This window comes from Peromyscus californicus, unplaced genomic scaffold (genome assembly GCF_007827085.1).
Source record: "Peromyscus californicus insignis strain IS unplaced genomic scaffold, ASM782708v3 Scaffold_4__1_contigs__length_199733344, whole genome shotgun sequence".
Classification (NCBI taxonomy): domain Eukaryota; kingdom Metazoa; phylum Chordata; class Mammalia; order Rodentia; family Cricetidae; genus Peromyscus; species Peromyscus californicus.
Window position 1 is genome coordinate 55,505,152 of NW_026294562.1, and position 264,929 is coordinate 55,770,080.

Genomic DNA, 264,929 nt, shown 5'->3' on the forward strand with positions numbered 1-264,929 from the left:
CTGCCTCTCTGCTGTTCTTTAAGGGAGATTGCATTTCAAAGTGTATTTAGCTGTGCTAAGGGAAACTGGGGAGAGGAATCGATCATTATCCAAGTCATATCTTCTTGTGGGTAAGGAAATGCCCAGTGGTGAAGTCAAGGCCTTGCAGGGGGAGATAAGACTGGAGTTAAGCCCCACCCCCTTACCTGAAAGTGATCCTGCTCCCAGCCTGTCAAAACCATGTGGTAGTTCCAGGCTTGCTTCTGTCCACTGTCCCCTAGGAGCACCTAGAGGTTCGAGGGCCTATCTTCTTGTTCATCTGCATTCCCAAACTTGATGCTAGGGAGATGTGGCTGAACTGAATGAGAAGAGACACTTTGGCAAATGAGTGGGGCCCAGATGGCTATGGTCACTGTGGGTATGCCAAGTCAAAGGACTTTGGAAGGGGCAGCGAGCTTGATCAAGTCTGGGTCCAGCCACAGCATCCCTCAAAGATCTGCCTTATCTTCACACTTGGAGATTCTGACCTTCAGTAACTGAATACACATTTAAAGTTATTTTATTTAAAAAAAGAAGAGAAGGAGGAAGAGGAGGAGGAAAAAGGACCAAACAAAAAGCCCAACCCAAGAAGGAGGAGGAAGAAGGACCAAACAAAAAGCCCAACCCAAGAACTCTTGGTTCTGGGTGTCTGGGAGCAGCTTAGGTGTGTAGGGAAGTCGACTGGAAGACAGTAGCGGACCTCTGCAGCTCTGGGAAGAACAAAGCCCAGGTGCTGACAGGAAGCACGGCGTTTTCCCAGGACTTAGTCCCTCTCCGGGGCTTGTGGTCATCCACTTCACACAGGTGGGGGGCCTCAGCCCCTCAAAAGACAGGTGGGGTTCTCAGTCCCCAGAAAAAGGCAGGGTAGGCAGTATTGGAACACCCTTGGATCTCTTGTCAAAGTCACCAACCAATTGGGAAGGAGGAGTGGGTGGCCCATCAATGCCATCCCAGAAAGTGGGGTTCAGGCGACACTGGGGTGGCAGGCTCAGATGCAGATGCACCTCCATTTGGACACAGGGCTCAAGCCTGTGGAGAATAAAAGGGCCCTAACGGAGCAAGACCTGGGTTCCAGGAGGCAGACAGAACTCAGGTACCCTGGGGGATGCGGGGCAACGCTCGGATGGGTCGAGGGGGAGGATTATCCAGGACCGGTTCCGGCCTCGACCGCACACCACCTCGGCGCTTCTGCTTCCGCAACAGATAGTTTGAATATTGCACCTCAGGCATAGCAAGCTTGAGGCAGGCCTCCGTGGAGGGGCCGGCACCGCCGCCAGGCAGGTCATAGCCCATGATGTCCACTTTGCGGCTAGGCTGCCAAGGCTGCAGCTGCTTGGTGCGAATCTGCGCCGCGGGTCGCAGCACCGGCTCGTCACCAAAGCAACGGCGCAGCAGACGCTGGCGGGCCTCGCGCAACTCGCGCGCCTCGCGCTCGACGCATGCGCGGCCGGCGCGCGCCACGCGGCGCCAGAAGGTGGCGTTGAAGTGGTCGTAGAGGCCGGCGTCGAGCGCGTTCCAGGTGCGCGCGGCCCGCGCCAGCGCCTCGGGGATGGTGGCCAGGCGCGAGGTGGCGGCGCGCGCGTTGAGCTTGGCGTAGAGCACGTCGTCCAGGTCCCAGGCCAGCAGGCGCCGCAGGAGCACGAGTGACTCGTCGAAGTACTCTGCGATCATGACGAGCGAGAAAAACCTCCTCCACCTGGCGGATGAGGCCCGCCAGGTAGGCGGCGTCCTCGCGGGGGCTGCGCTCGTTGTCGCCTCCCAGGTCGTAGGCCAGCGTGTTGTGCGCAAACATGGCAAAGTGCTCGCCTGGACGGTAGTAGGCCTCGGGTGCGCGCAGGAACGCCTCGAGCGACGCGTTGGGCACGCGCCGGAAGGCCGGGCAGTACTGGTTGTAGTAGCTGAAGAGCGACTCGAACATGGCGGCCGGTTCGCGCAGGATGGTGACGTAGACCGTGTCCGGCGGCATGAGGCGTTCGAGTTCGGCGCGGTCGAAGCGCAGGTGGCTGGCCAGCATGTGCGGGGGCCGCGTGGCCGGGTGCACGAAGTGCGCCGAGAAGTTTCGCGGGTAGCAGAACTGGTGCTCGCAGCTTGGGTGAGGCAGGGCCACGGTGAGATTGTGGCGTTCTGCGAAGCGGAACAGGATGTTCTGCACCGTGGTGCCCGCTGTCTTGTGGGTCTTCAGGAAGGCCACGGCCGTGTGCTTGGCACGGGGTGGCGACTCTCGCAGAGGCGGGCAGCTCAGAGGAAACAACTTGGGGTACCTGCAAAGCCCAGGGGGTGTGAGAGGAGATAATGCAAGGGGAGCGGTGAGTTTGGGGGACAAGGGCGGCCAGTGTGCAAGAGTAGACCAGCTGGGCTTTATTCTGTGATAGGAGAGATTGGGTGGCAGGTAGCCTTTAAGATGAGCCCTACAGGGCTTGCTAGCGTTTAAGATGAACCCTACGGCTGGGCGGTGGTGGCGCACGCCTTTAATCCCAGCACTCGGGAGGCAGAGACAGGCGGAGCTCTGTGAGTTCGAGGCCAGCCTGGGCTACAGAGAGAGTTCCAGGAAAGGCACCAAAACAGAGAAACTCTGTCTCAAAAACCAAAACCAAAACCAAACAAACAAAAAAGATAAACCCTAAGAACACTTGCTGCGCCTTCAAGAGGAACCGGGTTCAATTCCCAGGACCCACTTGGCCGCATTTGTCTGTAACTCCAGTCACACAGGCCCTCTTCTGGCCTTAGATGGCACTGCATGCAAAATTGCCCATATACAAATAAGGGGACTTGGGGGGGGGGGTGATGTGGTGGGGAGGAGGTAGTAAACCGGGGAACGTGGTGGTACACACAGGACTTTAATCTCAGCACTCGAGAGGCAAAGCTAGGTGGATCAAGGTGAGTTCAAAGCCAGTCTGGTCTCCATAGTGAGGTCTTGGGCAGCCAAAGTTACACACTGAAACTGTTAAAAAAAAAAAAAAAGTAAAAGAAGGAGGGGGAAGCAGTAGTGACACACACCTTTAATCCCAGCACTCATGAGGCAGAGGCAGGTGGATCTCTGTGTGAGTTCAAGGCCAGCCTGGTCTACAAAGGGAGTTCCAGGGCAGCTAGGTCTGTCACACTGAGAAACCCTGCCTCGAAAAACCAAAAAGTAAAACAAAACAAAAAACTAAAAAAAAAAAAAAAAAAAAAAAGATGAGCCTGAACACCCATGCTGACTTCCTGATAGTGGCACCCTTATATGTATTCTCTTTCCACTGAGTGGGGCTAGACTTAACTGATAGAGTGTATGCAATAGAATAGGGTAGAAATGATGAAGTATCATCTCTAAATTATTTTATTTTTAGTTTGTCAAGACAGGGTTTCTCTGTGTCGACCTGGCTGTGCTGGAACTCTGTAGGCCAGGCTGGCCTCTAACTCAGAGATCCACCTGACTTTGCCTCTGGAGTGCCGGGATTAAAGGCCTGTGCCACCACTACCCAGCCACCTCTTAATTTATAGCAGGGAAAGGTCAATGGTTTTTCTCTCACTGTCTCCAGGATTGATTGATTATTTATTTGTTTATTTTTGGTTTTTTGAGGCAGGGTTTCTTTGTGTAGTCCTGGCTGCCCTGGAACTTGCTCTGTAGCTCAGATATTGGCCTGCCTCTGCCTCTCGAGTGCTGGGATTAAAGGCCTGTGCTGTTACCACCACCACCACCACCACCACCACCACCACCACCACCACCACCACCACCACCAGGTTATTTTTTATTTTTTTGGTTTTTCGAGACAGGGTTTCTCTGTGTAGCTTTGCGCCTTTCCTGGAACTCACTCTGTAGCCCAGGCTGGTCTCGAACTTACACAGAGATCTGCCTGTCTCTGCCTCTGCCGGGATTAAAGGTGTGCGCCATCACTGCCCGGCCTATTTTTTTGGTTTTTCAAGACTGGGTTTTTCTGTGTGTAGCCCTGGCTGTCCTTGAACTTGCTCTGTAGACCAAGCTGACTTTGAACTTCCTGAGATCTGCCTGCCTCTGCTTCCATGTGCTGGAAGTAAAGCATCACCACCTCCTGGCCAGGATAATTTAAATTAGAAGGAGGCAGGCGGACTGCGGGCAGTCAGCTAGAGACCACATGACAGTCCAAAGAAGCGGAGGACTGAGCCCAGAGCCCATGAGTTCGCTTGAAGAACTAAGTCTGCCAGGCTACCTGAGTGAACTCTTTCAGACCCTTTCAGTCAGTCGTCCTTCAGCAAAGACTGTAGGTCTGGAGACACCATGACTGAAAACCTACAAAAGACCTGGAATCAGGAGTTCTTAGCCACATTTGGATTCATGACTCATAGAAATGGAAAGAGAATAAATGTTTTTTTATTTCAGTAGCTGTTTTGAGGATTTCGTTTTTTAATTTTTATGACTTAATTTATTCCATGTGTGTATATGTACAAGTACACATGTGCCATGGTGTGCATGTGGAGCTCAGGACAATTTGTTCTTTCTACTTTGTTGAGGCTAAGACTTTCTTTTTTCTGTCTCTGTGCTGAGTAGAGCAGGCTAGTTGGACTGTGCCCTTCTGGCTGATTCTCCTGTCTCCATCTCCCATTTCTCCTTTAGAGTTCCAGGATTTGAAGCTGGAGAGATGGCACAGCAGTTGGGAGCACTGACTGCTCTCCTAGAGGACTCAGGTTCAATTCCCAGCACCCACATGGCAGCTCACAACTGTCTATAACTCCACTTCCAAGGCTTCTGACACCTTCATACAGACATACATGTAGGCAAAACACCAATGAACATAAAAAATTATGTATTAAATAAAGAGTCCTGGGATTAGCCAGGCAGTGGTGGTGCATGCTTTAATCCCACTCTCGATCTTGGGGACTTAGAGGCCATCCTGGTATACACAGTGAGTTCCAGGACAGCTACATAGAGATACCTTGTTTTAAAAAGAAAGAAAGAGGGGCTGGAGAAATGGCTCAGAGGTTAAGAGCACCAACTGCTCTTCCAGAGGTCCTGAGTTCAATTCCCAGCAACCACATGGTGGCTCACAACCATCTGTAATGAGATCTGGTGCCCTCTTCTGGCCTGCAAGCATACATGCAGACAGAACACTGTATACATAATAAATAAATAAATATTTAAAAAAAAAAAAAAGAAAGAAAGAAAAAAAAAAAAGAGTTCTGGGATTAAAGATGTGAGTCATCACACATGGCCTTTCACTTGGGATCTGTGGCTGGAACTCCAGTCATCAAGCTTGCTTGAAAAACACTTTTTCCTGCTGAACCATCTCCATTTTTTTTTTTTTTTTAAGAAGCGTTAGTGTGTAGCCCAGGCAAGCTGTCAGGGGCTGTGTTGCTCAGTCTGCCTTTGAATTTGTGATCCTCCTGTCTTGGCCTTCTGAGTGCTGGGATTACAGGCGTGAGTCACCAACACCCGGCTTCTCTGCTAAGTTTTTTTTTTTTTTTTTTTTTAAGATTTATTTATTGTGTATTCAGTTTGCCTGCATGCCAGAAGAGCCCATTATAGATGGTTGTGAGCCACCATGTGGTTGCTGGGAATTGAACCCAGGTCCTCTGGAAGGGCAGTCAGTGCTCTTAACCTCTGAGCCATCTCTCCAGCCCTCTCTGCTAAGTTTTAAGGTTAAAAAAATTGTTTTGAGACAGAGTCTCATCTCACTATGTAGCCCTGGCTGTCATGGAACTTGCTGTGTAGACCAGGCTGGCCTTGAACTCACAGAGATCTGCCTGCCTCTGCCTCCCAAGTGCTGGGATCAAAGATGTACATCAGCATGCCTGGCTCTATCTAAAGTCATTGTTTTCTGAGACAGGGTTTCTCTGTGTGTCTGTGTAGCCCTGGCTGTCCTGGAACTTGCTCTGTAGACCAGGCTGGCCTTGAACTCACAGAGATCTGTCTGCCTCTAGCTCCCAAGTGCTGGAATTAAAATTGTGCACCACCACCGCCACCACCACCACCACCCAGCCTAAGGTAAATTTTAAATGTAGAAATAGTGTAAAGGCCAACAGCCCTTGGAGATCTTTGAGAGATCTTACTTTAAATGTATAGAAATGGAGGACCTGAAGAGAATCTGGAGCCAACTCTAAGTCACCAAATCTTGTTCTGTCTTTTTTTTTTTTTTTTTTTTTTTTTTTGGTTTTTCGAGACAGGGTTTCTCTGTGTAGCTTTGCGCCTCTCCTGGAACTCACTTGGTAGCCCAGGCTGGCCTCGAACTCACAGAGATCCGCCTGGCTCTGCCTCCCGAGTGCTGGGATTAAAGGCGTGCGCCACCACCGCCCGGCTTGTTCTGTCTTTTTTCTCATTTCTTTAACTCGTTCATCACTGTGGGGGAGGTTAACATCAAACTTTGCAGCAATACATTGGTCGTTCTTGTTACGTTTCTATTAAGGTCTTTGGAGCACCACTTATTTATGTGTGCATTTCTTGAGCTTTTGCTTTGTACTAGGCATTCTAAACTTAAGAATAGCCCTTATGGCATTTTCATTTCTGTTCCTACATCCTGAAGCAAGGATGTTTGGAATTACTAGCTACCTCTCAGATGTGAACAGGCTTTGAATCACTTCTGATTCTTCTGTACTGTCCTAAGCATCAAGTGACAAGGACAGCTCTAAACAGCTTGAGAACGCCATGGGGAATTCCTACCTGTAGCTAGTTTGGGCTCAGGATAATGTCTATATAGACATCATCTATAAAACCAGAAAATCCGCCAGGCAGTGGTGGCGCACGCCTTTAATCCCAGCGCTTGGGAGGCAGAGGTAGGTGGATCTCTGTGAGTTCCAGGCCAGCCTGGGCTACAGAGTGAGTTCCAGGAAAGGTACAAAGCTACACAGAGAAACCCTGTCTTGAAAAACAAAAACAAAACAACAAAAACAAAAAAACAGAAAATCCTTTGGCAAGTGACACTGGGTCTATTTATACTATTCTCAGGAACTATGTGGAATATGGGAGAAATTGACACCTTGAAAGGTGCAGGGATTTGGTGGGTTCACACAGGAAATCAGGAATAGAGACCAATTCTCATTGCATGGTGCCTTCTATCAAGATGACCAGAGGGTCACACACTTTATAGGTGAGGACATGATCTCAGAAATGAATAACTGTGTCCCAACCAATGGACTAGTAAGTTGTTTGCAGGATTTAGGATTTAGCTCAGTTGGTAAAATACTTGCCTAGCATTCTTGAGGCCATGGGTTTGATCTCTAGCACTTCTTAACTTGGTGTCTAGGTGTGGTGGTATACACCTGTAATCCCAGCACCCAGGAGAGGTAGGAGGATCAGGAGCACAAGGACAGGTAGGGTAGTGTCACACGCCTTTAATCCCAGCACTAGAGAGGCAGAGGCAGGCGAATCAATCTCTGTGAGTTTGAGACCATCCCAGTCTAAATAGTGAGTTTCAAGAGGAGATTTTTGGTTGCAAAGAAGAGCTTTAAAAAAGGCTACAAAGGCCGGGCAGTGGTGCGGTGGTGGCGCATGCCTTTAATCCCAGCACTCGGGAGGCAGAGGCAGGTGGATCTCTGTGAGTTCAAGGCCAGCCTGGTCTACAGAGCGAGATCCAGGACAGGCACCAAAAGTACACAGAGAAACCCTGTCTCACAAAACAAAAACAAAAAAAGGCTACGAAGTGAGACCCTGTCTCAAAAGAACAAAGCAACACAAACTGTTTGCAACCCCTTGAGGAAGCATTCAGCTGTGATACTGTAGGAAAGACAGGCTAACTAACTCCGTGACTGAGCAATTCACTCAGTCCAGTCCTTGCCTGTCTGACACTAGAGCAGTGGTTCTCAATCTGGGGGTCAAATGACTCTTTCACAGGTGTCACCTAAGACCATTGGAAAACACAGATAGTTGCATTATAATTCATAACTAGCAAAATTACAGTTACAAAGTAGCAACAATAATTTTATAGTTGGGGGTCATCACAACATGAGGGACTGTATTAAAGCGTCGCAGCATTAGGAAGGTTGAGAATCACTGCTCTAGAGGATATGTATAGAAAGTACTTTTAGATTACAGGAAGGGAGGGTAGCCCAGAGAAGCCTTTTGGTTGCTCTGGACTACAGTATCTCCTACCAGGCCATACCATACCCCCACACTGAAGTCTTCCCACTTACCAACTGAGCTGCGACCCCTGGTGGATGAGGAGGCTTATGGTGCTGCACCCGAGTACCAATAGCAGGATTTTCCTGCGGCTCATCATCGTGGTGGACTGCTGCAGGCGCTGGAGGATGGGTGGCATGGTGGAGTACTCACTCCTGGACCAGCCAGGACTTCACTATCCAGGACTTCCTTTACCAGCACTCATGGGGGGTCCTGGGGTTCTGGTAGCAGGGCCAGTGTTCCCAAAAACCTGGCAGAACAAGGAAACAGACAGGTTTGCAGTCGGCAGAGAAGCTATTCCAGGCTTAGTAGGACTTTGGCAAAAGAGAGCTTAAATGAGTGGAGTGAACAGAGATGCCAGGGTAGATTGAATTCCACCTCCTATCACCAAGACCCTATCTCCTCACTGTCCAGATAAACTAGTGTTGGGTGGAATTACAGGTCTGGGACGTGTCCAGCACTCAAGACTAAAGCCATTCTGTCTCTTGAGTCCTGTGTGTTTACCTCTCTGACTGTATCTAACTTGTCTTTGTCTCACGGCCATTTGAATCCAGCTCTGCATCAGTCTGCCATCAGCAATAGCGTGTGGCTCAGGACACAAGTCTCAGTCCAAGATTTTCCCTCTTCCAGGACTCCTTATCTGACTCTTTGAGCCAAGGGGTGGTCCCGAGTCCCCTGAGAATAAACTCCTCAGAAACAGCCAAGCCCTCACCTCCTTCAGTCGGATTGGTACTGCAGGCCTTCTCTGTTATTTTATTTTTTATTTTTTGGTTTTCTTGAGACAGGGTTTCTCTGAGTAGCTTTGGAGCCTTTCCTGGAACTCACTCGGTAGCCCAGGCTGGCCTTGAACTCACAGAGTGCTGGGATTAAAGGTGTGTACCACCACCGCCCAGCTTACTCTTCTGTATTATTACTAGCTCCTAATACCACAGGTATATCCTATTAAGCAGATGATGAAAATGGGTGCTAAGTGATGATGGTCAATTGTCCATAGTCACACAGCTAGTTACAGAAGTCTGGGAACTCAAATCTACGCTTATTAAAAAAATTTTTTTTTCAGATAGACAGGTCTTACTGTAGTAGTCCTGGCTGGCCTGAAACTTGCTATGTAGTTCAGAATGGCCTCAAACTCAGAGATCCACCTGCCTCTGCTGCCTGAATGCTGAGATTAAAGGTGTGCAGCCCCAAATCTAGCCAGATCTACTCTTCTGTCTCCAAAGTCCTTGTTCTTAGACTTTATGTGAGCTGTTCCCATTCAAAACTGATTTTTTTCAAGCTAGAGGGATATCTTAGTGGTTAAGCACTCTTCCAGAGAATCTAGGTTTGATTCTCAGCACCCACATGGTCGCTCACAACTTTCTGTAACTCAGTTCCAAGAGATCTGACACACGGATATACATGTAGGCAAAACACTCATACACATAAAATAAAAAATAATTTAAGAAAACCGTATTTTTTCGTCCCTGCCTGGTCTGGTAATTGTGCATTCTTCTGAGCTCTGAGCCCTCCTGTTTGTGTTGCTGCCTGGGACTAAATCCACCAGGGGAAGGAGGACTTGAAGCCCTGGAGCCCTGTCTGGATTCAATCCCCAGACACCCAAAAAGGTGGCTCCATTGGCTGACTGGTGCAGGTGCTTAGCCAAGGCAGTGGGACAGCAGCCAGAGTGGGATGGGGCAGAGGTGGGAGAATGAAGACATGTTTCCAACGTGCTCTGCTGAGACTTTCCAGAAGGAGATGAGCCTTCATTCTAGGGAAGAAGAGGGAGAGAGAAGGGCTTGATTTCTGTCCAGGCTTTCTTTCTCTGCAAGAATGTTGGCAGTTCAGGTGGAAAATAGCTTCTGCAGCCATGCCTGCCCCCAAGCTAGGGTGGGTCTGTCTTACTCCTGGGGTGTATGTGTGGGTTCAGACTCAGCATCAGCCCTCACACTACTCTGTGAAGGGGAGGAGGGTTTGCAACCTTAGGAGAATATGCATGGATATGGAACTAGGACACCTGGTCCCAGGAGGGATGAGGTAACTCTGTGGTTCTGGGCTTGGCTTACAGTTTCTTTTTTCTTTTTCTTTCTTTCTTTCTTTTTTTTTTTTTTTGTGTGTGTGTGTGTGTGCCCCTTTCCTGTTAATCCCAGATTACCCTTAAATCCATTTAGGTGGAAAGATGTCCTGTTTACAATTCTCTTTATCTCCAGGTCCCATCTTCTGATTTCCTCCACCAGCCTGTGACACATTAATCATCTTGAAGCCGAGAGAGCCAAGGGTCTGGCCACAGAGGGCAACCAAGGGCACAGCAGAGGCAGCCTAGGTCCTCCCTAACTTTTGGGAGGCAGAGCAGGCTTGGTCTCTAGTAGGAGGAAGTCAAATTCTTGGCCTTTTGAGGACTCAAAGTTTCTCTCTGTCACAAGTCCTGCTTGGAGAACTTGGTGAACAGATAGTTTCCCAAGAGATAATTAGAGGGCAAGTCTATTTCTACCTCCCTTAAACATGCTGAAACCATCCCATTTCTCAGAGGAATCTGAGCCAGCCAAGGAGGCCAAATGTAAGGTGAGCTACAATGGATCTTTTCCTGTCGTGGAGAATGAGGGTGCTGCCTGGTACTACCCATTCTAACAGGACTTTATCCACTGCCTACAAGGCTTGGATCTGGGGAGCCAGCCAGATTGCTGTCTAAGGTCTGAAAGAGGAACAGGCCTTCATCAATATAGGAATTCCCTAGATACCAGTTCCCAGGAATGGGAATACCAGGGATTTTGGTCACTGGCAATGATAATCACTTTCAGATACAGCCTAGACCATTCTAGCCCACAATCCCAAGGACCTTTCTGGGACTGTAAGAACTAGTCACCCTGCCTTGTGACATCCTCCTAGGCTTGACTTGTCCTTTCATCTCCTATTCTGTACTGTAGCTAGTTTCACTCTTCAGAGCACAAGGCAGATTTTTTTTCTTCATGACAGACATTCAGGTATTTGAAAGCAAGAACCCTGTATCCTGTATGTGGGCACTTAGCCAGAGAAACCATTGCAGGTCCAGATAGAAGTGCTTGGATACTAGGCAGGCAAGCCTGCCTTCCCTGGGTCAGGTCATTTCTGTTGTTGAGAAGGACTCAGCAGTGAGGGCCTGGAGGAGTTCCCTGGGCTGAGTTTTCCTCTGGTCTTGAGACTGAAGCAAATTGCTGGCCATGCTGCTGGTGCATGGCTTTGGAGGGATGGCCCTGGCTGCTGCCCAGAGAGGCTTCACCTGCTCTATCTCTAGTGTCTTTTCTAAGGAGAGAAAGAGGTCCCCTCCCCATCCCCAGCAGGTCAGGGTGCCAGCCTTATCAGAATAGCAGTGCTAATTTTAGTCAGAACAATCTACCTCAGGCTGCTGCCCAGATTTGTAAATTGCTTTCTTTTCTCTGGGGAACCAAAGAAGAAATGGTATCACCATCCAGAGCTTTGAAAACTAGCCCAGATGTCCACCCTTCTCCCAAATGATCTTTCTCTTCTCCCCTCAGAGCTCCAGGGCTGATGCTGATGTCCGTGGAGGAGTGGCTCCGAGGCCTGGACCACTGGGAGCTGTCCTCCCAGTGATGTGGAGTCTCAACCCGACTTGGGGCACGGCATAGCCCAGGTCACACAGGTCCCCAAGAGAAAAAGGCCGAGAGGGTAGCACAATAGGGCTTAAGAGATTGAATATCTTTCCATCCCTTCTTCCCCCTGCACCAGGTTTCCCCAGTCCTCTCTCTGTCATCCACCCCCGCTTTTATCCATGCCTCTGAATTCTCTTCATTCTCCTTTCTCCATCACTACCCACTCCCACCCCCACCGCGTCCCACATTCCCTTAATTTCCTCCCGATCTCTCCTAGAGATCTGGTCACTATAGGGAAGAGGCCAGATTCACCCACTTCTCTGCTTCCTGAGGTTACCGTGCCACCCCCTCAAGCTCTCTTGGCACTAGGCCCCCAAGATACTCTATTGCAACTGCCCAGGCTCCCATTCCTTTTGCAGTGTACCCTTGTTTCCTCCGGCTCCCGGCTGGCTACTGCAGTACTTACGCAGGCAGGCTCTGTCTCCAACTTGGGTCAGGGGCTACCTTCCGCTTCCCCTGGGCCCCTTGTCCTGAAATCTGCCGGGTCTGAAGGTAACGGGGCCCTGAACGCTCGTGCGGGTAGCTTGCCTTGCTGCGCCTGGATGGGATCAGGTGGCAGCGTCTGTGTCTGTCCGCTCAGCTCAGCTCGGCTCAGCTCTGCCCGCCCGTCCCCCATCTCACACCGGGGGCGGGGCGGGGGCGGGGGCCTGGCTGCTCAGGGGAGGGGGAAAAGGAGAAGCAGCAAGGGGAGGGGGACCCTGTAGCATGCCTGCTGCTGCTGAGCACTTTCCGGTGATACTGGCATCTTTGGATGCAGGCATCTTCCCCTTTCAATCTTGTAGAGAGCGCTCAACACCATTGTGCTCAACACACTTTTCTCCATCAGAAGTGAAAACCGAGGCTGGGAAGGTGTCAGTGAACTTCAACATTACAGCAGTACTGAGTCCCGTTGGTCTCTGGAACTTTTTGAGGTTGGGTTGGTTAGAGGTTCAGGTACACTTGGGCTCTCCTATATCTCCCCTCTCTTCCCCTCTACTTCCCACCTCTACTAGCCCTGTCTGGTCCTCTTCCCTTCTAGCTTGTCTTTCAGCTCTCCTGAGGCAGCTCCTAGTAGTTCACCCATGCCTTGCCAGGACTCCAGAGGTCTCACTTCTGACCAGAGCTGTTGCCAGGTCTGGGGTCTCTGTGCCCAGGCACCTTGCACCAGGAGCCTGAAACTCCAGTTTATTTCTGGTTTCTGCTGTTACTTCATCCTGGAGCCAGGAGCCACTTCCTGAGTCCTGCTACTCCCAGCACGGAAGTGGGCAGCTATTTCCTTGTAACAGTTCTGTTTGAGAGAGGGCTCCTGGTGGATGTCTAGCAGAATACCTCCCAAAGCCACATTAGATGCCATGAGCCCACAGTTGGTTCTGGGGCTGGCATGGGCTGTCCCCTTCATTCTGGGCAAGGAAAGGATCTTCAAATAGGGTAGCCACCCAAAACTGGTACTGAAAGGGACTGCACTGGTCCCTTCTGGTCTCATACAGCCAATAAGTGGGCATCTTGTAAGAATCCTTTGCCAAGGACAAGGGAAGGACTTCAGAGTCAGGGAATCTTGGACATGTCAGATTCTGTTTTCTCTCAGTCTTTACCTTTGCAGTTTGGTATCCTATCTGCATACCAAGACCATTGTGAAAAAAATCAGATCCTGCTTAGTGTGTCCTTTTCTGGCCCTAGTTATATTACTGATCCATCTGCTCTGTTGATCTTACCTTAAAGACACTGCCCTCCCTCTCTGTCTGAGCACATGGGGCCTCCAGCCTCAGATGACCTACTCTAGGCTCTCTAGTTACAGGAAGCAGAAGAGACTTCCTTTGGGCTGCAAATGGTCTGCCCGAGTGGGCTGACAAGCATAAGGAAAGGCCACCACTGTTCTTGATGGGAATCAAAAGGGGAAGGGTCAAAGCTTGGATGTGGTTGAAGAGAAAGAGAACCAGTCCCCCCCCCCCCCTGTATTTTCTTTTGTCTCTCTCAAACCTCACCTCTCCTGCATCTTGTGTGCCGTTCCCCCCCCCCCCCTTCCCAATTCTCCTTTGTGAACAGCTGGTGAAATGGAGGTGGCTAGGAAGAGAAAAGATCTGAAGTGTGTGGGTGGGAAATGAGACCATTTGTGTTCCTCTCCCTTATTCATCACACAACAAACAGGCTGTTATTGAGAGGGGCAGAACTAGTGGGAGAAGTGTGGAGACAAAATGAATTGGTGGATGTTGGGCAGGCAGGGGTCATGGTGTCTCGCCCCAAGAAAGGTCCTGAGTGGTTTGGGCTTTTTTTTTTTTTCCTACAAGAAGATAAAATCCCATGGTTAGATTCCCCCCACCCCACCCCCATAATAATTTATTAGGTGCCTCCTGGATGATAGACAGAAAAAGATCACAGGATGGTGGTGGCGGCGGCGGCGGCGGCGGCGGCGGCGGCGGCGCATGCCTTTAATCCCAGCACTCGGGGGGCAGAGGCAGGCGGATCTCTGTGAGTTTGAGGCCAGCCTGGGCTACAGAGTGAGTTCCAGGAAAGGCGCAAAGTAACACAGAGAAACCCTGTCTTGAAAAACAAACAAAACAACAACAAAGATAAAGTTCTTGCTCCTGTTTTGGGAATGGAGGTAGGAATAAAGGGTAGAAAAGTCTTTAAAATGAAACAGGACAATAGATTGGCTCACACTTGTAATACCAGCTCTCAGGAAGCTGAGGCAGGAGGCTTGCCAAAAGCTAGAGGTTAGCTTGGGCTAGAGTTTGCTCCAGGACAGTCAGACCTTCAATAATGAGTCTTGATCTCAAATACTAGACCTCCCACTCCATGAAGCAGGGCATGGTAGTGCACATCTGTAATTCTCAAAGGATCAGGAGTTCGAGGCTAGCCTGGGCCACATGGTGACACACTGTCTTAACAACAACGAAAACCTTGGGGCTGGAGAGATGGCGTTAAGAGCACTTGTTGCTTTTGCGGAGCACCGGGGTTCGATTCACAACCGTCTGTAACTCTAGTTCCAGGAGATCTGACACTCTTCTGGCCTCCACAGACATCAAGCATGCAAGTGGTGCACATTTCGTTTTGAAAACGAAAGGTGGAAAATTGAATGTGGTATGAAAGCTCCTAGAAAGGGAAGGAAACATTTGGCAGAGAAGGCATTTATTTAAGCCTTTCTCGAATGTGGCAAAGGGAATTTTAGTATCGCCCTTCCCCCAGGTCAGCAGCTGGAACTCAGCCCGGCGGGTCCGTTCTTCTACGGGCTCCGATCCCCTTTCAGGCCATTCAAGCACGCCTGGGACGGGAGTGAGCAGGCAAACAATCGGACACTGTTTTATCAAAGGCATCGGCTTCAACCTCCCACTTGGCGGGCGCCGGAGAGCAGTCTCTAGGAGCTCCTAGGGGAAATAAGCATCCAGATACCTCATCACTGAGGGTGTCGGGCCAGAAGACTTAATATGCATTTGGGCAGGTATGAAGCAGAAAGCACTCGCTTTGTGGAGGGCCGGCTCTTCCCGTGGCCTTAACATCAGATCTACTACTCGGTACGGGTTGTTACAAGCGTTCAGCCTCTAGGCGGTGCAGCCGCAGACTACAACTCCCAGAAGGCTTTGCAGCCTATGTTAGTGGCGAATCCTATCTCCCAGCGAAGGGCAGGAGGGGGTGTGTCTCGATCAAGTGCTTTCCAATCACTGCGGGATATGGCGGACTGCGTTGCCGGAAGTTCCCGGAAGTAGGCCCCGGTGGCTGATTCGAGCTTCCGTGTTGGTCGCGCGCCTTCTTGTGGCTAAGATGGCGGCGGAGCATCCAGAACCTCCCAAAGGAGAATTGCAGTTGCCACCGCCGCCACCTCCAGGCCACTATGGCGCCTGGGCTGCCCAGGAGCTTCAGGCCAAATTGGCGGAAATAGGAGCTCCGATCCAAGGTGAGGCTCATGGGCCGGTCAAGAGGGACTGCGTGGGCTTGTGGAGAAGAGCCTGGTTACCCAGGAGACCCACGGGCGGGGGGCGGAGACAGGCCGCTGGGGCCCGACCTGGCCAAGTGGTCTCCTCCGGCTGGTGCTGACCTCCTGGTTCTGTTCATCGTCCCACAGGGAGTCGCGAGGAGCTGGTTGAGCGGTTGCAGACCTACACCCGCCAGGTGAGTGTTGTGGCAGGAGTTCAGGATAGGTCTAAATTTTACTAGAGGCCTTTAGGACTCCACACGGATGGGTCTTCGTTTCTTTTTACTTTCTTTTTAGTTTTTCGAGACAGGGTTTTTTTTTGTTTTTGTTTTGTTTGTTTGTTTTTGTAGCCCTGGCTGTCCTAGAACTCACTCTATAACCAGTGTGGCCTCGAACTCAGAGATCAGCCTGCCTCTGCCTCCGGAGTGCCCTCGGATTAAAGGTGTGCGCCTCCACGCTCGGCTGAGTCTTCGTTTTGTTTTGTTTTTTTTTTTTTTTTCCGAGACAGGGTTTCTCTGTGTAGCCTTGGCTGTCCTGGAACTCACTCTGTAGCCCAGGCTGGCCTCGAACTCACAGAGATCCACCTGGCTCTGCCTCCCGAGTGCTGGGATTAAAGGCGTGCGCCACCACCGCCCGGCGAGTCTTCGTTTTTATGTACTTCATCGCAGCAAGCCGGGTCTTGACCGTTTTATCAGCTTTTGCCTTTGCTTTATTGTAATCGCTGCTACTCCTTTGCTTCTCTCAGGTTCCAGCCCCAGTCTCTGGCAAATGGGCCTTGGGTAAATTCTGTTAAATAAATAAATAAATGGGAAAGGAGGTCATGTAATGGAGTAGTCCCTCTTAGTCTGACATAGAGTTCTCTTTTCTTCTGTAGACTGGCATCGTGCTGAATCGGCCAGTTTTAAGAGGAGAGGATGGAGACAAAGCCGCTCCTCCTCCTATGTCAGCGCAGGTAAGAGATTGTTTATTGGCCCTTTCTGCTCAGGGACGCCTTTCTCCTGTGTGTTGTACTGGAGATACAGTTGGCAGATGTTATAGTGAATTAAGGGTGGGTTCTAATGAGACAAAATTGGATGCCGATACTGCTTCAGTCCCCAATATCTGCCCTGTGACTTACCATTCAAGATTCAACTTGAATACTTAGAATTCTTACTTGGTTCCCAGTTGGATCTAGTCTTGTACTTTCTTTTCTTTCATTCTTTTTTTTTTTTTTTTAATTACATATACAGTGTTCTGTCTGCTTGCAAGCCAGAAGAGGGCACCAGATCTCATTATAGATGGTTGTGAGCCACCATGTGGTGCTGGGAATTGAACTCAGGACCTCTGAAGAACAGTCAATGCTCTTAACCTCTGAGCCACTTCTCCAGCCCCATCTTGTACTTTCTTATTAGGCACAACTCCCAGAGTTACTCCTTGAGACATTAAGGGATAATGCTCTGATTTTATTATATACCTCCTGCATTTAGTAACTCATTGGCATTCTGTGTCCCGGAACATTGGTTTCTATGTCTTCATTGTTTTTGTGGTTCCCTCTCCCACCTCCCCAACCCCCCCCCCCAAAAAAAAAAAAAAAAAAAAAAAAAACACAGAATTTCTCTGTGTAGCTTTGGATCCTCTCCTGGATCTCCCTCTGGCCTCAAACTCACAGAGATCCGCCTGGCTCTGCCTCCTGAGTGCGCACCACTACCACCCAGCCAGTTTCTTTGTCTTTAAAAAAATTATTTATAGCCAAGTGGTGGTAGTGAACACTTTAATCCCAGCACTCGGAGGCAGAGGCTGGTGGATCTCTTTGAGGCCAGCCTGGTCTGTAGAGTGAGTTCCAGGACAGCCAGGGCTACACAGAGAAATCCTGTCTCAGAAAGGAAAAAAAAAATACACACACACACACAAACACACACACACACATATATATGTATATATACACACATACATGCATACATATATATATTTATGTGTATGAGTGTTTAGCCTACGTGCATGTCTGATGTCTGTGCACATGTGCATGAAAGTGTCACAGGAGGCCATAAGAGGGGGTTAAACCACCCTGTGGCTGGAGTTACAGATTAAAGCGTGTGCCACCACCAGCTTAGACGAGCAGTTCTTAACTGCTGGTCTGTCTCTCCAACCCTGGTTCCCATTTCTTTAAGTCCCTACAAAATCCAGTATTTGAGTGTCTTCCTCTAAAGTAATGGCTTTGACTTGGGGTCTATTGGGGGTGTGTGTGTTGTAAAGTTCCTGTATGGATTTTAGAGATATCCTTGCATCTCCTTAAATTGAATGCAAAATGTGTGTTCCTGATATTTTTCATAGGAGCCAATAGCTGTGTTTGATCAGTGTTCTAAAGTTAGCCTTTTCTTCTCTTTTTTTCTTTTCTGCTGTGGTGCATTTTCTTGAGTTCTGCATCATTACACTTTATTTATTTATTTACTTACTTATTTATTTATTTGGTAGCTTTGTGCCTTTCCTGGAACTCACTTGGTAGTCCAGGCTGGCCTTGAACTCACAGAGATCCGCCTGCCTCTGCCTCCCGAGTGCTGGGATTAAAGGCGTGCGCCGCTACCCGCCCGGCATTCGTCATTAGACTTTGAATGCCTGGCTCTTTTGCTAGGTCTCTAGCAAATGCTTCTAAAATGGATAATTGCTTTCTAGTTCATAGCTGTATTTTTTCCCACAGCTGTCTGGGATTCCTATGCCACCACCACCTATGGGACTCCCACCTCTACAACCTCCTCCACCACCTCCACCACCTCCACCAGGCCTTGGCCTTGGCTTTCCTATGGCTCACCCACCAAATCTGGGACCCCCGCCTCCTCTCCGAGTTGGTGAGCCTGTGGCATTATCAGAAGAGGAACGGCTGAAGCTGGCGCAGCAGCAGGCAGCTCTGCTGATGCAGCAAGAGGAACGTGCCAAACAGGTAGGACAGGTGGAAACCTGTACCTAGGACACATTAGGCTCCTGATGGGGAAATGGAGCCTCAGAAAGCTAGACCTGAGGCCATGCCTTTTAGGAAGGCCTTGATTGAAGACTGGAACATAGGTACAAGCTGGCAGGGAATCCTAGAAGCAAGAATTTTGGCAGATTGGCCTGGGCCATATTGTTGATGGTATGAGGTTTTCTTTTTTAAGCAAGGAAATCATTCATTTAAGGAACATGAGCTCTTAGAGCAGCAGAAGAAGGTAATATTTCTCCATCCATAGGATCCCATTTAACATCCAAATCAAGATCCTTCATTCAAGTTTGCCTTGGAGACTACTTCCTAACCAACTAAGTTCCAGTACTTCCATTTTTTTTCTGGAAACCAGTAGTTAGCACACTGTGCAACCTGCTTTTGTGTGGTGTATAAACTAAAAATGATTTTTTTTTATTTTTTATTTTTAGAGGGTTGTCATTAAAAAAAAAGAAAAAAAAAATCAAACCAAGTATGTAACAGAATTCCTATGATAATACTGCTAGTCTTTTTTTTTTTTTTTTTTTGGTTTTTCAAGACAGGGTTTCTCTGTGTAGCTCTGGTTGTCCTGGGACTTGCTCTGTAGATCAGCTGGCCTCAAACTCAGATCCACCTGCCTCTGCCTCCTGAGTTCTGGGATTAAAGGCGTGTGCCACCAGTGCCAGGCTGATTACTGCTAGTCTTTTTTTGTTTGTTTGTTTGTTTGTTTTGGTTTTGGTTTGTTTGTTTGGTTTGTTTGGTTTTTCGAGACAGGGTTTCTCTGTAGTTTTGGTGCCTATCCTGGATCTTGCTGTGTAGACCAGGCTGGCCTTGAACTCACAGAGATCCGCCTGGCTCTGCCTCCCAGTGCTGGGATTAAAGACATGTGCCACCACTGCCTGGCTACTGATAGTCTTAAATGGCATCATTTAGTTACCTTATGGAGAATGCTGCCATATTTAGTCATTTTTATTGGATTTAGACTATGATGAGTACAGATTTAGATATGATGTAAAAGATATTCTACCCCGTATCAATTTTACCCAGTGGGTAATTCAGAAATGTTAGAAGGTAAACATTAAAAACAAGTATGGAAGCCGGGCGGTGGTGGCACACGCCTTTGATCCCAGCACTCGGGAGGCAGAGCCAGGCGGATCTCTGTGAGTTTGAGGCCAGCCTGGGCTACCAAGTGAGTTCCAGGAAAGGCGCAAAGCTACACAGAGAAACCCTGTCTCGAAAAACCAAAAAAAAAAAAAAAACCAAGTATGGAAACATGTATGAAGTACTAATTTTGTCTAGTTTGTGGCAGATTGTAAGTGGTAGCTATAAGATAATGACTCATGGTTCTTTCTAAATAGTTTGATCTTTGGGGGAAGAAAACTCATTGAAAAGTAGATGGTAGTGTTTAGTTAAATATTGAATTCTCTTCTAGGAACCAGAAATTTCCTATGGCTTTTCTCATTAGTTACTAGGAATTTTCTGTTGTGGTGAGAAGTTTCTGTAATCAGAAGTTTCTCTCCTGCGCAACCACAAGTTCCCAAATAACCACTCAGAGGCTTAATATTAATTATCATTGTTTGGCTGATGGCTCAAGCTTCTTACTACCTAGCTCTTTCATTTAAATTAACCCATTTCTATTAATTTAAGTATTGCCGTATGGCAGTGGTGTTCCCAGCTGCTGGCATGTTGTTCTGTGGGTGGCTGGATGGTGTCTCTCAGGCTCCGCTCTTCTCTCTGTATCTCTGCTTGGATTTCCCTCTTGACTCTATTCTGCTTTGCCATAGGCCAAAGTAGCTTTATCTATCAACCAGTGAGAGCAACACATACTCACAGAGTACAGAAAGCCATCCCACATCATTTCTTCTTTTCTGTCTAATCAAAAAGGAAGTTTTTACCTTTAGCATTGTAAAATTATATATAACAAAACAGTTTTCAAGCAAGAATTATAGTTACAATATTTAGTCTATTTGTATTTGGCAAAATTAAAGAAAATATCATCTATCCTATCTTTGTGAGTTTAAAGTTTCATATCTAATTTACCATGACTAAGGAAAACTATAATTATAACTATTTAGTCTTCAACTCCATCAAAGACCCCAGAAGGCTATATTACCTGAGTAAAAAAAGTGCATTGGAAGCAACTTCCAAAACTCTAGAAATGACAGAGACATCTGGCTTTCTGGCCAGTCATCAGAGTTCATCTGCAATATTGGGGTATCCATTTTTAGCCTATAGGCCTAGAGTATCTGGCAGACTTTTTAGTGAAGCAGGAAATTTGAAGGACTGTCCTGCCTATTTTGGCAAAGCTTGCCAGTTGCTTTCCTCTGTGTCATGTAGAATGTCTGGCAGTTTCTTCTGTGAAGCAGAAGACTGTCCCATCATATTTTGGCAAAGTTCAGCAGTCATTTTCCTGTGAGTCCTGTATGTTCAGTTTATACAGCATACAGTCAAGCAGTCAAGGCAAAAAACCAGTTTTTTGCCTAAATGGATAATAATCTTGCCACAATAAAAGCAAACTCCCATGGAGTTTCTTCAATGACCATCATTCTTTTATGAAGTAAATTAGTGCAGCCAGGAGCAGATGTGTCTCGTTGTCATGCAAAGCCCTGAGTTAACAAAATATTTCAAATGCCATGTTCTATAGGTCTTTCAAGTGTTTGACAATCATTTATTTATCTAAAATATATCTCTGTATGATCTAGAAACATGTCTAACATATCTACAAATTTGACTCTTATAAATGACTGTTAACCTATGTTTCTTGATTATCCTAAGTAGTTTATAATAATAGCTTTCAAAAATTAGAATTTTACCTTACAATTTTTAAATGAACTGCATAGGTACAATACCTCAAACAAGAGTAAAAACATATATATACAAAATATTGTACCAAAAATAACCTTAAATTTGTATCAATATACAAAAATCCTTTAAACAAGAATAGAAACATATATACAGTGTAACAAAATTAACTTTAAATTTCTATCACTATACCAAAACCCATGCCAATGCAAAATATCTGAGATTAATAGTTGTCTTTTTATTCTATATTCCTATATTCCTCTAAATATAGAAACATTCATAACCCACCAAATAACCAAAGACCATCCATAACCCCCAACTCTTGGGAATGTGGACATCGTTTTCTCCAAACTGCTTCCTGTTGTTTGTGGATGAAGTATCTTTAGGGTCCCTGAGAAAATCTGAGATAATGTCCAAGTCCTGGAAAGACCAGCTATAACCTTTGTTGATGGATATCACCTGTCAAGGTTCAGGAGGTCCCTTGATCAAATCTGGTCCATCTTAATCCGGAACAAATCCACAGCCTCTTGTTTCTGTGGAAACAAAAGCAAAACTGCTTCTCTAAAGCAATGCATCTTCTAAGTTCCATTTTATAAATATATTTTTTTTTACTTTTAAGACATTTTAAAAATATTTATGTTGGTACTTTTTGTCAGTCTCTCAATTTTAGGCTTCTTAGCAGCTGTCCTTTGCTTTTTTTTTTTTTTAATTCGGAGCTGAGGACCGAACCCAGGGCCTTGCGCTTGCTAGGCAAGCACTCTACCACTAAACTAAATCCCTAACCCCTATCCTTTGCTTTTTATTGTGTATCTTTTACCTTCTTTTGACTGTGTGAGCCAATCTTTAAACTGCTAAGTGATGTGGACCTCTGTCTGCAGCTTTGGTGACTGACTCCACCCGCTTCTCAGGTCCTGAAAGTCAAGCCTAAAACTCATAGCTCAGTTGGAGGTTCATGACCGAGAACTGCATTAAACCCTTTCTAGAGCTCTAAAACGCTGTGGCAGGCTTTTTTACTTTGTTGTTGTTGTTTTGTTCCTACTTAACGTACTAGCTGCTCAAGGGCTCAGTGGCCTGTAGAAACTCTTAAAGTATTTTTTATTCTTTGTTTTTTGTTTTTTTTTTTTTCCCTAAATCTTTCTCAGGCCCTGTGGAAATTTGATAGCTTCACGTTGGCATGCTATTTGCAATCAGAAGTTTCTCTTGCGCCCGCAAGTTCCCGAATAACCACTCAGAAGCTTAATATTAATTATAAATGTTTGGCTGATGGCTCAAGCAAGCTTTTTACTAGCTAGCTCTTACATTTAAATTAACCCATTTCTATTAATCTAAGTATTGCCATGTGGCAGTGGTGTTACCAGCTGCTGGCATGTTGTTCTGTCAGCGCCTGGATGGTGTCTCTCAGGCTCTGCCCTTCTCTCTGTATCTCTGCTTGGATTTCCCTCCTGGCTCTATCCTGCTTTGCCATAGGCCAAAGTAGCTTTATCTATCAACCAATGAGATCAATACATATTCACAGCGTACAGAAGGATATCTCATATCAACTTTTATTAGTAACGTGCAAATATAGGAGTGGAGAATTGTCAGAACCTTGGTGGTTCCTGGTTGTACTCTCTTGATAGAACCCATTTGTCAGGGACTGTGTGCTAAATTCTTTTACAAGCTGAGTCTTCACTTCCCTCTTGTAGGCAGCTGTGTTAATGGAGCAGGAACGACAACAGGAGATTGCCAAGATGGGCACTGCAGTCCCTAGGCCTCCACAAGATATGAGTCAGCTGGGTGTCCGTACTCCCCTGGGACCTCGAGGTAAGACCCTTGAATGGAAGAGAAGAGCAAAGAAGGTAATTCTTTTTTTTTTTTTTTTTTCCCCGAGACAGGGTTTCTCTGTGTAGCTTTGCGCCTCTCCTGGAATTTACTTTGTAGCCCAGGCTGGCCTCGAACTCACAGAGATCCACCTGGCTCTGCATCCCGAGTGCTGGGATTAAAAGCTGCTGGGATTAAAAGCATGTGCCACCACTGCCTGACAAGAAGGTAATTTTTAAAATACTTTTTAGCTGGGCATGGTGGCACATGCCGATAATCCAACTGCTTGAGAGGTAATGGCAGGAAGGTAAAGGTCATACTAGATTACATATCAATTTCAAAGATGGTCTGGGCTACTTGAAACCCTGTGTTTCTCTGTGTAGTCCTGGCTAGCCTCGAACTCACAGAGATCCGCTTGCCTCTACCTCCCAAATGCTGTGATTAAAGGGGTGTGCCACCACCATCTGGCTTATATAATTTTAAAAAATATATTTACAAACAATGTGTCTGTATTTAAACACATGCAGATTTTTTTCTTGTTATTCCCTAAACTTCAGCATTTGCATTGTTTGAGTATTAGAGATGATCTTAAAATACACAATGTGTATTTATAGATTCTGTACAAATCCTATATTTTCTATGAAGGACTTGAGCATTTTGATTCCAGTATTTGGGTGGGGTTCTGAATCAAAGTCCCTGTAGATACCAAGGGACAAGTATGTATTTATCAAATTTAAAAGGTTACTGAGCCTGGAGAGGTGGCTCAGTTGTTAAGAGCATTTGCTATTCTTGCAGAGGTCCCAGCTTCTGTTCCTAACACCCATATGGTGGGTCATATGGTGGGTCACAGTCATCTGTAACTCTACTTCCAGGGGATGCAATGCCTCTTCTGACCTCCTTGGGTACCAGACTCACATGTAAATGTGCATAAATGCAGACACATCAATAAAAAATTACTTGTGGAGGTTGGTGGTACATACCTAAGGACCCAGAGACAGGCTCATCTCTGAGAGGTTGAGAACAATCTGGTTTACAAAGCAAGTTCTAAACCAGTCTGAGCTACATAGTGGGGCCCTGTCTCAAAAACAAAAACAAAAGACAAATGATTACTAAGAGTCAGCCATGATGGTGCATATCTGTAACCTGTAATCCTAGTAGTCAAGAGGCTGAAGAAAGGATCGTGAGTTTGAGCAACAGAGAACCTATTTCACATGAACCAGAAGGGCTGGAGAGATGGAGAGAGTTGTGCAGAGCACTTGTTGCTCTTGCTGAGGACCCAGGTTCAGTTGCCAGCACCCATATGCTGACTCACAACTCCTAACTACATTTTTAGGGAATCTGATCCTTTCTTTTGACCTCTCCAGGCACACATATGGTGTACATAAGTATGTGCAGAAGAAATATTCATACACATGAATAAATAAAAATTAAAAAACAAATGAAAAAGGAAAGGAAGAGGTTGGAGAGATATTTTATTACTTGAAAGCACCTGCTAGTCTTGCAGAAGACCTGACTTTTACCCTACCACCCACATTGGGTGGCTCATGATCACTGGTAACTCCAGCTTTAGGGAATCTGAATTCCTGTTATGGCCTCTGTGGTTAACACCAAACACATGGAATATGAGAGAAGAGCCTAGAAAAATAGTAATAATCCAAAAGGAGGAAGAAAAACTTAACTATAACAAGTGTATGATAGGTCATAAATTTTCCCATATCAGTGTACTTGTGCAGCCAGCCACGAACCAAAGCATTGCCAGCACCCCACAAGTAGTCCTGTGCCCTTTCATCACTCCCTGCCCTGCAGGGCACCCATCACCAGGAGACTATTCTGACATTGGACTTTTTTATTTCCTTTACACAGTAGCTGCTCCAGTAGGTCCTGTGGTTCCCACTCCCACTGTTTTGCCCATGGGGGCCCCTGTTCCTCGCCCTCGGGGTCCCCCACCGCCCCCTGGAGAGGAGAACAGAGAGGTAAGACTGCTGGCTTCTTCCTGTGGTCAGAACAGTTGTGGTTTGGAGGGGACTGCTTTAGGATCTTAGGGGCATCTGTGGAGTGGGTGTGGGGTTAAATTCTCAGGCACAGGTAGGAGCCACAGTCAGCTAAAATGAGTTTTTAGGGTTAGGGACTTGGGAGACATTTTGGGCAGAATTGTGAGGGATGTAGACCTAATCTATTGTATGTGTCACCACAACCCAGTAGCCTTTCCAGGGTAAGAGATGGGAATTAGAGGGGGAAGGCGCTGGGAGTCTGCTCTTCTATTGTGTTGTCTCTGGCAGATGGATGATCCCTCTGTGGGCCCCAAGATCCCCCAGGCTTTGGAAAAGATTCTGCAGCTGAAGGAGAGCCGTCAGGAAGAGATGAACTCTCAGCAGGGTGAGTGGTGTGTCCTAGAGCTGCAGCCCAGGACTGGACCACGTCCTTACTCCTTTTCCATCCCTGAGAAGAGAGCAGTCTGGAGAGCAGCAGCTACTCTCTAGTGATTAAGACTGGATGTGGTAGCATAGTCTTGATCCCAACACTTGGGAGGTAGAAATAGGAGGATCAGAAGTTCAGAGTCATCCTTGTCTACATAGTAAGTGTGAGACCAGCCTGGGCTACAATAAGACCCTTTTTCAAAAAAAGGAAAAGAAAAGATGACTGAAGTTACTGTTAGGAGAGTTGATAGCCATCTTCTTCTCTAACAGAGGAAGAAGAAATGGAGACAGACACTCGCTCATCTCTAGGACAGTCAGCATCAGAGACTGAGGAGGACACCGTGTCCATATCCAAAAAAGAGGTATGTGATGGAACTTGTCCGGAAGGATTCTGCAGAGATAGGACTTGTACATGTTCCGAGTCCGTCTAAACGTCTTGCAGATCTTCAGTTGTCACAAAGCCCTTTAAGTTCTAAGTACTGGATACATTTTTTTTTTTTTTTTTTAAAGATTTATTTATTTAGTATACAGCATGTATGACTGCAGGTCAGAAGAGGGCACCAGATCTCATTGTAGATGGTTGTGAGCCACCTTGTGGTTGCTGGGAATTGAACTCAGGACCTCTGGAAGAGCAGTCAGTGCTCTTAACCTCTGAGCCATCTCTCCAGCCCAGTATTGGATACATTTTACAGCTGAAAAAGCTGCGGCTCCAGGATATACAGCAACTTACCTTTTGGGAGGCAAGAATTTGGGTGAAGACTCTGCTGAAGTAGTGAAGACAGGCATGAGGCAGTTTTTTTTTTTTTTTTTTTTGTCTTGATAGAAAAACCGGAAGCGTCGGAACCGAAAGAAGAAGAAAAAGCCCCAGCGGGTACGCGTAGCATCTTCAGAGAGCTCTGGGGACCGAGAGAAAGACTCAGCTCGATCTCGAGGCTCTGACTCCCCTGCTGCTGATGTCGAGATTGAATATGTGACTGAAGAGCCTGAAATCTATGAGCCCAACTTCATCTTTTTCAAGAGGATTTTTGAGGCTTTCAAGGTACAAGGAGTGGTATGCTCTGAGTGGGCCACACTCGATGGGCATGGGATGGGGAGAGATAAGACTTCGGGGATCATTGTTTGCATACAGGGGTCAGAAATGGAGGTGTGTCAGAACAAGGGGATTTCCAAATGGTCTGTCTCCTCAGCTCACTGATGATGTAAAGAAGGAAAAAGAAAAGGAGCCAGAGAAACTTGACAAAATGGAGAACTCTGCAGTCCCTAAGAAGAAGGGCTTTGAGGAGGAGCACAAGGACAGTGACGATGACAGCAGTGATGATGAACAGGTCAGGCCCTTCACAGGGGAGAGGGGTGCAGGGCCCAGCTAGCTGAAGTGCTTCCCTTGGGGACCATGATAAAGGGCTTTCATGGCTCAAGCTCTGAAGTGGGCTGGGCAGTTTGAATCCCACCTGAGGCCCATCTCAGAGGCCACTCTATTCTAGGAAAAGAAGCCAGAAGCCCCTAAGCTGTCCAAGAAGAAGTTGCGCCGAATGAATCGTTTTACTGTGGCGGAACTCAAGCAGGTTAGATCTGGAGCATGGCTGGGAAATTGTGAGATACATTCAGCCCTACCGTGTTTGCTTTAGAGGGCTTACAAGGAGGTGCTTTTATGGTGCTTGGTATAGGTGTCTTTTGAGAAAGACTTGAATCTATTTAATCTACTTAACTATTGCTCTCTGCTTTTCAGCTGGTGGCTCGGCCTGATGTTGTGGAGATGCATGATGTGACGGCACAGGACCCTAAACTCTTGGTTCACCTCAAGGCCACCCGGAACTCCGTCCCTGTGCCACGCCACTGGTGTTTTAAGCGCAAGTACCTGCAAGGCAAACGAGGCATTGAGAAGCCCCCCTTTGAGCTGCCAGACTTCATCAAACGCACAGGCATCCAGGAGATGCGAGAGGCCCTGCAGGAGAAGGTGAGGCTGGGCTGGTGCACAGACCAGCCTGAGTTCAGCCACCCATGCTCGTAGCAGCCTGCCTTAGAATTGAACCTGTTACTAGTCTAATTAACCTTTTTCTAGATTAGAAGTCAGCACTGTAAGTAGACCTTGAGTCTGTGCTTAGAGCATCACTGCTTTGTTAGTTTGAGGTTCCTGGTCCAGAATAGCAGTTTTCTTCCCCTCTCTTCTTCCCGCCCCCCTTCACTTGGTCAGCTTTCTGTTTTCTGATACATTTGTAGCTAGAGGTGCACATGATGCTTGTCTTAGTTGGTTTACTATTGCTGTGATCTAACACTGTGACTAAAAGCAACGTGGGGAGGAAAGGGTTTCTGTCATTCACAGTTTCATTATAACAGTTCATCATTAAAAGCAGTGAGGGCAGGAACTCAAGCAGGGCAGGAACCTGGAGGCAGGAGCTGATACAGAAACGATGGAGGGGTGCTGCTTACTGGCTTGCCCCACATGGCTTGCTCAGCTTTCCTTCCTTCCTCCCTCCCTCCCTCCCTCCCTCCCGTTGTTGTTTTGTTTGTTTTTTGAGAGAGGGTTTCTCCATGTAGTTTTGGTGCCTGTCCTGGATCTCGCTCTGTAGAGCAGGCTGTCCTTGAACTCACAAAGATCCACCTGGCTCTGCCTCCCGCATGCTGGGATTAAAGGCATTCGCCACCACTGCCCGGCCTCTCAGCTTGCTTCTTTTTTTGTTTTTTTTTTTTTCAAGACAGGGTTTTTCTGTGTAGCTTTGAAGACTGCTAGATCTTACTCTGTAGACCAGGCTGGCCTTGAACTCACAGAGATCCGCCTGGCTCTGCTTCCTGAGTGCTGGGATTAAAGGTGTGCGCCACTGTAGCCCGGCTCATCTTGCTTTCTTATAGCACCCATGACCAGCCCAGGGATAGAACCACCCACAAGGGATAGGCCCTCCCCTGTCAATCACTAATTAAGAAAATGCCCTGCAGCAGCAGCTCTCAACCTGTGTGTCCTGGCCCCTTTGTGGAGGTTGGGGGGTGTTAAGTAATTCTTTCACAGGGGTCACCTAAGACTGTCAGAAAACACAGATATTTACATTATAATTCATAACAGTAGCAAAATTACAGTTATAAAGCAGGGGTCACCACAACATGAGGAACTATATTAAAGGGTCATAGCTTTAGGAGGGTTGAGAACCACTACCCTACAGGCTTCCGTACAGCCAGATCATATGGAGGCTTTTTCTTAATTGAGGTTCCCATCTCTCAGATGACTTTAGTTTGTGTCAGGTTGACATAAAACTATCCAGCACAATGCTGTAAATTTTTAAGTTTTAATGTTTTAGATGCTAGTTGTCTGTGATTAAAAAACTTAAAGAGAAAACTGCCTTCCGTTTAGCCTATGTCCTCCAGTCCTCTCTCTTTTTCTTTCAGTTTTAGATTTATTTACTTTTTATGTGTGGTGTTTCGCTTGCATGTGTGTATGTGTACTGTGTGTATACCTGGTGCCTGTGGAGGTCAGAGGAGAGTGTCAGATACCTTTGGAACTGGAGTTAGGAATTATTGCGAGCCACCATGTAGGTGCTGGGAACTGAAATTATGGCCTCTGCAAAAGCAACAAGTGCTTTTAAGCCAGTGAGCCAACTCTCCAGCCCCAATCCAGTCCTCTCTTGAGCATACATTTAAAACAGTAGTTACTGACAGAGCACGGGAACTGCTTTTATACAGTAAGTCTGTTTTGTTCAGCGCATTGTGTCATTTGAATTCTGGGTGCTGCTGTTGAGCTCAGGAACTTCTTGAAGCTAAGCTGATTTTTCTGAGTGAGATAAATGAAGTTCCACTGAATTAGACTAGAGGGTCTAATTTATTAAAGAATTGACTAATACTCAATAATCATCTCTTCTGACACTTTACAGGAAGAACAAAAGACCATGAAGTCAAAAATGAGAGAGAAGGTTCGGCCCAAGATGGGGAAGATTGATATTGACTACCAGAAACTGCATGATGCTTTCTTCAAGTGGCAGACCAAACCAAAGCTGACCATCCATGGAGACCTATATTACGAGGTTTGGGAAGAGGGCTGGGAGGTCTAGGGTTGAGGTTTTTTTTTTTGGTTTTTCAAGACAGGTTTCTCTGTGTAGCTTTGCACCTTTCCTGGAACTCACTCTGTAGCCTAGGCTGGCCTTGAACTCACAGAGATCTGCCTGCCTCTGCCTCCTGAGTGCTGGGATTAAAGGTGTGTGTCATCACCACCCAGCAAAGTAGGTATTTTTTTTTTTTTTAAGATTCTATTTATTATGAATACAGTGTTCTGTCTGCATGTATGCCTGCACAGCAGAAGAGGGCACCAATCTCATTATAGATGGTTGTGAGTCACCGTGTGGTTGTTGGGAATTAAACTCAGGACCTCTGGAAGAACACCCAATGCTCTTAATAGTTCCAGGGTTGAGTCTTGATGGTGACTTTGGTTGGAGTCCATTTCAAAGCTAGTACAGTGGTTCTTAAAAATTTCCTATTACTGCCCTCGGGTAAGACATTGTGGTGTTTTTGTTGTTGTTTGTTTGTTTTTGTTTTTCTCCCTCAAACAAGTTCTTTTTCCAGAAGAAAGGTGTAGACAGGTATTTGAAATGATGTTTGGTGGGTAGTTTAGGGACAACATGGCCAAGTGGCAGGTGTTATGCAGAAATATTGTGTGTTTTAAGTGGGAGAAAGTTTTATTCTTTTCTTCCCCCGAATGTTTGAAATGTTAGTCACCATGGCATCAAAAGATGATTGAGAATGAAGGATGCTGACAGTCATCTTGTCCAGTGGCCTTGTTTCATAAGTGGGAAAACAAGTTCTGTATTGGCCTTATTCTCACAGTGCATTAGTAGCAACAGAGAGTCTGGACTTCTACCTTTTCCTATTCTACCCAAAATCTAAGTGGGAGCCCGGTAGCCCTTATGGGACTTTATATCTGATGGGACTTCTTGTCCGTTCTCATATCCTCATGCCACTGAGTTCTCAGTATGTGTCTGGAGTCCCCAACAGAGCAGGCTGTGCTTTTTCCCCAGGGGAAGGAGTTTGAGACACGGCTGAAGGAGAAGAAGCCTGGAGATCTATCTGATGAATTAAGGATTTCCTTAGGGATGCCAGTAGGACCCGTAAGTATTGGCTAAGTGGCTGGGGAAGCTGGAGAGAGGGTAAGAATAGGAGCAGAAGAGAAAGATAGTGTAGGGGAAGGTAGGTCATATCCTGTTCTGTTTTTTTCCTACAGAATGCCCACAAAGTCCCTCCCCCGTGGCTGATTGCCATGCAGCGATATGGGCCACCCCCATCCTACCCGAACCTGAAAATCCCTGGGCTGAATTCACCTATTCCTGAGGTGAGCAGGGAGCTTGTTTTCCTTCTTGGCTGCCTCTTTTTTTCTTATCTGTGGGGTGTGTGTGTGTATGTGTGTGTGTGTGTGTGTGTGTGTGTTACACAGGAATGTCTGGACATGTGTGGAGGCCAGAGCAGAATATAGAGTGATGATGGATGGTCTTTCTTTTTTTTTTTGGTTTTTCCGAGACAGGGTTTCTCTGTGTAGCTTTGCACCTTTCCTGGATCTCGCTCAGTAAACCAGGCTGGCCTCGAACTCACAGAGATCCGCCTGGCTCTGCCTCCCGAGTGCTGGGATTAAAGGTGTGCGCCACCACTGCCCGGCCTTGTTGTTTTTCTTTAAATGTCTTTTAATGTTGAACTATGTTCTGCTGTCATAGTTTCCAGAGTTCCCCAGAGTGAGCTCCATATCTTGGAAGTGTTAACTTTTTTCTAGGGTTCAGTCTTTAGAGTTTAGGAGAACTCATTGCTGTTCCCTCTTTTGCAGAGCTGTTCCTTTGGATACCATGCTGGTGGATGGGGCAAACCCCCAGTAGATGAAACTGGGAAGCCACTTTATGGGGATGTGTTTGGAACCAATGCTGCTGAGTTTCAGGTATGGGGAGGCTGCTGAGTCTGGTTTTACTCAGTGCTGAAAAGGTTAGAAAGAGTTGGTCTGTAACTTCATTATCTGGGAGCTGGGTTTGGTGGTGTTCGGTCTGAAAGGGGCATATGTTTCCTTGAGGTGTAGTGCAGCTTTCCTTTAGAGGATTTATGTGTCTGCTCTTCCATCTTTCAGTGAACGGCAGGGTGGGGCAAGAGGCATGCAGTAAGTACTTGTTGAATGATTGAGGAATCTCTTTTAGACCAAAACTGAAGAGGAAGAGATTGATCGGACCCCCTGGGGAGAACTGGAACCATCTGATGAAGAGTCCTCAGAAGAAGAGGAAGAGGAGGAAAGTGATGAAGACAAGCCAGATGAGACTGGCTTTATTACACCTGCGGACAGGTAGGAAATGAAGCCCGTTTCCTCAAAGCGGCCGTCTGTCTTTGGGGTGCTTCTTTACAATGGAGCTTTAATCTCTCTCCTCATAGCGGTCTCATCACTCCTGGAGGATTCTCATCGGTGCCAGCTGGAATGGAGACCCCTGAACTCATTGAGCTGAGGAAGAAGAAGATTGAGGAAGCCATGGATGGGTGAGAAGTAGTCAGGCAGTAGTTATGGGGAGGAGTTTCGCTTTAGTTGGTCTTCTACGTTGGTCGGCTCACTTTTTTTTTTGTTTTTTTTTTGAGACAAGGTTTCTCTGTGTAGTTTTTGGAGCCTGTCCTGGAACTCACTCTGTAGACCAGGCTGGCCTCGAACTCACAGAGATTCACCTGCCTCTGCCTCCCAAATGCTGGGATTAAAGCCGTGTGCCACCACCACCCGGCTGTCAGCTGACTTTCTAATGCCATTTATCTTTATCTCCTTTCTTAACCTTTTTTTTTGTTTTGGTTTTTTGAGACAGGGTTTCTCTGTGTAGTTTTGGTGCCTGTCCTGGATCACACTCTGTAGACCAGGCTGGCCTGGAACTCACAGAGATCTGCATGCTCTGCCTCCCGAGTGCTGGGATTAAAGGTGTGCGCCACCACCCCCTGGCTCTCCTAACAATTATTAAACACCAACTTTATGCCAGTGAGAAGTCAGCAGGGTAGATAGTTGAGGTAGATAAGTGATCAGACTGAAGTAATTTCAGGTCTGGCTAGTAATGGTGAAGCTGATGAAACTGGGTAATGGGCTTGAGAAGAATGCTGAATGATGGAAAGGTCCTTGGAAGGCCTCACTGTAAAGGTGGATGTGAACTAAATATTAGGGAAGAAGCAGCTAGTGGTGGTCTCCGTCAGCAGAGATGGCAGCACAAGCACACACAAAGGCCCTGAGGGAGGTTCTGCACTGTCATGGATTTTCCAGCTCTGCTTTTGGTGTGTAGACAGTAGGCTTGACCTCTGTTCTAGTTTGCTTCCTATTGTTGTGATAAACACCGTGACCAAAAGAAACCTGGGAAGAAAAGGGTTTATTTGGTGAACAGGTTACAGTCCATTAAGACGGGAAGTCAGGGAAGGAACTCAAGGCAGGATCTGAAGCAGAGGCCAAGGAGGAGTGCTGCTGACTGGCTGGCTGTTCGTGGCTTGTTCAGTCTGCTTTCTTATACAACCCAGGATCACCTGCCCATGGGTGGCACAGCCCACAGTGGGTTGGGTCCTCCCACATCAATCAGTCAAGGAATGTCTCACAGGTGTCCCTACAGGCCAATCTGCCACAGGTGGGGGCGTTTTCCCAGTTGAGGTTCCCCCTTTCCCAGATAACCATAGTTTGTATCTAGTTGACAGAAAACGAACCTAGACACCCCTTTATCATGAGATAGCTTCCTTGTCCTTATTATTTGTATAGCTGCACATGTGTGCAGGTGCACGTGTGTGAGGGCCAGAGGTTGCTGTTGGTGTCTTCAATTGTTCTCAACTCGTTTGTTTTTGTTTTTTGTTTTTTGAGACAGGGATTCTCTGTGTAGCCCTGACTGTTCTGGAACTTGCTTTGGAGACCAGACTTGTTTTGAACTCACAGAGATCCACCTGTCTCTGCCTCCTGAGTGCTGGGATTAAAGGTGTGTGCCACCACACCCAGATTCAACTTTACTTTTTTTTTTTTTTTTATTTATCTATTTATTATTTATCTGTATCATTCTTAAATTTGATTTTTCATTCTCATATGTGGGGTAGGTTAAGAAGGAAGTCATTACCAAGTACAATTGGAAAGTTCTGGGCATGGGGACTTTCTTCAGAGCTCATGCAGAGTTCATACCCCAGTGATCAACTTTACTTTTTAAGACAGGATCTCTCATGGACCCTGTGGCTTGCTGTCTCCACTGCCCCTTCACTGAGTTTAGAGACACATTTTGTCTGCAGATCCAAACTCAGGTCCCCTGGCTTGCAGTAGCAAGCACATTACTTACCGACCATCTCCCCAGGCCCTTTTATGCATTTGCTTGCTAATTATTATTTTTTCAATATTTTTATTTGTGTTTTGCCTCTGTGTGTGAGGGTGTTGGGGATCCTGAAGTTATAGACAGTTGTGAGATGCCATGTGAGTGCTGGGAATTGAACCTGAGTCCTCTGGAAGAACAGTCAGTGCTCAGTGCTCTTAACCACTGAGCCATCTCTCCAGCCCCATTTGCTTGCTAATTATAACATTTATCAGTTCTAGGGTTTTGTTTTGTTTTGCTTTTTTGAAACAGTTTCATGTAGCCTAGGCTGATCTTGAACTCCTGATCTCCAGTATCCACCTCCTGAGGATTGGGATTACAGGTGTGTGCCACTACTTCCAGCTTTCTGGGCTGATTTTCATTGATATTTTCCTTACTATGGATTGTAATCTTTCCATCTCTCTCTCTTTTTTCCAAGATGGGATCTTACTTACTATGTTGCCTTGGCTGGCCTATGTAGACCAGGCTGCCTTTGAACTCACAGATCTTCCTGGCTCTGCTTCCTTAAATGCTGGGATGAAAGCCATGTGTCGCTATACCTGGCCTTTTTTGGAGGATGGGAAGACGGGGGTCTCTCAGCTGGCCTTCAACTCATGATTGTCTTGTCTCAGTTTCCCTAATCCTCGGATTAGATATAGGTGTGCATCACTATGCCTTACAGTATGCCTGATAATTTCTGACTGGCTGCTGAGTTTTGTGAAATTTACTTGACTGGGCCCAGGGATTTTGTATTCCTATACATCTTCAGCTTTGATCAATATAGAGTCATCTAGAAACATCTTCTGAGGTTTTCCTTTTTGTTTTTTTTTTTTAGTAGGACTGAAATAGTGTTCAGTCCTTCCAAATAGGAGGCACAAAGCTCAGGAGATTCTGTATTCTCAACCCAAACCCTGTGAATTTGGAGGTTTTTTCCATCCGATTACTTGGGATTGGCACTATTATCCATCCTGACTGAGCAGTGGACAGTATTCACTGCTCATCCTTCCAGGTGGTTCTGTCTTGGCGTTGGTAGTATCCTCACATTCATATTTTCTTCATACTTGTCTCCCCCAATACTTGAAGAAGGAGGTCTTGAGTTCTTGAATTCTCTTTGTGTTCTACAATTTCTGGCTGCTTTCGACCTTAGTTTCTCAACTCACAGAATCTTCCCAGGTCTGTATGGGTCTTCCCTGGTTCTGTGGTCTGGAAACTCAGTACCACTGTTAAGGTTCATTTGATTTTAAAGATAAGAGTCTCTACTAAAACTAATGTTTGCCCTGAACTGCTGATCCTCCTGCGTCTACCTCTCATTTGCTTTCTGTCTTACAGTAATCATTGTCTCTTATCTTTCTTGTCTGGTGCCTTGAAAAACCATAGTTTTCTTGATTTTGTCCAGTTTTTGATTATTTCATGTAGATGGGTAAATCTGTTCCCTGCTTCTTGTCAGGAAGCAGAATTCTGAAGTTTTGCATATTAAAGGAAAGAAAACAAGTAAGAGTATAGCATACAAAGTATGAATCCTTTAGGTCATGACAAAGAGTTTGGATTCTGGCCAATGAGATGGTTGGCTTCATGGGTAAGGAATGGCCCTTAAAGGCTGGAGAGATGGCTCAGCAGTTAAGAGCACTTGATGCTTTTGTAGATAGAGGTCCTGAATTCAATTCTCAGCACCATTATGTATATGTTTAATTTTATTTTTGAGTATGAATATTTTCCTTGCATGTATGCTGTATACCACATGCATGCAGGTGCCTGTTGAGGCCAGAAGAGGGCATCAGATTCTCTGGACCTAGAGTTATAGAAGGTCAGTTGTAAAAATAAACTGCCACATTGGTGCTGGCAATCAAACTTGGATTTTCTAGAAGAGCAGCCAGCGCTAACTACTGAGCCATCTTTCCAGCCCTCAGCCCCCTAAGTAAATCTTTTTTTTTTTTTTAAGGCACTTGCCACCAAGCCTGATGATCTGAGGGTTTTTTGTCTTGTTTTGTTACTTTGATTTTATTGAGACAGGGTTTCTCTGTATGGTCTTGGCTATCTTGGAACTTGCTCTGAAGATTAGGCGAGCCACCTGCCTCTGCCTTCCTAGTACTGGGATCAAAGGCATGAGATACCACTGCCTGGCATTTGATGACTTGAGTTTAATACTTGGAACTTAATATGGTGGAAGGAGAGAACTAATACCTACAAGTTGTCTTTTGACCTTGATATGTAGGCTGTGGCATTGCATACAGTGTGTGCATGTACACATATACACTAAATAAAATAAATAAGTATCATAAATTATTTTAAGAAGAGTTCAGATTTATTCAAATGATCATCAGAAGCCTCAGTGTGTTTTTGATGAGTGACAGTCTGAATTTTGTTCTAAGACATTTGCTGCATCAAGAGTCACCTCTCCTGGGAAAGAACATGGTCTCGAGTGATAGTGATGGATTTGCCATTTGCCATTGAATACTATACTTTCTTTTTTTTAAAGATTTATTTATTTATTATATATATAGTGTTCTGCCTGCATGTATGCCTGCAGGCCAGAAGAGGGAACCAGATCTCATTGTAGATGGTTGTGAGCTACTATGTGGTTGCTTGGAATTGAACTCAGGACCTCTGAAAGAGCAGCCAGTGCTCTTAACCTCTGAGCCATCTCTCCAGCCCCCTGAATACTATTCTAAAGCATAATTGAAATCAGTGGTTGAAACGGTTGGGAGGGCTGGAATATTAGAATTAGACACCACCTGTGAGGAAGACTTGCTGTCTGTTTTATTCATTCATTCATTTTCACTCTTTGGTTTTTTGAGACTGTTTCATTATATAGTCTTGCCTGTCCTGGAACTCAGTATGTATCCCAGGCTGGCCTCTTACTCAGAAATTGGCCTATCTCAGTGTTTAGAGTGGTGATATTAAAAGCATATACATCAGACATGACCTGACTTCTATCCTTTTAAAAAACAATTATTGTGTGTGTATATATGATGTTTGTGTGCGCATGTGTGTGTATGTGCCATTGTGCCACAGCAAGCTCGTAGAGGTCAGAGGACAACTTGGTGGAGTTGGTTTTCTCCTTTCTCCTTTATATGGGTTCCAGGAATGGGACTCAGGTCAGTCTGGCTTGCACGGTTGAGCTGTTTCACTGGCCCTAGCCCGTTCTTTTGACAGTTTCTCTGTTCTAAAGTTCTCTATGACCATTAACCCTTCCTTATGTGTGAGTCCTGGTTCTGATCTCCTAATTTGATTCAGAAGATCCCGTAGTTTAGTCTCTAGCCCTTACAGTTTATCCTGTAGGATGAGCTCTGACCCCACAACACATCTCTAACCCAACTCTTCTACAGATACTTTAGCCATAGTTATCTTGGAATTCTCCAAGATTCTAAATGCTACCACCTATGCTTCTTTGGACTCCAGAGACTCTTTTGTGCCTTACTGGGTTTTACTTTTTTGTTCTTTGCAGCAGTGAGACACCTCAGTTGTTCACTGTGTTGCCAGAGAAGAGAACAGCCACTGTTGGGGGAGCCATGATGGGATCAACCCACATTTATGACATGTCAACGGTAAGCATTTGGAGGACATTACTTTGTGATGGAGATGGAGCCAGTGTCTCAGAGTCTTTGGAGCTAACAAGTTTCTAATCTTTTCAGGTTATGAGTCGGAAGGGTCCAGCCCCTGAACTGCAAGGTGTGGAAGTAGCACTGGCACCTGAGGAGTTGGAGCTGGACCCCATGGCCATGACCCAGAAGTATGAGGAACATGTGCGGGAGCAGCAGGCACAAGTAGAGAAAGAAGACTTCAGTGACATGGTGGCCGAGCATGCTGCTAAACAGAAGGTAGGAGCAACCTGGGACCTTAGCAGTGACAGCCTAGACGCAGGGTGGGTCTGCCCTGGTGGGGCTGTATGCTTTAGTAGTGAGGGAAGGTAGACTCAGTGCCTGCTTCCTATCTTCCTGGAGCCTGAAAATCTCAGAGATCTTCCACTGGTCACCATCTCTTAAGTACCATGACACTGGGGCACAGGGAGAAGCAGCAGCAAGCCATCCACATCTGAGAGTGAAAAGAGAATGTGGTTTCAGTGCTTTTTTCCCTCAGTTTTTTATGTCTATGTAAGGCTGCCTCCTGTTTGGGGGTTGTTTAACCTGTTGTAACCTGTCTCTCTCTTTCTCCTACAGCAAAAGAAACGGAAAGCTCAGCCCCAGGACAGTCGTGGGGGCAGCAAGAAATACAAGGAATTCAAATTTTAGGTCCCTCTCACATAGCTGGCTTTCCTTTAGGCCCTTTGTCTATATCGCTGGGCTTTATACGTGGGTCCCCAAAGCTAGCCCTGTACTTCCCTAGGCTGTTGTTTCATGTTCTTATTTTAGACTTGTTTTGTAAATAAAGCTGTTTCCCAAGGAAGGACGAATACATGACACTCTTGAGCCTCTCTCCTTAGCTTCTGCAAAAGCGTACTTCTGGCCTATAATCACAGACTACCCCATAGGACTATGGGATCGTGGTTTGCTGTGCTGAAATTGTGGATAATTTACTGTCCCCTAACCCTCCTTTGTCTGAAGGCTCTGAGGGAAGTACCTTTAGGTCTAGTCTGACCTTACTGCTTTGTCCCTGGGGAATAAAAATAGCCAGCTTAGCACCCTGGCTAGCCTGGGAAGTAACTGTAGGCTAGGGAGGGATAAAGCTGTTTCCCAAGGAAGGACGAATACATGACACTCTTGAGCCTCTCTCCTTAGCTTCTGCAAAAGCGTACTTCTGGCCTATAATCACAGACTACCCCATAGGACTATGGGATCGTGGTTTGCTGTGCTGAAATTGTGGATAATTTACTGTCCCCTAACCCTCCTTTGTCTGAAGGCTCTGAGGGAAGTACCTTTAGGTCTAGTCTGACCTTACTGCTTTGTCCCTGGGGAATAAAAATAGCCAGCTTAGCACCCTGGCTAGCCTGGGAAGTAACTGTAGGCTAGGGAGGGAAGTAGGCCAGGTCAGGCCTGCCTTGTTGACCTTCTGGCAGAAAGGCCTACTGCTTACTTATTGGAGAACATCTACATCTCAAAATCTAAATTGTTCCAGGGTCCCTGCTAACCCTTGGATTCACTAGTTGTGTGTCTTTGAAGGGCTTGTTTTCTCTGGGGCCCCTGAGTTCTGAGGCTGAGCATAGGATCCCATGACATTTGCTCAAGTACTGGGGAGAAGTGAGGTGTGGGTGTAGAAGGTGCAAAAATGGTGGGGGTTGCGGTATGGTAGCTGATCAAGCCTTGAGAGAAACAGAATTTTAGAAATTGAGAAAGCACTGAGGCACTCTGGGACTTTTGATATGAAGGCTGGGGGTCGGGGTCGCTGTACCAGGAAGAAAGGCTGTTAGATTTGGCCGACCTTCGCTGGATGGGCTCCTGCCTACCCCCGTGAGGAAACTTGCTGGCGTAGGTGCCCAAGGTGGTGGTCAGTCGCTGGATCTCCACCTACAGCTGCTTTTGCAGGAGTGGGAGAAGCATCCTGTAGCCCACAGAAAGGGTCGCCACAGCTGGCTACCCGATTCCCACGCAACGCGTGGCCGGCAGAGCGTCGGCCTCCCCTACGTGCTCTGCAGATCCCAGGGGCTGAGCGCGCTCCCGTGCAGCCCTCTCCGGTCCGAGACCGCGCCCCGGAAAACCCGGGTTTCCGCTAGTGGGGTAGCGGCCGCCCAAGGGGAAACGGGGAGGAGGGGCGCGGAGCCAGCACACCAAGGCCTGCGGGCAGCTCCGCGAGAGCGCGCGGGCTGTAGCCCCTTCCCAGAGGCCGCGGGGCCGAGCTCGACTCTGGCCCCGCCCCTTGGCGCCCGGCTGGGTGGGACCGCAGCTCCCCGCCCCCTTCGGACACGCCCACCCAGTGTCTGGGCCGCGCGGGCCGCAACAGGCGGCGGCGGGCGAGCGCGAGGATCGCGCGCAGCGAAGGCCCGCGCGTGCGTGCAGATTCGCTGGCGGCTCGCGCTCCGCCAGGCGGTCTGAGGAGACGCGGCTGAGCCCCCGCCGCCGCCGCGGGGGAAGCCTGCGAATCGCTCGGCGTGGCCTCAGCCTGTGTAAGCCCTGCGCCCCCTTGACCCCTGGCCAGGCCATGGCGGAACGCGGAGGGGCGGGTAGTGGTCCCGGAGGCGCCGGCGGCGGCAGCGGCCAGCGGGGCTCTGGGGTCGCCCAGTCTCCACAGCAGCAGCCGCCGCAGCAGCAGCCGCTGCCGCAACAGCCAACGCCCCCCAAGCTGGCCCAGGCCACCTCGTCCTCTTCGTCCACCTCAGCTGCGGCCGCCTCCTCCTCGTCCTCCTCCACCTCCACCTCCATGGCCGTCGCGGTGGCCTCGGGCTCTGCGCCTCCCGGCGGTCCAGGACCAGGCCGCACCCCTGCCCCGGTGCAGATGAATTTGTATGCCACCTGGGAGGTGGACCGGAGCTCGTCCAGCTGCGTGCCCAGGTGAGCAACGGGCGGGTTGGCCTAGGTGTTGGCCTAGGGGACCGCCCGGCTGGCTCTGTGACAGGCCCCACCTCCCCATCTCTCCCGGGTGTGCTGGGGGACGTCGCCACCCTAAGCTCGTCCCAGCTCGGGTCGGGGTGGGGGTGCTGCCTTCGCCTAGGCCTTCCAAGATTGCTGTGTGGGCCCGCCCTCTCCTGGCAGCCCCACCTTCTGCCTTGGCTGGGACCACCCTTTTGGCCTCCTGGACCCTGCCTTCCTTGGCTGGGTCTGACCGAATAATACGGCCTTCCTCAGTAAGTCTCTTCTTCTTCCTGCCTCACTGCCACTCGTGAGCTGTACATACGTTACACAGATGTGGTAGAGATGGCTTTGGTATTAACTGTTTCCTAATGTATTCAGCATAGGCCAGATTCAGTTGTTACCTGTTGCAGGTAAAGCTGGTTTAATAACAATTAGGGGTTCAGTACACAAGTTCATCTGTGCTTCTCATCACACACATTCTACGGGGACTCTGTGCCCTTAGTTTTTGGGCATCAGTCGAATGTGTTCTCAAATGCAAGTTTTCATTTCCTCCTCCCCTAGACACTAGTCACAGGGTCTCCCAGTTCTTCAGGGCTCTGTAGAATGACTGCCTTTTTCCTAAATTCAATCCATTTTTCTGTTGGAACCATCTGAGAACTTGCATCGGAAAATACTCTTGGAGATATTTTCTGTTTCTCTATGGCAAAGCAGTTCTTCTATAACTCTTTGGGGACAATGTGTTGGAGCTGGTCCTGTGATAAGACAACCTGCAGGCTTAGTTTTGCCCAGTAAGCACAAAGAAATGCCTGGAGGTGTTCCTTTTTTGCTTCCAAATGGAGTTGATTCTCAGGTTCTATCCTTACTTACTCTGTTAGCCGAACAGGGCAGGTGGATGTGTAAGTCAGAGATTGGGAGCTTTGTAGGGTTCCACCCTCAACTCTGTTGATATTTCTTTTTCTTCCTTTATTTTGAACAACATCACACCAATATATAAGGCATGAAAAATGATGACAGCACATCTTTCTGTGTCATTTAGTGAAAAATATAGAGCATTACCCCACTTGCTAAAGCTCTCAGTTTGTGCCTTCCTGAGCCACATTCTGGCTCCCCTACAAAGGTAAACACTCTTCTGAACTGTGTTTATCCTCCCCAGCCCCTGTCTGTCAGTCTCTCTTAATTATTGTTTTATTACATATGAGTCTGTAAACAATTTTTTTTTTTTTTTTGGTTTTTCGAGACAGGGTTTCTCTGTGTAGCTTTGCGCCTTCTCCTGGAACTCACTTGGTAGCCCAGGCTGGCCTCGAACTCACAGAGATCCGCCTGGCTCTGCCTCCCGAGGGCTGGGACTAAAGGCGTGCGCCACCACCGCCCGGCTGTAAACAATATTTTTTTAGTTTTGTATGTTTTCAGTTTTTTGCTTTTCAAAACATGGTTTCTCTGTGTAGTTTCAGTGCCTGTCCTGGGTCTCGCTCTGTAGACCAGGCTGGTCTCTAACTCACAGAGATCCGCCTGGCTCTGCCTCTTGAGTACTGGGATTAAAGGCGTTCCGCCACTGCTGCCCGGCCTTGTTTTTGTTTTTTTGAGACAGTATCCTACTTGCCTTGGTTGTCCTGGAACTCAGAGAGATCTGCCTGTCTCTCGCTTCACTAGTGCTGGGATTAAAGGAGTGGGCCCCTACTTTTGGCTTCAACATTTTTGGAGCTTGTAGAAATGTCTCATACTGTATGTATTCTGTCACTTTTAACTCAGGCTTGTGCAAATTATCAATATTTTTTGGTAGGTCTAGTTTTTAATACTTCCCCTAATGGATAGTATTTGGTTATATGAATTACTATTTGATTCTGACGAATATTTACATTGTTTCCTGTTAACATGGGCAGTAGAGTGTGTGTTAGTATGTATGTATGTACGTATGTGCCCAGGATTTGTGCTCCTGCATGGAAGTTTCTTTAGAATATATTTGTATGTAGGACTGGAATTGCTGTTTGCAAAGTGTGGATTTGAAGCTTCAAGAGATGATGCTGGACTGTTTGCCATTTCAACCCAATACTCACCCCTTTGTGTTCAGCAGCCACTGCTCTACTTTATATTGTCCTGTTTCTCTGTCCTTCCTTTAAGGACATCAGGAACCATAATAATTTACTTTGGCTAGAGCCCTAGAGCCCTAGCACGACACCAAACTCAAGTGAGAGAGCTCATTGTGGGATGTTATGCCTTTTGGTCCTGGGCAGGCCTCTCTCTTACTCTTTCTACGTGGGCCTTTTTACTGTTGAAGTATGCTGCTCCTCCTGTTCTTTGCATAAGAATCCTCTGCTCCATCCTGCATGAGTCTGCAGTTAGTAAAACATGTTCTCCTTTGTATCTGGAAGTGTTTGAATAATGACTTTTGGGTAGTCATTTTCTAGCTTGTTAGATTGAAAAAGCATGAATTGATGGGCAGAAGCTGTCACAAAGAAAGGGGAATAAACAGAAGAATCACTGATGTTGAGTTTTGGTTTGACCCTAAGAGCTCTTCATCACTAAAAAGTCTGCATAAGAAATTAGCCCAGGAAACAGGGTAGGCATTCTGTATGTGTATAGTTAAGTCTTGTTTACTGTCCAGTCCTGACCTGTCCTCTGCCCTTTGTTTTCTAGCCATTATTCTTGTGCCTCCCAGCACCTTGTGAAACACTTGTGCTTCTTGGAGCCTGCCGCGTGTTTTCAGGATAGAAAACACCCTGTAGGGAGAAAAAGACCTGTTATTGGCCTTTCTCCGTATTGTCATTTGGTGAATTTGTTGTCTTCTGGTACTTGTCCACGTTATTTAAAATATACTGGCAACATGAAACTCTGTATAGAACCTGGAACTAACATTCTTCTCTCATGTAACTCCAATGAGACACAAACCTATGAGCTATAGGCAATTAAGAAATCTGCCGCCTCTAATCCCAGCACTCAGGAGGTAGAGCCAGGCTGATCTCTGTGAGTTTGAGGCCAGCCTGGGCATATGCCTGTAGCACTTGGGAGTGTGAAACAGGGCAGTTAATGACTCAAGGGCAGCCATAGTTTCAGGCCAGCCAAGGAGATATAACAAGACTTACTTGAAAACAAAGAAAAAACTGAAAAGCAACCAGCACTATAGGTTCTGAGTGTGTGTCACACAGAAAAGAGAGAATGTAACAGAGCAGTAAGACGGTCACTTGCTTTCCTTGATACTTTTGAAAATTTGGTTTGCTTTTGAAAAAAATATAATTTCCTTTCTTGGACATTTAAATAAAAGTGAGCATTGTAGATGTTTTTAGGTACATGTCTGCTCATTTTTATTATTTACTAAATTCTCAGAATTGATAGTATTATTTTTAAAACTTTTAAAACATGTTTACAACTGACTTTAAAAAGGCTTAATTGGCCAGGCAGTGGTGGCGCACACCTTTAATTCCAGCAGAGGCAGGCAGATGAGGCCAGCTGGTCTGCAGAGTGAGTTCCAGGACAGCCAGGGCTGTTACACAGAGAAACCGTCTCGAAAAACCAGAAGAAAAAAAAGGCTGAATTGTTCTTTGCATTGTTGTTTTTACCAACATTTAAAACAATGGCAACAACAAGGAAAAATAGTATTAACATATGCCCGTGACTCAAGCAGTATAGAAAGATAGACTGTATAAAGGGAAAGGCCCTGATCCCATCTCTGTTCTCACCTTTCTGAAATAACCACCATGAAATATGGTTATCTTTGGACAAAAACCCAGCAAAACTCATATATGAATAGGCTGCTCTGCTGTTGTTGCCTTATGAAGTTCATAGCTTTAAGAGTTGAGGTTGCTCTCTTCTCCCACTGAATTGTCCTCTGCTGTGACTGGGTAGAGCAAGGAGATGTGTGGGGTGTGGTGGGGAGTGTGTCATGTTGCTTGATGTTACAGCAAAGGTTTTAGAGTCTCATTAACTTATCCTTTCTCTTCAGTTTGGTGAGATTTTCCCTTATATTTTCTCTTCTGGATTGCTTAAGTTAGGAAAGGCAGAAAATTATTAAATTTCATAACCATACAAAATTTTCTTAGTCATATAAAAGTGATTAGGAGTTGACATGTGCCCTGCTGTAAAACATATAAAACTGTATTGAATTGGGACTTCATTTCAAAGCACACTTGCATGTCCTTATCTTTGTGTTTACTTAGGGAAGGAGTTCGTAACTATTACTCACAATTTCTTCCTAAATTACATTAAGCATACATACAGAAAAGGAGTACTAAGGTTAACCCTTATTAGACAAAAGTATTATAGCCAAAGGAGGTGGCCAAGCTGAACTGGCATGACTAGCTTACAGCAGAAATGTTACTTGTGTGAAAGCATTTGGGGAGAGATGCTACTCTAACCACAAAAGCACATACAAGCTGGGATCTCACTCTGATTACTGTATGCCTGGACAAACTCTTTTATGCCTTAGACTTTCCAGCCATTGGTTACAAATACTTTTACTTACCATCCATCCTAAGATGTATATCAAACAAATAACAAAAAAGACCTATAAAGCCACAGGAACAAGTACTTCTTAAATGATAGATGTAAAGTAAATGCAATTGATCAAATAAGAGAGCTTGTGAAATGTCTGTTATCTCCTTAGCATTGAAAGTCTTAAAAGCATTGTTTGTGCCCTCCGAGATTTGAATTTCACAGTATGAGTGTTGTAATAGAATATCCTTCCTATCAGGGTAATATCATCCATCATCCCTGTTTGAAGCTCAGATTTCTTAAGTCAGAAAGAGAATGACTTTCACTGAGTCTGTTTTACATGTATTGATTTACAGATCTTTGGGACACATTAGTGGTTATGTGATTTCTTTTCTTTTTTCTTTCTTTCTTTTTTTTTTTTTTGTCGGGGGGACTGTCAAGACAGATTTCTCTGTGTAGCCCTGGCTGCCCTTGAATACAAAGATCTGACTGCCTCTGCCCCCCAAATGCTGAGATCAAATGTGTGTGCCACCATTGCCAGGCTACATGATTTCTTTTAAAAGCTAGTTTTCCAGTTTCTCAGTTTTGTGGCCAAACCAGTGAGTTGCTACTCTTATTTCTGCTCTTGTAGGAGGGAAATACCTGTCAGAGACTGTTTGGGCTGTGTCCTTTGACTCTTTTACCTAGGGAGACTGACTGGGCCTGCTTTGGCCTGGGCTTGAAACTGCTGAAGTAGACCTGTCTTGTCTAGCTTGCCTCTGACATCACATTCTAGAAATACTTTGGGAATCTCAGGTAACTGGGAATGATTTGCCAGTATAGGATTTGGAGTGTTCATGAGAAAAGTCAGAATTGAAGCTGGCTCAAGAGCTTCTTTCAGAGAGGGCCTTGAACAAGGTGGTTCCAGTTGACAAGCCCTTACAGCATCGTAACTTCTCTAGGCCTTGACCCAGGAGTCACCAGCACTGCAGGCAGGTTTTAGAGAGCCCAGATGTATGTGTGTTGGTAACTACTCTATAGTGGTTCCTTTACATAGAAATTGGCAGGCAGTTATTTAGAAAGCTGACTGGAAAATCAGAAAATGGCTTTATGTTTCAGTCAAGGATTCCCACCAAGGCAGCTCTGTACCAGGCATCTTTTCCACGGAGTGCAAATAACTAACAATACATTGCTGCTTAGCAAGAGAACCTCCAGAAAAAATATTTTCTTTTTAATTTTAAAAATTTATTTTGCTGGGAAGGTGGTTACCATGATATATAGGTGGAGATAAGAGAAGAACTTCATGGAGTTGATTCGCATCTTCCACATTAAAGGTTGCTAGGCTTGTTCAATAAGCACATTTACCCACAGAACCAGCTCATCATTTCTTTTCTTTTTGAAACAGGGTGTCATATAGCCCAGGTTGGCCTTGCTTAGGTAGCTGAGGCTAACTTTGATATTCCTGTTTCTGTCTCCCAAGTGCTAGAATTATAGGCATATGCCACTACACCCAGTGAAAATATAATTTCTTAAAATATTCCAGTAGCCTGGCATGGTGACACATGCCTGTAATCTCAGTGCTTAGTAGGCAGAGGTGGGAGGATCAGGAGTTCTGGGCCAGTCTTTGCTACATAGTGAGTTCAAAGTCAGCCTCGGCTTCAGAAACTATGTTTCAAAAAATAATCAGGGCTGGAGAGTTGGCTCAGCAGTTAAGAGCCATGGTTGCTCATAATAGTCTTTAACTCCTGCCCAAGGGAATCTGATGCCCTCTTCTGACCTCCATGGGCACCAGGCACGCAGGTAGTGCACATACATACATGCAGGCAAAATATGCATACACATAAAATAGATAAATCTAAAAATAAAAAGTTAGAAAAAAAGATTTGTTTAAAAAAAAACCAAAAACTCGAGCAGGGCGGTGGTGGCACATGCCTTTAATCCCAGCACTCAGGAGGCAGAGCCCCGCAGATCTCTGTGAGTTCGAGGCCAGCCAGATCCAGGACAGGCACCAAGACTACACAGAGAAACCCTGTCTCGAAAAACACAGAAACAAAACAAACAAACAAACAAAAACTAGTCAAAAGACTAGAGAGATGGTTTAGTAGTTAAGAGTACTTGCTACTCTTCCAGAGGTTCCCAGCTTCCATATCAGACAGGTGTTAAGCATCTGTAGCTCCACCTCTAGGAATTTGATGCCTCCTGCCTCCTTGGGAACCTGCACTTATATGCACATAACCTAAATGCAGATACACATACCTTCATGTAATTAATAATGAAAATCTTTAAAAATTAAAACCATTCCATGCTGAGATTTTGTTTTGTTTTTGACTTTTGTTTTTTCTTTATTTTATTTTATTTTATTTTTTGGGGGAGGAGATTACAAGGGCAGAGTAGATATGAAGGGATGAGGAGATGAATGAGATAGAGATGAATGATGGGAATTCCACAAAGAAACAATTCAAAGTTAAAAAAATAAAACAAAACAATGAAAGCCAATCAACCTAACACCTTTTTAATAGACATTCACTTATGTCTTAAGATGATGAGATGCTTTGTTTTAAAGCTGTGTTGTGTTAACCATTTGTGACTACTTGGGTTGAAATTCACTTCCTCAGCCTGGCATATCAATTGGCCTGTAATCCCAGCACTTGGGAGGCAGAGGCAGATGATGGATCTCAGTGATTTCAGGCTAGCCTAGTCTTCCTAGGGAGTTATATGACAGCCAGGGCTGTATAGTGAGACCTTGTCTCCAAAAAAAAGATTTGAAAAAATATTTTGCTAATTATTAATCTCATTCATTAATATTTACCAGGAACTCAACTCAGTATTAAAAACCAAAATTCCTAGTAATCTGATTTAAAAATCTATGTTTGCCAGGTATGGTGGTGCACACCTTTAATTCCAGCACTCAGGAAGCAGAGATGAGTTCAGAGCTAGCTTGGTCTACAAATTGAGTTCTAGGACATCCAGGATTGTATAAAGAAACCTTGTCTCAAACCAAAACAAACAAAAAAGAATAAGCTATCTAAACTGATATTTCTTAAAATAAGAACTACAAATGGTCAACAAGTTTAAGAAAAAAATGCTTGATGTCACTAATCATCAAATCAAAACCACAATGAGATATCCTTTCACCTCTGTTGGAATGGATGTTATAAGAAAAAAAAGAGACAAAAAAAAAAAAATTCTGGCCAGGATACTTACGCATGTATGCCTTAACATATGTGTGGGTAAGAGGACAACTTGTAGGAGTTTATTCTCCTATCATATTAGTTCTGTGGATTAAATTTAGGCCGTCTGCTTGGCTGCAAGCACCTTTACCTGCTAAGCCACCATGAAGGTATTACCTACTCAAATGGCAAATGGAGAATATTCTAGAGTAGACCATTACCTTCCTTGTAATACATAGATGGGGCATAGGTGATAAGTTTGGGTTGATAATGGAATATTGATTTAATTAATGTTTGTGTATATATTTTTAAGATTTTAAAGGTTTATTTTATGAATGGTTTGCCTGCATGTCAGTATAGGTACCATAAGTGTGTGTGCTGCTCACGGAGGCCAGTAGAGAGGCTTTGGGTTCTCTGGAGCTGGAATTACAGGTCGTTGTGAGCCACCGTGTGTGTGCTAGCAATCAAACCTGGGTTCTGTGGAAGAACAGCCACTTAACCATTGAGCCATCTCTCTAGCCCTGCGCAGATTCTTCTAAATGTTGAAGGTATGCCAGATGTTAGAATATTTGAGTTTGCTGAGTTTTTTGAGCTTTGACTATCATACTTCCTGTTTCTTCTTATAAGGATCCTCATCTTGTGAATAAACTTGGTTTTAATTTATCTTTTTGGTACTTCAGTACTTTTAGTTCTGTAAAGAAAACTATATCAGATAATAGCCATAGGTTATTTTGCCCCCCAAATTTTTTTAGGCCATGCGTATTTCAGAAATTACTTTGTGATTATTAGCAACCTGCTACAGATTTGGGAGATGGGAAACATGGTCTTTAAAATTTGTTTCCTTCTATATCACCTGCTCCTCATAGACTGTGGCTCCTTTCTTTGACCCTTGTCCCTCAGGATATCTCTTAAGTGACATTTGAGGTGAGAGTGACATGTTAAGCATCTCTGAGCTTACATAAGTTATTTTTCTGAGGAAGCTGTATGCTTTTCTTTTTAGTTATTCTCCACAACAGTGCATTTCTTGAGTTTCCTTTTGTCTCTCTTTTCATAGGTGAGATACTCTTTTTTAAAATTTTTTAAAATTTATTTAAAGACAGGGTCTTATTATATGGCCCTGACTGGCTTGGAACTTGCTATGTAGTCCAGGCTTTCTTCAAACTTACAGAAATCTGCTTATCTCTGCCTCCCACACCACCATAACTGTCTAATACTGATTCTTTAATGTAGTATTGTTAAATATTATTTAGAACACACAAAAGACTTAGAACCTTAGCCATTTTTTACTTATTTGATGCCACCCAACTAACCTTTCTCCCCTCCCATCATGTATGTTTAGTGTATGCATATGTGCTCACACCTATGTATATACATGTAGAAGCCAGAGGTCCATTTCTTCCTCTCTGGCTGTTGCTCCGTATCACCTTTATTATTCTTTTTTTTGTGTGGGTGTGTGCATATATGTGTATGGTGTGTATTCATGTATGTCTGTGCTGAGACCAGAGGAGGGCCTTGTGTATCCCTCTCTATCACTCTGCCTTGTTTCTTTGAGGAAGGCTCTCTCAGTGAACCTGTGGCTCACTTTTTTTTTGGAGGGGTGGGGGTAGGAGCTGGGTTGATAACCAGCAGGCCCCAGTGATCCTCTTGTCTTTGGCTCCTTCAGTGCATGGGACCATAACAGCTTTTATGTGGGTGCTGGTGGACCTCATTATTATACAGCAAATGATCTTAACCACTAAGCCAACCCTTCTATATTATTTTTTGAAACAGGTTCTCTTACTGAACTTGGAGCTTGAATTTCAGATAGACTGGCTGGACAGTGAGTCCCAGTGAACTGGCTGTCTCTGTCCTCCAGCACAGAGCTGGTTACAGTCAAGCACCACTACTCTTGACTTTTACTCAGGTGCCAGGGATCTGAACTCTGGTCATGTGCCTGTACAGGAAGCACTTTGTCCTTCTGTTTTTTTTTTTTTTTTATTATATTTATTCATTATGTGTGTAGTGTGTGTGTGTGTGTGTGTGTGTGTGTGTGTGTGTGTGTGTGTGTCTGTCATGTGCCACATTGTGCTTGTGAAAGTCAGAAGACAGTTTGAAGGAATTCACTCCTACCTGGGGATTGAATTTAGATTGCCAAGTTTGTCAACAAGCACCTTTATCTGCTGAGCCACCTTGTTGGCCCTCTGTTTCTTTTTTAAAAAGCACTGAATGGCTTCAGGGTTTCAGGATTAGCTTTTGCTTCCTGTCTCTTTCAAGACACTTCTCAAATACATTGCACATAACGTAGTTTGTAACCATGCCCATCCTCTGTCACACCAGTCTACACGTAGCAGAAGTTGTATTTAGTGGCGATTCAAAGTGGGTTTTTATTGTTCTGGCTTAATTTTTTTCTTTCATTTATATTAAATCCAGGGTCTCACACATACTCAGGATAATGTTTTAAACATGAACAACTTGAAGGGGACTCCCACACAGCCGAGGCTCTCTCTCAGACCTTGGATTAGGCACAAACCACACTCAAACACCTGTTTTTACAGAGAGTCTTTATTAAGCTGGGAAGAAAAGTTAAAGTGGCTGCTTTCTGACTCAGGCAGAAAAACAGCAGCAAATGACCTTGTGGGTGTAATTTTAAGAAAAGAAAGAGGGGAGGTCTGTATTAGAATGGGTGGGCTAGGATGCAATGGTAGAGGAGATAGAGGACACTCAAGAAGGGGAAGAGGACAAGGGAAAGGGGCCAGGGGTATTTGTCCCCAAGGGACAAAGGACTGCCTCTGGAGAGTGAGGAGACAGATGTGGCCCATAGGCAAATGGTGGTTTATAAAGGTAAAACAGGAAACCCTGTGTTAGAATGAGGCCTTTAATTTTAATTGGGCATGTTAATTAGGTGAACCAAAGGAAACGTTTGATTGCTGGACTTGATAGTCAGCCTCAGGAGGAGGAAGTGGCCAAATAAGGGAATAGACCTTGGTGGCCAACTTTAGGAATGTAATCTAACGGTTTTTAGCAAGGCAGAGGGATGGGGAGAAGGGCAAGGCCTGCCAGAGCCACATGCCCAAGTGGGCTGGTGTCCCTTCAACAACTGGCTAGGCATGGGTGCACACACCTTTAATCTTAGCACTTGGGAGGAAGACTCAGGTGGATCTCTGTGAGTTCTGAATGTTGTAATCAGAAAGGGTGTGGCCATCTTCCAGCTGCTTGCCAGCAAAGATGAGCCTCTGCTGGTCAGGAGGTATGCCCTTTTTGTCCTGGATCTTGGCCTTCACATTCTCAATAGTGTCACTGGGCTCCAACTCTAGGGTGATGGTCTTGTGAGTCAGGGTCTTCACGAAGATTTTCATTTTGGCCTGTTAACTAATGTGACAAAACTATTAATTTTATATACCAATCAAAGATCCCTCTTTGCCCTCCTCCTGTCCCTCCAGCCTCCCTGTCCCAACCCACCCCCCATTCCCTCCTACGAGAAGGTAAGGCCTCCCATGGGGAGGTACATTTAATAGAGGCAGGTTCAAGCCCCTTCCTTGGGGAGACATTTCTATTAGCCACACAGTTTAGATGAACAGAGCTGAGAGATTATCTCTGTTTAAGCTTGGTTCTCTAACCCCTGACTATTCTCATAGTTAATAGTAATATGGGCTGCCTTATGCTTTGTTGGAATGACAGAATGCTGTTCTAGCACCATTATGGGCGCCACGGGGATGCTTAATATAGTGGCTGTAAATGTGCGTTTTGGAATCCTTTAGCCTGGATTTGAGTATTTTTTTAAATAATTTATTTAACTTTATTTATGTCCATTGGTGTGAAGGTGTCAGAACCCCCGGAACTGGAGTTACAGACAGTTGTGAGCTGCCATGTGGGTACTGGGAATTGAACCTGGGTCCTCTGGAAGAGCAGTCAGTGCTCTTAACCGCTGAGCCATCTCTCCAGCCTTGGATTTGTGTTTTGACTCTACTGTTTAGTATTTGATTAACTTAGAGCAAATTATTTAACCTCTCTAATGCTTCCTTTTTTTTTTGTTTGATTTTTTGAGACAGGGTTTCTCTGTGTAGCTTTGCACCTTTCCTGGAACTTGCTTTGTAGACCAGGCCGGCCTCGAACTCACAGTGATGCTTCTATTTTATCAACTATAAAATGGACATAATAATTACCTATCTCATACAACTGTGAGAATTAAGTAGGGTTAATAAACATTGTTAGTTGCATGTGTTGCCCATAAAAAATAAATACTAGTTATTTTTATTGCTCACTCTTGTTTGTCAATTCAGTTTCTTTTCTTTTCTTCCTTTTTTATTTATTTATTTTTTTTGAGACAGGGTCTCACTGTTTTCTTGTTTTGTTGTGGAACTCATTATGTAGACAAGGCTAGCCTCGAGCTCATGGAGATCCACCTGCCTCTGCCTCCTAAGTACTAGAATTAAAGGTGCGCGCCACCATGTCTAGCCTGAGATTATGATTTCTTATTGGGATTATTATTAAGATCTTAGGTTCATCTTCATTTGTTTGTATGTTTATTTGTTTGTTTGTTTTACACAAAAAGTCTTACTGTATATCCCAGTCTGGACTAGAGCTTTCCATCTTCCTGCCTCAATCTCTAAAGTACTGGAATCACAAATGAGCACCACTGTTCCTGGTTGAGTTTGCCTTAGGGACAGATCCTGCCAGACCAACCTCATGCATATTAGACTAGGAGGCCAAAACAAAATATTTTGGTCTGAAGCAGTGGCGGGGTTGGGATCCTGTTGCTACATCCTGCTCACTTACATGAACGGAAGCGATGGCTCAGGCCCCGCCTGCAAACCACAACTTTATTTTGATCCGGCTTGACTTGACAGCTTCTCTATTTTACCTGCTGACTTCTGTAGCTTTTATTTGGCAGCCAGAAAAGCAGCTAAACCGGTTTACAGCTCATAGTTTAGTCAAAGAAAGCTGAACAACTTTCTAAAGAAAGTAAGGATTTAAGTTGGAGTTGATACCTTTCTTTTGTCTCCTTAAGTTTTCCTTTTTGTTTCAAACTATAGAAAAGTTATATTCACAGCCGGGTGGTGGTGGCACACCTTTAATCCCAGCACTTGGGAGGCAGAGCCAGGTGGATCTCTGTGAGTTTGAGGCCAACCTGGACTACCAAGTGAGTTCCTGGAAAGGTGCAAAGCTACACAGAGAAACCCTGTCTCGAAAAAACAAACAAACAAACAAACAAACAAACAAAAAACAACAAAAAAGAAAAAGAAAAAGAAAAGTTATATTCTCATTTTACAGGAGAAATGTGATAGCTTTATGGTTTCTCCTGAAGCATTGGAATCTTTGAGTGTATTTTTTCCTTCCCTCCTTTGTTCTCTCCCTTCCTCCTTCTCTCTCTCATTACATTCCTCCTTTCCTTCCATCTGTCCTTTATTTTTTTGGAGACAGAGTTTGGTCATGTATCTCAGGCCAGCCTTAAACTTGTGACTCTCCTGCCTCACCAAGTGCTGAAGTTATAGGTGTGTGCCATTATACCTGGCTTTAATTGTTTTCCTCTAACTGCACCAAGACTTTATTTTACCATTATGGTTGGAAATCTACAAGCCTATTTACTTGTTGCTCATTTTTAAGGGTATAAAAGCAGATTAACCCTTCTTTGAGTCTGGATCATCATGACCAACTGGATTTTTCAGGACAAAGGAGCTTGATGAATAGTATCAACTGTACATGGTACATAGCTATTCAAGTTTGTGTATTTGCTTTTTTTAGTGTAGTTTTGATTCTTGTCATTATCAATATAATCTCTTTCTCCTTTGCTTCTAATATACCATGAAACAGTTAATTGAAAAATTTCAATAATGAGGGCTAGGGATATAGCTTAGAGGTAGAGCATTGCCTGGCATGTACAATGCCTGGGACTAGTCCCCAGCACTCCAAAGGAAAGAAGGAAGGACAGATTTTGAAGCTGTGACTAAGGGCAGCTAGCAGCATAGCCTAAGAATATGAGATTCAGAGCTAGCTGTTTTAAAAACAAGGAGTAATTTGTTTACCTCCTGGTCTAGTTGTGCTCCAGAGAAATAGGAATTACAGAAAGTGTCTAATACTGAAAGCCATTTAGAGATAGAATGCATACTATGAATTAGTTTTGTGTGTGTGTTTAAGCACTATTTGCTTGGTTAAATTAACTTTGTTTACCACCAACCCCCTTTCTTCATGGTAGTTTAAGGTGAGGATACTCCCCATCCACTATTGCTCTGTTATGAGGAGAAGTGTAAAATGTATGTAAGGTGTTTGGGCTTCTGTATCCATAGAAGTTATCACCTTCACATCTTTGGGCAATGTCGGTGAAACTATGAACACGAAGGAGCGATATGTCCTTTGGTAGATCTAATTTACAGTAGCTAGCTTTGACATTGTCTTCACAAGCATGTTTTCATTTAGTCCTTGGATGATAGATCATGGACATTAGAATATGACAGTGAAATATCCATAAATCCACTGTTTAATAAAATAATCTTCTCGAAATTAAAATACATGACAAGTTGCTGCAGCATTTTGTCATCTCTGCTGTGTACCGCTTTTGCTGTGGATGAAAATGAATAAGCAATTCTGGAAACCAAGGTCCACTGGGAGTATAACTCTTGTGGCTATTAATGGATCTAATTGTATTTCCTCTCTGCCACCAAGATGTGCAGTAAAGTTGTTTATGTCCTTTTCTTTAATGGAGAGGATTGTTCATTAAGTGTGTGTAATATCATAATCACTTTATTTTTATTACCAAAGAGTCCTAAAGCTTTCCTTTAAAAAATTAAAACAAAGAACTGTAATAACATTTTGAAACAATATCTAGTAATCCTTGATTGACTTTTCCTCCCATGGAGAATAAAGAAAGGATTATTTCATTGGAAAAGCAAGCCCATCTCATGGGACTGGAAATGGGAATGGACTTTTTTTTTTAAGCAAGTGATACAGTTACTTAATGTCCTAGTAGGACTTAGCTCCAGGTGCCACTGAAATGGACACAATGGCCCTGAATGGTGAGGCCTCATCTTTTTGAAATCCTTTTAAGAGTAATTTTAAGGTATTCTCTTTCTCTCTCTCTCTCTCTCTCTCCCTCCCTCCCTCCCTCCCTCCCTCCCTCCCTCCTTCTCCCTACCCCCCTCTGGCTCTCTCTCTTCTCACTCAGGTATTTTCTTCCTATTATATATCTAAAGAAAAAATCAGTAGCAGTCTCATTTAAATCACATTCTAGAAAATGCTTTTAATTAAAATTTGATTTCTCATTTGACTGTTCTTGGCTGTATGCGTTTTAATGTCTCTTTACCTACCCCTTCTTGGTGCTGTCTTTTAATGAAAATACACATGTCAAGCAAATGCTCTATCAGTTGTTGTAGATACAGTGACAGAATAATGAACAAAATAGAAAAATTCTAGCTCTTCTGTGGTGATATTTTGTGTATGCTCTAACAAATAAAGCTTGCCTGAAGATCAGAGGGCAGAGCCAGCCACTAGATAACCATAGAGGCCAGGCAGTGGTGGCACACACCTTTAATCCTAGCACGAGGGAGGTTGTACGTTCTTTGTTTTGCAGTGTTAGAGAGCCAAAGCAAAGGTACTCTACTGCTGACACAATATAGAATTTATTGGCCATTGTATAATTTTTTTTTTCTAACCAAGAATGCAGTTGTTGTGGTTTTATTTAAACACAAATAAAGCACACAGGCAAGCCATCTACTCGGTTTCTTCGCTGGGTAGCCGGGCATTGGGATTGGTGACTCTGATGGCCAGCTGTGCTGCTCTTTCCACGATGGCTTTTTGGTTCTTGGAGGAAACGTTGTGAGCAATCTCAGCACAGTAAGATTTGTTGCACATCAGCCCCACTTCCAGCTCCTTGACATTGTGGACCAGAAACTTCTGGAAGCCGCTAGGCAGCATGTGCTTGGTTTCCTTGTTGCTCCCGTAACCAATGTTAGGCATTAGGATCTGGCCCTTGAATCTTCTCCGCACCTTGTTGTCCGTACCTCTGGGTTTCCGCCAGTTTCGCTTAATTTTGACATATCGGTCTGACTGGTGCCGGATGAACTTCTTGGTCCTCTTTTTGACCATCTTGGGCTTTACCAGAGGCCGGAGGGCAGCCATGATGCCGCTAAACAGATGGCAGCCACCTTGCAGGCAGCGCCGAGGAAGAAGCCATTGTATAACTCTTGATTTAACCTTGAGTAAGAAGGCAAGTCATTTAAGGTTTAGGGCTAGAAAAGAGGCATTATGATTACTTCAACCTCAGTAGAACCACTGGCCTCTGTGCAGAATCATCCTGAGAAAAGGGCAGGGGCATGGTAGGAGGCTGTGATGATGGAGGTGGGAGCAGGATGGGAAATCAGAAGATGAGGATCCTGAGTACATTTTCAACCAGGTTTGAGGTATGACAAAGCAAAAGGATTCAATAATAAGTTCAGTGTTTCATTTAACTGCTTTGTGTTTGCTTTCTGTTTTGGTTTGTTTTTCATGTCATTATCATCTCACTGTCTTAGTGACATGAAAACAGTGTCTGTAACAGGACACCTCAGAACAGTTTTGGAATTTGTTTCCATATTTTGCCATTTATGGTTCACTAGAAATCTGTTTCCTTGAGAATTTACTAGGTTATAGAATAATTGGTAGGTTGGCACCTTATGTGTTAAAGATCTAGTTACATTGTTCATGTGTTTTAGGCCATGATGTAACCACTGGAGCAGTTGAATCTCAGCATCTGTAATTATTCTGCTGTGTATTTACTGTGCTAACTTACTCTGATGAATGCTTATTGGATGCTTTTTGAAGAGATGATGTATTGCAGAAGCCATTGATAACGGTAGCTTCAGTCCTTTGTCAGTAACCTAGTGAAACTGAAGATTAAAAAACATGTTTTTTGTAAAATCACTAGTTTGCTGTAGCATACTTCCTGTCTGACCTAGGAGCTCAGCAAAGAGGAATCCTGCTGCAGAATGATCTAATTTGTGTAATCTTGAAGGTGGAACTATTTTTGAAAGAGAACAGAAAAATAATAGGGCCCTTTGCTCCTGAGTGCCAAACTGTATCTCATTGACTTAAAAGGAAAGGGACTCAGATCTTGTACTTTGAGTTCCTGTTTCCTTTACTGTGTCTAGATTAGGTTTATGATATTGTCCTTATGTAAGCGATGGCTGCTGGGTTCTTCTTTACCTGGAACTCGCTCTGTAGATCAGGCTGGCCTCCAACTCAGATTCACCTGCCTCTCCCTCCTGAGTGCTAGGATTAAAGCAGTTACTAAATTCTAGGTTTAGAATTCTTTAGTTCTCTTTATAGTTCCTGTGATAAACTGATTAATTTTTTTTAATGCGTTGAGAGACAGAGTCTCACTCACTCTAGTCCTGACTGGTCTCCGCCTCTGGGGTTCTGGGATTACAGGCATGAACTACCATTTCCAGCTTAGACTGGTGGTTTATAACTGGTTTTCAACCCAGTCGCTCTATATGGCCCTTTTTCTATCTTGAAAGAAATGCTTATATAATAAAACTTATTGACGTGTTTGCATTGTCTTTACTGCAATACAGAAGAAATAAAAGGTGTATTAGTTATAGTCAGGAGGCAAACATAAATAAGTGCACTCAGCGTATTAGGAGCCATAGCTGTTGTGTGCCTGAGGGTACATGTAGCTTTATCTTTGTGGATATGACATCTATGAATAGAGTTTGATTTAGGTGTGTTGCATTGGTGACTCAGATGACATGTGGCAATGCTATTGGAATATGATTTCCCAAAATAGTGAATAAATCTTTAAGAGTTCTGCACAAAATAGAGTGAAGTCTGTCCTCTATGTGCATGGAGTTTACATTCTATGCTAAATGGTTAAAGAAACAAACTTGTTTGGATGAAGACTTAGATAATTACAAACTGCTTTTTACTTAAATATATATGAATGGGACTGAAGACTGATTTTATAAAGCTGATGAAAGTAAATTTTGGAGCTCTTTCGCATGCAAAGAGTTACTTCCATGGTCTACATCTAATTAAAAAAATCAAACAAAAACTTTATTGAAAGTGTCATATGTGCTCAGAAAAGTACGTAATTTAGTAAGTACAATTTAGTGAACTTTTATAAGCTGAACATACATATTTAGCACCCACATCAAGAAGCTGAGCTTTTTTTTAAATTTATTTTTATTGCACTGGTGTTTTGCCTGTGTGAGGGTGTTAGATTTTGGAGTTACAGACAGTTGTGAGCTGCCATGTGGGTGCTGGGAATTGAACCCAGGTCCTCTGGAAGAGCAGCCAGTGCTCTTAACGGCTGAACCATCTCTCCAGCTCAAGAAGCTGAGCATTTCTAATCTTAGAACGTCACCTTGCCCTCATCTAATCACAGCCTCTCCCACCTGCCACCAAAGAAACCAGTAGTCTAACTTCTGACAGTATAAGATAGTGTTGCTTGTTTTAGTGTGTGCGTTTTGTGAGTCTTTCACAGACGAGCTGTAGTTCATCTCTTCTTGTTGCTGCATAGTATTTCATGGTATGGATACTGTGGTTTCTTAGTTATTCTGTTTATGTTGGCTGTGTGGGAGATTTCTAGTTTTGAACAATTTTGAATGTTGGTAGATGTATGCACTCATTTCTCTTGAATGTGAAGTTCTGAGTCACACTGTACGTGTTTTCACATTTATATTGTATGGTAGCCTTTGTTGCTCCATGTCTGTACTAACAGTTGGTATTTGCCCTTTTTGTTTTAGTCATTCTGGCAGGGGCTAAGATGGTTTCTCCTGTGGTTTTAATTTACATTTTCCTTTTCCTGTTTTTGCCTGTCAAGATCATTGGGATATTATCCTTTAGGAATTGTTGGTTTAGGTCAGTTTCCTTTTGGGGGGGATTGTCTGTGTTTCTTATTTACTTTAGGATTTCATTCTTTTTGTTTTAATAATTTACTGAGTCCCATTATATTACTGCCTGTATTTGTGTGTCTGTGTGGCCATCCACTGGAGTTTGGGCAACCTACCAGTGTTCACCACCCCAAATCCCCTACTCTCCACCAAAGAGAAGTGACTGTCCATCCTATATCAATTGTTAATAGTTCCTCAGCTAGGGGTGGGGACTTGTGAACACACACACACACACACACACACACACACACACACACACACACACACACACACACACACACCCGCCCCATCCCATGCTGGGATTTTTACTATTTTGATGTCTTGGTCATGATTTTGCCCCAGGTATCAACTGTTACTTTGAGTGAGTATAATGGCCATGTCATGTCCAAACGAGCATTTTACAGCTTTTCTTTCCATTCTCTGGTTATTACATTCTTTCTGTCTCCCCCTTTCAAGATATTCCCTGAGCCCTGTGGGGAGCTAGTGGGAAGTTGTTATAGTTGTACCGTTTAGAGCTAAACAGTCACTTACATGAATGATGGAAATGATGTGAGAAGTTACTCATTTCTTTGTTGTATGGGATTGTAAGATGTTTGGCATTCTTTTGTTTTTTTCTGCCACCAAATATCTGTACTGTTTGCAATTATTGTCATGGTCTAGAAAGTACTTTAGAGGTATTCCCACCACCATGCCACTTTTTTTTTTTTTTTTTTTGGTTTTTTTCAAGACAGGGTTTTGCTCCTTTCCTGGAACTCGCTTTGGAGACCAGGCTGGCCTTGAACTCACAGAGATCCACCTGCCTTTGCCTCCCGAGTGCTGGGATTAAAGGCGTGTGCCACCACCGCCCGGAGCATGCCACTTCTTTGAGACTCACTTGTTAAGGACATTTTGCAGGCTGGAGAGATGGCTCAGCGGTTAAGGGCATTGGTTGCTCTTCCAGAGGTGCTGAGTTCAATTCCCAGCAACCACATTGTGGCTCACAACCATGCATCATGAGATCTGGGGCTCTCTTCTGGCCTGTAGGCAAACACGCAGGCAGAACACTATATATATAATAAATAGATAAATCTTTAAAAAAAGAAAGAACATTTTACCTTTACTATAATTATGATGTTATATTTATTGTGTGTCTGAATGCCCTCCAGTGGTTTTGTTGTTTTTTGAGATAGGTTCTCATTATGCAGTCCTAGCTGCCTGGAACTCACAGAGATACACTTGCCTCTGCCTTCTGAGCCAACTTCAGCAGTGTTACAGGTTTTTTCTTTTTCTTTTTCTTTTTTTTTTCCCCTGAGAAAAGGTTTCTCTGTATAGCTTTGTGCCTTTCCTGGAACTCACTTTGTAGACCAGGTTGGCCTCGAACTCAAAGAGATCCGCCTGCCTCTGCCTCCCGAGTGCTGGGATTAAAGATGTGCACCACCACTGCCCGGCTCTGGTTTTTTGTTTGTTTGTTTTTTTAATTGTTGATACCCATTTTCTTATTTTGGTTCTGAGCCTTAGCCTTTAACACCTCTTACTGTTTCACTTTAGCTTATTTATAGGAAGAAACCTCAAACCCAGAGGTATTTTGTTTTTGATTTTTGAAAAAATTCATATATTCTTATTTATGTGAATGAATGTTTGCCTGCATGTATGTCTGTGTACTACATATATGCCCCATGCCCTCAGAGGCCAGAAGAGGGTGTTGGATCCTCTGGAACTGGAGTTAAATACGGTTGTACTCTTAACTACTGAGATACCTCCAGTCTGTTGCTTTGCTTTTTTGAGACAGGATCTCATAGCCAGAGCTGGCCTCAAATTATCTGTGCAGTAAAGAATGACCTTGCATTCCGATCTTCCTGCCTCTACCTCTATAGGTGATTACAGGTGTGCACCACTTTGCCTGCTTTTATGTGGTGCTAGGGATTGAACCCAGGGCCTTGTTCATGCTAAACAAGCGCTGCACCAACTAAGCTACATCCCTAATCCCAAGCCAACCATTTTAATTGTTGCCATGTATATCTTCAGACTTCTATTTACAGGTTTCCTGAGAGAGTAGACTGAACACTGGACTATCAGTTCTAATTAAATTAGGATCCTTTTGGATCCCAGTCTCATTATAGTGGAAAGAAATAAAGACAACCATCTGGCTGATTGTTGGGAGTTGTTGGGAAGAGCAGGTGCAGTAAGTGTCATTTATTAGTTACAAAACCTCTAGTGTCCATTTATTTGCTAACTGGTCTTTGCCAAAACTAATGGCATAATTACCAAGATGAAGCCTGCTAAATAGTTTGGATCTGTCCAGTTTGAGCATGGGAACTAGAGCCATAATTTTTTTATGGAAATTGGCATCCATTTTCCAGGAATATGTGTGTTTATAGGAAGACGACAGGAGCACTTGCCTATTGGGATTCCTATGGCTAATTTTGGTTTTGTAAATGAAAAGTAGTAAACCACTCACTTTCCATTTCCTTCATTGTCTTATTGCTTAAAAATGCTTTGAGGGTTAAGATAAAATCACTGAGCACTTCTGTGTTCCTCAGTGAAAGGCACACTGTGAACATAGGTACTGAGTTGTGAGAATTAAATTCTTTTTTTTTTTTTTTGGTTTTTTGAGACAGGGTTTCTCTGCGTAGCTTTGTGCCTTTCCTGGAACTCACTTGGTAGCCCAGGCTGACCTGGAACTCACAGAGATCCGCCTGGCTCTGCCTCCCTTGTGCTGGGATTAAAGGCGTGCGCCACCACCGCCCGGCCGGCTGGATGGTCTTTCTTTATGGTTCTCTGTGTTACTGCCTTGAAACAGGCTCTATCTCTGAACCAGAAGCTTGCATTTTAGTTAGGCTGGCTGGCCAGTGAGCTCTTGGGGATCTACCGGTCTTCACTCCCGTAGCTGAAGAGTCGATTCAGGTTCTTACTCTTACAGAGCAAATGCCCTTCCCTAACCACTGAACCACCATCCTTTTTAAAAAGTAAGGGCTTTTATTTATTTATTTACTTTTCTATGTTTATTGGTGTTTTACGTACGTCTGTGTGCATGCCTGGTATCTTCAGAGGCCCGAAAAGGATGTCAGACTCCCTGTGACTGGAGTTAGAGAGAGTGGTGAGCTGCCATGTGGATGCTGAGAACTGGACTCAGGTCTGCTGCAAGAGCAAGTGCTCTTAACCAGTGAGCCATCTCTCCAGCCCAGACAATAGTTTTTGTTCTTACTTTATTTATTCTTTTTCTCCTGTTAGTCCTGCCTATACTTCCTGCCTAGCCACTGGCCAATCAGTGTTTTATTTATTGACCAATCAGAATAATTTGACATACAGACCATCCCACAGCAGGTGGGTGCTACTATGTTCAGCTCCTTAAATTTCTTAAAAGATGTTTTGTGGTTTTTTTGTTTTGGGGTGTGTGTGTGTGTCTACAGAGGCCAGAGGTATTGGATCCCCTGGTGCTGGTGTTACAGGCAGTTTTGAGCCATCAAATGTGGGTGGTATCAGCAAAACTCAGGTCCTTTGCAAAAGCAAGTAATCTTAAACTCTGAGCCATCTTTATGGTCCCAGACTATTTTTTTTAAGTGAGGTAAATTTAAATTCAGTGAAAGTCATAGATCTTAGGCGTTTGATGTGGGTTTTTTTTTTTTTTTTTTTAATGTATAAATTTGGAGCTGGAGAGAGAGCACTTGCTGCTCTTCCAGAGGACCTGGGTTTGGTTCCCAGAATCTACATGGTGGCTCACAACCATCTTGCTACTCCAGTACCGGGGTCTGATGTTTTCTGACTTCAGTGAACACTGAGGTTGTTGGCGCACATTTCTTTCAGGTTTTTTGTTTTGTTTTGTTTTTGTTTTTCATCAAGGCAGGGTCTCACTGTGTAGCTCTGGCTAGCTTTGAACTTACAGTGATCCACCTGCCTCTGCCTCCCAAATGCTCGGATTAAAGGCGTGCACCACTATGCCAGGCTTATTATGAAAATTCTTGTACTTGTCTTTTTTTGTGGGCATAAAGGGGATAAATATGTAAGTGTGGAATGTTGAGTTTTATAGTAAGTATGTGCTTAAATTAACTGTGAGAAGCATTAGTTTATCAAATGCAGTTGTAGCAGTTTAAAATCTCACTAGCTGTGGCAGACAGATTCAAGATGGCCCCATGATCTGCCTCCTGGTATTTATGCTCTTGTGTAATCCTATACTCTTGGTTGTAGATGGAACCTGTGAGTAGAGTCATCTAATATGGCAAAGTTTAGTGGGATTTGCATAATAATATTCCATCATATTGTAATTCCATCTTGTTGGATATGCAGATTTTGCCATATTGTGAGCTATCAATGGAGAAGTCTGAGTGGTATGGATCTCTGGGCAACTTCAAGCCATAGCTACCAAAACCTTGTTTTTCATTTGTTTGTTGCTGTTATTTTTGAGACAGGGTCTCTCTATATAGCCCTGTCTGTTCTTGAACTTGCTGTGTAGACCAGGCTGGTCTCAAACTCACAGAGATCTGCCTGTCTCTTCTGAGATTAAAGGCGTGTGTCATAACTCCCAGCTCAACTTCTGGCTCTTTGTTCAGCAGCCCACAAGAATTGAATGCTGCCAATATCTATGTGAGCTGGGAATATCTATGTGAGCTTGGAATAGATCTTGCTCCACCACAGTCTTGGCTGATACCTTGATTGTAACCATGGAGGGCCCAGCTGTGCTGTGCCTGGGCTTCTTGACCACAGTTCTGATCAATTTATGTTATTTCTGACTGTTTATAAGTTTGTAGTAATATTATTATATAACAGTAGATAGATGATAGTAATAGTATAATAGGTTATATCATACTATACTATTATTATATAATAGCATAGTAGTTTTATACCAAAGTTTCTGTTACTTTACATTTCTATCAATATGTAGTTTTGTCATTCTCTTTAATTTTCGCGTTTTTTTTAATGGATTTGAATGTTTAGGTCCCTTATGGCTTTAAATTTTGTATAATATTTATTTGTTCTGTATGTGTATGTATGTGCATGCACATGGGTGTGTGCTATAGCACATATAAGGAGGTCAGAGGACAACTTGGAAGATTTGTGTCTCTCCTTTTACAGTGTGGGTTCTGGGAATCCAACTCAGGTCTCAGCTTGGCAACAAGTTCCTTTATCCACTGAACTGTCTCACCAACCTTTATGGTTTTAGTTTGCCTTTCCATAACTATTGACCTGGAATATCTGCTGATTTACCATTTGGATTATCTGCTTTTGTACAGTATTTGTTTAAGTCCTTTTCTTATTTTTAAAATTGGTGTTTGCCTTTTTGTAATTTATTTGTAGATCATTTTACAGATAAAATTCTCTATCATTTGTGAATAAGTCTAATGTATACTGTTTTCTTCCAGGCTGTGAGTAGGAGGAATGTCCTCATTCTGCCGGGTCCCTCAGATTCCCATCTTACTGCATTTACTCTGTTCTGTTCTCCAGGTTCCTCAGTCACATGAGACCAATTTACACAAATGATGCCTTTTGTCATTCTAAAATACTTCAGAGTTTATTTTCCCCAATCAAAAGTTCTCCCAGGGCTGGAGAGATGGCTTTGCAGTTAGGAGCATCTGCCACTCTTCCAGAAGACCTGAGTTCAATTCTCAGTATCCACATCAGGTAGTTCACAACCTGTAACTCCAGTGCCAGGGGATCTGGTACCCTCTTCAGGACTCTGTAAGCACCTGCACTCACACTTGTACATACATAGACATATACACATACATACACACAATTAAAAAATAAGTTTGTTTTTTTTTTTTTTTTTTTTGGTTTTTCGAGACAGGGTTTCCCTGTGTAGCTTTGCGCCTTTCCTGGAACTCACTTGGTAGCCCAGGCTGGCCTCGAACTCACAGAGATCCGCCTGGCTCTGCCTCCCAAGTGCTGGGATTAAAGGCGTGCGTCACCACCGCCCGGCATAAGTTTTTTATATATTAAAAAAAGTGCTTCCAATAACTACTGTATGTTTCTCTTGGCTAGGTAATTAATAGTCCAAGATCCCTTTGCCGGCTGGTGAGAGAGAGCTCAGTGGGTTAAGGTGCCTGCTCCAAGCTTGGTGACTAAATTTAATCCCCAGGAACCACATGGTGAAAAGATATTATTGACAAACTGATAGCCAATGTATAGCCCAGGCTGTCCTCAAACTTGTGATCATCCTGCCTCTGCTTCCTTCAGAAAATCCTACCAACATGCACCACCACAACCGGTACAAATTTTTAAAAGTCCTCTGGGCACGGACCTTTATTCCCAAACTGACCTGGGAGGCAGAGGCAGGCAGAATTCTGTAAGTTTGAGGCCAGCCTAGTCTACACAGTTAGTTCCAGGCCAGCTTAGGACTGACTTTAAAAAAAAAAAAAAAAATCTATTGAGACACATGAACCATGCTTAGTTGTCATGGCTCTTCATGTCCTACAGTCTGCATAGTCCTTTGATCTTTTCCATTGTTCATGTCCTATATTGAAGAGGAGAATTTGTAAACCAACCCCTTAATATTGCCTCATGACCAGACTTAGACCATGATTTCTTGGCAAAAAATATCACAAAGATTCTACTTTGTGTTCCCAGCACATCACATTAAGGCACACTACATTAACCAGCCCTGCTGCTGAGGTTGTTAACCCTGGTCACCTGGTCATTTTGGTGTTGGCCAAATGTCTCATGTTCTCCACCCCACATACACACCAGAATGTCATTGTTTTCTCCTTCCTAACAGATAAGAATTTTGTGTGCAGATATTTGAGATTATGCCAAAGTCCTTTTCCTCATCAAACTTGAAGCTACCAGTGTGTCTTCCCTAAGTCACCACTATGTATTTGTCAAGTGATGATATTTTTGTTTCTATTATTGCTTCTATACTTACATTAGTCTTGCATTGTAATGATGAGCTTTCTCTTTTCCTTCCGTCCTGTGTGGACTCAATGATTTATATTTATTCACTGCCTTGTAGTTTGTTGGTATTGATGCTCAAAACTGTAAATCTGCCAAAGGGAGCTCTTCACATAGTTTACCTTTTACCTGTCCTTATCCTTCTTTGAATATGTAATGATTTTCTAGTACAAGTTTACTGTCTGTCATCCTTGCCCTTGGCTCTAGGATCAGCTCTTTCTCTAAGGAGTATGTATTACTCTTTTCTTGCTGTGATAAAATACCATGACCAAGAGCAACTTAAGGAAAAATGAATTTATTTTAGCTTATGGTTCAGAGAGTTAGAGTCCATAATGGCAGGAAAAGGTGTGTCATGTTGGAAAGACCAGAAAGCTGACTGGTCACATTTTTCATTCACATACAGGAAGCAAAGAGAGAGCAGGAAGCAAGGTAAGGTGAAATACCTGTAAGTCCCACCCCCCACCCCAGTGTTGTACTTCCTCCAGTGAGAATAAACCTCCTAAGAGTCTATAACCTTCCCAAACAGAGCTACCAGCTGAGGACCAAGTGTTCAAATACATGAGCATATGAGGGACATTTCTCATTGAAACCACCAAGAGTACTAGGCCTTTTAGTGGAGGAGTGACATTTAGAAACCAATGTCTAGGAGTTTGTTGTGCTGGTTGTGATAGGATGTCATTGCTTCTGGTGCAGGCAGAGCCAGGAAATGCAACTCTATATGTGCAGTATATAGATATAGTTGTCTTTAAATTCATCACTTCAAATTGCCAGCTTTAATTCTAGCACAGCGTCCCAGGGATTCCTCCCAATCATATCCTTTTTCATCTTTGTAAATGCCTTTTCTAACAGGAAGAACTGTCTAACCTTCCTATCTTCATTGTCAACCTGTTGCACCTAGCTTCCCGACCAGCCTGGTCTTCTCCGTCTGTCCTGTCTGTGCTGCAACATATGCTTATGCACATACACGCATGCACTTGCCAATTCAGGGAAGCAGACACATAGTAAACTCTTAATACTGATACCTGGGACAACAGAGATAAACATGAGAAACAACCCAGTTACTCTTAAGTAGTACTTACATTTATGTACTATTCTACTAAAAAGCCAATTCAAAAGCTTGGCATGGCTGTATACACCAGACTCTGACTCAGCAACAACAAAAGCTACTTCAGACTGTTCACATCTGAAATAAGGACTATATTATTTGAACAGAAATTGCACTTTGGGTGTTACTTTGCAAGGGTAGTAAGTTCTCTTTATTCCACTCGGTTTTAGTTGGGGTAGCTAGACCCTTTTACAGGCTTGCTCACTCACATTGCCTAATACCTAGTGCTAGCTGTCGGCTGACCCTTATGTGAATGCTGTGAACTGTACTGGATGCTCTGAAAGCAGCAAGTACTCTTAACAGCTGAATCATCTCTCAGCTCCCTGTAGATGTATTGTAGAACTGGCATAGTAGGGGAAAACATTTTTTTCTGAATGAATAGAACATCCTTTCATTTGCGGATAGACTTGTTCAAAGCTTTTCATTTGCTTTAAAGTACTTTAAATTTTTTTTATTATTAAATTTGTCTGGTGAGGAGGGGTATGTGTGCCAACTATCTCACTGGCCTTGCTTAAAAATTTTCAAACATTTATATGTGCTTTTACATGAAAACATAAAATAGATCTTTTAAATTTATTTAAGTAAGGAATATTGTTTTTTCTCTTTGTTTTACTCCATCCTCCTTTCTCTTTTTGTATCACCTTTTCTATCAAGTAACTCCTACATGCATCCTTCTATATTGTTTTCATCTCCCCCACCCCCCAGACAGGGTTTCATTGTGTAGCTCTAGTTGTCCTGAAACTCACTATGTAGACCAGGCTGGCCTCAACTCACAGAGATCCTCCTGCCTCTGCCTCCTGAGTGCTGGGATTAAAGGTTGTAGGCAGACTTTTCTTTCCCACCCGCCAGTTCCCAATAACCGACATGGAGACTTAATATTAATTATAAATTCTTGGCCAATAACTTGTTACTAGCTAACTCTTATAACTTAAATTAACCCATTTAGGGCTGGAGAGATGGCTCAGAGGTTAAGAGCACGGGCTGTTCTTCCAGAGGTCATGAGTTCAATTCCCAGCAACCTCATGGTGGCTCACAACCATCCATAATGAGATCTGGTGCCCTCTTCTGACCTGCAGGTGTATATGCAGACAGAATACTGTATATATAATAAATAAATAGATAAATCTTAAAAAAAAAATTAACCCATTTATATTAATCTACATTCTATTATGTGGTGTTACCTCTCTTTCATCTTGCACCTCCTGTTTCTTCTCTGTGTCTGGCTTGAGACTCCTTCAACTCTATCCTCCTTCCCAGCATTCTCTCTGCCCTGAAAATCCTGCCTAGACATCAGCCAATCAGCTTTTTATTAACATGAGAGCAATACTTATTTCCAATGTACAAAGATTGTTCCACAGCAAAAGGCATGCTCCACAACAGATTGAGACTATTTAAAAATGGAATCACGCCGGGCGGTGGTGGCGCACGCCTTTAATCCCAGCACTCGGGAGGCAGAGCCAGGCGGATCTCTGTGAGTTCGAGGCCAGCCTGGGCTACCAAGTGAGTTCCAGGAGAGGCGCAAAGCTACACAGAGAAACCCTGTCTCGAAAAAAACCAAAAAAAAAAAAAAAAAAAAAAAAAAATGGAATCACATCAAAACTAATTTATTCTATTTCTTTTTTCTTACTGAATCCTTAATAGAAAATTCTGTAAGTCAGGAGATTTTGGTCGGATATGTTCTTTTTAGTGGCTGCTCATATTTTCTAGTTTCATTATTTGATCATGAAGGGATGGGAGGTTGGATTAGGGAAATTGGAATGTACTATGACAGCCTTCAAGAGAAAGATAGCCAAGAATGAGGGAGATAAAGGAATACTACATAGTCCTGAGGTCTGTCACACAAGTTCTCACCTCAAAAGGAATAAGAGATAATTTGTTCTGGAGCCAAATTTGGGTGACCATGATCCCAGGAATATGGAGTTAGATTACTGCAGATTCTGTGTTCCAACAATTAACAAAACAGTGAAAGTAATAAATGAAGGCATTTTAAAGATACATTGGTAGAAACATTGTGTAATTACAGTAGTCGGGAGTCTCCACTACATTTCTCAGATGCTATCTATTAGGATTCTTAGCCCTTCCATTGTTGGAAAATAGGGTTTTATTAAATTAATACAGTCCAGAAGTTTTGATGTTTATCAGGATGGAGGTTAGGCCTGATGCTGAGGTGGACAAGGGATAGCTTTCTAGTGGGTAAAGGTAGTTCAAAAGAAATTGTAATTGGGCTATCAGGGACATTAGTTTTTATCTGTAGGTCAGCCTATTGCAGACGGTCTCTTTCCAGGAATCCTAGTTTACAGATCCTAAATCCTGTGTACTGTTGAGATAGATGATATGGTAGCTGGAAAAATGGTGGGGAGTGACATATTTGGCCTTCTGGAGGCAAAGAGTATTTTTGCATACAGTGAAATTGTTCAGTAGGTCATAAAGATGTGGGACCAGGGCACAAGTCCAAGTCCAAGGATAGGGTTGGAGCTCGTAGGTAACACTGAGGCATAGAAGATCCCCAAGGGAGAGTTGTGTCTTGTTTGCTCAGCATTAAATGTCGTTAGCAGAGGATTGAGAGTTCTTTAGTCCAGGCCATGGTCATGTATTCTTGATGCATTAAGTTCTATCTTTTTTTTTTTTTTTTTCCCCCAAGACAAGGGTTTCTCTGTTTAGTCCTTGTTGTCCTGGAACTCACTCTGTAGACCAGGTTCGCCTTGAACTCCAGAGATCCACCTGCCTCTGCCTCCCCAGTGCCAGGATTAAAGGTGTGTGCCACCACTGCCTGGCCTTAAATTCTGTTCTTTAAAAAGCTATCCATTTTCAGAAACAGATTTGGTTTTCCATTTTATATAATGCAGGCTGAAAGGATCTTGCTAAGTATAGCATTTTGAGTTGTTGGTCTTGCTGAGGCACTTAAGACATTTAAAATGCAAAACCAGAGCCACTTATTGGAACTTCCCTATTCTCTTCTCCCTGGGAAGCCAACTGAAGCTGGGCTTGGTAATTTGTCTCTCTGTATGAATGAATAGCTGAATGACTAAGGAAGGTTTTATTTTTTCTTCTCCTTTTTATGTTAGAAAGAAGATATGTTATAGCCTGTAGTGGTTTGAAAGAAAATGGCCCTTATAGGCTCACAGGGAGTGGCACTATTGGGAGGTGTGGCCTTGTTAGAGTGGGTGTGGCTTTGTTGGAGAAAGTGTGTCACTGGTAGTGGGCTTTAAGGTCTCAGATGCTCAGGCCTGGCCAGTGTGTCACTGTCTCTTCCTGCTGCCTGTGGATCCAGATGTAAATCTCTCAGCTCCTTCTCCAGCACCATGTCTGCCTGCATACTGCCATGCTTCCTGCAGTGATGATAATGGATTAAACCTCTGAAACTGTAGGCCAACCCCTATTAAATGTTTTCCTTTATAAGAATTGCTGTGGTCGGCAGTGGTTGGAGCATGCCTTTAATCCCAGCACTCAGGAGACAGAGGCAGGCGGATCTCTGAGTTCAAGGCCAGCCTAGTCTATAGAGCAAGTTCCAGGACAGGCACCAAAACTACACAGAGAAACCCTGTCTCAACCCCCCCTCACCCCTCCCCAAAGAAAAGAATTGCAGTGGTCATGGTGTCTCTTCACAGCAATAAAACCCTGAGACATAACCCAAGTAATGGTTGCCTGAAGAGTAAGACATGCATACAATTCTGTATTTTTAATTCTCTCTCTACCTAGGGGCTTTTTTTTTTTTTTTTTTTTTGGCTCATAGGCTTTTTGTTTTGATTTTGTATGTGTGTGCACGTGGTTTGGGGTTTTTTGTTTTTTCTTGTTCTTGTTTTGTTTTGTTTTGTTTTGATACAGGGTTTCTCTGTGTATGAGAATTTGGCTGTCCTGGAACTTGCTTTGTAGACCAGGCTGGCCTCGACCTCACATAGATCCTCCTGCCTCTGTCTCCTGAGTGCTGGGATTAAAGGTGTAGTGTACACCACCATGTCCCACCTTACTTTCTCCTCAAATTTTAGGATATTTTATCAATACTATGAAGCAGTAAGTAGCCATTAAAAGGCCAGCCTGGTCTCCAGAGCAAGTTTCAGGACGGCTAAGGCTACTCTAGAGAAACCTTGTCTCAAAAAACAAACCAAGACAAAACCAACCAACCAAACAAACAAAAAACAACTAGTCATCGTAAGGACTGTAGAAATGTGGGGAAACGTTGGGGATGTGTTACAGTCTTGTTCATACTCTCCCCTTTAAATTTTATGCAATCATGGACAAGTCTGGAAGATAATACAGAGATGAGATCATTGTTTTAAGACAGGTTTTGGTGTGCTTTTTTTCCCCCAAGTAAAATTTTCTTTAATACTAATGCTTACTCATCCTGCCAGTAATGGTTTCAAAATACATAAGTATGCCATGCCTCTTTTCCTTTGCTATCCCTATGCACTGTGTCCTGAAATATTTTCAGTATGGATCACGAATGACACAAATCATATGTTAGATGCTGTGTTAAATCTGTTCTTTGGGGAAGTGGATAAGCATTATAGCCTTTTGATCATCCTGCAGTGAGTACTGCCATATGCTTATGAGCAGAAGTATTCCTAAAAGCATCCTTAACTGGAGCCTGATTTGGATTTATAGGCTTTCAATTGAGATGAAGCCTTTTGATTTGAGGTCAGATCTAAAGAGGTATGCTAAGAAGAAGTAGTCTGGATGATAATGTCATATATTTAGGTTTACTCAGAGTAACATTCCTGTCTTCATCTTACTCTAATGTGCACATCACATGATGGCAGCTTTTTCCAATGGATGTCTTTAGAGCAGTCTTACCTTCCCTCACACTGTATGTTCAGCCTGTCTTTAAAATTTAATTGTTCTTTAGTTTCTTTCTTTTTTCTTTTTTTTTTTTTTTTTTTTTTTTTTTTGGTTTGTTGAGACAGGGTTTCTCTGTGTAGCTTTGCGCCTTTCCTGGATCTCGCGCTGTAGACCAGGCTGGCCTCGAACTCACAGAGATCCGCCTGCCTCTGCCTCCCGAGTGCTGGGATTAAAGGCGTGCGCCACCACTGCCCGGCTGTTCTTTAGTTTCTTAATGTCCAAAATTAAGGGTGTGCTAAGTTGGCCATACTCTTAAATATTAAAAAAGTCTTTATGTTTTTTCCTTTTGTGTGGATGTGTCTAGAGGGTGTGTGTGTGTGTGTGTGTGTGTGTGTGTGTGTGTGTGTGTAGGCCAAGGGTCAATATCTGTTGACTTCTTCAGTAGCTCTCTGCCCAATTGTTTTTTGTTTTTGTTTTTGAGTCAGGGTCTCACTGTGTCGCTCTGGCTGTCCCAGGACTCACTAATGTAGGCCAGACTGGCTTCCATCTCACAGAGACCCCACCTGTCTCTGCATTGCTAGTGCTGGGATTCAAGGCATGTGCTACCACATGTAGCTGTGCCTAATTTTTTTTGAGACTTGGCTCATTTCAGCTGGAACTCACCATTCCAGCTAGGTTGGCCAGCCACCAGCTCTAGGGATTCTCTTGTCCCTGTCCTCCAGTGTTAAGGTTTCAGATGTGCCAGTACAACTGTCTTTCACATGGGTCGTGGGGATCAGAACTCAGAAACTTAGGCTTGTGCGCAAGTACTTTACCCATTGGCCTACCTCTCTATATCTTTCTGTGCTTTTTCTACCAAACTCAGTGTGTGTGTGTATACCCCCTTCCCTATTGTCTTGAGGCTCTTTATGTGACCATTCTTGCCAAGAGCTAAAATTCTGTAGCACAAAGCAAAGCAGAGAGGTTCTTTAATTTCAGAAACCTACTTCTTCCTGCTCCCCACCCCAGTATGATGATTGAATCTAAGATTTTTGAGTGCTAGACACACACTTTACCACTGATCTATATCCCCCTTTCAAAAACTTTTTTTTAGCATATGCCTTTAATCCCAGCACTTGGAAGGCAGAAGCAAGCGTTTCTCTGAGTTTATGGCTAGTTTAGTCGATGTTGAATGTTCCAGGCCAGCCAGGATTGTACAGTGAGACCCTGTCTCAAAAAAAAAAAAACCCTTTTATCATTATTTTAATGTCTATGAGTATTTTGCCTACATGTATATCTGTGTGCCTACATGTATGTCTGTGTACCACATTCATGCCTGATACCCTTGGGAGCTAGAAAGAATGATGGATCCCTTGGAATTGGACTTAGAGACAGTTGTGAGCTGCCAGGTGGGTGTTGAGAATTGAACGCAGGTCCTCTGGAGGAGCAGCCAGTGCTCTTTACTGCCAAGCTATCTCTTCAGCCCTCTTCTTTTTAAGTTTTTGTTTTGATACAGGCTTCTGCTAAGTTGAAGTGCTGGCCTTGAACTCTGTAGCCCAAGAAAGCTTGAATTTGTGATCTCCCTCAGTCTTCCAAGTACTGAAAGTACAGACCTTCTCTGTTAGGCCTAGTTTCAGAGGCCTGTTTGTTTAATTTTGAGACAGGGTTTTACTATGGACCCTAGGCTGTCCTGGAATTTGTTATATAGACCAGATTGGCCTTGAGTTTACAGCAAATCCTCTAGCTTCTGTTTCTCAAGTGCCAGAAGTATAGAAATGAGCCACTACATCCAGCTTTAGAAACCTGTTCTTATGGGAGAGTATTACCTCCAAAGGTTAGCAAATAGAAATTAATTGAGTACCTATTCTCATTTAATTCAAAATAAAAACCAGAGTCCTCTTAGCAGTTTTTTAAAAATTTATTTTATTATTATTATTATTATTATTATTATTATTATTATTATTATTATTTGGTGTTTCAAGGCAGGATTTCTCTGTAAGCCCTGTCTGTCTTGGAACTGTAGACCAGGCTGGACTTGAACTCTGAAATCAGCCTGCCTATGCCTTCCCATTGCTGGGATTAAAGGCATGCACTACCACCATCCAGCTTCTTCTAGTGTTCTAAATCTGACCACCTAGTTTTTCTTTGGGGGGTTGCTCCATTTTAAGCCTATGGCCTCTTCAGACTGCTTTTCCTTAAAAATGTCAGGCATGATCTGTTTTGGCACTTGTACTACCTCTGCTGGCTAGAATCATGAATCTTTCCTTAGAGGGTTTATAATGTCACCTTCCTAGTGAGGTCTTTAAGTTCTTCCCCACATCATTGCTGTTTCACATCCACAGCTCTTGGACTTCTAACATACCCCATCTGGCCCACATTGTTATGTGCATTGTTTACCATCTCCTGACTTTGAGCTAGAATGGGCCATCTGAGGGCCAGGAGTTATGCAAGTTTTGTCGCTGTTGTATCTCTAGTAGTTAGATTGGGGTCAAACACATAATAAAAGTCTCGGCAAGTATTTTTTGAATGAATGAAATGGCTAGGAAGCTGTGTTCCACCTTCCACCTTGTATTTGTTTACTTACATGTTTTTTACTGCCCTGTCACATTAACCAAAAGAATGCTCTATTCTCTCTCTGAAGTAGGGCAAAGCATCTTTTGGATCTTTGGTTTAATGGAAAATGGCTGCAGTTGAAAGTATTAAGATTAATAGAGCAACTTGCACAGATAATGCATTTACTAAAGACAGCTTCACTAATGCTGGATGATTGTTGAATCTGCTTTTGTATTTTACAGGCTGTATCCTAATCTATCCCCTTATGAAAAATCTACCTCTAGCATCTACTGACCTTGCTTTGTGGTTCCATCTTAGAATCTGCTATGGGAGAGTTCATTCTCATAAATCTTGACATCTCTCAGTGAGACCATAAGAATATCCATCTACCAGTTTGAGTATTATGTTAGTCTGTGATGCCATAACAGATGACTACAGACCAGGTTACTTAAATATCAGACTTCATTTTTGCAGTTCTGGAGACTGGAAATTTCAAATCAAGGTGTCAATGGGATTGGTTTTTATGGGGCCTCTCTTCTTAATTTATCCTTGACTTTTCTTCTATACATACCCAGGGAGGGAGAGAAGTAAGAAGTGGAGTGGAGAAGAGAAAGGAAAGGAGATGGAAGGGAAGAAGGGAGAAAGAAGAGGAAGAGAAGGAAGAGAAAGGCAAGAGAAAAGAAAGATACAGCATACTTTGGTATCTGTTATTAGGACACAAGTCTTGTCAAATCAGTGCTCTACCTTGCACCTCATTTAATTGTAATTACCTCCCCGAGGTCTTATATCCTCTATTGGTGAAATTATTAAGGCCACTCCATGTAGTTAAAAGGGAGATTTATTAGTGGCGTAACTTACAAATGAAGGGATAGGTAGGTTGCAGGGTCTGGGGAAGGTGTGTCGCAGTCTGGCAGTGTTCTCTGGAGAACTCTGTTCAGTCTACCTCCACCGTCCAGGGTCCAGGAACAGAGAGAGAGAGAGCGGGGTGCATCCGGATCTCGGGTCTTCAGGGCCCTCTCTTGGCCCCGCCTTGTAGGCGTGACAGTTACCGAAGCCTCAGTGGGGGTTGGAACTTCCAGATCAAAACTGGAATGACTACCCACTACAATCCTCAGTCTTATTGGTGTGAATAAGATTCAGTTCCTAACATGGGCTGTTTGGTTGATTATCACATTTGGATTGCCTTCATTCACTCTTTCAATAGCACTTATTGAAAACTGGCATGCAGGTCACAGGCAGCAGAAGAGATGGGTAGACAGTGGTGGAGACAGAGTTGAACATTATGGAGGTGTGTATCTGCCAGGGGAAATTTTTTTTTTTTGATAGGTTCCCATATGTTCTTGCAGGTCTGTCGATAAATATATCCTGATCTCCAGCACAATAGTGGATAAGTCATGTTATCACCCTCGTCATGTGGTAATCATCCAGACATAGTGACAGTATGGTGCCTAAATCTGATCTTCATTTCCCCTTAGTTCTTCAGCATCCTTAGTTCCTCTCTTCAACATCAGCCTCCCAAACATTCTTTCTAGTTTCAACTATTAGTGATTTATTTTGTGTGTGTCAGTGTTTTGCCTGTGTCTGTGCATGTTCACCATGTACATGCCTGGTGTTCAAGTAGGTGCTCGGAATGTGGGTGCTAGGAATCAACCTTGAGTCCTTTGCAAGAGTAACAAGTGTGGGCTGGAGAGATGGCTCAGAGGTTAAGAGCACTGGCTGTTCTTCCAAAGGTCCTGAGTTCAATTCCCAGCAACCACATGGTGGCTCAAAACCATCTGTAATGAGGTCTGGCGCCCTCTTCTGGCCAGCAGGCAGAACACTGCATACATAATAAATAAATCTTTAAAAAAAAAAAGAGTAACAAGTGCTCTTAACTGCTGAGCCATCTCTCCAGCCCCCTTTTTTCTTTTTCTTTCTTTCTTCCTTCCTTCCTTTCTTTTCTTTCCTTTTCTTTTCTTTTTGTCTTTTTCGAGACAGTGTTTCTCTGTGTAGCCCTGGCTGTCCTAGAACTCGCTCTGTAGACCAGGCTGGCCTCGAACTCAGAGAGATCCGCCTGCCTCTGCCTCCCGAGTGCTGGGATTAAAAGTGTGAGCCACCACCGCCCAGCCTCACTTTTTCTTTCTTAATCTTTGTGTGTGCCTGTGTGTACATTAAGTATGTGTGTGTCTGTACGAGTACAGGCTAGATATGCTGCAGCATGTCTGTGGAGATCAGAGGAAAATCTTGAGTTTAGGTCTTTGCCTTCAATTTTGAGACAGGTATGCCAGGCTAGCTGGTCTGAGAGTATCTGAGGATTGTCCTATTTCCTTCCACCTTCCATCTTACCTTAGGAGTGCTTGGCTTATAGACATGTAGTCTTCCTCCTCATCTCCCAGCTTTCTGCAAAGGCAATCCTTGGTGTTAAGTGAAAGCAGTTTTTTTGTCAGAGCCTCCTGCTTTCCATTAATAAATGATAAGTGAGGTTGTCAGCCAGCACTGATACTCTGTTTATGAAATTGCAATTACTGATGTAGCATTTGGGAAAGTTCTTACTACATAAATGGCACAAGTGATTTGATAAATTATGGCTCCAGAGAATTCCTTGCATAGTAAGCCAGCATTTCTCTTTCCTTCTCAGGAGGGTTACAGATAACATTAAATTAAGTTTGTCTTGGTTGCTACTCACTTTAAACCAACTTTTTTTCTCTCTGCCTATTCCCAGATGTATTTATGAGAAGATAATGGATTTCTCTGACATCATGGAGATTGAGGAATTATGTAAACAGTTTTCCTGTCCTGAGCGCCTGCTCCCAAATAATCACTCAGAGGCTTAATATAAATTATAAATGCTCAGCCAAATAGCTTGGGCTTATTACTAACTAGCTCTTACATTTTAAGTTAACCCACATTCCTTATTTATGCTCTGTCACGTGGCAGTACCTTTATTAGCATGGCACATTCATCTCCTGATCCCTCTGCATCTCCCTGGCAACTCCTCTGACTCTGCCCTTCCTCCTCCCAGAGTCCTCTGTGTCTGGCTGTCCTGCCTATACTTCCTGCCCAGCTAACAACCTTTCAGTTTTTTATTAACCAATGAGAACAATACATAGTCACAGTGTACAGAAGGATTGTTCCACAGCATTTCCCCCTTTTGTCTAATTAAAAAAGGAAGATTTTTCTAACATAGCAAAATTTTTTATTTTTATATATATATATATATACATATATATATCAGAACAGTTATTAAGAATTACAGTTACTATCTAGTCCATTTGTATTTGACAAAATTAGAGAAAACACTCATTATATTATCTTTGTGAGTCCAAAATTTTGTACCTAATTTACTTTTTATTATAACTAAGGAAAAACTATATAATATATATATAAAATATATAATTAAAACTATATATATATAGTCTTTAACTTCATCAAAGAACCCAGAAGGGTGAAATGTTACCTAATGACAGGGACATCAGGCTGCCTGGACAGTCACTCAGAGTTCCTCTGTAACTTTGGAACATCCAACTCTGGCCTACAGGCCTAGCATATCTGACAGACTTTCCTGAGAAGCAGGGAATTTTGAAAGACTGTTCTACCTGTCTTGGCAAAGTTTGGCAGTTGCCTTTCTTGTGTCCTGTTGGTTCAGTTTGGACAGTAACTGTTAGCAATTGAGGAAAGGGCAGTTTCTTTGCCCACATGGCTAGCTTTTGCCATAAAGAAAACAAACTCCATACGGAGTTTTTTCAGTGCCCAACATCTTCTCTGAAGCAGTTTGATGTTGCTAGGAACAGACGTGTCTCACTGTCATGAAAAACCTTAGGTTATTTATTTATTTATTTATTTATTTATTTTATTTTATTTTTGGTTTTTTGAGACAGGGTTTCTCTGTGTAGCTTTGCGCCTTTCCTGGAACTCATTTGGTAGCCCAGGCTGGCCTCGACCTCACAGAGATCTGCCTGCCTCTGCCTCCTGAGGGCTGGGATTAAAGGCAGTGTGCCACCACCTCCGACCAGCCTTAGGTTATTTATAAGTAAATTTGTTGCAACTCTGTGGGTTTGGTCCCAGATTTCGGCACCAAAACATGAGTTTTGCAACTCTGGAAAGAGGTTCCCTGACCACTTGGGAATCGGGAAGGCTGGAGCTGCCATGAGACAGCAGCCCTGGAGGGCGAAGTAGCCGCTAAGAACAGCTGACAGCTGGAGTGTGAAGTATCTCAGATGTCATGAGCCACTTAGGACAGCTCTGATGGCTGGATGGTGAGGTATCCAGGATACTTTGAGCCACTTGGGGCAGCTCTGAGGGTTGGAGGGTGAGGTATCCTGGATATCTCTGCTTAGGGCAATTCTGCCCTGGAGGGAAAGTTTTTCTGACTGCTTGGGAGAGTCAGGCCTGGAACTGTTTCAGCAGGAAAAGGTATCCTGACTGTTTGGGAAAGTCAGTCCTGGAGGGGCCAGGACCGCTCTGCAGGGAAGGGTATCCTGACTGTTTGGGAGAGTCAGGCTGGCTATACCTGGTGTGATGGGGGATGGTCTCCCCACAGGATATAGATATCCTGCCCCTCCTGGAGAGCCTCTGCAGCTGATCATTGCTCAGCTCCAACTTAAGGGGGCTTCCTTATCAGAGTTCTCCTCCGGCGTAAGATGTTGCTTCTTTTGCTTCGCTCTGCAAAAGGGGAAACCCCTGCAGAAATGTAGCAATCTCCTCTGGCTTCAGAGCAAAGTGTTACTTTTTCAGCTCTCCCTTGCTCTGTCCACTGAGGGATGTCCCAGCAAGGGTCTTCTGTTCAGCTCCTCCTTGCACTGTCCACTATGGGACATCACAGCAAGGATCTTCTGTTTGCCAGTGAATGAAGATCTTCACACCCAAAACTCTTTTGAAAAAGAGATTTATTTGGGAAGGAGGGGTCCAGGAAAGTAGCTGCCTCTACCAGGGTGGAGAGAACAGCCCACAACTGACCAGGCAGGGTGGTTTATATAGGATGTCTTGAGGGTCCCTGACTCTGGTTCTAGGGACCAAGAGTGTTACTTTGGTACTAGTTTCAGAGTCAGGGAATGTTTCCTTGGTTCTGGGTTTGAGGATAAAGTGTTCATTTCTCTGGCTCAGGTCCCGACCAAACCCAGGATGTGTTTCTTTCCTTGGTCGTGGGCCCCAGGGCCAGGGTGCTACATTCCTGCTCTGTGATTGGTTGGTTTTACAAGTTACCAGGGGCAGAGATGGTTCTGATCTCTTTGAGCCCAGGGCCAGGTTGCTATTCTGTGATTGATTGGTTTCCCAAGTCTATTGTCCAGGGGCAGAGATGGCTGTGATCTGACTGAGCCAAACTGTTTCTGCCCTGATCTGAGCTGTCTTTCCCTAGTTCTGGACTCTAGGGTCAGGGTGGGTTTCTTTAGCCAGCCCCTTTTCCCTACATTATTAAACATATTAAATGTCATATTCTGTAGGTCTTTGGAGTGTTTGAAGACCATCTATCTATTAACTGTATCTGTGTATGACCTTGAAAACATACCTAACATGACTATAAGTTTGACTATTATAGATGACTATTAATATGTATTTTTAATTATATATTATATTTTTCAATGAACTGCATAAACACAATACCTTAAACGAGTAGAAATATACATATAGTATAACAAAATTAACTTTAATTTGTATCAAAAAACCAAAATCCATACCGATGTAAAGTATTTAAGACTAGGAGTTGGTTTTTTTTTTTTTTTTTTTTTTTTTTTTAGTTTTGAAGTAAATTTAATAGTCTACCTTCTTATCCTGTCATTTCTATATCCCCCCCCCCTTTTCTTTTTAGAAGGAGATCCCTGAATCTAATCTCGTTTGTTTAGCTTTTTTCCTGACCATTATCCATAACAACATGTAACCAACACCCCTAAATGAAGACAAACATTCATAATTTACTTTTGGGAATATGGGCATAATTCTCTAGACTACTTCCTGTTAATTAGTGAGCACTGGTAATCTTTGGGGGATCCTGAGAAAATTTGGGATTATGGTCAAGTCCTGACTAGAGTATTCTGTGAAGCTGGATCATCTCAGCCAGCAGCCTTGAAGCTGTTCTGGATGCAGAACTCAGAGGAAACTGCAACAGAGGCGCTCTGAAATGTTGGATCATCTGGGCCATCTGTTCCCCTCAAAGATTTTTCAGGGGGTCTTCCTCGATCAAACCTGATTTTTCTTAACCAGAATGAATCCACAGCCTCTCATTTCCTATGGAAATAAAAGCAGAACTCTTTCCCAAAGTAACATATCTTTTGACTTAAATTTTGAAGTCAAGATATTTTTAAAAATATAGGTTGGTTTAATGTAGCAGCTTTTGTAATCATATGTCTCTTAGCAGTTATCATTTGTTCATTAGTAGTCAAAAAATTTAAAGACAACACAATAACATACAGTATCCAGATCTGTGTATCTTCCATCTTTATGTGGCTTGTTATATTTTTTATTACTTTATTACTTTTTTTTTAAGAATTTTTTTTAAACTTTATTTTATGTGCATTGGTGTGAAAGTGTCAGATCCCCTGGAACTGGAATTACAGACAGTTGTGAGCTGCCATGTGGGTGCTGGGAATTGGACCTGGATCCTCTGGAAAAGCAGTCAGTGCTCTTAACCGGTGGACCATCTCTCCCTTTTTTAAGGGCTTTATTTTAAAACTATATTTTTAATCTAAGACTGTACATATTCTTTTTTTTCTCTCTCTCTCCCAAGCCTATGTGTATTTTTTTTAACACACTGTGACCCGTTTGTAGGATCTTTTTGCATGAATCTGTCCTTTCTGCATGAGCAAAAAAAACTGCTGTGTAACTTAGATCATGGTGTGCTAGTGTTGGCTCTTCCCCCTTGATTCCCTGATAGGCTAGTCTCATGGTAGCAGAGGTACATTTACCACCAGCTCTGAGAGCCATGTTTACCATCCTAACTCTGGGAAGTTTCTAGGTCCATGCCACCACTGAGTAACATGCCACCAGCTGCTCATAAACACCATATAAGTGTTTGGTAGTAGGACCTCTTAAAAGAGCCACCCATTTTTGTGAGAAAGGTGTCACTTAAAGGAGCTGTGCCTCTGGTCACTGCCAGCCAAACAGCCCACCAAAGAAAAGGCAGCTACCAAGAAGCCGTTCTTGACTCTGTTCTTGTGTGTCTAGAATCCTTTTTCAAGCTTTGTCAGGTTTTATGTGGAAATTTTGGCCCCACGTTGGCATGCCATATGTAAATGGTTGTTTCTTGTCCTGACTGCCAGCTCCCAAATAATCACTCAGAGGCTTAATATAAATTATAAATGCTTGGCCAATAGCTCGGGCTTATTACTAACTAGCTCTTACATTTTAAGTTAACCCATGTTCCTTATTATGCTCTGTCATGTGGCAGTACCTTTACTAGCATGGCACATCCATCTCCTGCTCCCTGGCAACTCCTCTGACTCTGCTTTTCCTCCTCCCAGAGTCCTCTGTGTCTGGCTGTCCTGCCTATACTTCCCTCCCAGCTACTGGCCTGCCAGCTTTTTATTAACCAATGAGAGCAATACGTATTTACACAGTGTACAGAAGGATTGATTATTCCACAGCAGAATTAGCCTTTTCCTACCTTTAACTCATTGATGACGTGTGGTTGTGAACTAATGAAAAGTGCCTTTACATGTTTTCTTGATTCTTGACCCCTTTAATAACTTATCAAAAGTCTAATGGCTTGTTATTTTCTTTTTGGAAGTGTAGGTTGAGACAGTACCACTCTGTATGTCAGGTTAGCCTTAAATTCAAGGCATTCCTCCTGCCTTAGCCTCCCAAATGCCGAGATTGTAGGCATCGGCCTGCATGCCTGGCAGCATGCCTTTACTTCATAGCACACTCAACAGAAAACTTAGTCTGATGGGTAATCTTTGATACTTCTCATTCTGTATCTTCTTTCACCAAGCATTTGTTTATGATGTTTCTTGTCTTTGGGTTGTTAAATTCCATTTTTTTTTAAGGTGGCATGCTATGTAAATTGAAATATGTGTGTGTGTGTGTAATTTTTTTTTTTTTTGACTCAAGGTTTTTCTGTAGCCCTGGCTGTCCTGAAACTCACTATGTAGACCAGGCTGGCCTTGAACTCACAAAGATCTACCTGTCTCTGCCTCCCTAGGGCTGGGATTAAAGGCATGCCTGGCCCAACACTATATATATATTATATATATACACACACAAAAAAAAAAAAATTTCATCACTTACGAGTCCTTTCCTCATTTTTTTCAAGTCTGGGTCTCACTATAGTTCTGGATGCCTTGGAACTAACTATGTAGATCAGAATGGCCTTGAACTCATGAAGATCCACCAGTGTCTGCCTCTCAAGTAGCTAGATATAATGACTCAGACCTGTAATCTTAGCACTCAGGAAGCAGAGCAGGAGGACTGCTGAAAGTTTGAAGCTAGTCTGGGCTACTTAATTGTGACTCCCCAAAACTAAAATAAATAAACAAAAATTCCCCCTTTTCCTTTCCTCTTAATCTTTCTTTTAATTTTCTGTCCCAAATGCATTTATCCATCCATTCATCAGAATATGTTGAGTACTTCCATAGGGTCAGTTGGCATAACTTCCTTTTTTTTTTTTTAACTATAGCTCTGGCCTTAGCAGATTAAAAAGTTCTTTATTACATTTATGCATTCATTTATTGTTTGTGTGTGTGTGTGTGTACATGGGACACACATGTGATGCTTTTCTTCCCGTGTGGGTCCCAGAGTTTGAACTCAGATCATTGGGCTTGGTGCGAAGAACCTTTACCAGCTGCCCTGTCTCATAGAGGCTAACATGTTGTCGGACTTTCTTTGGACTGCCAGCTCCTGAATAATGACACGGAGACTTTTTATTAAGTATGAAAGCTTGGCCTTAGCCTAGATTTGTTCCCAGCTAGCTCTTAAAACTTAAATTAACCCATTTATATTAATCTACGTCCTGTCATGTGGCTTGTTACCTTTACTCAGTACCATATGTCCAGCTTCCTCTGTGTCTCATTGGCAAATCTCCCACCTCAGATTCTTCCCAGAGTTCCTCTCTCTGCCCAGAAGTCCCACTATCTTCTCCTGCCTAGCTATCAGCTGTTCAGCTCTTTATTAAACCAATCAGAAGGTGCATTAGGCAGGCAAGGAAGTACAGAGACACATCTTCACACAGTGTGATCAGATATCCTGCAACATTTCCTCCTTTTTCTCTAAATAAAAAGGAAGTGTTAACTCTAATATAGTTTTAAACTATATTACAGTTAAAGCATAATTATCAGGCAAGAATTACATTCACAATGTCCAGTCCTTTTGTATTTGGCAAATTCAGAGAAAGTACTGTATTATCATCTATCCTATCTTGATGAGTCCAACGTTTTATACCTAAATCACTTTCTATCATAACTTATATTACTAACCTAAAAATGTAGACCTTAAAATATTTTCTTAGATAAACAACGTGTCTTAGGGTTTTTTATTGCTGTGAAGAGACACTATGACCATGGAAACTCTTATAAAGAAAATATTTAATGGGGATAGCTTGCTTACATTTTCAGAGGTTCAGTACATTTTCATCATATGGGGAGCATGGTGGTATGCTGGAGCTGAGAGTACTACATCTTACACTCAGGCAATAGGAAGTTGACTGTCACACTGAATGAAGCTTGAGAAAGGAGACCTCAAAGCCTGTCCACACAGTGACACACTTTCTCTGAGGCCACACTTCCTGATAGTGCCACTCCCTTTGGGGGCCAGTTTCTTTTAAACTACCACACAACTTAAGGTTTTTTGTCTCTCAATCTTATAAACTTTACATCTCTTATAAGTTTCTTTTCTAAATTTGTTAATGAGGAGATTTATAAGTATAACTGTCTAGTCTTCAATGCCATCAGAGACCTAAGAAGGATAAAATATTACCTGAGTAACAGGAAGTGCAGAGCAAGCAACTTCCAAAACTACAGTAGGGACTGACAGTTGGCTGCCTGGACAGTCACCCAAGGTTCCTCTGCAGTGTTTGAGGCATCCAGCTTCAGCCTACAGGCCTAGAATATCTGACAGACTTTTCTGTGAAGTAGGAATTTTGAAGGAGTGTCCTACATTGTCTTGTCAGACTTTGGCAGTCAACTCCCTTTGTGTCCTCCTTGTCCAATTTGGACAGCATATTGTCAGCAGTTGAGGCAAGGGCAGTTTCTTGCTCAGTAGCTAGTTTTGCCACATTGAAAGCAAACTCTATATGGAGGTTCCTCAATGCCCATCATCTTCTCTGATGTAGATTGTTGCTGCCAGAAGCAGAGATGTCTCATTGTCATAAGAAAAGAGAACCTTATGTTATTAAAACATCTTAAATGCCATATTCTGTAGATCTCTGAAGTGTTTGAAGACCACCTGTCTATCTAAAATATATGTTTGACCTTGAAAACATACCTAACATAACTACAAGTTTGAATCTTATTGATGACTACTAATCTGCATTTCTTAATTATCCTGCACAGTTTTAATAATAGCTTTCAAGGACTAGAACTTTACATTTTTTTTTTTTATTGGTTTTTCGAGACAGGGTTTCTCTGTGTAGCTTTGCGCCTTTCCTGGAACTCACTTGGTAGCCCAGGCTGGCCTCGAACTCACAGAGATCCGCCTGGCTCTGCCTTATATTTAAGGCAACTTTTATAGCGCGGTTCGCCCATCGGTTTGCGTCGAGAACTTTACATTTTTTAAATGAGCTGCATAGGTGCAATACCTTAAACAAGAGTAGAAGCAAATATACAATATGTCATAACAAAAAATAACCTTAAATTTGTATCAGTATACAAAAATCCATACCAATGTAAAATATTTGAGACTAGTAGTTGCTTTTCAGTTTAAACGTAGATTCAACAATCTACCCCTTTATCCTGTCATTCCTGTACCTCCCCCCCCCCCTTTTTTTTTTCCACTGCATGGGAGAGAAGGATAGAGGAAAGAAAAAGAGAGTAAGAAACAGATTCCTTAGTCTAACCTCCTTTGTTTAGCTTCCTCCCTGACCATGACAGATAAGAATTTGCAACTAAACCCCCCCTAAATGATGATAAACATCTATAACCCACGGAATAAGCAAAAACAACCCGCCCACCTCTTGGGAATGTGGGCATCGTGTTCTTAAAATTACTTTCTGTTGTCTGGGGTGACAGCATCTTTAGGGGACCTTGAGAAGATTGGGATAATTGTCAAGTCCTGGGGGAGCTAGCTGTGTCATTTGTTGTCCAGTCTGTGTGATGGGAAAGTGCAGGGTTTAACTGAAGCCTGGCTGGAGTAGTCTGTGAGGCTGGACCCTCTCAGCCACTTTGAAGTTGTTCTGGATGCAGATTTTTTGAGGAAACAGCAGTGGAGGCATTCTGAGAGGCTGGATCACCAGGGCTGCTTGTCTTCAGTGGTGGTCTTTCATTTTTTTTCTTAAAACACAAAAACTTTTAAAGGTAGCATACATATCTGCATTAACACAAGTGTGGAATGTGCAGTGTGCACAAGTCAAGATGATTGTTCTATGTTTAAGCAGGTAAAAGGCATCTGCCAACTTTAAAGTCTGTTTGGACTGCATATAAATCTCTATCCATGCCATAAGAAAGGATGGCATGTAATAATAAGTCATGAGGACTCTGTAGCCATCAAGATTTACCATGTCTCATTGTCTCAGAGCTGTTCCCATGTAGACGCATCAGCATATATGTCACCTGTCTTGTAGTATTTCTTGGTTTCTTCCTTTAAGTCTGTAGCCAAGATTTTCAGGAGGTCTATCCTCCCCACCCCACCCCCGTCAAATCTGATCTTGATTAATTTTGAAGAAATCCATAGCTTTTTGTTTCCTCTGGAGACAAAGGCATAACCTTTCCCCAAACGCAACATTTTTCTGAAGTTAAGACATCCTTAAAATATATAGGCTGGCTTAATTCAGAATTTTTTCCCACAGTCCAATGTTTCATAATAGCTGCTGTTTTTTGTTCATTAGTATTTAAAAAATTTAAAGTTAATACAGTACTATATAGGACCCAGTTGCCTTGTGTTATGGTATATTACTTTACTCTCTCTTTAAAGAATTCACTTTATTATTTTCAAACTATTTTTTTCTATGATTGCCTTTACCCATTTCCATTTTCTTGTCTTTTTTCAGCACCTAAGCACACTTCCTTTTCTGTCGTTGCCCCCCTCCCCCAGGGTTTCTCTGTGTAACAGTCCTGGCTGTCCTGGAACTCACTTTGTAGACTAGGCTGGCCTTGAACTCACAGAAATCTGCTTGCCTCTGCCTCCCGAGTGCTGGGATTAAAGGCATACACCACCACCACCCAGCCCTTAGCACATTTTCAAGCATACTGTACCTGTTCAAAGGTTTTCTTGGTCTGGACCTGGCTTTCTACACACCTGCAGCCTTCTCTGACAGCATGAGCTAAGCTTTAAAGGGCCAGGCCATCCACTGTGACCATCCCAACATGAAGGAGGGGTTGGTTGCATGCATCGAGCATTACAAGCTTGCCAGAGGGACTATGGCCTCTGTGCACCGTGCCTCCGGAAAAATGTTGCAAAGCTTTTCTGTGCATCTGTAGGCTCCTTTTGCAGCTCTGCTTAACACGTGACACTGGTGGCTGGCCCCTCCCACCCCCCACCCCAGCCTGTTCTGTGAGAGGCAGGTGTTTTTACCTAGTCTCCTGCCAGGTAACAAACCAGTGCTCATAAGTCCTATGTTTAGATATACGGACTTCCATGTTGGATGCCAAATGTAGTCTCACTGGTGAATCTCCTGCCTCAGATTCTTCCCAGAGTTTCTATCTCTGTTCGGAAGACCTGCCTATCCTTTCCTGCCTAGCTATTGGCTGTTCAGCTCTTTATTAAACCAGTCAGAAGGTGCCTTAGGCAGGTGAGGAAGGATAGACACATTTTCACACAGTATAATCAAATATCCTTCAACATTAACATATTTTTGTTGTTCTCTTTATTCCATTCAAAGTCATTCTCACATGGAATATCTTTTAGTAATATCAGAGTTATGAGTTAGAATTAGTGAAGTTAATATTTAATATCTCTATTTTTTTTTAAAGATGTTGTTGGTTGTTTTTGTTCTTTTACTCTTTTTTTGTTGTTGTTTTTGTTTTTTTGAGACAGGGTTTTTCTCTGTAGTTTTTGGTGTCTGTCCTGGATCTGCTCTGTATAGACCAGGCTGGCCTTGAACTCACAGAGATCTGCCTGGCTCTGCCTCCCAGTGCTGGCATTAAAGGCATGCGCCACCACCGCCCGGCTTAGCTTGGCTTGTTTCTAACCAGGTTTTCTTAACTTAAATTATCCCATCTACCTTTTGCCTTTGGGATTATACCTTTCTCTTACTACTGCATAACTTATTTTCACTTTTACTCTGTGGCTGGCTGTGTGGCTGGTTGGCTGGCCCCTAGCATCCTACTTTCCTTATTCTCTTGTTCTTACTTCTTTTTCTCCTTCAGTTTATTCTCTCTGCCTGCCAGCCCCATCTATCCTTTCTCCTGCCTATCTATTGGCCATTCAGCTCTTTATTAGACCATCAGGTGTTTTAGACAGGCAAAGTAGCACAGCTTCATAGAGTTAAGCAAACACAACATAAAGAATGCAACACATCTTTGCATCACTAAACAAATGTTCCACAGCATAAACAAATGTAACACATCTTAAAATAATATTCTACATCATAAAGACTTACTTATTTAAGATATATGTGTACTACATTTGTACAAGATTCCGCAGAGGTCAGAAGAGGACATTGAATTCCCTAAGACTAGAATTAAGATTATGAGTTGCCATGTCATTACTGGGAACCAAATCTTGATTGCAAGAACAATAAGCACTCTTAACAGCTGAGCCATCTCTCCAAGCCCATCTCCCATCTCTTTTGTTCTTGTACTTGTATTTTATTTTGTTTGAGACAGGGTCCCACTGTTTTCCTTGCTAGCCTAGTATTCTTTAGACCAGGCTAGCTGCAGGCTCACAAAGATCCCTTTACCTCTACTTTCAGAGTGCTGGGATTGAAGGCATGTACCATTGATTTGTTTTTGTTGTTGTTGTTATTTGTTTGTTTGTTTAAAACATGGTCTTGTAGCTGAAGTTTTCTCCGGTCCTGCCCAGCCCCATGGACCCCGCAGCCACTTATAAAATAATCACTCAGAAGCTTATATTAATTAAAACTGTTCAGCCATTAGCTCAGGCCTACCACTGACTAGCTCTTACATTTAAACTCAGCCCATTTCTGTTAATCTCTATGTTGCCATGTGTTCTGTGGCTTTACCTCTGTGTCTGTTATATGCTGCTCCCTGGACGGCGGGTTGGCGTCTCCTCCTCAGCCTTCCTGTTCCCACAATTCTCTTCTCTGCTTGTCCTGCCTATGCTTCATGCCTGGCTACTGGCCAATCAGCATTTTATTTATACAGAGCGATATCCACAGAATGGTCTTTCCATGTAGCCCAGGCTAGTCTCAAAACTCGCAATCCTGTCTCAGGTATGACAGGTGTAAGCCACCAGGTCTGGCTTTCAGTAGACTTTTTTTTTTAATTAGAATTTTACCTTTGTTTTATAAATATGACTAGAAAATAAATGTGATTTCCCTTTTCTTTCCCATTCTTTATCATTATTATGACTGACTTGTAGGTGGAGTTTCTCTGTGTCTCCACAGCCATTCCCAAATAACTCAGATTTATTATTAATTATAAATACTTGGCCAGTAGCTCAGTATTATTATTAACTAGCTCTTACAACTTAAATTAACCCATTTCTATTAATCTGTGTGCTGCCCTGAGGCTTTTGGCTTTTACCTCTTCTGCATGTCCTGCTTCCTTTCTGTCTTGCTGGCTGCTTCTCTCATTCCGCCCTTCTTCCCAGCATTCTCTCTGGCCTGAAAATCCTGCCTAGCTATTGGTCAATCAGCTTTTTATTAACAATGAGAGCAACACATTTTCATAATGTACAGAAGGATTATTCCACAGCACTGACTGACATGAAGAAATGAGGAAACTCATTGTTGTCAAAGTGTAAATATAATGTGAGCCACAGTTAATTTTTTAAAAACAGGTTTGTGATGAGGTCCATAGACCATTCAGTTTACCCATTAAAAGTAGGCAGTTCTGGGCTGGAGAGATGGCTCAGAGGTTAAGAGCACTGGCTGTTCTTCCAGAGGTCCTGAGTTCAATTCCCAGCAACCACATGGTGGCTCACAAACATCAATAATGAGATCTGGTGCCCTCTTCTGGCATACAGGTATATTGTATACATAATAAATAAATCTTTAAAAAAAAAAAAAAAGTAGGCAGTTCTTTGGCTTTTATTATTTATTTATAGAGATGTATACTTTAAATTTTTCTAATAGTTAGTAAAAGTGAGAATCATGTGAAATTGATTTTAATAATTCATGGAATTCAATAAATCTAAAATATTATCTCAAAATGTACTAAATATTAAAGAATTTTCTACAGCTTCTGTTTTTTAGTTTACTTTGTTTTGTTTTTCAAATAGGTTATCACTGTGTATCCTAGGCTGGTTTCATATTACTTTTTTCTCCTGCCCTAGCAAGAGTGGTAATTATAGTGGTAGAATTATAGATATATATACCACCCAGCTTGTTTTTAAATTTAAATTCATTAAAATTAAGTAAAAAAAATGTAAATGTTGGGCTGGAAAAGATGGCTCAGCAGTTAATAACACTTGGTGCTTCTTCCAGAGGACCTGGATTTAACTTAGGGCACTCACATGGTGGCTTATAACTGTCCTTAACTCTAGTTCTAGTGGATCCTATTCTCTCTTCTGGCTTCTAAGGGTACCAGGTGCACAGATGGTACACATATACATACCTGCAGGTAAGCACTCATACTCATAAAATAAAAATTAATAAAGCATTTTTTTTTTTTTTTTTTTTTTTTTTTTTTTTTTTTTTTGGTTTTTCGAGACAGGGTCTCTCTGTGTAGCTTTGCGCCTTTCCTGGAACTCACTTGGTAGTCCAGGCTGGCCTCGAACTCACAGAGATCCGCCTGGCTCTGCCTCCCGAGTGCTGGGATTAAAGGCGTGCGCCACCACCGCCCGGCGAATAAAGCATTTTTTTAAAGTTAAAATGTTAGCCAGGCAGTGGTGTCACATGCCTTTAATCCAATCCCAGCACTCAAGAGACAGAGCCAGGCAGATCTCTGTGAGTTCGAGGTCAGCCTGGTGTACAGAGTGAGATCCAGGACAGTCACCAAAACTACATGGAGAAACTGTGTCTTGAAAAAAAAAAAAAAAAAAGTTAAAATGTTGGGGGTTTGTTGTTGTTTTCGTTTTTGGTTTTATAACAGAATTTCTCTTTGTAATAGCTTTGGCTGTCCTGGAACTCACTCTGTAGACCAGGCTGGCCTTGAACTCACAGAGATCACCTGCCTCTGCCTCCCAGTGCTGGGATTAAAGTCCTGTGCCATCACTGCCATCTAAATTGTTGTTATTCAGTTATACCACTTACATTTTTATTGCTTGGTAGCTATAAATAGTCAGTCGATATGCTGTTGGATTTTTAGATCAAGAATCTGTTATAGGGCCAGCAGTGGTGGCACACACCTTTGATCCCAGCAGAGACAGGAGGCTCTCTGAGTTGAAGGTCAGCCTGGTGTACATAGTGAGATCCAGGACAGCCGGGACTCCATAGAGGAGGACTCCATAGAGGAGGACTCCAGTAGAGGAGGACTCCAGTAGAGGACTATAGTAGAGGAGGACTCCAGTAGAGGAGGACTATAGTAGAGGAGGACTCCATAGAGGAGGACTACAGTAGAGGAGGACTCCAGTAGAGGAGGACTCCAGTAGAGGAGGACTCCAGTAGAGGAGGACTCCAGTAGAGGAGGACTCCAGTAGAGGAGGACTATAGTAGAGGAGGACTCCAGTAGAGGAGGACTCTAGTAGAGGAGGACTCCAGTAGAGGAGGACTCCATAGAGGAGGACTCCAGTAGAGGAGGACTACATAGAGGAGGACTACAGTAGAGGAGGACTACAGTAGAGGAGGACTCCATAGAGGAGGACTCCATAGAGGAGGACTACAGTAGAGGAGGACTACAGTAGAGGAGGACTCCATAGAGGAGGACTACAGTAGAGGAGGACTACAGTAGAGGAGGACTACAGTGAGGAGGACTCCATAGAGGAGGACTCCATAGAGGAGGACTACAGTGAGGAGGACTACAGTGAGGAGGACTACAGTGAGGAGGACTACAGTAGAGGAGGACTACAGTGAGGAGGACTACAGTGAGGAGGACTACATAGAGGAGGACTACAGTAGAGGAGGACTACAGTAGAGGAGGACTACAGTAGAGGAGGACTACAGTGAGGAGGACTACAGTAGAGGAGGACTACAGTAGAGGAGGACTACAGTAGAGGAGGACTACAGTGAGGACTACAGTAGAGGAGGACTATAGTAGAGGAGGACTACAGTAGAGAAGGACTCCATAGAGGAGGACTACAGTAGAGGAGGACTACAGTAGAGGAGGACTACAGTGAGGAGGACTACAGTGAGGAGGACTACAGTAGAGGAGGACTCCATAGAGGAGGACTACAGTAGAGGAGGACTATAGTAGAGGAGGACTACAGTAGAGGAGGACTATAGTAGAGGAGGACTACAGTAGAGGAGGACTCCATAGAGGAGGACTCCATAGAGGAGGACTACAGTAGAGGAGGACTACAGTAGAGGAGGACTATAGTAGAGGAGGACTACAGTGAGGAGGGCTACAGTGAGGAGGGCTACAGTGAGGAGGACTACAGTAGAGGAACCTTGTCTCAAAAATAAAACAAAAGAATCTTGTTGCAAGATAATTGTACTTAGGCAATGGTGATGTTTTTTGAAAGTACAGCTTTTGTGACCATTTAATAAAGGTAGGTTTGTGGGATGGTCTGTATGTCAAGTGTGTTGCTGATTGGTCAATAAATAAATCACTGATTGGCCCATGGCCAGGCAGGAAGTATAGGCGGGACAAGGAGGAGAATAAAGCTGGGAAGTGGAAGGCTGAGTTAGAGAGACACTGCCAGCTGCCACAATGAGAAACAGCATGTGAAGATGCCGGTAAGTCACGAGCCACGTGGCAAGGTATAGATTAATGGAAATGGATTAATTTAAGCTGTAAGAACAGTTAGCAAGAAGCCTGCCATGGCCATACAGTTTGTAACCAATATAAGTCTCTGTGTTTACTTGGTCGGGTTTGAGCAGCTGTGGGACTGGCAGGTGAGAGAGATTTGTCCTGACTGTGGGCCAGGCAGGAAAACTCTAGCTACAGTAGGTTCTAACTTTGTTTAATCCATTAGAAGGTGTGAGAAGTGGTAGCAGCCTAATTGTCCAGAGATGTTAGAGTTAGAATTCTGAGGGTGCTCAGGACTGCCTGGAACATTAAGATCCTTACCTAAAGTGGATGGATTCTAATTATATTCTGAGGCTTTCTAACAGCTCTGGCACAGTTATCCTCTGTAAGAGACATTTCACTAGTCCCTGTGAACAGTGGCTATGATTATTGATCTGTCAAAAACTAAATGCTGAATATATTTGGGGTATTTGGATCCCTACCATATGTTGCAGAGTATTTGCTTACCCTGTAAAGACGTGTCCCTTCTGATTGGTTTAATAAAGAGCTAACTGGTCAATAGCTAGGCAGGAAAGACTAGGCAGGACTTCAGGCAGAGAGAGAGACGGGGAGGAGGAAACTAGGTGTGCAATGTCTCCAGCAGACTCGGAACAAGTCAGATGTGCCGTACTAAGAGGAGATACCTGAGCCACATGGGCAGAATGTAGATTTAAAAAATATGGGTTAATTAAGGTATAAGAGCTAGTTAAGAACAAGTCTAAGCTAAGGCCAAGCTTTCATAATAAATAATAAGTCTCCATGTTGTTATTTGAGTGCTGGCAATCCAAAGATAGTCCGACAAGAAAGCTTGCTACAACCATACTATACCAAATCAGAATAATCCCCATTAATTTAAGTGAGAAATTAGTTTAGCTAGACTTTTTATTAATATAACTAGCTAGATATTATAGTTCATTTTTGTAATCCCCACACTTAGAAGATAATGGCAAGAAGATCCAGAGTTCAAGATCATTCTCTACTACATTATTAGTTTAAGACCAGCCTGGGCTACATGAGAGCCTGTAACAATAATAACAACAAACTCCCACATAGATACCCTGATTAAAATGAATCTCAAGAACTGTGACCTCCAGCTTGCCTTTAAGATTCAAGTCACACTATTTTTTACTTGGCTGTCTGTACTGCCTCTAGTTTTGTTCTGTAGACCTTCAGGCACACCATTCTCTGCTGCTGTCGAGGCTCAGCAGGACCCAGTGTGAAGAGGATGGGCTTTAGAGCTAGATGCCCAGGCCAGGCATATTGCTCCTCTGCAGCTCTCCTTCTGTATCCTTATCTGTAAAATAGAGATAATAGTTTGACTTCATAGTACCAAGATGAGTAAATGGGTGATATATGATGGTCTTATGAAGTAATCAGCAAGCTCCTATTTTATTTACTTATTTATTTATTTTTGGTTTTTCGAGACAGGGTTTCTCTGTGTAGTTTTGGTGACTGTCCTGGATCTTGCTCTGTAGACCAGGCTGGTCTCGAACTCACAGAGATCCGCCTGGCTCTGCCTCCTGAGTGCTGGGATTAAAGGCGTGTGCCACTGCCACCCTGGCGCAAGCTCCTATTTTACTAAGGTTTCTGAACTGACAGATTTAAAAGGACATTAAAAACAAAACAACCTTTAATCCCAGCACTCGGGAGGCAGAGGCAGGCGGATCTCTGTGAGTTCGAGGCTAGCCTGGTCTCCAAAGCGAGTACCAGGAAAGACGCAAAGCTACACAGAGAAACCCTGTCTTGAAAAACAAAAAAAACAAAAAAAACAAAAAACAAAAAACAAAAAAAACACGAGGGGCTGGAGAAGAAAGAAGCTCAGAGGTTAAGAGCACCTGCTGCTCTTCCAGAGGTCCTGAGTTCAATTCCCAGCAACCACGTGGTGGCTCACAGCCATCTATAATGAGATCTGGTGCCCTCTTCTGGCATGCAGGCATACATGCAGGCGGAACACTGTATACATAATAAATAAATCTTTTTTAAAAAAAAAAGAAATAAAAAATACATGAAATAAGCACAGGAAAGTATGTTGAACATCATTAGCTGTGCAAATTAAAAAATCTGGTGGTGGCACATGCTTTTAATTCCAATGCTGGGAGGCAGAGGTAAGCAGATCTCTGAGTTCAAGGCCAGCTAGGGATACATAGTGAGTCCCTGTATATTAAAATTAAATTAAAAAATAAAACAAACAAAATAAAAGTATAATACCACTCAAGTCTGTCATTAGAATTGTCATATCTGATATGATAAAACTAATAAGCGCCGGGTGGTGGTGGCGCACGCCTTTAATCCCAGCACTCGGGAGGCAGAGCCAGGCGGATCTCTGTGAGTTCGAGGCCAGCCTGGTCTCCAAAGCGAGTTCCAGGAAAGGCGCAAAGCTACACAGAGAAACCCTGTCTCGAAAAAAAAACAAAAAAAACAACAAAAAAAAAAAAACAAAAAAAAAAACTAATAAGCAAGAGAACAATAAGTGGGGTAGCAGCTTTGCAAGTTAGATTAACAGTTTCTCAAAGGATTCATCAGTTAATTCTAGAACCCACAGTTTCACTTGCAGAAATATACTGAACAACTGTAGCCTAGGATGAGAGCGTAATCACAAGGATGGACACAAGGAAACTCAAGCTATGGATGTTTCTGTGTCTTGGAAATGGTGGTGATTACACAGGGTATACATTTATTACAACATGTAGACGCCAGGTATGGTGATGCATGCCTTTAATTCCAACACTCAGGCAGATAGATCTCTGAGTCTGAAACCAGTCTCATCTACATCATTGTGAGACCCTGTCCCCTCCTCCCGCAATCCAAACAAAAATACTGAAACACAATTACAACAGGCCCATTTTATAATATATATATATATTGTATCTCAACAAGACCAAAGGAAAAAATCCTCTGGTGGCTGTGACTGAGTTATAAATATGCTTTGATTGCTCTCAGCTTGCTTGCTTTGCCTCTTCCTGGCTAGGTGACTTTTTATTTCCATACTTCCTGCTCACCTTCTGACTCATCTTGTGCATTCAGATTCCTCTTCCTGAACCAGCAGCTCTATCCCTTGGGAATCTTGCCTTCTGTTTCCATCTGTTACACCGTTTTGCAATTGTAGTGCTGCTGCTTACCTCAAGATACTCTGTTGGTCTTTGTCATCAAAGCTGATTTGCCTCAGTACCAAAGAGTCAGCACTTCCAACCCAAGTGTGACAGTTTCACAGTGTTTGCAGCACCTTTAGCTTGATAGGAAGATGTAAGGCCAAGGATGTTTTAAACATTCAGATCTTGAGATGTGATAACTTAGCTTTGATAATAGCTGAAATCTTGTTCACAATTTGTCTTGTTGCTGTCTGTAGCTGTTTTCGATGACCTAAAAGCTGCACTGAGATGTGGGGCATAGGAGATGGTCTCATGATCACACTCCTGAGTTTGATAATGGGTAGTATACTTTATTGAATATCAAGGCTAGTTTTCATCTTTTGTTTTTCCTACATTTGGTTCAAAAAAATCTTCCAATATTTTTTTTTCTACACTTTATTTTGCTATGGGAAGGGATCGGAGAGATGGCTTAATAATTAAAAATACTTGCTGATCTTGAAGAGGACCCAGATTCAGTTCCCACGACCCACTTAATAGTTCACAACTGTCTGTAACTCCAGTTCTAGGGCATCTGATGACTCCTGGTTTCCACAGGCACCAGACACACGTACGTGGTGCACATAGAGACATGTAGGTAAACACTCAAACACATAAAAAGACTTTATTTAGGGCCACTGAAATGGCTTAGTGGGTAAAGATGCTTACCAATAAACCTGACGGCGTGAGTTGGCTCCCTGGGACCTACATGGTGGAAGGAAAGAATCAACTCCTGCAAGTTGTCCTCTGATATCCATACATGGTGCACACACTCCCGAATAAATCATGTAATAAAAATTTTTTAATCTTTTATTTTAATCCCAGCACTTGGGAGGCAGAAGCAGGTGAGTTTGTTGAGCCCGAGGCCAGCCTGATCTACAGAGCAAGTTCCTGGACAGCCAGGGCTACACAAAGAAACCCTCTCTCGAAAAAACAAAAAAGAAAGCAATTGTGTTTTATTTTTCCCCGACCAGTGTGGCACTTCTACCTGTAATTCCAGAACTTTGGGGAAATCAGAAGCAGGAGTATCAGGAGTTCAGGGTTAGCCCAGACTAGACAGTGAGGTCAGGATTAGCCTGGGCTACATGAGTTGACCTCTAAAACAAAAGAAAAAAGACTTTATTTTTCAGCAAGCATATATGAATATAGTATTTAAGCAATATATAGGATATAGTGGGAAATCAATCCCCTGTGGCCTCTGTGTCCTCCCTGACAAAATCTCAAGAGTTTGGCTGATATTCTTCCAGATCTCTTCTAAGCATTTATATGTTGAAATATGGGGTGTATTTTATGTGATCAGAATCATCGATAAATGATCTGGAAAATTCTGGTGTTTTAAGCAAAATTAGAAAGCTGTATTTCAGGCAGACGAGTTGGAGTCTATCATAAATGCCTGTGTGATATAACTGTATTTCCTCAGCGTTGCTTTTAGGCAAAAAGCAGGAAGGGCCAAATGGCCTTCCTGTTTGATGTTGATAGCCCGTTTGGTTATGAAACCGTCTGAGACCTGGTTTGCTTTCACATTAACTGACCTTAGTGTTAACCTCACCTTCCTTCCGCCTTTTTCTGCTTTTGGCTTCTGGCTTGTCTTTCCACTTGTTAGTCTACCTCAATTTGAGGACAGAAATAATCATACTGTCAGCTGGTTTTAGTTGCCCTGGCACTCAGCTTCCTTCCTTGTGAACTAACAGTATAGGCAACCTATAGCGTATGAGGATTTATGTTCTTATGAACCGTTTTGTTTTGTTTTGTTTGTTTTTCAAGACAGGGTTTTTCTGTGTAGCCCTGGCTGTACTGAAACAGAGATCTGCTTGCCTCTGCCTCAAAAGTGCTGGGATTAAAGATGTGTGTTAGAACGTTAGCTCTTATGAACCTTTAATTTACTGTGATAAAGATAAGTTGTCAGATAGATCTTTGTGGTTCAAGGCCAGCCTGGTCTACAAGTGAGTTCCAGGACATCCAGGGCTACACAAAGAAACCTGTCTCAAAAAACAAAACCAAACAAATGAGAGATAATTTTTTTTTAGATTTATTTATTTATTATGTATATAGAAGAGGGTGCTAGATCTCATTACAGATGGTTGTGAGTCACCACGTGGGTCCTGGGAATTGAACTTAGAACCTCTGGAAGAGCAGTCGGTGCTCTTAACCTCTGAGCCATCTTTCCAGCCCCCCCCCTTTTTTTAAAGATTTATTAATTTATGTACTTTATGTATGTGAGTGCTCTATCTGCATGTACACCTGCATGCCGGAAGAGACATTATAGTTGTATAATGTAACAATGTGGCTTGGAACTCTGGCATTGTTTACTCATTCAGTCTTTGGCTTTTTTCAAGACTTATTTTTCATTTTAATCATGTGTCTGTGTGGAGCTGTGTATGGAGTATATGAGTGCTTGTATATTTTTTTTTAAAGATTTATTTATTATGTATACAGTGTTCTGTCTGCACATATCCCTGCAGGCCAGAAGAGGGCACCAGAATTCATTACAGATGGTTGTGAGCCACCTTGTGGTTGCTGGGAATTGAACTCAGGACCTTTGGAAGAACAAGCAGTGCTCTTAACCTCTGAGCCATCTCTCTAGCCCGAAAGATAAATTTTTAAAGAAAACAATTTCTTCTATTTACAGATTGCCTTGGCAAAAAAAAAAAAAAAATCTAGAAATTGCAAAGGAATCTTTGGTTGTTTATTGTGAATGTGTCTACTCAATTCAAAACTAGTGCTCTTTGTTTTTGTTTCTATGGGTTTTTTTTTTTTTTTGAGACATGGTTTCTTTATGTAGCTCTGGCTATCCTGGAACTCACTCTGTAGACAGGTTTGCTTTGAACTCAGAGATTTGCCTGCCTCTGGCTCCTGAGAGTGCTGGAATTAAAGGCATGTGACCCCCTCACTCAGTATAACTAATGCTCTTATTGTTAGTATAACTGGGTATCTTCATGAAGATACACCCCACTTTCAGGCAGTGTAGTAAGTATCGGGGCAAAGGGTCAAATGAAGGAGCAGGACATGCTGGTGTTACTGATTTGATCTGTTGAATAATATTGAGGTATTTTATAGTGTATCTTTGCCCTCGGTCGGTAGAGACTAATTTTCTTTTAATGAATTAGTGTTTTCAAAAGTTCTTCCATTTTCTACCAAGTAACTTGTAAATATGAAATATTATATAAAATCTTTCTAAAAGAAGGCAAAACATGGGACTGCCATTGAGTAAAGTAAAACATTTAGAAGACAGTTAATTTAATAATTGAGCAAATACTTATTGAACATGTATACATCAGACAGATTCTAGGTTTAGGGAATAGAGTAGTAAGCAAAATATTTGAATGTCTCTGGCCTTGTGGAGCTTAGACTCAAGCAGGAGAGATATACACTAACAGACAACATAGGAAACACTAGTGATAGATGGTAGACAAAAACATAAATACATAAATAAAACAGGAAAGAAGATGGAAGTTGTTCAGGATGGCCATGTGGCTTGTTTAACATTGTAGCTTATTTCTCATTTTAATTTATACATTTTATTTTATTCATCTAAAAACATTCTGAACAAGGAGCCCAGAGTTCTAGAGGGACTACATCATAGAAAAGGGTAAGGACCCCACTGCACAAGAGGGTCACTCCTGCTTCAAGGTGCAGGAAAATGTAATGGAATCCAACTACTATGACAAAAGCTACTACCTGGAAGGTCAAGGACTTTTTCAGAGGTCAAGCCATGGCTTAAAGAGTCTTGGTGATATTTTAGCTTTTGCATATATATTAGCCGGTTCCTGCAATGATTTTCACATATGCTGTATATGCTTCCAAAAACTCCTAACAATGTATTTATCTGAAATACTTCTCAAGCGTCCTGGACCATAATGGCAATGGTCTACTAAATTAAGGTAAACACCCTTCTGGAGACACCGCCTGATGCTAGGTGCATAGCTTTGTTTCTTGTGCAAATGAAGATCAGACCCTCCTTCCTCTCACAAGCCAAGTGGCATTCCAGAGCATTTGACTTAGAACAAAAGAGTTTTTGCATACCAGGTGCAATGAAGCCTTTGAGGCAAGAGTTGCTCAGCTGGAGGAGAAAGCAACAAGGCATAGTTTTTGGAAATGGTAGGTGGATTGGGTCGGGTCAGGAGAGTAGGAGAGGAGGAGATGAGCATGTCTGGAAGAATGGAAAATGAAGATGAGGTCAGGAGCCAGAAAACTTAGTTAGGACTAGGACAAGGAGAAGACAGGAAGAGAAGGGACAGAGAGGAGCTGAGTGTGAGAACAGAACTGAAGCTGTGTAGAGAGAACTAGAACTGACTCAGAAAAATAAAGCATATGGACTAAAGACTTTCATGTACATAGATTCATTTAATATCATCAAAAATTATATTATCGGCTGGTTGTAGATTCCTCCCAGACCCTGGGAAAGGGCTATCGAGGGGCTGGACCTTGAAAATAGCCTGTATTACATTCCTCAAGCTGTTCCCTTGTTTTTGTTTTTGTTTTTTTTTTTTATGTATGAGTGCTTTGCATATATGCCTGTGTGCTGGAAGAGGGCATCAAATCTTATAGATGGTTGTGAGCCACCATGTGGTTGCTGGGAATTGAACTCAGGATCTCTGGAAGAACAACCAGTGTTCTTAACCGCTGAACCATCTCTCTAGCTCGCCATTCTCTTGTTTATTTCATCCTTTGTGCTTCATGTGGTAATGATGTGCTAGACTTTTCCACCAAGACTTCTATCTTTAATCAGCTGATTTGGGCTTTTGAGTTTTCTCTAAATTATTTTTCACTTTGATACTAACGTTATAGGTCAGGTATTCCATTTGTGTTCTGTCAGCCACATGCTACCCTGGAGCTGTTCTGGGAGTCCTGATCATTTAAAATTTACATTTGTACCATTCTCTTCTGGGTTTATCTAAACAAGTCAGTTAGATGCCTGGCCTTATTGAGAAATAAAGAAAATAGAAAGAGTTGGGGTGTATTTATGTGTAGATTGACGACAGATATAAGAAGTGGACAATGGCCAGGCTGTGGTGGCGCATGCCTTTAATCCCAGCACTCAGGAGGCAGAGGCAAGTGGATCTTTGTGAGTTTGAGGCCAGCCTGGTTTACAAAGCGAGTTCCAGGAAAGGTACAAAGCTACACAGAGGACCCCTGTCTCGAAAAACAAAAAACAAAAACAAAAAGTGGACAATGTAAACAGACATAAAGAAGGATCCCAGAAACAGCCTATTGCCATGTAAAGAACACTTTCTGCAGAAATTCCCTGTTTATTTCTATCCAGTGTTTTGTTTTGTTGGTTGTTTTTTTTTTCTTTTTTGTAATACAGAGAATACAAAATGGAAACATTGCTTGCCTTTGTTATTGGGGAGATATCAATATATTATGGCAAGTGCTAGAACAGAGAAGACCAGGTATCAGTGAGACCGTAGAAGTGGTCACCTGAGCTGAGTCATAGTGGAATGGCTGGAGAAGAAGACTGCCTGGACTCTTTTCTTTTAGGCTTTGTCTGCCCCACGGTGCTGCTTTGTTGATACTCTAACCTACCACTTGCTGTTGTGTAGTCCATAAGACATACTTTTCTCCATAGTTGAAAAAGATATATTAAGAATAATGTTTTGCATATGTAATTATATAAATTTACATTTCTGTGTCCCTAACTTTATTAGAACATAGCATGCTCATCTTTTGTGGATGCCCTGTGACTGCTTTCTTCCAATAGCTGCATTAGAGGTTTTTATGGCCCATAAGACCTTATATTCTGTTCCTTTGCAGAAAGCTTTGTTGACTCCTGCTTTATTTTTTTTTTTTTTTTTGGTGTCTGTCGTAGGGTTTTATTGCTGTGAAGAGACACCATGACCATGACAAGGCTTATAAAGGAAAACATTTAATTGGGGTTTAGTCCATTATTGTCGTAGTGGAAAGCATGGTGACATGCAAGCAGCCATGGTGCTCGAGAGGTAGTTAAGAGTTCTACATCTAGATCTGCAAACAGTAGGAAAAGACAGTGAGTCTCTAGACCTGGCTTGAGCTTCTGAAAACTGAAAGCTAGTCCCCAGTGGCACATTTCCTCTAACAAGGCCACACCTACTAGTAGTGTCACGCTCCCTGTAAGTTTCTGGGGACCATTTTCTTTCAAACCGCCAGTGTCTTGCTGAATTACAAAAGGCTGAGAGGATAGTATCACCAAAAATTCATGAATCAGGGATGGTAGCATACACCTATAATCCCCTAGTACTTAGGAGGCAAAGGCACAGTGATTGGAATTTTGAAACCATCCTAGGCTACAAAATGGAGAGACTTCATTTCCCAAAACTAAACAGAAAAAAGCAAAGGGATATCCTGTGGTGTTCTGTTAGCTGGTTGCAGCAATTCACAGGAAATGTTTGAAAGTTACTCACTTTTCTATTCAATAACAAGTATTACTTAATTCTTTATTTTGTTTTGAATTTAGTTTGGGAAAATTTTTAATGCCTCTCAGGGAAAAGGTATCTGATGTTGGTCACAGTGATTCCAGATATGCCTACCTGAAAAGTGGGAAAATCCAGGGTCCTCAATTGGTGTGTGCTGTAAAATCAAAGGACACCAACACCATCCATTTACCTCTTTGCAGGTTTCTGTATATGAAAGGGTAGATTGATGAGGTCACTAAGTATTTCTAGGCAGCATCCTAGTAGGAAGAGGCTTTCTATTGTCATGACTTTGAACAACTTAGGTGCATACTATGGAACACAAACAAGTCAGAGGATAACCTGTGAGAATCAGTTCTTGTTCTACCACTGGGGCTTGAACTCATGTCATCAGGCTTGGCAGCAATGCTTTTACCCACTGAGCCATCTGGCTGGACCAGAAAGTTAGTTTTGATGAGACAGAGTGGTTCTAATGTTTGCTTAGCATACTTTTGACTATTTAGAGGAGATGTAGTTCTAGGAAATTGTATTATCAGTCAGGACACTGCATTTTCTTAAACTTAAAAAATTTTCATGGTTGGAGATGTAGTTCAGTGGTAGAGTTCAATCTTCGTACTATAAAAACAGGGGAAAAATAATAAGTTATTACCAGATGTAATAGTTTACTCCTATAACCCCAGAAGACAGGAGGATTGCTGAGGGTTTGAGGACAGCCTGGGCTATAGAGTGATAATCTCTCTCAACAAATAAACAAGCAATTTTTTTTTTTTTTTGGTTTTTCGAGACAGGGTTTCTCTGTGTAGCTTTGCACCTTTCCTGGAACTCGCTTTGGAGACCAGGCTGGCCTTGAACTCATAGAGATCTGCCTGCCTCTGCCTCCCGAGTGCTGGGATTAAAGGCGTGTGCCACCACCGCCTGGCTAACAACCAACATTTTTTATGTATAAAGAGCTAGGATGATTTCTTTGATTAGTTAGGTGCCTTGGATAGTCCATTCAGGAAGATCATTTTGGGTTTTTTTGTTTTGTTTTTTCTGGAGCTGAGGACCTTGCGAACCCAGGGCCTTGCGCTTGCTAGGCAAGCGCTCTACCACTGAGCTAAATCCCCAACCCCCAGGAAGATCATTTTGAAAGCTCAGTGAAGCCTGTCATATAAAATGACTGTAACACATGTTGAGATGGTATTTCTGGATCAGATCGTTCCCATTTGAGCAGATTCAGCAAAAGTGAGACTCCTAGAGAAGTTTCCTTAGGTGGCTCAGCAAAGCTGCTGGTGACCCACCTTGCCTTTAGATGGATGAATGAAGAAAAAGGTCCTTTGTTTTTGAGTAATTTTCATTTGATCTTTATTTTCAAAAGACTATTGAATACTAATAATGTGTTTTATTTTCAACAAATTAAATGTATGAAATACTTTTCTGTATTTATGCCTTGCTTAATGAAAAAGATATGGGGTTCCTTTCAGTATCTGGCTTTCCTTATAGAATGAATATAACTTTGAATTATATGTCGCTATCTTTGTCCAGCAATCAGACTAAGCTAGACATGTCTTAATTCTTGGTTAAGAGCTTAGCCTTAGGAGCCATATTATGCAGCTATGGTTCCAACTTGGTCCTGTTGTTTACCTACCAGTTGTTTATGATCTTGGCCTTCCAGGTCCTCCTGAGAGTAATACTGAGGATCACTGTGGAGATGCACTGAAACTATCCATGTAAGGTGCTGCAGGTTGCACTGGTGTACATTTTTGTGAGTGGGCATTTTAGGTCTGTAGAGCACATTGCCTTCTTTGAATATAGAGCCTGGTTTTCTATCTCTTCAACCTTCATTTTCTTGCTATTATTAAACTCTCGTCATAATGAACTAACTGCTGTTCCTCAATTGCAAGACCTCTTCGTGCTTGTGTTCTATCTGCCTAAAACACCTTTCTCCTGACCTTCTTTCCTCCTAATTTATCTTCAGAGTCCAGTTCAAGGGACAATTCCAGGAAGCCTCCCCTTACCTAGCCACATGCTTTTGTGGGGTTCCTCTGCATACCCTTTCTGCTTTTCACCTTTATTGTCAGGAATTACTTACTTGCTGTCCCTCTCTTAGGTAGTGGCAGGTCCTCCGCCCAGCTTTGGAAATACTGTCTAATGGTGGACATGACTGATCCATTCTCAGGACAGGTAATGTGCCTTCTCGTAGAGAAGACAGATATTTACCTATTGACAGACCTGCAGGCTGCAGAGTACAGAGGAGCTAGCTAGAGCTTTAGCTCTTGCCTGGATACTTCAAGAAGCCCTTTCTACAGAGGTGATATATGTTCAGTTACACCCTAGATGAATTGTAGAAGTCAGCCAGATGCAGAAGGGGAAGAGTTTAGGTGGAGAAAACTGGAGCTGGGACAACTTAGGCTAAGGGGCTCATCTCTTCTGTGTTCTAGTTTTCTTATTTGTAAAATGGGATAAATAACCACCTCATAGGGTTGTCATTGTACATAAAAACTGAATTTAAAGTTACCATCTTCTCAGTTACACTTCTGCAATGAAGCATAATTGATTCACTGGGCTCGGTACCAGTTACTGTTGAGTTGCTGAGTGAGTAGATCTACTTGTGGAGCTTTTTCTGCATCCTTGTTCTTTACCTAAAGCCTCTGTGTTGTTTGAGTGATAGATTGGGTCATTTTATATGCCCTTTCATTTGCTTGGGTTATTTTTGTTGTTATTGGTTGGTTGGTTGGTTGGTTTTCTGAGACAGGGTTTCTCTGTTTAACAGTCCTGGCTGTCCTGGAACTCACGGTGTAAACCAGGCAGGCCTAGAACTCAAAGATATCTACCTGCCTCCGGAGTGCTGGAATTAAAGGCGTTTGCCACCACTGCCAGGCTTCATTTGCTTGTTTAATTAGAGAGATCAAACTCAGCCTTTCTTTGCTACCTAAATCTTACAGTGTGTCCAAATTCCTAGGTCATCAGGTGTTACCAGTTACAATGCTTTTGCCTTCCAAAGACAGAAAAGCCAACTCAGTGACAAGCACATGCACATCTACTACCGGGCTAGGGTGACAACTGTGCTGATTAGCTGAATGGTTCAGCTGAGACATCAAGGACATACATTCATTTCATATTCTTGCTCTGCCATTCTCAGCATGGGCTCTTAGTCAGTCACTTGCAATTCTAGTGCCACAGGTAGATAGATAACAGCTGAGGAAGAACAGTTTCTTCCTTATCTTTCCATGGATAGATATTTGAGTGATTTCCTTTTGGCTTTTGTGAATAACATTGATGTGCAATAGATTTTGTTTTTGTTGTGCTATGGGTAGAACCCAGGATTTTGCACATGGCTAAGATTATACTGTACTTCTGAAACTGAACCATACCTCCAACACTTCAAATCATTTTTAAGTGTAGCATCATTTTATTACACCAAATCATATTGCAATCAAAATTTCTATTTTAGCATCGTTTACTATATAAAAAAGCCTAGTGTTTGAAATATATAGATCCATTAAACTTATGGTTAAGAGACTCAGTTCCATTGCAAAGAAAACATAAGCCAAATAAGTAAGAAAGCTCCAGTGAGGTGCTGCACACCTGTAATCACAGAAGTTAGGAGGCAGAGGCAGCAGAATCAGAGGCTCAGGGTCATCTTTGCCTCTATAGTGACTTCAAGGCCAGCCTGGGCTTCATGAGACTTATCTCCTAAACATAATCACACATATATAAGGGGATGGGAAATGAAAAGGATCCTACAAGTAATTTTATGCTGTTTTGAGGACATTCTGGATTCACAGTAATTCTTCACAGTCAGAGAACTAGATTGAATTAAATAATGAAAGTGTATAAAAGCACATATTAGTCACAAATTCAAATAGAATTACTATTTGTGTCTTTAAAATTTTTAAATTTTAGTTCTATGTATTTGTGTGAGTATGTGCGTGCAGGTGTCTGAGGATACCAGAGGCATTGGATAGCCTGGAACTGGACTTACAGGCAGTTGTAAACTATCCAGTATGGATGCTGGGAATCAAACTCGGGTCCTTTGCAAGACAAGTGCATGATGTTAATCACTAAGCTTTTCTTTAGCCCAATTTGCATCTTTTTGGGAACTCACTATAAGACCACTTTGTCCTTTTTGTTTGTTTGTTTGTTTTGTTTTCGAGACAGGGTTTCTCTGTGTAGTTTTGGTGCCTGTCCTAGGTCTTGCTCTGTAGACCAGGCTGGCCTTGAACTCACAGAGATCCGCCTGGCTCTGCCTCCCAAGTGCTGGATTAAAGATATGTGCCACCAACACCCAGTACCCTTTTATATCTTACATTAACCAAAATAAAACTTGCTGGGCATGGTAACTCATGCTTATAACCCAGCACTTGGAAGCTGAGGCAGGAAGTTTATGTGTTGGAGGCTACCCTATTAAAAAAAAAAAAACTACAAAAAAAGGAAACAAACAACAACAAAAACAACCAAAGCCACCACTGTGTGACTGTTCTTACAAGGCCAAACAAAATTAAGTTAAAAACTAGGGTAGTTTAGATAGCCAACTCACTGAAGAAATTTTCCTGCTTGAACCAGCCAGGCATCCTTAGTACTTGGTTCTCAAGTGTTTGCTGCAGTGGTTTCCCTGGATGTGCTAGTTTCCAGCCCTGTTTTCTGAGCTAGATCAGCCAGGGTCTCATATTTGTATGAGCCAGTTCCTGCTGGCTAGAGATAAAGGAGGGATTGCTGGAGAATACTCCCAAGACTCCAAGAGAGACTGCTTTGTTTGGGGCTTAGCTTTCACCCTTGACTTCCAGTATTTGGGTGTTTCCTTGCTGTAAAAACACATCTGTGTTGGTCAGAAGAGATTCACAACTGGTGGACAGGCTATCCCCAGACAAGAAAATCACAGTAGAATCAGAAGGCTGGGTCTTGCTTTCACTTACTGGAGCCTGACTTAGAATCTGATATTGAACTGAAAAGAAAGCATCAGCCACTCAGAAAAGGATTTAAATTACTGGTTTGTCCATATTTAGAATTTCTTGCCATCACTTCCTCTGTATGTAACACTGAAATCCTTTGTGGTTGACTGCTGCAAAAAGGAATCTTTGACCCAGCAATTTTAAATACTTTGGACACCATTGGGAATTTTGAGAATTCTTAATTTAATCTGTGCTTGTCCAGGATGGGGCGTGGATGAGTGAGCTGTAACCTCTGCATCCAGGAGTTGTGTTCTTTCTTTGTAAGTAAGCAAAGCCCAGAGCTTCTGGAATTTATGTTTATCATATAGTGGTAATTGGCATAAATATCAGGTTCTAACTTTTATTTCTGGAGGCAGCAAAGAACCAACCACGCACAGAGATAAGTGGGGCATAGCTGGAAGCTCAGGGCCTTGCTGTTAGTGCAGCCCAGAACTGTAGGTGTGCAGAGCTTCTGCAAATAGGGAGGGAGAGAGGCCTGATGTGTTCTGCTAGTGACATGACTTCTCTGCATACCTCACTTCTAGTATCTGTCTCTCCTGTGAGCTGGCCTGTGGGGAGCTTGGGATCTAAACTGCTTTTCTCTCCTTCCCCATCTTATGTTTCTCAAATGTGTTCCTTAACTGGTTTTTGGTTTTTCTAGTAATTGCTTGGCTCTTGTCAGGCAGAGATTTGTCTTGATAAAGAGAACAAGATGGACAGCTACCTTCTCTGGTCCTGGGTTCTGTCTGTAAATGAAGATGACTGGTTCTCTTTTCTCCACCACTCCCTCCTCATTCTCCTGTCTCCCCTGTCTTCCTTCTTCCCACACACTTCCCAGAAAGGAGGGCAAAGGCATTGAAGCAGAGATACACTTTACTCAACAGCTTTCCTGGATGACCAGTATTTTTGGGTTCTAAGCACAATCTCCTATTCACTTTTTTTTTTTTTTCTTCTAAGACTGCTGTCCTGGAACTTGCTCTGTAGACCAGGCTGGCTTCAAACTCAGAGATCTACCACCTCTGCCTCCTAAGTGGTAGGAATAAAGGTATGTGCCATCATGCCTGGCTTGTTCATGTTTCTTCTTGTTCCTGTGTGTTCCATTTGGTGACTCTGATGAGGAACTAATAAAAGAGGACCAGCTGATTCAAGGATGGGGCAAGGCCAATGGGGGATTACACCCACTATTCTTGTTTACTTGGTGTTAGTGGTGTGTGGGGCTATTGTGGGAGGTGTTGAGCAGAAGTATAAGACAAGACTTTTCCTTTCTCAGTGAGGAAAAATATAACTGAAGAGCTATTTCAAGCACGAAGATGAACGTGTCAACATGTATTCTGTATATAACTTCACATGAGTGACAGGTGTAATATAACCAGAGCCTCAAAATACAGAGGGCTCCCTCTTCTGACTTCTGTGGGTACTGCATGCACATTGTGCACATATATGTGTGCAGAACACTCAACATAAAATAAAATGAACTAAAACAACTTTTTTTGTTTGTTTATTTTTCGAGATAGAGTTTCTCTGTGTAGCTTTGGCTGTCCTGGACCCGAGTACTGGGGTTAAAGGCATGTGTCACTACCGCCTGACTTTTTTTTTTTTTTTTTTTTAATTGCTGAAGCCAGGTCTTGAATAACTGAGTTCAGTCCTTGGAACTCACATGTTGCACGAATCCTAAATGGTCTTATAAAAACAAACAAACAAACAAACAAAAAACCCTTGAGCCAGATTTTGGGGTAAATGCTGAAAGATCAAAGAGACAAAGGAACAAGCCACTAGAGAAACTTCTCACCATTACCGAATCCTCAGGCTAAATGGAAGGTGAGATCCTTTTTCCATGAATCCTCTGACTGAAAGCCTGAGTCCTCAGCCAGAAGAAGGGCTCTAGTTCCTGTCTCCTCACACCTTATATACCTTTCTCTGCCCAGCCATTTCACTTCCTTCCTAGTGCTGGTATTAATGGCATGTGTGCTTCCTAAATACTGGTAGCAAAGGCATGAGATCTCAAGTGCTGGGATTAAAAGCATGTGACTCTCAAATACTGGGATTAAAGGTGTGTGCCACCACTGCCTAACTGTTTCTCTCCTAGACTGAATCAATCTCATGTAGTCCAGTGTGACTTTGAACTCACAAAGATCCAGTTGGATCTCTGCCTCCTAACTAGGATTAAAGATATGTGCCACCACTACCTGACCTGTGTTTAATCTAGTGGCTGGCTCTGACCTCTGACCTCAGGCAAGCTTTATTTGATACACAATATATTACCACACTCACATGGTGGAAGGAAAGAGATGACTCCCACAAGTTGCTTCTGACCTCCACAAACTTGCTGTAGGTATGCACAAACACATGCATGCACAAATAAACAAACAAACAAATAAATAAATGTTATATATATAATATATATATATTATATATATATAAAAGGCTGTAAAAGACATTTTTAAATTTCAGGTGGAGAGATGGTTTGGTGGTTAATAATAGCAAATATTACTTTTGTTTTTGTTTTTTTGAAACAGCCTCTTTGTAACTGCAGTTGGTCTTCAGCCCATGGAGATTCTTCTGCCTCTGTCTCCCTAGTGCTGGGACTAAAGGTGTGTTTCACCACACCTGATTTAAAAGTAAATAAGCTATCTTGACAGAAGGTAGAATCAACAGCTACCTGTAGCAGGGGTAGAGGGTAGTCTTGCTGTACAGGGCAGGAGGAAGATATTCTAGATCTTGATGTGGTAGTGGCATGTACATTGAAACTTACTGAACTGCGTGTTTAAATGGGTGCATTTAAAGTTGTACATAGTGCCATACAGTGGTAATTCCAGCACTCAGGAGGCAGGAGGATTATGAGTGTAAGACCAGTCTAGGCTACATAGTCAGTTCCAGGCCAGACCAGGCTACAGGGCAAGACCCTTCCTCACCTTGACACCCTCAAAAAACCCCAAAACAACCCACATAAGATGGACATGTTTTCTTAACTGGTCCTCTCATTTATCTCTTTCCCTTTCTATTTTTATTATTTTTGGTGCTAAGTATTGATCTCAAGAACTGGTGTAGGTTAGCTACTGAGCTAGACTTCCAGCCTATGTGTGTTTTATTGTTTGTAAATTATAATAAAGTTAGTTTGAAAATTAATTTAACCTGAGCATGGTGTCTTGTATCTGTAATCCCAGCACCTGGGAGGCTGAGGTAGGAGGATTGTCACAAGGTCAAGACAACCCTGTGCTACATAGTAAATTCCAGGACAGCCTAGGCTACAGTGTGTTATCATGTCTCACAAAAATTTTGCTTTAAAATGAAAAATAAAAATAGGTATGTCTTATACACATAGTGTTAAATCAGTAATTTGGAGGATTGCTACTGATTTGTCCTTCATTCTCTGTTGCTTTTCTCAGCTATCATTAACTTCTGTCATTCTAGCCTCTACTTGTGCTGTGGCTTCTCTGATGTTTCCTTGCAGCTTGAAATGTATGTTTGTTCATGTGTCTGTCATCCAAAGGATATTTGATCCTAGAGGAAAGGATCAAAAATTCATGCACCAATTTTTGTTTGTTTGTTTTGAGACAAGTATAGCCATGTTATTTTGGAACTATGTAGACCATAGTTTGGAACTATGTAGACTGTGTAGGTGTACTCTTAACCCATAGGAATCCACCAACCTCTGCCTCCTGAGTGCTGGGATTAAAGTTGTGCAGTACCATACCCAGCTTCATCTCCCAATTTATGATGATAATGATAATTGTTGCCTGCATCATAATAGGTGGTGGCTAAGAATATGCTTGAGTCAGGTGGTGGTGGTGCATGTTTTTAATCCCAGCACTCAGGAGGCAGAGGCCGGTGGATCTCTGTGAGTTCAAGGCCAACCTTGAACAAGTTCCAGGGGAGCCAGAATTACACAGAAAAACCCTGTCTCAAAAAACAAAACAAAACAAAAACAAAAACTTAAATCTCCAGCTTGATCTTTTTGCTGGTCCTGAAGTTTATATACCTATTGTCTACTTTGTTGCTCTACCTAAATATCTAATTGGTCTCAAAACAGTATTGCTGGAGCAAATTTATTTTATTCTTTCTCTATTTCAAAATAAACAAAAATACTGCTTCTCTTCTAGTCTTTCTTTTCTTCTTCAGAATAAATGCTCCCGCTCTCTACCTGTTACTCAGAAGCTGAAGTCTTCTTTTCCTTTTCATGCTATCCATGACTAGGCCATTGGCAAGTTCTGTACATTCTATCTCAAGTACATATCTCAAACCTGACCTTGACTCTTTATTTCTGTCTGATGCTATTCTAATCCATCTTGCTGCCGTCTGTTTTCAGGGCACTGGGTAGTGGGCTCCTTCTGGCTCTGTACTTCACTTTGGACTTCCAGTTTACACCTAAAGTAACTTTTTTTTTCCCCTCGTTTTTTGTTTTGTTTTTTTTTTCTTCGAGACAGAGTTTCTCTGTGTAGCTTTGGAGCCTGTCCTGGAACTCACTCTGTAGCCCAGGCTGGCCTCGAACTCACAGAGATCCACCTGCCTCTGCCTCCGAGTGCTGGGATTAAAGGCATGTGCCACCACCGCCCGGCTAAAGTAACTTTTCATGAATGTCCAAGATCATCACTTCCCTGCCTAAGAAGGTATCGCTGACAATTCCTATTGCAGTTAGAATGAAATGCAGTCTTGGCCTTTCCCTTAAGACTACCATGACCTGTTGCTGCTCATCCCCCACTTTCTCTCTATTCTGTTCTTCATTCTATAGTAGCCAAATAGGTCTGTTCTCTGGTTCATGTCTGTCTTTTCTTAGGGCATTTGTACAACTCTTGACCTGGGACATTCTGCTTCTAGCTATTTGCATGGATGGTTATTTCCTCTCTAGGTCTTACAATTATTTAGCACTTGAGTGAGGACATACACATAAGCACACATACACTTTTTTTTGTTTGCTGTAATAATTTACTATATATATCATTACCTCTTGCCAGCTGTGAGAGTAGGGCACTGAGTCTATCACATTCACCATTGTGTTAGTATCTGTGACAGATACTAACAGCAATAGGTGGCAATTAATGACTATATTCCCAGTGAATGAATGGGCTTCAGAGATAACATCTTTTAGCAAGGGCAGTCCTAGATGACTCATACACTTCCAGAAGGAGGAATCACATTGTTTTTCAGTGAGAGGATGGTAGCTGTATATCAGAATATTCATGTTTGATTCTGGTTCTTCCATTTATTTTTGAGGCTTTAACACAGTCACTTATCTTTCTGTGGTAGTTTGAATAAAAATGTCCACCCCTGGAGATGTAACCGTCTTATTAAATAAGAAACACAGAGCCAATACAGAGATGAAAGCCATATGAGAGCAATAGCTAAGAGCTAAAAACCTTACCCTTCACTGTCGCTGTTGTCCTACCTCTCCAAAAGAGACGTACTTCCTGTTTGTTTGTGCTTTTTATTGACTTTCTATTCTGACTTCTCATTGGTTGTAAACCCAACCACATGACCTCCTTGTCACTGCCCCTCTGTACAGACCTCCAGGTCTTCTATGGTTAGTATCGAGATGAAAGGCGTGTGTCTCCATGCTGGCTATATCCTTGAACACACAGAGATCCGCCTAGCTCTGCCTCCCAAGAGCTGGGATTAAAGGTGTGTGCCACCAACGCCTGGCTCTATTATGGCTTGCTATTAGCTCTGACCCCCAGGCAACTTTATTTATTAACATACAAATAAAATAACATTTCAGTACAAAAAAAATATCACCATACTGTAGCTAGAGTTTTCCTGCCTGGTCCACAGTCAGGGCAAATCTCTCTCACCTGCCAGTCCCACAGCTGCTCAGACCCAACCAAGTAAACACAGAGACTTATATTGGTTACAAACTGTATGGCCGTGGCAGGCTTCTTGCTAACTGTTCTTACAGCTTAAATTAATCCATTTCTATAAATCTATACCCTGCCATGCGGCTCATGGCTTACCGGTATCTTCACATGTTGTTTCTCATCGTGGTGGCTGACAGTGTCTCTCTCCCAGCCTTCCACTTCCCAGCTTTATTCTCCTCCTTGTCCCGCCTATACTTCCTGCCTGGCCACTGGCCAATCAGTGATTTATTTATTGACCAATCAGCAACACATTTGCCATACAGAACATCCCAAAGCACCATACACCCCCACAAAACCATTCAGTGGTGATGCATGCCTAAACTACCAGCACTGAGGGTAGGGGGCAGAGGCAGGTGGATCTTTAAGTTCAAGGCCAGTCTGGTCTACAGAGTGAGTTCAGGACAGCCAGGGCTACACAGAGAAACACTGTTACAAAAAACCAAATAAACAAAACAACAGACAAAAAGAATGCCCCACCATGGGCCCATAAATTTGAATGCTTGGTCACAAGGGAGTGACACTATTAGGAGGTATAGCCTTGTTGTAGTATGTCACTGGGGGGGCGGGGGCAGGGGCGGGCATGGGCGGGGAGGCTTTGAGGTTTCAAATGCTCAAGCCAGGTCCAGTGTCTCTCCCTGCTGCCTTCCAATCTGGATGTAGAACTCTCAGCTACCTCTCCATATCTGCCTGCATGCCACCATGCTTCCCACCATGATGATAATGGACTAAACCTCTGAACTGTAAGCCAGCCCCAGTTAAATGTTTTCCTTTATAAGAGTTGCCGTGGTCATGGTGCCTCATCCCAGCAATAAAAGCCTAAGACACTTCCTAGGAGTAGCCCCCCCACACACACTTTTCGGACAGAAATAACAAATACCATATTGGTGTTATATTAAGAATAGATGAAATAACATAGAAAGGTCTCTCAAACAGCAGGTACTCCAGTAGCATGAGGATGTGCTTTTGTACATTCTGGAAACTCATTGCCTACTCAAGGCTGACTTGGGGTTTTGTTTTTGTTTTGTCGTTGGGTTTTAGTTTTGGTTTTGTTGTTGTTGTTGTTTGGTGTTTGTTTTTGAGGGAAAGTTTCTCTGTGTAGCCCTGACTGTCCTGGAATTTGCTCTGTAGACCAGACTGGCCTCAGAAATCTGCCTGCCTCTGCCTCCTGAGTGCTGGGAGTAAAAGTGTACACCACCACATCTGACTTGTCAGGGCTGACTTATTTTTCTTTCCTCTGAGACAGGATTCCTCTGTGTGTTCTACTGGCTGTCACAGAACTCATTCTGTAAATCAGGCTGGCTATGAACTCACAGAGATGCGCCACCACCACCAGCTTCAGAGCTGACTCTTAAACACCAGGTATCTGAAAGTAAAATCAGTACTTTTTTATTGTTGTTGTTGTTTTGTTTTTTGAGACAGGGTTTCTCTGTGTAGCCCTGGTTGTCCTAGAACTCATTTTGTAGACCAGGCTGACCTTGAACTCAGAGATCCACTTGCCTCTGCTTCCTGATTGCTGGAATTAAAGGCATGTGCCACCAATCCCTTCTTAAAATCAGTATTTTTTAAAAACATTTTTTAGATTATTTTATTTCATGTGTATGGTTACTTTGCCTGCATGTATGTCTGTTGTAGTTACTTTTCTACTGCTGTGACAAAACCAAAACAATTTATCCAAGAGTTTATTGGAGGCATATAGTGTTGGAGCATGAGTCCATGACCATCATGGTAGGGAGCATGGCAGCAGGCAGACATGGCTCAGGATCAGAAGTTGAAAACTTATATCCTTATCTGTAAGTAGGAAGCAGAGTTGGGGGAGGAGTGTAGAGAGGGCTAACTGGGAATGGTGTGGACTTTTGGAAACCTCAAAGCCTGTCCCCAGTGACATACTTCCTCTAACAAGGCCATACCTTCTCATATTTCCTAAACAATTCTACCAACTGGGAACCAAATGTTAATATATGAAATTTTGGGGTCATTCTCATTCAAACCACCACAATGTCTGTGTACCACATATGTGACTAATGCCCTCAGAGGTCAAAAGAGGGCATTAGATCCCCTGCAGCTGGAGTTACAAGTAGTTGTGAACCACTCTGTGAGTATTGGGAATCTCCTGGGCCCTCTGCAAGAGCAGCAAATACTCTTAACCACTGAACCATCTCCCAGTTCTGTAAAATCAGTATTTCCAAATTTGGTTCTGCTTATAGTTTGTTTCTGTTATATAAAATTAAAGTCAGTATTAATAAAATTGTACAAATCGTAACAATTCTACTTCTATTTAGGGTGCAGGTAAAGACAGCAATTTCAGTGTCAGTGACAGTAGAGGTCCTCAGTGGAGTCTTGACTAAACCAGTTTTTGTTCTTTGTAGTAATTTTTCTGCGTTTCTTCACTTTCCTCTAGTCCCTAGACTTTCTCTATCCTCTCCTTGACTTGACTAGTGGCTGCTAGAGGTATTATTATTTATTGGCCGACATTGGCTATGATCTTGGTAACAGCCCATAATGCTTATAGTTTATAGAGTAGCAGAGGTCAAGAGGTGTCATAGAGGGATTCTGCCGGCAGGTCTGCACTAGAGGGCCATGTAGAGTGACTTCTGCAGGAACAGCTATGCTTCCATCTATTAACTCTGTGGCTTAAGAGAGATTCAGCAGAGCTTTTTGTTATGTGGAACTTTAAAGTTCCCTTCTTTCTCCTTCCAAATCTATTTATTTAAAGGTGGGGTGGCTGGACAGATGGTTCAGTGGTTAAATTTTTGGCTGCTTTTCCAGAGGACCCAAGTTCAATTTCTAGCATTCACATGGCAGCTCACAACCATCTATAACTCTAATTACAGGGGACCTAATGCTCTCTTCTGGCCTCTGTGGGCATCAGGTGCATATGTGGTACACAGACATGCAGACAAAACACCCATATGATAAAAATAAATAAATCTCAAGACAAACAAACCTGGGTCCTGCTTAAATGTGATATTCAATAAGACTTGTAATGACTTTGTTTTTCAGTTGCCTATGTTTTATACTCCATTTTTGTTCTAATTTCTCAGAGACATAAACAGCCAACTTTAAGAGCCATAATCATGTTTACTTCTGAGGTGCTAATCAAGCTGTCATAATTCTGAATTTCTCTCTGCTCTAACCTGAAGTCCCTATGGAGTGGCAGGTGGGGAGCCACAATTACACTATGTGCTGCTGCCCAGGGCCAGCCTGACCACCTGTTGAGTTTCAGTGGCAGGAACTCCAAAATGAGATTTCTTTAGCCTTCACTGTGCTTCCTTTATTCTGGACACCAAATGTCCACTATTTGCCGTTGTGGTTTCTGAATTGGATAAGGAAATGAAGGAACAGATGGAAAATAACTAGCTGTGCATGTTTGTTGGTGATACGTTTTTCTTTCACTACTGGGGCTAGAGAAGCATTTTAATGGCTTATAGTAGTTTGGCATATTTCCAAGGTGGAATTATCTTGTAAGTATAATAAGTTATATATGAGTTCTTTTGGGCACATCACATCTCCCAGGCCTTGGGTATCCTGGCTCATGTTTCCTCCAGTGGCCTGTGTGGAACTTTGCTTGTGGTGTCAGCATCCTTTTGTCACCACCTTCCTGGGGCTTGCCTCCCTCCCCACCTCTTACTTTCTCTCAGTGTCTCGCACAGTACCTACTTATATATGGATTGTCCTTCTTACCTCCTATTTTGGCTTCTCATTTCCTCTTACTCTTTTCTTCAAAATACCCCTTTATTTTGAAGAGGAGCAGTGCAGTGCGGCAGATCCAGTCAGGGTCTTGTGCAGGCTAGGCCAGCACCCTGCCACTGAGCTTCAATCTCAGCCTTTGATGATTTTGAGTAAAGTCTCGGAATGTAGCACAGGCTGGCCTTGAACTCAAGATCCTCCTTTTTTTCCCATTATATTTTTGGAGGCGTGTTCATATCCAGGAGAAAGGGAATGAGGGAATTTAGATGACACACTAAAGATTTGGTGTTGCCAACCTAGAGCTTTTGAATATGTGAGGTGTTCCCCCCAGAATCATCGCAGCTGTTAACCTTTAACATTTCCCAGCTGTCTTAGTTATATTTTCTGTTGCTGTGATGAAGGACCATGGGATACTAGGCTCAACCTACATCAGTCACTAACGATGAAAATCTCTACCAGCTTGCCTGCAGCCCGATCTTACGGAGACATTCTCTTAATTGAGGTTCCTCCTCTCAGACGACTTTAGCTTGTGTCAAGTTAACATAAAACTACCCAGCATATCAGCTAAATTTGCTTTGTCTCAAGCTTTTGACTAAATAAAACAACTCTTCAGGTTGGGCTTGGTGGCACATACCTGTAACCCTAGCTCTTGGGAGGTAGAGAGCGGAAAGATCAAAAGTAAATTCAAAGTCATCTTCAGGTGTATAGTGAGTTCCAGGCCAGCCCGGGCTATAGGAGATTTGTCTCCAATAAATAAATTCCAAAAATAGCTTTTTAAGTTTATTTCATAATAAGTGATCTAAATTCTATCAGTATTTTCTACTTTGGAAGAATGTTGATAACCACCTATCATGAGTGAGGTTGGTAAGTCAGTGGAGACTAGCCATTCTTTTTCTATGTGTTCAAATTTCACCCAACTTACTTAAAAACTAATCTTGTAGAGTACATCCATTTATAAGTTGAGTTCTTATACTATTTGTCTGTGCTTTCAACTATAACCAAAGAAGCATCCATATATAATAAGCCTTTCTCATGAGTTACAGGGCTTTACACCTGAGACCCAATATTAATTAACCCTCCAGCCCTAAATCACTGTCTTGCAAAACAGTGAATGGAGTCTTTTATAACCAAAGGACTTAGGATGAATGAATGCACAGAATGCCAAACGTTGAGTACAGTAGTCATGATTCACTAAATCACTGTATCCTCTTCCTTTCCCCTCCAGAGAACTCTATAGATATAATAAAATCAGATCTGTACCTTAGAGGAAAGGAAAGATGACTTTGATCTTGAATAAAATGGTAAAAATAAGTGGGGCATGATGACACACACTGTAATTCCATCTCTTTGGAGGCTGGCCAGGAAGACTGAGTACAAGGTCAGCCTGGGCAACAAAGCATGACGATGTCTGAAAAAGAAAGTTCATCATAATAAGTACCTTGGTTTCTGGTCTTTCTGGAAGTGTGGTTAGCTATCATGATTTGATTTCATTCTTATAACTTTACCAAAGTTGATGCAGTCTTTGGGATAGAATTGCATTATTTTAGAGTTTGAAGCAACCTCAACAATCTTGTAGTTACTTTCTCATTTAATGTAACTTTCCCTTTCAGAACTACCCTAGAAGTTGACTTTCTAGCCTTAGCAAAAATGCTTCAAGTGCACACAAATCCATTATTTTTTTAACCTTTTTTCCTTAGATTTGTTTTATGTGTATGTGTATTTTGCCTGCATGTGTGCATTTATACCATGTGTGTGCCCTGGTGCCTGTGGAGATCAGAAGAAAGCATCAGATCCCTTGGAACTGGAGTTAGGATGGTTGTGAACTGCCATGTAGTAGCTAAGCATTGAACCTGGGTCTTCTGAAAGTGCTCTTAACCACCAAGCCTTCTCTCCAGCCCAATCCATTTCTCCCCCTCTCCCTCTCCCACCCTTCACTCCTTCCCTTCCTCCCTCTCACTCTCTCTTTCTCTCTGAGACAGGGTCTCACTATGTAACCCTGGCTGTCCTGGAACTTGCTATGTAGATCAACCTGGTCTTGAACTCACAGAGACCTGCCTGCCTCTATCTCCCAAGTGCTGGGATTACAGGCATTTACCACCGTGCCCAGGTTCCTAACTTTGTAAGGAGATCCCTTCCACTTAGGGACTACCCTCATTGTTAGAAAATTTTGTGTACAGCTGGAGTTTTAATTCGTGGAAATTTCCACTACCAATCCTGATTCAACCATTTGTAGCAGCAAATGGCTAGGGTATTCTGCTCATAGGATACTCTTCAGCCATCAGAAGACCATTCCAGCCTTCTTGCTGTCCTCCAACTGTAGTTGGTTCAAACTTTTCTCTTGCCTGTAGCTTTTTTCTTTACTTGGGGGAATTTTGAAAGTAGCCTGAAGTCTTGGATTTGAAGTACAAATTTCCAGCTTGTGTTTGTCTTTGGCTTTGTTTAGTGTTTGCCACACAGAATTTTTTTTACTTAGTAAAATTTACCAATTTTTAATTGACAGAAGCATATGGATCTTTGTGAATTCAAAATGACTCTTGTCTACCTAAAGAGTATTATGTCAGCTGGGCTTATATATCGAGACCCTCCTGTATTTCCAATATGGCTTATTCTTTCTCCTCAATTGGAAGTGCTGTTTTATATTAATGGCATACTTGGAGCTATCCCACAGATAATACTCCCATAGCTTTTCATGTTTTCCTGACAAAACAAACTATCATCTTACACTTTCACTACTGATCTAGTTAGTCTTAATGTGTAACTTCTTATGTGTTTTCTTGTTAAATGTTCATCCTGCCACCTAGACAGCAGTGACCTGACTAGCTTCTTGCAGTTAGAGTTGCCTCTTTTGTGCCACCTACAGGTTAATTTCCTTATCTAGGCCATTGACATAAAGTGACAAAAAGATTGGCCAGATACGATGGCCAGGTCACTCAAAGTCAATTCTTTGTAAGACTAGTTCTTATGCTTTTTATCAAATTTGTTTTATTTTTACTCATATGTGTTTGTGTGTCATATATGTGTGAGTGCCCACAAAGGTCAGGAGAGGGTGTTGTATCCCCTGGAACTGGAGTCACAGGTGGCTGTGAACCACCTGACATGGGTGCTGGGAACTGAGAGTCCTTTACAAGAGCAAAATGCTCTCACTGCTACCATTGTGAAACTAGTTCTTTACAACCCGAAAATACCAGGGTATACCGTTTACTTTTCAATTCTGTGATTTGCTTGAGGTGTTAGTGACTGAACCCTGATGTCCACAGTGGTGGCTCAGGTGATACTCCACAGAGGAAAACTGGCTTGAAACTTCACCTGGGTACTCATGACTGGTACATGGGTTATAGATGTTTGTCATTGTTTAGAAGGTTGGTTACAAGTTGTTATTGTCATGGTCAGGGGAAAAGTTAAACAAAAGAGTTAGAATCAAGAATCTCTTTCTGAAGGAAAAAAAAAGGGATATAGTATAAAAATGATGAGATAAAAGAGTGGATTGTTGAGTCTACTTTTGAACAACCACTAGTCTCATATTTTACATTGGTATGAATTTTTATATGCTGGTACAAATTTAAGATTATTTTTGTTAGAACATGTTGTACATATGTTCCTTCTCTTGTTTAAGGTACCCATGTACCTATGTAACAAAAGTCGAGGGCAGAGAAAATCCGACTGCAAGAACAGAGGGGAGTTAATGGCAGACCCTGTGCTGCTTGCTCCCCTTGAGCTGCCTGTTAGAGGTGTGTTCGATGGGCCTAATGGCTGGTTGTAAGTCAGGGCTGTCTTCTTTGTTATGGGAATGGAGCCTAAAGGCTAGTGAATCCTAGCACCTAATTTTTGTTTATCTCTAACAAGCTTGGTTAGCATTCTACTTATCTTTGGGGTATTTTGGAGACAGTACTCCTTAAGCTGAATTCCACTGTTTAGCTTAATGCTACACAACTAAGCAAATCTATTAGTAAATCCTTTATAACATCAGTTTTATTGCTTAGAGTTTCTTTTCACATCAGTATTAGGTCTTAAGGTAATATAGAAATGATTTAAAGTTCTACAAAAATGGCTCAGCCATTAAGAATGCTTGCTGGTCTTCCAGAGGTCTCAAGTTCTCTTCCCTGTACCTTACCAGGTGGCTCATAACTACCTAGACTCCAGTTTCAGGGAATCTGACACACACTTCTGGCATCTGTGAGCACACATATGGCATGCACACATATATAGACACAGATAAACAGACAAAAATAAATTCTTAAGTTTTTAAATAAAATTTTTTTTATGTGCTGGCCATATGGCACATGCCTTTAATCCCAGCACTTGTGAGGCAGAGGCAGGCAGATCTCCGAGTTCGAGGACAGCCTAGTCTATAGAGTGAGTTCCAAGGACAGCCAGGGCTACACAGAGAAACCTTGCCTCAAAAAAAATACTTTATGTGTTTAAGTGTTTGCCTACATATATGTATGTACACCATGTGTATCAGTGCCTGAGAAGGCCAGAAGAGGGTGTCAGATCCCCTGGAACTAGAGTTAGATGTTTGAAATTTACCATGTGGGTTCTAGGACTCAAACTCAGGTCCTGTGGAAAGAACTGCCGGTATTGTTAACCACGAAGTCATCTCTTTAGCCATAAAGCGTCTTTAAAGAAATAAGAGTTGGTTCTGGAGAACACACAGTATGCCAATATTAATGTTTTAAAAGCGTCTTCCCATGGTATCCTTGACCTCTCTGACTCCTACACTCCTTTCTACTCCTTCTCCACAGGATTCCTGAACTCCATCTAATGTTTGGCTGTGGTCTCTACATCTGTCTCCATCAGTTGCTGGATGACACTTCTGTCTGATGACTATTGGGCCAAGCACTGTAGACAGACTTTTCTGCCCCACCTGCCAGCTCCCAAATACCCACACAGAGCGTTCCTATTAGTTAAGAAAGCTTAGCCGAGCAGGGTGGTGGAGCACACCTTTAATCCTAGCACTCAGGGAAGCAGAGGCAGGCGGATCTCTGTGAGTTCAAGGCCAGTCTGGTCAACAGAGCAAGTTCCAGGACAGGCTCCAAAACTACACAGAGAAACACTGTGTAGAAAAACAACAACAACAACAACAAAAAAAAAAAAAAAACAACCCACCACCAACAACAACAACAAAAAAGAAAGCTCAGCCAATAGCTTAGGCTAAAAAAATTAACTAGCTCTTATAACTTAACCCATTTCTATTTGTCTATGTGCTGCCCCAAGGCTTGTTTACCTTATCTACGTACTTCCTATCCTGCTTGCTCTGTGTCTCCTGGTGACTCTGCCCTTCCTCTTCCCAGTGTTCTCTCTGCCCTGAAAATCCTGCCTAACTATTGGCCATTTAGCTTTTTATTTCACCAAATCCAAGTGACAAATCTTCACAGTGTACAAAAAGATTATTCCACAATATTTCCCTTTGTCTAAATAAAAAGGAAAGGTTTTAACTCTAACATAATAAAACTATAATCAGTAAGAATAATTATCAGGTAAGAATTACGTTTACAATGCTCAGTCCATTTGTATTTAGCATATTTGAAGAAAATACTTCATTATTTATCCTATCTTGGTGAGTCCAAAGTTCTGTACCTAATTTACCTGCTATCATAACTAAGGAAAACTGTAACTATCTAGTCTTCAACTCCATCAAAGACTTCAGAAAGATACAATATTACCTTAGTAAACAGAAAGTACAGAGCAAACAACTTCCAAAACTAACAGAAACAGCTGGCTGCCTGGACAGTCAGTCACCCAAGGTTCCTCTGCAGTGTTGGGGCATCCATCTTCAGCCTACAGGCCTAGAATATTTGACAGATTTTTCTGTGAAGCAGGAATTTTTGAAGGATTGATTGTCTTACCCTGTCTTGGCAAACTTTGACATTTGCTTTTCATTGTGTCCTGCTGGTCCAGTTGGTACAGCATACTGTCAGCAGTCAAGACAAGAGCAGTTTCTTGCCCAAATGGCTAGTTTTGCCACATTGAATGCAAACTCCATATGGAATTTCTTCAGTGCCCACCATCTTCTCTGAGGTAAATTGACGCTACCAGGAACAGACATGTCTCATTGTCTTGAAAAGCCCTATGTTAACAAAACATTTTAAATGCCATATTCTGTCGTTCTTTGAAGTGTTTGAAGATCATCTGTCTATCTATCTAAAATATATCTCTGACCTGGAAAACATATCTAACATGACTACAATTTTGATTGATATAGGTGACTAACTACTAACCTGCATTTCCTTATTATCCTAAATAGTTTTTTTTTTTTTTTTTTTTTTTTGGTTTTTCGAGACAGGGTTTCTCTGTGTAGCTTTGCGCCTGTCCTGGAACTCACTTGGTAGCCCAGGCTGGCCTCGAACTCACAGAGATCCGCCTGGCTCTGCCTCCCGAGTGCTGGGATTAAAGGCGTGTGCCACCACCGCCCGGCTCCTAAATAGTTTTTAATAATAGCTTTCAAGGACTAGAAATTTACATTACACTGTGTTTGTTTGTTTGTTTGTTTGTTTGTTTGTTTGTTTGTTTTCTGAGACAGGGTTTCTCTGTGTAGCTTTACGCCTTTCCTGGAACTCACTCTGTAGCCCAGGCTGGCCTCAAACTCACAGAGTTTAATCCCAAGTGCTGGGATTAAAGGCGTGCTCCACCACCACCCGGCTACATTACATTGTTAAATGAGCTGCATAGGTGCAATACCTTAAACAAGAGTAGAAATGTATGTACAGTATGTTCTAACAAAAAATAACCTTAAATTTGTATCAGTATGCAAAAATCCATACCAGTATAAATATTTGAGACTAGTGATTGTTCAGAAGTAGACTCAACAATCCACCCTTTTATCTCTTTATTTTTATACTATGTCCCCCTTTTTCTTTTCAGAAAGAGATCCCTGAATCTAATTTCCTTTATTCAGGTTTTTTTTTTTTCTGACCATGACCAATAACAATTTGTAACCAACCCCTGTAAACAATGACAAACATCCATAGCCCACTGAATTAGCAAAACCACCTACCCCACCTCTTAGGAATATGGGTATTGTGTTCTCTAGACTGCTTCCTGTTGTCTGGGGTGCTGGAATTTTGTGGGGACCCTGAGAAAATTAGAATAATGGTCAAGTCCTTGCTATAATAGTCTGTGGGGTTGGACCATCTCAGCCAGCAGCCTTGAAGCTGTTCTGGATTCAGAACTCTGAGGAAACTGCAACAGAGGCGCTCTGAGAGGCTGGGTCACCTGGGCCACCCGTTTTCATTGGTGTCTGGTTCCCTTGCTTTGTCTTATAGTTTTTCTAGGTTTACTTCTTTATGTCTGTAGCCAGGATTTTCAGGGGGTCTTTCCCAATCAAATACGACCTCTCTCCATAACCTCGTCCTCAAAGCAATACATTTTTTGAGTTCCATTTTAAAGTTAAGTCATTCTTTTTTGTTTTGTTTTGTTTTTGAGAGAGGGTTTCTCTGTGTAATAGGCTGTCCTGGGACTCGTTTTGCAGACCAGACTGGCTTCAAACTCACAGAAATCCACCTACCTCTGCCTCCCAAGTACTGGGATTAAAGGCATGCACCATCACTGCCCGGCTTAAAGTTAAGGCATTCTTAAAGTTTCTAGACTGGTTTATTTCAGCAGTCCCTTTTACAATCCCATATCTCCCAGAAGCTGTTATCAGCAATCAAAAACTTCAAAGACAGCACAATAACATACAGGATTCTGTGTTTCCCATCTCTACGGGCTTGTTTTTTGTTTGTTTGTTTGTTTGTTTTTGTTTTTTTAAAATAATTATTACTTCTCTCCTTAAAGACTTTATTATTTTTAAACTATTATTTTTTTATGATTCTCTATATCCTTTTCTTTTTGTTCTTAAGCCTACGCACATTGTTAAACACACTGTAACCTGTTTAGAGTTTTTTCCCCCCGCCCAGCTGAACTTGCTTTACTGTGTATCTGAAATGCGTTTCTATGTGGCCCCAAATGAGAGACTACAGGACTAGAAAGCTGCATTTGGCTCTGTTTTTGTGTATTTGGAGCCTTTTTTTCCAGGTCTTTCTCAGGTCTTATGTGGAAATACGTGGGCCCATATTGGGGACCATTTCTAGTTGGACTTTTTCTGTCCCTTTGTCAGCTCCTGAATAACCACATGGAGACTATTTATTTATTATGAAAGTTCAGCCAATAGCTCAGACTTGTTTCTAACTAGGTCTTTTAAATTAACCCATTTTTATTAATTTACTTTTTGCCTCATGACTTTATTACCTTTGCTTTATACTGCCCATGCTGCTTTCCTGCTTCCTCTGTGTCTGGATGGCGACTCTCCTCTCTGCCCCCAAAATCCTGCCTTGCTATTGCCATTCAGCTTTTTATTAAACCAATCAGAGTGACACATATTCACAGTGTATAAAAAGATTATTCCACAACAGTTCTTACCAGGAAAAAGCATAATTCTGCCAGGTAGACAAGATGACCCTGGGTAACAGCTATTGTAAAAAGAACAACAGTTGTGTACTTACAAAAGAATTCTGGTATTATCTCTGTAAATCTCCTATTTGTCTAAGCACCCAGACTTGAAGTTTCCAGTCTCTGTTTAAATTGTTCAAAGTGTACCTTTGGGCCAAGAACTAGGAGAGATTTAAAGATGACAGTGTTTGTGGAATTTATTAAGGCTACTATTTTAGTAAAATCGTATGTTCAAGGCCAGCCCTTTTTAAAAAAGATTTATTTATTTACTTTGTATACATCGTTAAGATTTATTTATTTATTTATTTGTTTATTTATTATACATTGTTCTGTCTGCACATATTCCTGCAGGCCAGAAGAGGGCACCAGATCTCATTATAGATGGTTGTGAGCCACCATGTGGTTGCTGTGAATTGAACTCAGGACCTCTGGAAGAGCTGCCTGCTGGTGCGCTTAAGCTCTGAGCCATCTCTCCAGCCCTCAAGGTCACCTCTCATTTGGGAATTTAGAGAGCTTTCCTCCATCTCTTAAGTGTTTGGAGTGATTTCTCACTGAGAAGTCATATTTATTTCTATAAGAATACAATGTAAATGCTTATTAAATGGTCATGCTATTTAGGTAATGATGACACGGGAAATATCCGCACATGTTCAGTACAAGTGCAGTTTTTATCCTGAGTATTTTTTGTTTCATTTGGTTGAATCCTTGGATACATAACCCACAGTTATGTAGAGCTGTCTTGTTATGTCTCTGTCTGTCTCTGTGTCTATGTCTGTCCATGTACACATAAGCACATATGTACACCATGTTCAAGTGTTGGATGTCCTGAAGCTGGAGTTATATGCAGTTATGAGCCACCCAACATGGGTCCTGGGAACCAAACTCGAGTCTTCTGCAAGAACAGCAAATACTCTTAACTGCTGAGCTATGTCTCCAGCCCTAAGAATCACCATTTTAGGGCTGGGATGTAGCTCAGTAGTAGAGTGCTTGCCTTGCATACACGAGGCCAAGTTCTATTCCTAGTCCGCAAGAAGACAAACAGTGAAAAAGAAACAACACCTTATTTTTAAAAGATAAAGGATAAAAAATGCTTTTCCTGATTCAGGGATGTTAATGTTAGTTTAAGTCAAAAGGGACAGGTCTCCATAGAAACAGAGGGAAATTGAGCTGGCTTCCATGTAACATTATTTCTCCCTCACAATCAGCTCCAGATGCTTGTAGTGGTTCTTAAACCATGCTCGAGGTCTTACACCCTGCCCCCTTATATCTTAGACTCCTTTACCCGGGGCGGCGGCGGCGGGGGCGGGCGGTTGGTGATGTTTATATCTGAACATGTCATCATTGAGAAAACAAAATCACACCAAAGCTGGACCTGCATCTGCTGCTGCTGTAAGATATGAACAGTGCTCTCCAATATTCACAGGTAAATCTGGATCAGTCTCTCCAAGGATAGGAAAAGAGGCTGTTCTTCCCGAGGCAGCTTTTAAAAACTGCAGTCAGGAGTCAGGTGGTGCTATTCATGAAAGAGTGACCCTCTGCCCTGGAGCTGTGTTAGATGATAGAGGTTTGCAATTGGATTCCCTTCTAGTCATCAGTCTGACCTTATCAATTAACTCTGCCTGTCATGGACCGTTGGCTTCAAAAGACTTTGGGTTACCTACCCTGTCTGGAGGAGTCATTCTTGGGGTATTTCCACCTTTCTCAGGTGGCTCTCAGCACAAAGAGCAGAGTGTGTTTTGTAGCAGGTGCCCTGAGTGCTCAGCTGAGTCAGACCCAGTTGTCTCGGTGCCCCCTTTAGTGTTTGCTCTTTCCTTTCCACATGCCTATCTTGTTGGACCAGTAACCAGGGAAAGAAATAGAAGTGAAATTCAGTCTGCTGTGATGTATACTCAGTTTGGGAAGCCATTTGCTTCAGTTTAGGGGAGAGGAAGCAGTTTCTGAGGTTTCGTGAGTGATACCACAGTCCCTTTAGTGTCGGTTGTGTGGCACAAATGCTTTATTGCAAACTTGATAGCACTAGCACAACGGCATATTGAAATAGTGCTGTTTCAATTCTGTGGGGGCATAGAGACAGACATTCCTGAGAGTGAAAAGACAGACAATAACAATGATTCCTGTTTGCTGAAGAACAAGAGCAAGTTGGGTGAGTTTTTGCATCTTTCATAGTATAAGGTGTGGTGTATAATGGCGATATGAGCCATTCTACAACAGAAACAAGCTGTGTCTCATTAAAGGAGTAAACAAGATTTTTTTAAAGCAGGAAAATAAATCTTAGGCTCTTTATGTATAAGTGTATGTGTGTGTTATCAAAACAATAAATTTTTTGTAAAAACTTTATTTAAAAAATTATAAATTAGCCAGATGATGGTGGTGCACGCCTTTAATCCCAGCACTTGGGATGCAGAGGCAGGCGGATCTCTGTGAGTTTGAGGCCAGTCTGGTCTACAAAGCAAGATCCAGGACAGCCAGGACTGTTACACAGAGAAACCCTGTCTCAAAAAATTAAAAAAAAAAAAAAAGGTGTGTGTGTGTGTGTGTATTACTTTCAACTAAATTAGAAGAAGTTTCTATTTAGGAAGATGGAATAAAATGGTTGCTCAGACTCCCACACATGGCAGTGAGAAGACCTCAACAAAATCTAAGAAATTGCTAAAAACGTCACGCTCCATAGAGCTGGAAGAAGTAACAGTTGCAAGTTTATGGCAGTGGGGGGAGTTGCCAGTGTATGCCCCATCCAATGATGGCTAATTAAAGTAGAATGAATTGGCAGGGGAAAACTGCAGTCATACATGAGGAAAGTTTAGAGAAGAGAGGCCAGACAAGAACACTCGGGGGCAAATCCTGGAAGCAAGGAAATTGCAAAGAAGTCCAGCATCTCAGTCAAAACTGCCCGAATTCCTGCTTCTGTGGTAAAATTCATTCCAAGTACAGAGAAGACCCCAGGGGAAAAATATATATAAAAACCAAGCAGTGGATGAGGGGAAAAAAATTGGAAGAGAAATTCCCCTTTGAAAAACTAATTTACATAGATAAGATCTGTGGATTTGGTGTTTGTTTTCTTCCTTTTAAAAATTTGTTTGTTTTATTTGTAACCTGGGGTGTCAAGCAGCTGGAAAATTAGGGGGAAAGCACAAAAAGAACCACACTAGGATCACAGTGAGCACCCCTCTTTCTGAGTACACATTGCCCAAATCCTTGGCTAATAGCCAGATTACACAGGTGCAGGGTAGACTCCCCCCCCACCCCAGTGCCAAACTCCCAAAGCTTCACTAGAATCTGGAAAAACTAAGCAGAGATTGCAGTTACTGCACACCACAGCAGGTAACGTGCTTCTAGGGTGTATCCAGGCAAGTTAATTGCCTACTTAGAAAAAACAAAACGAGCCAAAAAACAAAAAATCCCAAATATCCTCAGAGGGACATAGCAGAATCCAGAATCTCACAGTGCCTTGTCTGCAATGCCCTGTTTTGATGTGTAACTACTAGACATATAGAGAAGCAGAACTCAACACGGAGGAAGAAAAAGAATGCAATCTGTAAGAACTAACCCAGTTCCTATTTTCATGTGAATGCCTTTGAATTGAAATATTACAGACAAATGTGCTTAGAGAATTAAAGGAACAGTAGGTTAACAGATAAGCTTATGACTGAAATATGGAAATGAAACATGGAGTTAGAGAGTTGAAATAAAATAGTAACTGAAGTTTAAAATAAAAACACCTCATAGATATGCTCAACAGTATTACTTTGAAATAACAGTAAAATATCTGTGTGCTTGAAGCTGATTCGATAGAAATTACCCACGGAAAGGAAAGAAGGAAAAACTGAAGAAAAGTGAGTGGAACCTCCAGGACAGAGTCAAGTGGTGGAATGCAGCTGTGATTGGGATAGAAGGAAAGAGAAAAATGGGGACAGGATTCCTGAAGCTCACAGTGTGCTCTGGATGTGTCGAGAGACCAGATCTCAAAAAGTAAGGTGGAGCAGGGCATAGTGGCTGCCGCAGCTCTTTGGAGCAGAGAGTGAGATCTCTGAGTTTCAATCCATCCTGATCTGCATAGCAAGTTCCAGGACAGCCACATCTACATAGAGAGACCCTGTCTCCAACCACTGCCATCACCCCCAAAAAGTAAGGTGGAAGAGCTGCAGAGATAGCTTTGTCATTAAGAGAGCATACTGCTGAGCAGTAGTGGTGCACCCCTTTGATCCTAGGCAGAGGCAGGCAGATCTCTGAATTCAAGGCCAGCCTGGTCTGCAGAGTGAGTTTCAGGACAGCCAGGGACAGAGAAACCCTGTCTCAAAAAAAAAAAAAAAAGGCTAGGCTCACAACCAAGAATATAAGAGAGCATATTGTTCTTGCAGAGGACCTGAGTTCAGTTCCCAACACCCACAGCAGGCAGTTCATAACTGCTTATAACTCCAGCTCCAGTGAATCCTTCTGGCCTCTGTGGCACCTGTGCACCTAACCACACACAGAAACAAACATATACACATGATTAGAAATAAATCTTAGAAAAAATAAAGTGGAGAACAATAGAGAAAAATACCCAACACTTAACTTCTGGCCTCCACATACATGTAACACATGCAGGAGTACCTGCACACCCATGAACACGAACACACAAAAATAAATTGGCTTGCTGGTTCTAAAGTTTATGTGCAAATGGGAAGAATATCTAGACTAGAAAAAGCTAGTGGAGCTGGGCATTGGTGGTGCACACCTTTTATCCCAGCATTTGGGAGGCAGAGTCTGGTGGATCTCTGAGTTCAAGGCCAGCTTGGTCTACAGAGCCAGTTCAGGACAGCCAGGACTACACAGAAAAGTCTGGTCTCTAAAAAGAGAGAGGGGGAGGAGGGGGGCGTGGAGAAAAAAAGCTAGTTTATTTTGAAATAAAGTCTCACTTTGTAGCCCCTTCTGGCCTTCAATTTCCTATGTAGAAGCAGGCTGGCCTACTCGCAAAGCTCTGCCTGCCTCTGCCTCCAGAGTTCTGGGATTAAAGGCATGCACCACCACACCTGGTGAGGTCGGATGATTTCAAATTCCAATCCAGTTTAGGCTAAATTGCTAGACCCTGTCTTCCTGCTCCCTCTTTTTTTTTTTTTTTTTGGCAAGGAAATGCTAGCTAACAGATTAAGGAATTAACCACAGGACCTAATTAGAAAAAGACTTGGCTGTGTGCCCAGCTCATCCAGCAACAAAGGGAAAAAATATTCTGCATTTGTGATACTATTTAGAAAGGAGTAATTTAGTGCCCTTTAATCTGAGCTAGTGTTGTCCAATTAAGAAGCTGTTGGATGAAAACATGGGTTTTATGTTTAATGGGGTGAAACATTTTTTTCTTCTTTAATATTTTAATAGTGGATAGTTTTAATTAAATAAACTATGCCCATTTACTTTTCACATAACTGTGTTAGAAATTGGAAGGATCCAAGTAAGAGGAAGACATAGTCTCTGTCCATTAGCACAAGGTAGAGCTAAATGAGAGCTTGAGGAGGTAGGAATACTGCAGACTTCAGAGGAGGGAGAAAGCCTGACCTACAATGGAGAATCAGAAGGTGGGGGGCTGTGGAGTGGCCTGAATTGATGTTTGCTGGCATAGAGAGCTTTCTGATACCCATTCTGTTATTATTCCTACCACTTCTGGAGTCACGTGACTGCGTATGTGCTGTCAGCAGTCAGGCAAAATGCTTAGTCACTCCAGGGGCACGTAATCTGCACAGTCTGAATGCAGAGTGATCACTTAATCTATGCACATGCATTGTGTAGCTACGTAAGTCCATACACACATGCACCAGGTGACCTATAAAAGCAAGCTCTACCTCTACCCGCTCTCTCTTCCTCTCGCCAGAGGTAGTGAGTCTCTCACTCTCTCTCTCTCTCTCTCTCTCTCTCTCTCTCTCTCTCTCTCTCTCTCTCTCTCTCCTCCCCCCTATCCCCCCTTTCTTTTAGGTAGGCCTACCCACCTCGACTCTCCCTTCCCTAATAAAACTCTTTTTTTTTTTTTTTTTTTTTTGGTTTTTTTCGAGACAGGGTTTCTCTGTGTAGCTTTGCGCCTTTCCTGGAATTCGCTTTGGAGACCAGGCTGGCCTCGAACTCACAGAGATCCGCCTGGCTCTGCCTCCCGAGTGCTGGGATTAAAGGCGTGCGCCACCACCGCCCGGCAAACTCTTATAGTGGGTTCCGTTGTACCTCGTGTTTTCTCACGCCCAGTAAATAACACTGACAAATAACACATTCCCCTTTCTGTCTCACAAGTTGGGGATTAGTCCTGGGGCATCATGCATGCTAGGCAAGTGCTCTCCCACTGAGCTACATTCCCAGCCCTTTTTATCTTGAGACAAATGTCTCCCTGAGATTCCAGGCTGACCTTGAAGTTGAAATGCTCCTGCCTCAGTTTTGCAAGTGGCTGGGATTACAACTATATTTAGTCACACTGGGCTTTTAGCTGTATCTTTGTCTAGTTTGACCCATAGGCTGTGAAAAGCATACTCTCTAGATCTTGGTTCATTCTAAGTTAATATCTGAGGATGCGACAAGGAGGACAGTCACGAAGTGCTGCAGGGAATACACGTACACGTACACGTACACAAGGTTCATTTGACCTAGAGGGGTAGGGTAGCTTTATAAAAGTACTAGAAGCTGAGTGTGGTAGTACACACCTGAAATCTCAGCTCCTGGGAAGCTAAGGCTGAGGGCTGCAAATTCTAGGCCAACTGAAAATAAATGGTGAGACCCTGTCTCAGATAATCAAGCTAGAATAGAGAAGGAAAGAACAATTACTACTACTACTACTACTACTACTACTACTACTACTACTACTACTACTACTATTATTAGCCAAAAAGAGGTTGTAACGGGATTAGATGGATTCTTGGTTTTATAACTAATTGGAAAGTGGCTTTATCCTAAGAAATTAGAAAAAAGGTAAACTAACCCACATTTAAACCTTAAAGGTTTTAATTCTTAGAAACAATGATGCTTTTACTGTGGGAGGATTGGACATTTGGAAAAAGAATGTAGATGTTTGCTTAATAAAAGGAATGCCTCATTTCAAAATAATAAAAATATACCACCTGTAATTTGAAAATTGTAAAGGTAAAGGCTCTTGCCACCAAGCCTGGAGATTTCAGTTTGATCACAGTAATGATCCCCATAGCAGAAGAGGACCTATTGTTGAAGAACAAACAATGTAACATGAATCTTAAAAGGTCTTACTAATGAAAAAAACCCAGAGCCAGGTATTGGGTGAAAGCTGAAAGATTAGAGAAACAGAACAAGCCAGCCACATTCCTACCTCTATGAAATCCTCAGTCTAAAGAGCGTGAGTTCCTGTTTCCTCACGCCTTATATACCTTTCTGTGTCCTGCCATGTTACTTCCTGGGATTAAAGGCATGTGTGCTTCCCAAGCAAAGACATGAGGTCTCAAGTGCTGAGATTAAAGGTGTGTGCCACCACGACTGGCTGTTCCCAGTGTGACCTTGAACTCACAGAGATCCAGTGATCGGATTAAAGGTGTGTGCCACCACTGCCTGACCTCTATGTCTAATCTAGTGGCTGGCTCTGTCCTCTGATCCCCAGGTAATCTTTATTGGGATACACAGTATACCACCACAGAACATCTTCTGACCTCCTCAGCATACACTTGTGCCCTCACACAAATACATTTTAATCTAACTTGTTTAGCTTTCTTTTATTTTATGTGTGTAAGTATTTGACCTGTATGTATGTAAGGTCAAGGCCATCAGAGTAAGGATCTGAGTGAGGCAAGAAGGAAATCTAGTTCAGTACAACTTAGTAACTGCTGTTGATTCAAACTTCTGGAGTCTGACACCAGGCAGTTTATTTTTTAAGCTTTTTTGTTTTTCAAGATAGGGTTTCTCTATGTAACAGTCCTGACTGTCCTAGAACTTTGTGCACTAAGCTGGCCTCAAACTCACTGAGCTCCACCTGCCTCTGCCTCCCAAGTGGTGGGATTAAAGGCCTACACCACCACTGCCCATATTTTTTAGGCTTTTAAGTACAGTGCAGTTTTGTTTTGTTTTTTTTTTTAAAGCTTCCTGGTAACAGTTATCTCAATCCCATGTACACAATAAAGCTTTAAGTTGTGACTACATTGAAACTCTTTTGCAAAGTACATGTAACCTCTTCCGTAAAGATGCATTCTATAGTTTAAGGGCCAAGGGGAAGATCAGATATGGTCTTAGTCATACAGATATTATAGATGTCACCAAGCTACAAACTACATGTGACATCTCCTCTAAGGATAGGTTCTATTGACTGAGAAGCTATGCTCAAGATAAAGGTCTAGAGAGAAAATCTGGGATAAATATATAGTCTTGGGTATTCAGGTGTGGCCAGGCCCTACAGATAGCACAGATCACCAGACTGTTAACTACATTTACTCCCAGAGTTTTGTGTGGAAAACAGGAATTCATCCCTTCTGCTGAAGAGACAAGACTACGTGTTTAACATTCTTAGTGCTTATCTGTGACCACAGGACCTTGTGCCCTCTACACATGTATGTTATGTGCATCATGTCCAAGCCTGGTACCTGCAGAGGTCTGAAAATGGTTGGATCCCCTAGAACTGGAGTTATGGATGGTTGAGATTCACCATGTGCATGCTGGGAAACTGGATTTAGTTCCCTGCAAGAGCAATTAATGCTCTTAATCATTGAGCCATCACTCCAGCCCTAAAAGGTGTTTTTAAGATTTGTTTTCTTTTTAATTATGTGTATGTATCTATGTATGGGCATATGTATTTTAGTATAAGTGCCAATGGAGGCCAGAACTTCTGGAGCTAAAGTTACAGGGGGTTGTGTGCTATCCAGCATGGGTGCTGGGAAACAGACTCTGGTCCTCTGAAGAAGCAGCAAGTTCTCTTAACCACTGAACCATCTCTCCAGCCCCCTTTTTAATAATAATTTTCACCTGTCTTTCCCTCCTGAATGCTAGAATTAAAGGCGCAGGCCACCATGCCTTGCCCCTAATTTTTTTTAAAGCTGTCCTTTACATTGTCCATTAAAGAATGAGTCTTTAGCCAGGCAGCGGTGGCACACCTTTAACCCCAGCACTCAGGAGGTAGAGGCAGGCTGTGAGTTTGAGGCCAGCCTGGTCTACAGAGTGAGTTCCAGGTCAGCCAGGGCTACACAGAGAAACCCTGTCTCAAAAAAACACAAACAAACAAAAAAGAACGAGTCTTTAAATAAGACTATAACTATTTATAATAACTATATAGTTATAAATAAATAAAGAATGTTATAAATGATACTATTGGTAAGGGTTATTCCATATTATCAGAGAAGGTTGACTGCAGTGATAGCAATTATCCGTAGAGTCTGACCTGCTGCTCTTCCCCCGGTGTCTCTGCCAACCCCAGAGATCTGATAGCTTATCTTCATGTTTTCTCTAAGTCTGCTTCTACAAAGCTGGATGATTAAGTAGGTCTTAGGTCTGAAATCTGTACTCCATGTGTTGGGGTCCCCATAATAGACTTGAAGGTGTTTATTCATGTCACAGAATTTTTTTAATGTATATAATAATTTATTCTTTGAGGATTTCATACATGTATACAATGTATTTTTATCATATACCCCTTACTCTCCTGTTCCAACTCCTCCTAGGCTCCCCAAACACACCCCACACACACACTTCATCTCCTCCTCCATCTCCTTCTTCTTTATAACCCACTGAGTCCAATTAGTGCTGCCCATATGTGCATGGCATGTCTCAGAATTCTTGTTTTCCAGGTCTTAAAATAGATCGCTGAGGTGTGAAGCCACAGGGGAGAAAGATGCCCCCCCCACTCCTTAGTTCTTATATGCACTCTTTGGATGATGCTAAGAATCTTAGGTAATAAGAAGAAATCATACTTTCATACTTGTTTTTATTAATTTCATATATAAAATGGAAATCTTCAGAAGAGAGTGAAGTACAAGAGTACAAAGAAATGACTAAAGTGTGATGCTTTTTACATTTCAAAAGAGCAGTCCATATCTGAGTGAGAACAGGACAAATGAGATTAGGGTAGTGAACTCTAGCTTTGTCAGTAAAACATGTATACACCGTCAGGGTGTGAAGCTAGTGTAAAATGAGAGTTACTTTAGAGCCTGTTTATTCAGGCTCATGACAGCCCTTGGTTATCAGTCTCTGGTGATGAAGGCTATTTTCCCACCTGCTCTGTGAAGGACATCCCTCCCAGAATAGCCCTTAATGGTTGCATGCTTGTAGGCAAAGATAAGCCAGTTCCTCCAGTGAATTCAGCTTGAAGTGTCATTACACCAATTTTGAGATGGTACCTCCTTAACTCCTTCCTGACATATTCAAAACCCAGTGGTTTCAAACAGTAATGACTTTCTCTGAGTGAAGCCCTTTGTCAGGGATGTGTAAGGATTATCCTGTCATTCTCACTCCCATCCCTATCCCAGCAACTCTTTATTTTTCTGGAGAAGTGCAGATTTTGCCTTGGTCTGGAATGGGTAGGAAGATCAGAGAAAGATGGAATTGTCTCTCCATAAACAAAACCAGCTAGCTATTAAAATACTTTTAAATGTATCACCTAAAGGTAATGACAATTTATTTCCAGTCCCCAACCTGACCTACTTTTGAAAATGTTTATTGTCTTGGTGGAGAAAACATCTTAAATCCAAATTACTCCATTTTCTTGTTTTGTTTTTTGTTCAAACAGAATCTGAGCAGCTGGATTCTTGGAGAGGGGAGGGAATAAAGTAAGGAGAGAGGAGAACACTGACAAGAAAGGGAGTGAGTTGAAGACACAGAATAGTGTTTCCTTTCTTAGCTCTTCAGTTTTTGTGAGGCTGAAGTGTCTGGATGCCTGTGATGCTTCCAGAACTCGGAAACAGGACAAAGATGTTCATAGTTAGCTATTGCTGTACTTGTTTTGAGCTTCACAGCATTAAAACAATTCATCCATGAATGTGATGCAGTTTATCAGTTAAGACTCATCACAAAGGAAATATTGATTAACTCCCTTATGTGACTTTAGAAAGAGCCCTGCGATCTTGGGGTAGTGCTGTAGGGCATAACTGGACCTTTCTGAGTACTTAATGCTGTGTTTGTGTGTGTTTAGTAAAGACATGAAAACTACTTTTTTAAAGCCTTTTAATTTGTGTCTTAACTCATTACATTCTGATCCCCAGTCTTTTCTCTTCCTTGTATTTTTTAGATAAAACCACATTTCTCTTAATAGGGGGGCACCTTGCGACCACAGGGAAAACTAGTTAGGACCACTTGGTCCCAGAACCTTAAAAAAGGAGGCTGTGTGGATGGTTAAACAGATCTGCTGGTGCTCAAGGAAATCAAAGGGAAGTTTCCATTCCTCCCACACTGCTTTTTCCAGCTTGAAATCTTGTTTTCTGTCCTTACTTTATTGGCAGCTACTTATATATCTGAGGAGTAGGCACCCTTCATTTGAGATTTAGTTTTTTGTGCAGTGTTGAGATGTCTAAGATTGGGGTCACTAGTATTTACCATTTTGTAACATCCACTGTTCAGCTTTCTATCGTTAGTTCATTCTACATGTGGACTGACTGCATTTGATGCTTTCCCCTAAATATTCTCATTAAGTCTGAGAAAGCGCATCCTTTTGGTTTCCCACCTCACTGGCAGCTTCTCAGTCTTTCTTATCTGCCCAAGGCCCATCCTCAACCTTTTCTCTTTCCTGTGTGATTTGCCTTGATTTCCTGCCTTGATTTCTAAATTCATAACTCAAGCCTGATCTTTCCCTTGAGCTGGAGATGTCCACAACCAGCCATCTAGTCTCCACCTAGATAGTCAAGATGTCTTCACACTCCACTCCAGAACTTCCCTCTCTCCTCTTTCATCTTGTTAAATGGTACTACCATCATCCACCCTATTGCTTAAACCAAAACCTCAGAAATATCATGGAGTTTTATTTTTCCCAAGACCCTGCATTCAGTCTATTAGCAAGACATAAGCAGTCTACTAGAATGTTCCTAAATTCTCCTGTCTTCATCTCAGTACTGAGACTAAACTTTCTTACTGTCTTAGCTGGACCACAGCCTTAGCCATCTGACTGGTGTATTTTCCCAATCCCATCATCCTCTCTGAGGTCTAGTATTCACCTAAGCTGAGTGCTCTTGCGTGAATTGTTGTATATAATGATTTTCTTGTTTATAATTCATCAATGTCTCCCATCATAAGCAAAATCAAAGTTCCCACTGCAGAGTCTAGCTTTCAGTTTTCCTTTTTACATTCCCCAAGCTCCAGGCATTCTTGCTTGCTTTGTTTCCTTTAACATCCCAACCTCATTTTGTTCATGTGTCATTCAGTCCTGAAGAGTTTTACCTCCTTGAGTCCATACACAATTACTAGTAGTTTTGAATTTCATGTACTACTCTATATGTGGTCTTCTCCAACTTGGTTTTGGTTGGTTTGTTTGTTTTTTTCTACTCAGTATTATATTTAGAGAAAAATTGATAATGAAATGAAATCTCTTTCTTTCTTTCTTTTTTGGAGAGGAGGATTTTTCTTCATAGCCCTGGCTGTCCTGGAACTTACTCTGTAGACCAGGCTGGCTTCGAACTCATGGAGATCTGCCTGCCTCTGCCTTCCAAGTGCTGGGATCAAAGGTGTGTGCCACCATTGCCCAACTTAAAGTGAAATCTTTTTGGTTTTTCCAGACAGGGTTTCTCTGTGTAGCTCTGGCTGTCCTGGAACTCCCTTTGTAGATTAAAGTGAAATCTTAATTCATTGATTTTTTTTTTTTATTCTGATGAGCAGCATTGAGTTGTGTGGCTGCACTTCAGCTTTTTGGACTGCTTCTGGTGGCACTCAAAGTGAGGGTTCTAGTGTGTATAATGCAAGCAGTGTTGAGTATAGAGAGTGCTTACTGTGGGAGGGCAGTGTTCTCACTTCTTTTTTTATGCATGACTCCTTTGGCAGCCCCATGAGTTGGTGTTATTACACACTCATTTTACCTATGAGGACACAGAGGCAAAGTGGGGAGATAAAGTAGCAAGCCTGGTGCCTTCTAGCCATTGAGTGTAATTGTTAGATAATGGGTTTCACATATGTTCAGCTTCCTAAGATGATGGTTAATAGTTTTCTAAAGTGATTATACCAGACAATACTCCCACAAGCAGCATGAGTCCCATTGTACTACATCCTCACCCATATTTTATTTTGCCAAATTTGTGGGTACAAAATGTTATTTGATTTCAATTTGCATTTTCCTGATTTTTGTATGTTTATCAGCCATTTATTTACATTTCCTCTTTTGGAAGCACGAACTGCTTGTGTCCTTTGCCTATTCTTCTACTGATTTGCCAGTCTCCACTATTCTACGTATTTTGTCAGCATTATAAGTTTTAAATATCTTCTTCAAAGTCATGACTGTCTTTTAATTCTTTGTATGGTATTTCCTGATGAGCAGAAAAATCCTAATTTTCATAGAGTTGAATTTATTGTTTCCAGTGTCTTATTTTTAGACTGTCTCAAAATCATAAGAATATTGTCCTGGATCCAGGCAGTGGTGGCACATGCCTTTGGTCCCAGCACTTGGGAGACAGAGGCAGGTAGATCTCTGTGAGTTCGAGGCCAGCCTGGTCTATAGAGCAAGTTCCTTCACAGCCAGATCTGTACAGAGAACCTTGTCTCAGGAAATAAAGAAGGAGGAGGAGGAGGAAGAGGAGGAGGAAGGAGGAAGGAGGAAGAAAGGAAAGAAAGAATGAATGAATGAATGAATGAATATTGTCTGGGACTGATGACCTGAGTTCAGTCCACATGACCCACGTAGTAGCAGAACACCAATTCTGTCCTCTGACTTCCATTTGCATGCTGTGGCACACATAAACCCACAAACATGCACACACAATTAATTAAGTAAACTATAATATGATTTTTAAAAAGAATACTGTCCTATATTCTAAAGTTTATCCTTTTACTGGTTACTGAATACTGCTTCTTCTCTTTCACTCTCTCGTCTCCCTCCTCCTCATCTTCTGCCTCTGCCTCCTGAATGCTGGGATGAACAGGTCTGTTTCTCCACTCCTGGCCCTGCCTTCATCTTTTTGTCAGATTTTTGTATATTGTAAGGCTGTTGCATTGTGTTCTTTTCCACAATCTTTTGTTTGTTCAGTGTACTGAACTTCTTCAGCTACTGCTGCTGTACAATAAATCTGATTACCCTATCTCTTCTTCAAAGTGGTTTTGGTGTGTTTGTTTGGCCTTTGGCCTTTCATTGTAAATGTTAAATGTAATGTCTGTGGATAGTCCTGTTGGAATTTTATCAATGTTGTGTTACTTTTCATGTCACCTTAGAGGAGGACAGTTGGGATGCTAGCATTTCCTTATGCAAGAAATGGCATCTCTTTGACTTTGTCACTTCTGTGTGTGCAGTACAGCTTTATAGCTCCACATAGAGCTGACACATGTTGCAGAGTGAGGCAACTTGGAGGAACAGTCAAGAGGAAAAGCTTCAGAGCCAACTGTCCTGAGCTTAAGGTCACCTTGGGTAACCTTGGGTAACCATCTCTGCATCTCCCTTTTCCTTTTCTGTAGCACAGAGCTAATAAGGGCTCATGGTGGTGCTTGTTCACTATTACTGTTGCATTGTTTTATCCCCCAAGAGCCTTATTTTTTGTTGCTTTGTAAATTATGTATTTTTCTATTACATTTTATAATTCTTTGTTGCTGGTATTTAGAAATGAAGCAAGGAGAGATGGCTTAGCCATTAAAGGCTAGTCTCAACCAAAAATAAAAGAAATGGAGTTGGGGCTGGAGAGATGGCTCAGAGGTTAAGAGCACCGACTGTTCTTCCAGAGGTCCTGAGTTCAATTCCCAGCAACCACATGGTGGCTCACAACCATCTGTAATGAGGTCTGGCGCCCTCTTCTGGCCTGCAGGCATACATGCAGACAGAACATTGTATACATAATAAATAAATCTTTAAAAAAAAAAAAAAAAAAGAAATGGAGTTGATTTTGAGAAATCTAGCAATGTTGATTAAATTCAATTAAAGCTGATAATGAGATTCTTTTGAATTTCCCAAATAAGCATTCATACATTACCCTGAAAACAATGACATTTGTTTCTTTAATTTCAGTTTTATATTGATGTGAAATTGGCACAGTAAGGTTCTCTTGAGTTTTTAGAATTGGAATGTGTTCCTTTCTTCAGATCACCTGGAAGAATGTGTATAGGGTTAAAATTTTCTTAGAGTATTTAGTAGAATTTTCATATCAATATCATCCAAACTTGGTGTTTTCTTTTTCAGAGTTACTTCAACTACTGACCAGTGTCTTTAATCGTTACTGATGATATTTATATGCAGATATCGCCAGCTTTCTTAGCAATTTCTACTACATTTTTTTTAAGCTATCTGTTTTATTCATCCAAGTTTGCAGCTCTACCTGAGTAAATTTTCTCTGGGTTTGAAGACAGCCTGATCTATAGATCAAGTTCTGGGACAGTCAGGGCTACACAGAGAAACCCTGTCTCAGAAAAAATAAAAGCCAGGGTGGGTGTCACATTCTTAGAATCCTAGTATTGGGGAGGTAGAGACAGAGGACTCCATGGGGCTTACCAGCCAGCCTATCCTATATGGCAAGCCCCAGACCAGTGAACACCTTATTTCAATAAATAAATCAATTTTAAGTGGACAGCACGTAAGGAATTTCACCTGAGGCTTTCCTCTGACTTCTACATGTGAGTATATGCATGTATAACTTTGTACACACATGCATACATACACAAAGTAAATTAACATGATATCCTGGTATGGTAGCACACTCCTGTAATCCCACCACTCAGGAAACAGAAGCAGGAGGCAAAAATATTGCCATGAGATTAAGACCAGCCTGATCGATATAGTGAGGGTTATTTGTTTGTTTGTTTCTTTTTTCTTTCTTTTTTTTTTTTTTTTTTTTTTTTTGGTTTTTTTGAGACAGGGTTTCTCTGTGTAGCTTTGCACCTTTCCTGGAACTTGCTTTGAAGACCAGGCTGGCCTCGAACTCACAGAGGTCCACCTGCCTCTGCCTCCCGAGTGCTGGGATTAAAGGCGTGTGCCACCACCGCCTGGCTTGTTTCTTGTTTTAGTGAAATAAAGTAATAATAGCAAACTTTAGTTTATAAGAACTGCTTTAGTTGTACAGCACAATTTTGACATGTAACTTTTTTAAGAAGGTGAGCCAAATTTTTTGTTTATTTCTTGCACTTAAAGTACTCTTGAATGACATCCCTGGATTGAGATTCTTTGGGTAGTCCATAACCGCTACACAACTGCAACCAACCCCATTATGGCAGTTTCCCCCTCATGAACGGTTTTAGAGTCCTACCCATTCCCATAGTCTCTTGTGTAGCATGAATCTTAGAGAGTCTTATTAATAAAATCAAACCCGGGGCTAGTTATTGGGGTGAAATGCTGGATGGTCAGAGAGACAGAACAAGCCACAGCTAACCTCTCCTGGCCAACTTCTCAGCTGGTCTTGTTTCCTCAGACTGGACGCTTCTGTGTCCTCATATCCAAATGGCTCTCAGCTGAACTGTGCTGCTCAAAACCTAAAAGCTTAACCAGCCAAATGCTTCTAGTTTCTGGTCCTCACGCCTTATATACCTTTCTGCTTTCTACCACCACTCCCTGGGATTAAAGGCTTGCTTTCTGGGATTAAAGGTGTGTGTCGGGGCTGGAGAGATGGCTCAGAGGTTAAGAGCACCGACTGCTCCTCCAGAGGTCCTGAGTTCAATTCCCAGCACCCACATGGTGGCTCATAACCATCTGTAATGAGATCTGGCACCCTCTTCTGTATACATAATAAATAAATAAACCTTAAAAATATAAAAAAAAAAAAATAAAAATAAAAAAAAAAAAAAAAAAAAAATAAAGGTGTGTGTCACCATGCCTGGCCAATGTGGCCTTGAACTCACAGAGATCCAGAGGGATTTCTACCTCTGGAGTGCTAAGATTAAAGGCGTGAGTGCCACCATTTTCTAGCCTTTGTATCTAGTGGCTGTTCTGTCTCTGACCCCAGATAAGTTTATTAGGGTGCACAATATTTTGGGGAATACAATACCACCACACTCTTGTCATCAACCTTAGTTTGTCACAGTGCTCAGCACAAAGGGCCCTTACCAACTTGACATACAGTGACTCATCACAATTGAATGCAAGCACACAAAGATGTAAGGCTTTGGCTACTACATAAATTCTATATGCAAAGCAGTTATGGATGGAGCGCATCTTTACCACCTCTAGTAAAGCAGTGTTAACATCCAGTACCCTTTCAGCAGCAAAGTCACTGTTGCACTCACATTCATATACACAGTTGAAATACAACTCATGTGTGTTCCCAGCCAGTATAGTGTGTTGGATGTAAGAGAAGACATTGTTCTTATCCTGTTCCTGAGCCTTCCTTGGCTGTGGCAGTGAGTGAAGCCAATCTTTTTCTTGGGTTTTGGGGGGTTTTTTTTGAGGGGGGGTTGGTTTGGTTTGGTTTTTGAGACAGGATTTCTCTGTGTAGCTGCACTGGAACTCTCTCTCTGTAGACCAGGCTGGGCTCCAACTCGAGATCCAGTTGGGGATATGTGCCACCAAGCTGGGTGGTGGTGGCGCATACCTTTAAACTCAGCACTCTGGGAGGCAGAAGAAGGCAGATCTCTGTGAGTTCAAGACCAGCCTGGTCTACAAAGCCAGTTCTAGGACAGCCAGAGCTGTTACACAGAGAAACCCTGTCTCAAAAAAACACACAAACAAAAAAAAACTTAAATGTTTGTTTCTATTTTCTGATTTCTACTAGGATTTCTTCCTTGATCCATGAGTTTTTCACATAGACATTCCTACATTTTCATGTGTTCTTTTGACACTGTCTTACTGTCTTAGTTCATTTTGTGCTACCATTAACAGAATACCACAGACTAGGTAGTTTATAAACAATAAATATTTATTTCCCAAGGGTTCTGCAGGCTAGAAAGTCCAAAATTATGGGCCTCCTGCTGAAGGTGGTGGGGAAGGGGGCTTCTCATTCCATCATATCTTGGCAGAAGGCCTAAGAGAATATGTGATAGAGAACACAAGAACCAAACTCATATTCATAATAAACCCATTCTCAATAAGGAACCTACTTTCTAACAGCAGTACATGCTCAAAAGCAGAGCCCTCTGACCTAATTACCCCTTGAAGGTCCCAGTCCACATCTCCATTGTATTCAGAATTGTTTCCAACATTAGTCATCTGGGGACACATTCATATCATAACATTTCTTAGTACTGATTTCTAACTTAATTGCATTTTAATGAGAAAATGTAGTACTTGTATTACTGACTCTTTGAAGATCTTTGAAACATCCTGTGTACTTTTAAGATCATATAGTTTCCAACTACTGGATTCCATACATGTACATTCAATAGAGTGCCTATAATTTTACCAACTTCTGTTTATCAATTACTAGAGAGAAGGTTAAAGAGTGTCCTTCTGATAGTTAGCTTATACTTGTCATGGTCTATATTTTAGAGCTATTTTTACTAAGTATATACAGGTCAGGAATTATCTTCCTGGAAATTGGTGATTCAGTATCTCATAATGCTATTTGTCAGAATTGTATAGTCACACCAGCTTTCTTTGATCTTTTATACCTAGCATAACTTTCCAGTTTTTTTTTTATTTTGGTCAATCTATTCCTTAGAGCATTTGAAAGGGCTTCAGGTGTTTTGTTGTGTTTTGTTCTTGAAACAGTATCTTACTTTATAGCTCTGGCTGGCCTGGAACTTGCTATATAAACCAGGCTGGCCTTGAAATCAGAGATCTGCCTCTCTCTGCTTCCTTAGTGCTGGGACTACAGAAATGTGCTACCACAGTCATTGAGCTTTGTTTTGTTTTGGTTGGTTGGCTTTTTGTTGGTGGTGGTTTGGTTTTGGTTTGGTTTTTCAAGACAGAGTTTCTTTGTGTAGCCCTGGCTGTCCTGGAACTCACTCTGTAGACCAGGCTGGCCTTAAACTCAGAGAGATCCACCTGCCTATGCCTCCCTCCCAAGTGCTGGGATTAAAGGTATGAGCCACCACACCTGGCAAGCTGTGGGTTGTCTTTTTTTATTAAATACTATATCTGAATCATTAATGTCTAGAGTTTAATGTATTTATACTTTAGTGGACATAGAGCTGCCCTCTTAATGATACTTTCAGTTTGTCTTTTTTTTCCTTTTGAATTGATTTTCTCTCATTCATTTTTCTAATCTGTAAGTTTAAAAGATAGACTTTGAATTTTTATTTTCCAAGTGGTTACTGTCAAATGAGTTGAATATTAATAAAGAATTTAAAGTTAATCTAAAGGCAAGAGGGATGGCTCATCAGCCTTTAAGAACACTTGCTGCTCTTCTAGAAGGCTGGAGTTTGGTTCCCAATACCTTTGTCTAGTGACTCACAACTGCCTGTATCTCCAGCTCCACAGACTCTTCTAGCTTCCTCAGGCACCTCCATTCAAGCACATATACCCTACACATACTCTCACACAGGTACACACACATACATAAGTAAACATAATTTTAAAATAAGGCATTAGTCAATTTCCATTCTCCCCTGAAACAGGGACCTTGAGGGTAAAACAAGTGTCAGTTTCTCCCACTGTACATTTACTATGTATACAGATAGTGTTATTTTTAAGCTGTTACGATTTTTGCTTTTTATTGAAGATGTACTTATTTTTATTTTATATGTATTGGTAGTTTACATGTATGTATGTCTGTGAAGGTGCCAGATCCCCTGGAATTAGAGCTACAGACCATTGTAAGCTGTCGTGTGGGTGCTGGGAATTGAACATGGGTCCTCTGGAAGAGCAGCCAGTGCTCTTAACCACTGAGGCATCTCTCCAGCCCATGATGGCAGTAGTTAGGAGTACTTGGAGCTCTTCCAGAAGACTACCACAGTTCAGCTCCCGCACCCATGTTGGCAACCCTCTGCCAACTTTAACTTAGAAGGCTGTAGCCCTAAGTAACAAAACACTGCCTCACAGAGACCTTGAGCGGGACCATTCAACTTAGCTGCTTCTGAATTTCTGACACACAGAAACAATGGGATAATAACAGTAAGTGTGTATTATTTTAAGTAATTGATATTATTATATAGTATACATAATGTATATATAATTAGTATACATTAATGAGAGTTATTTGGTGGTAAACTCTCAGTTATGGTTATCTGAAAATTTTTTTTAATTAGCTCTCATTCCTGAAATATATTAATGCAAGAAATTCACGGAGTCTATGTCTGCTTAAAGGGTGAAGGAATTTATTAGGGGGGAAACTCACTACAGCATAGGAGATTTATTATAGGGTCCTGGAAAACTGAGGTAAAGTTCAACGCTGTTCTGCCACTAAGACAGTCTGCACCATCCAGCCCATGAGCTAGAGAAGAGAGCGGCCTAAGTGCATCTCAGGTCTTAAGGGTAGCCCCGAGCCATGCCCTAGGGGCAGGAACCTCAATGTCATAGGGTAGGTAGGACAGTTACCTGTTACATCTCTAGGGGTGGTATTACAAGGTCATAGACAGACCAGCTATCGACTACAATATATTTTATCTATATATACAATTATATTTACAATTATTTTCTCTCAATACATTGAGGATATTTTTTCCATTCTCTTCTCCACCCATTTATTAATATTAAAATAGCATTGTCAAGCCGGACAGTGGTGGCATATGCCTTTAATCTCAGAACTCGGGAGGCAGATGCAGGTGAATATCTGTGAATTTGAGAACAGTCTGGTCTACAGCGTGACAGTCTGGTCTACAGCTTGGGCTGCACAGAGAAACCCTGTCTCAAAAAACAAAACAAAAAATGGCCATTTTCAGAGAAAAGATTGGTATTCAGAATAACAATTTTAAAATGGGAAAAAAATTTGAATAGATGTTTTACCAAAGAAGACACATATGAAATGATACTCAGTACCATTAATCATCAGGTAAAGCAGACTAAAGCACAGTAGGATACTTCATTCAATATCATAAAGAAAAATAGACTGTCATAAAGGAAAATAGACAGCCAGTGTTGGTGATGATATGGAAAAACAGGATTCCTCAGACTCATTTCTCCATTCCGTTCTGTATTAGAGGCTGAACCCAGGATCTTGCACATTCTAAGCAAGTGCTCTACCACTGAGCTATAGCCTCAGCAGCTCTTGTTGGTAGTTTTATAAAAAGTGTAACAGAGGTGAGTCCCTGAGTATGCAGAAGTTGCCAACATAGGGCCTGGGAGCTGACCTGGTGTGGTCTTCTGGAAGTACTTTTAACCACTGAGCAGCCCTCCAACCCTTATTTGTTTGCATGAATGGGCTTTGAATTCATATTAAGTATCTTTTAATAAATTCTGGCTCTCTGAATTTTATTTAGCCTGTTCTTTTCACTCCAGTGAAACAATGAATTTTGAGAATAGAGCTGATAGTATAGTAATACACCATGCACCTGTCATTCAGTTGTAGTAGTTGCCATTATTTAATTTTTTTAAAGATTTATTTATTGTATTTTGTGTGTATGATTGTTTTGCTTATGTGTATGTGTATGAACCATATGTGTGCCTAGCACCCGTGGAAGTCAGAAGAGGGCATCAGATCTCTGGAATTAGAGTTATAGAAGGTTGTGAGCCACCATGTGGGTGCTGGAAACAACCCTGGTCCTCTGCAAAAATGACCAGTGCTGCCAGGCAGTCTTGGGAGTCAGAGGCATGTGGATCTTTGTGAGTTCCAGGACAGCCAGGGCTACACAGAGAAACCCTGTCTCCAAAAACCAAAACAAAACAAAAATCCCAAAAAAAGACCAGTGCTGTTAACTGAGCCATCTCTCCAGCCCCAATTATCACTGTTTTTAAAAATCTCTATGATGAGACACCTCATGCAGCCTTGAGGCAGGGGGAAGGGTACTTGGACTTGCCTCTACTGGATGTGCCTCCCCATGGGAGGCCTTGCCTTCTTGTGGGGGGCAGTGTGGGATGGGGGGAGGAGCTGGGGAGGGCGGGAGGAGGGAAGAGGGAGATTTTTAATTGGTGTGTAAAATGAATGAAAAGCTTTTTGTTTTTTTTTTTTTGTTTTTTTTTTCGAGACAGGGTTTCTCTGTGTAGCTTTGGAACCTGTCCTGGATCTCACTTTGTAGACCAGGCTGGACTCGAACTCACAAAGATTCGCCTGACTCTGCCTCCCGAGTGCTGGGATTAAAGGCATGTGCCACCACCGCCTGGCAAAACTTTTCTTAATTAAAAAAAAAAAATCTCTCCTAAAATTAAATAGATCTCTCCGGTGAGAAAAATAGATACTGTCGCCAGATGTGATTGGTATAGATCCAGCCTTTGATCCTAGCATTTGGGAGGCACAGGCAGGCAGATCTCTGAGTTTGAGGCCAGCCTGTTCTACATAGTGAGTTCCAAGCTAGCCAAGGCTACATGGTAAGACTTTGACTCAAAAACAATCAGTCAAAGAAAAAAAGGAAGTAAAGTAAAAGAAAAATAGATATTGTTTAAAAAAAAATGGAAGCAATACCAAAAAAAACTTAAAAATAAGATAAATTTGCCAGTAGTTACCACCATCTAAATTATTTGAATAATTTTCATTTGTGTAAAAATTGAGTAAAAGCCAGACAGTGGTGGAGCACACCTTTAATCCCAGCACTCGGGAGGCAAGAGGCAGGCGTATCTCTGTGAGTTCGAGGCCAGCCTGGTCTACAGAGTGAGATCCAGGAAAGGTGCAAAGCTACACAGAGAAACCCTGTCTCGAAAAAACAAAAAACAAAACAAGCCAGGCGGTGGTGGCACACGCCTTTAATCCCAGCACTCGGGAGGCAGAGCCAGGCGGATCTCTGTGAGTTCGAGGCCAGCCTGGGCTACCAAGTGAGTCCCAGGAAAGGTGCAAAGCTACACAGAGAAACCCTGTCTCGAAACAAAACAAAACAAAACAAAACAAAAAAACAACTGAGAATTGGGGCTGGAGAGCCAGTGCAGCGATTAAAAGTACTTGCTGCTCTTCCAGAGGACCCAAGTTGCATCCCAGCTCCAATATCAGGCAACTGTAACTCCAGCTCTAGGGGAGTCTTATGGCCTCTGCAGGTACCTGAACACATGCCATAATAAGTGCGCACGCACGCACGCACGCGCGCGCGCGCACACACACACACACACACACACACACACACACACACTAAAAACACAAATTCATCAAAAATATCCCTGAGATTGCTGTAAGTTCCGTCTCTAGCAGCCCAACAGAGAAGTGCTCAATTTCTATATTATCACCCTGCCTTTGTCCCTAGGTTTTACATGAGGGTCAGGTCGGGGATACAGGGTTTTGAAAACCAGGTTTTTCTATGTAGCCCTGGCTGTCCTAGAACTCATCTTGTAGAACAGTCTGCCCTTGAACTCAGAGATCCACCTGCCTCTGCCTCCCAAGTGCTAGGATTAAAGGAGTGTACCACCATTGCTTGTCAGTTTTTGCATTTTTAATCTGGTAAAATTAAATGTCTGCCCACATGTTTTTTGTGACTCCTTTCCTGGAACTTTTATGTCAATTTTAATTTGGGAAGTTTTGCATTTTATTGCAAATACTTTTTTGGGTTGGCTTTGTCTTTGTGTTTGGTTTTGGTTTTTTGAGGCAGGCTGTTTAACAGCCCTGGCTGTCCTGGAACTCTTTGTAGACCAGGCTGACCTTGAACTCACAGAGATCAGCCTGTCTCTGCCTCTCCAGTGCTGGGATTGTAGGTGTGCGCCACCACGCTTTAGTTTAGCTTTTTTTTTTTTTTTTTTAAAGTAATTTATTTTTATTTTATGTGCATTGGTGTTTTGCCATGAGTGTTGGGTCCCCTGGAACTGGAGTTACAGACAGTTGTGAGCTGCCATGTGGGTGCTGGGAATTGAACCTGGGTCCTCTGGAAGAACAGTCAGTGCTCCTAACCGCTGAGCCATCTCTCCAGCCCCTAGTTTAGCTTTTAAAAAATGAAATCTTGTGATTGTTTATTTCTGTTTCATTTGTTTTTCTATATGGAATCTTTTCATTTTAAATGGGTTGGCCAGTCAGTTCCTGTATGAGTTCTTATTTGGGTGACATGCTTTTTCAATTTGTCCCTTGGTTTTTTTTTTTTTTTGGTTTTTCGAGACAGGGTTTCTCTGTGTAGCTTTGCGCCTTTCCTGGAACTCACTCGGTAGCCCAGGCTGGCCTTGAACTCACAGAGATCCGCCTGGCTCTGCCTCCCAAGTGCTGGGATTAAAGGCGTGCGCCACCACCGCCCGGCATCCCTTGGTTTTTTTTAAGACAGGGACTTACTATGTATTCTCGGCTGGCCTGAAACTCACAGAGATAGACTTGCCTCTGCTTTCTAAATACTGAGATTAAAGGCATGTAGGTGGCATGTTTTCAAGGGCCTTCCATACCCTGGGTTTATTTTTGTTGTTGTCTTAAGACAGGGTCTCTATGTAGTCCTAGCTGTCCTGGAATTCACTCTGTAGATCAGGTTGTCATTGAAGTGACAGAGATCCTCCTGCCTCTGCCTTCCAAGTGTTGGGATTAAAACCACACTTGGGTTGGTTTTTGGTTTTTGGTTTTTTTTGTTTGTTTGTTTGGTTTTTTTTTTTTTTTTGGTTTTTCAAGACAGGGTTTCTCTGTGTAGTTTTTGGTGCCTGTCCTAGATCACACTCTGTAGACCAGGCTGGCCTTGAACTCACAGAGATTCACCTGCCTCTGCCTCCCAAGTGCTGGGATTAAAGGCATGTGACACCTCCACCCGGCTTTTTTTTTTTTTTTTTAAGTAATATTGTCTTCTGGAACTTTTGTGACTTGATTGCTTTGTTTATTTAACTCATGGGTCTGCCTTTGATATAAGGAGTAAGACAGTCATTGTTTTTGTTCATATAGCCAGTTTTCCAGTGTGATATTGTTAATTGAGTAATTCGTCTGCCTACAGTAAATTCTGTATATATATAGGTCTAATTTCAGAGTCTGTTCCTTGCCATTGATTCTTCTGTTTATTCTTTACACATTACCATGGTGGTTTAATTACTTTGACCCTAGTAGGGTGCATGTTAATATTTGTGGAGTAAAACTTTCTTTATTATCTTTTCCCCCCAAAAGTTACCTAGCTTTTGTTATTATTCCTATGAAAATTTAAAATCCTACAGAAAGGCAGAAAGGGTTAATGTGCTCCTGTATTGTTCCTCTCCTCAATGGAACATTTATTAAAATTTTATCACATTGGTTTCATCTGCTTTTGCATTACTCTGAAGTATTTTGTAGTTAACTCTAAAATTCTTTCTCGAGACCCTGAATACTTAAACTTTAGCAAGTATCTCTTTTTACTTTGTGCGTGTGTGTTCGTTCTCTGTGTTGCTAAGATTTACATGTGTAGATATTTCAGATATGCTTAGACGGCAGGGAGGGGAAAGACTAAATAACCATGTCTCTGCCTCCTAGGTTCCCCTGAAACTGCTCCACATTAACAGTGGTAAACTGTGGGTTTGGGCTTGAGATATATAGACATTCCCTAAAGTCCACAGAATGATACACCTTTAACACTTAGCAGACATACAAGCTAAGGCTCTTTGACCTTGAGTGGCCTTTTCACAGTCGTACTTTAAGTAAAGCAGATTCCCATGGTAGATGTTGCCTTCACGCAAGTTCTTATGTTTAACAGACTGTCTTTCTCTGTATTTTTCTAGGCTGTTTAGCTTGACCCTGAAGAAACTTGTTATGCTTAAAGAAATGGACAAAGATCTTAACTCAGTTGTCATTGCCGTGAAGCTGCAGGTGAGTTGAACAGTGACTGCTCAGGGCCTGGGGAAGCTAGACCGTGCTTTCCCTGTTCCAGCTATAGACATTCCCTGAGCCACCCTCTCCTCAGGTGGGTAGAGGGACAGTTGTGGAGGGGCAGCTGAGCTAATGAGACATACAGAGTCCCAGTTCCGCCTCTACTAAGGTCCTCGGTTTCTTTATATTTTGTCTTGAAGAACAAAATGATCCTTCTCTGCTGCCTGCCTAATCATATCAGTGAGAATCAGTGACGCAGACAGCGTCATAAAGGAAGAGGACTGTTCCCTTCTTAGTCCTCTGATTTCTAGATTAGGGAAGCACTTTTGGAGGTTTATAGATTACTTATAGATTATTATTTTAGTCTTAGCAATTTAAAATTTACTGGAGTATTTTGTAATCTAGGTAGCCCTCACACTTAACGTTTCTTACATTTAATTCTATGTTCTCAAGGAATTCAACATATTTCACAAGTATTTGGACTCCCAAGTATTCTTGAATTCAAAAAACAGAGAAACTAACTACAAAAGCATTTAGGAATTTACCTGTTGCCTTCTAATTATTAAGTGGCGGTGGCAGAGCTGAGATTGGAAACCAAAGAGTATGTAATTTATATTTAATTAAACTCCATTCCCAGATCTTCCTTAACTGATCAATCCTTCCTAATTTGACGACTCCCTGGAGCTTAGTGAGATTCCAAAGTGCCTCTTCAGTGGTTAAATAACGATTGAATCCTTCAACTTGAGGATGGTTTGCTGAGTCTCACTCATTAAAAACTCAGTGAACTATATGGTGATCCCTACAAACCAGCATAGTTTATTAGCTAGCTTTCCTGCTTTGTGATATTTATTGTACTAAATGACCTTCATTAAAACGTACAGCTGAAGAGATGGCTCAGTCATTGTGAGCACTGGTGCTCTTCCAGAGAACTTGGGTTTGATTCCCACATAGTGGCTCACAACTGACTGGAAAGATAGGTCTGCAGTTAAGAGCATGTACTAACCTAGTGTGGTGGACACACCTTTGAACACAGCACTTGAAAGGCAGAGACAGGCAGATCTCTGTGAACTGTGAATTCAAGTCCAGCCTGGTCTACATAGAGAGGCCTATGTTGCCTCAAACAACAACAACAATAAGAACATGTACTGCTCGTTCAGAGAACCTGAGTTCTGTTCCCATTATTCATGTCAGGCAGCTCACATCTGCCTATAAACTCCAGGTCCAGGGAATCCAACACCTCTGGCTTCCTTCGGCATGTGCACATGTATACAGACTCACATATACGCTTAACCAAAAAAAGTTAAAAAAAATTTTTTTTTTGAGACAAGGTATCTCTATGTAGCACTGGATGTCTCACTATGTAGAGCAGGCTGGCTCAAACTCACAGAGATCCACCTGACTCTGCCTTCCGGGTGCCAGGATTAAAAGCTTCAGGCTGAAGAGATGGCCCAGCAGTTAAGAGCACTTCTTGTTCTTCCAGAAGAGCTGAGTTCAGTTCCCATATGGTGGCTCACAACCACCTTTAACTCAGTTCTAGAGAATCTGATGTCCTCTTATGACCTCTGTGGGCACCAGGCATGCACATGGTACACATACATAGATGCCAGCAAAACGCTTATACACATAAAATAAGCCTAATTTTGTTGGTGGTGGTGGTTTTGGTTGGTTTTTTGGGGTTTGGTTGGTTGGGTTTTTTTTTATTTTGTTTTTGGTTGTTTGGTTTTTGCAACAGGGTTTCTCTGTGTAGCCCTGGCTGTCCTAGAACTTGCTCTGTAGACGAGGCTGGTCTCAAACTCAGCGATCCACCTGTCTCTACCTCCTAAGTGCTGGGATTAAAGATATGCACCACCACTACCTGGCCTAAAAATTTTTTTTAACTTCAAAACTTTCATCACTCCTGAGGAATTCCTCTTAGGTCTTCAGACACAGTCTCATTCCCTGTCCTCTTTGTGCATAAATCCCTCCAAAGCGTGTGGACTGCTGCTAAACACTGTAGGTCGGAAACAAGCACGTGAAGTGGCAGCTCTGAGCGCTTGCCTCCTGTCCTGGTGCTGCCCCGTTCCGGGTCACGGCAGTGTCCCAGTGGTCAGGGCTGTTTCCTCTGCCACACGCAAACAGTGCAGCTATAGTTTTGAACTTTCTCTGCTGCTTTTGCCCTTCTTGTCATTAAATGCTCTTACCAAAGGAAATAATTTCATTTCCTATTAAATATTTGACATTCTGTAAAATCTGTGATTATACCAAAAACTATAAATATCCTGAATGTTTAAGTTATTTTATTTCCAGCTGAAAATAATTACAGATGTTACTGCATTCATTTTTGATCACCTATTTGTTGATTTATTTAGTAAATATTGATTGAGATTTTATTATATATTGGGCATGGATTTATTCACAAGTAAGGCAGTGGTGGTGGTGCACGCCTTTAATCCCAGCACTCTGGAGGCAGAGGCAGGTGGATCCCTGTGAATTCCAGGCCAGCCTGGTCTACAGAGTGAGTTCCAGGATAGCCAGAGCTGTTATACAAAGAAACCCTGTCTCGAAAAACCAAAAAAAAATAAATAGAAACCCCTGCCTTTAAGGAGCTTTCCATTCTAATTGCACAGCAGTATTAAAAATGAGCTCCCACAGACACTATTCAAGGATATGAGTCAAAATCATTTCCACAGTAATGCTGTGGTGGTATTTGTCATTTGCCGTGAGTTGATACTTGACTGAAAATACCAGTGCAACCATGAGTGAAACTTCATGCTACAGCCCACATGAACACTGTGTTGGTCAGCTTTCCATCACTGTAACAAAATAATCAAGATAAGATTAGAGGGAGTAAAAATATAGTTCGACTCACCCTTTGAGAAATCCAATCCTTTGTGGACCTGTGGACATAGGTAAAGAGAAAGCTGCAGCTAGGAGGGAGAGAGAAAGGAAGAGACGAGGATGACACAGGCCCCTTGCGGGGCACACCCTCAGTGACCTGATTTCCTCCTACCAGACTCTTCTGTACATACTATTTTAAATGCTTTTTATTTCAGATTAAAGGTTTTGGTAGGGAAAGAGATAGCTCAAGGGTTAAGAGCTCTTTTTCTTTTCTGATTTTTATTTCATGTATGTCTGTGTATCGTGTGTGCAATGCCCTCAAAGGCCAGAAGAAGGCATTGGATCCCTTGGAACTAGAGTGACAGATAATTATTAGCTGCCATGTGGGTGCTATGAATCAAACTAGGGTCCTCTGAAAGAGCAGCCAATGTTCTTAACCACTGGACCATCTCTCCAGCCCCTAGCACAGTGGATTTTTTGTTATTGTTGTTTGTTTGATTGTTTTGTTTCTTGAGACAGGGTCTCACTCTGTAACCCAGACTGGCCTGAAACTCTCAGCAGTCTGCCTGCCTCCACCTCCTAAGTGATGAGGTAAAAGACATGCACTGCCACATACAGCATAAATATAGCATACTGTTTTCAATAACGTATTTACTGGACTATAATTCAGATTCCATTCAACTCAGCACTTGGGACACACAGCCTGAGGCACTGCTACAGTGTTCTCAGCGGTACAACCGTCAGCACTTTGTCATTACTCCACAGAAGAGACTTCACGTTGGTTAACTATTATTCTTACCCAACTGTCTGTCCTTCATCCCTTGCTCTGGGCAACTACCATATTTGGTAATTCACACCACAGTGGGAAGAGCAAGAGACTAAGACAGGAAGATTGAGAGTTTTATGTTAGCCTGGGCTGTATAGTAAGGACCTCTCTCAAAAACAAGTATTTTAAAATAACAGAAGCCCAGCTTGAAAGACATTAATATTTATTAGTAAGTATTTTTATGTTCTGTAATGATACTATGGCATTAAACACTTCTTTTTTCTTCTGTGCTGAAATTGTACTGCAGAGTAGGGAAATGGGTATCTGGAGAGAGGGCTCAGTAGCTAAGAGTGCTTGCTGCACAAGTAGGAGGACCTGAGTTCCAGTCCCCAGCACCCTGTAAAGACAGCATAGTCATATTGTACCTGTAGCACCAGTGCTGTCAGGCCAGACACAGGGGTATCAGATTGCAGGTGCTTGTTGCCTGCCAGCTTAGCTCCAAGTTCAGTGAGAGATACTGCCTTAAGAGGATAAGGTAGAGAGGAATAGAACAGGGCACCTGATGGCCTCCTCACACCTGTGCATGTACCACACACGTACACTAAACACACAAGCACATGCACATGCATGCACAATTTTTAAAAATTAAATTTAAAAAATAGGTAAGTGGCTTAAGAGATGGCTTAGTAATTAAGAGCACTTCCAGAGGACCTGGGTTTCATCCTCAGTGCCCACCTGGTGGCTTCCCAGTCCCAGGGGATTAGGCACCTCCTTTGGCCTTTGCAGTCACTGAACATGCATAGAACACAGAAACACATGCAGGAAAGCACCCATACACATAAAACTAAAAATTAAAAATAGATAAATATGTTGCTAAGTGTTGCAGCATGGATGTGTGAGTTCACAAGGATCTGTGGAAAGAGAACTCAGAGGCACCTTAAAAATGAATTTAGCCTTTCACAGCTGCAGAAGAATCTAGTCTTTCCCTTCACCTCGGGCATTTTTATTATTTTCTATATTTACAGTTTAGCCAATTGATTTCCGTATGTTCAAAACAACCTGAAAGAACCTTCCAAAAATACAATGCCAAGTGCAAATTCCTCAGTTCATCAGGTACCACAGTTCTACAGGATTCCTGAACTGATGAGTTTTGCATTGGCCTTTGTATCCTTGAGAGACTCCCAGACAAAATTCTCATAGGGCAACAGGAGAAACAAAAGGTGTCTGCTCAAACAGAAGATAGATTAGCGCTAGGTGCTAGTCCCTGGTGACTAGGCCAGGTGTAGCCCTGTGAGAGTGCAACCACATAAATAAGATTTAAGGGTATTAAAAATGATCCTGAAATTGGACCCAAGGTGGTAGTGTCCTCCGTAACTTCAGGAAGCCAATATTGGAACTCGTGGAAGCTAAATCTTTGTAGAAGGGTAGAAAGAGGAGAATAGTCATGTAGCATGCTTGAAAGGGGCCAGACCTGACTGTACCCCTCTTGTGTCTGCTGTCTGCACCCTGTTACCTACATGTGCAGGTGCCTTTTAGCCAGCTTACCACCCAGATGGTGTATTTTGGGTTTTTGGTTTGTTTTTTGCAGTGTCAGAGATAGAACTACATACCTAGCCCCAGAGAGCATTTGGGATAGAAGGTGTTTGTGTGTTGGAAGGGGTATGTGTGCACATGTGTGTGTGCCAGAGGATAACCCTGGATATTGTTCCTCAAAGTTGTCCACTCTTAATTTTTTAAAGACAGAATTTCTCTGTTCAATGGCCTATCATCTCTAAGTAGGTTAGGTTGGCTCTCAGTAAGCCCCAAGGATTCTTCTGTCTCTGTCTCTCCAACACTAGGATTAGAGTGCACACCACTACACCAGGGGCTTTTTTTTTTAATTAAGGAATTTTTTATTCATTTTACATACCAACCACAAATCCCCCTCTTCCCTCTTCCCGCCCCTCCAGCCTCCTCTCCCCCCCCCCCCCCCCCCCCCCCCCCCCCCGCAACCCACCCCTCATTCCCTCCTCCAACAAAGTAAGGCCTCCCATGGGGAGTCAGCAGAGCCTGGTACATTCAGCAGAGGCAGGTCCAAGCCCCTCCCCCTGCATCAAGGCTGTGCAAGGTGTCCCACCATAGGTAATGGGCTCATGCACCAGGGATCGATTCTGATCCTACTGCCAGGGGGCCCCTTAAGCAGATCAAGCTACACAACTTTATGCAGAGGGCCTAGTCTAGTCCCATGAAGGCTCCACAGCAGTTGGTCTAAAGTTCATGAGTTTCCACTAGTTACACCAGGCTTTTTTTTATGTATGTTCTGGGGTTAGAACTCAGGTTTTCACACCTGTGAGGGAAGCAGAAGTTTTTACAGTTCTTAACAGCATATATTTAGATGATGGAAGTTCAAATAGTGAGGGCTGCTACTATTGAAAAGTGATATGACTTGGAGAAAATAGAAAAAGATAAAGGGATTATAGGTGGTGATGGATGTAGGCCTCACTAAGAAGATGACGTTTGTGCAAAACCAAGAGAGTGAGCCACACAGATTCAGGAGGAGTATTCTAGGTAGGTAGAGAGAAAAGCCAACTAAAAAGCCCTACACAGCCATGGTGATAGCTGACTCTCAAATGTCTAGCTGTGGCCTGTCTTTGTCTAACATGGCTGACTCTGGCTTCTCTGGCTTTGTTGGGTCTGGCATGCCTGACAGAATTGAGAGGAAAAGGGAGGTCAGTGAGACCAGGAGGAGTACAGTGGAAAGGTAGAGCATCCCGGCTCTTGTTCCTTGTGAGAGCTGTTCCAGGACTGAAAGTGGGAAATCAGGAGTGCTAGACAGTAGGCACTCCCTGTCATGGTGATGGTTTGGGTGAGAGGTGGGGTCGGCTGAGATGACTCCAGCAAGCTGATAGAGGGAATCTCCTGTTCGGTGAGAAGGGGACGGGTAGAACAGATTCCGGGGAAACCTGAAATTCGGTTTGTTTGTTTGTTTAGTTAGTTAGTTAGTTAGTTAGTTAGTTAGTTAGTTAGTTAGTTAGTTATGTTTGAGGTGCCAGTGAAACATCTAGAAGGAGATACTAAGGAAACAGTGGAGACATGAGTGCCAAGGTTTTGGAAAGAGGGCTGGGGAAAAAAATAACTACAAGGCTGACTGAAACAACTGGAATAAAGGGAGTAAATACAAATAGAACCCAGCTGTGGACAGATGCCTCAGACCCTCCATTGCCAGGAAGTCTGGAAGGACTCAGAATGAGAGTTCCTCCAGCATCAGGGAATCCCAAGACTGTGATGTTCTGGGAAACAACAGATGATGTCCTGTTAAAAGCTGGAGAAAGGACAAGAAGGGACCTGGGCCATCAGACTCATCAAGAGAGAGTTACCCATCTTGCCAGTGGTAGTTTGATGGAGCGAAGGTGACAGAGGGCTACTGAAATGCATTAAGAGAAATGAGAATAGGGGACTCAAGAAAAGAAGTCCACTGTGAAAAGATGCACCTGTGAGGCCAGGAGGGGTTTTGTTTGCTTTGTTGGAAATAATAGTGTAATTGTTTATGAGGATGATCTAGGACGGTGAGTAAAGTGGATTATGTGAGAAAGAGGGCTTCATGTAGGTAAGAAAGAAGGAGGTTAGTCCCTGAGTGGGGTGCTCCCTCAACTTTGGATGGGAACATGGGTGGTTGTGGCAGAAGGGAGGGAGGGTATGTGAGGACAGGGGCCTGGGGGCAGGGTTATGAGGTAGGAGCTGCTCCAGCTTCCTCAGTGAAGAGAAGCAAGGTGAGCAGCATTAGAGAAATGTTAGGGTTCAGATGTTAGGGGAATTGGGAAGGTATGGTACATCCTCTAAGAACAGAGATTACAGAGAATGTACTTGAGACATTATGACATGGTTCTTAGGCAATGTTACTTACCCCACTTAAGATGGAGGCCATAAATTTAGTCAGCTCACCTAGCTGAATTATGTTTCTATACATGTTCATCTGGTACAGTTAGATTTAAAACAGTCTTAAGGGCTAAGAGCATAGATCAGTGGTAGGGTCCTTGCCTGGCACATGCAAAGCCATTATTTCAATACTTAGCATCACAAAAAGTAACAATAAATAAAAATAAAATAACTATAATTTGCCAAATAAGCCTAACAGAACAAGTGGTAGGAGGCCTGGGGGGAGGCATTTATAAAGGCTGACGAATGGGTTATAGCACAGTAGTCCTTCTTTTGGTCTCATCTTTTTTTTTTTTTTTTTTTTTTAGGTTTTTCGAGACAGGGTTTCTCTGTGTAGCTTTGCGCCTTTCCTGGAACTCACTTTGTAGCCCAGGCTGGCCTCGAACTCACAGAGATCCGCCTGCCTCTGCCTCCCGAGTGCTGGGATTAAAGGCGTGCGCCACCACCGCCCGGCCGGTCTCATCTTTTAGTGACACCATTTTGACAGAAGTTTTTCTTGGTTTCAGGGTTCAAAAAGGATTCTTCGCTCCAATGAGATCATCCTTCCAGCGAGTGGCCTGGTGGAAACAGAACTCCAGTTAACCTTCTCCCTTCAGGTCAGAATTCTCTAAATCTTTAATTTTTCTAACATGCTACAACAGTCTAGTCCTCAAATAGTCTTGAAATTTGGGCATTTTTTTTCTCCAAAAACAGCCAGAGCTCAGCTTCAGTAGGAAAAAACAAAAGTCACCTACGAGCTGATGGCGAACTTAGAAGGCCTGAGCAGTCCCTGAGCCAGCTCACGTAGGGTGTACTGGATACGCTGCTGAGCGGAGTGCTAAGACCCAGTCCCCCCTTACCTGTCGTATATGATTAGCAGCTACCCACGGAGCCTCCACTCTCACAGTTAGCCTTTCCCTCTCCTTACTGGTCTGAATCAGTAAGAGGAGAGCTCACGTCTATCACACGGTTGTATCCATCCTTCTCTCCTCATCCCTCCCAGAGCATCTCTCTCATCATAATCCTCGTGACCTTGTGTTGAACCACATGGAGAAAACACCTGGCCAGATGGCAGAGAAAGAGGTGTTTGTAAGCCTAGGTAGACCCTGCCAGCACCCAGCAGAACCAGCCTCTCTGTTCTGTTTTGTTTTGTTTTTCTTATCTGACCAATCACTCTTACAAGCAAGGGAAACTGCATCGCAGTCCCCTAGCGGGGCCTGAACCACCAAGGTCCTGGTTGCTGATTAACCGTCTGGACTGTTTTCCTCGTCAGTACCCTCATTTCCTTAAGCGAGATGCCAACAAACTGCAGATCATGTTGCAAAGGAGGAAGCGGTACAAGAACCGGACTATCTTGGGCTATAAAACCTTGGCTGTGGGACTCATCAACATGGCAGAGGTGAGCAGAATACAGTCTTAGACTTCAGGCCTCTAAATCTATTGTCACCCAACAAACGATTTCCCCAGCCTGCAGGCAGGTATTTCTTTTTTCTTTATACATTAATTATTTTGTTGGAAATTCAGTCTATAACTGGCTTTATCAATTACTTTCTCTTACACAAAAGTTTTTTTCTTTTAACTTTTTTATCTTCATTTTATTTTTAAGATTTATTTATCCTAGATGGGTGGTGATGGTGCACGCCTTTATTCCCAGCACTCAGGAGGCAGAGGCAAGCAGATCTCTGTGAGTTCGAGGCCATTATGGTCTATAGAGCGAGTTCCAGGACAGCCAGAGCTACACAGAAAAACCTTGTCTTGAAAAACCAAAAAATGATTTATTTATCTAATTTTATGTGTATTAGTGTTTTGCTCAAATATATGCCTGAATCATGTGCCTCCTAGAACTAGAATGGTTATGAACCACCATGTGGGTTCTGGGAATCAAACCCAAGTCTGGTTAAGAACATGGGCTCTTGGGGGCTGGAGAGATGGCTCACTGGTTGAGAGCATTGATTGCTCTTCCAGAGGTCCTGAGTTCAATTCCCAGCAACCACATGGTGGCTCACAACCACTTGTAATGAGATCTGGTGCCCTCTTCTGGCCTGCAGGATACTGTATACATAATAAATAAATCTTTAAAAAAAAAAAAAAAAAAGAACATGTGCTCTTAACCACTAAGCTGTTGCTCTAGCTCCCTTTTTCTTTTGAGATAGGTCTTGCTATGTTGCCCAGGCTAGGCCCAAACTCCTACACTCAAGTGATCCTTACTCCAGCATCCCATGAAACTGGTACTGGAGGTGCATCACCAGGGCTAGCTCTAACTTTAATATATGTGTATGGCCGGGCGGTGGTGGCGCACGCCTTTAGTCCTAGCACTTGGGAGGCAGAGGCAGGTGGATCTCTGTGAGTTCGAGGCCAGCCTGGTCTCCAAAGCGAGTTCCAGGAAAGGCGCAAAACAACACAGAGAAACCCTGTCTCGAAAAACAAAAAAAAAACAAAAAAACAAAAAAAATATATATGTGTGTGTGTGTGTGTGTGTGTGTGTGTGTGTGTGTGTGTGTATGTATATATTTTAAAGTTAGTTTTAGTAAGAATAATATAAAAAATTCCCATATGCCAAATTCACCAAAATACTTAACTTGATAACATATTACTATGGTTATATAGTCTCTCTGTATGTTGTGGCTATTGTTTTGTGGGGTTTATTTGTTTTTGTTTGTGGTTTTTGGTTTTTTGAGACAGAGTTTCTCTGTGTAGCTTTGGCTGTCCTAGAACTGACTTTATAGACCAGCCTGGCCTTGAACTCACCAAGATCCACCTGCTTCTGCCTCCCGAGTTCTGGGATTAAAGGCGTGTGTCATCACTACCAGCTGGGATTTTGGTTTGTTTTTGTTTTCATTTTCTCCTGATCAATTTGACAGTTAGGGGCACTAGGATTGCAGAAGCATGCTACTGTAAAACTATTGCAGCCGGGCAGTGGTGGCATGCACCTTTAATCCCAGCACTTGGGAAGCAGAAGCAGGCAGATCTCTGTGAGTCTGCCTGGACTATACAGAGTGAGGTCCAGGAAAGGCGCAAAGCTACACAGAGAAACCCTGTCTCGAAAAACAAAAACAAAAAACAAGCAAACAAAAAAAACTATTGTGCCGGGCGGTGGTGGCGCACGCCTTTAATCCCAGCACTCGGGAGGCAGAGCCAGGCGGATCTCTGTGAGTTCGAGGCCAGCCTGGTCTCCAAAGCGAGTTCCAGGAAAGGCACAAAGCTACACAGAGAAACCCTGTCTCGAAAAACCAAAAAAAAAAAAAAAAAAAAAAAAAAACTATTGCATCTGTCTTTACATGAGTTCTGAGGATCCAAACGTATATTCTAACACTTACATGGCAAACATTTTACCCACTGAGACATTTCCCTAATCCCTGCCTATCCTGCCTATTAATGATTTTGAGCTGAATTAGTTACTATTTTGGTGCCTGTCAAACTGAATTTCTAATCTAGCCATCCCTTCTGTATTAGTCAGTTGATAAATAGAGTATTCCTTTCTTCCTCCACTTACCATCTGATCCTCTTATTTGTATCTATTATGGACTGTGGATTCTTGTTTTATTTGATGGGGTTAAATTTTTTTATGCTCCATTTTGGCCAGTAAGAGTCCTTCCAAGCTGTCTTCTGTGTCCTTTTTGATAAGACCCTTCCTTCTATATAGGCCGTCTTACTTTCTGGTACAAAATAGCTCAAGCTTACTTTGTCCTTGCCCTGACCCAGTCCTCCAATGAGCTGATTTTCTGAGGCTTCTGGGGTGTTCTAGTGGAGAATAGTATTTTAAAAATCAGATAGGTGTTGAGTGTGATGTGGTAGCACATGCCTTTAATCCAGCACTCAAGAGGCAAAAGCAGGGAGGCAGGTAATTTCAAGGCAGGACTGTTGTACCTATGAGTTCCAGGACAGCCAGAACTACATAGTGAGACCCTGTCTCGGGATTAAAAAAAAAAATCAGATGAGGGTACTAGCAGTGCTCATGTCCCCAACAGGGTAACTTCTGCTGTCTTTCAGCAGAACTAGGAAACTAGGAAGTGTGTGTACATGAACACACATGCCCTCATCTACACACAGACACCATGACCATTTACTGTTTGTACATAGCTATCCCACCCAGAGCACACAGTGGTTATTTCAGTTCCAACCCAATAGCACAGGGCCTGATCTTGCATTTCCTCCTTTCATCCTTTCAAATTCCTTTCTCCAACAGCAAGAAATGAGGCTCCCATTTTCCTCAATATTTCTGCTCACTTGCACAGTACTCCTGTGTGCCAGCCAAAGAGAAAGAAAAAAGGGGCCACAAGACAGCTTTTTAAATTATTTCTGTACCTTAGTAAGTGAAATACAATGGGTGTGGTGGTGCTTACCTTTAATCCAGCACTCAAGAGACAGAGGCAGGCAGATCTCTGTGAGTCAGAGACCAGCCTGGTCTACAGAGTGAGTTCCTGGACAGCCAGGGATAGGTAGAGAGAACTTGTCTCAAAAAATAATCCTAAGTGAAATAGGAAAAATGTTATAGTCCTGGTAGTGTGTATGTGTCTTTTCCCAACCCAATTCCCGCCGCCCCCCAGCTGAGGACTGAACCCAGGGCCTTGTGCTTGCTAGGCAAGTGCTCTACCACTGAGCTAAATCCCCCCAACCCAATTTCTTGTCCTCTTGAGGTTTTATATGAGGATAAGGGACTGTGGGGAGGCATTAACAGCATCATCCCACTCTTCCAACTGGGTCAAGCCCTGCCATTTTCCTGTTTTCTGACTCTTTTATTCTCATTGCCAGACAGCTGACCAGCCATGCATTTAGGCCTTGCCGTACCCAGACTCAAAAGCTAGTATCCACGAGAAGGACTTAATTTAACATGGAACTCTATAGATTAGCAATCATTTTCAACTTCAGGTCTCAATTGTTGCCTTTAAACATATGGCCCCGATTAGCAACTGGTACCTGTAGCGATAGATAGCTTGGTGGTGGTGGTGGTGGTGGTGGTGGTGGTGGTGGTGGTGGTGGTGGTGGTGTTTTAAATTGCCAGGTTCAGTAGAACTAATGGCTTAGATAGAAGCAACTGGGAGATTTTTTTCTTTTTAAGATTTATTATTATTTTTAAATTTTGTGTATGGGGGGGATATTACAGTATGTGCACATGAGTGCAGGTATCAAAGGAAGCCAGAAGAGAGTGTTTGATCACATGGAGCTAGATTTACAGGTGGTTGTAAGCCACCCAACATGGGTGCTGGGAACAGAACTTGGGTCCTCTACAAGAGCTACAGACACTTTCAACCGCTGAACCATCTCTAGCTTCTGGAGATAGTTTTTAAAGTAAGCCCTTGAAAGCAGTAGGAAGGGCAGTAGGCATAGATTTGGAAGTGAGAAGGAAAATACATGAATAGAATGCCATTGTCATTGGCTTGCATGTCACATGGTTTATGATAGTGACAACCCTGGCACTGGATAAGGTGTTTGTCCTATATGCTTTGCTCACAGGTGATGCAACACCCTAATGAGGGTGCTTTGGTGCTTGGCCTGCACAGCAACGTGAAGGATGTCTCTGTGCCTGTGGCAGAAATAAAAATCTACTCTTTATCCAGCCAGCCCATTGACCATGAAGGAATCAAGTCTAAGCTGTCTGGTAAGATGTAAACAGTGGGGCTGGAGAGATGGCTAAGTGGTTTAGAGCACTTATTGCTTTTCCACAGGATCTGGATTTGACTCCGAGCATCCACATGGTGGCTTACAACCATCCATAATTCTAGTTCCCAGGGATCTGACACTCTTTTCTGACACCCAAGGGCATCAGGCACACTTGTGGTGCATGTATATGCATGTGATGCAAAACACTCATATGCATAAAATAAATTAACTTTTAAATAATTTTTTAAGATATATATGCAGTGTCTGCAGACACTATAGAAGACAAAGGAGCCAGTGCACTGACCTCCATCCTGGGAAAGCTGAGTAAAACATACATGAAATGTGCCCAGGCAAGAGAAGCGTAGAGATCCTTGAAAGTGATATGTGGCCATGACCCTCCATGTGGCCCTTCCCTCTCCAACCCAATTGATTCCTGTCCTTGAAAGTCACCTAGATCGCCGGGCAGTGGTGGCGCACGCCTTTAATCCCAGCACTCGGGAGGCAGAGCCAGGCGGATCTCTGTGAGTTCGAGGCCAGCCTGGGCTACCAAGTGAGTTCCAGGAGAGGCGCAAAGCTACACAGAGAAACCCTGTCTCGAAAAACCAAAAAAAAAAAAAAAAAAAAAAAAAAAGAAAGTCACCTAGATCAAGGTTCTTACTAGGGTGTTTGTTCTAGATCGCTCCCCAGATATTGACAACTACTCCGAAGAAGAGGAAGAAAGCTTCTCCTCAGAGCAGGAAGGCAGTGATGACCCATTGCATGGGCAGGTAACGTCCTATGGCTGTTCTATACAGTGTGTGAGAGGTTCCTTGAATTTCCCAGCTCATTCTGTTTCCTGCCCACTCAGGACCTATTCTATGAAGATGAGGATCTTCGGAAAGTAAAGAAGACTCGAAGGAAATTGACCTCAACCTCAGCCATCACTAGGGTGAGCCACCCAGGTCTAAGGCCTGGCACAGCTCAGATTCTTGGTCTAAAGTAGATGGGGAGTGAGTGGTACATTAGGACCCTGTGGGATTTTTGAACGCTGTCTACTTGGGCTCACACTCTCAATATTCTGAGACAACATCCCCAGAACCCCTCCTACCACCCACTAAGAATCAGCATGTTAAGAACCCCTGTGGTACACAGGATGTTGTAGGCTATAGATTATGCAGAATAGAAAGAAGGCTATAACCTTTTTTCTAGATCTTAAAACAATCTAAATATTTCTTTAGGGAGTACAGTGCCTTAGACTTTCCCTCGCTAGATGATTGCTTCAAGTGATGCACTATCCACTGCAGAGTGAAGCCAGCTCTCTAAGAATATTGCTGTCTTGGACTAGTACTTGAGAACTGCAGAAACTCTGGGTTTGATAAGATTCAATTAATTACATTAGATACAGTTCTTAACCTTGAGTTGACAGTGCTTCAATTATGCCTCCTAACTAAGATTTCTTGAGCCCATGTTAAAAGACCCTTGGAGTCCTGGACTAAGAAACTAAAACCTGAGCTCTTCAGCAACCTCTGGCTGATCCAGGAGCCCCCGTACTCCACAGAATAAAAGGGTCAGAAGTACCAAAAGCTTCTAGGAAGAAAAAAAAATCTCATTCTGTTTTTTTCAAGTGCAGGGCCAGTCTAGGAACTCATTCCCCAAAAGTGGGGTTTTCTTCTCATTTGGGGTGAAATCAAGGCCAAATTAATTTCTAAGGTGTTTCCCAGCCTGGCCTCCTACCACGAAATAACACTCTCCACCTCTGCAGTCAGAGTTCATGAGACTCAAGAGAAAGCCCTCAGGACTGCAACTATAGTTCCTCCTTTGTCCAGTGGCTCAGGAGCATCGAACTCCTCCTCCTCCCTTTTTCCCAGGTTTTCTAGCACTGTAGGGAGGACAGGTCCCCAGAATCCAACCCTTCCTCCTTTAAACTCTGAGAAGGAAAACAGCTGTAGGACCCTCCCAGTTACTGGTTCTTCTTCTGGACCTTTATCTTTCCTGCTCTGTGATCATAAGGCCCTGTTTTCTCCCCAGAGGATGCCTCCTGGTCTTCCTAAGTCCCCTTTCCTATGTCCTTTTCCATAGCATCGCCCAGTGTATTACCAGAGATCAGTGATAATATCCATCTCCCAGAGGCATTATCGGAAGCTGTAGGCACTTTCCAGTTGTGTTTCTGGACATTTGGTGATGGTCCTTTATTTTGTGTTTCCTGCTGTCCGTGTACATTTTTCTTTCCCCACCAAGAACACTTTGTTCTCAATGATGACCTTGTTCTGTCAGTATGAACTTGGGTTTCTTTCTTGCTGGTCATGCTTTTCCCACTACTCTCATTCTTAAGTCCCCATATTATTCAGGCCAGAAATATGTGTGACCACAAACTAAGCCTGGTGCCTAAAGCAGAACAAGAGACAGGGATAGGGAGCCTAGGCTGGGCCATCAGTGAATTCTAGTGTCTGGAAATGTAGACTCATCTCAACAAGTAACTATGACACAGCAGAGTGAGTAGATGCCATAAGGCAGAGTTTTGCATAGGGACAGTCATGACACAAAGGAAAAAAATGACCTCGTCTGGCAGTGTCCATTGCAGGCTGAGGGGACAAAGGTAGAAAGACTCCAGGAGTAGGCTTGGTAATCAGGTGGGTCGGTGATGCTGCTACCTAAGATGGTTGTGCAAGAAGAGGACAAATGCCGCTCTGAGATGTGGAGCATGGAGCATGGAGGTGCAGGACTCTCACCAGCTGGTTCTGAATCTGCTGGACAGAGCAGAAGATGGGCTAGAACTGCATCTCTAGAAATCACTGGGCAACAGTGGAGGCCTTGGGACATGAGATCCCAATTGAGCTGCCCAGGGCCCTGGGAACTACATCAGCATTTGCCTGTCTTTCTAGAGAGGTTTTCAGTGCAAATGCAGCTACTATAGCTGTCAGCTATTTTTCTTCTCCTGTTCCTTGTGAGAATAAGCTCCTGACAGACTCTCTTTAATTGACCACAAGTAGATGTTACTTGAGAATAATTTGTATATTTTGTCCCCACAGCAACCTAACATCAAACAGAAGTTTGTGGCCCTCCTGAAACGATTCAAGGTTTCCGATGAGGTACGACCCCCTTACTTCCAGTTTCATACCTAGGTCCTGTGTAGCCACTAGGCATCAGGGTTATGGAGTCATGATTCCTACCCACTTGCATATGTACCAGAGCCCCAGGAGAGAAGGCAGCTGGAGAAGAGCATTCCGCTTATGGAAGAGAAAATAAAGGCTTCCCATGAAGAGTGCAATTTCATGTATTTAGAAACACTTAGCACAGTCATGGCCAATCATTAATTAATACTCAGTTCTGTGGTATAGGGCAGTCATGACAAATCTAGCTGTTGTTTCATTTTTCCTTGTATCCCAAGAGGAGCTATAGTGAGCAACAGCCTGAGTGTGATATGTCCTCATTAATCAGCTCTCGATAGAAATCCCTTAGGCCCTGGAGGTCCTGGCTTCATTCACACCGGCTTCTAAGTAAACTAAAAATTAATAAAGATAGAAAATGTTGAGAAAGAGTCTTTGTCCCACTGTGGGCTGCAAAGGAAAGCAGCTTGTACCTGAATTTGAAGGACAGAGCAGAAGATGGACTAGCCTACCAGACCTGGGTTTTCTTGTGTGATTCCTTGAGAGGTACATAAGCACATCTCTTCCTTCTGGTGCCAGCCCTGGTATGGATACTGATGGTAGCTGAGAGGGAAAAGAGTCAGACCATAGAAAGGACACAAAGAGCCAGGCGGTGGTGTGACAAATGTCTTTAATCCTAGCACTCGGAAGGGAGGCAGAGGCAGATACATCTCTGAATTTGAGGCCAGCCTGGTCTACAGAATGAGTTCCAGGACAGCCAGGGCTACACAGAGAAACCCTGTCTCAAAAAACAAAAAACCAGGAAAGAAAGAAAGGACACAAAGGTCACTCTACCATGACTCTGGCATGTCCCTCTAGAAGGAATACTGAGAGTGCCAGTTGACAGGGGGCCTAGGAGACAGGAGTTGTTCATCTAACCACAAATGTTAATAAAAAGAGCCCGAGATTCATAGATCTTTATTTTGCTCGCAGGTAGGCTTTGGGCTAGAACATGTGTCACGGGAGCAGATTCGGGAAGTGGAAGAGGACCTGGATGAACTCTACGACAGTCTAGAGATGTACAACCCCAGCGACAGTGGCCCTGAAATGGAGGAAACAGAGAGCATCCTCAGCACCCCAAAGCCCAAGCTCAAGTGAGGCCCAGAGCTCCTCCTAGGCTGCCTCCGAGGCTCCCTTTTCCCTCCATCATGCTGTCCCTTGCATCCTCTCTCATGCTTCATTCAGGGAATCGTGGCTTTTCATTGTCTCCAAGCTTCTCATTCTCCTGGTGGAGATTCTAACTGACAAAAGTCCTGACAGGAATCTCTGGAAATCCCTTGACCAACTCCATAGTATCCTACGTAACCAGTGTCCTCAAAGCCTAAGCTGTTGATCTGCCTTGAGCACTGGCTCCGGTCAGGCCTTGTGAACTGCTTTTCTGAGCTGCAGTCACCTCTGACTCCAGCTGTGCTTCTTTGCTGCAGGCCCTTCTTTGAGGGGATGTCACAGTCCAGCTCACAGACGGAGATTGGCAGCCTCAACAGCAAGGGCAGCCTCGGAAAAGACACCACCAGCCCTGTGAGCACACCGATGGTGAAAAGGGGTGGGAGAGGGAACTGCTGTATTGGTTCTCACTCTGGGCCCTCTGCTTCTCTGAGTGTGGCTCCAGCCTTGCTCCTCTGAGCCCTGGCTGGGAGCCTAACAGTCCAAGAGTAAATTCTTTCATTCTGCTCCGCTGTTCTCCCTGCCTCAGAACCCTCCCCTCTGTGAGGTAGTTGAGAGTATAGGACATAAAGCATGCCATTTGGCCAGGGGGTAGTGATTCTGCCTTCAGGATACAAATAGAACAGATATAAAAGGACAGAGGTAATCTGTCCAGGAGACAGTAAGGAGGCTTTGCTGGATGGAGAACTCAGGGGAGAACAGTACTTTGGAAGAATGTAGTTTACTGAGCAGGTTTCTATTGGCCTGCTGAGCAGGAGAGTTGTCTGTTGTGGCTCCCAGCAGCTGGTCATAGGTAGGAGTCTGTGGATGCCAAGCCTTCCTCAGACCTGGAGAAGAAGCTGCTCATACCTTTGTCCACAACTAAAGGCAAGCAGTCACCATGTATAGTTTTAGAACAGAGCTATGGTGTTGTATTAAGGCCATGTTTCCCTGCTGATGAGAGAAGCTCAAGTTCTCCAGTTCTTGCCGCCTTGGCATCAAATGAGGCATAGTCATTTGTTCACAGGGGAGAATACACATCTTACCCTGCAATGACTATTAGCTTTGAGGAGATGAGCTGAAGGTGCCAGGCACTCCCATCTGCTGAAAAGCACTCTGTAGCTGGCCAGGCTCCTGTCCTTTGTGTGCCCTCTTCTTGGGTATCTCAGCAGCCTTTCTCCCTTCTCCCACTAGGTGGGGCTGTCTCCCAACTTATCTCTCTTCATTATTAAAGAGCAACTGGCACCCAACCCCACCAAGAACTGTAGCACAGTTCCTAGTAAGGAAGTGAAAGAAGGAAAACCTTGGCCCATATTAAAAATTACGCTGTGGAGAAGCTTCAGCTTGCTACTTGCAAATCCACATCCCAGCACCTTTTACAAATGTTTGTGGTGATCTGGAGCCAAGGAGGCAGCATTTAGTGTGCTGCAGCATTGGGGTATGACTCAACAGCTTTTGCCCCCAGGGAGCTACCAGATGATCCTACAGAAGGCCTCTGTCCATGTGGATAAGTGATTGACCACTAGAGTCACTTCAAGTAACTCTGTGGGAGGACACCCAGGGCCTGCATAAGGGAGGGCCACCATACAGTGTTCTGCGAATGAGGAGCAATGTGCTGCTGTCACAAAGTATAAGTAAGGTGTTAGCCAAGCCAATGGCCATGAAACAGTAAGCGGAGATGATGGCATACACTAAGTGTTCAGTAAATGCTTATGACTACTAAATCAGCAAGAGGAGCTGTTTCGTATGAAGGAAAAAAGTGTTTCAGCTTTGACAGAAGTTGGCTGTGTAATTAGTTTGATGGGCCCTTGATTTGACAAAAACAAACAAGCCTGGCATGGTGGTGCATGCCTTTAATCCCAGCACTCAGGAGACAGAGGCAGGCTAATCTCTGTGAGTTCGAGGCCAGCCTGGTCTAAATAGCAAGACCCTAGCTCAAACAAACAAGGAAACAAAATGTCCTCAACTGTGAAGGGTGGGTTTTCCAGGGTGAATCTTGACTCCATCTTCCCACTGACTTGCTTCTTCTCAAGGCTGTTTCCTCATCTGCAAAGCCTACATGGAAAGCACATGCTGTAAAGGCCATGTGGAAATGCTGTGAGATCTTGTGGGCCAGTCTTTAGTGGGGTGTGTCCTGACTGATGGACCTACAAGAAGTACAATTCCTTAGCACATTTCACTTTTGGAGTCCCAAAATTGATAGACTATGAATGTCTTATACACAAGTCCTTCAAATTCTGATTCCCTTGGCCATAGCTCAGGCTTGCTTTGTTCCCCTGCTGAGATTCTATTTTGAAGAGCCCATATGTCTTGGTGTGGGTGTAGAGCTGTGGAATCCTTTAGTATGAAGGCACTTTGAGATGGTAGAACAAGGCTGTGCTCGTGCTCTTCAGACAGATTACTTCGGGTGATTAGGAAAAGGTGTGATTGTTGGATTTAGGGGCTCTCTGTGCATCTTGTCTCACCTTGAGACAAGCTTCTCATCCCAGTTGCTAAGCACTGTTAGGGGTTTTTAGAGGACTTTGTTTTGTTTTTGTTTTCCAAGACAGAGTCTCACTATGTAGCTCTGGCTGTCTTAGAACTCACTCTGGAGACCAGGCTGACCTAGGACTCACAGAGATCTTCTGCCTTTGCATCCTGAGTGCCGGGATTAAAGTTGTGTGCCACCATGCCCCCACCTTTTTAACTTTTTCATTTTTCTTCTTGTGGTACAGGGGATAGAACCAGGGCTTTGTGTATGCTAAGAAGGCTATCAGTGAGCTATGTCATTAGCCTCATTAATGGAGTTTTCTTTCCTTTCTTTATTTTATTTTATTTTGTGTATGAGTATTTTGTCAGTGTGTATGTATGTACACCACATGTGTCCCTGGTGCCCACAGAGGTTAGAAGAGGGTGTAAGATCCCCGAGAACTGGAGTTACAGACTATTGTGAGCCACAGTGTGAGCATCAGGAACTGAACCTGGGTCCTCTGCAAGAGCAAGAAGTACTCCTGACCCCTCAGCCAATTCTTCAGACTTGTGAATTTTTTTTTTTTTTTTTTGTCTTTTTTTTTTTTAAGCTGAGGACCGAACCCAGGGCCTTGCGCTTGCTAGGCAAGTGCTCCACCACTGAGCTAAATCCCCAACCACTGTGAATTTTTTTTTAATCTTATACTTGTAAGCACCAAATATTTAGAGAATTCAGTTTGTTATTAGAACCAGAAAGGATTGCTGCTGACATAAATTATGGCAGTTGTTGGATTTTCTCAAGACTCGAACACACAGTAGCAACATAATTTGATTTTCTATGCCAGTAAGAGTAAAGCCTGATAGTGAGTGCTTCAGGAGGACATCTGCCCAAGATACAGTCAGCCCAGACTGCCTGCTGCTGGAAGTTACATCACACTGTCTGTAACGGTGTTAGAGACTAGTACTTCACTTAACATGTATGCACATGCTAAGGTCGTTGTGCTACTCCCCCAGCCCAATCCTTCAGATATTATTTGAGCAGGAACAGAAGATTCAAGAGTCAGGAATTTTGTTTGTGTTTCTTTTCACATGCCTTAATACAGCTCCTGTAGAGGTGGGGAAATAGATCTCCCCAAATGCTGCCACACTGCCGTGAAAACAACACTGTAGCTGTTTCAGGGTTTGACAAGTTGTGTTAACTTAAAACCACCCATTGGAAATTTATGCTGCACTCCCTGAGTGAGCTTCTACCCTAGGTCCAACCAAGCAAGACTTTTCTGAGATTCTAGACATCAACAACATTGTGTAAATAGACTATCTGTGCAGTCTGGAGGCAGCCTGTTCTGTGTGGCTGTGAATCATTACATAGGTTGTGCCATTTTAGGCCCTGAGGTCACTGCCTAGCTCAGGTAGTCAGACTTGTCTTGCAGATGGTTTTGAGCAGTGGTACTCCACTAAAGAAAGTTTGCCTCTCAGAAGACATTTGTCATTGATTGGAGAAATTTTAACCCAACAGGAAGGGCTGCTACTAGCATCCAGAGAGTCAAGGCCAAGAATGCTGCTAACCACCCTGCAGTGCACAGACGATGCAGCCCTAAATGTCAGTGCAGGTGAAGAAACCCTGACTTCGAGTGTAGCCATAGCGAGGCTGCTTTTGTAGTCCTTGTTGGTTACTCGGCAGCATCCTGAACTTAACTAGCCTGTCATTTCCAGTTGTATTTATTTTACACAGAGAAAGGACTTTGAGTAGTCGAGATTAAGTGGGATATCCTGAATGTTTTCTTCCTCCTTTGGTTCCTTAGAAGAAAAATTCTGAGGCTAGTATCTTGCTAACACCTGCACCCTGTTACCTATAACTGTGGCTTTGATGCTTGTGTGGCCAGATTATTAGCAAATATGAATAATCTTGCTTGTGCATCTGCGTCTGCTTAATAAACTCTTCACATTTATGAGAAATGCTAATAAGACAGTAGAGAATTAATTCACACCTGATAGCTTCACATGGGACCTCTTTTGCCTAATATACTGTTAGAAGGTTTTCTGGATGCTTCTACCAAGCAAAGCATTTAACTACCATTGAGGTCTTTAGTCTTAAAATGAAAGTCCAGAACTGTGAGATTCTCCCTTCTCTGACAAGCAGACAGTGCTATGTGTCCCTTTGAAGCAAAAATGTTAGAATTTGCCAGGCAGTGGTAGCGTACACTTTTAATCCCAGCACTCAGGAGGCAGAGGCAGGCGGATCTCTGTGATTTCAAGGCCAGCCTGGTCTACATAGTGAATTCCAGGACAGCCAGGACTGTTTCACAGAGAAACCCTGTCTCAAAAAAAAAACAAAAAAAGTTAGAATTTTATAGATTCAACAGAAAACCACCTAAAATTAAGCCCCTTTGCCCTACATAACTGGGAGTCAGAATTTCTGGCTCTGAGCCATGCATGGTAGCACACACCTTTTATCCCAGCACTCAGGAGACAGAGGCAGTTGGATCTCTGAGTTTTGAAGTCAGCTTAGTCTACAGAGCAACAGCCAGAACAGCCAGGGCTGGCTATACAAATAAACCGTCTTAAGGGGGAAAAAAAAAAGAATAGAGTTTCTGGTTCTATACCCCTGTGTATCATTTACTTAATGATTTTTAAAATACTTATTTTTAATTATGTGTGCATTCGAGAATATGCATTTGAGTGTGAGTGCTGAGAAGGCTTGAAGAGGTATTGGATGACCTTGAACAGGAGTTCAAGTTGTGAACTACCTGATATGGTTGCTAGATTAAACCCAGGTTCTCTGCAAGAGCAGCAAGTACTCAATGAGCCATCTCCAATCCATACTTAATGGTTCCCTGAAACAAGCCGACCCTTCTGAGGCTTAATTTTCACACACACACACACACACACACACACACACACACACACACACACACACACAAAAAAAAAAAAAAAAAAAAAAAAAAAAAAAAACATGCCATCCCTTCTCAAAAGATGAAAGCCCTAAAGGCTGTATGAGGTTGAGGATGAAGTGAAAGTATGTTAAGCTTCTTGGGGAACCTAGTAAAATAAGTTAGAGTGCTAGTTACTTGGATTAGGGATAATTAATTATTATTACTTTTTTTTTTTTCAGATGGAATTGGCTGCTCTAGAAAAAGTCAAATCTACTTGGATTAAAAACCAAGATGACAGCTTGACTGAAACAGACACTCTAGTAAGTATACTTTAGTCTCCTGCTTTGATCATTTCAGATTATCTTTGTACCTTTAAAAATACAGGGAAAAGCCAGGTATAGCAGTGCACACCTTTAATCAAGAGGCACAGGCAGAGGCAGGTGGATTTTTGTGAGTTTAAGGTCAACCTGGTCTACATAGTGAATTCTAGGCCAGCCCAAGGCAGCATAATGAAATACTATTTTAAAAATACACACACACACACACACACACACACACACACACACACACACACACACACAGAGGAAGGGGGCAAAGATGTTGAGGACCACTTTGGAAATTTTGCCTTAATCTATGGGCTTGTGAATGTTGTATTTCTTTCCCCTGAAATCTTTACCCATGGAATGGAACCTATCCTTAAGACCAGGTCCTCCCCCAGATTAGTAATCCAGAAATGTGTCCATTCTGCCCTAAATAGAACTGACCAAGTGCTAGTTTGTATTTCTCACTGTCCCCCTCATTTCCTTCTGAAAGACAATATCCAATGTCTTGTCCTGGGAAGCTGTCCCTTTCTCCATCTCTGTTGCCTTCTCAATGTTCAGGAAGCTCATGGTGTTAAGTCTCTGAGGGTCACTGGTCAGCTTCTCCTTCCAGGAGATACTGGAACTGCCTAGGAGTGCAGGTCAGAACCCCATGAAGTAGAATTGAATCAGTTGGACACCATTACATAAGCCTTTAACTGTTTACTGTGCACCTGCTAATGCTGAACACAGAGAATACAAAGATGCCATCAAGGTTCCTCCTCTGAGTTGGCTGCACTGGAAATGTACCCAGTGAGACAGGGAACTAGACACTGGATGGCAAGGAGAGGAAGCTTTACAAAATGCCATCTGAGGCATGAGCCACATGGAAAAAGACCTTCTAGTGGTTGAATTGAGTCCAAGAGTATTTAGGCTTATGTTTCCTTTAGTAAATAACCACTACATTGCTCATGTTGAAAATGATAAAGCAAGTCAGGTGGTGGTGGCTCATACCTTTAATCCCAGCACTCAGGAGGCAGAGGCAGGTGGATCTCTGTGAGTTCGAGGCCAGCCTGGTCTACGGATGGAGGTTCCATGACAAGCTAAGACTGTTACACAGAGAAACCCTGTCTCAAAAAAAACACAACAAAAAACCCTATTGTACCATTACTTCTTCGTTCACTAATAATTGAAATAAACCCCTACTTCCTTGCCCTTGCTTGCCATACTATACACAGCCAATACAGTGTGATCTTTCCAAGATAAAATTTCAATCATGTCATTTCCTGATTCAGACTCTCCAGTGACTAACCAAATCTCAGACTTAATCTTACTTAACTCCTTGTCCAGGAAAGTAGGCAGATACCCAAAGCATGCATGCCATAGGATTTCCTTATCCGTGTGGAAGTCAAGGATACTTGATAGCTATGGGATTGGAAAGAGGTAAGTGGTAGTTCAGATGTGCTAGAGTGCTCTGTCTTGATATAGCTAATGGTCCCTGAGGCTCTATTTACATTAAAATTCAGTTCAGGCTGGGAATGGACTTCTTCTCTAGTATGTTTGAGCTCTTGAATTCCATCCCAGCACATACAAATTCAAGTTTGTAGCTAGGAATATAACTCAGTTTGATAGAGTGCTTGCCTAGCATGCATAAAGCCCTGGCACTACATAAAACTGGGTGTAATGGTGCATGGCTGTTATTCCAGCATGCAGGAGTTAGAGGCAGGAGGATCAAAGAGTTCAGAGCCAGACTAGGAGACATATGACTTAATCTCAATTTTTTTCTTCCTTTTTTTTAATTTTTATTTTTATTTATTTTTTATTTTTTTTATTTTCGAGACAGGGTTTCTCCATGTAACATTCCTGGCTGTCCTGGAACTTGCTTTGAAAACCAGGCTGGCCTCATACCACTGAGAACTGCCTCCCTCTGCCTCCCAAGTTCTGGGATTAAAGGCATGCATCACCACCACCCAACTAATTTTTTTTATTTTTATTTTTTTATTTTTTTTTCCCTTGAAACAGGGTTTCTTGAGAAAGGCTTTGTGCCTTCCCTGGAACTCACTCTGTAGCCCTAGCTGACCTCGAACTCACAGAGGTCCGCCTGCCTCTGCCTCCTGAGTGCTGGGTAATTTTTTTATTCTTAAATCAAGTTTATATTTTAGATTGAGTACTTTGTAAAGTTATTCCTCAAGGAATGAATGCTTAAAAAATTGAAGGGCACCGGGCGGTGGCAGCGCACGCCTTTGATCCCAGCACTCAGGAGGCAGAGCCAAGTGGATCTCTGTGAGTTTGAGGCCAGCCTGGTCTACAGAGGGAGTTCTAGGACAGGCACCAAAACTACACAGAGAAACCCTGTCTTGAAAATTAAAAAATAAAAAAATTTGAAAGGCATGTTAGTTTGGTTGCTTCTGGTTTTGTTTTATGTTTTGTTGCTTTTGAATTTTGTTTTGTTTGGGGGAGAGGTTGCAAGCGGGGAGGACAGATATTAAGGGAGAGGGAGATGGATGGGATCATGGGATCAGGATGCATGATGTGAAACCCACAGAGAATTAAAAAAAAAAAAAAATGAAGGGTAGGTAGGCAGGCAGATGCAAGTAGATGAGCAGGTTCTGACATATTTGGAGAGCAGTACTTCCGGAGGTAAGGGGTGGAGGGTTAACTTACCAGGGGTCTGGGAAGGATTCAAAGGCTCACCTAAGCAGGGCGGAGCTGTTGGTGCAGTTCGAGTCACATCCTGGTGTGAGCAGGCAGGACTGCTGAAGGAAGGAAGGCAAAGTTCTGAACCCAGAGGATGGGAGGAAGAGGTGGATCTGAAAGAGCCAAGGAAGGTGGGGTGGACAAGAGCAGCATTCCAGATGAGAAGGAAGTGGCGATTTAAGGCTCTTTGACCAAGGTGAGAAATGTATACAAGAACCTCGGAACCACAGGCCCTGCCCTAATGAAAAGCAAAAGGGATACAAGTCCCTCCAACAACCTACAGATGGACTGTCATCAGTGGGTCCTGCTTCTGCTGACACACCGTTCATAGGCCTGGAGGGCAAAGGTAGATAGGAGCACACTGTGTCCAGAACAATGGGAACAATAGTTAAACATTTCCTCTTAGGATGTGATAGAATATTAGAACTGTGTGCTCCCACTCACATGCTTCCAGGAAAATGGTGATCCTCGAAGTGAAGATTGATTCTAGTAGGGCTCTGAGGAGAGTCTCCTGCACAGTCATCAAGTAAGAGGTAACATTCTTTGTCACCTTTCTTGTGGCAGGAAATCACTGACCAAGACATGTTTGGAGATGTGAGCACAAGTTTAGTTGTACCAGAAAAAGTCAAAACTCCTATGAAGTCCAGCAAAACGGATCTGCAGGGCTCTGCCTCCCCCAGGTACTCCAGAGACGAAGGAAGCAGGCAACAAAGACCTGCAGCCATACTCAGTACCAGTTACTTGTGGGAAGAAGGGGTTGGGCTGATGGGACTTTGGTGTTGGAAGGGCTGTTAACCCCCCTCCCTACTGCCATCAGCAAGGTGGAAGGGACACACACACCCAGGCAGAAGAGGAGCACTCCCCTGAAGGAGCGGCAGCTCTCCAAGCCCCTAAGTGAGAGGACCAACAGCTCTGACAGTGAACGTTCTCCTGACCTGGGCCACAGCACACAGGTAATCTTGGGCTCCTGGCAAGATCACAACCTCTCTCTTGGATTTCAGACTGTTTGTTTCTTGGACAACTGAGTGGAGAGGAAGGAGGGGTGTTGGAAGTGTTAGGACTCCAAGGTTTTTCTGAGATACTTAAGTTAGAGAAGTCTACCACATTTGTTATCCTCAGCTAATGTAGAATTTGGTTTCCAGTTGAGTTGTGGTGAACAGGGGCATGAACAAGAACTGCTGGCATTGTTCCCCTGCTAGTGAACTGCCATGGTTATTCCAAGCTCTTCTTAGCCTACTTTTGAGCCTGAGGGTAGCTGGAGAAAATGTGAGGATAAACCAGACCTGGGGAGTAAGTCCTTACTGTGACACTGGTATCAGAGCCAGGGCAGCAAGTAACCCAAGCTGGTTACTCTTCTAGAGTTACACAGCAACCAAATTTCTCTGATAAATATTGTGGAAGGACAAAGGTATGGTAGTATAGCTTCCTAAATTCAATGCTATCACAAAGCTGCAAATGAACCTGGGACTAGAATAGCCTGACACCTAGGGTGAGGTATTGTCCTTCTGTTTAATCGCTGTTCCCGAAATACCTTTGTTCCCTGGGACAGTGGGCCCCACATGGTGCCTGCTGCCACTCATTTTTCTCCCTATTGACCTGACTGCATTCTCCAAGCACCAGCTACTGCTCTCACTCCTCCACCCTGCTATCCTGGAGTCATGCCCTTCATGGGAAACTATGGCTTCCCAGCCCCACAGGCTCTCCCCAGAACAAGCATTGCTGTGACTTTGTGCTCTAGTATGTTAGTGTATTCTCCAAGGACACTGATGTTCCTCCTTCTCATCTCCATTTTAGTCTGATCAATGGGAGACTGTCTCCACAAATCCTTAGTTACTCTTGAACCAAGAGTTCTATCTACTCCCACCTCCTGGACAATGTCCAACCGACACTTGTTTCTGCAGATTCCAAGAAAGGTGGTATATGACCAGCTGAATCAGATCCTGGTATCCGATGCAGCCCTCCCAGAAAATGTCATCCTGGTGAACACTACAGACTGGCAGGGCCAGGTAGAGCATTGAGGGTCAAGGGGTATGGGGTCTATAGATGCTCCCAGTGTGTGACTTGAAGCAGCACACAGGGAAACAGAAGAGTGACTTCATCTGCCATCTATCTGCCTTGTGAAACATTGGTTCCAGAGATGCCTAGACATGGATGATATTTGGAACCTTTTTTGCTCCCCATTTTATAATCAGCATGTTTCCATGGGGTCTGCTATGCTCTTTTCTTACACATAGCCAGGAAACCTGACCACCTTTGCCCAGTGTTGGTTCAGTCTGGGCCTTGCCTGACCTCTCGGTATCTGTGGGGAGTGATGTGACCTACCTGTGTCCTGCTTTCCTCCCTCCAGTATGTGGCTGAACTGCTCCAAGACCAGAGGAAGCCTGTGGTATGCACCTGCTCGATAGTGGAGGTCCAGGCCGTGTTGTCTGCCCTGCTCACCAGGATTCAGCGCTAGTAAGGGCTCTGGCTTCTTTTCTTACAGTGTTTTGTGGTTCCTCTGCCTCATCTTCCCACCCTGACTTCTAGCAATGGAAATACTCTCATGCTAGGAAGCTGCAGCTCCAACTTGTACTTAGAGACAGAGTCAGCAGTAGTGCTCCATGCCCCTAGAATATCAGCTGCTAAACCTTCTGCCCTCCATCTCCACAACCTAGACTCATGGCTCACTTTGACTTGCCTCATCTTTCTCTTAAACCCAAGACAAAGAGGAGAATCCAAGGTTCTAAAAATACCTTACATTCCTTCCCTTTATGGTAACATTCTGGGTTTTTTGTTTTGTTTTTTTTATGATCATTTTTATTTATTAATTACGTATATGGTGTTCTGCCTGCATGTATTCCTGAATGCCAGAAGAGGGCACCAGATCTCAGTATAGATGGTTGTGAGCCACCATGTGGTTGCTGGGAATTGAACTCTGGAAGAGAAGCCAGTGCTCTTAACTTATGAGCCATCTCTCCAGCCCACATTCCGTTTTTTTTCATGGGGATCCTGTGTTTCCCTCACCAGGGCCACCTGAGGGAGGCCTGGTGTCCCCTCCCATGTGACAGAGCAAGGAGATTCCAGGCTAACTCTAGGCCCCATAGGCAGCACTTCCAACTTGTCCCTTTCAGCTTCAGCCTTGTCCATAGACAGCTGCCTACCCTCTGGAGCAGCACTATAGCTTGATGCCTCCCTGTATCATTTTGTTTCTTGGCAGGCTTCCCCTGTGGCTTTTAGAAATGCATGAAGTCAGAGTGTGAAGCCTGCCCTAAGCAGGATCCTGAGACCTAAGTATGGTGTGTATACACCCTCTTTCTCCTCAGCTGCAACTGCAACTCATCCATGCCGAGGCCAGTCAAGGTGGCAGCTGTCGGCAGCCAGAGTTATCTGAGCTCCATTCTCCGGTTCTTTGTCAAGTCCCTTGCCAGCAAAACGCCGGACTGGCTGGGTTACATGCGCTTCCTCATCATTCCCCTAGGTAAAGTCTGGCAGCATTCAGGAGACTTCTCTTAGCAGACCTGGTTCCTGCAGCAGGCTGGGAGTTGGTCAGGGAAACTAAAGGCTGGACCTTGGCTGGGGATAGCTGCTCCCCCTATTCTACCCACTAACCCTTTACTCTGTGTGATTTTTCCCTCTGCCAGGTTCTCATCCGGTGGCCAAATACTTGGGCTCAGTAGATAGTAGATATAGCAGCACCTTCCTTGATTCTGCCTGGAGAGACCTGTTCAGTCGCTCAGAGCCCCCAGTGTCAGGTAAGGGTCCCTAAAAGAAACCCCCAAGGAGTGAGGCTTCCGGTTCCCCAGTGCAGCTGAAGAAGGTGGGGAGCAACCTTCTTCCCATTCCTGTAGCTCTCACCCCCTGGCCTTACCCCTTTCCCAGACGGTATTTATTAATGGAGGTGTACCCTGTGTGGCCCTCTCCTGGGGATAGCTTCTGCATGCATCTAAAAGCAAGAAGGTCATATGGCTGGTACCGGGGCCAGCTCTGCTTGTAGCTGTGAAATCGGCAATAGGGAATGCCACTGATCAGTCTGTTGTTGAGTGAGTGACACTGTACCGGCAGGTAGCCCTTCCCATCCACTGGTGATGCATCAGAGTACAGCTAAGGTCAGGGAAGGAAGACTGTGTTTTGGTTTATGAGTCCCTTGATTCATGGCCAAGAGGATCTTAGATTCCTTTCTTCATCTCAGCTCTGAGGGTCCTGGCTTAGGACTTAGGAGGGCCTCTCTGAGGGCTGTGGGGCTGCACACTGAAATGGACATGTCCCTCCTGGCTTTTCTGCAGAGCCACTGGATGTGGTGGGTCGTGTGATGCAGTATGTCAATGGAGCAGCCACAACGCACCAGCTGCCTGTGGCCGAAGCCATGTTGACCTGCAGGCATAAGTTGTAAGTCTATCATTAGGAGTTTTCTTAAAAACAGATTGGGTAGCTGGGCAGTGGTGGTACACACATTTAATCCCAGCACTCGGGAGCAGAGGCAGGTGGATCTCTGAGTTCGAGGCCAGCCTGGTCTACAGAGCAAGTTCTAGGACAGCCAGGGAGGGCTATACAGAAAAACCCTGTCTCAAAAAAACAAAAACAAAAAAACAGATTTACCTTGAGTCCTTTCATTTTTCATATTTTCCTTTTCCACAATTCCACTTCCTGTCATAGAGGACCTAGAGAATATGCATGTCTTTTACAACCTCCATGCAGCTTGCTTGCTCCTTGCCTGGGCCTTCACCTGCATAGGCATCAGTCATTTTCCTCCCTTGTAATTGAAATCAGCTGGCAAGTATGAGCAGTGTTGTTTGCAGTGTGCTCTCTGCCTCTATTCTGTGCTCTCCACTCTGCCCTCAATGAGTGGCCACCCTGCAGTGTGACAGGAAGCTGTAGCCTTGTGTTCTGGACCCTATTGAGCAGGACACAGTGTGGGAAGCTTATTTCTCCAGCGCTCTTGCAAACCCACTAATTGTAAACCTTTCCTGTTTCCCAACAGCCCTGATGAAGACTCCTATCAGAAGTTTATTCCCTTCATTGGTGTACGTACTTGCTCCCCTCCTCCAACCACCCTCCCAGCCTTCTTGCTTTCCTTTCATACAAGAAAAGGCTTTATGTGGTAGTACACGCTGTTAAATCCAAAACTCTGGAAGCAGAGGCAGCAGAATCTCTGTAGCTAAGGCTGGCCTTGAACTTGTGATCCTCTTGCCTCTGCCTCCTAAATGCTAAAATTACAGAGGGACATCCTTTCCCTAATCAAGAACTATCCCCAGATTAGTTATTGGTGTCTCCTGTTTATCGTACCAAGCCCTGAACTTGGGGTCTTGTATCTCTGGAGTCCAATCTACAGTGTGGCTTCTCCCAGCTCAGAGAGGAGGAAGTGGCCTCAGAATAGTGAAACATTGGCATTCTGAGAAGTCCAGAACCAGCTACTTCACAGGGATGACTTTAAGGAAAAGCCTCCCTGATGCAGATGTCTATATTAGTGAGTTAGTGAAATTCAAGTGACTTGATCTTGAAATAAAGGAAGACTCTCATGGATGCCTTTGTTTTTTTTTTTCATTTAGCAATGATTGGATCTCAGGAACCTAGGAGTTCCAAAGAGCCAGAGCACCCTACAGAGGGCTGAAAACTGTTTCCATTCAGAAGACATTCTGATTTCCCTTCTGAGTTGACTTTTATCTCCTGTAATCTTGAAGATGTCTCAAAACCTTTACAGGGGAAGAGCTAAGCAGACCTGGGTTTAACTGTCCCCATCCTGATTGCAGGACATCCAAGAATGTCCTGAATGGTCTCATCTGGGGAGATAAGTAGGCTTACTCTGGCCTTTCCAGACACCTAGTCAGCCCTTGGAAAGCTGCATGGCAGTTCAGAATCCTGGCTACCACCCAGGCTGGCAGTGTAACTGTTGCCTTCATGAAACTGGGGACATGAATTGTCAGTCACTAGACTCTGAGAACCAAATGAGACATTTTTTAAAAAAAAATGTTTTCAGCCATAGCTCAGTGACAGAGCACATGCATAAGACCCTAGGTTCTGTACCAGGTGGTGATGTCACACACCTTTAATCTCAGCACTTGAGAGGCAGAGGTAGGCAGATCTCCGAGTTTGAGGCCAGCCTGAGTCTGCAGAGTGAGTTCCAGAACAGCCAGAGCTACACAGAGAAACCCTGACTTGAAGAAGGAAAAAAAAAAAAAAAAAAAAAGACCCTGGGTTCCATTTGCAGCATCTCAAAAGAAAAAAAATAAATTAACCACATGAACTAGCAGCCTCACAAACTGCCAGGAGAGCTAGGAAGAGGATAGCTGTATCCAGGAAACCCCAGAGTGTCGATTTTAGACCCATCCTCCAGGAGCCACATGAAAAAGGCACATGGTCTCTGCTGTAGCAGCCCCAGCCCAGCCCTTGGCCTCCAGCCAACTGTTCTGCTACATAGGCTGACTCCGGTGCCAGGACACCGGACCCCACCTGTCATTTAGAACACAGAATGTATTAACCAGGTTGCCTCTAGCTGTATCTTTTGCTGGCCACTGGAGGGCCCCCTCCATCCTTTCCAGAATACTCTATCCATGTCAAATTCCAGAAACCTCCATCCTAGGTACTTGAGAAATAGAAAAGTTGTGTCTATACCTTCAGCAGTTCACTTGCCTTGACACAGAGCCTGGCTGGCCTTGAGATTGCCTGTTCCAAAGATGGAGCAGTTTCCTGGGCTCTGGCCATCTGATGTTAGAAGAAAAGAAGAAATGAGGTCAGGACACTGCCTTCAAAGTAGGCCCTGCCCTATGCCCCAGAGAAGGGCTGCCAGGTCTTACGGCCCACCCCACAGAACTTGGATTCTTTTCTTTCTATTAGTTTTATGGTGCCGAGGATGGAATCTACAGCCTCTTTATACCACCAAGCCCATGGACTTTTTTTTCTTTCTTTTTTGGGGGGCGGAGGGACTCATTTTAAGTCCTAGGCTGTTCTAGATGTGTAGATTTTTAGTTTTTGACAAAACACCATGTAGTCATGGCTGTGGTGCTGGCCATCTGTTAACACTTGAATTGGGGCTTGCTGCCCTGACAGAGGACCTAACAAATATCCCTTCCCTCCAGGTTGTGAAAGTGGGCCTAGTTGAAGACTCACCCTCCACTGCAGGTAAGCCAAAGCTCCTTTGCTTCTCTGAGTGAGGGTCATACTTTTCAGGTCTTCTGGGGTATAATTAGTCGAGTGTGCTAAAGGAAACAGTTGAACAGGAAGGTATGGGTCCCACTCCTCCAGGACGCCCTGGGGTCCACTGAAAGGAAAACACACTTCCTGCCACCAGCATGTCAAGGGTGACTGCCTCTGGCCAACTGTGTTTGTCCCTTTGACAGGTGATGGAGATGATTCACCTGTGGTCAGCCTTACTGTGCCCTCCACATCACCACCCTCAAGCTCAGGCCTGAGCCGAGATGCCACAGCTACACCTCCCTCATCCCCATCCATGAGCAGTGCCCTCGCCATTGTAGGGTAAGGCTCTTCCCCAATCCTGTCTGTCTTGCCATAATCTTCTAACCAGGCCTAGCAACCCAACTCCCTTCTTGGGCATGGCATACTGGCACAACACAGCCATCTGGGCAAGAGCCCTGGCTTAGATTAGAATTTAGAATTCAGAGACCAGTCACAAGGTAATTGAGACATTGAAAGAAAGTTCAATGAAGTTTGATGCTTCTTCCTTTGTCTGCTCTGCATTGTTGTAGGGTCAGCTGGGCCTGTATTGACAGAGTGGCCCCAGTAGGCTATTAAAGTATGGTTCAAGTAGCTTCCTACAGGACCTAGGGCAGTGGTTCTCAACCTGTGGGCTGTGATCCCTTGTACAAGGGTCACCTAAGACCATCAGAAAACAGATGTTTACATCACTTTGTAGTTCTTTTTTGTTTTGTTTTGATTTTTCAAGAGACGGTTTCTCTGTGCAGCTTTGGTGCCTGTTTGGATCTCACTCTGTAGACCAGGCTGGCCTCAAACTCACAGAAATCCACCTGGTGCTTCCTGAGTGCTGGGATTAAAGGGTGCGCCACCGCCACCGCTGCCCGGCCCAGATGTTTACATCACAGTAGATAGCAGTAGCAAAATTACAGGTATGAAGTAGCAGTGAAAATAATTTTATGGTTGGGGGTCACCACAACATGAGAAACTGTTAAAGGGTCACAGCATTAGGAAGGTTGAGAACCACTGTGCTGGGACTATAAGAATGGCATGGGATTGGGCATCAAGGATGCCTGAGTTAGGCGGTACCCCATCCTATGTGCACTGTGTTGATTTAAGCAGGTCACTGAGCTTCAGTTTCTGCTCTGTGTAGAGGTGAACTGGCCACTTCACAGATGTTGTGAGGCCTGAGTGGCAACAGCAGTGTCAGTGTGGGAATTGCTTCAGAGTGGCACCTTCTTTGCACCTGTCCCACAGGAGGCCCTGGAGCTGTAGCAGCCAATGGCTCAGGTTCCAGGTTGGGTCTGCAGCATTGAAATGGCAAAGACCTTGTAACTGAGATTGCAGAGATTGGTGGGAGGAAGACTGTTTCTTTAGAATCTCAGATACTTAAAGTTCAGGGAGATGGCCAGCAAGCTGTTTTTCTGCCATGTCTGAGGGAGGGCAAGCATAGGTATAATGAAGGTAGAGAACAAAGATTTTCAGGCAGGAAAGTTGGGGGTGGCCAGACATAGAATACAACATCCTTTCAGTTTTTCTGTCTTCAGTTTCCTTTCCTCATAGCTCCCAATGGGGAGGTGTTTTCAATGGCTTTTCAGAAGTGCCCATGACAGTGTCCTGGCTTCTGAGGAAGGAATGGGCTCTGAAGCTAGCTAGAGTCCAGCCCTTCTCTTCCTACATTTCCCTTCATGGTCTTCTGCTGTCCATGGAAGAGACAGTTTAAGAGTGCAGCCACATTCTGCCTGCTTTCTCTTTCATCCCCTGCGTGATGGGCTTCTGTCCAGCTTGGATTTGAGGACTGTGGACCCAACCCCTGCCTTGACCTCTTTTCTCATCTAGTTTAAACTTGTTTTTTCATGGAGCCACCAGCAGAAGGAAAAGTCAAATGACTTTCATAGCCTGGGTACCTATTGTGTCTGACGCCTTCTTTCAAGAAAACACTCCATTTCCCCCCAGGAGCTAAAATTATCGCTGAGCTAAAAGTGCCATACATAAGCAAAAGTGCAGGGCAGCATCCGTTGGCTCCCAAGGCGGCTGTGAAGCCATGGTGCTGCTCCAGCCCCTGCCCGCTGCTTCTCTCCAGCCATCTGTCTGCTTTGGGCCTTGGCTTTGCTTGCATGTGTGTGTGTGCATGTGTGTTTGTGTATGTGTGCACACTTTCACAAAGCTTTCTGCTCTGCTTCCTTCATTTTGTGACTGTTTTGATCTCCTCACTGTGATTTGGGCTTTTATCTTCTGGCTTTGTTCTCAGATCATCCCAGTTCTCCACCCCCACATGAGAAGGTTCTGTGTCGCTGGCGGAAACAGAGCCAGCTGGCTGGCCCCCCTCCCAAAAGCAGTTTCTTCCACCCCTTGTTGGTCCCATGCGATTAGGCACTGAGGTCAAAGCCAACATCTTGTCTTCATTTCACTTCTCCAGGAGCCCAAATAGCCCATATGGGGATGTGATTGGCCTCCAGGTGGACTACTGGCTGGGCCACCCCGGGGAGCGAAGGAGAGAAGGTGACAAGAGGGATGCCAGCTCAAAGAATACCCTTAAGAGTGTCTTCCGCTCAGTGCAGGTTTCTCGCCTGCCACATGCAGGGGAAGCCCAGCTTTCTGGCACCATGGCAATGACTGTTGTCACCAAAGAGAAGAATAAGAAAGGTAGGCCATGGAAGACACCAGGCCAGCAGACTTTGGTAGCCTCTCCTCCAAGTCCCTGTCCTAGGGTCTGGGCAGGAATCTGCTTCTGGATAGAATGTGTGTATTAGTATGTAGATCTTGAGGTCAGCCTAGGACCCAAAAATCAGCTCTGCATCACCTAGAAGACAAGGCCACACTGCCTTCAGGATGGATATGGTGAAGGGGGCACCTCCATGGCCACAATGATTTTGGAGCAGAACACTCAAACCCAGGGATGGAAGCCATTTCAGGGATGCTTCAGGAGCAAAAGATATGATTGTTTTTTTAAAAGTGATGAGGATCTGAGCCTGGTGGTACACATCTGTAATCCCAGCATTTGGGAGGCTAAGACAGGAAAATGACAAGTTCAATACCAGCCTGTCTACATAATGAGACCCTTCCTCACAATAATCACATACACCCAAGAAAGTGGGGAGGAGAATACAGCCCATTCTGGATAAAGGGGGAGAGTAAAGCACCAAAGCGGAGTTGTGGAGTAGTCGTGGGTCCTGTTCTCCAGGAAAGTGAGATGGGAGTCCCTACCACCAGACCACTGCTTGGGTAACCAGTTGGAACACTGTAGCTCCAGGTGTGTATCTTCACCATAGGTCCTGCATGGCCCCAAATCTGCCTCTACAGGAGCCCCTGAGCAGATGTGCCTCTTCCTGTGTGTGCCTCCTCCCTTCAGGCTTCTCCGAGGGGCAGACCCAGGCATGCAGCCAAGCCCCCCACTAGACTGGCATAGGGACCTTCCGCAGCCCAGCAGGGCCTGCACTACCTTCCCTCCTTCCCAGAGTAGAGCCAGCTGGGAGTACTTGCACATCTGCCACTTCATCACTCCTCAGCCACAGCCTTGGTGACCCAGACAGGGAGGCAGGCCTTGGCCCAAGGTGCCCAGAACACTCCCACTAGAGGAGACTTTGGAGACCATTTGGCCCCACAGCCTCGCTGTACAGGTGAAGATAGGCCCAAACAGAAATGCAGAATCTTTAGCAAAGTGGCACAGGAGTTTAAAGTTCCTCATGAACAGCCAAGACCAGGAAGCATGGGGGGCAAATTACCTCTCCTGCCCCAGCAAGAAGGAAGCAGATGGACTGGGAGGGAAAGGAATGGCTGCTTCCCAAGTCTATGACAGGTGGTTCCTGCTGCCTTTACAGTGCCCACTATCTTCCTGAGCAAGAAGCCCCGGGAAAAGGAGGTGGATTCTAAGAGCCAGGTCATCGAGGGCATCAGCCGCCTCATCTGCTCTGCAAAGCAGCAGCAGACCATGCTGAGAGGTGCGATGGTGGTGATGTGGGGTGAGGGGGAGCCACATCCTCCCTGAAGGGTAGGGAGATGGCTTTAGCTAGCCCATAACCTTTATCTTCTCTGTCACCTAGTGTCCATCGATGGAGTTGAGTGGAGTGACATCAAGTTCTTCCAGCTGGCTGCCCAGTGGCCCACTCATGTCAAGCACTTTCCAGTGGGACTCTTCAGTGGCAGCAAGACCACCTGAGACCCCGCCTCCCAACCACTCCCTCCTGGCACTGCCACCCAGCCTCGCCACCTGCAGGCAGGGAAAGGCCAGCAAGCCCCGGCCCAGCCTCCCTTTCCCAGCACTGGGGCCTGCCTCTACATGCCCAGTCCTGAAGGACACTGCCACTGGGGATGCAGCCCTCCCCTCTCACTGCCCAGCCCATCTCTGGACTACCCTCCTCCCTCCTGCTCCAGGCCCAGAGCTGGGTGGTTCTGCCTTCTGGTGCCCATAATCCCTATAATTGAATAATCTGGACCTTCCTTCACCTCACTCACCCCCTGCAGCACTGGTTCCCTTTCTAGACATGAAAAACTGGAGTTCTGGTACACAGTGAGACAGCCCAGCACTTTACCGTAGCCTGGCCACCAGGCCCTCAATTTCCAAGGCTTCTGTTGGTTGCTACACACCCTGCCTTCCCTACATAACGATGAAATCTGTTACAGGGCTGGGGCCTCCTACCATCCTGTGACCTCACCTGCCCCACAGCTTCCCAGTAGAGATGGGGGGACACCTGGTCATCCTGGTGTTTCTGGGATGGAGGGGCCTTCCCAGTCTCTTCCCATGCATGATTTCCTGCCACCTTAAGTCCCTGTGGATGTCCTGTGTCCTAAGTGTTGTTTCGTTGGTTTTGGTTTTGGTTGTTGGATAACTTGTCCTGTGTACAGGTACTATCCTTGAGACTCCTCCCTCCCACTGCCTCCTGTCCTCCCACCTAAGATAGCTCTGTGGCTGCAGGAGGCAGGAGGCAGCGAACCCCGCCCCCAACATACACGTTATCTGTTACTCTTATCCAGCCATATGTCTCCTTTTCCTCTGTCAGCTTGCTTCCCTTCACTGCTGTCTTCCCACTCCATGGCAGGGCAGCACAAAGAAACCCATCTCCACCAGGTCTTCCTCAGCAGCCTCCTTCCCTCTCAGCCATGGATGGGTCCCAGACCTACCTCAGCCTCTGTCAATGTCTTGAGAAGAGGCTGAGAAGGGACAGAACTGGCCCAGCCTCCATGCCCTCTGGCACCTCCTGAACTTCTCTGTTGCTCTCTCACTGCTTCTGAGCAGTGTGGCACGACACTGCACTTGGAACATACTTTTCTCATTCTCCACACGCCAGACTCTTCACGTCCTTCTCCACTGCCCAACCCTACTGTCCAGAGTGTCTTCTGGGCCTGAGAACAAGTGGGGTGGGAAGATGGGGGCCATGTTGGGGTTTTTTTCATTCAATAAACTGGTGATTTCTTACCAACTGCCTTGGGCTTCTGCCCCTCAATCTGTACTGCAACCATCCACCCTCAGCAGACAGAATAAGCCAAATGCACAGGTGGAAAGGAGTATACTTCTGTGTCCCTCCATTGTGGAAACAGACCTGAAGGTGGCTGCCCAGTTTGAAGCAAGCAGAAGGGTGGGTGCTGTTCCCATGTCAGATCCTATTTTTCTCTGAACCCATCTTCCAAGGCAGTGGAATACACACCTGTTTCTCCCTTCTGAGTCCAAGTGGTCTTTGCTGTGGATGGTTTGGAACCTGGATCCATCTGTTGAGTTTATTCTCCTGTTAGTCCTTGACCTGAGATGAGAACCAGTAGCCAGTGTCCTAGTTTTGTTTCTCATTGCTGTGATAAAGTACCCTGACAAGCCAGGCAGTGGTGGCACATGCCTTTAGTCCCAGCACTCAGGAGGCAAAGGCAGGTGATCTCTGAGTTCAAGGCCAGTCTGGTCTACAGAGTGAGTTCCAGGACAGCCAGGACTACACAGTGAGACCCTGTCTTTAAAAAAAAAAAAAAAGAAAAGAAAGAAAGAAAGAAAATACCCTGAGAAAGGAACTTAAGGAAGAAAAGGTCTTTGGCTCACTATCCCAGGTTGCAGTCTACCATTGCAGGGAAGCCACAGCAACAGGAACCTGAAGTAGCTGGTCACATTACACCTGTAGTCTAGAGCAGAAGGCAATGAATTAATGAGTACATGAAGTAGTTGGGTCCTTTTCATTCAGTGCAAGACCCAGCCCACGAAATGATGATGCCCACATTGGCTGGTCTTCCCACTAATACAGTTTCCCACAAGCCAATTTAATCTAAACAATCCCTTCCTGACTGATTCTAGATTGTGTGAAGGTGACATTTAAAACTTGCCACCACTACCAGTGTCCTAGGTGTAAACTCTTTTCTGCACTCCCAGGGGCCTACAGAGCCTCCCTAGAAGTACCCACGATGAAGGCGCACAACTTGGCCTCGCCATGCAGAGGTAGCCCCAAGAAACAGTGACCAAATGGGGCAGACTGTCAGCTACTCCCTATATCGTGTGCCTAGAAGCCCTGAAGAATCCAGAGCCCACCCAGCTGAGTGACAGGCTTTCTAGACTGATAATGGTACCTAACTCCTGAGAACCAGAAGCCAATGAGGAAAGCACTCGGAGAAGATGGGTGAGCTAGCTGGGAAAGAGCACTTCACCATGCAAACATGAATTGGCTTTGATCCCTGGAACCCATGTAAGATGGAAGTTGAGAACTGACTCCACAGAGTTGTTCCTTGACCTCCACAGGGCTCTGAACTAGAAAGGCCACAGCAGAGTAAGGCCTCTGAGCAGAGTCCATCAAAACAGCTGCTGCCACTTCGTCACTTCACATCCTCATTTGAGGCTGTTTTCCTCATAGACCAAGCAGAAATTCCTGGTAACCTGGGCTGCTGATTCAAGGGTAGGCTTGACCCTTTACTCAGGCAAGGACCACTTTCTTCCTGCCTTGCACCCTGGCCCTCCCTCAGCACCTACCCTGAAACACAGGAACTTGGGCTCTTGCCTATTCCCCACTCTGGACTGTGAGTGCATTCTCTGGGGTCCAGTGACCCTTCCTTCCCTCCTCCTATGAGGGAACATCAAGAACCAACAGGCTCAGCCCTGGGGGTCTTAGAAATAGTCACAGCTGCTCTGATAACGATGACAGCTGTTACACTAAGAGAACAGATCTCTACAGCAGCCACTTACCCCATCACAGAAGACACGTGATGCTCAGCATCCTCTCGGAGGCCATGGTGGAGCAGGGAAGAGAGTGACTCAAGGCAAGAGAAGTGAACCAAGCTGTGCAGGAATGGTTGCTCCTGTCAGCAGGCTATAACAATTCTGACCTTAAGACAGCTCTGCCACATCACTGATGAACCACAGTCCCCAGGTTGCCAGAGACATCATCTAAGCACGAGGGGCATTTTGATGTGCAGGTAAAGAAGTCCTTTTTAGCCTGTGCCAACTCTACGCTGGCTTTTATGACATTTGGTGGGTGCTGTCAAGCTCATGTGTGGAGATCAGAGGACACATGCAGGAGCCGGTTTTCTCCTTGCACCATGTGGGTCCTAGGAACCATAAGGCTTGGCAGCCAGCACCTTTACCTGCTGAGATAGCTCACTGCCCCAATTGTTTTGTTGTCGGTTTTGGGTTTTAGTTTTTCAAGGCAGGATTTCTCTTTGTAGCCTTGGCTATCCTGGAACTTACCTGTAGACCAGGTTGGCCTTGAACATATTGAGATCCTCCTGCTTATGCCTCCTGAGTGCTGGGATTAAAGGTATGTGCCACCACACCCAGCTCCATTTAAAATTTTCAAAGATTTCTTTTTTTTTTTTTTTTTTTTTTTTTGGTTTTTTGTTTGTTTGGTTGGTTTGTTTTGTTTTTTGTTTTTCGAGACAGGGTTTCTCTGTGTAGCTTTGCGCCTCTCCTGGAACTCACTTGGTAGCCCAGGCTGGCCTCGAACTCACAGAGATCCGCCTGGCTCTGCCTCCCAAGTGCTGGGATTAAAGGCGTGCGCCACCACCGTCCGGCTTGTTGGTTTTTTGAGACAGGGTTTCTCTGTGTAGTTTTGTGCCTTTCCTGGAACTCACTTTATAGACCAGACAGGCCTCGAATTCACAGAATTCCGCCTGCCTCTGCCTCCCGAGTGCTGGGATTAAAGGCTCCACTACCACCTGGCCAAAGATTTATTTAAATAATTAATTTTTATTCTATGTGCATTGGTGTTTTGCCTGCACATCTGTCTATGTGAGGGGGTCAGATCTTGGAGTTACAGACAGGTATGAGCTGCCATGTAGGTTATGGGAATTGAACCTGGATCCTCTGGAAGACCAGTCAGTGCTCTTAACTGCTGAGCCATACCTCAAAAATTTATTTTTAATTATGTATAGGTGTGTGTTTGCAAATGGATATGCACATGTGAGTACAGGTGCCTGCAGAGGCCACAGGCCTCTAACTACTGAGCCATCTATCCACCCACCCCCATTTTTTAGCTTTTGTGTATTTTTTGCTTTTTGAGACAGGGTCTAACTATATAGCCAAGCTTGACCTTGAATTCATGATGCTCCTGCCTCAGCCACTGGAGTGCTAGGATTATAGACCTGTGCCACCACAGTAAGCAATAGTGTTTGAAAATACTTATTTAATCTCCTAACTGCTGTGTCCAAGAACAGAGCATTAGCGGCTATCCTGTCTCTCTCTCTCTCTCTCTCTCTCTCTCTCTCTCTCTCTCTCTCTCTCTCACACACACACACACACACACACACACACACACACACACACACACACCTCCCAGGACATTGTTTTTGAGCCAGGCCTTGGCCAAGTGCTTTACACTTAACTCAGTTTGTTGAGTCCTCAGAGAAGTCATCTGTGACATCATTGTGTTTGCTGCCTCCTCCACATGAGGTCACAAATCTTTGATCCAGCACTAGACCCTCGCTGGATTAACCACTGTGTTGACAACCTGAATCCTATAACAATCTTAACCCTCACCTGGCCAAAGCAGCACTCTTAATCTGCTAATCTTCCCAGTCTTGATAACCAGCACCAGCATAAACCCTATATTCCAGTTTACCAGAAACTGTACCCAATCTATCAATGAGTGACCTGTGTCCATTCAGCAAATATTGAGGAAGGACAGCCAAATGAATGAAACACTCAATGAACATAGATTGGCTATGGAATCACATTTCTTTCCTCCCTTCCTCCTTTCTTCTTTTTTTTCAACCCTTTTAAGACTGTGTTGCTATGTTGCCCAGGCTGATCTAGAACTTCTGGTCTCAAATGATCCTCTAGCCTTATCTTGCCAGGTAGCTGGGACCACAGAGATGGCATACCGTGCTTGGTAGGGAGCCAAACTCACACCTGGGTGCTCTTACTCCAGCCATCTGACAGTCATGAGGCTCCTCCTGTGGGTGAACCCCATCCCAGCTCCGCTGATACAAGGATGTGCCATGTTTGGATTCTCATACTTAGGTACTCAAGGCTAGCAAAGAGATAATTCGACAGTTGTCATACAGCCTAAGTTGGAAACCCTTAGGTATCTAATCCAACCTGGAGGGAGAAGGGTCCAAGATGTCCCACAGAAAATGGCACCTGAGTGCTATCTTAAAGATGCTTAAACAAGATGGATATTCTAGACACAGGAAGCAGCATGTATAAAAACCACTGGTAAGAGGGAGGGCGACCTACTCCAAGAACCACCGGTGATTGATTCCATGCCAGTAAAAGGCAATGGGGAGCCGGGCGGTGGTGGCACACGCCTTTAATCCCAGCACTCGGGAGGCAGAGCCAGGCGGATCTCTGTGAGTTCAAGGCCAGCCTGGGCTACCAAGTGAGTCCCAGGAAAGGCGCAAAGCTACACAGAGAAACCCTGTCTCGAAAAACAAAAAACAAAAAAAAAAAAAAAGGCAATGGGGAGCTGAAGAGAAAAGCAGAGGCAGACCGTGAGGACCTTTTGGCTATCTTTGCCAGAGCAAGGATTGTACCCTTGATCCCTAGACAGTTGTGAGACAAGAGGATGAGAAAGACACATACACACACACACACACACACACACACACACACACACACACACACACACCAGAAGATGCAGGTTGCAGTCCACAGGTTCAAAGGGTAAATTCAAGGTCAGCCTGGTCTATATAGAGAGTTCCAGGATAGCCAGTGCTACATAGTGAGACCATGTCTCAAAACAAAGCAAAAAACAATCATAAGGTACTGCAGCACTTTAGAAATATTTTGAAGGGCCAGTGATGTGGCTGAGCAGGTAAAGGCAACTGCAATCAAGTCTGATGATTTGAATTCAATCCCCGAGTAGAAGGAGAGAACAGATTACTGAAAGTTGTCCCTTGACCGCCACACATGCTTCAAGGTACAAATGCACCCACTGCACACACAATAAATAATTAATGTACTTTAAAAAAAACATTGCTCAGTCAGTGTAGTTGAACTTTTTCATTGGAACAGTCTGCTCCCCAATAATAACATGGAGACGTATTATTAATTATGAAAACTTGGCCTATAGTTTAGGCTTGTCCCACTAGCTCTTAAAACTTAACCCATTACTATTCATCTACACGTTGCCATGTGACTCGTGGCTTTTACTTCTCCTCTTGCATGTCTACTCCCTCTGCATTCAGCTGGCAACTCTTCCTTTCTTCTTCCCAGTGTCCTCTGTGTGTGCCTGGAAATCCTGCCTAGCTATTGGCTGTTCAGCTTTTTTATTAAACCAGTCACAGTGACAAATCTTCACACAGTGTAAAGGAATATTCTACAGCTTTTTCATTGGGACCATTGGCTCCCCAATAATGACATGGAGACTTATTATGAAAGCTCAGCCAATAACATAGGCTTATTCCTAACTAGTTCTTATAACTTAAATTAATCCCTACCTATTAATCTATGTTCTTTTATGCGACTTGGTTACCTTTACTCTATACTTCCCATCCTGCTTCCTCTCTGACTAGCTGGCAACTCCCCCTGTCTTCTTCCCAGAGCTCTGTCCAGAAGTCTCTGCTGTCCCTCCTGCCTAGCTATTGGTCATTCAGCTCTTTATTAAACCAGTCACAGGGACACATCTTCACACAGTGTAAAGGATTATTCCACAACATTCCCCCTTTTGTCTAAATAAAAAAAGGTTTTAATTCTAACACAGTAAAACTTTATGCAATAAGAACAATTATCAGGTAAGAATTAACATTTACAATGTCTGCCGGGCGGTGGTGGCGCACGCCTTTAATCCCAGCACTTGGGAGGCAGAGCCAGGTGGATCTCTGTGAGTTCGAGGCCAGCCTGGGCTACCAAGTGAGTTCCAGGAAAAGGCGCAAAGCTACACAGAGAAACCCTGTCTCGAAAAACAAAAACAAAAACAAAAACAAAAACAAAAAAAACATTTACAATGTCCAGTCCATTTGTATTTGGCAAATTTGAAGAAAGTACTGTATTATCTATCCTATCTTAGTCCAAAATTTTATACCTAAACCATTTTCTATCATAACTTGTATTACCATCTCAAAAACTATTTTAGACCTCAAAACATTCTCCTAGATAATCAATTTAAGCTTTTATGTCTCTCAACCCCATATATTTTATACTTCCTTTCTGAGTTTCTTTTCTGAATTTGGTAACAAAGAAAATTGTAACTATAACTATCTAGTCTTCAACTCCATTAGAGACCTGAGAAGGATATAATATTTCCTGAATAAACAGGAAGTGTAGAGCAAACAACTTCCAAAACTATAGAAATGACAGAAACAGGCCGGGCAGCGGTGGCGCACGCCTTTAATCCCAGCACTCAGGAGGCAGAGGCAGGCAGATCTTTGTGAGTTCGAGGCCAGCCTGGTCTACTGAGCAGGTTCCAGGACAGGCTCCAAAGCTACACAGAGAAACCCTGTCTCAAAAAATAAAAAATAAAACAAAAAAAATACATGACAGAAACAGCTGCCTGGACAGTCACCCAAGGTTCCTCTGTAATGTCGGGCATCCATCTTCAGCCTACAGGCCTAGAATATCTGACAGACTTTTCTGTGAAGCAGGAAATTTGAAGGACTGTCCTACGTTATCTTAGCAAATTAAGCAGACACTTTCCTTTGTGTGGTGCTTGTCCAATTTAGACAGCATACTGTCAGCAGTCAAGGCAAGGGCAGTTTCTTTGCCCAATGGCTAGCTTGTTGTCACCAAGCAAGCAAACTCCATATGGAGGTTCTTGGATGCCCATCATCCTTTTTTGAAGTAAATTCGTGCTACCAGGAGCAGATGTGTCTCACTGTCATGCCATATCCTGTAGATCATTGAAGTGTTTGAAGATCATCTCTCTACCTAAAATATATCTCTGCATGACCTTAAAAACATATTTAACATGACTACAAGTTTGATTGTTATAGGTGACTAACTACTAACCTGCATTTCTTTATTATCCTAAATAGAAATTTACATTACATTGTTAAATGAGCTGCATAGCTTCAATACCTTAAACAAGAGTAGAAACATATATATAGTATAACAAAAATAATCTTAAATTTGTATCAATATACAAAATTCCATATCAATGTAAAATATTTGTCTAGTAGTTGCTTTTTAAGTTTAAAAGTAGATTCAATAATCTACCCTTTTATCCTCATTTCTATATCCCCCCTTTTTCTTTTCAGAATGACATCTCTGAATCTAATCTCCTTTGATTAGCTTTTTTCCTGACCATGACCAATAACAACTTGTAACTAGCCTCCCTAAACAAAGACAAACATTCATAACCCACCAAAATGATTAAAAACCACCCACCCCATCTCTTGAGAATGTAGGCTTTGTGTTCTCTAAACTGCTTCCTGTTGTCTGCAGACATTGGCATCTTTAGGGGACCCTGAGAAAACTGGGATAATGGTAAAGTCCTGAGAGACCTAGCTGTATCATTTGTTGTCCAGTCTCTGTGTAATAGAAAACTACAAGGTTTATCTGAAGTTCTGGCTGGAGTAGTTTGTGAGGCTGGATCATCTCGGCCAGCAGCCTTGAAGCTGTTCTGGATGCAGAACTCTGAGGAAACTGCAACAGAGGCGCTCTGAGAGGCTGGGTCACCTGGGCTACCCGTTTTCATTGGTGTCTGGTTCCCTTGCTCTGTCTTGTAGTTTTCCTAGGTTTACTTCTTTATGTCTGTAGCCAGGATTTTCAGGGGGTCTCTCCTGATCATACCTGATTCTCTTTAACTTTGAATGAATCCATAGCCTTTCATTTTCTGTGGAAACAAAAGCATAACCTCTTTCCTAACACAATACATTTCTTGAATTCCATTTTAAAGTTAAGGCATTCCTAAAGTATCTAGGCTGGTTTAATTCAGCAGTTTCTCTTATAATCCCACATTTCTTAGCAGCTTGCATTTGCTCATCATCAATCAAAAATTTTAAAGTCAACAAGACACTACATAGGATCCAGACTCTTTTTGTATTTTCTATCTTTACATGGCTTATCCATTTTATATTATTTTATTCTCTCTTTAAAGATTTTATCTTATTTATAAGCTATTTTTTCGATGATTGTCCATTTTCTTTTCTAAGCCTACGCACATTTTTAAAAACACACTATAATTGGTTTTAGAGGTTTTTTTCTGTCTGGATCCGTCTTTATTGAACACCTGCAGCATTCTCTGACCACGTGAGACAAACCTTAAACTGCTATGTCAGCCACCACATGGCTCAGTTTAGCACATGGTGCTGACACATGGCACTGGCAGCTGGCTCCAACCCCCAGGCAGCAGCTGATAGGGCGTCTCTATACACCGCCTAGCCTACCCCTGAGACCGTGATCACCATGAAGCTGTGTTTGACTCCATGTTTCAAACTTTTTCTTAAAGCTTTCCCAGGCCTTATGTGGATATATGTGGCCAGATGTGGGGCGGCAGGACCATGATGATTCATGCCTTTAATCCTAGCATTTGGTAAGCAGAGGCAGTTGGATCTCTGTCAGTTTGAGGCCAGCCTGGTGTACAGAATGAGTTCTAGGACAGCCAGAGCTACACAGAGAAACCCTGTCTCAAAAAACCAAAAAGAAGAAGAGGAAGAGAAGAAGCAGCAGCAGCTAAGCATAGTGGTATATGCCTTTAATCCATACACTAGGGGGACAGACGCTGGTAATCTCTGTGAGTTTGAGGATAGCCTGGTCTACATAGTTAAGACCCTGTCTGTAGCAAGGTATGGTGGCACACACCTTTAATCCCAGCACTCAGGAGGCAGAGGCAGGCAGATCTCTTAAGTTTGAGGCCAGCTTGGTCTATATAGTCAGTTCCAGGACAGCCAGGGCTATACAGAGAAACTGTTTGGAAAAAAAAAAAAAAAACCGCACTTGGGAGGCAGAGCCAGGCGGATCTCTGTGAGTTCGAGGCCAGCCTGGGCTACCAAGTGAGTTCCAGGAAAGGCGCAAAGCTACACAGAGAAACCCTGTCTCGAAAAACCAAAAAAAAAAAAAAAAAAAAAAAAAAAAACCAAAACCAAAACCAAAACCAAAAACCTTGTCTGAGAAAACAAAAAAGAAATGATGTACTGAGGATGTATTGAGGGAAGGGTGGAGAGCAACCTCAGAGGTAGAATAAGCAGGGTAGGTAGTTAGAAAAGCGGGCTGATGCCCAGGGAAGTAGTACACACCTGGAATTGCCCCTCCTCGGGGTGGGAAACAGGGAAATCACAAGTGCAAAGTCAGCCTGGAACACACAGTGAGACTGTCAGAACAGGAGGCAGGGAGGGGAGAAGGGAGGGGGAAAGAGGAGGAAAGGGAGGGAGCATCAATAGGGCTGAAGGAGAGGAGACTGAGGAAGAAGACATGAGCAGACGTAGGACATCTCTACAGGAGACCTGAGAACGAGATGATCAGACATGACTTCTGACTAGAGCCGGGACTCTGGCTATCTGGGCATCTCCTCCTTGGCATGTTGGAGAGCTGAAGACCTCCGCTCCTGTCAGCCCCAAACACCTCAGCACTTGTTCTGTTTGGGCTCACCTTTCTATTTGCCGCCAGTCTTCGTTCCCTGTGTTTTCTCTCCAACAACACTGTAAACAGAGACTGTCCTGTTTTACATTTTTCTCCCTGCCCCCTACTTCCTAGCACAAGGTCTGTCAAATCATAAGCTTGTCTGTGTGGATGACAATAAATAGGAGGACCGGTGACTGTTCTGTCACAGTCTTACCATGAAGCTCACTGCTGCTCCACTCAGGGCTCTCCACTACCCAACAAGGCAGGTGTTAGGTGAGTCATTCCGCAGATGAAGAACTGGGCAAACAACAGAGCATCCTAAAATGTCACACAACTAGCAGAAATATGGCTTTGACTTTAGTGAAGTCTGACCCTGTGTTCTCTCTGACATTCATGTGTATTGGTGCTCTGCCTGCATGTATGTCTGTGTACCATGTTTGTGCAGTGTGCTCAGAGGCCAGAAAAGGACACTGGATTCTCTGGAACTGAAATTACAGACAGTTGTGACCTGCCTTGTAGGTGCTGGGAACCAAACCTGGGTCCTCTGGAAGAGCTGGAGTTCTCTTCACTGCCAAACCATCTTCTAGCCTCCTGTGTTCCATCTTGAGCAGGGTAGGAACCCTTCCAGCCTGACTGGAAATTCACAGGAAGGGTATAAACAGCTTAGCCATGTGGCTGCCAGGAGAGGAACCAGAGGCCTCTCCTGAGAGCTCTGGGTGGACTTGAACCTGACTCAGTTGTAGAAAAAGCTGACGATTAGAAATGTCCATAGGAAAGGAGACACTTTCTTTAAAGGGTTGCCAGTCTTGAGCACTCATGGATGAATCAACAGAAGTTTCAAGTGGTATTAGACCCTCAGAGAAAGTGCCCCAACTGCTGTGGACAGTCTTTGTACAATGTGTATTATCCCACTGATTAAATAAAGAGCTGACTGGTCTATAGCTGGGCAGGAAGAGATTGGGCAGGACAGCCAGAGCAGGAGGACACTGGGAAGAAGGGCAGAGTCAGAGGAGTCGCCAGCCAGACACGGAGAGGAAACAGGAGGTGCAAGATGAAAGAGAGGTAACACCATGTGGCAGAATGTAGATTAATATAAATGGGTTAATTTAAGTTGTAAGAGCTAGTTAGTAGTAAGCCTGAGCTATCAACCAAGCCTTTATAATTAATATTAAGTCTCTGTGTCAGTTATCTTGGAACTTACAGGCAGGTAAAAAAAGTCTTCCTACACCCAACCACTTCAGGAAAAGGAGAAAGTTACCAGAGGACTAAGAAGAATATGAGGCCAGGTGGTGGTGCCGTGGCGGCGGCGGCGGTGGCGGTGGCAGCGCAAGCCTTTAATCCCAGCACTCGGGAGGCAGAGGCAGGCGGATCTCTGTGAGTTCGAGGCCAGCCTGGACTACCAAGTGAGTTCCAGGAAAGACGCAAAGCTACACAGAGAAACCCTGTCTCGAAAAACCAAAAAAAAAAAAAAAAAAAAGAGAGAGAAAGCACACTTCAGTGGTGTGGGAAAGGAGCAGTAGAGTGATTTGCAGAGAGAATAAAATAATATTAAAATAGTTGGGGCTACTGGACAGTGCTGGCACACACCTTTAATCCCAGCACTTGGGAGACAGAAACAGGTGAATCTCGGTGAGTTTGAGACCAGTCTAGTCTATAGAGCCAGGTCCAGGACAGCCCAGGACATAGAAACTGTCACGTTTCTATTGCTGTGAAGAGACACCATGACCACGGCAACTCTTATAAGGAAAACATGTAATTGGGGTGGCTCACTTACAGTTTCAGAGATTCAGTCCATTATCATCATGGCAGGGAGCATGGTGGCATGCAGACAGACATGGTGCTGGAGGAGTAGCTGACAACAGGAAATGGACCGTGACACTGGGCAGTATCTTGAGCATAGGAGAACTCAAAGCCCTCCCCACAATGACACACTTCCTCCAACAAAGCCATACCTACTCAACAAAGCCACACTTCCTAATAGTGCTACTCCCTATGAGCTTATGGGGGCCAATCACATTCAAACTATCACATTCCATTCCCTGGCCCCTATAAGCTTGTAACAATATCTAATGCAAAATACATTTAGTCCAACTTCAAAAGTCCTCATAGTCTACCACAGTCTCAACAATGTTTTAAAGGCCGAATTTCAAAGTCTCTTCTGAGATTCATGCAATCTCTTACCTGTAATCCCCTATAAAATCAAAATAAATCCGGGCAGTGGTGGCGCACGCCTTTAATCCCAGCACTCGGGAGGCAGAGCCAGGCGGATCTCTGTGAGTTCAAGGCCAGCCTGGGCTACCAAGGGAGTCCCAGGAAAGGCGCAAAGCTACACAGAGAAACCCTGTCTTGAAAAAAAAAAAGAAAAAAACAAAAACAAATAAATAAATAAACAGATCCCATACATCCAACACATAATGGCACAGGATATACATTACTATTCCAAAACATAGGGAAGGGGGCATTGTTATGCCCAGATTGTTGGGACCCCCAAAGACCACCATGGAAACCAATCTGTATCCAAATTAAAGAGCCTTTATTCAAGCTCCAGCTTGGACCCTCCATGTGTCCGATGCAGTGGTATGATTGATTGGAGAGTGCCAAGCTCAGGCAGGGTAGGTTCTTTTTTTTGGGGAGGTGAGGGGATTTCTGGGGTTCAGGACCCTGATTGGCTGACATTTGTCTAGGGGTGTCTTGGTGAAAGGGGAATAGTTGTGTGCTGTGCTCAGGGACATCTGTCAAGCTTACCTAACAGTTGGAATGTTTGGAATGTCAGGTACTTCCCCTAAGATGCTGGTCCATCCCTGGGTGGTGTCAGCTTATGGCTTTTCCTGGATCTGGGTGCCACCTGCCAGTAAACCTAAACTCAGACCTACTTTTTTTTTTTTTTTTTTTGGTTTTTCAAGACAGGGTTTCTCTGTGTAGCTTTGCGCCTTTCCTGGAACTTGCTTTGGAGACCAGGCCGGCCTTGAACTCACAGAGATCCGCCTGTCTCTGCCTCCCGAGAGCTGGGATTAAAGGTGTGCGCCACCACCACTCAGCTCAGACCTACTTTTTAGCTGTTTTTTATTAAGCCTGTCATGACAGCAGTGTAGGCAAGCTACCCTGGGCCCCACACACACAGCAAGGAAATACTGGACCAAAGCAAGATAAAAAACCAGCTGGGCAAACTCTGAACTCTGTATTTCCATGTCTGATGTCAAATCGCTCTTCAGATCTCCAATTCCTTGCAGCTTTGTTGACTACAACATACTTCTTTCTCTTGGGCTGGTTCCACTCCCTGTTAGCAGCTCTACTCAGCAGGTATCTCACAACTCTGGCATCTCTGACATCTTGGGGTCTCCAAGGTAATCCAGGTTTCTCCTTCACAGGTTCACGCAATGGCCTCTCTGGGCATCCATTCAGGGACACCCCTGACACATGCCTGGCCTCTGCAGCTTTCCTCAGTCTCGGGGGCAAAGTCCACAGCCCATTTCTTCTATCCTTAACTCTACAGCTAGAAGATCAGATGCTTGCTGGGGCTGGAACATGACCCCTGTTGTGCCCAGATCGTGACCCCCAGAGAGACCACCAAAGACGAGCATGCCGGAATGCAAAAGCAAGGTTTAATTCTGGATATCCAAAAACAATACAAGCCTAGGCAGGGACTTCATCCAATACATCCAACGCAGTGGAGGCTGGAGGAAGTACCCGCCTGTCTGCAAGCTCAGTTTTTAAAGGGAAAAATCACAAGGTTACATCATTTAGGGGTGCTAGTACGGGTACAATTCTGATTGGCTCGCTTCTAGGGACTTCTAGAAATTACTTCTAAGGGAGTGGTTGCCCGCCACCATTTCTCATTGGCTGCCCTCAGGTGGGGGCATTTCTGTGGTCAGTTACCCTGGAAACCAGGGAGAGGACACTCCATAGTCTGGCAGGCATTACCTCGTGACTATCTTGTGACTCTGTACTTTTACACTTCCTGGTTTCTGAAATCTGAACTGACTTGTTTCTGTAACTATTGGCCTATTCCTAGAAGGAGAAATCTTAGGCCTTAGTTTTTGGGTGAAAGCATTTTGGTCTTAGTTCTAAGATGGCTCATTTTGGTCTCACAGCCCCCTTATTCAATTACATCTTCACCAGCTTTCTGTCCTTCACTGCCTAAGCTTGGCTGTCCTGAAACTTGCTCTGTAGACCAGGCTAGCCTCAAACTGAAAGGACCAAGCAGACACCATAACAGTCTGTCAGTCTTCTCTAGGAGATCAGGCCTCAATTTCAGTTTCCTGAGACTTGAGCAAGCAGTTTCTGGGAGGGCCCTGAACAAAAGACATAGTCCTTGTAGTAGCTCCCTTTCTGCACGTACTCTGACCGTTCAAGGTTCAGTCAATTGTTTACTGTCTGGGACCCCTCACCAACTTAGAGTTATGTGCATGGGTCAGTGTGAACATGCTAGGCCAGCCAGCCTCCAGGGCAGCTCAAGGACAAAGCCTGGAACTTGTCCAGGTCTGCCCCCAAAATGATAACTGTAACCCCCAACCAGTAAATCCAGAGGTTACATATCCCCACCCAATCATATGACGTCAAGGCTTGTACCACCCTGCTTGTGGTTTTTCCCTTTAAAAACCCGTCACTCTGAGAGCTCAGGGCCATCCTCCTCCACCCACTGTGTTGGAGTGTTGGACACAAACATTGGACACAAACGCAATTGGCTCTGTGGTGGTCTTACTTGGGGGTCTCGTGACACAGGCACAACAAAACTCAGAGATCCGTCAGCCTCTGCCTTCTGAGTTCTGGGATTAAAGGTGAGTACCACCACACTGAGCTCTAAACTTTTCTTTAGTTCTTTTTCACAAGTTGGAAATTTAGCAGGGTGGGATCTTGCCCTGTAGTCACCAATCCCTTTGTTTCCTTTCTTAATCTGTTTATCTCCTTGAACACAGGATTTAGCTCCATTTCACTTCCTGGTGCTGTTTTTCTCTTCAAAATTTATATTTTGTAATTTACCCTGCTCAGCTTGCTCCTTTTCATTATAAATCTTCATTAGAGTGACCACTAATAACCAACCACATGACAGAGTCTACACTAGACTGTTTTGAGATTTCCTCTGCCAACCAAATTAACCCAAAACTCTTCACTTTAGCCTCAGGCAGACTCTTCGGACAAGGGCAAAAGGCAGCCATTTTCTTCACCAAAATATCACAAGAATGATCTCTAGGCCACATACTAAAATTCTTCTCCTCTGAAACCTTTCAAATGAGCCCCCACAGTTCAAATCACTCTTAGCACCACTGTCTTCCATGCTCCAATCATTAAGCAGTGTTTATAGCATTCCACTGCTTCCATAACCAAAAGTACCAAAGGCCATATTTCTCCAAACAAAAACATGGTCTGGCCCATCACAACAATACCCCAGTCCCTGGTACCAACTTCTGTCTTAGTTAGGGTTTCTATTGCTGTGAAGAGACACCATGACCATGGCAACTCTTATAAGGAAAACATTTCATTGGGGTGGCTTGCTTACAGTTTCAGAGGTTCAGTCCATTATCATGGCAGGAAGCATGGTGGCATGCAGGCAGACATGGTGCTGGAGAAGTAGATGAGAGTCCTATATCTTACAGGCAAAAGGAAATGGTCTGTGACTCTGGGAGATATCTTGAGCATAGGAGACCTCAAAGCCCTCCCCTACAGTGACATATTGCCTCCAACAAGGCCACACCTACTCCAACAAAGCCATACCTTCTAATAGTGCTACTCCCTATGAGCTTATGGAGGCCAATTACATTCAACTACCACAAAAACCCTATCTCAAAAAAAAAAAAAAAAAAGGTTGGGCTAGAGTGTAATTTGCTGCTCTTCCAAAAACCCAGGTTTGATTCTCAGCACCAACACAGCAGCTCACCACTGTCTGTAACTCCAGTTCCAGAAGACCAGAAACCCTCTCCTGACTTCCTTGGGTGCTCCATGCCCACAGTGCTCAGATATACATGCAGGCAAAATACCTATACATTAAAATTAATTTTTTACACCCCCCCCCCCCCCCCCCCCGTTTTTGTTTTTTGAGAAAGGTTTCTCTGTGTAGCCCTGGCAGTCCTGGAACTCATTATTTAGACCAGGCTGGCCTCAAACTCACAGAGATTGACTTGCCTCCCGAGTGCTGGGATTAAAGGGGTCAGCCATCACCGGCCAGCTAAAATAAAATAATAATAAAAAAAAAAGTAAGTAGCAACAACAACTTCCAAAGGCTTGGGGATGGGTGGGTGTGCTGTTGAGCGTCACAGAAACAGCCTGAGATGAATCACCTCTCCACACCAATTCCTTCCTTTTCCTCCATCAGCAGCCTGGCAGGAAATCAGCAGCTGGAAGTGGAGGAGCACAAGGCAGAGCAGGACAGAGTAAAAGTCCCTCCCCTCAGGGAACACTGTAGTCCTCAGAGAGCAGATAACAATTGAACACAGACAAGGCCAAGCACTGGAAGCAAGATAAAGGAAGAGAACAGTCTGAAAGGTCCAGCCCTCTCTCTCCAGCACATGGGGACAAAGCCAGCTTGCCTACAGAAGCATAGACAAAACCAGCCTCTGCTAGAACCAACAAAAGCCACAAAGCAAGAGTGAACATTGTTCCTTATTTACCTGGGACAAGCTGATAAAAAGGAACGAGCCCCTTAGGTAGAGAGAAAAAGGGAAGGGACAGAGGTATTGGTTGGCTGCTTTTACTTGGGGGTGTTTCATTCAATGCAGGGGCCTACAGAGGCATAGAGTGTATAGACAGCAGGTCTTTCTACTTCTGGGGACTCTGCCTCAGCTGAATTGAGGGTATGCATGCTTGTGCCACTGCATTGGCAATGGCATGCCACTTGGCTTCCATGTTTCCTCACACACTCTCAGTGACAAAACTATCTGGACTAGAGAAGCAAGAGGGAAGAACTGGTCACTGGGAGCCTTAGCTACCAGAGAACAGGGTACAAAGATGGTCCCTTTGCCAGGTGGTGGTGGTAGTGGTGGTGCATGCCTTCAGTCCCAACACTCAGGAGGCAGAGGCAGACAGAGCTCTGAGTTCAAGGCCACTCTGGTCTACAGAGTGAGTTCTAGGGTAGCCAGGGCTATACAGAGAAACCCTGTTTTGAAAAACAAACAAAAAGAGATTTCTGCTCAATAGACCAGGCTGTCCTTGAACTCACGGATTCTAGTCTCGTGCTGGGATTAAAGGTGTGCACTATCACTCCTGTCAAGATAAATTTTGAAATGTAATAACAATCACTGATAGAGGCAGCACAAGATCGAGGAGAACCTAGTGGGTTCTCACTGGAATATAAGTGGTAACTCAGTGCCTTATCAGACCACAAGCTTTATTGGCAGCTGTCAAAGTTAGGCTGATCTTGGGCTTCGCAGGTAGAAAGACTGTGTTTTTGTTTACTTGCAACACTGGGTATTGAACCCAGCGCTTCAGATATGCTAGGCAGGTGCTGCCACTGGCATGGTACAGGTGCACACATCACTAGCCCCAATCACTTGGTGACTATCCAGTTCACTCATTCTGGATCATTGGGCCCTGGGCTGCCACCATGTTCTCAGCAGCATCTGGGTTGACAGAGGAGAGAAGGGCCAGGAAACTGTAATAGCACTTTTGAAAGATGTGGGGCTAGGCCAGATAAAGCAAAGACAGCGGGGCATGTCCCTTGTCTCTGACGATCTACATTGGCTAACGGAAGCAGAGTTCTTGCTGGAGACAGAAGCTATGAGTACATAAAGAAGGCACTTTGGGATTATTTAAGTAAAAAGTACCCTTTAAGCTGAAACTGTAGCTCAGTCTGTAGAGTGCTTGCCTAGCATGAATGAAGCCTTGGGTTTGATCTCCAGCAAGCCATAAAACTGGACATGGGCCGGGCGGTGGTGGCGCACGCCTTTAATCCCAGCACTCGGGAGGCAGAGCCAGGCGGATCTCTGTGAGTTCGAGGCCAGCCTGGACTACCAAGTGAGTTCCAGGAAAGGCGCAAAGCTACACAGAGAAACCCTGTCTCAAAAAACCAAAAAAAAAAAAAAAAAAAAAAAAAAAAACTGGACATGGTAGTAATTTCAGCACATGGGAGATGATGGCAGACAGAAGTTCAAGGTTACCCTTAGCTACATAGCCAATTTGAGGCCAGCCTGAACTACATGAGACCCTGTCTTGAGGGTGAGGTGAAGGACCTTTCTAATATTTCGAGTGTCTCAGGAGAAGAGAGTGAGCTCCCTGTCACAGCATGTACTCAAGCTAAAAGTACTGGGCAATCTCTCTGTGAAAGATGGCACCAAGTGCTGAACCTTTTCCCCTGAGTTCATCCCTACTCATCAGATAAACCCCAGGTCCCTAGGATGCCTATTCCAGTTCTCACTGTATGGGAACTTGCCATCATCTCCTAGAGTTATCAACCAGGAAGTTGAGTGAGGGTCTCGGTGCTGGTCCATTGTTACAGAGAATCAAATCTAACCTAGGTTTGTAAGGACTGGTAAAGGGCAAGTGTATTCCTCTGGCCCCCTTTTTTTCCTTCCAGATTTATTTATGTGAATGAGTGTTTCACCTAAGTATGTATGTGTGCCACATGGGTGCTTGGTGCCTTGCAGAAATCAGAAGGTTGCACCAGATGCCACGTTAATGGAATTAAAGATGGTTGTGAGCCACCAAACACATGGGTGCTGGGAATGGAACTTGGGTCCTGAGCAAGAGAAATAAGCGTTCTTAACCACCGAGCCATCTTTCCAGCAACTCCTCCAACACCTCCCCCCCACCACCACTTTTTATAAACTAGCATCTACCGAGGGCTGCTGTATTCTCTGTCTTGAGCTACTTCAGGTCCTGACCAGCAGGTGAGGACCTGCCTTTAGAAGGCAAACCAACAAGAAAAACGTTAGAAAGGTGGATGCTGCAGACAGTGCCAAGTGGGTGTGCTGCAGAGATCAGAGGAGTACTGCAGAATCTGGTGCGCTAAGGACCAAGGAGGTGTCCTAGTCAGGGTCACTATTGCTGGGATGAAACACCATGACCAAAAGCACTTTGAGGGGAATGTGTGTGTTTGGCTAACTCTTCATCAGTGAAGGAAGTCAGGACAGGAACTCAAACAGGGCAGAACCTGGAAGCAGGAGCTGATGCAGAGGCCATGGAGGGGTGCGGCTTACTGGCTTGCTCAGCCTGCTTTCTGGCCCCACCTACAACGGACTGGGCGCTCCCACAACAATCACTAGGAAAATGCTCTACTGGTTTGCCGGCAGCCTGATCTTCTGCAGGCATTTTCTCAGTTGAGGTTCCCTCCTCTCTGATGACTCTAGCTTGGGTCAAGTTGATATAAAACTAGCCAGTACAGAGGTCTTTCCTTCCGAGTTGGTGAACCTGATCTGAGGCCCCCAATGACACCACCACAAACCAAAGATAACTCCAGTATCTGCTCAGATGTTCCCCTCAGGGGCACGGGTCATCTCTCCACGGTTCTCAGCCTACTCCTTTTCACCCCTTTCTCCCTTTTAACCAGAAGCCTCCTTCCGTTCCCTCACAAACTAACCCTCGAATGCTGAGAATTCTCTACAGAGACACAGACAACTCCGAAGCCAGAGGAGGGGCGTCTCTAGAAACAAACAAGTCTAGGGAGGGGAATCAGATGTGGGTAATGGTAGTGCCCAGCTCAAGAGGCCTTTGTGAGCATTACGTTAATGCACTTAAGACATCAACCAAAACACTTGACAAGTAGTGAGCCCTCAATAAATGTAGACTCCGAGGAGGTCGGGCCTTTCCCTTGCTCCTCAATCATCCCTGGTCCAGACACTGGGCTCCGGGGTGTTTCACAGACCAGGAAGCCCGGGTCCAAGGGGGCGAGCCCAGCCACGCCCCTTCTGCGTCCCTTCAGGGTTGGCCCCACCCCGGAGCCGGCCTGGCCCGCGGGGCCCCTTTAAGGCAGAGAACTGGCCGGCTGGAACGTGTTTCGCCCCCTCCGACGCCGCCGAGGTAGCGGCTTCACCTTTAAGGCGGCGCGGAGGCTGCTGGGAAGGCCGGCGGGATGGAGGCAGCTAGACAAGCTCACGGTCGCGGATCCGGGTGAAGCCGGGCAGCAGCCGGAGCCGGAGCCAGACCCAAGCAGAAGGTGCAGGTTGGCGCGGGCCGGTTTGGCTGGGAGACCGAGTCAGGCCCGACAGTGAGGAGCGGCTGCAGGTCGGCCTAGAGGAGGCGTCGTCGTGGGCGCGGCCTGTGGGAGGACCCGACCGGCCTGCGGGGAGGGGGCGCGGTCCTGGGCTGGGGCTGGGAGCTGGGCCTTTTCTAGGGAGGGTCTGCGGGCGTTTGGCCGCCTGTGGGAGGGGTCGCTGTGGGCGCGGCCTGCAGAAACCTGTCCCGAAACTCAAGACCGCAGCTTCCCAAGGGGCGGCGGAAGGGGGAGTCTCCGGGCTCAGCCTGTCTGGGGGAGGGGCTCTACGATTCCACTTGCCCTGGGGGAGGGGGCTGTCGACCGGGCTGCAACCCCATCGCCCGGAGGGGCAGTGGTCTCCGGCATGGGAACGCCTACGATCCCCCTTACAGTGCCCTAGTGCTCTGTGTCTTGATTAGAACAGTTCCGGGAAAGCCCGGTGGCCGGGCTGCGTAAGCCTGCCTGAGCCGGTGGTCTAGGGCAGACTCAGAGTCCAGCCTCACTAGCCACACCGCATTGCGTCTCCCTAGGCGAGACGAGCCTGGCGCGCCCCCTGTAGGCCGAGTGCTGCCACGGTGCGAGCTGCGGGCTGGGGGATCTTGGGCACCCTTGAGGACCTAGGCGTCTGGGGACCTCCCGGTGTTTACCTAACCTGGGGTGGACGGTGGTGTGGCCCTTGGCCGGGTGCCCGCCTGCCCGCCCCTCGCCTCCACAGACGGCAGGACCATGGCTACGATGGTGCTTCCGCGGGAGGAGAAGCTGAGCCAGGACGAGATCGTGCTGGGCACCAAGGCTGTTATCCAGGGTTTAGAGACCCTGCGCGGAGAGCATCGTGCCCTGCTGGCTCCCCTGGCTTCTCATGAGGCAACCGAGGCCGAACCAGGCTCGCAGGAACGGTGCCTCCTCCTGCGCCGCTCCCTGGAGGCCATCGAGCTGGGGCTTGGGGAGGCTCAGGTAGGTCAGTGTTGAGGCTGAGGTGGAAGATTACTGGAAGGGTCCTGGTAATGTAGGAACACTCTCAGCGAGGAAACACTTGTCTCTTGGAGTCTTATGTTAGGACAATAAGTAATGTTAAAGGAATAGACTTCGGAGATGCCAGCCCTGCCCAGGTGGGCACCCCTGCCTCCACACAAAGCTATGCCAACCAGGCCCCATTCTACCTAACAGACTAGATAGCAGAGGAGAACAGAAATGCTTCAATTAGCTCATTAAGTTCTGTAGTTTATCACTTGTTTGGTGTGTGCCAGGCAGTCTGGTAATGCCACGGATGCAGAATTCAACAAGGCAGACAAGATCCTTGTCCTCACTGGGCGTGGTATCTGTAATCCCAGCACTTGAGCAGCGGAGGCAGGAGGATTTCAAGTTCCAGGCCAGTTTGGGTCACATGGTGAGACCCTGACTCATCTTATTGCCTCCTCCAAATAAAATTAAATTTTCCCCCACAGTGCAATAGAAGAGAAGCGCACGTCCTCCATGCGCGCTCTCTCTCTCTCTCTCTCTCTCTCTCTCTCTCTCTCTCTCTCTCTCTCTCAATTAATTGCTTGAAACAAATTGTGGTCAGTGATCCAAAGATAAGATGATAGTTTATAGTAGGGGGTCTTGTCTGTTGGTTGGGCAAGACTTCTCAAAGATGACATTAACTCAAGACCTGAAGGAGGAGCTGGGCCAGAAGAGGCAAGTGGGGAGAACCACACGGGTAAAGAGCTCAAGGGAGGAAAAGTCGTGCTCGAAGTGAGAGAAGAACTGTCTGACTAGAACTTATGGAGAGGAAGAGAGGGACAGGAGAGGCCTGTAGGGAACAGAAGCTAGCGTATGTCCGGGATATCTGGAAGCCTTTGGAGGGTACATAGTCTGCCTTAGGTTTTGAAAACTCTCTGCAAACTATGGAGAGTTAACATTAGTAGGTCAAGGATGGACTCGGAACAAGTGATTAGGAAGCCACTGCTGGGTTTCAAATGAGAGATGGAAGTTTGAATTAGAGGAGTGGCCATGAAGACACCAGTTCTAGATACTCTGGAAGGAGGCTCGGCAGGACCTGGGGACGAAGAGAGAGGAAAGGCGCAGTACAACTGCAAGTTTTGGCTTTTGGCAAGTTCAGGGATGACAGAACCTGGATCATTTCGGAGTTCTGCTTTGGTCCCCATAAAGTGGGCTGTTGGACAGGGAAGGGGTTAGATTCTGTGGGAAAGGGTTTTGTTCTCTTTGGTTCTTGGCCAAGCTACTACCTGGCTTCAGAAATCTTGGGTAGCTTTTATTGTCTTGGTTTCCTTGTCTTTAAAATAGCGATCATGCCATCTGTTGTATATACTTCCAGGTTGGTTAGGGACTATTTTGTTTGTTTTGTATTGTTTTGTTGGAGACAGAGCCTCTCTACACAGCTCTGGCTGTCCTGGAACTCACTGTGTAGACCAGGCTGCCTTGAATGCACAGAGATCCACCTGCCTCTGCCTCCTGAGTGCTGGGATAAAAAGCATGTGCCACTGGGACTTTTTTTAAAGCTAGTGGTTATGAAAACACCTGTCCCTAAAATGTTTTCAGACAGCTGGGTGTGGTGACACACGCCCTTAATCCCGCTCAGGAGGTAGAGACAGGTGGATTTCTGAGTTCCAGGCCAGCCTGGTCTACAGAGTGAGTTCCAGGACAGCCAGAGCTGCACAGAGAAAACCTGTCTTGAAAGAAAAACAACATTAAATTAAATTTTAAAGTGCTTGCAAACAAATTAAAAAATGCAGGGTCCTGGACTGCCCACCCTTCTGGAAAGGCAGTATCACCTCTTCAGCCACTCGGCTGTCGACTGCAGAAGGGACTCAGGCTCCACTCTCACTAGTATGCAGGCATTCACAGATTGGGAACAGAATGGCATAAAGGGTACCAGCAATGGAGATGGAGCGGAGGGTCGAGCATGCCTGAAAAGAGGCAATGATTCTGACCCTTGAAGCACAGAGAAGACTATATAATCTCTGCCAAGGCCCCATAATAGGCAGGGCCTGGAGAATCAGGAAGGGCGTCAGGTGTTGAAAGTGCTGGGTGTGGAGGCTGAGGACCAGTGGATCGATCCCCTTACCTGTCCCTGTGGTTGGTTCTTCAGACTCTGGGGACTTTGGACACATGCTGCTTCCCTCCACTTGAGCAGGCAGAGTGCTTCGAATGTTCAACAGAAGTCAGGATGAGGTCTTGCTGTGGCCTTTCAGCCACCTATCAGGGTTCTTGGAGCAAGCACTGGGCCTGGGCAGGAAGCAGTGCTATATTTGGTCATGGCTGCGGTGGGTGGAGTGGATAACTGAAGGGAAACAAAGGAAGAGTCTGGGAGCTCAGAGGTCCCATAAGGATCTTGGCAGTCAAAATTACCAGACCTCCTCTTGGGTTGGAGCTCTAGACTGAAGTCTGTGACCCTGGGTTGGGGAGAACTCAGGTCTAATACTTAACAGCTACTCTCAGCCAGGGCCAGGCTTTTTGTAATTACAGGCTAAGGGATGGCCAGGGCTCTGACCCTCATCTGGCTGGCTGCACAGGTGATCTTGGCACTGTCCAGCCATCTGGGGGCTGTGGAGTCAGAGAAGCAGAAGCTGCGGGCTCAGGTGCGGCGCCTGGTCCAAGAGAACCAGTGGTTGCGTGAGGAGCTGGCGGGGACACAGCAGAAGCTCCAGCGCAGTGAACAGGCGGTGGCTCAGCTGGAGGAAGAGAAGCAGCACCTGCTCTTCATGAGCCAGATCCGCAAGCTGGATGAAGATGCTTCCCCAAATGTGAGCCTCAGCTGGCCAACATCCAGTTCCCACATGCCCACTGACACCTATGCCAACTTCTCTGACACTCTTTCCTGTCTTCCTTTCCAGGAGGAGAAGGGTGATGTTCCCAAAGACTCCCTGGATGACCTGTTTCCCAATGAGGATGAGCAGAGCCCAGGTACAGAAGGGCAGTTAGCTCTGGGTTAAGGGAAAGAACAGTTGTGTAAAGTCCTAAAGGACACATGGAGTATTAGTGGTATCCACGTTCTTTTTTGCCTCATTTCCAATCCCATTATCCCAGCATATTAGGGCTTAAAAGGTAAGTCTTCCCTGTTGCATCTTAGATCCCTGAGCTCTGAGGGGAGCAGGTGGCAGCGGCATGCTTAGCAGGTCTGGAGGATCTGAATTTGGCTCTACTGTTACTCTCTTTCTGGGCCTCCTTAGACAGTCAGAGAAACTCAGGCAGGACCTTGCTGAGCTGGGCCATGATTGCCTCACTCACAGTGCAGATGAGATGAAGGGCTGGGACTCATTTCCTGTGCAATAACTAAACCTACTCTGTATGTGCAGAAGCTGAGGCAGACTGGTGACTTGCCCAGGAACACATGGGCAAAAGGCTAGGCTGACATATGCCAGCCTAGCTCAGAAAGGAAAAGGTACATCTAACTTCCTGTCCTTGGCCCTGTAGCTCCCAGCCCTGGAGGAGGAGATGTAGCTGCACAACATGGGGGCTATGAAATACCAGCACGACTCCGTACCCTCCACAATCTGGTAATACAGTATGCTTCACAAGGCCGCTATGAGGTGGCCGTGCCCCTCTGTAAGCAGGCACTGGAGGATTTGGAGAAGACCTCAGGCCATGACCACCCTGATGTGGCCACTATGCTGAACATCCTGGCATTGGTTTATCGGTAAGGGCCCTCTGACTGTGTGGACACACCTGCATCCTTCCAGATGGATGTCTCAAGGGGCAATTGAGCAGGAGAGAGAGAAGGGCCCACATATGTCAAGCTGGCCTCCAACTGGAAATAAACCTGTCTATTAGAGTCTTAAGAAAAGGTTGTCTATGAAGAACAGCAAGGTGACACATGAAAACATTAGGGTCACTGGGAATCAGCACAGCCTCTCTAGGCACCCAGGCTTGAGAATGGGCTTTGAAACGTGAGTTGGAAGCCAGGTATGGTAGTACACACTGTAATTCCACTACTTAGGAGGTAGAAGCAAGACAGTCAGGAATTGGTCACATAGCTAGTTCAAGGCAAGCCTAGGATACATGAGACTCTAGAAAGACAGGGAAAGGTTGAGGGAAGAAAGATGGGTGGGAACATAGATTGGCCCAGAACTCATAATGGGTGACAGGGTTTCTGTGGCAGAAAGTGACAGTGAGCCAAGGCACTGGGGGTCACTTGAGTGTTGCTCAGGGGCCTGGGTATGAGGTGGGTCCTTAGTGATTTGTGATAAACTGCCTAATGCCCCCAGAGCTCTCAAAGGTAGGGCTGTCTAGGCCTCCGGTGCTCTGAGTTGCGCTCCAGTCATGTCCACTCATCAGTGGCCTCAGGAGGAGTGCCTCTGGGGACCACAGGCCCCTGGGGTCAGGCTTCAGGCTGGGGGACATCCCTGAATGTCCTGCCTGCTCCCAGGGACCAGAACAAGTACAAGGATGCTGCCCACCTGCTCAATGATGCCCTGGCTATCCGAGAGAAGACACTGGGCAAGGACCACCCAGCTGTAAGTAAGAATTGGATTGAGGGTTGAGGATTTAGCTCAGTGGTAGAGCGCTTGGCCTAGCAAGCACAAGGCCCTGGGTTCAGTCCTCAGCTCCGGGGGGGAAAATTGGATTGAGTGTTGCCCTTCATCCCTCACAAGTCCCCGAGTTTCCACCTTCTAAGTGAAGGCACCTCCATTCTCCTACCCCCAGGTGGCTGCAACCCTGAACAATCTGGCAGTTCTGTATGGCAAGCGGGGCAAGTACAAAGAGGCTGAGCCACTGTGCAAGCGAGCACTGGAGATCCGGGAGAAGGTAGGAGCAGACAGGGCTTAGGACTGCTGGCCAGACAGAACAGTCTGAGCAACTCTGACCCCAGCCACTGACTCTTCCCAGGTCCTGGGCAAGTTTCACCCAGATGTGGCCAAGCAGCTCAGCAACCTGGCCTTGCTGTGCCAGAACCAGGGCAAAGCTGAGGAGGTGGAATACTACTACCGGCGTGCCCTGGAGATCTACGCCACACGCCTCGGGCCTGATGACCCCAATGTGGCAAAGACCAAGAACAACCTGGTGCTCGGAGGAGGCCGGGCTGGAGGCTGGAAAGGAGGGAGGCAGGGAGGAGGGAGGCAGGGAGGAGGGCTGATGTCTAGGAGGAAGGAGAAGGAAACTAAGGGCCCTGTGTGCTGCTTACCCACTGTCTTTCCTCTCCAGGCTTCCTGCTACCTGAAACAGGGCAAGTACCAGGATGCAGAGACCCTGTACAAGGAGATCCTTACCCGTGCTCATGAGAAGGAATTTGGCTCTGTCAACGGTGAGTCCATGGCTGCCATGTGCCTCCAGTTCATTCAACAGAGGCCTACTCAGCCAGGAGCACCCAGGACAGTAATGACCTTGCAGACCATCCTGCCTAGAGTCTGGCAGAAAAGAAAATCTCTGGATGGTTTCCACAGGAGCCCACTCACCTAATTCATTGCCCTGGCCAGACAAATTGGCAAACTCCATGCTGAGTCTCCCTCCCCACCCCCATCCCCCCTTTTTGAGACAGGGTCTCACTATGCAGCTCCGACTGTCCTGGAACTCACTATTGTAGACCAGACTGGCTTTGAACTCATAGAGATCCACCTGCCTCTGCCTCCCGAGTGCTGGTATTAAAGGCGTGTGCCACTACACTCAGTCTCCTCCTTTGTATGACAATTCCTGTTTACTTTGAGGGCTGGCCCAAGTGTCTTTCCTTCTCAGAAACAGCCTCTGGCCCCTATGGCTAGCCATTTCCTGATCCCCATCCCTCAGCCTGGCCCCTCATTCAAGTGTGTCACTAGTCTCTGGTCTAAGGTGTGTAAAGGCCTGCCACCTCACTCCTGACCCCACCTCATTTAGAGCCATTTGACACAGACCCGTGGCCTGGTCATCTGGGTACAGGGGAGGGTCAGTGATGTTTTGGATTTGCTTCTTGTTTTTTTTGTTTGTTTGTTTTGTTTTGTTTTTTGTTTTTTTGAGACAGGGTTTCTCTGTGTAGCTTTGTGCCTTTTCCTGGAACTCACTTGGTAGCCCAGGCTGGCCTCGAACTCACAGAGATCCGCCTGGCTCTGCCTCCAGTGCTGGGATTAAAGGCGTGCGCCACCACCGCCCGGCTTGGATTTGCTTCTTGTTCAACAAAGCCTAATCCTGGTCCTTCCTACATACCCCTGTCCCCTTCCCCAGACATTAGTCCCTTGTCCAGCCTAATTGGAAAGACCTATATGGCAGGCAGGTTACAGTTCCCTATTTCCTCCTAGGAGAGAACAAGCCCATCTGGATGCATGCAGAGGAACGAGAGGAGAGCAAGGTAAGGGCACTGTGGGTATAGCTTGCACATGTTGGGAGGGTATGAGGCTGGGTGGAGGTATGAAGCTAAGAGCTTTCCCATTCCCAACTGACTGGTCTTTCCCTCAGGATAAGCGCCGGGACAATGCCCCCTATGGGGAATATGGCAGCTGGTATAAAGCCTGTAAAGTTGACAGGTAAGGGCTGATAGGTTTGCGTTAGGGGTGAAGTGAGTACCAAGGAAACAGTGTCCTTGGTCAGTGAGACCCAGGTCTCAGTATCCTTTCACCTCTGAGACACCTCTCTTCTGTTAGCTCATCATCCCTCAAGACCCGAACCCAAGAAGACTTTCTGCACTGAGACAGCTTGGTTCACTCACTGCTGGGTCTCCCAGCTTCTCGTCCTGGTGGCAATGTCCTAGAACTCTAGGGCCTGGCCAGGTTTCTAGCCCTAGAGTGATTCTCTCAGGATGGGAGAGACCAGTGGGTATACCACAGGGTTGGATGAATCGGAAAGGCCAGATTCTGGATGTTTGGTCCCCAGAGCCTCATGTAGGCTGGTTGTTGGATAAAGATATTTAGACTTCCCTGCTCTCTGTCCAGTCCCACAGTCAACACCACTCTGCGAAGCTTGGGCGCCTTGTACCGGCGCCAGGGCAAGCTGGAAGCTGCACACACACTGGAAGATTGTGCCAGCCGCAGCCGCAAGCAGGTGGGGCTCCACGGTGGAGGGGGGCGAATAGGGACCTTTGAGGCCCCACATGTCAGGGCCTGATGCTTGCTGCCCCCTTTCAGGGCCTGGATCCTGCCAGCCAGACCAAGGTGGTGGAGCTGCTAAAAGATGGGAGTGGTGGACGAGGAGACCGCCGTGGCAGCCGAGATGTGTCTGGGGGTGCTGGGCCTCGGTCTGAGTCTGACCTGGAGGAGTCGGGGCCTGCAGCTGAGTGGAGTGGGGTGAGTGTGGAGGCTGAGAGAGCTTGTCGGACTACAAAGAAAGTGGGACCTAGAGACAGTTCTCCCCCCAGGACGGCGGTGGCTCTTTGCGGCGCAGTGGCTCCTTTGGGAAGCTCAGGGATGCCCTGAGACGCAGCAGTGAGATGCTGGTGAGGAAGCTGCAGGGGGGTGGCCCACAGGAGCCCCCTAATTCTAGGTGAGTTTCTGTCCCTGATCGTGTCCTGTGGGCTCTCAAGTGACTTCCCATTCCTCTCAGGAAACAATACCAAGTCTGCTTTATTCTGCCCTCCCTGCCAAGACCCATCCTGATGTCCCTTTACTGTTTCACCGTGAACAAATCTTGGTCCTCCTTTTCCCTCAGGATGAAGAGGGCTAGCTCTCTCAACTTCCTTAACAAGAGTGTGGAAGAGCCAGTTCAGGTGAGAGTAGAGGGTATCGGGGTTGGGGATTTAGCTCAGTGGTAGAGCGCTTGCCTAGCAAGCACAAGGCCCTGGGTTCAGTCAGCTCTGAAAAAAAAAAAAGTGGAGGGTATCTGGCATTAGGCAGCCTAGACCCAGGTCTCTATCCCACAGTTCGAGGCCCTTGGTCTGTGTCTGTCCCCACCCAGCTTTCGGGTGACTCTTCATCCAGCAATAGCTCTGTCTGGTTCCAGGCCCAGGGAAGGAACAGGGCAGGGAAGAGATAGGTGGAAACAACTAGGGCAGGCAGGTAAAGGGGACATAGCCCTTGCACTGGGCAGATAAGCAGTCAGCCAGGAACAGCTGGAGCTCTCGGCCCCAGCTGTGAGCTAAACTTGAACTCTGGCCAGTCTCTGATTTGCTGTGTTTGCAGAGGGACTTGGTTTGGGTCGGCCCTTTTCATCATCCTTTACTCTATGTGGTCTCCCTCCCTCTCCCCCGCCCTTCACTCCCAGTAGCATAAGTCTGAGCTACATGCCCTCTGTATTCTGCCCACAGCCTGGAGGCACCGGTCTTTCTGACAGCCGTACCTTGAGCTCCAGCTCCATGGACCTCTCCAGAAGAAGCTCCCTCGTAGGCTAAAGCTGAAGGGGCAGCCAGTCGCCAGAGCCTTCATCTGACATGACCCTTTACCCCAGCCCTGCGCATGGGCCTGCTGCTTGTCCTGCCTGCCCCTCCCAAGGACCCCTGTCTTTTCTGTTCAATCTCAGGGTAACCTCTTCCCTTGTCATCTCAGCCGGGCCCTGGAGGCCGGGCCTGCCGCTCCAACTCCACTCCTTATTTATTCCTTCCAGCAGGGGGCCTCTCTTCCCTATGTTCAGGGCCTGTGGGAGTGGTGGCCTGCCTACCCAGCCCCCAAAGCCAAGAACACTAAATACTTGCTGTCCCTCAGCATCTTTGCCCCCCAACTCCCGGCCGTTGCTTCTGTATATAGAGAAATAAGTTATTGGCCGTGTCACCCTCTCAGTCGTCCTCCCTTCAGTCCACGTAGTCCCGGGCCACCACCTGCCTCTCCCTTCTCCAGTGGTACCGCCCAGGCCTTAAATCATCCCCGTTCCAAGTGGTGGTATCTCTCAAGCTCCAAGTTCTAGGAACAGAGCCTCCCGAAAAGGTTCCCCGACCTCCTCGCTATCCTGGTCTTGGAGGGATGTGCTCTACCCAACCTTGCAGATGCCCGGACTCCCACACCTCCGGGCCGTGTTGCTTCCCGGATTTATGCACCGTCCTTCCCACCCAGCCCCGCCCAGGCATGGCCTGACCCCGCCCTGGGTACGGCCTGTTGAGCCATCCTGCCACGCCTTCCTTGCCTCAGCTTCTGATGTCCCCTCCACACACACCCCCGCAGTAGGAGGGGCTACCCCATTTGTTGGGTGAGGCAGTTGCTCTCTATTTTCAAATGTTGCTGTAGAAATAAAGACAATTTGAATCTGAGCTGGGCTTGTTTTGAGGGGGCCCAGGGCACACACACACACACACACACACACACACACACACACACACCCGCCCCAGCATCCCTAGGGTGGGGTGGAATCTGGAGGGAGTGAGGGATACACACATCATGCCCTGTCCCTTGAGGCTGGAACTAATACTCTGCCCTTACACTGAACTCTTTGAGGGGATGCTACAGGTTTGGGATTTCTCCTAAAGCATGCTCCTATGGGGTTCTAGACAATTCCGTCTTTGATGAGTTCTACCCCTTAGTACGTTCTTGGACTGAATGAGTGTCCCGAGACGTTTTTTCATGTATGTAATACTAGAGATGGCAGTCCTGGGATGGGCTGCAGAGTGCCCATCCCACGAAGAATGCTGAACAAGTCAAGTTTTTCTGGTCATAAATACCTCGTACCTTCTCGTTTAATGTTTTCAATTTGAGAACCAAGAGGGTGGCTGCCCATCTCAGAGGTGAGCCAAACGTACCCCCGGTGTTACTCAAGCGTTTCCACACGCAGATGGTGGTCCAACCAAGATTCCGCAGCAGGTCGTTCCGGGATTGGGAAGACTACAGACCCCAGAAGGCAGTTCGCGGGTGGCGACTGGAGCGCACCGGCGTTTGGGTTGCCTGGGTTGCGCCTGCGCAGCAGTGGCGAATCGAGTATCTGGGAGACTACAGGTTCCACAAAGCAGCGCGGGGCAACCAGAGTCGGAAGTGTTTGCGCCTGCGCGGCGCGGGCGGGGCCTCTAGGGCGGAGCGGCCACCATCTTGGAACGGGAGGCGGAGCAGAGCCGACTGGGAGCGACCGAGCGGGCCACCGCTGCCGCCATGAACCCCGAATAGTGAGTGAGCCCCGCCCGCGCCGTGTGGCGCAGCCTCGATCATGTCTATGGGGCTATACGCTTATCGAAGCTGTCTGGCCCTGGTCAGAACTGCGCGGCGCCCCCACATCCGGGTCCCTCTTCCGCTGACCCCCCCCCCCTACATCCGGGTCCTGCCCCTCCCCCCGGGGACCCCAGGACCCCGGCTCAACACCCCGAGTTCTCTTATCCAGGGCACGGAGGCGATTGCCTCGAAGGGCAGCTCATGGAGCTCGCAGCACCGGCCCTCCCAGGCCTTTTCGGTTATGTGACCCTGCAGATCCGGTCTCCCTGAGCCTCAGTTTCCCCACTCGCTCCTTGACCACGGGCAGGCGGTTTGGAGTCCCATCATAATAGTTTCTGGTCTCCAGAGTCGAGTACTTTCAGTTGGGCGGTGAACCTCTCTGCCTTTGGCTTGCTCCTGGAGCCCGGTTTTCAGGGCTGGCCCAGACAGAAGCTGACCAGACAAGAGCGGAGCCCAAGCCCCTGCTTGATTCACATCCCCGCAGGTCCTTCCCATTGGGGCTGCCATTTGCCCTGCCTGGGTCGCACTGCCTGTCGCTCCCGGCGGTCCGTGTTTTTTTGTTTTTTGCCCTCACCTTTGCGCAGGCCTCCAGCCCCACTCTCACGGCTTCCCTCACCTGTCACACTGCCAAAGAACTTTAGGTGAATATGGAATTGGCTTGCTCCCTTAGACTGGGATTTTTGTTCCTCAAACTCACACCTCTGGAGTAGATGGCCCACGTCCAGTTTTGCACCCGTGTTACCTTCTTCCTTCTCCCCACTTCCTTTTTCTTCTCCAGCTCTAGGCCTCAGATTTCCTTGAGAAAGGGTGAAGCTCAGCAGGGTTAGGGGAACAGGGAAGGGAGGCTCCAGGCTGTCAAAGAGCCTGACAGGCCTGGCTCCCAGGCTCACAGGTAGCCTCTGCTTAGGGTAAGTCACTTCCCTTCTCTGACCTCGGTTCCCTCGGCAGTTGGAAATAGCACTCCCTCACACCGTCGCACTGTTGTGAGGGTTTAATGAGAGGATGCGTTTAAAGCGCTTCACACAGGGCCAGGTACAGCTGAGGAAGTACCAACGGCTGCTTCCACGGCCACTTGTTGACACCTCTCATTGGTGACTTCATCTCAGGCTCTTTCACTTTGGTTTTGGCTTCATGGGTTCAGGCTTTCATTTTTGGGTCCTAGGCTGGCACACTATAAGGTCTAGCATGGGTTTCCTAAACAGCTCCTACCAAACAGCACCAGAGTCTCGGTGCTGACACCCAGCTGGTTGTGTTTCTTGGGAAATGGTGTTCTCTCTTTTGCCACAAAGTGGGAATTCAGACAGAGCAAGCTGAAGGTTTTGTGGGTTACTTACTGGGGATAGTGAGGGTCTATTTTTCATCCCTTTTCAGGACAGTGGGAGGATCTGGTGAGCATCATGGTATACCAAGCAGAAGCATGCCTCACGGTGTTGTCATGCCTGCTGCAGGGGCAGGGAGTGGGGGTAACTTTCTGCCTGCCTTCATACCTTCCCATCTTCTCTTGCCAGTGACTACCTGTTCAAGCTGCTTTTGATTGGTGACTCGGGCGTGGGCAAGTCGTGCCTGCTCCTGCGGTTTGCTGTGAGTAAGAAGCATCCCATGTCATCCACTTGGGGTCCTAGCTGGCCAATGGGAGGAAAAAGAGGCAACTCAGAACACAGTAGTTGCCAGAGCTGCCAGAACAAGAGCCCAGGCCTCTCAAGTTGGGGTGCTTAGAACTAAGGCTTGGCAGTGAGGAGCCCAGCGGGGCAGAGGACTTCCGGATAGTTCTTGGGCCTGTGTGTTCAGGCTGTTTCACTGTCACCTTTCAGGATGACACGTACACAGAGAGCTACATCAGCACTATTGGGGTGGACTTCAAGATTCGAACCATCGAGCTGGATGGCAAAACCATCAAACTTCAGATTGTGAGTATGGCTTTTCTCCAGCACTGAGACAGAAGTGTTTGCCTTGGGGTGGGGGCTCTCTTGTGGCTGACCTACTCTTTCCTCCTGTCTCATAGTGGGACACGGCTGGTCAGGAACGGTTCCGTACTATCACTTCCAGCTACTACCGAGGGGCTCATGGCATCATTGTGGTGTATGACGTCACTGACCAGGTACTCCTGGGTTTATGTCCCAGCCTCTCCTCCTGAGCCTTGACTTTTGACTCTGCGCCTTTCCCTGTTTTCATTTCCCTTAAGCTTTCTGGGGGAGACACTATGCTGAATTGCTTCATAAAGGGCAACAGGCCACAGAAGTGGACCCTGCCTAGATCCTATCGTGAAGCCTTGATAGAACCAGGCTTCATGGCTCCTGCTACCTTATTCTAGACTTTGCAGACTACCCATGTTTGGTGGCAATTAGTCAACTGGTTGGTTACTGCTGGTTCCTTGCTTCCTGAAGTCTGCAGACAGTTGGAGCAATTGGAAGGCTTTAGACAAGAAAGTGAGGAAGCCCAGCATGAGCAGAAGTTCTGGAACCCTGTGTCTACTGTGGTGGCTTCAGCAGCCAGGAATTGTCCTGACGGTGGCTCACAGTTTATAGAAACTGCATTCTTTAGCTTTCCTTGGTTGCTTACCCCACAAAATGGGAGTTTTGCTTTGTTGCCAACTTATTCCAAATTCCTGGGCTTAAGTGACCCTCCTCCTTAGCCTCCCTAGTAGCTGGGCTATTGGGTACCCACCACTGTGCCTGGCTTTTGATGCTCATGAGAAGTCCTTCATATTCCCATCTTAAAGATGAAGACTTGGTTCAGGCTGGGGCAGTGACTTGCTAAGGGCCTCCAGCCAGTTAGTGGCAGAGGCCGAAGGCCTCTTTGTCTACCAGGCAGTCCTGGGCTGGGAGAGTCCCTGCTTTGAGGGGCAGTGACCACTTACCAGAGACTCCTGATACCCATGCCTTTACCTCTCCTGTCTAACAAGGTGAGTGAGCTTAGTGCCACTCAGAGCTCACCAAGGCTTTCACTGTCATAGCCAATCAGCTTCTTGCCCAGATTGACTTCCTGTAACTTTTTACTCTGTTTTCTTCTCTTTCCTTGAAAATACTATCTGTAGCTCTCTTGTCTCTCACTAAGCATACGTTCTGCAGTGAGCTGCACCCTCAACCCCTTTAGTCTCTCATTGGCTCCCCCTTACTACGCATTAACCCCGTATTTTCTGCACCCTAACCAACCCCAGCCACTTCTGTGGTTTGCCTTTTGTCGTGTGTTCTGGGATTCTTCCGTCCAGACAGATGGCCCCTGGGTTCCCATCTCTGGGTGTGTGCCTGTGCTGGCCTGTGGTGTCTCTAGCAGGAATAACCTTCCTGCTCTCACCCAGTGAAGGAGATGGTGAGGCCTCAGTAAACACCAGGTGGGAGGAAAGGGCTTGTCTCATCTTAAAACTCTCAGGTAGTAGTCCATCACTGAAGGAAGCCAAGGCATGAAGTCAGGCGGGAACCATGAGAAAGGTACCTACTGGCTTGTTCCCATGGTTTGTTCAGCTTGCTTTCTTAGACCACCCAAGGCCACCTGCCAGAGGATGACACTGCCCACAGTGAGCTCGGCCCTTCCACATCCACCGTCAATCAAGAAAATGCCTCAGAGACATGCTCACAGGACAGTCTGATGGGGGAAGTTCCTCAGTTTAGATGCCCTTTCCAGATGTTTAGATTTGTGTCAAGTTGAAAAATGCTAACTAGTGCACCATGTTTCCTACATGAAGAAGGTATTTTCCAGAGGGTTAGTAACTTGCCTGTGATGTGGTGTAAAGAAAGACAAAGCCCTTCCTCTGTCTCCCAACTGCCTCTGTGGGCTTCACACCAGCTGCAGGATTCAGATTCCAGCACTAGCCTCACCATCTCCCCCCACCCGCCTTCTGTATCCTTGTAAGTCTGACCAGAAAACTTCCTTTCTCCATAGTTAGTCTCAAGGCACCTCTATTCTCTCCCCATCATTTCAGCTCTGTCCTTTCATAATAATAGCAGTGATGAGGATAATAGCAGCTCTTGCTAATTGAGCACTTGTTATGAGACAGGCCTGCATTCATTTCTCATGCAAACAACAGTTCTGCTGGGAGGTGTTATCGGAACAAAAGAGGAAACTGAGACCCAGGTCAGGTGACTGGATATCTGAGGTCACATAGTAGATGACCAAGCTTAGGTGATAGCCAAGGTAGCCTAACTCTAAGCCTGTGCTCTTTCTGGCTGCATTCCTGGTTGAGGACATTACTCTAGATTATTCTAGCGACTTCCCAGTTGCTCTGTATTTTGTTAATCTGCTCTAATCCTGCCCAGACTCTATTTCCAGAACACAGATATGCTCCAGTTTCTATTCAACTGAGAAAACCCTCAGTGTCTGTTGGGTATGCCAAGTTTATCCAGGCTAAGACTTTTTCAGCTCTGTCCTGACCACCCCTCACCAGTCCTTCCCAACCTGCAGCCTGCTGTTTTCCCACTTCCAACTCCCCAAAGACACCACACCCTCCCGTTCCAGCAGACACTGTCTCCTTAGCTGGTAGCTTTTGCATCAGTTGAGTCCATGCCTGCAGGGTGGGGTGGTCCTGAGGCTGCCCAACTCTGGCTTTTGATCCCATCTTGCTATGTGTGTGTAGTGGTCTGTTCCTCCACTGTCCCCTGAGTGCCCTCTGTTCCCTCCTTCCAGCATAGGGCCCAGCTTAGGACATGAGATTGTGTATAGTAGAGCCCAGCATACCTTAAAGAAGGGAAACCAGGAGCTGGAGAGATGGTTCAGCAAAGTGTTCACTGCTCTTACAGAGGACTTGAGTTTTGGTTCCCAGCACTGCACTCACATGGCAGTTTACAACTGTCTGTAACTCCCCAATTCCAGAGGAGCTAATGCCCTCTTCTGGCCTCCAAGGGCACGAGCCATATACAGGGTGCACATGCATGCAGGTAGGCAACTTTTTAAACAGAAGAGAAAACACAGCTCTAGCTTGAATGTATTTCTAGAAATTCCATCCTTTGCACAAATTCCATGTCAAGCTGCTAGGGGAGTCTGAGACTCAGTGACGTGATAGTTGGTGTCAGAAGTGGGGTGAACCTATCTCCTTCACTGGCCAGAGTCTTCCTTATGAAGACCCTTCATCTCCCACTGGGCTCCAAGGCTTCAGAATTAAAGAGAGAACTGGAGATATATGTAGCTCAGCATGAAGTCCTTTGTCTTTGTGGGGTGTGTGTGTGTGTGTGTGTAGGGGTTACGAGACAGGGTTTCTCTGTGTAGCCCTGGCTGTCCTGGTCCCTTTGTAGACCAGACTGGCCTTGAACTCAAGAGATTCACCTGCCTCTGTCTCCTGAGTGCTGAGATTAAAAGAATATGCCACCACGCCCAGCTCCTCTTCATTATTTTTAATGATTTATTTTTGTTTCATGTGCATTGGTGTTTTGTCTGCTAGTTAAAGATTTCTGGTACCCTGGAAATGGAGCTGCAGACAGTTGTGAGCTGCCATGTGGGTGCTGGGAATTGAACCCAGGTCCTCTGGAAGAACAGCTGGTGCTCTTAACCACTGAACCCTCTCTCCAGCCCCCTTTTTCATAATTTTTATTTTGAAAGGGTCTCATTAAGTTCCCTGGGCTGGTCTTGAACTTGTAGTCTTCATGCCTCAGCTTCCTTCCTACCTAGGACCATCTGCCTTCATCAACCATGCCTGATGTCACCTGCCTTTCTTGTGATGCCCTTAGCTTCTGTGTGTGGTTACACCTAGGAACAGTTTAGGGAGAGAGAACTGCAGAATACAGAAATGCCCTGTAATTGTAGGCAGCTGGTGAGGTGTTGGGGCTGCTGGCTGGTGGCTACTCTGTCCTGACTTTGGTTTTGGGGTTTCCACATGGAAGAGAACCATGGGAAAACTAAGCCCAGAGGGGAGGACTTCATCTGTATCCCCATGCTCAGGGCTCCTGCCTTTCCCTCAAAGTTCTCTAGACCTAGCTAGACTGTGTTTGGGAGTTCAGTAACTTTGGACCCTGTGTCTAGGAATCCTATGCTAACGTGAAACAGTGGCTACAGGAGATAGATCGCTACGCCAGTGAGAACGTCAATAAACTCCTGGTAGGCAACAAGAGTGATCTCACCACCAAGAAGGTCGTGGACAATACCACAGCCAAGGTGAGCAGGGCCGGCCTTGGCTGTCAGGGGGTTAGGGCTCATTTCCCTTCACCCCTTCTCACCCTTGCTCTTATTTCTCTTATCTCTGTGGCAGGAATTCGCAGACTCCCTGGGTGTCCCCTTCCTGGAGACGAGTGCCAAGAATGCCACCAATGTTGAGCAAGCGTTCATGACGATGGCCGCAGAGATCAAAAAGCGGATGGGGCCAGGAGCAGCTTCTGGGGGTGAACGGCCCAGCCTGAAGATCGACAGCACCCCTGTGAAGCCAGCTAGTGGTGGCTGTTGCTAGGAAGGGCACTTGGGGAAGGGACACCTTCTCCAGATGATGCCCGTGGAGGGGGCAGAAAGTGCCTCCCTCTCCTAGGGCATTTGAGTCTGTGGCTTTGGGGTGTCCTGGGCTCCCCATCTTCCTCTGGCCCATCTGCCTTCTGCTCTGAGTCCTAGTTCTGTCAGGGCCCCCATGGAGGACATGCAGGACCTGTGGCTGGGGTGGTCACAGGGACTGCTCTGCTGCTGCCTCTAGGTACCTTGAAAAGATGCCCACCACGCACCTTTCTTTGGAATGAGGGCTCCGCTGTCTGTCACTCACCCCATGTATGCTGCACTGGGTTTCCCTTTTCCTTTCTTCCTTCCCAATAACTGAGGGCCTCCCTGCCTCTGCTGCCCCTGGCTGTAGGCAGTGGCCAGGGGATCCAGGGCCTCAGATCCAGGGTCCTGCGTCGGACCTCAGGACAGGGGAGGGGGCTGTCAGAGCCCACCAGCCCACCCTTTCCTTACCCTTGCCTCCCTCCACCGCTCCCACACTCAGCTTGAGCCGTCCAGCTGCTGATGGGTCTTGAGCACAACTAGGTAGGTGGGCGGATGGCTGTGTTGGGCCTGTGTCTCACGCCCAGAGGGAGCCTGCGCCTGCCTTCCTTGCCCTGCCAGAGCCAGGCCCATGTGCTGCCTGCCCACCAAGCCCCTTTGTCCCTGAGAAAGGCGGAGGCGGAAGGCCCACCGTGCCAAAGGCCGGGCACCAGCCTTAACCCCCTCTCTGCCAGCACCACTTCTTTCCTTGAGGCGGCACATCTGGCTTGTTCTCCCTCCATCCCTCAGAGCCTGAGGGGGCCAGACCCACTTCTCTGGGGAGTGTGGGGGCCACTTGGGGTTGTGGGACTCTTTGCCCCTCCCCACTCAGAATCCAGGCCCCCACCCTCTGGCACAGCTTCCTGCAGAAAACCTTTGGTCTGTACCTAATCATCCATGTCCTTCGTGCTGTCTTCTTGCCATTCTTACCCTACACCCTCCCCTCCCTTCCAGTGTGTATTTAAATCCCTGGGCTGCCCCTCTGGGAGGGAGCCTCTTCTCCCATGTTCCCCTCTGGTGTCATGTCAGGCATTTTGCAAGGAAAAGCCACTTGGGGAAAGATGGAAAAGGATGAAAAAAATAAATTTCCACTGGCCCTTGGATAAGCCAAGGGTTTTTGCAAGGAAGCGGTGGTGACGAGTGTGGTCTGTGGTCTGAGTCTGGCTTTGAGTTGCTGCATGGAACTAGAATCCAGAGTTTAGTGTGATGCACAGGGGTCCTGACTCGGACTGTGTCCTAAGTTTGCTGTTAAAAGCCCTTGACCCACATACTGGGGCTGGGAAAGCCTGCTGTGCTGCTGGGGGATGTCCCTAAGGGCCCAGCACGGATCTGTCAGAGGGAGGCAGGCAGGAGGTCATCGGGTGAGCCACCATCAATACCCACGGGGAGGGCTTGCAAGGCATGAAGTTGGGCAAGAACTGGACCCAGGAGCGGGCTTTGAGCCCCACAGATGTACTACATCCTGCTTGGTCTTCACCTTCCTCCAGTCCTTGAGTTAAGTCCCCCTTCTGCCTTCTGTTTGGCTTCAAGCCAGAGTCCAGATACCCTGAACTACGAACAAGTGCTTCACATCAGGGCCTCAGTCGTCTCCACAGCCAGCACTGTATGTACTGAATGTGGCTGTGGTGGGCTAGTTGTGTGAGAGTTGTACCAGGAACGTGCGTCCAGGTCTTCCGCGTTCTGAGGGTGCGCGAGCGGCGGTGCTGGGCCTCCTGGGCGGGCAGAGGCTGGCGGAGGGGCGCTCAGAGCCTCGGCCCCGCCCGAGGCCGCTGCACGGCGGCCCCGCCCCCGGCTCCGCCCCGCCGGCTTCGCGGGCTGGAGAGCGAGGGAGCCGCGGGCGAGGGATCGCAGGATGAGCGATCGGGGCCCGGGCAGCCGGCAGCGGACGCGCCCCCCGAGCCCCACGGCCCGCGCCCCGCGTCCCCCACGGCCCCGCGGCCCCGGCCCCGGACGCGCTGCCCGTGTCCCTCGAGTCCCGTGGGCCATGCCCGGCCGGCCCTAAGTGTGGGCCGGGGGGCGTCCCCTTGCGCCCAGACCCCGCGCTGGCGCCCCCCGGGCCGCCGCCCGGCGCGGGGGCCATGGCGTTCACCTTCGCAGCATTCTGCTACATGCTCACCCTGGTGCTGTGCGCCTCCCTCATCTTCTTTGTCATCTGGCACGTAAGGCTGGGCTCAGACTGGGGGCGGGGTGGGGGGCAGTGGGCTTAGGGAGCAGGATGGGGCTGGGGCGGATGGTCTCAGAGCCCCGGGGAAACTTGAAGGGTCTTTTCCATTATCCACCATCCATTGGTTTCTATTCGCCCCCCTCCATTAACACCCCCTGCTGTCGGCTGCCTTCCCCGGGGGCAGCCCCCCTTCCTTCACCGCCCCCGCCTGTCTGTGGATATGTCAGTAGGTCCTGACCCTCTCCTTGCCTGATCCAGTCATTGGGCAGGGGGTGGAATTCTTGATCCTTCTACAGCTTCATCCATCCACCCCCGTCTGTCCATCGGGCAGTTTGTCTGTTTCCCCCCCCCACACACCCCTCCTTTGTGGGTTTTTCCAACCAGAGTGATGGAGCCGGTTGCTATGGCAACTGCATCTGTTTACAAGACCCGCATATCTTGGAACCCATTAACCCTGTCCCCTCTCGGACCCTTCTCTGACCCAAGAGGGACAGGTTCGAAGTAGCCCCAGAAACCTAACCCCCACCTTGTCTCACTTCGGGGAACCCTCCAGTTCCCTTCCCACTTCCCAGCTTCCTTCCTACCCCCCACATACATGCCCTTTGTCTTTCACGCCCCCACTTCTGGTCTGCCCTCACTCTGGCCTAGCCTGACTCCAGAATGTCTGTGTCTCATCTCCTCCTGATGGCTCTCCCCTGCGGAGGGCTCTCCTACCTAGTTCTACCCTGGGCTTTCCCTAGGCTGCCCTCTACCTGGTCCCTTTCTCCTCACTACAGAACTGTGAGCCTCTGGCTCACTGTCCGGGTCTTTGCCCCACCCCCCTTTCCAGCTTCCCCTCCGCCTCTGCCCTCTGAGGTGTCTGCCCCAAACGGGTCCCATCCAGGCCTCCGTCTGTTGTGGCTACTAGTGCACTCTGCACATCTGCACACACTTCCCTGGTCTTGTCATCCTTTCAGGGGTCCTCTTATCTGATTGCAACCGGCCTGCCTCCCTTCCTCCTTGCTTTATCTGCCTCTTTCCTGCTCCCCCACTTCCTCTCTCTTCCTGGGACTTGCTGCCTCTCACCAGTAGTCCGTCGGTCCCCCCCCCTCCCGGAACTCTCCCCTCGTTCCCCTTCGTACGGTGCCATGCCACCACTGTGTGAAGACCCAGCCCACGCGTGTCTCCCAGCGTGTTCCGTCTCCAGCCCTGCCCTCACTCTGCCCTGGTCTTGACCCAAGTCTTCCAGTTGCTTCTTTTGCTTTTTCTTGCCCTCTGCTCCGTTTTTCTCTTCTTCCATCACCCCAGATCCATTATCATCTTTCTGAGCTTCCTGTCCCAGGCTCAGGGCCTTCGACAGTCCTGTGGGGGCAAGAGAGCTCGGGTCCTAAGAATTGGAAAGAATGAGGACACACAGGAAATAACTAGCGCCTGAAATTCAAGAAGCCCATTTCCCACTCACGTCCCCTCTTTCTGATAGGGAACCTCTCAGGAGATTCTCCCAGAAGGCAGCCTAGCACAGCTGCAAGGGAGTCAGGCTACATAAGACCAGACTCTGCCCTTGCAGAATGCCCAGGCTGAGCTGAAGTCTACTAAGGTTTGGAGCGACGCCTTTGTTCTCTTAACAAACCTTTCTGGAGCCCCTACTGCTGAGACACTGCTTCTTCAGCCTTTTAGCTGGGCTACCTTAGCTAACTGGAACTGTTTCCTCATCAGTAAAATGGACTTGTAGACATGAGGTCTGGGAGAGGAGATGTGGGCCTCAGTTCAAAGTTGTTAAGACTAGAACCTTCTGTGCCCGGACTCCTGTTCCCACCTCAACCCTCAGCCCAGACCCTACTAGTCACTAGGCAACCAACCCTGGTGAGTGACGTGTGTCATCTGTCACAGTGGGGAATTGTTTGTTCCGGGGTGGGGGAGGGTGGGGGGACGCTGAGTCAGCGCCAAGCAGCCTGGGGGGGGGGGAGGCTCCACACCCGCTGCCTGCTGGTGGTGCCAGCTCTGGGGCAGACAGACAGACAGCACCCTTCCGCCCCTGCTGGACCCTGTTGCAGTGCCTATCAGGCAGGCAGCTGCCCAGAGTCAGAGGAATTGGGGGAGGGGCTCCAGATGGCCCCAGTTCCCTCCAGGAAGCCCGTGTTCTTTTCCTCTGAACCGTATGGGGTCTAGGATGTTTGGGGGTGGTGGCCCTGCTGCCTCATCCTGGGGCTCCCCTTCCCCCTCAGTCAGGCTTCTTTGCCAGCCTGCCTCCCCCAGGTCACCGGGAGCTCCTTCCAGGCCCACACCGTCATTTCCTCAAGTGTCTGTTACCTCAGGAGATTCCCCACTGCTGAGTACACTGCCGTCCCCCTACTCCGGACACCACAACAGAAGGCACTTGGGACCTTCTGCCTTCACTCCCCTTACCACACAGGCCCTTTGGAGCTGGCTACTAGAGAGCACCGGGTTGCATCTCCACCACTCCATTTCCATGACCACCATCCTTCTCAGCCCACCATGAACCCCCCCTGGACTTGAATAGGCCCTCCAGTGATCTCCGAGCAGACAAAGTGGGTAGTACTTTTCACTGGATTACAGGTTTACCACTCAGTAGCTGTGTGGCCTTGGACAGGATACCTGTCTTCTCATCTGCAAGTCAGCAATGAAAATAGTGCTAGAATTAAGTCATTAGGTTGTCGCAAGCGGTCGGTCGGTCGGCCAGCTCATAAAGCCTGCTGGGTGGTGATCTTGGCTGTGGCTGTTAGCCAGCTTGTGTCCCCACCAATCCTAAACCTAAATCTGACCGCCCCACTTCGTTCTCTAGGCCTCCCTCCACTCTTATGGTAAAGCCGTCTTGGTTGGCCTTGCAGGGGCTGGCTCTGTTGACCTTTCCACCTGCCTCGAATCCTCTTTTCTTCCCACCTTCACACAGCCCAGCCCCATGAACCGCTGGCCGAATGTTCTTTCAACCTTCTGTGTGCCTTTGTGTCTGTTGTTACCACGGCTTGGACTGCGTTTCCCCCATTTGTTCACCAAATGCTTACTCGTCAGCTTGAGCCCACCAACCCATATGGAGTCTTGCTCGTACCTCACCACCTGATCAAGAGTTCTCTCCCCAACTCCCTGGGGCGCCTCCTGGACAAGAACTGTGTTCTAACCCTCTAGGGTTCCTCTGCTCAGCATGAGGCCTGGGAGAGGAGAGGCCATGACTTGAAATATATGGGGAGTGTAATAGACATTAGGATTCCATTGTCGACTGCCTGTGAGCTTAGGCCAAGATGTGTGTGTGTGTGTTTACCATCCAGCTCCCTCCAAGAAGCCCATGTTCTTTTCCTCTGAGCCATCTGGGTCTGAGGTGTTCAGGGTGGTGGTGGGCCTGCCCCAACCCTGACAGGTACATGCCCCTGCCCCCAGATCATAGCCTTTGATGAGCTGCGGACTGATTTCAAGAACCCCATCGACCAGGGGAACCCAGCGCGGGCAGTAAGTGATACATGTGCTGTGCTGAGGTGTGTCCGTCTGTTTGTCTTTCTGTCACGGGTGGAAGGTGGGAATGGGGGTCGGGAAAAGGGGATGCGATGTGGAGGGCTGATGAGGTGACCCTGTCCTTTCCCCTGTCCCCGCCCTCGCAAACACCTGGAGCGGGCTCAGGGCTCGGGTTCCTCCTGGTGGGTCAGCCTTTTCCAGGCTCTGGGCCGTTGCCATGGAGATGCAGATGAAGGCCCCTCCATGGCGACAGTCGCCATGGGGACGCGGCTGCTTTCCTGCGAGGAAGACACCACGGAGTGTTCTGGCGCCCTCTGGCGACCACACGCGGGGCCGTGGGAGGCGCCCTGGTTTCTGCTCCACGGCCTCTCTTATCTAGGCCCTTTCCTTCCCTACAGCGCGAGCGTTTGAAAAACATCGAACGCATCTGCTGCCTCCTGAGGAAGGTCAGTGTCAGGGCAGGGGTCAGGAAGCTCCTAGCTAGTGCTGATCTCACTCTCCATCCCACAGCAATGCCTTCCTCTTCTCTGAGCCTTTTGGATCCACTTTGCCACCCGGGAGGGTGGGAATGGCAAGCCAGAGACCTTTTAGTTCTGAGATCATGGTGGGTGGGCACTCCCTAAACCTCATCACTTCCCTGTGCCGTTGACCTCTCACCCTCGCTCTCCCAGCTGGTGGTCCCGGAATATTCCATCCACGGCCTCTTCTGTCTGATGTTTCTGTGTGCGGCAGAGTGGGTGACCCTGGGCCTCAACATCCCCCTCCTCTTCTACCACCTCTGGAGGTGAGGGCAGCAGCTGCCTGGGGGAGGCGAAGATGGGAACAGGGCAGGATGGGGCCAGACCTGGGTGGCTGGAGGGGGCACTCAGACCTCCCTCACCCCAGGTACTTCCACCGTCCTGCGGATGGCTCTGAGGTCATGTATGATGCGGTCTCTATCATGAATGCTGACATCCTCAACTACTGCCAGAAGGAGTCCTGGTGCAAACTCGCCTTCTACCTGCTCTCCTTCTTCTATTACCTGTACAGGTGAGGCTTTGGCCACGGCAGGTGGAAACTAGGCAAGGGGTAGCCCAGGCGTCAGGCTCTCAATTCCTAGTCCCTCTTTTTGCCCTTGAGGACTACAGACAAACCAGGGTATGACTGGGAGGGTGGTAGGCTTTCTCAGGACACACATTCACAGCTTTGTCTCCCCCACAGTATGGTTTATACGTTGGTGAGCTTCTAAGGGTGAAGCCGGCCAGGGAGCAAGCCCAGAATGGACCGGACGCCTGTGCACCCCTAGCCCTACCCTTCTGGCCACAGAGGCCTCAGCCCCGGGGAGACAGGGGGCACTGGTGCCTCCAGCCTCTTCACCCCCCAAACTGCTGCTGCGGGGACCCCCCGCCTTCAGAGCTCTCCCCCTCCAACTAGGGCCAGGCAAAGCTCTATCTAGGGGTGGGGGCTCCACTGCTAGCCTGCAGCTAGGCATGGCAGTTGTCCTGGAAGAGGCAGGACTTCCAGTCTTGTCTGTTTCAGGGGAACTTGGGCCCTGCCACCAGGCAGACCTTGATCTTGGAAATTCTGGGCAGCCCCCCTTGGCCCTCACCCTGAAGCTCCCCCTGCAGGTGGGGGGGCACCTGCACCAGGAATGAGCAGGCTCAATATGGGGGCAGCCCCATCCCTAGTCTGCCCTCTCCCCTCCCCAGGCTCTCTTTCCATCCCAGTCTCTACTTCTCCCAAACCCAGCCCACCTGCCCCTCGGTCCTATTTTCTATGTCGCCTGGAGGAGTCCGGCACCCCCTCCCCGGCCATTTGTGACAAAATATGAATAAACAACTGAAAACACACAAGCCCCAGTTCTGCTCCTGAAAGGCTTGAACAGATGGGGTCAGGTGGGATACTCTGAAGGGAGCGACCTGGAGCTACATCCCCAGCACACTGAATCTCACCCTACTAGCCCCAGGCTTCTCTCGGATGTATCTGAGGCCTTAGAGGTCTCCTTGGCAGCCATTCTTACACACACACACACACACACACACACACACACACACACACACACACACCCTTTCCTGATGTGTCTAATACAATCCTTCCAGCTGTTTTTCAAGGCAGTATAAAAGTCACCTCCAGGATGCTCTCCTTGGACCTACCTACCCTTCTCCTAAACAGCCCCAAGCTGAGTCTCCTGGACAAAGCAGAGGCCCAGAGGTGTCCATGGCTTCCCCTTGGGCCCCAGGAACCAGGGTCAAGCCAAGTCAAGGAAACCAAATCTTCAATGTATGGAAAAATCAGTGCCACCTGGGACCAGGGATCACCGGACCAGGTGGAAGGTCAGCCAGTATATGATGAGGGGCTGGAAGGCAGCTGCTCCCAGGGTCAGGTAGAGCTGGAGACGCTGCCGAGGGGCTGGCCCCCCCATGCTGTCAGGGCCCAAGGCTGCAGTCCTCAAAGAACGCACCTAGAAGAAAGGAGTGCTGAGGCTGGGCCAGGAGGGGAATGTGTCCCAGAGCTGACCCGGGGGAGGAGAGGGATCACCCCACACTCACAATGAAGTACATAAGTGCAGATGACGTCCAGGCCAGGGCCACGTAGTAGCCATCGTTGCCGAAGAGCAGCCCTGTGAGCACACTGAGGATCATCCTGGGGGTGCAGGAATGGACTGGTGATCCCCAAGGCCCAAGCCTGAGACTGGCCCTATCCACCAGGGCCTAGAGCCACCCACCACTGTGACCCATCACACCAGGCTGTCCCTACAAGGAACCAGACTCTGAATGGATCTGCAAGGTTCAGGACTCATCCCCAGGACCTGAAATCTCTTTCTCTTCCTTGGGCTCCCCAAGATAACTCACAAATCCTCAACCTCTTTCAAGTCACTAGCTCCAAGAGACTGGTGGAGTAGAGCTGGGGGTTGAAATGGGGTAGAAGCATCTCCAGTGTCACAGGGAAGGCTGCAGCTACACAGGCTCAAAGGCTGTGGTCGCAGACCCCCCAAGCTCCTCTCAGCCCACAGGTACTCACCCAACATATTTGTAACCGCTGTAGGCCAAGAGGTGGAAGGTACTGAGCTCACTGTGTACGGTGGCCAGGTAGAGGCCCAGGAGCAGGGCCAGCACCTCCATTAACACCCATACCAGAGCTGTGCTTGCACACAGGCCCAGCACCTCTGGGGAGAACCTGCAGCCATGGGAGAAGGTAGGTCAGAATGAGCCATCCTGTAGCAGGTGTAAGGTGAGAGGCTAAGAATGAGCTGAGACCTGGCGCCGGACCGGACACACATTCCCTATAGAGGAAGGGAGATGAGCCAGAAGGGAGAATAAAGCGTCAGCACCAACCTTTTCTGAATGCCCAGTGCCATCCCAGCCAGCAGCACATATGTGATGAAGGCCATGGCTGCCAAGAGAGGAAAGGATGTAGTCAGTGTGGCTTCCTCACCCAAAACCCCTCATTAGGCATTCAAGTCCACTGATATTCTAGCTTCTCCCATACTTCCCTCCCTGCATATCCCAACATGGCTCACCCTTCACATTCAGCTCTCCAATGTCCTGTCCCAATGCACCTCTCTGACTACCCACCCCCTCCAGCTGAACACCACTGGACCTCCCAGGACCATAAGCTATCATCTTCCCTCTTATTGACATGGCCACCAGAGGGCACAGCATTGCCACCTGCAAACTATGGGAGAGTTAAGTCCCGGAGAGCCGTGGCTTCAACATATGACACAGGATGACAGTACTAGCTTTGAAACACGGGTCAGGAGAGGGTCAGGGATGGAACAACCTCAGCAGCTGCCCTTCCTGGCAGCTCCTGGACAGCTCTGCCCTCTGCCCTACCATATCTGCTCTCCTTGTGTGTGTCCTCTGGGCCTGACCCTGATGAGCAGACAGGACAGAGAAGAGTGAGGTACAGAGGCTATGTAGCTAGCCTGATAAGTGCCATGGAGACAGGCAGCCGTGGGGATCCAGAAGGAAGCATTTGCTCCAGCAGTTAGGCTTCCTAGAAGGGGGGATGTTGGAGCAGGCCTCCGAGGACAGGGCAGTAACGGGAACAGCAGCTAGCATTTATGGTGAGGTGTGTCTCCTTCACACCAGGGGGAATGCTCAGCACATACCATCTCCCTGGCTCTCCACAACAATTCTCTGAGGTAGAAGCCATTGTTGGTCTTACTAAAGGCAGAAAGAACCAGCCTAAAGTCCTACAGCTGGAAGCTGCTGAGCCAAGTAAAAACCCAGTGGTCCGGGCTGGAGAGAGACAGGGTCCAAATTAAAAGGCAGGAAGGTTATGGAAACATCAAGGTCACACTCAGGAAGGTTCCTACCGGTCACCCTGTCAATCTGGTGTCTGTTAACAGTCACACATGAAAAGCACCAGAAATGGATGCTGGGTCATTAGTTGAGTCTCCTTTTTCCTAACGATGCTTCAGGGCACAAGTACCCCTGCGTCCCCAAGCCCACATCAGAGACTCACTGGGGATATAGAGGTCAGGAGCATTGAGGTCTTTCCGTGGGGGCAGAGGCACATCATGACTGTATTGCATTTTCCAGTTCTGGCAGTGGCAGGGGTCCGGTAAGCAGGAGCAGAGGAAAAAAAGGAAGAAAGGGATTGAGGTCTGAGGATCAGGTTTCCCGAAAGTGGGGAGAGGCATGCCAGCTCACCTGGTAGGACGCTCACCTGATGTGTGTAGGGGAAGACCAATAGTCCTAGCTTCTTGGCTACATAGGCTGTGTCCACAGCAAAAAAATACTTGAGTTTGTTCACAGAGACAAAGCGGTGCAGCTGGAAGTGGAGAAAGAAGACTGTGGACGTGTCCTTCCTAAGGCTGCTTGGGGAGTCAAGTGGGATCCTGTGACACCCCAGCCCTAGCCAGAAACCCTGTCACCCTTTCCCTGAGCACAGGCCACACCTCTTTGTGCACTATGTCCTTCCCTTGGGATGCTATGGAGCTGCCATAGGCCATAGCCATATTGGCCATTGGGTCTCCAAGCAGGTGGTTGACACTGAAGGATACATCAGCTCCTGGGGCTGGGTATCCACCTGGCTGGCTGGAATAGCCACCACTTGTATCATCGAAGAGCGGAGGAGGATCTGGAGCTGCCCGGGTCCTGTGCTTGGAACCTGCAGGTGTGGGAATACCAAAGTAGGTAACAGAAATACAGAGCAAGGACCCAAATCATTGCACCTTCCCCGGGCTGAGAAGCTGTGCATAGGTCCTGGGACACCAAACAGCTGCTGAGAAAAAGTCAGAACGCGTTTTAAGAAAGATCTCCTATTCTTTTGGGGGGAGGCGCGCCTTGAAGTGGCTGCCCACTTGTGATTGCTGGGAAGTCTCAAGGAAGATGATCCCTGAATACTAGAAAGTGAGCAGTTGTTTGCTTGAGTACGGTCACCGGTAAGACATCCCTTAATACGTGTAGAAAAGGCAACACTGGCTACTCGGAGTCCCGGGACAGTGGTCAGGAAGGCTGCCAGAGTTATAATAGAGAAACGAAGTTCTGGAGGAGAAGTCGATTCATGCAGGATCAGACTTGGGGATTCCAGTTGTGCTATCGCCGCCTAATCTCAGGACTGGCCAGCAAGGGCGAAGTCCAGGACACGCTGTAGTGTGGCAGGGCAGGAACCCGAGGGACACTCCCCGCCCTGGGCAGCAGTCACCGCAGGCCCTCTCCCCCACGGAGAGTGGGTCCCGCAGGGGATTGGGCGCCCTGCTGCCAGGCCGCGCCCCGCCCTCCCCAGTCTTCACGCACCGTGGGCTCCGTATCCCGAGTGATAAGCCATGGCCAGGATGACCGCGCTACCCAAGGGCTGGCTGCGCTGAGTCGGGGGTACAACACGACTGAAACAGCTGCTTCTCTCGCCCAGCACTGACCGAAGTTACCCGACAGCCCGACACGTCCCAGGGCTGGCGGATCGCGGCGCCATGTCCGTGGCGTCACACTCCGCTGTCTCCCATAGGCTCTTCGGAGGAGCTGGTTCTCGCCCTCCACACTCCCAATTGGCTACTGGTGAGCCTTCGCCCAATCGGATTTGGACATAGTCAACTTCCGACAGATAGGGGGCGGTGCCATTCAAGGCGCTCTCCGATTGAGTAGGAGGCTGGTTAAATCGCGGCACGACCAGCCAATAGGTGGGAAGGATTTGTAACTTAGTTCCGCGTCTGCGCCGAGAGGCGCTTGACGCTCCTTGCCACGACTACGCCGGTAGCAAGACAGCTCCGGACGGACACAGCTAGTTAAGGTACAGAGCCGACTCCGCTGCAACGCATTCCAGGAGGAATGTGGCGGTCGGTCAAGCTCTGACCGATCCTTGCCCTCCCTCTTGTGCTCTCTTTCCTCCAGTTCACTCAGTCTTGTAGCGGAGCCCCGGCCGGCTAGAATGTGGTGGTGTTGCCCACACCAGGCGAGTGACTGCGCAGTCTAGAGCCCTAAAGCGCTGACTCCTCCTCCGGCCTCCCACTCCTTTCCGAGCAGGTGCTGTCCGTCAGCCGGTGCTGAAAATGCCCTTTAGCGTCCGCCGCTATCCTGTTCATCAGCTAGGGTCTTTGCTGGGAGGGTTTGGGATCGCGCTCAATACATTACACGCGTGCGCACGCACATGTACACACACACACACACACAAACACACACATGCACGCACGCACGGGGCAGGGGACAGAAACTGAGCCCCAGAAGATCCGAAATTCCAGAGATCTGGTGGTATACATGGGGCAGGAATACACACTGGGCCTTGTCCTGTTGCTTTCTCCAGTGGTCCGGTGGACTTGGGAGGCAGAAGTGTGCTGATCTGTCTCCTGAAGGTGCAGTCGAAAATCCTTAGTCATTACCAGTCCTTAGTCATTACCAGTCCTGTGATCTCAGTGGGGCTCTTAGGCCTCTCTCCTAGTCTCCCAGACTCTTTTCTTCCCACCCAGGTGTAACCACGCCCACCCTCACGGGAGACAGTCTTCAAGGGTCTCTCGTCACAGACTCTGTCCTCCAGAGAGCGTGACACGCCCTCTGATACTTGCAGTTGATTAGCTACTTAGTGTTCGGTTACATAAGGTGAGACCTTCCTGCTCCCCAAACTCAGCCCATGAGGGTCCAACTGCTGCTTTTGCTCCTCCACCTGGGATGCCCTTTCCCTTCCCATCAATTTGTTCAGAGCTTTTAAGAGTCGCTTGTGAGATGGTTCAGCAGGCTGCCAATCCCGAGGACCTGAATTCAATTCCCAGGCCCCACATAGTGGGAAAAGAACCAACTCCCGAAGGTCGTCCTCTGACGTGCACACTTGCTCTCTGGGCAAAGTGCACCCCTTCAGATACACCCCGCCCAGAGAGACATACACAAAATAAATAAATTTAAAATGTAGCTACATTTTAAATGGAGGGGTCACTTTAGCTCTTACAGAGGGACAAAGGGAACAGAGGCCTGACCTTGGCCCAGAGTGGAGGCCAGAGTCTGGGTTCTGAACCCCTCTTTAGTCATACTTTTCCCTGGATAGCTTCCATGAGGACAGGGACTATACCATTCTCCACATCCATCTATGTCCTGCTAGTGCCCAAGCACACTAATTACACATGGAAGATCGTGACAAACATCTGTGCCCAATAAATAAGTAAACGAATGGGGGCAGTTGAAGAGATGGCTCAGCAGTTAAGAGCACTGTTTGCTCTTCCAGAAGACTTGGGTTGGATTCCCATCATCCCATGGCAGCTCACAGTCATCTGTAACTCCAGTTCCAGGAGATCTAACACCTTCTTTTGGCCTCCATGGGCACTGCATTCATGTGGTGTACAAACATACATACAGGCAGAACACCCACACAGACAAATTAAAATAATTTAAAAAGTAAACACAAAATAAATGAATAAAAAAAAATCCGGTGGTGGTGGCGCACGCCTTTAATCCCAGCACTCAGGAGGCAGGTGCAGGTGAATCTCTTGAGTTCGAGGCCAGCCTGGTCTACAGAGCAAGTTCCAGGACAGCCAGAGCTATACAGAGAAACCAAGTCTGAAAAAAATTAAATAAGTAAATAAATAGTAAACACAAGGACAAAAACAGTCCTTTATATCGGTTACATCATCTTTTAATGTTCAAGCAAATAATCTCGGAGTTGCCATTTGTTCAAACATATCATGAACAGCCCACCTAGCGCTGCAACTCCCTTTGTCCTATCCAATAATTACCTAGTTTGGGGGCAAGGTCCAGACCCAAGCCCACTGAGGAACCCAGCCCACTGAGAGCTAGGGAGCAGTACTGGGGCCTTATGCATCTGCGAAAAGGCTGTCCCATTCAGGGCAGAACCTACTCCCCTGCCTGGCCTGAGAAGGCTAATAAATTAATCCAACACTTTTCCATCTCCGTTTCTCAGATAGAAAAGCTGAGTTTAGGGGTGGAACGTGCTAGCCAAAGGTCGTGTAGCCTATAGGGTTCCTGGTGCCCTAGCTCCAGCCCGCCAACCTTAAGCAGAGCCCAGCGAATGAGACTAGTCTTTCCCTTCTGGGGTAGAGCCTGGGTGGGCTTAGAGCCGGGTCCATCCCTTAGAGAGGGGTCCGGAGGGCGCCCACCCACCTGCAGAATCACCCGCCTCCTTCCACAGCTGGGGGGACTCGGGCGCCATAGAGCAAGGACTCGCCCAAGGTCGCAAGCGCGAGCTCGGCCCGAGAAGCCAGGCGTCCGGCCGGCCGTCCAGACTGGGCTTCCCAGAGGCGGGGGGCGCCCGCGGTGCCAGGCGCAGCCAGCGGCGCCGCCGGTGCCGCGGGGGCGGGGTCAGCGGAGGGCGGGGCGCCGGGCACCGCGGCCGCCAACGCCGCCGCGCTCGGGCTGGGCTCGGGCTGGGCTCGGCGCACTCTTGAGCGGCCGCCGAGCCAAGCGGACGCCCCTCGGGGCAGCGCCGCAGCCCTCCGCGCCCCACCGCTTATCATGCCCGGGGCCCGGGCCCGGCAGCCGGAGCAGCCAGGACACCATGCCGGAGGGCGAAGGTGGCGACTGCGGGGAGGTGCCCGCACTCATTCCGGACAGCGAGCCGCTGCGGGAGGAGGTACCGGCGGCGTGTGGTGGGGACCGAGCCAGGGTTGGAGAGAGGCGTAGGGGACAAGTGGAGGGGCGAACCCCAGACAGGGATTGAGGAGCAAAGTCCCGGAGACCCTCCAGCAATGACGTCATTGGGGAGACAGCGTTCTGGCTGGGGTCGCCGCTTCGGGGTCCGCGTAGGTCAGGGCAGGAATGGTTGAGCAGGAATGTAGGGGAGACCTGGGCCCTCGGCGCCCCCTCAATCATTCTCTCCGGCCCTGTGACGTCAGCGCTTGTGGCCCCCACGCGTCCCTGTTCCATAGCGCAGCCTGGGATGCTGTCCCCGAGTGCCAGGGCCATGGGGTCAGGCCCCCAGTCCAGCCCAGCTGCTCACGAGGTGTCGGGCGGTGCCTGCAATGCAGTAGCTGTGGCACGGACTGGGGGTGGGGGAGGGAAAAAGGAAAAGAAGGGAGCGGCTGCCGATACCCTTCTCTTCCCCACCCCCAGGTGAGAGGACCGAGGGCTCACTCCAGTGGTTGAGATCCCCAGAGCCCCTCCTCGCTCTGGCTAGGAGGATGTGCCAAGTGTAGGATGAGAGATGGTAGTGTGGAAAACAGGGTGCTGAGTGGTCTGTGTGTGTGAGTGGATATAACGTGCTTGTGTGTGTGGTGTGTGTGTGAGAAGGGATTGCGATTGTGTGTTCCCTGTATCTTCAGTAGGGACATATATACCCTGTAGTCAGGTGAGGAGGCTCTGGTGAATTCCTTGCCTTGGGTCTTCACCCAAGAGTGTGGGTGTGTATGATTTCATGCTGTGCCTTTTTAGTGTGTGGCTAAGTGTGGATTGTGGGTGTCAGGTTGCTATAGGGTGGGGGTAGATGTGCACTGTGGTCAGGTGAGGGTCTTAGTGTCTGGGTGCCAGTGTGTATGTAACATGTATGTGCATGTGTGTCCTCTGGTGAAGTGGTCTAGTGTCTGAGTATTTCTTGCTATGGCCATGAGGCTTGCGCTCTGAAAATAGGCAAGGGTCTGTTGTTTCTTGGATGAGGGCTGGTGTTCCTTTGTGGTGGGTGGGCCTATGCTGAGCATGTGTTTGGGGTGTGGATGAGTGGGCGTGTGCACCTGGCTGGTACAGGTCTGGGTGGCAGAATGCACCTATAAATTTTATACAAATGGGAGCAGGCTGCCCTGGATGGGACTGAGGGCAGTCCCTCTCCTGATGCACCTCTCAAGGCATGGTGGGGCTGAGTAGGTGCCATTGCCCAGAATCCTACCTCTACACTTTCCACCTCTTCTCTCCCAGTTCCCTTTCCTCTTTCCCTTCCCTGTCTATTGACACCAGACCTGAAGTGGCCAGGCTGGTAACCCTACCAGCCATGGAAGATGTGCTGAGCCCTTGGGTCAAGAAGTCGTCTGTGGTGGCCAGCTTGTGTCCTATCTCTTCCCTCAGCACACAGATTGAGAGTGAAGGGTGGCCCTCCATCTGCTCCTAGCCCTGAGACTCACACCTCCCCCATTCCCCAGCTTCTCTCTCTCTCTCTCTCTCTCTCTCTCTCTCTCTCTCTCTCTCTCTCTCTCTCTCTCGCTTAACAGCCTCTCCCAAGTCTCCTGCCATCCCTAGTGGAACAAGGGACCAGTGGGAGTCCCAGGGTAGCAGCAAAAGTGTTTATTCCCAGGGCTAGACCCTATGCTAACAAATTCCCACATGTGATCTCTGTGAATCTTCACCAGCCAGATGTATGAATGAGGGAACAGTGCTACCGTAGAGGAGAGGTCTGCCCAAGCCACAGTGAGTAGAGGGGAGGTCTGCCCAAGCCACAGTGAGTAGAGGAGAGGTCTGCCCAAGCCACAGTGAGTAGAGGGGAGGTCTGCCCAAGCCACAGTGAGTAGAGGGGAGGTCTGCCCGAGCCACAGTGAGTAGAGGGGAGGTCTGCCCAAGCCACAGTGAGTAGAGGAGAGGTCTGCCCAAGCCACAGTGAGTAGAGGAGCTGGCACCCCAAAGCTGTCTATAGTTGGCTCCATAGTCCACTTCTCTCTCTCTCTCTCTCTCTCTCTCTCTCTCTCTCTCTCTCTCTCTCTCTCTCTCCACACACACACACACACACACACACACACACACACACACACACCGCCCCACTCCCTGCAACATCAGTTTCCCAGACCACCAGGACCAAAATCCAGACCCAGAGAGGGTAAAAATGTGGCCAAATGCACACAGCAAATTAGACAGAGACAGATCAGGAACTATCAGAAGTCAGATTTCTCAGTAGTCACGGACAGGGAACATTTCTTCTCTGTTATGCTCCTAGGTGGGTAGGGGGTTTTCTGACTGAGAAACAGCAAGGCACAGGGAAGGGAAGGCAGACTCAAAGCAGAGAGACAAGGTTTGCCGCCTGAGGTTTGCTGCAGGCTAGCTCAATCCTTAGAAGCCTCAGTTTCTTCTGTAAAGTGGGTCCTAGGATACCACCTCCTTGACTCCAGCGGTTCCGCTCTGACGTGTGCCTCTCCTTTCTCTGCCCACCCTGCAGCAGCGACCCCTGAAGCAGTCCCTGGGAGGCTCTCTGTGTCGAGAGTCTCACTGGAAGTGCCTGCTCCTCACGCTGCTCATCCATGCCTGTGGGGCTGTGGTGGCCTGGTGTCGCCTGGCCACTGTGCCCCGCCTGGTCCTGGGGCCTGAGGCAGCTTTGGCCCGTGGGGCTGGCGGTCCACCGCCCACCTACCCAGCCAGTCCCTGCTCTGATGGCTACCTGTACATCCCATTGGCCTTCGTCTCCCTCCTCTACCTCCTCTACCTGGCAGAGTGCTGGCACTGTCATGTGCGGTCATGCCAGGCGCCTCGCACCGATGCCAACACCGTGCTTGCCCTGATCCACCGGTTGCAGCAGGCTCCGCCCTGTGTCTGGTGGAAGGCCACCAGCTACCACTATGTGCGCCGCACACGCCAGATCACCCGCTACCGCAATGGCGATGCCTACACCACCACACAGGTCTACCATGAGAGGGCGGACAGTCGCACAGCTCGGGGCGAATTCGACTACAGTGCACATGGTGTCCGTGACGTCTCTAAGGAGCTCGTGGGCCTGGCAGACCACGCGGCCACGCGCCTGCGTTTCACCAAGTGCTTCAGTTTCGGCAGCGCTGAGGCCGAGGCCTCGTACCTCACGCAGAGGGCCCGCTTCTTCAGTGCCAACGAGGGCCTGGATGACTACCTGGAGGCCCGCGAGGGCATGCATCTGAAGGACGTGGACTTCCGTGAGTCCCTCATGGTCTTCGCAGACCCCCGCAGCCCACCCTGGTACGCCCGAGCCTGGGTCTTCTGGCTGGTGTCTGCGGCTACGCTGTCCTGGCCACTGCGCGTGGTGGCAGCCTATGGGACAGCTCACGTACACTACCAGGTGGAGAAGCTTTTCGGTGCCAGCTCACCGCCCCCAGGAGCTGTGCCCAGCGGGCCGCCACTCTCTCGAGTGGCCACCGTGGACTTCACAGAGCTTGAATGGCACATCTGCTCCAATCGGCAACTGGTGCCCAGCTACTCGGAGGCTGTGGTCATGGGTGCCGGCTCTGGGGCCTACCTGCGAGGCTGCCAGCGCTGCCGCCGCTCAGTTAGCAGCAACTCCCTGCCTCCCGCCCGGCCCAGTGGGCCTCGCCTGCCCTTCAGCCGCAGTCGCCTCTCCCTGGGTGCTGGGGGCCGGGCCACCCCAGGGGTCTTCCGCAGCTTGAGTGGAGGTCCCCTGGGACGCAGAGGGGAGGACACTGAGCCTCTGGAAAGCCCTCCATGCTATGAGGATGCCCTTTACTTCCCGGTGCTCATTGTCCACGGGGACAGCGGCTGCCGGGGAGATGGGCAGGGTGCACTCTGAGATACCTGCCCCCTACAGCCCCAGACCACCCCTCTCTCCTCAGCATCTCACCATGGGCTTGGATGTCTGAATAACTGTCAAAAACAGGAAAGAAAACAGACCAGCCATGCACAAGGGGGGAGGGGGGGAGTTGGGTGGGATTCTTAATGTAGTGACTTGTGGTCCTTTGGGGGGGAAATCAATGCCACCTAAGTTGAGTCTGTGATCTGTCCCCAGCATGGCTCCCCCAACCATCACCACAGTCCCCTGTGATAGCAGATGATGCTGGGCAGGGAAAGAAGCATCCAGAAAGACTGGGATGGGGAGGAAACCTGGGCAAAGCTGCCTGCCTCTCTGCCATGGCTGAGCTACATGGGGAGCCCTCCAGCAACATAGAAGCACAAACTGGTGGACTAGGGCCATGCCCAACTGGGATGGCTGTCCTGAAGCTGAACAGCTGGCTGTGGCCACCCGGCAGCTTGGTCCCCTGCCCACCAGAGTTCTCTTCCTCCTCTGCCCCATTCCTCTCAGCTGCCCTCTGACCTCTCTGTTCAGGGCAAGTGCCCTGTTTGTCCCCCGACCCTAAGGTGCAGTTTCTCCACAGAGCCCAATTCTCAGAGCACAGACTTGCCCTCTTGCCCTCACCTTGGTCTCCTGGTTCTTGCTGCACCCTCACTCCATCCAGCTTCCCTTGTGACCCAGGGTTCCCAACTCCAAGCCTCATCACAGCCAGCCCCAGCATCCTAAAATTCATATCTGTCTCTGTCAGCCACACAGTTACCCCAGCCTTGTCTCCACCATTCCCCCAGGCTTCTCTGCTCTTCACCTTCTAGGTGATCCACAGGATGTAGGACCACAGGGCATCCGAGGGGCTCCGCCCTGGTCACAGCCCCTTGGACGATGCCCTGGCCTTGTCTTGAAGGCCCCTGCTTCTTCCATCCATGGAGCCTGTCCAGGGGACACTATTCCTTCCTAGGGAGAACAGAATGGTCCCTTCCCTTCCAAGTGGGGATTCCACCCCCTCCCAAGGGCTGGCGGGGGAGGGAAGAGACAGAGAAAATTAAATAAAGTTATGAAACAGGAAAGGTTTCACACGTGCATTCCTGGGTGATGGGTCAGGTGCAGTGGTGGGTTCAGGGAGGAGACCCAGAGGTAGCTTCTAACATCCAGATAAACAGAGTGGGAACCTTCCTGCCTCACCCAGGGCCTCTGAGACTCAGGATGCCCTCCATAGCTGACTGCACTCAACCCCAATCCTGGAACCTGACTACATATTATGAATTGCCCCAAGAGACTCCTCTTCCAGCCAGGTGGCAATTGCAGATTGGCTGGGCATGCAGAGGACTAAGGGAGTGATGTCTGGTTCCCACTGTGGGGAGAAAACTGTGGCCTGTGACCCAAATACAGTTCCTTTTGTGGCTACTGATCAGTCTGGGGCAATGGATCCTGGGCAGGTTGGGGGTCACAAAGCTGGAACCAGGCAAGCCAGATTGGGATCTAAAGAAAGAGAATAAAGAACAAAGGAAGGGCCTCACTCTTGGGGATGGGGCACAGGAAATCATTTGGGCAAAGTCTCAACATTGTATGTACAGTTGTCCGGGACAGCTACTGTGCAGGTGTGCTGGGGGAGAAGCATGGTGCAATCGATTCCCCAGAACCTAGCACTGAGTGGCATGGGGAAGGAGAAGCAAAGACCCATGGCTCTAGACCAAACACCGGAGTCTGTGTTTAAACTGGGACAAACTGGAGCCATGGCTGAGAAGGGAAAAGGCAGGGCTTTACTTGAAGATGCTTAGCCACGGTCCTGCTATGTGGACTGGGAGTATATCTCAGTGGGGAGAGCTTGCCTAGCGTGCAAGAGGCTCTGAGTTCCAGCTCCAAAACTGAATAGTAAGTGTGAAGGTGTGGGCCTACCATCCCAGTGGTCAGAAGGTAGAGGCAGAAGGATTGGATGTTCAAGGTCATCCTCAGCTACTTATGGAGTTCAAGATCAGCCTGGGATACCTGAGACTCCATGTGATAAATAAACAAACAGCTGAAGTAGAAAACCGTACAGCATCCAAATCATCAAGAAGGCTTCTCAGGTGAGGCCTCTGTCCTCTATCATTCTCCTCTGATACCACAGCCACCAACTGCCACTAGCTCTTCCCTCTTCCTCAATACTGTAAGTCCAATTGTACTTCAGATGGCAACGAGCCCAGCCAAAAGACAAGTCTACCCCCCTTTGCGTATGTGGTATAACGTAATTCGAAGACATAAACAGGAATGAGAAGGGGTTTCCAATGATGCCCTTTGAAACAGAAATGATATTGGAGAAAACCATTGCTGTCTTTTTTTTTTTCTTTTGCTTCATCCTGCATTCACATTGGAATGTGTATGTGAGAGCTGAAACTCTATCTTGGATCTGGAAGTAACCTTGAAAATTGCAGCCATGTGCAGAGAATAGTAAGGTCAAGTGAAAGATCCTGGGTTTCCACTGGCACAATAGGGTTCCCAAATCACTCCTGGTTGCCTGCTTCCAAAATTGAATGAAAAAGGAGTAAAATGTTAGTTTACTTAGGTCACTATTTCCCCCTTATTTCTATTACAGCCTTTATTAATTATCTGGTTTTAAGAAACTGATCCTTGCCATCTCTTCTGGCTGCTGTGGGTCAAGAATTCAGTCAGGGCACAATGAAGACTCATTCTCTCTGCCTACTACATAGAAGGCCTCCTCCAGAAGACTTGGGAGCCAGGCTGGGTTCCTCTTAGGCTCCTTCGGGCACAAGTCAAACATAGGGGTCAGGGTCAAGGGACCAATCAGGCTTGTTGGTTAGACCAGCCACTCAAGGTCTCCTGTGTGGCCTGGGCCTCCTTGTGACCTGGTAGCTGGCTGCACAAACAAGCATCCCACTGAGTGGAAACTACATTATCATCACCGTCCAGTGTAAGTACACTTCTAATGCTATAAATCACACAGTCTATAAATCATTCAGTTATAGCAACATCAAACAAATTAGTCCAGCTGGGTGATGGTGGCGCTTACCTTTAATCCCAGCACTGGGGGGCAGAGGCAGGTGGATCTCTGAGTTTGAGGCCAGCCTGGTCTACAGAGTGAGTTTCAGGACAGCCAAGGCTACACGGAGAAACCCTGTCTCAAAAACAAACAAACAAAATTAGTCCTAGTTCCCCAGTGTATCAGGACTCACTGGAAGCCCTGGCTTCTCTCAGCAGCACAGTATGATGGACATACAAACCCACATTTTCAGCCTGGTCCTCTTCTAGAGTTGCAGATGTCTGTGTCCAGGTATCTGGAATAACCTCTAAATGCTTGAAACTCAGCATTGGCAAACAGGTTGTCTCAGTCAGCCCACCTGACTCGAGTACCTCCCACTTAGGCCTCATCACCTCTCAGCACTGCGACACTGTAGATCAAAATTCGGCATGTGATAGAGAAACCCCAGCACTGGCCATCCCTCCCCAGAATGGCTCCCTGTGTCCCCACCTCAATAAACGACACCACCCAGGGGGATAAGTGAAAACTCAGAAGTCAGGACTGGAATACTGGCTCAGTGATTAAGAGCACTTAGCAAGTGTGACTCTAAGCAGTCCTGGCCAGTGAGTGGCTCATAACCACCTATAACTCCAGTTTCTGGGGGTATGACCTCCTCTTTTGGCCTCCAGTCATACTACATTCATGTGAGCCAACCTACACAGAGACATACATGTAATATACACACAGTTAAAAATTAAAAATTGTTTTAAAATGTTGGGTGGTGGTGGCGCATGTCTTTAATCCAGAGTCAGGCAGATCTCTGAGTTCGAGGCCAGCCTGGTCTACAGAGTGAATTCCAGTACTACATAGAGAAACCCTGTCTCAAAAAAAAAAAAAAAATAAACAAAAAACTCAGAAGTCTTCCTCAGCCTCTTCCTCCCCTTCCCATTCAGCCCACCACTGGGTCCTGCTCAAATCTCCATGACCACGTCTCTCAGTCCTGTCCCTTTCCATCCCCCAGTTCCACCACTACTTAGTCAGGCCAGACTTTCTAGAGTCTGCTGTGCTGGCTAGTTTTATGTCAACATAAGCTAGAGTCATTTTGGAAATCTCAGTTGAGAAAATGCTCCCACCAGATGTCTATAGTGCATTTTCTTGCTTAACGATTGATGTGGAAGGGCCCAGCTCACTGTGGGCAGTGCCACCCCTGGCTGATGGTCCTGGGTGCTATAGGAAAGTAGGCTGAGAAAGCCATGGGGAGCAAGCCAGTAAGCAGCATCCTCCAGGCCTCCACTTTAGTTCCCACCCTAGGTTCCTGCCATGCTTGAGTTCCTGCCCACACTTCCTTTAGTGATGGAGTGTGACCTGAGAGTTGTAAGCTGACATAAACCCATCCCTCCTCACCCTGTTTTGGTGAAGGCATTTTTATCACAGCAATTGAAGCCCTAACTAGGACACCCCGGCAGTGCCCCAAGTGGTCTTACTTTATGGATTCTTGGTGCTCTCTTCTCTGGCCACTGTTTTTGTTTTTTCGAGACAGGGTTTCTCTGTGTAGCTTTGTGTCTTTCCTGGAACTCACTCTGTAACCCAGGCTGGCCTCAAACTCACGGAGATCCGCCTGGCTCTGCTTCCCAAGTGCTGGGATTAAAGGCGTGTGCCACCACCGCCCGGCTCTCTGGCCACTTTTGTGTCCTGATCCCTAGTGGAGTATGATGCATGGCAGGGTTTCAAGAAAAACTGAAGAGATGAGTGACCAGGTGGATGAGTAATAGACTGTGGATGTAACAACTGTAGCTACAGTTTTCCTGCCTGGCCCACAGTCAGGACAAATCTCTCTCACCTGCCAGTCCCACAGCCACTCAGACCCGACCAAGTAAACACAGAGACTTATATTGGTTACAAACTGTATGGCCGTGGCAGGCATCTTGCTAACTGTTCTTACAGCTTAAATTAATCCATTTCCATTAATCTATACCTTGCCACATGGCTCGTGGCTTACCGGCATCTTCACATGCTGTTTTTCATCGTGGCGGCTGGCAGTGTCTCTCTGACTCAGCCTTCCGCTTCCCAGCTTTATTCTCCTCCTTGTCCTGCCTATACTTCCTGCCTGGCCAATGGCCAATCAGTGTTTTATTTATTGACTAATCAGCAACACATTTGCCATACAGAACATCCCACAGCAAACAACTATTATAGAAGCCCCCCCCCCCCCCGCTTTTTTTTAGGCAAGCAGGCAAACTCAGAGGAATTAGAAAACTTGCCTGAGGTCCCCCAGCCATTAAGTAGCAAAGCTGGAACCTACCCCAACCTGTAAGATGTAGAGAGCCAGCTCCTAGTGATGACTAATGGTCTTGTGAAAATCTCTGATTTCTCGGAAACCTCTGCTAAGTATGAACTGCAGGGCCCTCACAACACAGCATGTTTGGACACACTGTCTGGGTCCCACGTGCATAGCAAGTGCTTTCTGCCCAGCATCCCCCCAACCCAGGCCACAGGTGATTAACTCTTACTGAGAGAGGAAGTCAATCCCAGTATCATCGGCCTGAAAGTCTTCCATATGCAATCTCATCCCTAAAGCTTCTGGGGCTGGGGAGATATTTGGTAAAGTGCTTACCTGGAAAGCATGAGGACCTGAGTTCAATCCCCACTACCCATGTCAAAAACCAGGTGGTGCTTGCTTGTGATGCTAGTGCCTGGGAAGAAGAGTCTTGGAGGATCCCTGAGGCTCCTTGGACCAGCATCAGGACCCAGTGGGAGACCCTGTCTCTAAAGGTAAGGTAGATAGTCCCCGAGGAAGGACACCCACATTGCCAACAGCCACCCAACGTTGACCTCTGCCCTCCACACGTGCACCTGCACACACGCATGTACCCGCTGTTAGCTATCTGTCTTGTTGTTGTGACAAAGTATCCTGACAAAAGCCACAGGAGGAAGGAAGGGTTGATTCTGGCTTACAGTTTCAAGGTATGGCCCATCATGGCAGGGAAAGCATGGCAGTAAGACTCGGTCGAGCCAGTGGGAGAAAGAGGAAAGAGAGGACTGCTGTCCTTAGCTCCCTTTGGAGAGGGGACCCCAGTCCATGGAATGGTGCCACCATATCCAGGGTCAGTCTTCCCACCTCAGAAACCTAATCTAGAGAATCCCTCTGGGATACACCCAAAGGATCGCCTGCAGGGCAGCTCTAAGTCCCATCAAGTTTATGGTCAAGATAAATCATCACACCTGGACACTCACAAACACTAACACTCCCAGAAACCTAAAAACAGTTAAAGCTAGTCTCTAGGAGGTAGGTATTTTTCTTTTCTTTTCTTTTTTTCCCCGTCACTATGTGCACTTTATTGAAGCCATTGTGGACAGATGGATGAGGGGAACACACATATGCATAGTAGGGTGAACAGAGGGTCAAGGCCTCAGCCTGGGCAGGCAGCTGGGGACTGTGGAGCAGACAGGGCAGGACTAGAATCCAGAATGTGGCATTCTTTGTGAAAAGGCTTGAAAGACTGCCACAGAGGTGGTGGAAATGATAATGATGCAGATAATGACGATTAGGATGCTGGAGATCAGGGAACTGATATTCAGGCACTTGGCAGTGGAGGCATAGGCCTGGACTCCAATCACATCACCCACCATCTTCCTGTCCCTGGACTTCACAGAGTAGGCATAGGCAATGAAACCCAGGCAGCAAAAGTTCAAGAAGAGTGCGTTGAAGAGGGACCAGACCACATGGTCAGGCACAGAGAGACCTCTCTGGGCATGTTGATCATGGTGGTCCTCACCACAGCTGAGTTGTGGGGTTCCCCCAGCTCAGTCACCCCATACTCCTCTTTGATTGTCTCGTAGCTTGGGGGAAGTCCAGCATTGGTGGGCAAGAAGGCTTGGGAATTATGGCTCATGGTGGTGACTCGAACAGTCGCTCCGTCTGAAGGATGGCTGCTGCTACCCTGGCTCTGTAGGCCCTCCCTTTCTCTCAGAGGTAGGTATTTTTCTAATTTAGAGATAGGGCTGTCTGATCTGCCCAGACTCAGCTGTGGGGCTCTGGGCCAGCAAGATGGCTCAATAGAGGCACTCGCCACCAAACCTGATGACCTGAACTCACTCCCAAAGTTGTCCTCCGACCTCTGCATTTTTAATATGATCACACCCCACATACACAGCAAATAGATAGATAGATAGATAGATAGATAGATAGATAGATAGATAGACAGATAGATAGATAAATGTAAAAAAATTCTTTTAAAGATGACAGGTGCTGTGGGATGTTCTGTATGGCAAATGTGTTGCTGATTGGTCAATAAATAAAACACTGACTGGCCATTGGCCAGGCAGGAAGTATAGGCGGGACAAGGAGGAGAATAAAGCTGGGAAGTGGAAGGCTGAGTCAGAGAGACACTGCCAGCCACCATGGTGACAAGCAGCATGTGAAGATGCCGGTAAGCCACGAGCCATGTGGCAAGGTATAGATTAATGGAAATGGATTAATTTAAGCTGTAAGAACAGTTAGCAAGAAGCCTGCCACAGCCATACAGTTTGTAACCAATATAAGTCTCTGTGTTTACTTGGTCGGGTCTGAGCATCTGTGGGACTGGCGGGTGAGAGAGATTTGTCCTGACCGTGGGCCAGGCAGGAAAACTCTAGCTACAGACAGGGTCTTGGATCTGCCCTTCTGTTTCTGCTTTGGTCCCTAACTCAAGCAATGCCTTCAGCTTTCCTATCTGTCAGGTGGTAACAAGAACGGCATCAAAAGCCAGGCAGTGGTGTGCACACCTTCAATCCCAGTGCTCAGGAGGCACACAGATCTCTGTGAGTTCCAGGCCAGCCTGGTCGACAGAGCGAGTTCCAGGACAACCAGGGCTACACAGAGAAACCCTGTCTCAAAAAAGAAAAGAAAAGAAAAAAGGAGCGGCATCTAGATTATGGATGTTCTCTAGTGTTCAGTTGAGTCAGGCGTGTCTTGGACTAGGCCTGGGCAGAAAAGCCCCTCCTCTTCCAGGTAAGGCACTGCGGGCATGAAGTTGTCCCAGGGGGCCTGTGGGACTACTGAGCACTTAGACTTCACCACTACCCAAAGCATGTTGGGAAAGGGTGCCCTGCAGAAGCTTTCTAGGTGATGATGGTTCCTCCCCTGCTTGCAGCCAGCCCTAGTGATACTTGAAACCGGTGTATGGAACCCTGTGGACTTCTGCCCTCTAAAACATGCTCTCCTGAAGGAGTGGGTGGAAAGTATTTTTAGGTCGTGTTTAGGCTGAGAGAAGTCTGCCCTGAGATTCTGACTGATGTCAACACTTCCCTAAAAAACTACCTCCTCCAGCTTCCAAACAGGGCTTTGGAGCCAAAACCACACCCTAGAGACAGCAAATACCCACACTTCAGAGCACTTGCTGGAGCGATCAGAGCCCAGTTTCAAAGATTTTGGGCTCCCAGGTGAGAAGGAAGGTGTGCTTTCACCTCTGATAACAGGATTATGTGGAGGGACAACTAGAGTCCCACCAGCCAAATTTAAAGATTTTCAGGGCCACTTGATAGGGTGGCTTGACCTTGGGCGAAGTACCCAGAACCTCAAACATAAGGAAGATTGTCTTGTGGGTCAGGGGAATCGGTGGATATTTAAGTAGCACAAACAAATCGAGTAATTATTGAACAATTAGAATGCTTTTTAGGAGAATCTCCCAGGGGCTTGCAAGTCTGTGGTGCCAAAGCCAGGTGGCGCTAAATGGTCACTCATTGACCCTGCTGGACTCTTATGGTAGGTAAGAGAAAGGATTCCAAGGGATGGGATCAGAGACACTGTGAATAGAGAGATAAGAGGATTGGAGTGCGCGCGCACGCGCGCGCGTGTGTGTGTGTGTGTGTGTGTGCCTGTGTGTGTATGCCTGTGTGCGCGCGCGTGTGTGTGTGTGTGTGTGTGTGTGTGTGTGTGTGTCGAGTGTATTTTGCATCCAGAGAGGTGGGGCCTAGATATGGAAGGGGCTATCCACAAGCGGGAGGCGGAGCATAAGGGGACAGGTAGGGTTTCTTTCCCTGAGTGGGCGGTAGTTCTGGGGAGTCTGGAGAAGGGCCTTTTTATTATTATTATTATTATTATTATTATTATTATTATTATTATTATTATATTTCTCCATCTATTTATTTATCTATTTATTTATTGAGGCAGGGTTTCTCTGCCTTTTTATTATTATTATTATTATTATTATTATTATTATTTTATTTCTCCATCTATTGATTGATTGATTGATTGATCGAGTCAGGGTTTCTCTGTGTAATAGCCCTGGCTGTCCTGGAACTCGCTTTTTGGATCAGGCTGGCCTCGAACTCACAGATATTCGTCTGCCTCTACTCCGGAGAGCTGGAGTTAAAGGCCTGTGCCGCCACCGCTTGGTTTGCGAGAAGGCACATGCTTTTTCAATTTTTTTATTTTGTGTGTGTTGTACTGGGGATAGTGGGCCCGTGGAGGTCAACAGGATAAGTTGCGGGAGTCTGTTCTTTCCTTCCACCATATGGGTCCCAGGGATGGAACACAGGCCGTCTGGACTGACAGCAGGAGTCTATCCGTTGAGCCCTATCTTACAGCCGTTAAAGGGCGTCCTTGGGTGGACCCGATTTAAAGGCATTATTAAGAGGCGTGGCTTCTGTGCATCCTTCATAGGGCTGGGCAGAGGATAGGTTCTGTTACCTGGAGGGAGTTCCGCTGGCATGAGCTCTGAAGAAGAGTTCGAGGGCAACTCCGTTCCCTGGAGGGCGGAGTTTGCTTTCGTCTCTTCCGAACAGAGTTTGCATTTCAGCGGGATTTCCTGAAGGGTCCTAGACTTTGTGAAGGGACGAGGCACATAACTGCGTGAGAATGTGCAGATTCTGGGCGGAGTTCATACCTCGGGGAAGAAAGGATTTATAAACTCCTCTTGTTTCCGCTTCTGCCCTGATGTGGAGACACGGCTTGCCGCTTTTGGGCGGGGCCCTGGCGGAGCAGATAGGGCAGAGGGGCCGGCAACAGTTCTGAAGGCATCTTTGAGCTGGCAAGGGGCGAGGCTATGGCTTTGGAGGGCGGGGCCTCTGGAGAGTTTTCTTCCCTCCCAAGGGGTGTGGCTCGTAGATCGGAGGGGCGGGGCTGATAACCAAAGCATCCTCCCCCCGGGAGAGGTGAAGCGCAGCCTGGGAGTTAATGGGCGGAGCCTGGGACTCAGCTTTCGACCGAGGCGGAGCCTGGGTCTGGGCGCAGGCCGGGGCTCTGCCCTGGGAGGCCGTCTGTTTAGGCCCGCACGCAGCTCCGCATCTGGTGCTCATTACTAGATGACAAAGAGCCGGCTCTGGGCCCCCTTCCCTACACCCATCCTCCCGCGGACTGCAGCGCATTTAACTCTTTCTTTCCCTCAGGGTGCTGTCGACCCTCTGCCAGGGGTCACGGGAAGGAGCTTCAGGCCTCTGTCCCAGCAGACGATGTCATTCCATAAGTGATACCTGCATCCCCTCAGACCCAGGCTTTCTGGAAAACCAGGCGACCTCCCTCAATTCCATCCATCAACCACTACCATCCCCCCCGCCCCCTCGACTACGTCTCCGAGGTTAAAGCTGGGAAGGATCTGGCAGGGGCGTCTGGTTTGAGTTAGGGGAACGTGAGAGTGGCTACCCGGGCCATGCGTTCCCTCCGCCCCCTCTGCTAACCCCCACTCCCAGTTGGTCCCCAGCTCCGCACTCGCTAGCTCTCCTGGTCTCCTGAGGTACAGTCCTTGGGCGAGAATGTGGCATAGGGGTTTGGGGTAGGGAAAGGGCGCAGGGCCACCCCTCCGCACCTGCCTGGGTGGGGGTGCGGCTTTGCCCAGCCCTAATTAGAGGCCCCGAGAGGGCTGAGCTGAAAAATTATAGAGGTGGTGGAACCGGCGCCTCGCTCTCCCAGGTCCCATCCCTTCCCCCCAAGGACAATCAACCGAAGATGAGGGGGAGGTTATCCCACACTCGGTGATCATTGACCAGCCAGTTCCTCGGTTCTTAGGACACCAGCCCTAAATATCCTGGGCCTTCGCTCAAGCTAGGGTCAGGGTGGAGAGTAAAGTGTGGCCTCTAATGGGAAAGTCTTGTTTCTAAGTGGGCCCCGGGAACTAGAACTGGGCTTTCTCCATCCCAGCCTCCCGGGCACCTATTTCCACCTCCTCCCCTACTACCTCCTATGAAGGAGGAGTACCTACCACCTAGGGGGGTAGCATCCTTGGGTGACCCTGATTCCCCCCACCCATCTGGGCAGCCTATGACGATGGAAAGAATGTTCAGAAGAAAGTTCAGAAGTGCCAACCACTGGAGACTCCTCTTTCCCCTGAATCTCCAACCCCATCCTACCTGTGACTCCCAAACCCCAGTTGGACTCCAGTTCATCAGAGACCCTTATGTCAAGACCTTCCCCTGATTTTCTTTGCATTTTAATAAAAGAAGAAACAAATGTGAACTTTCTTCCCTGCCAAACCCCCAGATTTCTGGGCTTGCTGTGTGACAGCAAGGCTCAGCCCTCTCTCAGCTTGTTCCACTGAAAATTCTGAAGCACACCTCCTCTTAAAGAATTCTTACCTCACCTAGATAAATGGAAGGAAGCTCCATTTTCCCTCCCACAAGTCCTCCCAGACCCTTCCCTCAGGCATCAGAGGGGGTCAGGAGTTTTGGGTGAGGTTGGCACCCCATTTATTGGAGATGATCCCAGCACCCACCCCTTGAGGTCCTGGAGGAGGCCTTGGTGTGTCCTTTGCCATGAATGCTGGGCCCAAGGAGCAGAACCCCTTCTGTCCAGCTGGGCAGCCCCCATAAGTCCCTGGTGGGGTTTCATCCATGTGTCCAAAGCAAGTCCCGTCCTCCTACCCCACAAGGGGTATCTGGACCCCATCACACACTGGTTCTGCAGGTCTGTACCCCTGTAAGGCTGCCTCTGGGGGGCATGGGTTCTGTTGGGCTCTTGTTCCCAGCTTGTGTGACCCAGCGATAGCAGTCAGTGATGCGCTTGTTGGGAGCATGGGGGCCACAGCGGGTGCAGTACACGATGCCCAGTGCAAGCAGGACCACCAAGAAGACACATGTTGGTACTAGGAGTGCCACCAGCAGCCACCGGTCATCTCTCTGGCTTTGGCCTGCAAGACCCGCCTCTGCCAAGGCTGTTGGTGCTGCTGTAGGGGGCACTGAGGGCAGCCATGGCACCAATTTGGGACTGGGAACTCCTTCCCTTGGGACTAGAGGGGCTCTCGAATAAGGGCGTAAAGAGGTGATAGTTGAGGTCTGGTTAATGGGGCTCTGCGAGGGGAGGGGAGAAGGGAGGGCTGGAGGATGGGTAGCAGCAGGCACAGGGGCTTCGTGGGCAGAGGACCCTGAGTGGCTGGGTAGAGAGGGCTGGGCAGCTGAGACAGAAAGCTGGGGAGCCTGGGTTCTGATGCCTGGAACATCTGGGACCAGGGGGTGTTGATGGGCTTTGGAAGCGGTATCCCCAAGGTCAAGGTTAGGTGGAATTGGAGGCAAATAAGTGACAGTGTGGGTGTCTGGAGACATAGGGGACTGGTGGGGAGGGAATATTTGGGGATACTTGGTTGAGGTAGTGGGGGGCTGGTAAGCAGGAGGCCGTGCTGGGTGAGTGGCTGAGATAATCCCAGGCTTGTAGCCAAAAGGCAGGTCTGGATAATTGGCCTTGATTTTGGGGATTTGGTGATCAGGGAGCACAGCTGGAGGCGTGGCAGGGACCATGGCAGGCGGATGGACAGGCCTCAGAGGGGGATGTGTGGCCGAAATAACAGAGGTCTTGTGGGCAGAAGGTAGTGTGGGTTTCATGGCAGAGATCACCATGGGCCGGGTGGCAGAGACCACTGAGGAGTGGTAGGGGCCCCTGGGGGCACTGAGTGGGGGTGGCCAGGTAGGGTCCAGGTGTAATCTCTGAGGCTCTCCATCCTGTGGGAAATTAGGCCTGTAGGCCAGGCCAAAGTCAGGCGGTTGTGTAGGTGCCATCCACAGGACCCTCTGCTCCTCTGTCCAGGTGCCATCGAAGACCTCCCAGGCCTCCTCTTCATCCTCGCCTTCTTCTTCATCATCCAGCAACTCATCTCTGAGGTCCTGGGAAGCCTGGGCCCCCATGGCTCCTGCAGGGCTGCAACTGATACCATCTGCCTCAAGCTCATGACCTTCACTGCAATAGCATTCAAAGCCACCAACATAGTTGACACACATCTGCTGGCACACTCCAGCAATCTGGCACTCATCCGTGTCCACGCAGCGGTGTGGCTCATCCTCAGCTGGCCGGAAGCCCAGGCGACAGTGGCAGCTGTAGCCTTGTGGCCCACCGGGCTCACACTGCTGCTCACAGGGGGCCTGGGCACAGGGGTCTTCACAACTGTGCCCATCTGCGGCTAGACGAAAGCCTTCGCTGCAGCGGCAGGACACACCACCATCCACCTCTTCCACACACTCGTGTTCGCAGCCCCCATTGTCAGGACCACAGCCAGTCCCTGGGCACAGCGGGCCAGCCTGGGACCAGCCAACGTCACCTGAAGGTTGTTTCACGCACAGCAGGGAGGCTCCCCTGCCAGCCTGGCACTGCACGGCTGCCACGGAGCCAAAGGGTAGCCACTCGAACTCGCTGGAGACCAGGTGGAAGGGCGTGGTGTAGACAGCGGGGCCGGCTTGGCCCACCTCAACCGGCAAGGCAGGGCAGGCACCTTCAAAACCAAACTGGCAGAGGTAGCCATCGACAGCCAGTGTACATGAGCCTTCCAGCCAGCGATGCTCTCCACTGGCCTCAAGGGCGGCACAGCGCTGGGCCGGGCAGGGTCCTTCCGTAGCCGGCTGGGCCCAGTTGGTGAAGGCGGTGTCCTGGTCTCCCGTGGTCCATATGAAGCCCCGCAGTGGGCGCTGAGGCTGGCATTGTCGAGCCTGCCGCTGCAGCCCAATCCACAGCAGCCCGCTGGCCGGTCCGACGCCCACCAGGCTGTCCACACGCCTGGCCTCCTCCGGGGTCCGCGGCGTGGCCAGGTTACCCCCCAACTCCCGGCACGCCCGCCAAGCTTCCAGGAAGGTGCGGCGCCGGGGGAAGAGTGCATAGCAACTGCCCGGGCCGCAGACGGCTCGGGGCTCGGGTGTCCAGGGGGCCTGGCCCAGTGTGGGCACAGCGGCCGCCCAGGCCAGCAGCAGGCGCAGCAGCATCGCGACGCCCCCCGACTGGCCCGGCCCCGGCCCGCCGCTGCTCTTGACAGAGGGAGGGATCAAGGCCTCCGGCGGGAGGGCCGGGGGCGGGCCCTGCGGACTCACGCCTTGTAAGGAGTGGGCTGGGGCGGCTGCCAGCTCCCCTGCTAGCTCCCCGGGGGCTGTTGGAGCAGGAAGCAGTGGGGTGGGGGGTTCTGGGGTGAGAGGCGAAGGGCAGAGGAGGGGAGGAGGTGCAGCTAACTAATGGGCTACCTCAGGCCTTACAGAGCTGAGAGTCAGGGAAGAGGGGAACTGCCTGTCTGAGAGGCATCCCTGGTCAACCCTCTGAAACTTCAGCAGAGGCTGCAGCTGAGGCAGCTGGGGTGAAGTTGTCTTCCTGAGAGACTCAAGGAGGCCCGAACCTGGATTCACCAGTACCAGTACGTGGCTGCACTCCCAGCTCAACGACATGCTCAGGCCAGCCCTTTCCCACCATGTGTATGTGTGCAGACTGCTCTTCCAACTCCTGCCAAGAGCATCCTCTCTGACACCCCTATCTGTCTGTCTGTCTCAGGCGGCTAAACCCTAGCCTCACACACGCAGTCCTCCTGACACGCTATGCCCTTAGGTAGACAGGCAAGGATGATGTGGCGAGCTACACAATCTAACCTATGAAGCTCCTCCCATTCCTGCCAGGCCCTACGTGAGAATCAACTTGATAACCCCCGTGTGGACAACCTCAACCAGACGTGTATTTGATGAGGCCCTTTGCTCAGCTTATTTCACTCGCAAGTTTTCTGGCTCCAGCAAGACCAGCATTAGGGGTTAGGGAGTGAGGAGGAGGCCAAGGGCTGCCCTCCCCTTACCCTGGCTCAGTCAGGGGCCCTGGGAACCTGGACTTAGAGGGGGAGGAGGCAGCCCCCAAACAGGAAATGCCTCGCTGGGCTCCTGCTGCAGGAGGGCAGGGTGCAGGATTCTGGGCTGAGTGGAGGTTGGGCTATACACAGGGTGAGCAGGGCTGCTTCTGAGGGGACCTGTGTAAGGCCATGTATGGGCATGGGGTACACAATGGGATAGGCATGTGTGTGTGTGTGACACAGGCATCACCACTCCCAGGGCCTGCTGCATAGGCTGGCCAGGGTCCTCTTCCCGACATTCCTGGAAGCCTCTGGAGGTTTGTGCACTGGGCCAGGCACCCAGGATGGACCCTGGGAATCTGTCTGAAGGATTGACCCCTGCATTTTCTATTTACTTTTTATTTACTATTGTTATTTTTTCATTATTACTTTTTTGTTTTGTTTTGTTTTTTTGATTTTTTGAGACAAGGTTTCTCTGTGTAGCCCTGGCTGTCCTGGAACTTGCTCTGTAGACCAGGATGGCCTCAAACTCAGAGATCCTACCTCTGCTTTCCAAGTGCTAGGATTAAAGACATGCACCACCACTGCCTGGCTATTTATTTATTTATTTATTTATTTATTTATTTATTTATTATTATTTTTTTTTTTTTGGTTTTTCGAGACAGGGTTTCTCTGTGTAGCTTTGCGCCTTTTCCTGGAACTCACTTGGTAGCCCAGGCTGGCCTTGAACTTACAGAGATCCGCCTGGCTCTGCCTCCCGAGTGCTGGGATTAAAGGCGTGCGCCACCACCGCCTGGCTTATTATTTTTTTAAGAGATGGATTTTGCTATGTTGCCAAGGCTGGCCCCAAACTCCTGGGTTCTGAATAGCTGGTACTGCAGTCACCCAACACCAGCTAATCCTTTTATACTCTTGTTTTTTATTTTGATATTTTGAATTTTATTTTCTGTTTATGAATGTTTTGCTGCATGTATGCATGTGTACCATGTAGAAGCCTGGTGCCCTCAGAAGTCAGAAGAGGGCATCAAATTCCCTGGAACTGGAGTTACAGGTAGTTGTCAACCACCATGTGGGTGCTGGGAACCAAACTTGGGTCCTCTGCAAGAGCAGCCAATGCTCTTAGCTGCTGAGCCTTCTTTCTCGACCCTTGCTTGTGATTTTTGAGGCAAGATCTCATGTAGCCTAGACTGAGCCGAAACTCACTCACTATGTAATCAAGGATGACCTTGAACGCCTGCTCTGCCTAGCTCCTCGTGCCTGGTTTTAACACATTATGCTTTATATTTTTAGCAGATTTTTGAGCCAGCTTGTGTGGCTTAGTGGCAGAGTGATGCCTGGTTGGATTCCTGGCACTAAAGACCTCTTGAGCCATGGATGAGAGAGAAGATTTGTTCTTTGGGGCCCTGCCCTGGTCCCGATGCCATCACTGCTGCCGAGAGAGCTGTGTGAGTTGAAGACTCTCTGAGCCCCCATTGCTCCACCCCACCCAACCCTCACTTTGTTGCTATTTTGTTTGTTTGGGTTCTTGTTTTAAAGACTGGTTCTCACTGTGTAGCTCTGGCTGGCCTGGAACTCATGGAGATCCACTTGCCTCTGCTGAGATTGTGTGTGACACACAAAGGCTCTTTTCTCCTCTCTCTGTTTATTTCACTTTCTCTTCCCTCCCTTCCTTTCTTTTCCTTTCCTCTCTTCCCTTCTGTTGGGCTCAGGTCTCATTGTGCAGCAGGATCAGGCTACGGGTGTGGGCCACCATGCCCAGCTTCCATTTTTTTCCCATCTACAGTATGGGAATCAATGTGTCCAGGCCTTTCAGCTCAGCAGGACTATTGTGTCACAGCACTCCCTATTTGCAAATGTGTTTTGTCAACTGCAGAACACAAGACAAATGTTCAGTAGTCATCTGAGCAAATCTAGATGCCAGTGGGGGCCAAAACTGCTTTCACTCACTACCTCATAGTGCCCAAGTTGGCGCTGCGGACGCAGCTGGTCTGTGAGAACCACTGTTTATACAGCACTCGTCTTATGTGTAAGTCTTATGCTCAAAGCATGCAGGGTTACTCCCCTTCTCAGGAGAGCAAAGTTCATCCTTCCATTGGTGCAGGAGCCAAACCTTGAGCTCATCCTTCACTCCTCTTTCTCCCACACCCCTTGTCCAGGATCTCAGCAAATCCTGTTAGCATCATTTTCAAAACTGCATCAAGAGTGTGACCACTTCACAGCACCACCTTTTCTTCCCGTCCACCCCAGTCATTTTTCTTCATTTCCTGTCTAGAGCCTTGTAATTCTCTTCTCTCTCTCTCTCTCTCTCTCTCTCTCTCTCTCTCTCTCTCTCTCTCCTTCCCCTCTTCTCCCCTCCTTTCCACCCTTCTGGGGATAGCCTTTAAAAAACGAGAGGGCTGGAGAGCTGGTTGAGTGGTTAAGAGCTGTTGCTGCTTTTGCAAAGGGCCGGGGCTTGGTTCCCATCACCCACATGGAGGCTCACAACCATTGGTAACTCCAGTGCCAGGCGATCTGATGCCCCTTCTGACCTCTTCCAGGCACACATGGAGCACACAGTGTATGCAGGAAAAACACTGATATGCATAAAGTAAAATAAAACAACCTTACACACATACACACATCAAAACAAAACAAAACAAAACAAAAAAACCTTGGCTTGTTGCAGCCTCTGCTCACAACCCTCCAGGGCCCATGTCTCACTCAGAGGTAGCCAAAGTCCCTGCCATGTGATCTGTCTCCAAACTGCTCAGTCCTCCCCGTCCCTCTTACTCCCCCCGTCCCTCTGTCTGTCCTAGCCACTCTGTTGTCTGTCTGGCCTTAGACCCACCAGGCAGGTACTGTCATGAGCTTAGGACCTTTGATTCCACATTCTCCCCTCCCTGGAGCATACTTCCTGCAACATCCAAATGCTCTCTCTACCTTTACTTTCTCAGGACTCAGTTGAGTCAGCAGAGACCCTGACCCAAATCCTCGCACAACTCTTCTCTCTCTGGCTCCCTCTACCTCCCACCCCTCACTGATTGCTCTCTGTTGTGGTATATGCTTCATTGTTAACTCTCTTATGACCTGAAATCCAGCCAGAATCCCCCCCAACCCCCTGCCCCGTGGCTGGCATTATGGATACTCGGGGCTAGATAATAGTTACAAGTGGTTTGTTCTGTGCCCTGGCTTTGACCCCAATGTGAATAGCATTCTTACAGTTGGGACAACAAAAATGGATCTCCAGACATTGCCAAATATCACGTGACCAGTGGCGAGCCTCTGTCCTGGGAGGCTGTGAGCTCCATGGCAGTAGACTTAGAGTATACCCTACTGTGCCGCAGAGCCTGGAAAGCTCCAGCCCAGAGACTTGATTAGTAAGAATTTGTTATTAGGGGTGGTAGTACATGCCTGAAATTGATTCAGAAGTGGAGGCAGAAGATTAGAAATCCAAGATGAAGCCTGGTGGTGGTGGTGGTGGTGGTGGTGGTGGTGGTGGTGGTGGTGGAGGCGGCGGCGCATACCTTTAATCCCAGCACTCGGGTGGCAGAGGCAGGTGGATCTCTGAGTTCAAGGGCAGCCTGGTCTACAGAGAGAGTTCCAGGACAGAGAAACCCTGTCTCAGAAAAAGAAAGAAGAGAGAGAGAAAGAAAGAAAGAAAGAAAGAAAGAAAGAAAGAAAGAAAGAAAGAAAGAAAAAGAGAAAGAGAAAAGAAACCTTGTCTCAAAAAAAAAACCCTAAATAAATAAATAAATGAAAAGGTTGTGGTGTTGGGGTCTTGCTGAGTGACTGACTGAACACAGAAAAGTGAAGAACCTGCCATTGGGAAGCTGGATTTACCTGGATCCAAAGCCTACTTACTTGCTCTCCACACTTGCTAGCTACCTTTTGAAGTGGGACATTCCTGGCGGTGTGCTTGTCTTTTTGTAGATGGGGAAATTGAGGCTTTGAGAGTCTTAGAGGGAGTTAGTGGCAGGGCTCAGACTGGACCCCAGGGCTCCTGATTCTCTTTCTGCTTGTCTTCCTGCAGCAGCACCTGTGGTATTTTTCTGAGCAGAGTTTGAGAGGTAGGACACCAGGAAGATGGCCTGGGCAGAAGCCTGAGCTCTGGGGCTAGAGCTCAGACGGGTTTGGAGGATGCAAAGGACCTCCTTGCCTGGCCTGGAGAGGGGGGGGATGGTGAGGAGTAGAGAAAGACTATCAGGCAAGGAGGAGAGGCCTGGTTTGGGAGGCTTTGAAGCTACCCCTGAGAGCTGGAGCTCCACTGTGGATGCCATGGGAACAGTCACGGAGAGGGAACTCCGTGGTTGGTGGATGATGGGTGGAGGGGACCCAAGGCCAGGGACCAGTTAGGAGACTGTTGCAATCATCTGGGAAAGGGAAGGAGCTGGCTGGAGAGCTGGACTACAGGGCGGGCCGGGCTGGGGGAGGCAGCCTCTGGAGGTTCCTTGGGGGCGGTTCTGAGCTTGGTCCAAGGGTGTGGTGAGCCCAGTCATGCTTCGGGCAATGGCCAGTGCTGGGCGTCTGAGAAAAGGCTCTAGGATGTCTGGCAAGTGGGTGGGTCAGATCAGAGGTCAGGAACCCAGTTTCAGTGGGGTGAAGGAAGTAGAAGGAAGGAGGTCAAAGGCCAACTTCCAGATGTCCTAGCTAGGCCTACTTCTAAGTGGAGGGAAGCCAAGGCGGGAGAAGGGGCTGGAGGTGGACAAGGGCTCACCTCTGGCTTCAACAAACATAAAGGTTTGGTGGATCAAAAATAAGAGTTGGAAACATGCTTAGGTGTCCAGCCTTCCTCCAGGTTGGGGTAAGTGGGGTGGAGATTGCCTAAGATCTTTCTTTCCTAGTTCGAATGGGGAATACAGTGAACACCCAAGGATCTGGAGATCGGGAGCTAGAGCGGGGGGTGGGCTTGAGTTTTCTTCTGCTGTTCTGGTCGAGTGTGATTCATATTGATTCACCCACTGTGCAGAGAAGATGCTAACTGATGTGACAAGTCATTAAAGCTCATGTGGGTGGATTTGTGAATGGAAGCATAGGTGAATGATGGATAGATATACAGACACTTGGGAGGATGGCTGGATGCACAGGCAGATGATGGACAGACATACACATGGGTCTGTACGTGGGTGGAAACACAGATAGATGACAGGTACATGGGCTGACACACACGGCTGTATGAATGAACGCACAGAAGCAAGGATGGTAAAGAGGGAGGGAGACTTGGGTGAATGGATGGATGGACAGACCGGTGTATGTATGTATGTAAGTGGACAGGTGGACAGGCAGTAGATTTTTTTTTTTTTTTTTTGGTTTTTTGAGACAGGGTTTCTCTGTGTAGCTTTGGAGCTTGTCCTGGAACTCGCTCTGTAGCCCAGGCTGGCCTCAAACTCACAGAGATCCACCTGCCTCTGCCTCCAGCCCAGGCTAGCCTCAAACTTATTATGTAACCAAGGAGGACCTTGAATTTTGTATCTCTCTGCCTTCACCACCAAGTGCTGGAATTACAGGCATTCACCTGTAATTGGTTTATAAATGGTTTATAAATTGGTTTATAAATTGGTTTATAAATGTTTAGATGCATGGGTAGATACAGGATATAAGCAAAGGATATATACAGGGTATAATAAAGGCTGCCTGGCCAGGCGGTGGTGGCGCACACCTTTAATCCCAGCATTTGGGAGGCAGAGGTAGGCAGTTCTCAGTGAGTTTGAGGCCAGCCTGGTCTACAAAACGAGTTCCAGGACAGCCAGGATTCTTACACAGACAAACCCTGTCTCGAAACACCCCCCCTCCCCCGGAAAAAAAGGCTGCCTGAGTTATCACTGGCAGCCACCCTCATGAGGGGCATGCTGGGAATGGATCTCTACATCTCTGTAGGAAGACAGTCCAAGACTGCACGGAACAGATGGGATGGGTCCCCACACACAGCTGTGTTCTCTACTGGGGCCTGAGGCCAGGGTATCTTCCTGACTGGACTGGGGTGGGTGGCAGGGTGTACCACCTCAGATTCTGTTCACAGTGGTAGCCAGAAGGCCAGGTCTTCTTGCCGTGATAACAGTCCATAAGGGAGACACTCTGCATAAGAGGAGCCTGGAAACAGAAGCTCATATTCTCAGGAAAACTTGTCCAGGAAAAGCAAAAGGGTTTGGGATGCAATGTGTAGGCCCAGAGGGGAAGGGGGAAGGTGGCTTAAAGAATGGCTGGCCCAGAGAGGGGCCCCATGCAACAGCTGGGT

General features: G+C 45.9%; 10 protein-coding genes and 1 pseudogene across 12 annotated transcripts; 6 read left to right on the plus strand and 5 right to left on the minus strand.

Moving 5' to 3' along the window:
• Positions 1 to 522: 522 nt before the first annotated feature.
• Gal3st3 (galactose-3-O-sulfotransferase 3) lies at positions 523 to 9,544 on the minus strand. The gene is given in 4 exon segments (XM_052761409.1): positions 523 to 1,701; positions 1,703 to 2,279; positions 8,098 to 8,333; positions 8,796 to 9,544. Coding segments are annotated over 3 exon segments (1,296 nt in total). The 5' UTR covers positions 8,223 to 8,333; positions 8,796 to 9,544; the 3' UTR covers positions 523 to 1,107.
• A 5,851-nt stretch (positions 9,545 to 15,395) lies between these two features.
• Sf3b2 (splicing factor 3b subunit 2) lies at positions 15,396 to 38,213 on the plus strand. 2 transcript variants are annotated; one of them, XM_052761408.1, is made up of 21 exons: positions 15,396 to 15,574; positions 15,743 to 15,789; positions 16,467 to 16,544; positions 18,267 to 18,506; positions 23,006 to 23,123; positions 24,987 to 25,093; positions 25,400 to 25,496; positions 25,808 to 25,899; positions 26,361 to 26,576; positions 26,725 to 26,862; positions 27,019 to 27,099; positions 27,264 to 27,491; positions 29,395 to 29,544; positions 30,532 to 30,621; positions 30,735 to 30,842; positions 31,326 to 31,433; positions 31,684 to 31,826; positions 31,913 to 32,014; positions 37,262 to 37,361; positions 37,449 to 37,634; positions 37,974 to 38,213. In XM_052761408.1, the coding sequence occupies exons 1-21, from the start codon at positions 15,442 to 15,444 to the stop codon at positions 38,043 to 38,045; spliced, it is 2,634 nt and encodes an 877-aa protein (XP_052617368.1). In that variant the 5' UTR covers positions 15,396 to 15,441; the 3' UTR covers positions 38,046 to 38,213. The 2 variants fall into 2 exon arrangements, with proteins under 2 accessions (XP_052617368.1, XP_052617367.1); XM_052761407.1 differs by having other exon boundaries at positions 15,397 to 15,574; positions 24,984 to 25,093.
• Positions 38,214 to 39,756: 1,543 nt separating this feature from the next.
• Positions 39,757 to 188,357, plus strand: Pacs1 (phosphofurin acidic cluster sorting protein 1). Its single transcript, XM_052761406.1, has 24 exons — positions 39,757 to 40,238; positions 150,058 to 150,145; positions 158,150 to 158,239; positions 158,896 to 159,021; positions 163,077 to 163,221; positions 163,899 to 163,990; positions 164,071 to 164,151; positions 166,232 to 166,291; positions 167,282 to 167,442; positions 167,773 to 167,866; positions 173,052 to 173,132; positions 176,373 to 176,488; positions 176,626 to 176,761; positions 177,710 to 177,814; positions 178,156 to 178,262; positions 179,111 to 179,265; positions 179,429 to 179,539; positions 180,071 to 180,173; positions 180,766 to 180,808; positions 182,861 to 182,903; positions 183,122 to 183,257; positions 185,353 to 185,579; positions 186,755 to 186,874; positions 186,977 to 188,357. The coding sequence occupies exons 1-24, from the start codon at positions 39,889 to 39,891 to the stop codon at positions 187,090 to 187,092; spliced, it is 2,886 nt and encodes a 961-aa protein (XP_052617366.1). The 5' UTR covers positions 39,757 to 39,888; the 3' UTR covers positions 187,093 to 188,357.
• LOC128124768 (60S ribosomal protein L32-like) lies at positions 55,027 to 56,194 on the minus strand. The gene has a single exon (XM_052761412.1). The coding sequence runs from the start codon at positions 55,922 to 55,924 to the stop codon at positions 55,517 to 55,519; it is 408 nt and encodes a 135-aa protein (XP_052617372.1). The 5' UTR covers positions 55,925 to 56,194; the 3' UTR covers positions 55,027 to 55,516.
• Positions 188,358 to 207,712: 19,355 nt separating the features above from the next.
• On the plus strand, positions 207,713 to 218,030 carry Klc2 (kinesin light chain 2). 2 transcript variants are annotated; one of them, XM_052714201.1, is made up of 16 exons: positions 207,713 to 207,916; positions 208,671 to 208,909; positions 211,468 to 211,698; positions 211,789 to 211,858; positions 212,369 to 212,591; positions 213,321 to 213,408; positions 213,599 to 213,700; positions 213,782 to 213,955; positions 214,097 to 214,196; positions 215,161 to 215,210; positions 215,318 to 215,385; positions 215,791 to 215,899; positions 215,983 to 216,141; positions 216,213 to 216,337; positions 216,503 to 216,560; positions 217,098 to 218,030. In XM_052714201.1, the coding sequence occupies exons 2-16, from the start codon at positions 208,682 to 208,684 to the stop codon at positions 217,179 to 217,181; spliced, it is 1,869 nt and encodes a 622-aa protein (XP_052570161.1). In that variant the 5' UTR covers positions 207,713 to 207,916; positions 208,671 to 208,681; the 3' UTR covers positions 217,182 to 218,030. The 2 variants fall into 2 exon arrangements, with proteins under 2 accessions (XP_052570161.1, XP_052570160.1); XM_052714200.1 differs by having other exon boundaries at positions 207,714 to 207,984.
• A 715-nt stretch (positions 218,031 to 218,745) lies between these two features.
• Rab1b (RAB1B, member RAS oncogene family) lies at positions 218,746 to 226,469 on the plus strand. The gene is made up of 6 exons (XM_052714203.1): positions 218,746 to 218,873; positions 220,425 to 220,497; positions 220,728 to 220,823; positions 220,919 to 221,014; positions 224,866 to 224,997; positions 225,092 to 226,469. Exons 1-6 carry the CDS (start codon positions 218,860 to 218,862, stop codon positions 225,284 to 225,286), a joined length of 606 nt encoding a protein of 201 aa, XP_052570163.1. The 5' UTR covers positions 218,746 to 218,859; the 3' UTR covers positions 225,287 to 226,469.
• Positions 226,470 to 227,306: 837 nt separating this feature from the next.
• Cnih2 (cornichon family AMPA receptor auxiliary protein 2) lies at positions 227,307 to 232,782 on the plus strand. The gene is made up of 6 exons (XM_052714204.1): positions 227,307 to 227,501; positions 230,879 to 230,947; positions 231,349 to 231,396; positions 231,622 to 231,734; positions 231,836 to 231,979; positions 232,151 to 232,782. The coding sequence occupies exons 1-6, from the start codon at positions 227,421 to 227,423 to the stop codon at positions 232,176 to 232,178; spliced, it is 483 nt and encodes a 160-aa protein (XP_052570164.1). The 5' UTR covers positions 227,307 to 227,420; the 3' UTR covers positions 232,179 to 232,782.
• A 405-nt stretch (positions 232,783 to 233,187) lies between these two features.
• Positions 233,188 to 236,846, minus strand: Yif1a (Yip1 interacting factor homolog A, membrane trafficking protein). The gene is made up of 8 exons (XM_052714202.1): positions 236,674 to 236,846; positions 235,833 to 236,044; positions 235,601 to 235,705; positions 235,397 to 235,475; positions 234,265 to 234,322; positions 233,951 to 234,106; positions 233,479 to 233,572; positions 233,188 to 233,390 (listed from the first exon to the last, which is right to left on the minus strand). Exons 1-8 carry the CDS (start codon positions 236,702 to 236,704, stop codon positions 233,244 to 233,246), a joined length of 882 nt encoding a protein of 293 aa, XP_052570162.1. The 5' UTR covers positions 236,705 to 236,846; the 3' UTR covers positions 233,188 to 233,243.
• A 2,850-nt stretch (positions 236,847 to 239,696) lies between these two features.
• Tmem151a (transmembrane protein 151A) lies at positions 239,697 to 244,839 on the plus strand. The gene is made up of 2 exons (XM_052714199.1): positions 239,697 to 239,944; positions 242,444 to 244,839. The coding sequence occupies exons 1-2, from the start codon at positions 239,870 to 239,872 to the stop codon at positions 243,773 to 243,775; spliced, it is 1,407 nt and encodes a 468-aa protein (XP_052570159.1). The 5' UTR covers positions 239,697 to 239,869; the 3' UTR covers positions 243,776 to 244,839.
• Positions 244,840 to 249,310: 4,471 nt separating this feature from the next.
• LOC128094775 (interferon-induced transmembrane protein 2-like) lies at positions 249,311 to 250,674 on the minus strand (annotated as a pseudogene).
• Positions 250,675 to 255,117: 4,443 nt separating this feature from the next.
• Cd248 (CD248 molecule) lies at positions 255,118 to 259,251 on the minus strand. The gene has a single exon (XM_052761027.1). It carries the CDS (start codon positions 257,880 to 257,882, stop codon positions 255,588 to 255,590), a length of 2,295 nt encoding a protein of 764 aa, XP_052616987.1. The 5' UTR covers positions 257,883 to 259,251; the 3' UTR covers positions 255,118 to 255,587.
• Positions 259,252 to 264,929: the final 5,678 nt, after the last annotated feature.

Coding starts and splice junctions, on each gene's coding strand:
- Pacs1 (XM_052761406.1), top strand. CDS start 39,889: ATGGCGGAACGCGGAGGGGCGGGTAGTGGTCCCGGAGGCGCCGGCGGC. Junction 185,580..186,754: donor CAAAGAGAAGAATAAGAAAG/GTAGGCCATGGA, acceptor CTGCCTTTACAG/TGCCCACTATCTTCCTGAGC. Junction 186,875..186,976: donor GCAGCAGACCATGCTGAGAG/GTGCGATGGTGG, acceptor TCTGTCACCTAG/TGTCCATCGATGGAGTTGAG.
- Cnih2 (XM_052714204.1), top strand. CDS start 227,421: ATGGCGTTCACCTTCGCAGCATTCTGCTACATGCTCACCCTGGTGCTG. Junction 231,397..231,621: donor TCTGCTGCCTCCTGAGGAAG/GTCAGTGTCAGG, acceptor TCGCTCTCCCAG/CTGGTGGTCCCGGAATATTC. Junction 231,980..232,150: donor TTCTTCTATTACCTGTACAG/GTGAGGCTTTGG, acceptor TCTCCCCCACAG/TATGGTTTATACGTTGGTGA.
- Cd248 (XM_052761027.1), bottom strand. CDS start 257,882: ATGCTGCTGCGCCTGCTGCTGGCCTGGGCGGCCGCTGTGCCCACACTG.
- Tmem151a (XM_052714199.1), top strand. CDS start 239,870: ATGCCGGAGGGCGAAGGTGGCGACTGCGGGGAGGTGCCCGCACTCATT. Junction 239,945..242,443: donor GCGAGCCGCTGCGGGAGGAG/GTACCGGCGGCG, acceptor CCCACCCTGCAG/CAGCGACCCCTGAAGCAGTC.
- LOC128124768 (XM_052761412.1), bottom strand. CDS start 55,924: ATGGCTGCCCTCCGGCCTCTGGTAAAGCCCAAGATGGTCAAAAAGAGG.
- Klc2 (XM_052714201.1), top strand. CDS start 208,682: ATGGCTACGATGGTGCTTCCGCGGGAGGAGAAGCTGAGCCAGGACGAG. Junction 211,699..211,788: donor ATGAAGATGCTTCCCCAAAT/GTGAGCCTCAGC, acceptor CTTCCTTTCCAG/GAGGAGAAGGGTGATGTTCC. Junction 214,197..215,160: donor GGAATTTGGCTCTGTCAACG/GTGAGTCCATGG, acceptor ATTTCCTCCTAG/GAGAGAACAAGCCCATCTGG.
- Rab1b (XM_052714203.1), top strand. Junction 220,498..220,727: donor GCCTGCTCCTGCGGTTTGCT/GTGAGTAAGAAG, acceptor GTCACCTTTCAG/GATGACACGTACACAGAGAG. Junction 224,998..225,091: donor TGGACAATACCACAGCCAAG/GTGAGCAGGGCC, acceptor TCTCTGTGGCAG/GAATTCGCAGACTCCCTGGG.
- Sf3b2 (XM_052761407.1), top strand. CDS start 15,442: ATGGCGGCGGAGCATCCAGAACCTCCCAAAGGAGAATTGCAGTTGCCA. Junction 15,790..16,466: donor TGCAGACCTACACCCGCCAG/GTGAGTGTTGTG, acceptor TTTCTTCTGTAG/ACTGGCATCGTGCTGAATCG. Junction 37,635..37,973: donor AGCATGCTGCTAAACAGAAG/GTAGGAGCAACC, acceptor TTTCTCCTACAG/CAAAAGAAACGGAAAGCTCA.
- Yif1a (XM_052714202.1), bottom strand. CDS start 236,704: ATGGCTTATCACTCGGGATACGGAGCCCACG. Junction 235,706..235,832: donor AGGACATAGTGCACAAAGAG/GTGTGGCCTGTG, acceptor CTCCACTTCCAG/CTGCACCGCTTTGTCTCTGT. Junction 233,573..233,950: donor AGCGGTTACAAATATGTTGG/GTGAGTACCTGT, acceptor CTGCACCCCCAG/GATGATCCTCAGTGTGCTCA.